General features: G+C 53.3%; 3 protein-coding genes across 7 annotated transcripts; 2 read left to right on the top strand and 1 right to left on the bottom strand.

Moving 5' to 3' along the window:
• Positions 1–7847: 7847 nt before the first annotated feature.
• CCDC85C (coiled-coil domain containing 85C) lies at positions 7848–82933 on the top strand (the record flags this gene model as incomplete). 2 transcript variants are annotated; one of them, XM_080808371.1, is made up of 6 exons in its annotated part: positions 7848–8652; positions 65786–65859; positions 74768–74872; positions 78348–78443; positions 79240–79338; positions 80032–82933. In XM_080808371.1, the coding sequence occupies 6 exons, from the start codon at positions 7848–7850 to the stop codon at positions 80119–80121; spliced, it is 1269 nt and encodes a 422-aa protein (XP_080664497.1). In that variant the 3' UTR covers positions 80122–82933. The 2 variants fall into 2 exon arrangements, with proteins under 2 accessions (XP_080664497.1, XP_080664496.1); XM_080808370.1 differs by having other exon boundaries at positions 74765–74872.
• Positions 82934–83808: 875 nt separating this feature from the next.
• On the bottom strand, positions 83809–111303 carry CCNK (cyclin K). 2 transcript variants are annotated; one of them, XM_080808368.1, is made up of 11 exons: positions 111223–111303; positions 100526–100774; positions 99766–99847; positions 98231–98362; positions 93625–93730; positions 93076–93133; positions 92215–92384; positions 91636–91907; positions 90901–90934; positions 88161–88232; positions 83809–85180 (listed from the first exon to the last, which is right to left on the bottom strand). In XM_080808368.1, the coding sequence occupies exons 2-11, from the start codon at positions 100720–100722 to the stop codon at positions 84555–84557; spliced, it is 1749 nt and encodes a 582-aa protein (XP_080664494.1). In that variant the 5' UTR covers positions 100723–100774; positions 111223–111303; the 3' UTR covers positions 83809–84554. The 2 variants fall into 2 exon arrangements, with proteins under 2 accessions (XP_080664494.1, XP_080664495.1); XM_080808369.1 differs by having other exon boundaries at positions 111160–111252.
• Positions 111304–111800: 497 nt separating this feature from the next.
• SETD3 (SET domain containing 3, actin N3(tau)-histidine methyltransferase) lies at positions 111801–190798 on the top strand. Of its 3 annotated transcripts, none has more exons than XM_080809648.1 (15): positions 111801–111946; positions 126406–126432; positions 126542–126651; positions 128404–128496; positions 131605–131753; positions 134211–134283; positions 134585–134841; positions 173685–173743; positions 174969–175083; positions 179835–179909; positions 180955–181121; positions 182054–182139; positions 188616–188776; positions 189463–189794; positions 190620–190798. In XM_080809648.1, the coding sequence occupies exons 2-15, from the start codon at positions 126428–126430 to the stop codon at positions 190630–190632; spliced, it is 1695 nt and encodes a 564-aa protein (XP_080665774.1). In that variant the 5' UTR covers positions 111801–111946; positions 126406–126427; the 3' UTR covers positions 190633–190798. The 3 variants fall into 3 exon arrangements, with proteins under 3 accessions (XP_080665774.1, XP_080665773.1, XP_080665775.1); XM_080809649.1 differs by lacking the exon at positions 126406–126432 and adding an exon at positions 124068–124131 and having other exon boundaries at positions 111879–111946; XM_080809647.1 differs by lacking the exons at positions 126406–126432; positions 190620–190798 and having other exon boundaries at positions 189463–190207.
• Positions 190799–245374: the final 54576 nt, after the last annotated feature.

Here is a 245374-nt window from a genome sequence, read left to right as displayed (position 1 = left end):
GGAGCATTGCTGCTTGTAGACCCAGGGTGAAGGCAGCACCCCCTGTCTGGTGTGCAGGGCACTTGGGGGGATGAGGGGCGGGCAGGTGTGGCCCAGAGGTCTCTGACACAGATGGCTCACCTGCAGACACCGGGGCCATGCCTGGAGGGTCTCAGAGAAGGGCCAGGTTTGTCCTCAAGGAGTGAGCATACAGTTGGGGGAGGCAGGCAGAAACCACCCATTACAGGTGGGCATGCCAGCCTGGGCTTCGCCCTTCCCAGGACAGCAGTGACAGTCACAGGGATGCATAGCTGGGCTCAGAAACGCAGTGTCTGGGACCTGGAACTTATCACGGGCAGTAAACCCTCTAATTATCCTACAATGTTGCATTGCACCTGCAACAATTCGATCAAAATAAGCATTTCAAGTGAGTTACAAGTGTTCAAACCTGCTCTACTGTTTCCTCTTCTGTTGTTTTTGGTTTGTTTTGTTTTGTTTCCTAATATAGTGGGCCCGTGGAGTGTGAAAGTGAACTGGGCTTCTCTTGTGCCCTGACAGCCCGAGGGAGGCAGAGTGGGTGTGGAAAGCACACGAAGGTTTGCCCACCAGAGTGACAACATTCGAGACCCTGCTGGGAGGGCTGTGAAGCTGTCTGGCCTCAGCATGTCGAACAGAAGCCATGTGCCGTACGACCCAGACGCTCTGTGTCTAGGTCTAGGCTCCAAGTTCGAGCTCACGTATGTCGGACTATACCAGAATGTCTACGGCGGCGCTGGTGTTTATAGCAAAACACGGGAAACAAATGTCCTTCCGGAGAAAGGTAAAAGTGACATATGTATGCAGTGTATATTAGAAGAGACTCTCAGCTGGGGGTGATTTTGTCCCCAGGAGCCATTTGGCAAGGCCTGGAGATCGTTTCAGCTCCGGCGACTAGGGGTGGCGGTGCTACTACCACCCAAGGGATAGAGGCCGGGGATGCTGGTAAATATTCGAGGATGCACAAGACAGCCTCTCTCTGTCCCCACGCCGAAGATATAAAGTCCAAGATGTCAGCCGTGCTACACAGCCAAGCAAGTGAGCGAACTACAGCTTCCGTGTACCAGGGAAATAATGAGGGAGAAGCACGTGGCCAAAGAACACAGAGAGCACAATACAGTTTAAATAAGGTTCAAAAGCATGAACATCAAGTGGTCTATTATAAGGGGGAAATATAGGATGCTGACGGAATAATTAATGCAACGTTCAGACTCGCGGGGTCAGGTGGGCTGGGGCATGTGACCAGGAGGAGCCCCAGGGGCCTTCAAAAGTGGCAGTGACTTCCTACGCGAGGCTGCCCGGCTCCTGCTGTGTCTCTGTTAGAATGTAAAACAGTTCTCTTTTCTTTTAACGTTAAGGTTTTATTTTTAAAAATTCTCACTTATTTTTTTAAAGATTTGATTTTTAAGTAATCTCTACACCCAACGTGGGGCTCGAACTCACAATCCTGAGATCGAGTAGCACTGACTGAGCCAGCGAAGAGCTCCTGAGATAGCTCCTAGTAAGAATAATGTGGGTTTTTAAAAAAGATTTTATTTGTTTCTTTGAGACAGTGAGAGGGAGCATGAGCGGGGGTGCAGAGGCAGAGGGAGAAGCAAGCTGAGCGGGGATCCCGACGCGGGGCTCGATCCCAGGACCCTGCGATCATAACCTGAGCTGAAGGCAGATGCTTAACTGACTGAGCTACCCAATGCCCCAAGAATAATGTTTCAAGTGTGTTTAGGTGAGAGGTAGTCCTGCAAAGAGATCCCTGACTCAGTTTTCCTTGTGGCGGAGCCTCCTTCCTGCCATGCTCCTCAGGGCAATGGAATGAGGGGATGTCGGCAGCTGAAGGGGGAGGAGGGAATGTCGGGGGCTCTAGCTGGGAAGGGAGGGGTGCCGATGTAGACACCTCCCGGTTGGTCCCTCTTAGGGCCTTCCACCCCAGGAACCCAAGGGGATCCATCTGTCCTGTCTCTGGCTGGCCTGGTTTTGCAGCCTACCAGCCTGAGCTGACCCTCTCTGATCTGTGCCTCCCTACACACCTGTCATGCGCTCTCTACCAAACAAAAGTCTGGCCAGGTTTCTGCTCTAGGGCCCTGTGCCTCCCAGGGACCTCCCCTGGGTTAAGCTGCAGGGTTTTGCCTGTCCGTGAGGTCCCATGGCTTCAGCTCCTCTTGTCGCACTGAGACCTCAGTGCTTCTAGGCAGCGGTCCTGTGCCCTGCGGGCCTCCTGCCCCCTGTGGGCACACTGGTCAGCGGTGTGAGTGAAGGAGCCCACCTCCCCCGGTCCTCCCACGGCTGCTCTCCGGGGACCAATATCCAAGTACTCTCTGAGTGGTGGCCCCACTTTCTACACAGTTTCCTCACCTAGAAATGTGGGAGCTGAGACCCTTAATCACAAACTCTCATGTTCTTGAGGTTTCCCCTTTTCTGGCCTGCTCCCATCCTCAAAGGAAGCTGGTGGCAGCCCAGGGCCCTACCCGACATCCTTTGTAGCCCAGTTTGCCAGGGGCAAGCACTAGGTTCCTGGACCGCCCTTGTTTTATTGTACCTCAGTGTTGGCCTCTGGAAAATGGGTGCAAATGTCCTTATCAGAAGACTGTGCTCGTGCAGAGGATGGAAAGAACATGCAGGGGACGGGGGCATAGTTCACTTTTGCAGGGCTTTGCAAGAGCTCTGCTAGGAGCTTGACACTGGCCCTGCTGGGAAGGGCTTAGAGGAGGAAGCCATGGCTCAGAGAGGTTGTGTAAAAGAGTGGGCTGAGGTCACCCAGCAAATCAGCAATGGAGGAGCCAGGACATGGCGCTCCAAACCTGCAGTGATTTGTCAGCAGGAATAGCTGGGAAGCTCGGGCCCTGGCTGCCATCCAGAGGCTTGGGGAGTCTCTGTGGCTCGGTTACAACGTGGAAGGCTTGCAGCAGGAGGAAGCGGTGTGGGGGGCCGTGGGCCTGGCACAGTGCAGGCCCCCAACATGGTAGGACCACAGCCACAGTGCGGGGGATGCCCAAAGCATCTGGTCCACTCGCCTCTCTGAGCAGAGGCAGTAGTGTCTGAGGTCAGGGGCACTCTTGGGCTCAGGTGGTCCTGGGTTCAAGCCCCAGGTCACTGGCTTGCAAGCTGTGTGACCTTCGACAAGGGATTTAACCTAGGTGAGCCTCAGTTTCCCCTCTTGTAAAAGAGGGATCGAGGGCTCCCACCTAATGGGGCTGCAGTTAGGACTCAGATAATCCGTGCAAAGCTGTATAAAACCCTAGCAATGCCGGTACATGGAAAGTGCTCAGTCACTTTATTAATAATAATTATGGTCACTGGGTGCCTGGGTGCCTTGGTGAAGCCTCTGCCTTCAGCTCAGGTCATGATCTCAGGGTCCTGGGATGGAGTCCCGCTTCGCATCAGGCTCCCAGTTCAGCCTTAGGTCTGCTTCTCCCTCTCCTGCTGCCCCTCTGCTCCCCATGCACTCTCTCAAATAAATACATAAAGAGTCTTTTAATAAAAAGCAATTATGGCCACTTTTCCATGGGCCCTGATTTCTTAGGCACGGAGGCCTTCCAGCCCTACATGATGACTCCCTGCTTTCAGGGTCCCCCAGGGTGGGCAGAGAAGAAAGAAACATTCAGCCATCAGGCAACCTTCCCCTGGCTGTCTGTACCAGAGTCCTTGCGTGTGCACATGCCTCTGAACATTGCCCATAAGTTCACACGGTCGTCTGAGCCTCGTGGAGACAAGCAAGCCAAGACAAAGGACATAGAATCCTAGAAGGACTCAAGAGCATCTTAGCGGGTTGCTCTGATCATCGCATGTGGGCTGGCCTAGCGTCCCTGGCTCGTTCTGGGTGCTAGGTAAGTGGTAGGTGGTTCGTTATTATTGCTATTGGCTATTGGCCCCCGGGAGAGGCCACACACGCGTCCCCCTGCAGCTCCCAGAGCCCTCTGCACCCCTGCTCTACTGCCTTACCCCACTCTGATGCCCTCCACCCAGATCACTGTCACCTGCCTTTGGGGTCTTGGCTTGTGCATTTCCCTCCATTTGGACTATCCCAATGCTCTCCGCCCCCCTCCAAAATCTGACAAACTCCTACTCAGTGTTCAAGATTCAACTCAGGGGGGGCCCGGCTGCCTCAGTCAGGAGAGCATTCGACTCTTGGTTTCTGGGTCATTGAGTTTGAGCCCCATGTTGGGAGTAGAGATTACTTAAAAACAAAAAATTTCAACTCAGACGTCACCTCCTCCAGGAAGCCCACCCTGTGCTTCAGGATGCTGCCGTGATGGTATGTTCTACCTGTCTCTCTGGGGTACTCACCGCAACATGGCCAAGAGCATTTTCCGTATACGCCTGAGCATATGTCGATGCGTTTATATACTTTCATGTAGACATACTTACCGAATTATGCTGTGTTTGCGTGTTCAGTAAGCCAATGAAGGGAAGTGACCTTGAGCAAGTCATTTCCCTTCTGGGGCCCAGTTGCCTCAACTTCAAAATGAGGGGCTCGGATTTAATTGGTCATGTGCTGAAGGGTCGTGCATTCACCCTGCAAACATCAAATGGCATCTGCTCTGGGCTGCGTGCTCCCTTCCCAGTAGGGAGACAGGCTGCTTACTGCCATTGTGTGGTCTTACTAGCAGTTCCCAGGGGCACGGACCCTGTGTTTTGAAATAGTTTGTCTATTATGTGTCCATATACTGGCTCTCCACAATAATTATGTGCTTTTAAATGGACACGCACTAGGAGATTTTGAAGGAAAATAAAATAGGAGAGTCAGGGGTGTATCTTTATTATTTAAAAGACCCCCAACTATTTATATGGGGCATCAAGAGAATTATTGTGCTAGAGAGACATGATTTGGTTTTACTGTTTTCATGACAAAGCTGAACTTGTCATGACCGGGAAGCTAGACACCAAGACACATGACATTTCTGAGCTCATGGCTTGGGGTACAAGGTCTGTTGGACTGAGAATGTTCTAGGGAAATTGGCACCTTTTGCTGGACCCTGAGGGACATTGGGCCTTCGGGAGGGGACCTGGTTGACCAGTTCCTCTTGCTTCAGGACCCTGTCTTAGCTTGGCCCTCCCAACCTCCTGATGTCCGATCTCATTCTGCGCAAGCCTGTGCAGCCACAGGTGCGGGGAGCAGAGAGTCTCCCTCAGGCCACTGGGTAGCATCCTCTCTAGTGCTAGTCTTTGCTGCACCAGGGGGGACATTAGGGACACTTTTGTGGGTCCTGGCTGGGGGACTCCCGGTCCGACAGTCTGTGGTGCTGCAAACAAACCCCATTTAGATGCAGGCTTCGTTTTTCTTTGTGTTTTTTTCTGAAGCTGCTGGGCGTGGAGAGGCATGGGACCACCTGGGGCCACGCGTCAGTGAGAAGGGCGTTCCCATGAGCTCAGGGTTACCCATATCCACCACTTCCCTGGTGAGTCCACACATCCTCTTCTCAGCTCTCCCAGAAGCAGCTCTGTGCACAGCCTTCAGGGAGCTGTTTGATCCGGCTTCCTGGGCTAAGACAGGCTTGCAGCCTGCCAGGTGTGAGCTGAAACCCTCTCTAAACCCCAATTCATCCAGGCTGGGCCGGGCCTATGGAGAACTGGGGCTCACCTGGACCAAGTCATGGGAACCCTGAACCCTTCTGGGGCTTCACCCTCAAAGCTCTGCTCCTCCCACTCACCCTCTCCCTACCGCACCCTCCTCAACAACTACCTGGAAAGAGGGGCGCATGGGTGGGGAATGAGGTACTGAATAGTGACCCCTCTGTGCACCTCCCCACCCCTTCACTAGCGGGCCAGAGTGAGCCTCTTAAAAGGCAAATCAGGTCAGGTTGCTTGGTGCTAACCCCCTACTGCTTTCCCAGCTGCCTTAGAATCATGCAATATCCGGCCCCCACTGACCTCATCTCTGAGCCCTTCCCTGGCCCATTCCCAGCCCCACCTGCCTTCTTTGTATAGGCCACTAACAGGCCAACCCTAGGGCCTCTGCACTCTCCTCCCTTCACCTGGAGGGCCCTTCCCCCCTCATCTTTGTCCTTTCTGCTTAGGTCTCAGCTTAGATGCACCTCCTGAGTGGTCCTCCTTGACCACGGGATCTAAAGTAACTGATTATCACTTTCTGTGACAGAAGCTTGTCTTAATCCCCCGCGCAGCACTTAGGATCCGCCTCCTGCTTATCTAGTGTTTATCATCTCCCTCTCCTCCTCCCGGGAGACTGCAACGTCCCCCCAGAGGGTAGTGACCTCTGCTGCCCTGCCCTGCGGAATCCCCCGGGGGTTTGGAACAGGGCCGGGGTAGAGAAGGTGCTGGGTGCGCAGTTGGTCAACGAACGGTTGAGCAACTGGAAATGGGGCCATCAGTTGCTGCGCGGGCGCGCGCTCCAGGCCGTGGTGGCTCCCAGTCGAGTGCGCGCGGGTTTTATCTTATCGCGGGTCTCGGGGGAGGGACGCCCCCCTCGGACCAGCCAGCAGCAGGCGCGCTGTAAACACGCTTCGGGGGACTCGAGGATAATGAGACAGACTCCCAGGCGGGGGAACACCCCGGGTGCCCGGCGAGGCTGCCGGTGGGACGGGGTTTCTGCTGGTGGGTCGGCGACCCCCGACCTTGCCGTTAAGGCCCCGGTGGGAGACCTTCCTCCATCCCCTCCAGTGGTCTCCTCCTCCGAATCTCTGACTCTGACTCGAAGCCCGGGGACTAGCGGTCGGGTGGGCGGGGGAGCGGTGCTCTGAACGCGGCTCCGGTCGGGGGGGCAAGTTCCCTGTGCCCTCGCCCCCCGGGACAGGGGAGAGGGTACAGACCGTGCTCGGAGACACGTCTGGCGAGGCCCTGGCCCTCGCGGGCGCAGACGCAGCAGCCACAGCGCTGGGCTGGAGTGGAAACGCAGCCCTTCCGCGTGCTCAGGCTGGGGACGGGAGTAGAGATGGGGGCGGAGGAGTCGGGGACAAGGAAGGGGACAAAGAGCCGCCCTGTCTCCGGGGACAGCGACCCCCGAGTCAGAGTCCCATTGTTCGTCGTATCTCGCACTACGCCGGGCTCTGGTGCCCCCGGGAGGGAGAAGCCGCGCTGTCCTTCGGCTCCCGGGTATTTGTTGATTTGGGGCGGGGGAGGGTGCGCGGGGGACGCAGGCCTGGGAGGGGGCTCGGCGTCCATTTCCGCGCGTCTCCTTTAAGGAAAGCCCTGCCCTACCTTTCCCACCGTCCCCCTCCCCGCAGCCGTACCTGCATTTTAAAAGCGCCCTGTAGCCCAGGGATTGGCCAAGGCCGCGTCCTCCGGGCGCAGAAACTTGAACCGCCCGGAGGGGGGTTGGAAGCCGGGCGGCTGGACTGTACCATCTCCTCGGCGTCCCCCGCGTGCGCCCCGCCCCTCCCACACACCCCCGAAGAGGCCCAATCGGATGGGCCGGGGGGCGGGACCGCGGCACGAATGCGCCTCTGGCAGGGCGCCGGGCGGGCGGGCGCACGGCGCTGGGGGACGTCGGGGGCCGGCCGCGCCTCTGCCCGTCCCCTCGCTCCCCCCGGAGGCGGAGCCGGCCGAGGCGCCCCGCCCCCTCCCCGCCCGGAGTGGGCGGGGCGGCCGGGGCTCCGGGAGCTGGGCCGGGGGCGGGCCTCCGCCTGCTTCGCCCGAACCCGGAGAGCGCCCGGCACGGCGGCCGCCGACGCAGCAGCGGTCCCAGCTCGCCGAGCCCCGAGACCCGCGGTTCCCCGGCGGCCCCGGGCGGACGCTGCGTGAGGGCGCGCGAGGAGGCGCGGGGCGACCCGCACGCGCCCCCGGCCGCCCCCTGCCCGTGAGCGCACCGGCCCAGCGCCGCCCCGGCGCGGGGAGCGCCGGCCGGGCGAGGGCGCGGGCGATGCCGCGGTGACGGCCCCGCCATGGCGAAGCCCCCGGCGGCGGCGGCGGCGGCGGCGGCGGCGGCGGCGGCGGCGTCGGAGGAGCTGAGCCAGGTGCCGGACGAGGAGCTGCTGCGCTGGAGCAAGGAGGAGCTGGCGCGGCGGCTGCGGCGCGCAGAGGGCGAGAAGGTGGGCCTCATGCTGGAGCACGGCGGCCTGATGCGCGACGTGAACCGGCGGCTGCAGCAGCACCTGCTGGAGATCCGCGGCCTCAAGGACGTGAACCAGCGGCTGCAGGACGACAACCAGGAGCTGCGCGAGCTCTGCTGCTTCCTCGACGACGACCGGCAGAAGGGGCGCAAGCTGGCGCGCGAGTGGCAGCGCTTCGGGCGCCACGCGGCCGGCGCCGTGTGGCACGAGGTGGCCCGCTCGCAGCAGAAACTGCGTGAGCTCGAGGCGCGCCAGGAGGCCCTGCTGCGCGAGAACCTGGAGCTCAAGGAGCTGGTGCTGATGCTGGACGAGGAGCGCGCGGCGCTGGCGGGGGGTGGGGGCGGCGCGGGCGGCGGCGGCGGCGCGGGCTCCCGCAGCTCCATCGACAGCCAGGCCAGCCTGAGCGGGCCGCTGGCCGGCGGCGCGGCGGGCGCTGGGGCCCGCGACGTGGGCGATGGCAGCAGCACGTCGAGCGCGGGTAGCGGAGGCAGCCCGGACCACCACCACCACATCCCGCCCCCGCTGCTGCCCCCGGGGCCGCACAAGGCCTCCGACGGCAAGGCAGTAGCCACGCGCAGATCCCTGGACGACCTGTCGGCGCCACCGCACCACCGAAGCATCCCCAACGGCCTGCACGGTAAGGACGGCTCGGGTCCGGGAGCGCGGGTCTCAGACCCACGGCCCCTTCCCCCGGGGCGGTCGCCAGTCCAGACCCCTCCTCCAGCTGGCATCCAGACCCAAGGGCTGGGGGATCCCGCGCCCAACCGCAGTGGGGTTTTGGGTGACGTTTTTCTGGTCAAGTGATGGAGGCGTGACCCTGCCCAGATCCAAGTCCGCAGCCGGGCCGGGGACCCACTGGACCCCAGAAAAGTTTCTCTCCTGTGGAATTATCAGCGTTCGTGTCGGCTCTGCAAGGCCGGCTGGGGAGCCTCATCCCAACCTGGAAATCCTGGTCCAGGAGTGGACAGTTCTTGCGGGGGGAGGTGCGTGGGGGCGGGGGAAGAAAGGCCCTTTGAGTACAGGTGAATTTCCCCTCTTATTTGGAGCAACAGGCAACCCCAAACCTGGGCAGCGGCCGTGTGTCGCGGAGGGCGGAGGGGCGGGGGGCGGCTGGAATTCCACCTGCGGTTCTCTGTGCCGCCTGTGGGCAGAGACTCCCAGGCAGCCCCGCCAGAGGAACCCGGCCAGGAGCCTCTAGTTTGCTATCAGTCCCGAACTTCTCAGGGTGGACGGACCTTTCTCAGCCGAGGCTCTAAGACTTTCCAGAGGGATATGTGCTTGGAATGGGTCCTGGCTTTTCTCCTCTGCCTGCCTCAGTTTCCTTGATCTGTAGAGTGGAGTTGATCCCTGCCTTGTGGATTTGAGGGGGAGACAAAAATTCTCCCAAGGGACCTGTAAACTGTGGGTCGTCTTAGAGGAAGTGTGGTGGTGGTAGGTGGCCTGGGTGTGGGTGGAGGACCTTTGGCCTCAGGAAAGCTTGGCTACTGTCTTCCACGCCCATGTGACCTGTGGGGCCCCAGCTTGGGTCCGTGGAGCAGATCCTCGGCTGACGTTCCCAGCCCCCGATCCGTGGCTCTCCCGCCACTCCTGCCTCTCCCTACCTCCCTGTTCTTCTACATTTTTGGTGGCTTGGCTCCCAGTTCTGGTGGCGGCTGCTACTCCCTGAGCTGTTTGCCTGGAGGTGGAGATTAAACAGCCCTTTCTGGTTCTCTTTAAAGGCTTTCCTGGTTCAGAGAAAAATGTGTCTAGGCTTTAAATGACTGTTCTTCCCCCGAGTGACGCCTGATCAGAGGAGGGACTCTCTGTCTGGTTTGGTGGCTGAGTGGCCTATGTGGGGTGTTGGGGTGGGAACCGGACCCATGCAGGTGGGGTGCTCTGCCAGCCGCAATTTTTCCTTTATTTACCTTCGCAGCCTCTTGAGTTCAGAGCAGGACTGGGTTGAGAGGGATATTTTGTTACCGATTAGCAATCTACCACGAGCGCTCTGGTTTCCCATTGTAACTCTGTATCCGACCCCACCTCCCACCTCAGGCGGCTGGAGGCTGGAGGAAGCAGCTCAGAGTTCGGTGGTTTCATTTGTGGGGGTTTCTAGGGCTGGGGAGTCAGGAGTCCCAGTCCCAGCCCCTCTGGCCTCGCCTTCTTGGGGGCCTCGTGAGGGACCAGGTTCTGGGCCTCAGTTTCTCCCAAGTGCCAGGAGGGATTGCTGCAGTCCTTGGCTAGGAAATGTTGCTAGTTTTTGGCTGCGTCATCAGTGACACTTGCCGCGAGCGGCTGTCGGCACAGTTCTGGAGTGCCCAGCGTCGCAGTGTCTTTGCAGGGAACTTCTGTCTTGCTTTGGACACAGAGACGTGGCCCCTGTGTGGCTCAGTGTTGGGCCACAGCAGGGGATGGTGCTGGGGCAGGGGACCAGGAGGTGGCTGGGACTTGAGGTGTCCAGTTTTCTTGCAGAGGCCATGGCCACCCCATAGCCCCCTGGGTCCCGTGCTCACTCGGAACAGGCCTGCCACCGGTCTAGTGGTGGTCAAGCTTGGTGTTGGGGGAGAGCCCTGTTATCACCAATTTCAGTTACAGGTGGCCCAGTGTTTAGTGTGGTCTCTTCAAGTCGTGCATGGCCTTGAGCTAGTCTCCCAGGAATGGGAACAGGATGGCCAGAAACAAGGAGAGGCCCTTCTCTTAAAAATGCCTTTTAGGTAGTTTTGAGTGGAGGGAGGAGGGAGTTGGAGGTGGGAAAGATAATGCACCTCAGTCTGGGTGGTGGAGAAAGTGGGGTCAGATGCTGGGCGTCTGCCCCCTCTCCCCCCAGCTAGTCTCAGTTCATCCTCCCAGGAACCTTGGAGGTAGTAGTAGTCCCATTTTCAGACCAAGCAAGTGGAGGCTAAGGAAGGTTCTGAGCCTTGCCTGGGGAAACTGTGGAGACTGGCAGTGTCTCTGCTCCCCATTGCCTGGGTGGGGTTGCCAGCTGGAGGCTGGGGTGTGGGGGGTCCCCCAGGGTGGGGCTGCTGGGAGTTGGGGGCGTTCCTACATGGCTGAGGCTGACAGCTGCCTTGCATCTCTGGCCTCTGTCACTGTCTAACACTCTTAGTCAGCAGACAGCACTGGTGACTCCCTACTCTGGGTTCCTGACCCAGGTTTGCTCTGCTTTGCCCATTCTGGGAAATGTCGCTTCCTTATCGGTGACCACTGAGCAGATGCTTGATAACCCTGTCACCCGGAGAGGTCACACCATCTTGCGTGCGAATCCACCTCCTGCTTTCTCTGGGGACAGGTTTCTTCTCTGGGCCTCCTCCTGCTCTTCTGCAAAGTGGGGCCAAACCCGGCGTCGCCCCCTTCAGCTGCCGCGGCCAAGGGCAGTCAGGGTCCGCACGCAGTAAGTCTCAACAGTTGTCAGAATCTTCGTCAGGCTTGTTTCTTCCCAGGCTCCTCGTGAAAAAGCAAGAGGGACCACTCTGGGGTCCTGCCGGGCAGACTTTGGCGTTGCCTTCAGAACTCTGCTGTTTAGACAGCTCGCCTGAGTGGTTGCGACCACAGCACCTGCTGACGAGCTGGGGGCCTGCGGCCTGAGGCCTGCAAGCCCTCTTGGAAGCGGTGGGGTGTGCCTGCAGCCACGGGTTGGGGAGGGGGGTAAGGAGGAAGCGGGGTGGGGGCGGGAGGGGAGGTCCCTGAGGCTGTGGTGGGAGGGGGCCCATCTGTATTCCGGGCAGTCCTGGGCTGGGCTGGGCTGGGCCTGGCCAGCGAGAATGCATATGCAAATGACCTCCCCCTCCCTTGTTTCTGACCAAGCTCTGGGCTGTGCTGACCCAAGTCTGGACTAGAGGGCTCTTTGCTGCGGTCCCGGTGGGGCACACTGAGGCAGGCCAACCCCAAACTCTCGAAAGTCAGGTTTGCCCCCTTGAACTGCCAATTTTCAAACAAAAGCATTTTCAACAAGGTCTCTCTTGCCCCTCCCCCACCTTCCCCTCCCCCTCCGCCCATGTCCCTGTGTCTGTATTCTGCCCTCCCCCCATCGCAGTGGCCCCATCCCCTTTAGCTAACCCAGAGAAACTAGGACCTCCAGCAAGCCTTTGTATGGGCCCCGTTTACTTTTAAAAGTTTGGATTAAAAATTTGAGCTTCTCAAAATAAGACGGTTTTGTCCTCCTGCTTGTGTTTTTGTTGGTTTAAAGGGAGGATGGAGCGAGGGTGGTCTGGACCTTTAAAAAAAGACAGCGTGAGTCGGCATGCTGGCCCTGAATAGGTCTTTTATTAGGGGCCTCCCAGCTCAGCGCCCCATGGGCAGGGCAGGATCACTAATAAGACAGGCTTTTCCTAAACCCAGTCAGGCCTGGGAGCAAAGGTCAGCGAAGACAATGGGGTGGTTTAGATAAGTCTCCCCCCCACCCCAACCTGACCCTGACCTTCCATCCGGGGCCTTGGGGTGTTGGACCCCCAGGGCCATCACAAAAGGAAGACAGGCCTGGAGGGACTCACTGGCTCATCAGCCTGGGGAGGGCCAGGACGTCCCCAGCACTTCACAGTTTATCAGACAGAGCCTCCCAGTCCCCGCTCCATTATGGTCAGAGCTCCTAAATGGTCCCGTATTGTAGATGGGGGAAACTGAGGCTTGGAGAGAGCAGTGACTTGCTCTGGGTCCCGTGGAACCGCATGGGGGACCTGGGCTCGGTGTTGGGTCTCCTGTGTCAGAGTCTGGGCCTGCCACCCTGGGCCTGCTGCCCCTCTGGGCGGGGATAGTCTGGGTCTGTTGGGTTTGGGGAGACTCCCGGGGAAGCCCCACCAGCAACAGAAGGCCTCCCAGAGCTTGGTCCTTGGCAGGGCCCCGCTGACCTGCACATGGACACGGGGACGGTTGGGGGTTTTGGGGACTCCAGAGGCTGGACCTGTGTAGCAAGGATATGGCTTCTCTCCTGGGGAAGGCAGACCCGTGCTTCATTCCTGCGTTCTTGCGTTCTGGCTTGAGCCAATGTGGCTCATCTGTAAAACAGGGAACGTGGGTTCCGGGCAGGCTTCTGTTCACAGGGAGTCCTTCCTTCTGGTATTTTCATTCCCTCACTTCTGCCCAGGCTGGCTTCCCTCCTCCATGGTGCCCCCACCCAACCCCTCCCCACGGCCTGGCCTCTGAGCTCCTGGGGCACAACTTGGTTTATAACCTTGTCCCCAGAACAGCATGATTACAAGGAAATCCTCTGCTGCTCATAATCTGTGTTTTCCATCCGTGGGGATTTTCTACCCCATGCTTGTCGATGTCCTCAGCACAGAGAATTGGAAGCCTGAGACCTCTGGGGAGTTCCAGAATCTTTGTGGGCCTCTGTTTTCTCCTCTGCATGAAGTGGGAGACTACTACTGGCCTTTGGGTTGAGGGAGGGAAGTGGGGACTGTCTCCGACACGCCAGTCCTCCTCCCCCCAGCTGGTGCACTGGGTGTTGGGGTGGGGGGGTATGGTGAACCTGACCATTCATCTGTTGGGTGGGTGTGGCAGCATACTGAACCTGTAAGCCTCAGTTTCTGCACCTGTCCTAAGGATGTCACCAGTGTCACCTGGACGCCCTGCAGATTGGCCTCCTGTCACATGCTTGCGAGGGCAGCCTGTGCCTGCCCTGTGTCAGAGCCAGGTGGCCCGTGTCTAGTTGACCAGAAGGGAGACAGCGTTTCAGCAGGAATAAGGTGGAGGAAGGTCTGCAAGAGGCTCTGACCACTGTTGCTGAGGGCCCCAGGCCTGTGAGGTGTTCTCATGACGTGCGAGGAGCTGGGGTGGCCCTGGGCTTGGACCTGTGAACAGAAAGAACTGGAAAGAACTGTGGAGCCCTGAGAAGGAAAGTCTTGGGACCAGGGAGCAGGCTGTCAACCCAGGGGTTGTGTCCAGCCCCTGGCAGGGGTGGGGAGCCCTGGAGTAGCAGAGACCGTCCTTCAGGGGCCATCGAGAAGAGGGGTCCAGGAGGACCACTTTGGCTCTGGAGGCGAGCAGCAGCTCCGGGCAGCTGGGGAGGGGAGGGCTTTTTCGCGCCCACAGCGTGGGGACGGCACGGACAGCTGTGGCAGGGCGGTGGTGCAAGCGGAGGGCGGGGAGAGGCAGGAGGCGGCGGGCGGGCCGGGTTTTTGGAGTTTGCCCTTCAAGCCGGAAGGGCCGCATCAGCGCGCGTTTATTGAGGTTACTCTGTCTGAGCTGTGGGCGCCACGCACACAGTGATTCATGTGGCCTGGCTTGGGGAGTGGCCTGGTCAGGAGCATTCGTCCCTGGCTGTCAGGGTGAGGCCCGGCTGGGGGCAGCAGGGCGGGAAGCTTGCAGCTCCCAGATGGCCGTGGTGGTCCTGGCCACGGGACAGAACCTTCTCTGCAGGTTCTCAGATCCAGTGGGGGTGGCAAAGCTGTGTCCCCAGCCCCTGTTGGCCTCCTCGTGACTTCTGAGCTCCGGGCTCAGGCTGTCCTGCACTGCTAGGGAGTCGCGCTGTCTGGCTGCAGCCTCTTTCCACATCGGCTCACACCTGCTGCCACTCTCTGTCCCCGCCTACGACCTGCGTGCCTGGGATCCGGGCAGGGAGTGACTCTGGGGTTTCCCAGCTGAGAACTAGGTAGTTCCACCTTCCTGGAGCAGGATGACAAGGCACCCTAGGTGGCGTCCCCAGAGGTTTTGTGACAGGAACAAGCTTGCCTGCTGAAGGGACGTGGTGCTCCTTTGATTCTGAAAAGTCAGGAATGGTCCCATTCCTAGCGAGCCCCTAGAGCTTGTCCCGGCCACATATTCCCCTGCCACCGTCCCCTGTCCCCGCAGGGTTCTGGGCAGGTTTGGAGCTGGGCGACCCAGTGTGGGATGCCTGTTTTGGAACAAGTCACTTGTTCAAGTGCTGGTCTCCAGCTCTCCAGGGAGCCGGGCAGAAAGCTCAGGACGGTTATTGTCTCTCCGCTAAGTGTTCTTGGGCTTACCCGGTGTGCGATGTTTAAACAGACGTATACTCGTTAAGTGGGAAGTGGGGGTGGGGGTGGGGGAAGGGAGGGGATGTTGCCATGTGAAGGTTTGTAAGCGGACCGCTAGCAGAGAACTCTGGATCCCCTCAGAAGAGGTCGCAGCTGGAGCTGCCTAGAGCCTGAGGAGAAGCCCTACCAGGGACTTGGGGGGGGTGGGGTGCAGGTGCAGTGGGAGGGGCTTCACAGATCCCACCTGGCCAGGCCTGTGCACGACCCAGCCCGCAGTCCCGCATTCCGCTCTGAACCAGATGTGCCAGCCAAAGGCCTGCCTCGTGCCTGGGCCCCAGCTCTTCGTTCTGCTGTGCCCGGCCTCTCCCCGGGTCTGTTCTGCCTGCACAAACCTGCTGTGCCTTTGAGGTTCATCTCAGCTCCTGATTTTAGCCACCCTGTCTGAGCTGAGCTCCGAGCACTCCGAAGACGAAATGGAAGGGGCATGACAAATAATGACACCGGCCAAGAGGGCCACCTGGGCACGCGTGGCCGGGAAGGTTCCAGAGTCTTGCGGACTGGACCTCCTCGCCCCACCCCAACCCCATACCCCCACATGACCTAGTGGGACTTGGCTCAGCGCTCTGAGCCTTTTCTTGGGCAAAGCTGCGATCTCAGTGGGGCCCAGGAGGACTTGTCCCTGCTGTGGGAGCCAGGAAGCTCCCAGCACCGCTCCGGGCACGTCTGGTACCCATCAAAAGACGTTTTTTGGAACCTGCCCCTCTGTGCCGAGGCTGTGAGTCAAGGGGACCAGGGCTGCGGGCACACAGCTCAGTGGTAGATGATGGATGGAGGGTCCCGGCAGGGCGGCCAGGGAGGGCTCCAGCTCCTGCGGGGCCCAGCCCGGGGCGGGTCCTCTTCCCTTCCAGCTCCCCCCCGGTGCCTTACGACTCCGGTCAGTTGGCTCAGGAGTTTCCGGCTTTCCCAGGCACGGCATTTCCTCCACCCCGAGATACCATCAGTCACAGATGCCCTGCGCGCTTCACAGCAGCTCCTGCTGGGAGGGGAAGACCCCACAGTAAGCGGCTGCATGGAGAGAGGCGCCCCACATTGTAACTGGAGGGAAGATGCTTGTTTTTGAATCCAGGAAATAACAAATGGCAAATGGCCAAGGGCAAAGGCCCCCGGTTGATGGGGCAGCCAGAAGGAAGGGAAACAGACACTCGTTTACTCCCCAGGGCTCCTGGGCTACCTGCTGGGCCTGACACTGGCCCCGTCAGCTGACACACTCCCCACATCTAGGGGTTTGAGGACACAGTGTGCCGCCCGTCGCTGTTCCGTGCGTCGGACAACACAGGTAGAGCCAGTGGCTTCGGCGCACTCTGGACCTCGCTGCGCGCAAGTGCCTTCCTCTGTCCAGGCCCTCACGTTCTCGTCCATAAGCTGGGGAGCTTGGGTGGGCTGTGCCAAGGCTGCCAGAGACCCTAGCCTTCTCTGGCCCCTTGACTCCGAGTTTCTACAATGCACAGAGCCACGAGGAAGGAGCCTCCCGCCCTGCCCTCCTGCCTCTCCATGGTCATCGGTCATATCTGTGGCTTTGTGTCTTGCCCAGTGGTTGGTCCTCAGCTCGGGGCAGGCCTCCCAGTTTTGCTTCTGGGGTGATAGAGGTGACCTGGCCAGCCTGTCCTCATGAAGGGCTGATGGAATTACCTGCCTCTGCCATCTGATCTGCTCTTACGGGACTAAGTAACAGGTTTGGCGCTTGGAGAGTATGTGGGGTTCTGGTGCCTGGGTGGGGTCTCCCCGGGACAGAGCCGCCTGTCTTGGACTTGAGGTGCCCCTATGTGCAGTCCTGTCTCTGCCTGGTTCGCCAGCTTCTCAGGGATGTCTTCCTGGCATGCAGTAGGCGCTCGGTGTACATTGGGGAGAGGGTTGGGGAGGTGGAAGGCGCTGCGTGTGGTGCTCCCTCTTGTTGCTTGCTTGCTTTCTTTCTTTCTTTTTTTTTTTTTTAAGATTTTATTTATTTATTTGAGAGAGAGAGCAGGAGCAGGGTGAAGGGCAGAGGGAGAAGCTGACTCCCTGCCGAGCAGAGAGCCCGATGTGGGGCTCGTTCCCAGGACCCTGGGACCATGACCTGAGCTGAAGGTGGATGCCTAGCCAGCGGAGACACCCAGGTGCCCCCTCTCTTGTTGCTTTATACCGACAGTGGTCAACCCACTTGGGCCAACTGCTCCCCCCCCCCCGCCCCCTTTTTCCCATTTGCTCCATTTGGTGCCAAATGGCCTGCAGTTCCTTTAGGGGAAAAAAAAAAAAAGCAACTCAGGCCTCCCCACTGAGGGCGGGGGTTGCCTGTTTCCCCTTGCCTGTTTCTCCAAATAATTACTACCAACTCTACACTTGCTTTTACCAGTGGTTCCTAACCGTGGCTGCATATTCGGTATCGCTCGGGGAACTTTAGACAATGCCCGTGCCTGAATGGGCAGCCCCAGGGATGGGCCCCATTGGCTCTGGAGGCTTCAATGGCTGCAGAAGCTTTCTGGGGGTTCTGCTGGGCAGTCGGAGCCCCGGAGCCCCAGTGGAAGCCACCGTGGGGAGCTTGGGAGAAGGCACTGGGCCTGCTGGGGCCACCCAAGCTGGAGATGGCCCATCAGCAGGTGGGCAGGAGGTGGACGCCGCCCCACGCTGGGCCTCGAAGAGTCCAGCCAGTGGGGCTGAGGCTGGTGTCCGCGCCTATTAGCAGTTGGGGAGAAAGGGGCCTGTTTGTGTTTCCCCTTGCTAACTTGGCTGCGTGGCCTGGCGGGAGTGGAAAGCTGGGATTGAAGGGGATGAGCCTTTCCTGAGTACCTAGCCCGGCCCTGGATCCCCCCTGGCTTGCTCCCCACCTCCACCCCCTGGCCACTCACTGTCACACCTCCGGGCGCTGCCTTCCCCACCCCCACTGCGGGGTGCTGGCCCGCCCCAGACAGGGTGGGGGCCTTTTCAGGCTGCATGCGAGGGGACAGATGCAGGCAAGGCCGGTGGCACCGAGACAGCAGCTACTGAGAAGAGTCGACCCATTTCCAAAAATAGCCCATCTACTGTCAGGGGAAGCGTCTCTTTGTCTCCCCAAATCAGTCTTTCCGTCTCCCGTCTCCCAGGTTGTAAGGCGGTAAGGAGGCACACTCTTGTCTTGGAATCAGAAGCTCCCTGAGCACCCGCCCCCGCCCCCCACAAGGGCCCGATTGTGTGCGGGCCCTGAATGTGCCCGCCTGTCCCGTCCTCTGCCTAATGAGCCCGCTCTGGGAGTGGCCCTTTGTGATGGGTTCCGGCCACGCTGCCTGAGCCAGGGCTCCAGGAGGCTCCATTTCCCCACTGCCCAGCATCCCGCGGAGCTGGTGGGACGATGGGAAGCTCCCGGCCTGCCCTTTTTCCTTTTTCTGTGTTTTCTGGAATACACACACACCACTTTTATACCTGGACCGAAAATGAAGCGGCGAGTTTCTCCCTTGCTCAGTGCCTTCTGTCCTGGCTGGCCAGGAGGGCGCCCTCCCCTCTCCCTCCTTTCCCAGCCCCTCCTGTGGGACCTCCCAACACCATTGTCTCCTTCCCCTGCACTCGGGCTCATGTTTCCTCGTCCAAAGCAGTAAACAAAATCCTGTCCCTTCTGTCCTCCTGCCCCCTCCCCCACCCCCAGGCCAGCCTGCCTCCTTCCCACCTGCTGCTGCTTGATGCTGGGCAGTCCCGGCCTGGGAAAGGTCCCGTGGCCTCTTGTCCTGGCCTCGGGTGGTGTTTGATGCCCACCCTGGGCTCGTCTTCTAGAACCAGGCAGTGTGCTGGTTACTTCTGTCTTCCCTGATGAGCTTCCGGCTCTTTCTCTGACCGCTCCTGCCCTGAACCCTCAGTCTCTCTCACTTGTTGCTGCCGACCTTGAGCCCAGGCTTTCAGTGGCCTACTGGTCGCCATCCTGTCGACTCTGCTCTTTGAATTTGTGTCCCTTCCTCTCTCACCTGTGTGCCCGTACCCTCTCCCTCACTGGTGGCCGCCCTGCTTCAAGGTTTCCCGGCTCAGGCCGTCCACGAGCCACAAGTGGCTGCTTCAGTTCCATTTAATTAAGATCAAGTAACACGGAAAGTTTCACTTTCTGAGTCACACTGGCCCCTTGCACGTGCTTTGCACCTGCTGACAAAGCACAAACGGAATATTCCCGTCATTCCAGAGAGTCCTGCTGGGCAGTGCTGATCCAGATAACTCCTTGCTGGGTCGTGCCACGTCTGCTTGTCCACAGAAGGAAGCTCTGGTGCCTGAGCATGGGGCCAGGCGTTCCTCCTGTCCCCTCCTGCGGGCTTCAGGCACACCGCAGACCCTTAGGGCTGATCTCCCCACCCTCCCACCACCCCGCAAATCCCAAGCTTCCTTTGAGGCTTGGGTTCGCCTCTGGAGGCGGACAGTCATGGGGTGCATGGGGTGCTCTTGTCCACTCGGAAGCCTCAGGCCCCGGTAGCCACAGATGCCCCCTCTGCTGGTGGCCTTGGGTGGGGGTCCATGTGTATGCGGGGAAACCCAAGTCCAGAGAGGCTACCCGCCCTCCAGGAGGCTCTGAGCCCAGCCACCAGCTCCTGATCCTCCAAACCAGGCCAAGAGGCCTGCAGAATCAGAAAACAAAGAAAAAAAGAAAATGGCTTTTTAAAGCAGTAGAGTAGGGTGGGGTGGGGCGGGCGGGGGAATGTACCCAGGCCAGCCTGTGCCCCCCCCGAACCCCCAAGTGGAAGCATTCTGGAGGGGCTGTACACCCACCCTGGCCCAGGGGTTACCAAATTTGAGCATGGCTCCCCTCCTTTTGTTTAATTTAAGATTTTTATTTATTTTTTTATTTAGTTATTTTGAGTGCGAGCAGGGGGAGGGGCAGAGGGAGAGAGAGGCTCTGGGAGCCCAGAGATCGCGCTTGACCTGAACCGAAATCAAGAGAAGCTCTCGCTCACCCAGCTGAGCCACCCAGGCTCCCCTCCCCTCCTGCCTTTCCAGATTCCCGGGCTGTGACTGTGCCAGGTAGTGGGCAGCCTCGACACCTCAACTCTTGGGTTTACGTGAGCTTCCTGTGTCCAGCTGTGGGCCCTTCCTGCAGCCGGTCTCTGGCAGATGTGACCGTGTGTGCCGCACCTGGGGCTCCGGGTGTGGCCCCATGGCTCGCTGTGCCTCCTTGTGTCCTAGCCACTGAGCCCACTGTGGTGTGTGTGTGTGTGTGTGTGTGTGTGTGTGTATGTATGTAGGGGGGCTGTGTGTGGTCAGGGGGATATCTGTGAGATCATAGCAGGATGAAGCTCTCTGCCCTCTCCCCTGCCAGGTCCTGGGAAAAGGGGCTGATGTTCTGGCTTTGATGACCTTGGGGGCCGGGAAGGTCAGCGGAGAGCCCTTATCTTACTGTGGTAATTCGTACAGTGTCCGTGGTGGGAGGAGTTATGGTGGGTGGAGGATCCTTGACGTCCTGCCTTGGAGGTTCCCCCTACAAGGCGGGGGACATTCTCCTGCTGCTGCTCCCTTCCTCACCCTGAGGGCACGTCCTGCCCAGTCGCCTCTGCTGCCCAACCTCAGAGTCCCTCCTGCCCACCAGGGCCAGAGAGTGTGATCAGGACACCCTGGGGATGCTCCTGGCCCTCCCACCCAGGTCCCCACCCCAAGGGTGGCCTGCGCCTGGCCCTGCTTTCATCTTGCCTTTCCCCCTGCAGGGTCCTTAATCCCGGTCTTTGGAGTTAAGCCCTTGCTCCTGTGCTGGAGGGCCTGGCCCTGGGCAACGTGATCCGCTCCCCAGTGTGCGGTGCCTACACGCCCTGGGAAACGCCTATGAAAAGACCCCTTGTTTTTGGTGCAGCCCAAAGTCCGAGCCCGGGGGAGAGCAGAGGCGGAGCAACCAGCCCCCTGGCTCTGCCCTCCTGTCCTGCAGCTCTTTGGCACAAGCGGGGGCCCTGGAACCCCCTGACCTGGGGCTTTATTTTAGGAGGGAGATGCCTGGGCCAGCTCAGTGCCTCTTCTGGCCCCTCAGCAGACCCCGGCTGCCTTCAGGGCAGCTTTGCCCTCCCCTCTGTATGGACCTGTCAGCCGGTGCGTTCACTGACTGTGGAGTCGTGCGTTTTTCCCGGGGTTCACTGACTGTGGAGTCGTGCGTTTTTCCCGGGACATCACCGCCCAGCTCTGACTGGAGTTCTGGTGCTCCGTGGCCCAGGGAAGCCCAGGGGAGTGAGCTCCCTCCCCCGCAGCCTTTCCTCCCCGCCCCCCCACCATCAGGAAAGTCCCCTCAGGTCCCACATGCAGAGGGGAAGGTGTACAGGTCTCTTCCCTTCAGCTCACTGGGCCTCCTGGACACGGACAGTGTTGGCCGGTTGCCTGTCATCTGGCAGATTTGGATGACCAGGTCTGTGCCCGCCCCCGGCCGTGCCCCGTCTTTAGAAGACAAACCACTTTTGCGCCCCCTCCCCAAAGTACTCTGTTTCTGTGAGGGTTTGAGGGTTGTGCTGATGTTTTCGTGTAAACCTTTGCTTCCTGGACTTCTCGCTCGTTCTTTCCTTTTGGCCTTGATTTTTGCCTGTTTTCCCGGAGCCTCAGTTTGTCCATCTGTGAAATGAGGCCATTGGACCGGGTCCTCAGAGACTCAGAGACGCTGGAAGGACTTGTTGGTGAAGTTCTAGATGCCTGGGCCTTCCCTTGGCATCAGCCTCGTCCATGAGGCTGCTCCCAGCCTGGCCCCTTCCTGTGAGGCCAAACCAGTATCTCTTGGGTTGGGTTGTGGGTTTTTTTTTTTTTTTTCTTTTTTCTACCCCCTCCCCCAATACACCTGTTGCTCTGGAGCGTTCGGAACCGATCGTGGCCCAGTTTCTAACCTCAGGCCCTCTCCGTGCAAGTGCTTGCCCGGGTGGGGGAATGATCTGACCCAGAATCAGGAGGCGGCAGCCAGAAGGGATCATTTGCCACCCTCCCCCCACCAAGGCTTCTCTCGCCCAGCCTGTCCTCCCCCAGGTCTCCCATGCCACCTCCCCGAGGCTGCCGGCCACAGCAGCCATTGCCAGCAGGAGCAGAACAAAAATGGAAAAGTCTTCTCATTTTCTTCTTTTCAATGCAACCTTGATCCATCCTTCCTCCTCCTACAGACTAGGCCTCCGATGACTTTTGAATAGTCCCGCAGGCTCCCTTTTCTTTGGCTAAATACACCCGCATTGGTATCTTGTTTGCCTTAATGAAAATGGCAGGCTTGGGAGCATCCAAGGGAGGCCCAGGAGTGTGGAGGAGGCGATCTGGGCACCGGACTGACCCAGCCAAGGACGTTTGACTTTGAAAGGTGCTAATTTACTCCCATGCTGGCTGGTGTTTTCTGCATCCTGGGTACCGGCGGGGTGGGCAGGCGGGCTCTTTGGGGAGGGAGGAGCCCTGTATCCGTCTGAGATGCCTGTCTCCCCAGCCTCATCCCCATTTGCCCCTTGGTGGTTTGCTGACTGCCTGCTGGAAGAAGCAGGAAGGAGGGGCCCCATGGGCGAATGCAGCTGGGAAGTCTGGGCGGCCTCAAGGTGGCCAGGGAGGGCTCAGTGAAGGGTGTGCCAGGAGAGTGGGGAGGGCGGGGGGGAGATGGAAGTGGTGCTGGAGTGGGCTTGCTGGGTCCTCCCCGCAGATGAGGAAGCCGAGGCTTGGCACGCGTGTGCTGTGGCTTTGCTCATTTGTGTACCACACATTTCTGAGTCAGGCTAGGGCGTGGGGCTGCCGGCTGGTGTGACCGCCCGCTGCCGTGTCCTGCACCTGGGAGTGAGCTTTTGGGGGGGGGAGGTGAGATCAGCCCACCGCAGCGGCAGGGACATAGGCACGGGCAGGGAGACTCTCAGGGCACATGGAGGGGTAGTTCTTTTTTTTTTTTTTTTTAAGATTTTATTTATTTATTTGACAGACAGAGATCACAAGTAGGCAGAGAGGCAGGCAGAGAGAGGAAGGAAAGCAGGCTCCCTGCTGAGCAGAAAGCCCGATGGGGGGCTCGATCCCAGGACCCTGGGATCATGACCTGAGCCGAAGGCAGAGGCTTTGACCCACTGAGCCACCCAGGTGCCCCTGGAGGGGTAGTTCTGATGCAGGGGCACCTGCTGGGCCAGGACCACCTCCCACCAAGCAAGGTGCCCTCTGGCCAGTGGCTCCCCACACCAGGCCCACAACTGGTCCAGTTTGGCTGGGGACTCCCTCACAGGGAGTGGTGAGTGGCAGTCTGATTTGTGGAGGCACTCAGAGGGGATGGGCCCTCCTTCCCTCCCCCCCTACCCCCACCGCCCCACTCCTGAGTCTACCTTGTCACCTGTGAAGCAGACTCTTCGGTTGGGGACCCCTAAGGGCCACCTCACAGCATCAGACTAAATCCATTTTTTTTTCTAATATATAAGGAAATTAACAAACAGTCTCCACCAGAGGCCTTGAATGGGACTTAGTTCTGACCATTAACATCACTCACTGAAGCTGTTTCTGGTCATGATTTGTAGAGGACGAGCGGGAAGAAGGTCTTGGAAGGGAGGGACCGACCATAGTAGGACAATCACACGCCCCAGCGCCCTTTCCTCCCGTCCCTAGATTGTATCCATCTGGTCCCGCGATGATTCGGTTACCTGGCCAGCACCTGAGCGGGTCCTGAGGAAGCGTCCTCACCCCTGAGCTCTGGTCATGGGTCCATTGCTGCGATCCTAGACAAGGCAAACCCCCGGTGCTGAAGTGGCATTTTCCCGGCCATAACTTTCCTTCTTCCCAAACGACGACCCATTTGTTCTAGAGAACTTAGAGAGACAGTCACCTTGGGCCCCCTCCCCCAGGTGGCCTCTGTGAGCCACTGAGCTGCGGCCAGCGGGGATAGTGTCAGTAACTGGTGTGTTTCCTCGCTTCCCCTGGAGGACGGGCGGTTGAAATGGGCGTGTTCAGGAGACGATCAGGGACATTCTCGTATCTGGTGCGACTTCTCTCCGTGGCCTTCGGGGCAGGTGCGTGGACGTGGACGTTGAGTACGGGTGAGCTCAGGCTCTGGGGATTTCTTGGCTCTGGAGACACGCTGGGTTTACTTTTGCCACATGACAGATTCCTTCTGGCATGTCACGCCCAGGTGTTGTCTCTGTCTTCGGTTTGATGTGAGATGCGGAGCGCTGCTGATTGATCCAGGGATCCCCTGACTGGGGTTCCGGGAGGCCAGATATTTGCTGATACGGGAACCCCGCTGGGGGTGGGAGGGGGGCGAGTATGCTCGAAGGCTGCAGGCTCTAGTCTCCAGGCGTCTCCCCCAACAGACATCTGCTCAGCCGGGGGCGGGGGCCCTCCTGCAGCTGCTTGCTCACCTGGTCCTTCCAGGCTGCAGCTCCCCACCCCGCCACCCCGTGATTTATCACTGCTGGAGAGGCAGAGCAGCCGTCTCCCCTAAACAATCCATTGCTCACTGTGGAGAGCTTGGAAGACACCGGGAGTCTGAAAATTGAAATTTAAAAATCATCTGTAATGCTCCCCTCTGGAGAGAAGTGATGTTAGCATTTTGCTCTGTTCCCAGATCAGGGAACGCTGGGTCCAAAGGGAGCGCTACACACATCTTTCTTTAGCTTTTTATTTTGAAATCACTACAGCCTCTCAAGAGGTTGCAAAAGTGGTAGAGAGGGCTCCCATGTACCCTTTGGCCCGCATCCCCCCAGGGGCGACCTCTTAGCGTGGGATCCAACCCGGACCGCGACATTAGCACGACACAATGGCTAGACGCAGATCTTAACTCGGATGGCACGGCGCTCTCCCTGCGTGTAGTGTGTAGAGTTTCATGAGACCTTGTCGCATGTATGGAGTTGTCTTGCTCTTTTAAAAATAAACTTTGCTGTTTGCAACTGGTTTTAGATTCACAGAATCCTTGAGAAGATAGGTGGGGTTCCCTGAAGCCTGCACCCGGTGTCCCCACCGGGACCTTCCCTCGGGGCTGTTGTACCTTGGTTGCGATGAATGAACTGATACTGATACGTCAGTAGGAAGAGAATCCGCCTTTTGTTCAGGTTTCCGTAGCTTTTACCTGACGTCCTCTTTCTGTTTCGCATCCTATCTGAGACACACTTCTTATTTTTTTTTTTTAAAGATTTTATTTATTTATTTGACAGAGAGCAATCACAAGTAGGCAGAGAGGCAGGCAGAGAGAGAGAGAGGGAAGCAGGCTCCCTGCTGAGCAGAGAGCCTGATGCGGGACTCGATCCCAGGACCCTGAGATCATGACCTGAGCCGAAGGCAGCAGCTTAACCCACTGAGCCACCCAGGCGCCCCACACTTCTTATTTTTAATTTTTTTAAGATTTTATTTATTTATTTGACACAGAGACAGAGAGAGAGAAAGAGAGAGGAGGGGCAGAGGGAGAGGGAGAAGCAGACTCCTCGCTGAGCAGGGAGCCCGATGCGGGACTTGATCCCGAGATCCTGGGATCATGACCTGAGCCGAAGGCAGACGCTTAATGACGGAGCCACCCAGGCGCCCCCAAGACACACTTTAAAAAAAAGAAAACAGTTTGCCACATAATATCCCTGCAGTTGGTAATCTCGCCTTTTTTCCATGAGATGTTGAGAATATCTCACCGCGTCACGGACTGTTCTCTGATCATGTCTTTGGTTGCTCCTTCCGTCGCGTGCACAGACCCCGCTCCCCTCCCCCCACCAGGGGAGCTTCCCAAGGGGGGCTGAGCTGCATCTTGGCTTCTTTGGTCATGATAGCCTGTCCTGACAGGGTGGTCCTAGGGGCCAGGTCTGGCACAGCCTTCCCGGTGAGGAGGGGAGAGCTTTGGAGGCACACAAGCCCCCCCCCACAGTAGCCCCTGGGCCCCCTCCTGGAGGGGCATCGCCTGGAACGGCTGAACGTGTGTGAACATGAGGACGTGCGTCTGTGACAGACCGGATCCGGTCACTTGGGTGCAGAGCGTGGCGGTCGGGGGGCGGGTAGGGTGGAGGAAGAGGTCATCAGGGCACGGCTTGCCCACACCGGCCCCGCCATCTGCAGTGAGTCCCATCGCCTCTGTGAGTCTCAGTTTCCCCCGGGGAAACCGGGTGCGCTCAGATGTCCTTCCCAGCCTGTGGAGAGAGAAAGCACAGGCTGGTTTGTCGGCCGGGGGCAGGGACTTGCCGAGCTAGGGTAACAGGACCACAGATTTTAAGAGTCAGAGACGGAGCAGCCTCGTCTGTGACCAGCTCCCGAGTACCGCTGCACAGCCCGGAGATTGCTGGGTTTAGAATAGCTACTCCGATCGGGGCCCTTTCCAAGGGGTCGTTGACCCTACCCCTTTGTGGCCTTTCAGGGCCGGGCCGCGAACAGCAGGTCCGGCCGACAGGATGTTTCAACGCCAGCACATTGAGAGATCCCTCTGGAAATCCTCCTTTGGCTGTGGGGCAGGCAGGCGAGAGAATCGAACACAATGGGGACCGCAAGACAAAAGGCCCAGTTGTCGGGCCGTCTGGGCAGGGTCAGTGGGTGCCCCGGGCCAGGGCAGGCAGAGCCAGTGGGCAGCTCGTTGGATTTCTGCCCGCCAGTGGCGTGGCCACAAACGTGCTCCGAAGGAGGAGAAGGCCACAGGGAGGCCAGACCCTGGGGCCCAGGTGCCGTGCCCCGTCCTTGCCTGGCAGCGCCGTCCTGTGACGTGGGGCTTGGTGTGTGACTTCCGGGGTTGTGTCCTTTGCCCGTGGGGTCCAGACCCACTTGGCGTGGCATAACGGGCGGCCTGCTCACAGGGCCCGGTGCACCCCACCTTGCCCCGGTCCTCACTCTGCCGAGCACGGTCATGTATGTGGACCTGTGCCGTGTGACTGTGGGGATCTTAGTTGTTGGGCTCACTTGCCTCTCTCTGTCCATCTTGGTGCTGGGGTTTCACCCTCCTGCTCCCATCCTCTGCTCCAGGATTGTCCCCTCCAGCCCTCACTCTGCCCTTCTGGAATATTCTTCTTGAAACATAGTCCCTGCCCTGCCCCCAACCCTGCAGGGACCCTCTCCTCCGCACCGAGTTCCGGCTCCTGGGAGGTGCTCTGGGCTCTGACCCAGGCTCCTCTTCCACGCCCTCTCCCGTCTCCTCCTGAAGCTCCTGGGACCCCAGGCCAGCCCCTGAATACCATCCGGGCATCTCCACACCCTGGGCTTGGTCTGGCCTTGGCTGTTTCTCCCTGACCTCCAGTTCCCTCCCCTGCCTTGCCGCTCTCCCTTCCGCTGGAAAATCCTGCTTGTTTTCCAGCCGAGGCTGAGGTGCCCCCCCTCCTTTCCCATTTCCCCTCCCCCAGTGTCCACACGGTCCCTCTTGCCTTCGGCCCCCGTGCTCAGTATGGATCTCCGAGATGTGTTTCACTCTGGGTTGTGACTGTTTCAACACGGGCCTCTGCCGTGGATTCCCAGGTCGGTGCTGGTCCCGGGGACCCCGGGGTCGGGCTTGCCGTTTCCTGACCCAGTGGCTCTGGCCACCTGGATGGCCGAGTTCCTGGAAGTGCGGCTCTCCAGTGGTGGCCCTGGAAATGTGAGGCTGAGAGATGACGGGTGGGGGTGGGGGTGGGCCCACGTGGGCCCACCCTGTGACTCGCCCCAGCTGCACAGGGGGGTCTGGCCTCAGGCCACTTCAGGGCAGACAGCCCGATGGCCCTCTGTGCCTTCCTTAGTGAGGTGAAGATGGTGCTGTCAGGAGAGGGGACGGCAGGTGGAGGCTGGTGTGTGAGCCTCGCCCGCTGCCCTCCCTCTATTCAGGGACCCCAGTGGGGTGGGGGGTGGGCGGGGCTTGAGAGTCACCCGCAGTCAACCTCTGTCCCACCCTGGCCTGCCTTCAGTGATCCCAAACCCGCATCCATCCTTTTTGGGCCTACACCGTTCTGTGTTTCCTGCCTGGGCTGTTTGGGGCTCGGTTCTGGGGAGGCTCAGAGGACATAGGGGCTGGCTTGCTGCCCCTGGACGACTGGAACACTCTGGGCCCTTCCTGGGTGCCGTGTGGGTCTTGTGGGATGAGCTGGTAGCAGCCTGGGGTTGGGGGCTCCCCTGCCTGCCCCAAGCCCTGGTTCTCCTCACCTGTGGTGCCAGCCACCAGCTTCTCACGAACGATGAACTGAGCTGCCGACAATGACAGAGGAAGCCGAGGCGAGGGCTGCGTGGCCGCTCAGTGTTCTTGAGCAGGCTCCCCGAGAGCAGGGCCCCATCTTGTCTCCGGCCTGCCCTGTGCCCGGTGCCCAGCCTGGGGCAGGAACCAGGAACGGGTCCCTGGGTTGTAGGGGAGCTGAGGAGGTTGGCTTGGGGCAGGCGAGGGGTGGGACAAGGTGTGTGTATGTGTGTGTGAGAGAGAGAGAGACTATGTGTGAGTGTGTATTTACATGAGTGTCGTCTGTGTGTAAGTGTATTTATGAGTGCGTGTCTATGTGAGAATGTGAGAGTGTGTGTGCATAAACGTGTTTGAGTGTGAGTGTGTCTACATGACTGTGAAAGAGCATGCCTGTGTGTATGTGTGTGTGAGAACATGTTTATGTGTGTAAGTGTATGTCTGTACGAGTGTGTGAGAGGATGTCTACCTGAGTAAGTGTATGTGTGTGAGTGTCTATGTGTGTAAGTGGATGTACTAGTGTGAGAGCATGTCTATGTGAGTGTGTAAGTGCATGTGCGGGTGTCTACAGGAGTGTGCACGTGTCTATGTGAGTGTGTAAGTGTTTGCATGTGTGAGAGTGTTTTGTGAGTGTGCAAGTATATACACGAGTGTGTGAAAGCACATCTACATGAATAAGTGTGTGCCTATGGTTGTATGTCTATGTGTATGAGTATATGTGAGTGCATGTCTGAGAGCGTGTCTCCGTGAGTGTGTGTGTGTATGTGTTAGTGTGTCTACATGGCATGTCTGGATGTGTATGTGTTAGTGTGTCTACATGGCAAGTCTGTGTGAGTGGACGTGTATGTGTTAGTGTGTCTACATGGCATGTCTGGATGTGTATGTGTTAGTGTGTCTACACCGCACGTCTGCGTGAGTGGATGTATATGTGTTATTGTGTCTACATGGTGTGTCTGGATGTGTATGTGTTAGTGTGTCTACACGGCGTGTCTGAGAGTGGACATGTATGTGTTAGTGTGTCTACACGGCGTGTCTGTGCGAGTGGACATGTATGTGTTAGTGTGTCTACACGGCGTGTCTGCGAGTGGACATGTATGTGTTAGTGTGTCTACATGGCGTGTCTGTGCGAGTGGACGTGTATGTGTCGGTGTGTCTACACGGCGTGTCTGCGCGAGTGGACGTGTATGTGTCGGTGTGTCTACACGGCGTGTCTGCGCGAGTGGACGTGTATGTGTCGGTGTGTCTACACGGCGTGTCTGCGCGAGTGGACGTGTATGTGTCGGTGTGTCTACACGGCGTGTCTGCGCGAGTGGACGTGTATGTGTCGGTGTGTCTACACGGCGTGTCTGCGCGAGTGGACGTGTATGTGTCGGTGTGTCTACACGGCGTGTCTGCGCGAGTGGACGTGTATGTGTCGGTGTGTCTACACGGCGTGTCTGCGCGAGTGGACGTGTATGTGTCAGTGTGTCTACACGGCGTGTCTGCGCGAGTGGACGTGTATGTGTCGGTGTGTCTACACGGCGTGTCTGCGTGAGTGGACGTGTATGGCCACATGACAGCTCCTGGTTTTGCTTCCCGCTTCGGTGGACGGCTCGCCACCGCTGGGCCGCTGGTGCGGCATGGCCTGTGGCACGGGAGGTCGGGAGCGGGCACAATTCCATTTCTTTTCATACCAACGCTGCTTCCGTCAGCTCCTCCCAACGGCAGAGCTGGCTTCCCTGAGCTCTTTCCCCGCTGGGCGGTGTGACTGCACCCATGGAAGGGTCTAGGTGACATGTGGTGCTCATGGTGCCGCCCTTTGTCCACGTGGAGGGTGACCCTCTGCCCAGTGCCTGGGCGGGTGCTGGGAGCAGCTCTGAGAACATGCAGCCCTGTCCTCTCTCGTGCTTACAAAGCCTCATTGCAGGTGAGGAAACCGAGGCACGGAGCATGGCGGAAGCTGCCCAGGTCCCGCCCGAGGAACCCTGAGGTGCCCCGGGTTCCAGCGTGCGTGTTTCCCCTGTGAGATGGAGCCCAGGGGGATCCTGGACCAACGAGTTGGAGATATGGGGGGTGGGGGCGCCCACCATGGTGGGCACCATCCTCGCCGCCGTGTCCCTGGGGCACAAGTCTGGACCCCTTGGCCAGTGGAGGAGGAGGTGCCCTGGGGGCGTGCGGGGGAGGCCGGGCGTGCAGTGCAGATCGGGGTCGCACCCCTGCGCGCAGTAGGTTCTCAGATGGTGCTGCTGCTGTTGCGTGTTCGTCCTGTTTACTGAGGGCCTCGCACAGGAGTGACGGCGGGATGCAGGCTGGGAACCGCGCAGCAGGCGGGCCGGGAGTATTGTTTCTGGGGAGGTTGGATCGGCCTGGCTGGGGCAGGTGCAGCGGCTTCCCTGGCTGATGTCTTCTTGGGCACGTGAGGCCTGCAACCGCAGGGCTGACGGGGGAGCGGACTCCCTGGGGCATCTGGTCCTTGGTGCCCCCTGTGCCCCCGGGCGGCCTGGGCGTGGTTGGAGAGCATGTCCGTGGGTGTGGGTAGGGGCTCTGACGAAGGCATCTGGGGTGGTGGAGTGGGGGAGGTGGCATGGGGAGAGTTGCTGACTTGCTGTGTTACCTCGGGCATGTGGCCTGATTTCCTGCAGAGTGACGGACAGGGCCCCCACCCCTGAGTCCCCAGTATGTGGTAATCCCAGAAGAGGCCATGCAGATTAATGTTTGGTGTTTTCTAGGCCGCCCTCATCGGAGCCTCCTGAGGGTGGTGGGACTGGGTGTGGGCGATGGGAGGCTCTGGGGGAAGCTGCAGGCAAACTTGGTAAGCGGTCCCACCTGTCCTGGGATCCCATATGGATGTGGACTGGGCTGCTTTTTGATAGTCCTGGGTCTCACAGGTTCTTGGAGGTGAGGCTGTCGTGGACAGAGAGGCAGGGCCCACGGGGGGGTTTGTGGCATGTGTGTGGACCTCCCAGGGACTGTGTGTTACCAGGCCGAGGTGGGGGTGAGCCCCCCGGGGTCTCCTCCTGGGCCAGCTTCATCCTGTTCAGAGCAGGAAGGGATGCTGTGTGCTGTCTGGCCGGCTCACCTGACTTGCGTGACCCTGGGACCATGTTTACTGTTTTGGGGCTTCTGGCCCTGGGTTTCAGATGTGCTCAGTGGGGAAGGCTAGTAGCCACACTCTGAGTTTACTAATGCGACTAGGCCTCCTCACCAAAAATCACAGCTTGACTCAGTGATCCTTCAAGCCCCTTTGATGTGCCCTTGGCCCCCTTTGTGGGATCGTGGTGTCTGTGGGGGGGTGGAGGGAGATGGGACCATCAGTCAAGCCATCCCCACGAGAGGCGCAGTGAAGGGGGAGGCCTGTGGGGTGAGTGGGGACGACGCTGGTTTTCCACTGCTCCTTGCATTTGGATGGGAGTAGGGGGATCATCTCTGCTCACAGGTATCTGATTTGGCCCAGAGGGTGGCTCGCATTCCTAATGTCTGTCCTGGTCCCCTGGCCCCTCAGCCATCAGCCGAGACCCATACACTGTCTGTGAGGGTCAGCCCGTTGGGGCAGTATCAGACCATCGGTCCTGGGTGTCCCAGGGTGCGCTTGTTCTAGAAGCTGCCTTCCCGTTGGTTCTGTGTTATCCCCGAAGGCCTGTGAGCGTCCGGGCCAATCAGGGCAGGGCCAGGGAAGCCTGGAGCGGGGCGATCTCTTCTGCATGGTCCTGGCAGCCTGCTGTAGGCCCTGGAACTTCGATGTTTGCTGTCTGCCGAGCCGGCTCAGAGGGCCTGCAGCAGGCCCGTCCACCACTTTGTTGTCCAATTTAAGGGGAAGAAAGCCTGCCGCACAAACGTTTGTGAATGATTTCCTCTGATGTTGCCAGCAGGCATTTTTGTAATGCTTTGAGCTCTCCTGAGTGATCACTAGGTGCTGGGCCTGCCGAGCCCTGCACCGGGGGGTACCCTCGTGACGGAAAGGAGCGGCCAGGGCCTTGTGTGGACAGTGGGGCCCTGATAGCAGAGAGGGGCCCCCAGGATCCGTGCTCCTCAGTCATGGGGCCTCTGTGTCTCCCGAGGTCTTGGTCACGCCCCTTGCAGGCTGGGCTTATGCCCACGGAACATCCTAATCCCTGAGTGGTGGCCGAGGGGCAGGAAGCAGGCCCCACCCGCAGCTCCTGAGTCAGGGAACTTGGGCAGAACAGGACGGATCCTGGGGCGGTGCCAGTTAAACAGGAAGGAGGAGGCACCGACCGTCCCTGCAGAGGCTGGGACCTGGCCCGATTCCGGGTGAGCTCTGCCGGGCCACCCTCCGGCTGCAGTCCCCACCCTCCAGGAAGCCTTTCCTCCCTGTATCTAGTTGAAGCCGTTTGCTAAGTGCCCTTGACGGGCGCCCACTTCTTGGTGGGGGGGCTCCGGGTGTTCAAAGTGGGATGACCCGCGGGACGGCCAGTGCCCCACTGAGCGGCTCCCAGGGCCCGTCCCTGGGGGAGGACCTGACCTGTGAGCCCGTTCCCCTCCAGATTCCCCCGCTGCAGGCCCTCTGTCGGTCCTGCTTTGCGGAAGTGGAAGTGCGAGCGGGCTTAGGAGCGGGCCCAGGTTGCAGAGCTGGGAGTGGTAGGGCCAGCAGGCCCGCTGACCCGGCCTGCCAACCAGTACAGCCCTCGGGACAGGCATGAGGACTGACCGGATCAGTCCATGCAGACGAGGCCCGATGCTCTGCTTGGTGCGCCGACTGCCCCCGTTCCGGGCTCTCCTCTCCTTGTCCTCCCTGCGGTCCGGCTCACGCCCCTCACGGTCTGTGTCTGTGCCTGGTGGGCCTCCCAGGCCTCCTTCGGTTTCCTCTCCTCACTGCCCTGGGTCTGGATCGAGCTTTGCACGGTTCTCTGGGCCTCGGCCAGGGAGGGACGGGGAGACCCTGCCAGGCGTGGGTCAGGTCCTGGCGGGGAGAAAACGTGCCTTGGGTGAGATGCTGCCCAGCCGTATCTCTGCCTCCCTGGTCCAGGCGGGCTTCCCGCCAAGAGCCCCGCAGAGAAGTCCCCAGAGTGGATTCACTTCATCGAGCCGCCCGGGGGCAGGGCCCCGTAGTCCTCGGCTGAGTCAGAGAGCGCAGCCGGGGCCCAGGGATTAAAGAGCAGGATTTCACCGAGGATTTCTCTGAGAATTTAACCCCTGCACAAAGCAGGCAGCCAGGGGTGTCCTTTCTCAGTGAGGGTGTCTGGTCAGGATCTGGGGTTCCACGGGACGGCTCCTGCCTGCGGCCATCCTATCTACCCTTCAGACACCAGGATGAGAGCCTAATTCGAGGGAGGCAGGGAAGCACCCTTCAACCACCCTTGTACCTCCTTTTTTTTTTTTCCCCAAAGATTTTATTTATTTGACAGACAGAGATCACGAGTAGGCAGAGAAGCAGGCAGAGAGAGAGGGGGAAGCAGGCACCCCGCTGAGCAGAGAGCCCGATGTGGGGCTCGATCCCAGGACCCTGAGATCATGACCCGAGCTGAAGGCAGAGGCTTAACCCACTGAGCCACCCAGGCGCCCTGCCTCGCAGCTTCTGAGAGTGTGTGGCAGCCTGGGATGTTCCGCAGGTCGGGTCCGAGGCAGGCATCGGCATTTCCAGAAAGCCAAAGCTCAGAGACACCGGGAGTCCTGCTTACTCACTGAGAAGTGCAGGGGGCCCTGCCCGGGTGCACCTGTCTCTCCACCCTGCACCCTTCTGTGGGGGAGACATAGGGGGTGTGGAGGGTCTCGGGCGGGGGCTGGGGTGAGGGGTGCATTCGGGGGGTGGTGGCTATAAGAACTGAGCTCCCCTGGAGGGCTGCCGTTGCCCTCCGCCGCCCCCCGCCCCAGAGCAGCCAGGCACAGGGTCTCCTCCCTGGCCACCTGCTGCCAGCAAGCCCCGCGCGGCCCTCTCCTCCGTGGGGATCAGGCCCAGATCTGGGGCGGGGCACCTGACGGGGATGCTGTGGCCTCAGCGGCTGCTTGCACGGCCCTGACAGCTGGTGCTCCCGGTGGTCGGGTGGTTCAGGGCTGTCCTCCAAACAGCTGAGGGTCCGGCGCTGCCTTGTGGGGGACTCAGTGACCTTCAGTGGCGCTCCAAGCCGACTTCCCTAAGGGGTGGCCTCAGACGCAGCACCCTTCTTAGTCCGTTTGTGCTGTGGTGACAAAGCAGCACAGGCCGGCGGGCTCACAAGGAACAGAAATGTACGGCTCACAGCTCTGGGGGCTGGGAGTCCGAGGTCAAGGCGCCAGCTCGGTTGACTTCTGGCGAGGGCCGCTCCCCCCACATAGCCGGGGCCTTCCCGCGGAGTCCGCGCGGTGGCCGGGGCTGGGAGCTGTCTGGATCTCGTTTATGAGAGAACAAGCCCCGCTCGGTCCGCCTGGCCTGAGCACCTCCCAGGGGCCCATCACCTCCGGGGGTTAGGATTTCAACATGAACTTCGTGGGAACACACAGACCATTGGGACACCAGCCCACGAGCCCAGCAGAGCCCCATCCTGGGCGCTCCCTTTCTTTGTGGCGTCTTGGCTTCCCATGCCTCCTTACCCCGCAGGGAGCCCCAGGGCGTCCCCTCCTCTGCCCTCATCTCCGCACCTCTGGTGTTGGCTGATGGATGGCGCTGGGGACATGTTGCACGGTGGCAGCAGGCCTGTGATGGGGATGCGGTGACCAGCTCTGCCTGCGTTCTGGGCGCCCCCAGAAATGGCAACGGCTTTACTTGAACCCTTCGGCAGCAGGCTGCATCCTTGGGCCTTTCCACGCTGTGTCTCCCATGGTCACCATGATGCCCTAGGGCTGAGGTCGCCATCATCCCCCCTCACACACAGGGATGGGGGGTTCAGAGGTCCAGTAGCCTGGTCGGGGTGGTCTGGATACCATGAGAGAAAAAGAATGGTAACCTGGGGCTCTGTGCTCCTCCCTCCGTGGTGTTTGTTTGGGGTGTGTGTTCTTTGTCAAGCACGCCTTTCGTGTGGGGTCCATTTCTGTGCTCCTGGGATCCTTCCAGAAGCAAGACAGACAGTGGTCTTGTTGGGGAGACAGATGAACTAGCACTGAAAAGCGGAGGGACAGCTTGGTGCCCTGTGAGAGCTGTCAGGGACGCGTCCGTGGAAGTGTCTGGAAGGGGAGGAGGGATGAGCAGGGTCAAGGCTGTCGCGGCCGGACTCTGGGGACCGCGGGGACGGAGTGGATGGAGCTGTTGGAGTTAGGATCCCATCTAGAGGCGGGCCGTGGGGACACCCCCCATTGACCCTTCTCGGGGCTCTGTGATTTCCCAGGGAAGCATGGGCATGGGATGGGATGTGCGGTGCCTGATTGGAGGCCTGTGGTGTCCTGGTGACGAGGGCACAGCTTGGTCAGCCCCTTGGACAAGCTTGGGGAGGAGATGGCCATGGTGGCATGAACACACTCAGTGTTCTGGCCTCCAGACTTTCGTGTTATTTCTTGCAAAAAACCAGTTCATTTTTGGGGCGCTTGGGGGGCTCAGTTGTTAAGCGGCTGCCTTCGGCTCAGGTCATGATCCCGGGGTCCTGGGATCGAGCCCCACATGGGGCTTCCTGCTCAGCGGGAAGCCTGCTTCTCCCTCTCCCACTCCCCCTGCTTGTGTTCTCTCTCTCGCTGTCTCTCTCTCTCTCTCTCTCTCTCTCTCGTGTCTAATAAATAAAAAATCTTAAAACAAAACAAAACACCAGTTCATATTTGAAGGAGGTGCCGTTGTCTCCCAGGAGCAGAGGCATTCGTTCCCAGGGCGGGCTGCAGGGTGGCCATTCACAAGCCGTCCCCGAGGCACCTCCAGGCTGGCTGGGGTGGGGCCGGGGTCACAGGAGCCCCAGTTCCTGTGGGGCCCACTGCCCTGCGGCCATGAGCCAGCGGGCTTAGGAGGGGATGTGGGGAATCTGACCCAGGCTGCTGACTTCCAGAGACTTCCAGGGGCTACGTTAAGTTTAGGGCTATAAGGCACCGTGTGGGGAGGCTCTGGGCTCTGGCTTCTGGAGTCACCCTTGTGAGGGTAGGACGCCCACGTCAGCGGTTTCTAGTCTTGTTGCCTGTGCCCCTTCCCCCTGCCCCCATCAGCCCCTCTTGTGGCTCCAGGCCAAGATAAAGGGGCAGGAGTTGGGCGGGTGTGATGCCCCCAGTGCCAAGAGGCAGGACAGCGGGAGTGGTGGGATCTGTTGTTCTATCAGCCTGGTGGAGCTGGGCTCACGACCACAGTCATGGGGCTTGGAACCTCCGCCAGCGTGAAATACTTAATCCGTCAGGCCCCAGACAGGCCAGAAATTACCGTGTGCTGGGATTCAATTTCCCGCTCACCTTTTTCTCTCTAAGGAGCTCCTGGCATCATAAATCCTGCTGCCAGTGGTGGGGGAGGACAAGAATCCGAGGGGCTGCGGGCTTTTCGAACGGCCACGGCGGGGTCCGGCCCTCCCGGAGGTCAAGGCCTCAGCCTGTTCCCCACCTGAGCTTCTCTGCCCAGGGACACCCCCCGACCCCTGCCTTGGTCCCCATGGCCCTGAGCCTCCGTGTCTCAGATGGGCCATGGGTGCCGCTCTCTTGTGCACATTTGGCGCCACGTGTATGCAGAAGGCACTTGGTCATCCCAGCAGGTGGAGCTGGGGTGTGTGTTATAAATTAGCAGCCGTGATTATTATGGGGTGTTGTGGCTGCTGTTGTGAAACGTTGTCATAGTGGCCCCTGGCCGCAGACCTCAGTGAGAGGTCCGCGGGGTGGGGGAGGCTGGGTTCTGGCGTAGTCGTTTTGGAAAGGCTGGTCTTTGGTGTCCCAGCCCCCTCCCTGGGGCCATATCTCTGGTGGCCTCGGTGCCTGGGCTTCCTCTGTCTTCATCCCTCCTTTCTGTGCCATTGCTGTCCTGGTGGAGTGGTTTGCCGGGGGGGTGGGGGGGCTGCCTGGGCACAGGTGGGCAGGGTGCTGGCGGGAACCTTCCAGGAGGGCCTTGCTGCTTGAAATCTTGGAGGTGGGAGAGGAGGAGGCCCCATTTGTCCTTCTGGGACCACCCAGACGGCTTGCCAGCCTGGCCTAGAGGCGTGTGTGCCCACTTAGCTGGGCCTCTGGGCCCTGCCCTCCTCTCCTTTTCGGCTTTTGTCCCTCTGTTTGTATTCAGCCTGGGCCTCCCGCTCCTCCAGAGCTCCATACGCCCAGAAGGTCTGTGTTTCCTGCCATGGGTGTCTGGGTGTCTGGGAAGGTCAACGTTAAAGGCTAGAGAAGGTGCCTCTGGCTCTGGGAGCAGTCCTATCCTGCAGGCTGCAGGCTGTCTCTCGGGGTCCTGGAATGCACTGTGTGTCTCCTGACTGGCTTGGTAGGTAGGTTATAGCTCCGTGCACTCCCTCTGACCCTCCCCTCCTGGTGTGTTGTCCCCTTCGAAGCCTCAGTCTGGTATAACCATCCCCAGCCCCAGCCCCGCTGCCTGGGGCTCTGCGTGGGCCACCCTAGTTCCTGCTTTGGTTCCTTATTTATGAAGCTGAATGGGTAGGAGACCAGTATCGTCGGGTCTGTGTGCAGGCAGGGGCCAGACACGCGGAAGCCCCTACTTTCCTCACTGTTCTGATCCCGCTGGGAGGAGGCTCTGTCCGGGGCCCAACCGGGTTCTCAGCAGGCTCCAGTACGGGCTGCTGCGTGGTGTTGGGCTTGCCGGTTAGCCTCTATGTGCCTCTTTCCTCACGGGTTAAGCGGGTGAATGCTAGAACCTTCCTTACGGCGGGGGCCTGGTTAGGCTGGATGGAATGCGTGTGTTAGAGGCTTAGGTGTGTAAGGAGCAAGGTCACGGTGGCTGTACGCGGACGTCACTGCGGGGCTGGCTGGGTCTCAGGGAGGCGCGCTGCCGGCTTTACGTCAGAAATTCCCTCCTGGGAGCCGTCTCTGGGCCCAGATTCTCTCCTTGTGGATGCCGGCCTTTGGCTCAGGATCGCTCTCGCTGCCTCCAGCGATAATACCCTTCCCGAGTCTGCTTGTGGGTTCTGAGCCCCGCCCTGGGACTCTGACCTTCGTGGCGATGTCGTCCCGCCTTCTGTGTGGGTACGCCACAGTAGGTGCCCGGAGGAGGGGAGACCTGACGAGGAGCCTGTCTCAGGCTTTAATGGGGCTGCCGGGGATGCCGGGTGCTCCCAGTGTGTGGCTGGATGTGTCTGCGTTCGGACGTGGGCTCTGGAGTGTCCTGGCTTTCCGGCTTGGGATGGCCTGGTCCCTGTCACTTATCTTCTCAGAGGCCCTCTGGATCGGCCGTGTTGGTCCTCACGGCTGCAGGTTTGTCCCAGCCCCGGGGGCCAGCCTGTCCCTGCTTATAGGCACCAGGCAGGAGTGAGTGGCGTGGTGCCCTGGGACACGGGTGACATTTTGGAAGACTTCCTGGTTCTGCTCAGGGCAGACCTGCTGGCCAGGCGGCCCGTGTGCTCACGGACAGGAGCGCTCCAGAATCGACCACCCTGTGCCGTGTGATGCCCAGGTTCCTGGTTTTCGCCTCCTTGCCAGAGGGCCACCCCTGGCACTTAGCGTTTAGATCTTCCTTCACGATGCCCGAGGCATGGCTCTTGGTTGCGTGGCTGCGTTTGGGGACAGGGGCCGGATGGTCAGGCTGAGCGTTGGGATCTGACCTTCCGGGTGTGCCCCCTGCCTCCCGGTGACAGGCTCTCCGCAGCTGCCCCCCTCCTGGAATCCCTGGCCGCCCCCCCCCCCCCCCCCCCGCCAGCCCCGTCCCCTCGGTCAGCCCACCTGTGTTTCTGAGGCCCACGTTCCTGCTTCTGTACCAGGCACCAGCCTCCCCAGAGAGAGGATCCTGCCTGCCTTCCAGGACCGCGTTCCGGAAGGAGCGAGGGCGGGAACTCTGCCCTCCCCCACCCCTACATCATCTCCAGTTCTGTGGATGACGGGGTAATCCTCCCCTTTGTTGCCAGCCTGACTGAAGTCATGATTTATCTGCCCTTTTCTCGGAGCCTGTGTCTGGATTTTGGCCAAACCACTAATAACGCACCACACAGTAATCCTTCCATTTGTGGGATGTGTGGCCTGGCCTGCCCTGTCCCTGGCCCCAGGAAGGCCCAGGTTCGTCCTCTCAGAGGGCCCCGCCCGGTGTCCTCTTCAGCTGCCCTGTCGTCTCCCCTTGGTGTTGACACAGGGTCCCGCGGCCACTTCTCTCCTGACCCGCGTCCTCATGTCCTTTTAGGGTGCGCCTGCCAGCCCGTCAGCCGGGTGCTGTCTTCCGAATGTTTGCATGTGTCTGGGGGTTCGTGGAGGAGGCCCCTGGGACTTGCCCCCCACCCCACAGGGGAGCTGGGGATGCCGGATATGTCAGGCAGAGGTTCCGGTGTGAGCAGGTGCAGAGGAGGTCGGAGAAGCTGGCCTGGGCTCAGCCCCTGGGCCAGGTGCACACCTGGCCAGCAGCCCCCCACCTTGGGGCCAGAGACCCGGATCGCTGGGCGAGGCCACAGGCCCATCCTGCAGCTGCACAGCTGTACAGCCGTGGACCTTCCCAGGTGCAGAAGACTGACCCTCCACTCCCAGCAGAAAATGGCTAAAAGCCCCCCCAGTGGCAGAAGCAGAACTAGGCGCTGGACTTTGACTCCCTGGTCCTAGGCAGGCCCTCCTCTGGCAGAGACAGGAGGGGACGGAGGCAGCTCAGTGCTCTGATGTGGGCAGGTCTGGTCCAGTGGCCCTGCAGAGACTTAGTCCCAGGCTCGTGGGCAGCAGGGGAAGGTCGCAGACTCAAGCCCTTAAGGTTTCCCGCCCCTCCCCTAAATGAGCTTGCATCCCCTGCTGTAGGAAGGAAGGCTCTTCTGGAGCTCTCCTGGAGAGCCCCCGAGCCTTAACCAGGCCTCAGCATGGGTGGTTTCTCTTCTGGCCACCGCCACCGCCCCCCAACCTGGAGAACGTCTGTCGTTGCTGGGGTTCCCCAGGATGAGCTGGGGTCCCCTTGGCCATGCTCCCATAGGTCCCATGGGCAGCTCTCCCTTAGCTGTCACCGTGCCGTGCTCCAGTGCACCCAGAGCGGCCCGCGACAGGACTGTGAACGTGTGGGGAACAGATGCCGTCTTCCAGAGAGCCCCATGCCAGCTCCCGTCCCTTCCTCCGTCTGTCAGCCTGGGCCAGGATCTGGGGCACAGCTACCGTTCCCGCTTCTCGGGCGAGGGAGCCACTTAGAGGCCCGGGGATAGGCTGAGCTGGCCAGGTAGGCAGGCTCCAGCAGCTTGGGTTCCTGGGGCAGCCGTCTGCGTGGCCTTGGCCTACCTCATGGTATTCTGTCTGCGTTGGATGGTTCTGCAGCCCCTGACCTCGGGAGGCCGGGGGTGTGGTGGGCGTCTTCTGCCGCTGCTGCCATCCGGGCCCTTCCCTCCAGTGGGGAAGTGACTGAGGACTCGGCCCCCAGGAGCCCCCCGCCACCTATAGGAGGCAAGCACCCTGCCTGGAAGGGATTCCCGTCCAGGTGCCAAGGCGGCGGCCCCTGGGCACGGGCCAAGGTTTGCTCTGAGGCCTTTCCAGGCGGTAGCTGCCCAGCTAGCGGCGGGTGCCTGTGCGGATACTGTGAGGCTTTCTTGATATGTGTGGGTATGGAGTTCATCCGCCAGGCAGGGGAAAGGGCCTTTGTGTCTTGGGGGGCCGAGGGGCCTTGGCCCCTTGCTTACTCTTCAGGAGTGTGTAAAGTCTACGCCCCCCACCCTGGATTGGGAGAGAGAGGTGAGGCAGGACCCCATGTGTTCATGCTGAAGGAGAACCTGGCTCTGGGTGGGGCAGTCCTGGATTCAAAATCCTAGGTCTACCAGCTGCCGTTGTGGGTGATGTGGGCAGGTCATGCCACTGTCCAGAGCCTCAGTGTCCTCATCTGCGAAGCGGGGCACCAAGAGTGCTACCTCGGAGGTCCGAGACAGTTGTTTGGCCGAGTGCCGGCCGCGGAGTCGTCAGGTGTGGACTTGGGTGGTCGAGATGGGTGTGGGCAAGTTTGGTGCTCAGGAAAGACCAGTTTCCTTTTATTTTAATTTTTTAAAAGATTTTATTATTTGACAGACAGAGAGACAGCGAGAGAGGGAGCACAAGCAGGAAGAGTGGGAGAGGGAGACGCAGGCCCTCCCGCTGAGCAGAGAGAGCCCAATTCGGGTTTCGATCTCAGGACCCTGGGACCATGACCTGAGCCGAAGGCAGCTGCCTGACGACTGAGCCACACGGGCGCCCCGAGACCAGTTTCCTTTTAAAGAACATGCTGCACGGGCGCCCGGCTGGGAGAGTGCGGACTCCCTTTTGCAGCTTCCTGTCTGGCTCTTCCGTGGTTCTGGGCACAGCTGTCTGTCCGCTGTTGGAGCCGTCTCCTCGGCCAAGTGCGGCTGCCTTCCCCGGCCCGGGGCTGGGACTGCCAAGCACGCCCCTCGAGCATCCTTCTGCCTTTACTTTGGGGTCTGCCATGGCCTGTCGGGTGCCTGTTTCTGTTTGTGTCTGCTCTGGTATCTTTTCTACCTGAGTTGGGATGCCCAGAGCAGACCCTTCTGTTAATGGAAGAGTCAGACAATGGGTTATTAATCAGCAGGGGCTGCGGCTGCTGGCGTCGCACTGGGCTCCCACGTCCATCGCGTGGCGGGAGGAGGAGGCGGAGGCAGCTGCCCGCTACAGGCTGGGCCGGTGCGCCCACGGCCCTCTCCTGTGGCCCGGTGAGTCACGGGATGCGTGGTGCCCCTGGGTCTGTGAGTGTGGAGTGTGCCACCAGACTGAATTGGAGGCATTCAGTTATGCTAGAACTCGCTTTTGTCCCTGGTTAGTCTTACTAAGGTTTTGGATCCGCCCTTGTAGGGTCCTTGGTTGTCCGACTTTTATGGAGTGATTGAAGTACCTTCTGCATGTTTCTGCTCTCAGCCCAGTGCTGGGCGTCGTGTGCCAGGGAGGGTGCCCACAGTACCCGGGGTCAGAGCTTCCCGGCGCGCGAGTGCTCCATGACCTGGGAGGTTGTCTTAGAGCTCGCGTCCTGGCCACAAGAAGGTGGCCGCGGTGGCCACAAGGAGGGGCCAGCATGTCAAGACACATGGATGAGCATAGAGGCCATCTCACTGGGTGGCTGGTGAGGGAAGTGAGGGTTGCTTAGGCTGCTTCCCAAGGCTCCTGGGGGCCCCTGGTGCCTGCTGCGGCCCTTCTTGGCTGAGATTTCAAATCAGTCACTGCCCGCTCGCCGGAAGGTCTGGGTAAGACAGAGGGAGCCCCTGCTCAGCCCGAGAGCTGGACTCAGCTGCCTTTTCACCCTCAATTTCCTCAGGAGGAAACCCTGGGCTGCCTACAGTCCCCAAACCCGTTGGGCTACTCTGTCCCCATGTGCCAGGGACCCTGGCCCGGGAGCCGGCGTCTGGGGCTTCCTTGTGACCACCCCTGTTTTTAACTCCCGGGTGTTCAGTGAGGACAGAGCCGTACTCTGCTGTGCCGTGTGGGCTGTGGTGCTCAGGTGCCCCTGGCCCCCTGTTTTACAGTGGTGTTCACCGCAGTTGGCAGGCAGGTGTCTGTACCAGGCCGGGTGATCCTCTCGATGGGGTGCGGAGCTGTGCTGGGCCTGCAGGCAGATAATTTGGGCACAAATCCTGGGGTTCCTGTTCATGGAGTAAACTCGGTGAGTCATGGCCTCTCTCTGAACGTCAGTTTCTTCATCTGGAAGTTGGGGGAGCGTAATAGCAGCCGGTCAGTGGGGTTGTTGTGAGGCTCAAGCATCACGAGGGGTAAGTGAGCCTTGTCTGTAAATCCCGACCTTAAAGAGCCGTGGAACATGCCAGCTGGGCTTCATTTTGTCAGTGGGCGTGCACACCCGCCCCTGTGACGGTGAGGTGCCGCGGGCCGGAGCCATGCATGGTGCCTCGTCCCCAAGTGAGGCCCAGGAAAGGCGGGGGTGATTGCTCGTCTCAGGACCCCCGATCCCCTCCATGACACCCCTTGTCACTGCCGGCCCAGACCTGCCCTGCACCTCGGCTCTCCTGTGCTGTGGGGGCTCCCTTGCCGGCTGAGTCACAGGTCAGCTCCCCCTCGGTGACGTACCTGCACGCTCTGCCTCTCGGGGACCAGGTCTGGCCCTGCACCTGCCACCTTCCTGCAGGGTGACCCTGGGGAGCTACTTCCTTCCCACCAGATGCGGCATCTTAGGCTGGGCTGTAGGAGGGGGGCCGGGTGGCGGTGGCTTGTGTAGCGTGAGGTGACCAGGGACCTGGGAATAGGATCCCCAAGTGGCTGTGCTTTAGTTTGGGCTGGCTCTCGTTGGCAAAGCCTGCTGGGGGACAGTGTGATCAGTGGCCTGTGACTAAGCCCAGGCACAGCCGCTTGGCTGCGCGCTCAGAGGCCGGAGGCCGCCGGGGGAGGGTCTGGTTCCCCTTTTTTAAAGGGACTGCTTGTCCCCGGTGACCGCTGCTGCCGCGCAGATTCCTGGCAGTTCCCGAGCATTCTGTGGACGAGCGCACGTTCGTCACTGACTGTTTTCTCCTGCATCTGCCCCCCCTCCCTCTGGCTCCCCCTAAGCCGGCCCGATCTGTCCAGAAGGTCTCAGATTGGCTGGATGCCCATCTTTTTGTAAGGATGATTTAATTTGGACAGTCACTGAGGGGACTTAACAGGCTGGACATTGTTCCTGGTATCGTGAGATCGGCCTGAATGAACCAACCACCAGCCCCCCGCTTTAGCTGTCTAACGGTCTTAACCAGGCACCTCCCACCCTGGGGACCGTGCCAGGCACCACACCAGACCCGGGGAATGCAACACAGCTCAGAAGAAGAGTTCCTGCCCTCAGGGAGCTCAGGTCAGGGGGAGGAGACTGATTTGGGGTGGAAAAGCATTACAGGAGGAGGTAAGAATCAAAAAAAGCTTAGCATTGCAGAGGGCAGGTAGAACATGTGGCCTCTCGGGGCAATCCTGGAAGGCTCCATGGAGGAGGGGCCTCAGAGGAGCACTGACTCTGTCCTGCTGAGCCTGACCCCGGGATGCACCCGCCCAGCTGCAAGGCAGGCCCGGGGAGGTGGGTATGTCCTGGTGTCAACTGGGTCTTGGTCCCCTGTCCAGCCACTCCAGCCACACTGTGGGTGGTGGGACAAGGGACAGAGGGAGGAGGCACTTCCTGGGTTAAAAGACCAGAAAGCGATGAGAGGCAGCATGTAGAGCTCAAAGACCTCCAACTGGCTAGCTCCTTTTCCACAAAGAACAAAGAACAACACAGAAAACTTTTCTCATTACATGCTAATGGGAGGTGGACGCTCTCATTCTCGCTAATAGGAGTGTGAATTCGGTAATTTTTAGAAAATTGCAAAGGCATGTCCCCTTTGGCCCAGCATTCCCGCTGCTGGGAATTTATCCTGCAGGTGAACTGGTACGTGTGCAAATGGCACATGCCCCGGCCAATCACTGCCAGCAAGTCTGGAGACAGCCCTGGGGTCCCTGCCGAGAGCCAGTGCCCACCGCCCGGCATGAGCTCTGGGGGACATCCTCAGAGGGAAGGGGGGACTCTGCCAGTCTGGTCTGGCTCGTGCCCAGGAGCAGCACAGCCCACCTGCTCTCTTGTGTGCCATTCGCAGGACCCCTTCCCCGCAGAGAAGTGTGAGGGGGGTGCTGGCCCCTGGAGGCTGGGCGGCCCACGGGAGGGAGTGATTTATTCACGTCTGCCTGTTGGCAAGCACCACACCGTGTCTTCTGCCAGCGCTGGGGGAGAGCGGAGCCTGGCACGTCCCTGCCTGCTCTCCTGTACTCCTGCTTCATCCTGATAGCTAACAGAGGCAGAGACACCACTGAGTCACTTGGTCTTTCTGCCTGCTCCCCTGGTGGGGGTGCACCTACCTGCAGGTCAGCGATGGCCCAGCTGTGCCCTAAGCCACCAGTGCCTGTGGGTGGGGGCCCGGGAGGCGGTCAGGGCAGGGGGAGCGTGGTGCAGGCCGTGGCTTGGGCCGGTGCCCAGGTGTCCTGCCCGCAACCCTGCTGGTTCCGGACAGGATGAGCGATTGGCTTGAAGAGGCTGCTCGCCATGCCGCGCCATCTGGCGGGGCCATTGTGGAGCGCATAAAGGAGGGAGCATGGTGGGCCGGGGGCTGGGCCAGGAGTGGTCGAGCCGCAGTGGGGAGGACGCCAGCCTCCCAGTGCACACCTGCCGGCCGCAGGAGCCAGGCGAGGCCACCGGTGCAGAGCTGAGGTCTGGGTTATTGCTTCCTGGGGGGTGACGGATGACTCCCTGTCCCCCTGAATCTCAGCGAGAATGCTTTAAACAACTCTGGTTCTGAGCTGATTTATCGCTCTGCTAAGATGCAAAGGCAGTTTTATGTACTAGGTAATTAAGTGGCATTATAGACGGCTCGAGAATAAGTGGCTGCCGTTTTAATAATTAAAATAAATGACCCCTTGGCTGCTCCCAGCTCAGTGGTGTTTTCCCTCAGTGTCGAGACCCCAGAGAGAGAGATGGCATGAGTGTGTGAGTGTGGGCACCCGTGTGTAGGTGCATACGTGGGTGTGACTGCACGTGAGTGTACATGTGTGTGCATATCTGTGTGTATGTTATGTACGTGGGTGTGCGTGTGGTTGTACATACCCGTGTATGCATAACCCCGTGTGTGCGTTTGTGGGTGTGCAGGGGTGTGATTGTGCATAGCCGTGTGCATGCACACGTGAGTGTGAGCACATGCTTGTATGCCTGAGTGTGCATGCACAAGTGGTGTGAGTGTGTATATGTATGCATGTGGTGTCGGTGCATACGTGTGTGTACATGGCATGAATGTGTGAGTAGGTGGGTGCATGTGTGCCTATGTGAGTGTGAGGTCTGGAGGGGTTTGCCGGAGGGGGCACCTCTAGGATCTCTGCTTTCCAGGACCGTTCCTGTGGCACACACGTAATCCCGGGCAGGCGGTACCCCGTCCTGAAGAAACCTTCCTTTCACCTTCGAGGCTGGCTGTCACCGGCTGGGTTTCAGATGTGGTCTCCTGTGTGGGGCGCAGCCCTGATTCCAACCTCAGCTCTTGGTGCCTTGTGGCAGTGGCCGGGCTCGGTCTCAGCACCCAGATGAAGAGGTGACCACGCCTGTCCCTCTGGGGGCTGGGCACCCTGGGCACGTCAGCTGTCCTTTGCTGATTGAGAGGCGTGCGGGCTCCAAGTCTGTGGATGACCCTGGCTCCCCACTGCCCTTGAGGACTGAGTGACCAGGAGGGGTGCCGTGGGGGGACAAGGTCATGGGCAACAGAGATAAAATGAGGAGCAGGACCGGAGGCCTGTGGGGGGCAATCTTGCCCCCGTCCAGCCAGGGCATCTCCACCTGCCGGGATTGCGGGGATCAGCCCGCGGGAGAATGTCGTTGTCTTCTGGCCCAGACTGTCCTTCTGTTTGGAGGAAGGGTGGCCTTCCTCAGACCGTGCGGACCGTGGCACGGCGTGTTGTCACCCCGTGGGGCTGACTCCGGGCTGGCCGGCCATTTCTGGGCAAGGGTGCCGTTGAAGGCAGCTGGAGCCCCAGCTGGTAGATCTGCACCCAGGTGAGCACGCGGGTGCCCCGGGAAGTGGGGCGAGGACGGAGGGGACGCACGGGCTGCTGGGGCTCAGGCCTGGTGCCAGGCCCCGCACACGGAACGGCGTCTTACCAGCGCTGCTGCGGAGAGGTCTTCCTCTGACAGCTGAGCACGTGGCAGCCCAGTGACCTTCAGGTGCCCCAGTCACGAGGCGAGGCCGGGCATAATGTGCTCTGTCTCCCACCCACCCGTCCGTGCCTCCCCTGTCCTCCTTCCCAGTGATGTTTCCTAGGCTCCCAGCCCGGGCCGGACCCAGTGCCGGGAGCTTGTGGGTTCCCAGGGCTGGGCTGACCCTGCATCGTCCTCTCACGTCCCGCCCCCCTCCGCCTGATCCGGCCGGGAGCCCCGACGGTGAGCTTGCCACCCAGGACGCCACTCTCCCGAGCTGTGCCTGCATGACCAGACAGGCCGCTCCTGTCCCCGTGTCCCCGGCCTGGGCTGTGCTTTCTGAAGGCCCCCGGGAGTGTCTGAGACAGCTTCTCGCCTTTGTTGGGCTCAGCCACGGCCACGCTGTGCTCGTGGAGGAGTGTGGCGCGGGACAGGCCCCACCGGGCCTTTGGAAGCTGCTTCTGCCTGTGGGTGCCTCAGCCTGGTGCCCCCCTCCCAGCCCCGTCTTGGCTGCTGTGAGCTCCTGGGACAGACCCTTGTCTTCCGAGTCTGTGACGCCGGGGCCCGGCGTGGAGGAGGCGGCCATGAGCATCTGGGCCTGGATCTGTGCCCGTGAGATAGCTGCGGGTCCCTGGGCTCCTCCCCGTGACCCCGCCTCTCCGGGGGGCCCCGTCTGGCCCCCAGTGCAGTTTGCCCGAGCGAGTCTTTTTCCAGGCTGGGGATGTGGAGTCATGCCAGTGTGGATCGGTTGCCAGAGTAACTTCCCCAAGCTCACGCTGTCCCCATGCTCAGATCCCGACACGTGGAGGCTTAATTTTGCCTGTCACGTTAGCGGCGCCATGAGACAGTTACCCTCAGGCGCTCCGGTTTGCCAAGGGCCCCTGGGGTTCGGGGGGGGGGGTGATGTACCTTCGGCGGGCACAGCCCCTGATGCCTCCTGGTGAGCGCCCCTCCCCACAGAGCTGCAGGCGTGGGTCCTCTTCCCCTGGGAGGAAGGGAGGCACCTGCCGGCCGGGAGGGAGGCTAGGGCGGAGGGCTGACCCGGCCAGGGCCGCCTCGCGCCGTGGCTGCCTGTGGACTTGCTGCCTGTTCTGCTCTGCCCCATCTCTGTGATCCCCGAAGTGGAGAGGCTGGAGGTAGTGGTGGGCCTGGGGGGCTGGGCCCCCGTGGATTGTCCGGAGGATCTAGGACAGTGTCCACTGCCAGGAAATGTATACTGAGCCTTCCCTTCTCTCCCCTCTGAGCCCACAACAAGCAGCCATGCTGCTCGCGGCTTCTCTCCCGCGGTCGGGTGGGCTCGGGCCCAGGCAGAGTTTAGGGGTAAATGGTTGGCTGGGGGTGGACCCCCAGAAGCCCCTGGGTGGTCTTAGCTTGGTGAGAGGGGGCAGGGCAGAGGCTGGGACACTCTCAGGGCTGTGGGTCTGTGACCACGGAGGACCCCACCTCACGCGGCCTCTCACCGGCTCCCTCTCCGGGAGCTCCCTGTGCTCGAGTACAGTCCCTGTGCTTCCAGGCACCAGAGAGGGGACCCCGGGAGTCGCACACATCAAATGTGTCACCGCCGGCTTCTATACGGTGGATGCGGGCCACATCTCCAAGTGACCGGCTGGGGACGCCATAGTGGGGTTGCCTCTGGAACCCCTGAAGCTGAGGTCGGGAGGCCCGAGGGTCGGGATCCCCAACACCCTCTTGACCGGGTGTGGCTGGGCAGGCAGACGGGGCCGCTGCACGCTTGTGGGGGCTCTTTCCTCGTCTACAAACTGAGGACCTTGGGGTCTGCCTGCTTGTAGTGAAGTCTTATCAGGTAGCAACCGAGGTGTCCCAGCCCCCGCGTCCGGGGTAGGTACGAAGCTTCATGCTGCCCTGATTTTTCCATTGGGAGGCCCCGGCCACCCCTGAGCCACCGGCCATGTGCCGAGATCCACCGAGGCCACTGGCAGGGTGAGGGGCCTGCTGGTCTCCCTAAGGCCTCTGGGTCAGGGAACATGGGTCTCCCTGCCTCTGCGCTGGGTCTGGGGTGGGTCTTTTCATATCTGTCCTTTCAGAGGCTCTTCTGGCCTTGGGTCCCCAGGGACCAGAGTGTCGGCCGGTCCGGAGGTAACTGCCCATTTCCGGCCTCCACCTTGGTCTCATGGTTAAGATCATCCTCGTCGTTTGTTACGTGATGGAGCAGCTCCTCAGCACCAAGGGGACACTTGGTGACAGTGGCTCCTGGGCTGCGCGGAAAAGAGCAGCAGAGCCCCCTTCCACAGTGCATCCCGCTCTTGGGGAACGCTCTGTGCTGTGTCCCAGTGCCCAGTCCAGGTGTGGGCAGCCCTCCAGGGGCCAGGCCGTTGGGGGCCAGGCCTTGTAGTAGGAGGATCTCGGCCAGGAGTGGAGACCCACAGCAGAGGTCACCTGGCCCAGTCCATGTGCAGGCTGGGGCCACACGGTGAGGGGCGGCAGGCCAGGGCTCAGCTGGCCTGGTGCCAAGAGGCTGCCGATGCTCTCCGGGGGCTGTGCCAGGGAGCTGGACGGAGGGCTCTGGCCTGTGGCCGCAGTGGGATGTGGTCCTGGCCAAGCCGGGGGTAGCTCTCCAGAACATGGCTCTCTCCCTGGTCGGCTCTTTGGCCGTGGGGCTGCGGGTAGCTCTTTGGCCTGCTCCGTGCCGCTAGAATCCCCCCCTGGGCGGGGGCTTGATTTCTCTTCCTGGCTCTGTGACTCCCAGGGAGGCTCATCTCCTCTCCTAACTTTGGTTTCTTTCTGTAGAAGGGACTTCTCAGGTTCCCATGGGCTCCGACATTGGGGCAGAGCTGGGCCATGGCTATTGATTAACCAAACTGTGCCCTTGTGGGGTATGTGACCCGCGTGGCCCTTTCTCTCTCTGGGCGGTGGGGCCGGTGGCTGGACGGGGCGTGCTTGAGTCCCCGAGCTCCCTCTGGGGCCTTCCAAGAACGCTTCTCCTCTGTACCCTCATGTGATGGGTTTAAATGGCCACATGGAAGGGGCTTGGGCAGGACCTCTGGATGTCCTGAGAGGCAGAATTAGGAGTGCTGGAGGCTGGTCTAGCAGCTGGTGTGATGGAAGATTCTGGAATTGCAGCAGGAAGCTGTGGTTCCTCACGGCAATCCCACCGCGCGTGTGTGTGTGTGCGTGTGCGTGTGTGTGTGTGATCATCACTGTTTCATAGATGGGAAAATGGAGACTCAGTGGGTTCACGGGCCATCCTTCCCCAGGCCTGACCTTGGCTGCCTGTCTGCCCACGCTGCACGCGTGAGCAGGTGTGCGGACCGCGTGTGCTGGCCACCCCCGTGCGCCCGTCTGCTGCCGGGACAGGAGGGCGGTGTCCAGCCGCGTCTGCAGAGAGGCAGCTCTTCCCCCAGAGCCCCCTGGGGCCCCGATCCCGGGATGGCGGCGGCAGCTGGCGCGAGTGGCTCCTGCAACGGGAGAGGAGCAGCTCCGTGCCGTGCGCCCAGGAGGACCGAGGCCTTTCCTTGCTTCTGAGAGGATGTGCATTTGCGAGAGACAGGAGGCTTTGGAAAAGTAGCAGGAAAACCAGAACACGCACCTGGTGCCGTCCCCCAGCTCCTCCTCTGAAGTTTCCCTCTCCGGTTGAGCTGTTGTTTTCTCTGCGGTGGGTGAGTGTTTGGGCTGCTGGGCATCTCGCCACAGGTTTAATGTGGAACCTGGCTTTTTGTGCTCAGTGCATCATCAGACCCTTTCCTCCCTTGGTCTTCGTAAACCTTGTTAGTGTTGACAAAACATCCCTTCGGGTGGGCCAGCCAGAAGTTATGGACCCTCACCTGTGGTGGGACAAACACGGACGGTCTCCTGATGTACGGGCTGCTCCCTCGTGTTCGTGTCCCCGGGGCCGGTTTCCATGCTGGGCCGTCCGCCTCCGGCTGGGCGCAGGTGCGGCTGGCGTCTGGGCTCGAGCCGGGGGTCCCAGGTACCTCCAGGGACGTCGTCTGGGGGATGTGGCCATGCGGTGCTCAGGATCGTCGTTGCTGGGTGCGTGCACTGCTTTTCCCGAACCGAACGCTTGCGTTCACTCACGGGGCGACCTCCCGGGGTCCACGCGAGCAGGAGGAGCGCCCGCGCTGCTTACCAGACGCTGAGCTCTGCTGATCCGGCCGTCCCAAGCCGCACACGGAGCGCTCTCTTCAGCCTCTCCCCTGCGGAGCCGTCCTGCTACCTTTCATCCGAGGTTTTGAGGAGTGGGGACCTGCTGGGTGTTTGGTGTGTCTCACGTTGCCTTGCGATTGGAGTCGATGTGTGTGGGTTTGGGGCAGAAACCGCGGGTGTGGACGCCGAGGGATCGCATGTCCGGTCGGGAAGCACCTGGCGTGTGCCGCCACGGGTCCCAGTGGACTCGGTCTGTTGGGTTCTGAGGTTTCCAGACGGTCTCCGCACTGAGAGGCGAGCACAGTAGATCTTTGAGACTCATCGATAACCCGTGGGGGCGCGTTGAGACGGCGGTGCCTGGTCCTCACTGGACCCTCGAGTGCCGGGCTGGCCTGCGCTGGGTGCCACTCTGGCTGTGAGCGGTGACTTCTGGCTCCCTCTTCCCTTCTATACTTAGCGGTCGGCCCTCTGCCAGGAGGGCCTCCCCCCTCTCCACGCGGGCGTGTGTGCATGTCGTTTTTATCAGTGTGGACACAGGGATTCTATTTTATTCAACGAGGTTGTAGTCCCCAGCTCTCATTAGGATTGTCATGGTCACCTTGCCTGGGACAGACCGTTGGCTGCCGGCCAGAGAGGAGAGGGAGTTGGAATTTGGCGTGTCCTCATAGGGTCACTGTGGGGCCTGGGGTGCCCGCTCTTGTCCTGGCCATGCCACGGATGGCTTGTGACCTTAGACAAGTGGGGTGAATAGTTTGGGGTCCCTGGTTCACCCTGACGTCAGAAGGGGAGGTTGGGACAGGCTGACCTTGAAGGCCTCCTTGTCCTGACCCCCACCCCCAACCAAGATCCCCTCGGGGTCCCCTGCCAGGCCTTGTGCTGTTCTGCTGAGACCTGGAGTTGGTTGTGGGGCAGTTCCTGGTGGCCAGCTGTCACCTGTCACCTGTGGGAGTGATGACATATTCCTTCGTGCCCCACCCCACTCCCTGCCTTCCTCCTGGCGCTTCACCATCTGAGGGGAGGGAGGCTGGCCGTGGAGGGGGGTGGAGCGTCCTCTGCAAGACGGAGGCGTGTTTATTCTAGTTAGTAACCAAACATTGACCTCACCCTGGCACCTGGTCTCCTGACCTTCGGGTCCGCTCCTTTCCCTATCTTCCTTCAAGAAACACAGCTGCGTGGGCAGGTGGCATGCAGCAGTGGCCCGCGCCCACCTTGCCCTCCACGCGCACCTGTGCCTACCTGTGTTGGAAGGGCCCTTAGAGGCTTTCAACTTCCTCGTTGTCCAGAGGGGTGTTCTGGGTCCCAGGGAGGGCAGGGGCCCACCCAGGGCCACACAGCAAGTGGTAACACAGCCGGAACTGGAGCTTAGGCCCCCAGTGCTCTGAGTGCATCCCTGGGTGCACACCCAGGTGCCTGGGTGTCCGTGTGCCGTTCTTACAGGGCCGAGCTTCCCTGGGCGTGTCTCCCAGCCCCGGGTGGGTGTTGGACCCTGTGGAAAAGGCTGATGATTTCCACTGTGTCTCAGGGCGGGGCTTGGAGGATCAAGAGTAAGGTGCAAGGGCGTGAGGATTGCCGACGGTCCCCAGACGCCGGGAGGCTTGGTGTGTGACGCAGCCCTGCTTTGGACTCCGCCTGGGCTCTGCATGTTTAGGTGGGGCCTGGCCTGCCAAGGCTGGCGGGGGCTGGGGGTCTCTCCAGAGGTGCATGGGAGGGCTGTCGTGTGGGGCCAAGCAGCCCTCCAGGGAGGGGTAGATGAGGAGCAGCGCCGGGGAGGGCACCACTGGGCGGAGAGCACTAGGGACAGCTTCATGGGGCAACAGGAACGAGACCGCCCTGGTGGTCCCAGATCGGGGGAGGGGAGCTGGGGTCTGCCTACAGGTGCTCAGCACACAGTCCCAGAATCACCAGGTGCCACCCTGCTGGGACCCCCAGCGTGGGCTTCCTCTAAAGGATAGCGCTGAGAACGGGGCGTCCCTCTGAGATGGGGACCCCCAGGCCTCAGGGGATGTCCCTTGCTTAAGTGCCACGAGGGTACTCGAACTCCAAGCTTGTGCGTGGAAAGGCTGTGAAAGGACCTGTGAGGAGATTGTCAGCCGCCCTCCAAGTTCCCGAGCTGCCGTGGCGTGGCCTGCATATTCCAGAGTCCTCCTGGCAGCCCGTGGGGGTGGTGCAGCACTCCTTCCTTAACGGGGGACGGTGCAGAGGCTCAGAGACGTTGATGCCTTAGTGCGAGGTCACACAGCTGTGATTACAGAGAGGCCCAGCTGGCCCCCCTCCTCTCCTGACCTTTGTCTCTTCCTCTGCGGGGGGAGGTCACTCTTCCACGGAGGAGCCCACCCCCTGGCCCGTGCTCAGCGGCCTGGGGTGACCGGGTGCCTGGCCGGCAGGACGGTTGGCTTTATAACCAAAGGGGACTCTGTGTCTGCTTCAAATATCCTAGCAGGGTCCCAGGGCTAAGTCGGATTCATACCCCACTTTCTTTCTAAGGTTTGTGGTGACGCCCCAGCCTGGGTGAGATCTGGGGACGAGGCAGGGGCTGCGGGCCTGGGTGAGCCCGTGGAGGTGGGCGTGGCCCGGTGGCGCCACTGTCCCCGGGATCATCCTGGAGGCGGGGAAGCTTCCGCCTGCCCCTCCTTCCCATCAAGGTCACGCTGTCTGCGTGTGGGGCGTGGAGCGAACGGCCTGGTTTACTGAGTGTCTGCCGGGCGCCCGGCCCCGTCCGGGGAGCTTTCGGATCCCTTCCTCTCTCAGACCTCACAGCTGCCTCCCAAGCTTGATTTTTATCCTACTTTTAAGTGACACGTGGAGTCCGTGGGCCTAGGCAAGTCAGCTAGTCACAGTCGCGACTCTTGGCTCCTGGGGCTGTTGTCACAGACACCCCACGTTGGTGTCTTCGCACAGGTGTATTGTCTTCAGTTCGAGAGGTCGCCAGCGTTGAGGTCTGGGTGTCGGCGGGGGCCACGCTCTTCCTGGAGGCCCGAGCAGAGGCTCTGCTTTCCTGCCTTTCCAGCTGGGGAGACCGCCCGCAGTCCTCGCTCGGGGCCCCTTTCCCATCTTCCGAGCCCGCAGCTGGCCTTCCTCCCACCCTCTGTGCGTGGTCACACCACCCTGTGACCGCCGCGGGAACGCTCTGTCTCGGCTTAAACACTCGAGCGGTGAGATCGGGCCCCAGGGTGGGCCAGGTGGCCTTCCCACCTTGAGTTCCACAGCCTTCGTCACCTCTGCCAAGTCCCTGCTGCTGGGGGAGGTCACTCCCAGGCTCCCAGGCTCCAGGGTTAATGTGTGGGCACCTTTGGGGGGACGCTCATCTGCGGAGTACATGTCACTAGTCCAGGCTGCGATTTTCATCCCAAACAAGTCCCCTTGAGGTCACATGGGGAAGTCAAGGCCACGTGGACAGAGCTCCTGGGAACGGGACCCCTCCCTGGTCCTCCCGCACACCACTCTGCCGCGTCCCTGTAGGACCCTCGGCAGCCGCAGCCACGGGCACACGGCGGCTGTTGTTGGCATCACCTACCTGGTTCTTTCCTCTGGGACAAGCTCCGGGCTCGGAAGGGGTTGGGCCCTCCGGTGGCTGGAGGGGTGCCGCCTCCCCAGGGCTTGGCGGAGTGGTGATGGCCTTGAGCCTGTGACCCTCCAGTCGGTCGTCGTCCTGCTGGGGGTTGTATGTGGAATGGGAAATACGGTTTGCTGTCCCGGTGCCAGGTCTGCGTCATTTAACTGGACGGGTCCTCGCTGCCCCACCTAATTGTAGGGACGCCGTCTTGGAGGGGTTCTGAGTCGCTTCACCCCTGTCCTGCCAGGGAGCCCCCTGGGACATCTGGGACTCCCGCCCCACTTCTCAGGGGCCTAGTAGGAAGGGGCTTATCTGAGACTGCAGAGCAGGTGGGACAAAGGGGTCTGCTTTTGTCCCCTAACTAGGCACAGGAGGGCGACTTCCACCTCTCAGGCTCTCCATCCCAGGGACCCCTCCCCTCCCGATGGGTTCCTGACCTGCCGAGGTTGGACTGCTCCCGTGGGGTAGGGATGGCCCCCAAGGAGCCCATGGCCAGGGGCGTTTGGGGGTCTTCTGAGACAGCCTGGTCACCAGGAGCCAGGGAGGGGGACGTGCTGACCCGAGGAGTTTGTGTGCTGCCCTTTTTCCATTTTACTTAAAAAGCATTATTTATTATTATTTTTTTTGTTAGGAATTCTACAAAAAGCAAGAAGCTTGGATAATAATGAGACAATTATTTATTCCACTGCCTACCTTCATCAGATTGTTAAAGAATACATGTTAGCTCCAGAGCCTTTCCTTGCGGGAAACACAGTGTCACAGGTGTAGGTGAGGGGCCGGTGTATCCCAGCCCATCCCCCTGAGAGACCCTCAGCCTGGAATTCAGTGCCCATCATTCTCCCGCAGAGCTTTTTACTTGTCGTCCGTCACAGGTCCATGAACCACGTGTGACGATGAGACTTTGTAGGAACGATGTCCTTTCTGCACATGGCCCTTAGCTACTTGCCCCCACTGTGCTTCTGAGACCTGTCCCCATTCGTACCTCTAACTCTTTGTTTCTACCTCTACTGTTTTGTTGTTGGTTGAAACCAGTTTTTCCTGTTTTCCGGGAAGACATTTAGGTGGTTTCCAATTTTTTGCTGTTGTAGTGGGTGCTGGGGATACGCTCTTGTACCTGTGTCCTCCCGCACCTGTGCCGGGCTTCCCTGGGGGTGTGTGCGGCTTCTAGAGCCGGAAGCCATGCCGGGCGGCTCTCCGATCTGCTGCGCCGGGGGGCACCCTTCGTCCCCTGGTTCTTCTGCGCTCGCCATCGCCGAGTTCCCACGTTAACACTCTCTGCTACTCCCGTGGCTACAATGGTATTTTCCTGCCTTCATTTGCATTTCCCCGATGACGAGCGGTCAGGCATCCTGCCACTCATTTCCCCTTGTGACTCACCTTCCGTGGAGACTTTGCTCCCAGTACCCGCGTACTCCTGTACTGATCTTTAGGAGCTCTGTGTGTCGTCGGTGCGACCCGACTTGCGCACAGCCCTTCCTGGACGGCCACTGCCCTTGTGACGGTGCTCACGGATCTGTTCGCTGTCAGGCGGGGCTGTGATGCTCCCACAACAGGGGCTGACAGCGCTTCCTTTGATGGTTTGTTCTTTTTGTTTCTTTTTTTTTTTCTTAAGATTTTATTTATTTATTTGACTGACAGAGATCACGAGTAGGCAGAGAGGCAGGCAGCGGCGGCGGGGGGCAGTGGAGCAGGCTCCCCACCGAGCAGAGAGCCCGAAGCGGGGCTCGATCCCAGGACCCTGGGATCACGACCTGAGCCGAAGGCAGAGGCTTAACCCACTGAGCCACCCAGGCGCCCCTGTTCTTTTTGTTTCTTGACCGAGAAAGCGTTGTTACCTGGAAGCAGAAGTTGTCCTCTTTAATAACTGCTGCACTGACACGGAATTCACACGGTTTGTATATAGATGACAGTTGAGCGTTGTTGAGTATAATCACAGAGATGTGCAACCATCTAAACTAATTCCAGAGCGTTTGCATCACCCCAGAAAGAGGCTGTACCCTATCGCTGTCACCCCCCAGTCCCCCTTCCCCTCGGCCCTTGGCAACCGCCGACCGACACTCTCTGTCTCTGTGAACTTGCCTATTCTGGACATTTCATACACACGGAATCGTACCAAATGGGGTCTTTTGTGATTGACTTCTTTCCTAGAGCATCAGGTTGTTAAGGTTCATTCCACGTATTGTAGCCTGTGTCAGAAAAGCCCCAATTTTCCATCTGTTCTTTCACGAAGAACTCTCTGACCCAGTTGGAGCTGCCTTCGTGTGTGGTGTGAGGTTGGGATCTAATTTTGTTCTTGATGGTGGCCAGGCTGTTGCTGTAGCTCCGCTCACGAGACACTCGTCTTTCCCCCACGGGCGCAGAGTGCCGCATGGGCCACATGGCAGGTGTGCAAGCTTCTCTGGGTTCCTGTCTGCCCCTCTCCTCCCTCCCTGTCCCCCACCATGTAGCTTTGGCGTCTTTCCATGGAGTCCATTCCACACAGAGCTCTCTGGACTGTCACCGCGCCTGCGGTCCCACCGCCTGGCTCGTGATAATTTATTCTCGTTTTCGCTGAATCAGGGAAGCACTGTCCAGAGGGGATGCTGCTGCCCGAGGTAACTGCCGGGAGCCCCCCACCTTCTCTTGCTCCCTGGCCTTGGAGCCCCAGTTTTGCTTCTCATGCACAGGGTCACAGCTCTCAGCCTTACCTCCGGCTCCCCTGTGTCTGGGAACAGGGATCCCCTGGCTCTGATGACCTGCCACACCTAGATTTTCCCAGTTTCCTGGGCTGGGCCCGTGGGCCACACATTGCCTTCTCTGCACATGGCTGGAGTCCCCCGGTGTCCTGCCTCCACCAGTGCCTCCCCCACTGTTCCTGCCTCCTCTGAAGGACAGTTGGCCCCACCGTGCAGGGCCTGGCACTCAGGAGACACCTGCTTGACAACTAATGATAAATGCAAAACTCCTCCTTTCTCCCAAAACTAGTTGAGGTCTCCCTTTCTTGCTACCAAGGGGCTTGGCATGTAGATTTCCGGCTCAGTAAATATTTATCTCCCCCTACCCCCCTTCAGACGTGAGTCCTGCATACCTTAGCCCCGTCAGAATCCCTGCATTTCGGCAGTGTTTACAGGGGTTTTTAGCCCCCCCAATTAATAATCAGGGCCAGACAGGGTCCCTCAGAGGTGGAGCTGAGAGGCAGACGGTTTCAGCAGTCACCGCTCAGCATAGATCATGGATCAGGGGCTCCCGACCTCACGCGTGTGTTAGAATTACCTGGAGGGCATCTAAAATGCATATGGACATCCAGGCGCCTCCCCTGGAGTCAATACAGTTGGTCTCATGGGGGAAGAGATCAGATGTTAGAAAGTCCCCAGGGAGGGTACGTGCATCCATGCCAGGAGCCACTGGGCCGCGTGTGACTCGACCTGTGTGGCTAGGTGACCCTGCCGGGCAGGCTGGTAGACTTCCATTCTTGGCCTCTCTCCATAATTTCCAATCATTCAGAATGGAATTGGGGTTGCTGGGGAGGAGACTAACAGTGCCCGCCACGGGCACACACAGGTTAATTTCTGGGCATGAAATTAACAGGAAGGGGATTCTTTTTTCCGTCTTCTCCTCTGGCTGGAAACAATGGCACGGTTTCATTTGGAATGACCAGGTTTCCCAAGCACTGGACAGAGAAAGGAGGTTGAGTGTTTAGGCTGAGAACACCAGAGGCTACCCAGCAGATCCAAAGTGGGCACGTTTTCCAACAGCTAAGCTGGGCACAGCCCCCTTGAGATTGCAGTATGGTGGCGGGTGGGGGGGGGCTTGTAGTTTTCCCTGGAATTAAACGCCAGGCACCCCCAAGGTCCTGAGAAGCAGGGTGCTGATCCACCGGGGTCCCTGGGGCTTCGCATGGAGCATGCAGAGGGGCAGGTAGGTAGCCAGGGGACGGCCGTGGGTCTCAGGAGAGGCTGAGAGCTCCCCATTTTCATTAATGCAGTTGTTTTTTGTAGTGCCCCCCTGTTCATTTTCTTTCCTTCGTGGATGGAGAGGGTGGGGCTCCTGTTGTGGTCATTCCGTTTCATCTCTGGAGTTGGGGTGAGATCTAAGGTTTCCGTGATCCTGCCTGTCTTGGCATGGACGGGCCGGGTACCAGCCTGTTGGCCCAGAGGCTGCCGGGCAGGGTTTTTACTGTGTGACTTGGGGCTTGGTACTTAACCTCTCTGAGGCTCAGGGATAGTGATAACAGGGCCCAGCCCATCAGCTTGTTGTGAGGATCATGTGGGGTGACTGTCGGGGTTTTGCTCGGTGCCTGCTGGCATCCAGTAGATGCTCAGTAGAATTTGTGTGTGCCGAGGGGAGGACGGGTTCCCTTCTCAATGCCCTGCGTGGACGAGAGAACTCTTTCCTGGGTCTACGGCCCTGCAAATCCTTGCTGAGCTTGTGACTGTCTGTAGCGGCCCAGGCACCTCTGTATGGGTCTGTGGGCAGCTCGGGTGGGCGGCCGAGCAGGGGAGGGGGCAGTGGGGGCCAAGGTGCCCGGCTCGGTGCGGCCACCCCTGGAGGCATCTTCCTGGGAACCTGATGTTCCCCTGATATGCCTCCCTCAGCCCCCTTGTCTTCATCCATAAATAATACGTGTCTCACGTTCAGCCCACATCTCCAAGGCCGCAGCGCGTGCCAGGAAGCAGATGCTAATGGGGATCGGCTCTGAGGCTCCTGAGCCTGCCTGCCACGGTCCCACCCCTGTGCCTTTGCTCATGCTGTGCCCTGCTCAGACTTGCCTTCCATCCCCACTGTCCCGACCTGCCTGTCAGAGTCCTGTGTGCTCTTCAAGGCTCAGCTCAGATGCCTCCTCCTACAGGATGGAGCCCCTGATTTCTCCTTGTCAGCTCCTCCTTGCCCTCTGCCCCCCTCCCCCGGCTGTACCTCTGCTCTCCCTGCCCTGGAGCAAATGTGGTTATTCCTGCGGCTCCTTCATTGGGCGGAGGCATCCTCACAGAGGGGGACCATGCCCCTGGACAAGCAGGTGTGACTGCTGGTCCTGCCGGAGACCGGCTCTATGAGCTTGGGCAGACCCATTCCCTCTGTGAGCCTCTGTCTCCTCCTCTGTAGGCCAGGCTTTCTGCCACCCTCCTGGCAGCGTTTCCGGGAGGGGCAGAGCGAGCCCACTGCCCTCGGGTTGGAAGCAGCTTCTCCTGCCTCTTCACCTGTGTCAGGAGCCTTCAGCATTCTAGGGGCTTCTGTCCAGCAGAGGACCAGGGTTCAGGGAGTTGCTGGGGTTAGAACATCCTCCGAGTCCTTTAAGGAGACGGACCATTTCCAGCTTCTGCAGGATCGGTGTCTGGGGCCTTGCCGAGGGACACCTAGAAGTGCCCCGGGTCAGAGGCGCGGGCAGCTCCAAGACCTGATGAGTCTGGCCTGTGGGCTGGGTCGGTGGGGGTGGGGGTGTGTGTGCAGAAGCCACTTGGGGACCGAGCATGGGCCAGCAGGACCAGGTGCCACAGGAAGTGTGGCCTTTGCTGCTGTCTAGAGCCTGGGGCTGCCCTGAGCCACTGAGCCAGAGGGAAGGCGAGGCCCCTGGGTGGTACATGACCTTCACCTCCCCGGGCCTCGTTTACCTTGTCTGTCAGCTGCCGCGTCTCCCGGGCCTGCCGTGACCTTTTGACTTCTGCGACCTAACCTGCGGGTACGGGTGGGCCCTTGCCTTCCCCCTGGGGCGGAGTCCTGGTGGGGGGCTCGGGGGGAGAAGGGAGGCAAGCGGAGAAGCCGGCTTTCAGGAGTCACGGAGATGCTTTCAGGAGTCATATCCGTCCTCTGGGGACAGAGATGGAAGCCTGGAATGATGAGGGGGCCTTGTCTGACGAGGCCCCCCTGCCCCGATGGAGCCCCCGGCCTGATGCTGACCCCTCTTAACGAGGTGGAAGAAGGGAACTGAATCACCCGAGCGGCGGCGGGGAAATGCCAGCCACCCCCACGGAGGAGGCCCGAGGCGGGGTGCGGCTGGCTGTCCTGCTAATGACCTGCCACAGAGCCTGCCTGTCCCCAAGACCCTGTGGGCAGCCTCGCTCAGCTGGAGGGGGCTTAGAAGGGGAAGCAGCTGGGGGGTCAGGCCCTATGTGTCACCGTGCGTCATTGTGCAGCCCCCCTCCAGCCCCCACTCTTCCTCGGGGGGGTTGGGGGCGGTCGTACTTTCTCCTAAGGAGCGACAGACATGATTGGCACGCTGCCCAGATCCCCGTGGTCCTTCCTGCTTCTGTGTCCACGGCCCGCGGCACCTGCTGGCACCTGCCACTCTGGGAGCTCATCCTGTCCACTGCCCAGCGGGGCAGTGCTGGGAATTAGCCTCTCTGTCCCCCGTGAGCAGCCCCCCCCCCAACCAGTGAGCCCTGGTGCAGGGGGATAATGCTGAGCTCCGCAAACTCCCCAGCAGAATGGAATTGCTTTCATCCGCTCCTTCTGGTCCCTGCCTTGCCTCCCACTCCTGCACCTGGGCTTCCCGGGGTCACCTTCCCCATACCCTGTGTGGACTCGAACCCCCTGCCTCACCCTGACGGAGACGTGGGCTCCTAGTGTGGCCACTGTTGCTGCCGAGGGACATTCTGAGCGACACTTGTCCTTCGCACCCAGGATGCTGTGCCTTCTGTGTCTCTGGCGGTCCCGTGTCGGGGTGCTCAGTGCGGGCTGTGGGTGCTGTGTTTAAGGCTGAGCACCTGCTGCTGGCGGGAACCTGTAGGCTAGGAGACTGACCCCTGGCAGGATGCCTTCCTGTTAGGTCTTTAGGCTTCTCCCACACAAGAGGCGACTACGTGCCTAGAGAGGAGTTGGCAAGGGGGGTTTCCGGGGCTAATGGGATGGCGTGACCTGCTCTGGCCGCCAAGTTCTTACCATGAGGACTAACGGTGAGGCTGCGACCACGCTGCCTAGCTGGGGAGGCCATCAGGATATCAGAGGGGGGGTGATGGGACCTGGCCCCAGACTCAGCCTCTGAGAAGGCAGGGGGACTGCTGGTCCGCACTTGCAAGGGGAGCTCGCAGACCTGCGGGCTCCATGAGTCCCTCCCGTCCACGGGCTGCACGGCCCTCCTCCCTCCCCGGGGAACACAGGATCCTCCAGGAGGCCGAAGCGAGGGCTGATGTTCCGGCACTTTAAGCAAGAACACTGCCTGCCCCGGCCCCTTGCTGCCACCCTCTCCCCCCGCCCAGATGGAAGCTGGATTGCGACTCCTCCAGAATTGGTCCAGGGGGGCCTGGGGATGGTCCGAGGGGGCACATTGGCCAGCCCATCCTGGGGTCCCTGCTGTAGTCACCTCCTTCATTTTCCCCGCAAGCAGCCAAGCCGGGAAATGACGCACGCCTCCCTTGGGGCCCCGTTCCTCGCCACTGCAAACCCTGGGATTAATTTAATTACACGCTCATCTCTGAGAGGCTGGGGCTCCGAGGCGCCCCGCGGGATCGTGAGTTGCCCAAGGCTGCTGGGAAGGATCATCCTCCCAGGGAGCCAAGCCCTCGGGGGCCTCCCACCCCTGCCCCAGACGGCCCGTCTTGCAGCCACCCTGCCCTGCCGCAGGACACCTGCTCTGACCCACGGGCGGCCGGGGGTCTGGCTCCTGGGGTCCGGGCGGGGGTCAGAGCCTGGTCTGGGTTGCTGCATGTGGCAGAAGAAGAGGAGGTCCCTCCAGGACATTGGGAGGCAGCCCCGAATGTTCTTCACCTCCCCAGGAATGGGCAGACCCGGCTGTCCCTGGGCCTCGGGAAGGGCCCCCCGAGCGGAGCTGGGAGAGTTCCGATGGGCTGTCCCCCGGCCACCCTGATGCTTCTGTGGTGTCGGCGGGGGGCCCTGCACCGCGCCATTGCCATAATTTAATCTTTTCTCCTTTTCTATAAAAGAAAGACTTTCCCTCCTATTTTGGAAATAGATTATTTGAAAATTAATGAGAAGGGGTGTGAATAAATAAAAACCCCCTCGTTCCCTCCTGTGACCACCGCCATCCACATGTCCACGCGCCTCCTTCCGGAATTCACTTCAGCGCAGAGATATCTGTAAACGTTGAGAGCAGTTCTACCTCTCGCTTTGGGTCTGGTGCTTTCCACTGGCGTGTGAAGGTTTTTCCGTGTTGTCGAGAAGAGAACCTTCCTGAACATCTTCTGAGTGACGGCTGGACCCTCCGCTGCTCCCGGACAAACAGTTAATTAATTCCATTTCTGGCCACGGCCGTTACACTGTCTTTATTATTAGGATTCATTCTTTAGGATGGATGCCATTGGAAGCACCGGGTGATTTAAGATGTTTCCAGACTGGCCCCCTGTGGTTTGGAAAGCCCACTGAAGCCTGGCGGTCTCAAGTGGACTTGGTTCTCCGTAGCTGCTTGGGGTTCGGGGCTAACGGAAACCAGCGGGTTGCGCGGGGACAGCCCCTTGGCCGGTGTCTGCATGTGCCCTGTGAGGGAGGGCAGCCGGCCCGTGGGCCCTGGCGGCCGTGGGTGGGCAGGTGGGCTGTTGGTTGGGTCATTTGTCCCCCACGGCGTTGCCTCTGCCCCTTCTTGCTCCGGCCCTTGGCCTCCCCTCTTCTGTCCTCACTGCTATCCTGGGGAGTGTGGTGGACCCTGCTGGGGCCGGGGGATCCCCTTACTCTGATGGGACCCACGCTGTGTCAGACCCGCCTGCTGCCCGGCGAGGGTGCTGGGGCCGGTTGGTGCATCTGCTGACTCCGGCCTGGTCCACGACTCTGGCTGCAGTCTGACCGAGAAAGGAAGTGCTGGGAGCTCCCTGTTGACCCCAGAGAAATTGGCAGACGGAGCTAGAACTGTCCCTGTACCAGGGAACTGGGGGCAGGGGCAGCAGGCCCCCCTTCCTGTAGCTCAGTGGCCGCACAGGGCAGTGAGTGAGTGGCCTGGGTGCACAGAGGGGACGGGTCCTGTCCTGTCCTGGGTCCTCTCCCATGCCTGGCAGCGTGGGCCCATGGTGGGGGCTGTGGAGAGCCGGGTGGGGAGGGGGGCGCGGCTTGTCATGGCACCCGAGGACCGGGCAGTCGTGCAGCGTCCCAGAGAGAGGCGTGCACAGGAACCTGTCTTCTCTCTGGGACCAGTGTCCCTCAACGGCACGGTGCTGTCAGCTCCGCTCAGAGCAGCCAGACCCTTGGGGTCCTGAGCACTGACCCACATGGGGTGGGGAGGTGGAACTGGATGGTGGGGAGAGGGTCTGGCAGGCTGGGCCCGGGGCTCCCCAGCTCACCCGGCAGCAGGTGGGGGACACTGTCCCTCTTAGCCTCCTCCTCTGGAGAGTGGGGAGGTCTACTGGACCCTTGCCAGGTGGGTGGTGGGTCTCTCCTCCCCCACTGGGCCCACCCGGAGGGAGACCACGCAGGGGTCTGCTAGGTATTTGGGTCTCCTTGTCTTAACGTGTGAAGGTGAGAGAGCTGGGGGGATCTTGGTCGTTTTTGTCCTTTATTTCCCAGTGGGTGTTCCAGGGAACCCTTCTTGCTGACAGCACACGGAGGAGCCAGAAAGGTGGGGAACCCAGACTGCACCCTATCTCCCTCCCAGTGCCCGGGGGGGCCTGGCACACCCCAAGTGCTGAGGCCTTTCCCATCAGGCGCGTTCTCATGGGAGTGATGTGGGAAGAAGTGTTTCTCCGTCCCGGCTGGCTGAGAGTGAACGGAGGTGCTGGGGGCGTGGCAGGGGAGGCAGGCACGGGGCATGGACTGCGGTGACCGCCGGCTGGAAAAGGGTGCGAGGAAGGCCTTTGTACAGCTGCGGCCACTGGGCTGGCCAGGGTCCCCCGCCTGGTCAGGTGGGATCTGCCGATTTCCAGGCATGCACGCAGGGTCCCAGTGGGGAGGCCCCTGGGGTCACCCTCCTGCTGCCCTGAGTTGTGCCGCGAACAAGCCCCTTCAGCCCTCAGAACCGTGATTTCCTGGCCGTCAGAGGGAGCTCTGTAGAGCTGGGGGCTCAGCGAGGTGGTTTGGGGAGCAGCTGCCCACAGCAGCCACCCCGCCGCCCTGCCCCGGCCCAGCTGCCAGGTCCTTACCAGTGCCATCCCCGAGGCTGAGGGCGGCAGGCCTGGTGGGGAGTGGCCCTTCTCCCTCTCTAGAAGGCCCGGCATTCCTGAGTGCTGACTGGTGCTGACCTGGGGCGGGAGGAGCCGGTTGTGTAATTCCCCAGCAGCTAGTGGGTGGGCCCGGCCGCCCCCAATTCCTGCCCTGGGCTGGGCTGCTGCTCCTGGGCCTGGTCCAGGGCTGGGTGGGCGGAGCTCCTGAGGGTCCTTGGATAACAGAGTGCCCCACAGCAGGTCGCTCACTGGGCAGAGGGGCACCTGTGTGCAAAAGCGGGGGTGCCCTCAGAGAATGGCCTTCCCAATGGGCAGGAGCTCTGAGGCCCAGGCCGAGCCCCCGTGGAGTGAGGTCATGGCATCCTGGGCAGGGGGCCGCCAGGTGAGCACCAGTGGGAGGGGCATGACATCCGTGTCCCCAAGGGCCCGGGCTCATTGGCTGTGCCAGCTGTGTGCTGGGGATGGGCAGAGTCTCCATTTTCCCGCCATTGCATGATAGCCCAGTGTGTCCTTGCACAGCACCCATGCCCTTTTGCCCACCCCGGTGTGTTCAAAGTCCTATGGGGTCCGTCTCCCCAGGCTGCAGGGTAGAGGCTTTGGTGGAAGTTCTGGCGACTTCCGAGCTAAAAGGCTGGTGTAACGGACTCTGTGTCCTGTCGGGTGGAGGTGGGTGCAGGAGGGGAGCCGTGACTGGCCCAGTGGACGGGGGTGTAGGCCCGTGTCTGGGCTGTGTGAGCTCCGGTGAAGTGCTGGTGTGGACAAGAGGTGCCTAGCCTGTCCCATACTGGGTGGCTGCAGACCATGCAGGAAGGCGCCCCGTGCGTCCGGCTTGGGACCTGACGTCCCACCTGCACGACTGCACCTGCCGAGATGGTCTGGTCCCCTAGCCTTCCCTGCCCCGTGGTCCGCATCTGTCCCCGGGCCCCTCTGCTCCTGGTTGCCCGCGGGTCCCACCCCGGTAGTCCCCCTCATCCCAGCCTGGCTTGGAGTGACTCAGTCCTTGCTTTTCTCCTGTGCCGGCCGAGCTGATCTGGGAGTTAGGGTGGTGGAGTTTTGCCTGCCTGTCTGATGGGATTGTAAAACTGGTCAGTGTGGTGAGGGAGGGTGGAGTTCAGGAACCCAGCCGCATTCCGACACTGGGGGTGCGTGGTTGGGGAGTGTGTCACTGGCTTGGCCCAGGCCCTGTCCCCTGGCTGCTCTCATCCTTAGAGTCCGTCAGGAAGGATGGCATCTCATCTGCACTATGGACAGCCCCCTCTGGCTGCGAATTGTTGAGAAGTTCCTGTGTGTCATGCGGGGGGACGAGAGGAACCCCGGACACTGACCCAGTATGCTTCGCAGACTCATTTTCCCCACCGTGCTGGGGAGGGGGCCCCCTGGACCCCATGCCCTGCTGGGCACTGCCCCCTGGCTGTGAGGGTCCCGTCAGGGGACGCTAGGGAGTACTTTCTGGATGTGAAGCAGCACGAGGCCAAGGGAACAGGTGGGGAACCCCTGTCCTTCCTGCAGGTCCTGGAAACCCTGGCCCGGAGGCTTTAGGCAGGCGTGTGGGTCTCACTGGAGACCGAGTTTGCCGCGATTAACGTGCTCCCCACTTGTGTTGTTACAGATCCCTCGTCCACCTACATCAGGCAGCTGGAGACCAAGGTGAGGCTGCTAGAGGGTGACAAGCCCTTCGCACAGGTAGGCTGGCTGGGGGGAGACTGCGGGGGAGAGTGCCTACTGCATGCTGAGGTCCAGCATGAGCCCTGCCCCCCCGCCCCCACTCCAGGGCCCACCCATGTCCCAGCTGACCTGGGCCTTCCTTTCCCCCTCACTCCCATAACTGCCCACCTGCCCACTAGCCATCCGAGGCATCCCCTGGAACTTTGGGGTCATGGACCTAATCCTCGTTCCATGGTGGCCTTGGGGTGTCCCCTGATGGTCTGTGAGCTCTTCGGGCCAGCCCTGGGCCTGTCCCGGAGATGGTGTGGAATGCACAGTTGCTGAAGGAGGGGCTGCTTTGGCCCTCAGGCAGGCAGATTGAGGCCGGGAAGCGGGTGGCACACCCCCACTGTCACCCACATGGAGACCTCCCGCTCCTGCCATGCTGCTCCTGTCCTGTCTGGGGTGCACCTTGTACCCTCCTGCGCCTGGCCGGTGCCCACAGGCGGATGAGGCTCTGTCTCATCCCCAGCACGTCTGCAGCACAGGGATGGCGGGTTAGAGGCTGGAGGATGAGGGCAGTGCAGGGGGAGGCCGGGCAGGGTGACAGCCTGCACAGGGGGACAGGCGGCTGTAGTCCTGCTGAGTGTGGCTGGCACGGAGGGGGTCGTGACCGTTAGGACGAGGGCCTTCTGTGGTGTGGGTGGGGCAGGGATGGGAGGCTGCAGTCAGCCCTGCACGAGGTCCGGGGGGCCAGCTGGCTTGGCCAGCCCCTCCAGCCTCTCTCTCCCTTGTACCCATCCTGGGCTTAATCTCCCCTCCCCCTCCCCTGCCATATCCCCCCACCCCCCATATGTGGCGGCCAGAATGCCCAGAGCGTTTCTCTGGGAACCAACCCCAGGGAGGGCTCAGCTGCCTGGCCCTGTTGCTAGGCGACCAGCAGGCTTGGCGCCGCTGTCCTGGCTGGCCTGCTCCGAAGCCCGCGGCACCCTGTCTGCCCGCTGGGCGGCTGCTGGGAGGCTCGGGGCCCCGGCACGGAGCACAGCCTCCACCACTGCTGCCCCACGCCTCGCCCCTGCGTGGGCCGTGTGGGCGGTTCCCACAGCCTGGCAGGATGGGGCAGAGTGCGTGGTTCACCCCCGACCCCCACACCCCCGCGGCCACCGCGCCCCCGCTCAGGCGTAGAGCCAGGCATCGAATTGCAAGGCTGGTTCGGAACTTTCTGTGGTTTATGGTCCTGTGTGGCAGAAGGGCTTGGCCACCGGCGTGCTGGCTCCCTTGGCTCCTTGGGGCTGGGGTCTCACCTGGCTGGGGTCTGGGGCACCTTCCATTCCACGGGGGCCTGGCGTGGGTTGGGGACGGGGTGTGGGCTGGGCTGGGGAAGTGGAGGCCGAAATGGCACCAGGAGGAGTAGGGGTGGTGGGGGCCGTCGTTAAGGCTCAGGGGCCTTTGCTTTGGAGTAGGTGCCTGTCCTGCTCGCTGCAGCCACTGGACGGCAGAGTGGAGGCCAGGACCACGATCTGGACCCGAAGCCTCGGGTCAGTGGCCTTGTGAGTCTTTCCCTGTCCCACTGTTGTTTCACGGTTCCCTTGGAGAAGCGGGGTGAGCATCCGAGCCCCAAGTTCAGGATGCTGTTTGCCATGTTGTTCTGTGGTCCAACTGGGCTTTGCTTGTGGCCTCTTTTCCACGAAGACAAGAGTGTCCCTGACCCTGTGGCCCCTGCTGTCCCGGCCACATTGTCCCATTGGGAAAATACACCCCAGTTACCAGTGGTGGACCTGGCCGTGGACTTGGGGGAATTGTGCCCATGCCCAGGCCACGGAGGGGTGGCTCTTCTACTCTGTCCTGCCTGGGGGCACCCCTGTGTCACAAGGGAGGCCCCCCAGAGCTGTGTCCACTGGCCCCATGCCCACATGTACGGAGGGGGAGGTTGTCAGGGTGCCTGTGTCCAGGCATCTGGGGTCTGGCAGCTACCTGGGCAGTGGGTGTCCTGCCCGCCACCCCCATCCCTGCTCAGACCTGCTCCCAGGGGTCAGACGTGGGGCCGTGGCCCCGAGGCAGCAGCAGAAGGTTCTGTCCGCCACCTGTGCCCACGCCCGGCCTGCTGGGGAAAGATGTCCGTTAGATAGAGGGATGCTGACCCTCGCCGGGATCCTGGTTTGCTGCTGCAGGCGGTTGGGATGTCGGCACAAGAACGAGCTTTTCCCTGGCTTACGGCCATGAGCGGGCGAGTGCTGGGAGCTCAGCATCCGCCACACAGGCCCCAAGTATCTTATTTCCCTGATAGAACTTTCCTTTCTCCCAAAAGAACGGAGCCTCGCGAAGGCAGGCTGCCGTGATGGTCGTTGTGTGGGCTTGTGTGGGTCCTGGGGGGCGGGGCACTCAGGGCCCTTCTCCGGCCTCTTCCTCCGTGGGGCCTCTGCTCAGGGTCTCCCAGTGAGCAGGTGTCAGGGCCACACCCAGCACTCCAAGAAGGGGGGCAGCCTTGTGGTGCTGGGGCCTCGGCACCCCACTCCCCTCCCAGGGCCTTGTGCACCTGTCCCCCTGTTGCCGTGGAAGTGTTGGCCCTCCACCTACTGTCTGCAAAAGCTCCCAGGAGCCATGACCGTTGGCAGGATGTCTGTCTCCGTCACCTGCTGTCACCAGAGCTTGGCCTTGAGGGCGGGTCGGTGGTGCTGGCTGCAGAGGTGGGCGCCGCTGTTCTGAGCCACGCAGGAGAGATGAGAGAGAGAGACACGGACAGCGAGGGGCCCCCTGGCCTGCTCCTGGCATCCTGGTGGCAACTCACGCGTCACTCGCTTCTGTATTCCTGTGGCAGTTCAGGTGGCACCGCTCTGCTTCCTCACCTGGAAAATGGGCATGCACACATGTTATGTGTAACAGATGGTCCTAGGGCATGGGGGTGACATGCCCAGGCCTGCCCACCTCCTTCCCCAGCTAGCAGGACTCGTGTGCACAGGGGGCTGCTGCAGGCCCACAGTGACAGTCTTGGCCCCATTCTAGGGGAGTCCAGGGAAGAAGGGGTTTACTTTTTCTTCTTTCTCCTGGCCTCCAGTTCAGGCATGGCTTCCTACCGACAGCCTCCCCAACCACCCACAGGGGGCTCGGCACTTAGTCTGGGTTCTCAGCCCCGTGAGCTGCTAGTTGTTGAGAGCCTCCCTTGGGGAGCCCAGCCCCCAGGTCTGCTGGACCATCAGCCACTCAAGTACTGGGATGCTGGCTCTCAGTGGTCGCATCGGCCTCTCCAGTGCTTAGCACAGCTAGACTGGGTGGATACATCTTGGGGAGGCCCTGGCCACTACCCACCCAGAGTCCTAGGCCAGGAGGGGAGGCTGGCTGTTGCCCAAAATAAGGAAGTTCTGCTTCACTGAGGTAGTGAGTGTGCCATCTTTGGAGGTAATCAAGGGATGGATTTGGGAATCCTGGAGAGAAAGATTCCTGTCTGGACCTCATGGGCCCTGGCTTGTCTGACTTGATGATGCTGGCACGTAAGTCTCGTCACTGAAATCAGATTGCTCAGAAACCTCCAGCTCTGCAAAGAGCCGAGAGCACCTCCCTTTTGGCGAAAAGCTGGAGGGAGCAGGATTCGTCTTCGAACCACCTTCAGGGGGCGTGGCTTCAGGGTTTGGGCCAGAGGGCGGAGATTCTCTGCGGCCCCCACTTCCCACTGCCCCCGCCCCTCCCCTCATGGCCTCTATTTAACTCTAAAATAGCTTTAATTAAAAATGTGCCAGCATGTTCACAGAACTAAATTACTATATTGCAGTTCGTGTTTTCCTTCTCGCGTTGGCTTTAAAATTTCATCAACACAGCTGCTTCCTCTGGGATGATTCATTTCGAGCCCCCTGCACACGTTATTATTTTTCTGGGGGATTCTGTGCCCGGCCGGGCTGGGGTGGGGGCGGCTGGCATTGATGCTGGGGCTTGGATCTTGGTTCCCTTGGTTCTCTCCCCGACCGGGCTGATGAATGAAGCCTCCCTGTTTGCCCAGGAGCCAAGAAAACGTGGGCTGCCGTGGAGGGGAGCGGAGGCGGCCGTGCAGGCCCAGCCCCCTTCGTCCTCACCCCTGTGTCCCTAGATGAACGGCTGCTCCGTGGCCCTTGTCTGCGTTTTGAGCCATCTGGGCCGGGGGACAGGGCAATAGTCTGCCACTATCTCAGCCCGTGCTGGGACCTTGGTTCTGTCGTCTGAGTCCCCGAGGAGGACGGGTGATCCCGCGTGGCTGGTTTGGCCTCCGGCGTTTCCGCGGTGCTGTGTCCCCACACAGGTCGCCGGCTATACGGCTCTGAGCCGTCCCTGCCCTGCCTGTTTGGCGTCTAGGGTGGTGGTCATGTCCCGTTCCCTCTGTTGGGGTGGGGTGGTCTCTGCACCCCTGGAGGGCTTGCATTACTTTGTTAGCAGAACCTTCCAGCTCGTCCGGCCTCTCCCTGAGCCAGGGAGGAAACCTCTTCTTTCCGGCATCCGAGCAGATGTCTGCTAGCAACGTGGGCAGAGAGAGACGGGGAATTCTGCCTCTGTCCCCGAGGCTTAATCATTGTCCACCGTGAGCCCCATGCTGGGTGGCAGAGCCACAGGGCCGGGTTCAGATCACCAACGTGCTGCCTTACGAGCTGGGTGGTGTGGGGCCAGGGACTTAACCTCTCTGGGCCTCAGTTTTCTTGTCTGTCAGATGGGGACACTAAGAGTGCCTGCCCCAGGTGTAAAGGGACGACGATCCCGCAACGCCCAAGGACCAGGGCTGGCCAGCAGTGATAGCCGTGGGCCCCCGGCAGCTGGGTGGCCCTCTTGACCCTAATTTGCGTGCAAACAACAGAGCCCTGGAAAGCTGAGGAGTTGCCCAGACTCCCCCAGCCCGGGTGGGATTTGGTTTTCATGAGTCTGTGCCCCCCCAAATCCCTCACCCCTTCTTGCGGGGTCCTGCATCTGTCCCTTGCTCACCTTATTGGAACAAGTACTGGGCTGTCAAGGGGACCTGTGAGGGCCGATGGTCACCGTGGCGGGTGAGGCCAGATGCTGTCCCGTCAGCCGCAGCCACGTGGTCCTGGACAGCACACACCCCCCCAGGTTTGAAAACTGGGATTTAGGGCCAGAAATGGCATGGGGCATCGGGATGCGGTGCCATCTCCCTGCGGAGAAGTCCTCTTAGCCACACATGGGACCTCCAAGGCCCGCTGGGAGCACTCGCGAGGCAGAACCTTCTGGGTCCCCAGCCACGCAGCAGCCGCGTCCTTCTTAATGGTCTGCAGCCGGGTTCTCTGGAAATTAAGGGAGATTCAGTCTGGCTGGTAGGTAGTAGCCGGACGCCCTCGTGAGCAGCCTCGCAGTGCCCCTTCCTTGCCTCTGCCGGCTGCCGCGCCGGGATCTTGGGGCGCCTCCAGGCCAGTGTAGTGGGCTGGCCTGTCGGGTCGCGGGGTCCCTGTGTGAGCCCTGGGAGGGCTGTGAGAGGGCCGGGTGCCCGGTCAGCCCTTGGAGACACGGGGGTTTCTAAAAACATGGGGGCTCTCCGGAGGTGCCCGCCCCGGCCCAACTGAGGTCCCGGCAGTTTTGGGCGAACAGGTGTCCAGGGAGGGGAATGGCGGGGAGGGGGGTTGTGGCTGGCATCTGCTGGGTGACACCGCTCCTCTTGCCTTCCAGCTGCCCCGTCCCTACGGCCGCCCGAGAAGCTGGCTTCAGGTAGAGCTGCCTGGCGGGACGTGTTTGCAGTGGTGTTTGGGGTGGGGACTGCTTTGAGTGCTGTGTGCTGCTCTGTCTTCTGTGGGTCCCCTCCTGTCCCTTCCTGGGAGCTGGCCACCACCAGGGTTCTGCCCTCTCCGAGCTGGCATTCACGAGCAGCTTTGCACATAATGGCAGTGGAGCGGGGACCCGCGGCCTCCCACGGCCCTTCTCACCCAGCTCTCCCAGACCGTGTCCGGGGGTCTGAGTGGTCTCTGGATGCCCCTACATCAGGGCTCATCCCGGAGCCCCCACAGCAGTCCCCGTGTCACCTGTCAGACGCTGCCTCCCTGTCGGGTGTGCCCCGGAGGTGCTCCTGTGACACGTGGTCCCACAAGGACCCAAGCCCTTTGGGGGCAGGAAGGAGGGGTGAGGCTAGCTGCCCGGAGTGAGCCCGTCCGCAGCTGCTGCCCAGACAGGAAGCCCCAAGTGGGCAGGTGGGGGAGCTGGGTGGGGTCCTTCCTCTGTATCCTGACTTTTCTGCGCAGCACCCGTCTGACCGTCTTCTCTAGGAGTCCCCTGGAAGGCGGTGGCTGGGGAGCTCACCGCTGGACCACGGGGGTTCAGAGAGGCTGGGGTAGCCCGAGTGCACGGCGGCCCGGAGCCTGGCGGCGGTGCGGGGATAGCCCTGGACAGAGGCTCTGTGTCCTTAAGTGGAGTTGGGGGCCCTGCGGCCACCTGGGTCTCTCCCTCCCGGCCGGAGGGGACAAGTCTCTGTCTGCACGCGATGCTTCTTTTACTTTTAAGGATGTGGGAGTCCCGCCACTCTGTGTGGCAGATCCTTTCTCCCTGTGTCCTGAGGGACCCATCTTTGGGATTGTGGCTGGGCAGACATCCTCTCCCTGCTTCCTGAACCATCCTGAGCCCCCCGCAGGTGCAGGCCCAACCGCCCCAGAAAGCCGTTTCAGCTCCACTGCCCTCTGCGTTAAAAACCTCGCGATTTCATTCTTCCAGGGCACCAACAGGCGCATCCCAGGATTTTTAATTTGGGTTTAAGTGCAATTATGTTCCCTCATTTTGATGCATCATTAGTCACATTGCCCCTAATGAGAGATTGTGTGTTTTTCCCGCCAGCTTTGTGGGTCGCTAATAAAGTTCCGTGGATGTGTGAATATTTATAGGTGATCGCTGAAGGCAGGGTGGGAATTGCACTCGCTGATTTAAACCCTCCCCCTGGCCCCCTGTACACACACATCCTCCCCAGGAATTTATCTGGTGTGGAGGGAGGAGGCAACACAAACCTGTTTTGTTTTCAGTAACAGCATGTGAGTTGCTTCTGAACCTACTGGGTCCTGGGCCAGAGGAGCTGTGTGGGAGGTGAGACTCAGCCCAGAGAAGGATCTAGATGGCGAGGGGGAAGGGCGGGGCAACGTCCAGCTGTCCTGGTATCAGGGGCTGGTCAGAGAGAGCGGGGGCTCAAATCCTTGGCCATGTGGCCAAATGTCAGTGTGTGTGAGCTGGGCTGAGCCTTGCACCCTGGTCCCTTTTTGCCAGCCTGGTGAGGCCAGTGGGGCGTGTTCCCGCAGGATGGGGTCAGAGGGCCCGACAAGGACCTGGTGGCCCTGGACGTGGACGCTCAGTGTCATTGGGTTTAGAACACACACTGCTGGAGAAGAGTTTGGAACTGTCACAGACGCCTGGCCAGGGAGATAATTGCCTTCGCCTGAAGCTGGGTTGAGACCCCTGCCCACCGTGGGCAAGTCAGGGAGGCACAGGTGCTCTGATGGGCCCCAGGGTGGGCACTGAGGGTCGGCACTGTGGCCTCTGTCTTTCTGGTGCCTGGTGACGGGGCGATCTGCTAGATCGGACCTCTGGCTGGGCCAGGGAGGACTAACATGGCTCTGGTTAGAGGCCGTAATCCGGGGGTGGGGGGCAATCACATGTCAAGGGTTCCTGGGGATACCCTGCCACACTTCAGGGGCCATCCTTGGAGGGGGCATCCCCACTTCTGTCCTGTGTCTCTTGGTGACCTTTGCTCACACTCAGGTTCTCCTGGAGGCCATGGGAATCGTTCTGCTCTGGCCAGCGTGCCTGGGTGGGGTGGAGAGCAGGCGGTGAGGGCTTGGATCTGCTGTCGGGTGTTTGTTCTGGAAGCCTCCGCGCACCTGCCTGCCTGCCTTACATTTTTACTCCGGTCCCCCAGACCTTTACAGGGTGCTGCTCTGTGCCCTCTGACCTGGCCCCCGGGACCCAGGGGTCGGACCTGGGTCTGATGGGGACAGGAGAGCAGAACGCAGGGAGTCGGTGAGGCTGGAGACTCGTGAGAAGCGGGGGTCTGGGTCCGGCAGTTGGGAGGCGAGCAGGCCGTGCGTGCATCCCTCCCAGGCCGGCGGGGAGTGCGGGGGCTGGTGTGTAGGAGGAAGGACCCTTGGGTGTGGTTGCTGAGCTGTCTGGCTCACCACCCCCCTGCCCTCCAGGCTCTGTTTGGGGACTTACGGGACCTTCTATGTGTTTTGTCTGCCCCCCAGCATGCCCTCAGATCCTTTGAAGTCGAAAAGGATGTCCGGGCCAGCAACACCCCTCTGGGCTCTGAGTGATGCGGGGGGCCCGAGAGGCCATGGCTCCTTCTCAGAGGGCCTGTGTCGGATTAAGCGTGACCCCTGGGTCCCCTCCCTCTGCTGATTCCAGCCTCCAGCATCCGGGGGCATTTGCTTTGCCCTGAGGGAAATCACCTGTGGCCAAATATATGTCCATTCACTCCTTCCTTCTGTGCCCCCTGCGGCTCCCCCTCCCTCCTTCCTAAGCGGGCACTGGTTCCTGTGGACATAGAGGGGAGGACACAGGGCTCACATTTGGGAGCTCCTGTCTGATGGCAGAGGCTGAGGGCAGCCTGAGCACCTCACAGGGACAGACTCACCCGTGAGAGGCGGGAGCACCCCCCGGGGCTGGAGGGAGTGTTCCCCAGGCCAGGTGTGGGGGCCCCCAGTGCAGGATGCTGGAGCAGAGGCAGGAGGGTGGGCCTGGGAGGCCATATTCATTTACTCGTTTACTCTGTTCGAGAAACGTTGATAAAGCATGCACTGGGGGGCAGCTTGAAGCCCTCCGGCCTTGTGGCACCAACACGTGGTGGCAGTGAGGACCGATGGGGCAGGGAGAGGGGAGGGAGGGTGCAGCCCACTGCCGGTGCGGGGGAAGGGGCAGGCAGGAGCAGCTGACCGTGTCCTGACAGAGCACGGCCCTTGGCCCCCTCAGCACAGCCACTCACCTCTAACCTGTCCCCCTTCCCTCGCAGCAGACAGGCCCTGGAGAGTTCCGGACGCTGCGGAAAGGCTTCTCCCCGTACCACTCGGAGTCCCAGCTGGCAAGCCTCCCGCCCTCCTACCAGGACTCCCTGCAGAACGTAAGAGCCCCTCCCTACGGTCACACCGCTCACCTGGGGACCCCGTGCCTCCAGGATCCTCGGTCCACATTGTAGGGCAGGGGTGAGGCTCAGCCCGTCTCGTGACCTGCCCGGGCCGGGGAGGCCCAGAGCTTCTATAGGAACACTCTTGGGGAGCTGCTAGGCAGCAAACCCTTGCTGGGCCCTGGAGGGACCCTCCAAGCCTGGCGCCGCTGGGGGCCCGGATCTCCCACACCTGGCGTGTGTTCTGTGAGGCCACCTGCAGGTCCTGGGAGTTGGGGGACAGGTAGCCCACAGGTCAGAGGATCCCAAGGTGAAACAGGTGACCCTATGGGGCAGGGACCCGGACCCCCTTTCCTCACCAGGCTGGCTGTCCCCGCCCTCCCTACCTCTGTCCCTGTCCACTTTCCCCACTCCCTGCCCACTTGAGTCAGAGGCTGCGTGTCTGCCCAGGGCCCCCGAGCTTCTCCCTGACGAGGGTCACTGGCCAGGGTGCCGTGGGGCAGGGTCCAGCAGGCCCTGGGACTCCAGGCCCCGTGGAAGGAGCTGGCCGCGGAGGGGGGCTGAGTACCAGCCTGCCGAGAGCAGGGTTAAGGCTGTTGACAGTCCCTGGGGGGAGACTGGTCTCCTGCCTTTTTTCTTTTCGGGTCAGTTGACTTTATTTATTTATTTTTAAACCACTTTTTAATTTCTTTATTTTGACAGAGAGACAGCAAGAGAGGGAACACAAGCTGGGCGAGCGGCAGGCAGTGGGGGAGGGAGAAGCAGGCTCCCCGCTGAGCAAGGAGCCCAGTGCAGGGGTTGATCCCAGGACCCTGCGATCATGACCCGAGCTGAAGGCAGACGCCTAACCGACTGAGCCACCCAGGCGTCCCTGTCAGTTGACTTTATTTTTGAGGACTCGCTTAACTGGTTTTTAGCGTGTTTAGATTGCTGTAGTTATCACAATAGAACATCTCTTACCCCACAGAGGAACCTCACCCCCTTGAGCAACCCCTCCCCACTCTCCCCTGCCTTGCCCGGGCGACCACTGGTGTGCTCCTGCCTCCACAGACTTGCCCATTCTGGACATTGCTTAGCAACAGAGTCCTGTAACAGGCCACCCTCTGTGACTGGCCGCGTCCGCGGGGCGCTGTTTTGGAGGCGCGGCCGTGGGCTCGAACCTCCTGCCTTTGTGTTGACGAGCGATATTCCATGGGTGCGGGCAACCCCTTCCCCCACCCCCACTCAGCGGCTGGACATCTGGGCAGTGTCCACACCTTGCCCGGCGTGGGGAGCACCGCTGCGAACGTTCTGGACGAATGGTCGTGTGGTCGTGTGGCTTCTGTTCTCTTGGGGACACACTCGGCTCCCCACTTAGGGCACCAGCTCTGGAACCCCGGACCCCGTTTGAGCCCTGCTGTGAGCCTTCTGTCAGACCCATGGTCCTGCCCTCATCTGTCACATGGGGGTGCAGGAGGATAGCAAGTCAGGAGGTGTCTCGGGTGGGGGGGGGTGGGTGCCGAGAAAGTGGGAGGTGTCGCCGGGCTGGCCCTCCCGCCCCAGCCGGAGAGGCCTTTGGGAGAAGCTGTCTGTGGGGCGCACCCTCTGCAAGCTCCAGTCCCACAGCCTTTACTTCTGACCCGGGTTACAGGTCCACACGGGCGTCGTGGACGGGACCTGCAGCCACGTGCTCATTGGCAGCCTGGTGAGGCGGGTCAGGGAAAGGCTGTCCGGGCCACTCCTGGCTTCCTTCCTGCCTTTGCTCTGGGAAGCAGCCCCCTGGTGCCCTTACGGAGCAGGCTGTTCAGGGAGCCCCAGGTGCAGATGGGACAGGAGGCCCGAGGTGCCAGGGGCCAGGCATCAGGTGCCTCCCAGGGCTGAACGCGGGTGGCTGTCGCCCCCTGCTGGCCGACGGTGGAGGGCGCTCAGCCCTCGGCCTCAGACTGTGCACCTGCTTTCGGGCAGGTGTGCGTGTGTGTGTGTGTGTGTTTCTGCCTTCCACCTGCCTCCCCAGAACCCTGGGATCCCCGTCTGGTTTCCCCACGTGACCCATCTGGCATGGGCACCAGAGACCAAGCAGCCCGGCTGCGGTTAGGGAAGTGCCCATCAGACCATCGGACAGCGTGCCGGGGCTCTGCACACAACCTGGGACACCGGAACCCTTTCCGTCGTCCAGACGAGGAAACTGAGGGACGCGGAGTGGGTTGGGCCCTACCTCAGAGCCTTGCCCAAGCCCACACAGCATGGCTGGGCTGGGCAGGCTCCCCGGGGGATGGCCCCCGAAACCAGCTCACCAAGTCCACCTGGTCACTGGGGTTCAGTGACTGAGAAAGAAACTGAGACTCAGAGGAGGGACGGATGTGCAGGGCACCCCGGCTCCCCGGCCTCTCCCGGCTGCTTGCCCCCATGCTTCCCGGGGCGCTTGCCGCTTCCTGGCTGGCCTCCAGCACTTGCTGGCTCCCGCTAGACCCACTCCCAGTGTCTTCCGACCTCCCGGCTGGTGTCGGCCCCAGGGAGCTCCATTCTCCAGTCCTCCTTCTCTGGGGCCCGAGGTCCCGGGTCCCCCTATAGCTTGAGGCACACCAACCGGTCCAGTAATCCCATCGAAAAGCAGCGGGGGGCCCTGGGCAGACACGCAGCCTCTGACACAGGTGGGCCTGACTCCACAAGGCCGACTCCCCTCTTCACCTGGCCTTGTCCCCTGCCCCCCAGGCTGTGGGGGTGCCTGGTTGCCATCTGAAGTGGCCTGGGTGGTTGGGTTGGTTAAGTGTCTGCCTTCGGCTCAGGTCGTGATCCCAGGGTCCTGGGATCGAGTCCCGCATCGGGCTGAGGGGCGCCTGGGTGGTTGAGTTGGTTAAGTGTCTGCCTTCGGCTCAGGTCGTGATCCCAGGGTCCTGGGATCGAGTCCCGCATCGGGCTCCCTGCTCAGCAGGAAGCCTGCTTCTCCCTCTGCCCCTCTCCTCCCACTGCTTATGCTCTCTGCTCTCTCTCTCTCTCTCTCAAATAAATAAATGCAGTCATTATTTTATTTTATTTTTTAAAAAAAGTTTGCTGAATTTGGTGGCACCCCTCAGGTGGCCAGACAGGCCGGAAGCTCAGGGCTGGGAGAGTGTCCCTGCGGAGGGGGAGTGGGGGCGAGGTCTAGTTTAGCCCACTCACCTGGTATCGGGGGAAGGGGGCAAACCCTGGCGTTTGCTGGGAGATCTTTGCCAGCCCCCTGCCCTTCTCTGAGCTGCCCTCACTTCCTCTGGGAGACAGAGAACAGACCCTGCACGTGGGCTGCGGAGAGGAGCCTGCGAGTTGGGGTGGGCTTTGGGGCAGCCCCCCGGCCTCTGCCCCGGCCTGGGCCTCACACCCCGCCTCCTCACCAGCAGCCCTCGGCCCCCAGGTTCTCCTGCATTAGTCTGGGACCTCACCCTGCCACTGGGCGCCCCTCTGGCCACCACCCGGGGGCCGCTGAGGACCGGCTAAGCCCCGCGATTCCTTCCCACAGGGCCCAGCTTGCACGGTACCTGAGCTGTCCTCGCCCCCCTCCGCCGGCTACAGCTCTGCGGGACAGAAGCCGGAGGCTGTTGTGCACGCCATGAAGGTGAGGGCCAGGCCCCGCCCACCCACACCCAGACCCTGCTCCCCGGGGCGGGGGGGTGGCGCCCAGGTCCCTGGTGCAGTGCGGACCCCGGACCTTCCACGCTGCATGGGCTCTGAGTCCGTGCATGTCGGAGCAGCGGGGCGGTGGGGAGGGGCTCTGAGCCCGGAATGCCTTGGGGAGGGAGTTGGAGGTGTCGGTTGGCAGCAGCTTGTCACCCATCTGTCATCCCAGTGACGGGAAACGTACTTGGGCCAGGTAGGGGAGGGCAGGCATCCCCTCTAAGTCAGAGAGGTGGGGGCAGGGCTGGGCTGGGATCAGGTTCCGGCCTCCGAGGTCCGTCCTCGCTCGCAGGTACAGCTCCCCGGGGGGCTGGCTCGCTGGGCCCACACCCACCGTGGCCGTGCCCCCTGCCCCTCACCCATGCATGGACATAAGTGCTCTGTGGCCCGGGTGTGCAGGCCTTTCTGCACAGATAACAGCATTCTTACACTGGTGCAGGCAGTGACTGGGACACATATACACACACTCGCCCTGTGTGTGCAAGTGGGTGCTTGCTGGGGGCCCTCGGTTGGAATGAGCACACCTGTCTGAGGGTAGTCCCCCCCCCCCCGCCAGCCTGTCCTCCCTGCTCCCCGGGGACCCGGTTTCAGCTTCACCCCCAGCTGTGATGCTGGGGGTGCGGCTTACCTTGGGGGAGGGCTGCCAGGATGAGGGAAGAGGACCCCCCCCCCCATGGCTCAGGATCCTTGGCGTCTGTGGGCAGCCTTCCCCTGACCCTGGGGCCGGTTCCCCGCAGGTCCTGGAGGTGCACGAGAACCTGGACCGGCAGCTCCAGGACAGCTGTGAGGAGGACCTGAGTGAGAAGGAGAAGGCCATCGTCCGTGAGATGTGCAACGTGAGGCGCTTCCCGGGGCCCGGGGGCGGGTCTGGGGTCTGGGACCCAGGGGGCGGGGGGTGTGAGCAGGGCGGGTCCCGGCGTGACCTGGAGGCCTGGGGGAAGGCACCGGAGCCTGGACAGCCCTGGCCAGTCCTCCCCCCACGGCCCGTCCCACTTCCGCCTGAGAGTGGGGGCCCTGACCTCTCCAGGCCTGTCCGTTCCCGGAGCTCCGCCCCCAGCCCCCTCGGACTGGTTCCGTTCACCCCGCATATCCCATCCCGTGGCCCCCGGTGGCCCCCAGTGGCTGCTGGCCACACAGGTGGTGTTCAGACCAGAGATGTGAGCAGGACCCTCTGCTCTGAGGGCCTGCAAGGCTGGGGCTGCATTTGCTTCTGGAAACTGGGCCGTTTCTGTGGCTGCCCAGAACGGGGAGCTCAGCCCTGACCTGCCCGGCTGGGGCGTGTCATCTCTGGACCCTTCTAGGAGGCAGCAGCGGCGGAACCTGGGCCTCACCTGGGGTCAGGTGTCCTGTACCCACCTCCTCTGCCGCCTCCGGCCTCTCTGGGCCTCACGTGGCCTCAGTTTCCCCTTCGGGCCCCACGGCTGTGGGGACTTTTTGGGTGATTTTTGAGGGGCCCGAGGCAGTGTGGGTGCCCGGGTCCGCAGGTGGCCTTGGGTGGGCTCTGCACTCACAGCTCGCCCCGTCCACAGGTGGTCTGGCGAAAACTAGGCGATGCGGCCAGCTCCAAGCCCTCCATCCGGCAGCACCTGTCTGGGAACCAGTTCAAGGGGCCTTTGTAGGGCTGCTGCTCCGTGGACGTGGACTGGCCCTGCAGGGCGCCCAGGACGAGTCGCAGGCCCCCGTGTTTGTTTCCTGTGGTGAATTGTACATAGGACACTGCCCGCCGTGACCCGGGTCCTGTGGGTCCAGCACGCTGACAGCCGGGCCTCCGTCTCCCTCCTCACGCACCAGCACACGGAAGACGAGAGGCTGCCGGCCGTGCCCCACGGCAGAGCGGCCCAAACAGCCTCGTCCCTGCTCTGGGGCCCCGCTGCCGGGAGGCTGAAGGCTGTGTGGGGACTCAGGGCCCGGCATCCCAGGCTGGGCCCAGCCTTGGCCGAGGGGCACCTCGTCGAGCCTTCTACCCCCTGGCTGCCGCCCACGCTGGACAGAGGCCGCCGGCAGCTGGACCTGACACAAGGGGCACCCCTTCTCACCCATCTGCGGCCTGAACCCCAGCTCACCGAGCCCCGCATCCCGAGTCGCGGACAGGGAAGCTCCTGGTGTCTGTGGCTGGCTGGAGGCCCTGAGGCCCTTCCTCTGGCACCGCTGCCCGCCCCCCCCGCCCCGCCCCGTGCCCAGCTCCCTGCTGCCAGCTGCTGCTTGGTTTCAGGGTGCTTGCGCGCAGCCCCGAACACATCACTCGCTGCGGAGTCTCCCCTCCCACCCCGGGGCAGATCACGCCCTAGCTTTTTGGGTCCCTCCTGCCCAGGACCCGAGGCCTCTCCATCTCTAGTTTCACACGACGGGCCAGGGAGCTAGGAGGCTGTGTGGAGAGTCTCCGGGCCGAGCCCCACGCTCTCTCTCCAGATGGGCAGCACCGGGCCGAGCTGGGCCTCTGGTATCCCCCAGAGCCCAGCCCCAGCCGGGGTCCCTGTGGATGGAGCTGCGCGGGCTGGCTGGGGGGGGGGGGCTTCTGCCCTCTCTGGAAGGAGCCCGACCCGGCTCTGGCTTTAACTTGGCTGTGTGGCCTTCAGCAAGTCACTCAGCTTCTCCAGGGCCCTGGTGGGAAGACGAGGTCTCAGGGTCTTCGGGCCGTGCTCACCACCCGAGGCCACCAGCTGGGTTCAGCCCGGGCCTCCATCGCGGCCCGCACGCCCGGGCGCTCCCCCTGCTGCAGAAGCCGCTGCTGGCTGGGCCGGACCGAGCGGGGTCCACTGCCTTGCTGCCTCTCCACAGGTGCTGCCACCTCCCCTCTCTGAGCCTCAGTGTCCTCCACTGAGAAGGGACAGCCTCAGGCCCTCTTCGTGGGGCTTGGGATCCAACGAGACCTTCTGTGTAAATGACCATATACGGACTACAGATGGGATGGAGAAATGTTGAAATTGCTGAGGGAGGTGAGGCCCAGAGGGGGGGCACATTACAGACGAGCTCCCGGATGCTGGGAAGTGGGGGGGCCACCGGCCGTGACGGCTGCTCGGTCCCTCCCGCCGCCTCCGCTGGCTGGTGGGGCTTGGCTCCGTGCCTCAAGCACTCGAAGAGCCCAGGAGGCCCCTTTTGCAGCGGGCAGGCCTCATCTAGGCCTGCACGAGGGATGGGGGCCAGGCGAGGGGATGGGGGAGGCCGCCCTGTTCCTAGAGCCCCGGGGGGACTCTGCGCCATTCCCACCGCCTGTCGGCCATCGGCGCCCGTGGGTGAGTCGTACACTCTCAGGGGAAAGGCTTATAGCCCTCCTTGTGCCCAGGGAGTGCTGAGTGGGTGCTGGTGACGGCAACAGGCATGTTCCTCTTGCCCTGGGTGTTACAGGGAGCTCTGGGCTCTCCCTGAAGGGAGCTTGCCAGCAGGTCAGGTGGTGAGCTCCCTCTCCCTCGGGGTGTGCATCGAAAGCTAGGGAACATCCTTGGTCATGGTACCAGGTAGTTCTTGCCCTAGTGGGCAGTGAGCTGGGGGGCAGAGGCTCCCCTCTGGATCTTGGAGTCCAAAGAACCACAGAGCAGCCCGAGGTGGGGGGGTGGGTCCATTCTGGGTGGAAGCCACATCTGGGAGCCCATTTGTCATGTCTGGATCAGGCCGGCCTGGCCGCCACTGAACATTAGCAATAAGTCAGGGCCCTGGTATCTGCAGATCTCCTCCACACCGGCCCAGGGAAGAACAGCTTTGAAGGGACCGTCCCCGCCTCGGGAAGGTGACCCCGTCCGTCATGCTGTGGGGTACCTGGGGGGTCAGGTGGGGCGTTTCTGCCTGGATCCTCCCGTGCGCCACGCAGGCGACCTCTCCTTCCCACCGCTGCTCGTGTTCCTGAGCCAAGTGCATGGGGATGGCTTTCAAGGACAGAACTGTACCTGTGACAGTCATCTAATGTAGTAAGCTGTTAAAAAAAAAAAAAAAAAAAGCCAGCAGCACCTCTGCCTGGCCCCACAGGGCAGGGGGTGGGTGGGGCGCAGTGGGAGCCCACAGGCTGGGGAGGATCAGAGGAGCCTCACCGTGGAGACAGCCGGGGGCCAGGCGAGCACGAGTCCCAGCCCTGCCAGCAGCTCGGACGTGCATCGGGTGACGTGGGGTGATCTCCCCTCTGGAGCCTTAGCTGTAGAAGCTCACGGTGGCGGACGGGTGTTGCTGAACTCGGTGCCCTTTCATGAAGGTCCCTTTACGTTTCATACTCTGATTCTAGGTCTTGAAGCCCCGCGTGACATCTGGACTGGGGCTTCAGTTCCCACTGTGATGGGTGTCACCCTTCCAGCCTCACCCCAGGTGGCCGAGCCCATCCTGGGATCAGAATCTGCTGAGCACATGTTTTTAGGGTGGCACATTTTTATCCAAAAGTTATTAGCTACACATCAGTGTTTAAACAGAAAAAGTGACCTTTCATTTTTTTTTTTTTTCTTGGAAACTTGAGAAGAAACAAAATGCATACTACTGATTTTTTTTTTTTTTTAAAGGAAACAAGCTAAATGCATGACTGCGGAGCGGTAGAAGTGTTTATTTTTCATACTGTGGGTGGGTGGGGGGGTATTTGTGCTGCTTTCTGGAATCGGGCTGGAACGTCTGGTTCCCGGCCCCGGGCCGTCAGCCATGCTGTTTTCTGTGGTGGGTGCCCGCAGTGAGAACCGGGGGCAGCCCCTCGCCCGGCTCCGGGCGGAGCTGGGAGCTGTGGACCCCTGTGCCCGTTTCTACCTTCCACTGAACCACTTTGATTTGGGGAGAGAAAAAGCGCTAGAACTTTTGATAGTGTGGTAAAAACACTGATTTGAACTATTTTAGTAAAAGGAGTAACAGAAGATTGTGATAGTGTATACTTTACGCTAGATAAATAAAGGCTCTTTGTAAGCCTCTGTGGTGGGTGCGCAGTGCTTGTCTCGGGTGGGGGGGCCGCCGGGTAGAGGGCCATAGCCCCGGGGAGCACCTCGGGCATGGGGGTTCTGCCCAGTGTTGGAGACCACAGACGGCCACTCTGATGGTGCGAGTGGAAAGAAATTTCCAATCTGAGCCCTCGTGGGACCCAGGAGCCTGTCTGCATGGGTGCATGTGAGAGCTCCACGCTCGTTCGGAACCACCCGGGTTCCTCCGAGGGGAGCCCATGCAGACACGGGGCGGGGTACGAGCTGGTCCGTGAGGCCAGACCCCTGGGGGTGCTGCCTTGGGTGACATGGGGTCAGGTCTGGGGCTTGTGAGGCCAGTGTCCCTCTGCTGCCTGCCCCTCAGCCCCCAGGGCCAGGGGGAAGAGGTGCCTCTTGGGGCCCCACCTGTGCGGAAGAAACAAAACGGTCGTTTCACAACAGGTTTATTTGGATAACTGACCGAAGGAGCTGCGTCTGTAACCAAGATGGAATTCACAGTATGTTGTTACATTCACACTTAAAAAATATATCTCTATGTACAGGAATTTGCAAGTTGATGTAAACATACATTACTTTCCAAGTACATTTCTCCCTTTCTCTCTGGAAGAAAAAGAACAAAGCCATCCAACAAGGCAACCCCTTCAAAATAAGATTCTTAATACAAAGGATGTAAATATCTCTAAATCAAAAAAGTGTTTCGTCTGACCTATTGGGTGTTGGGAAAGAACGTCACGGAATGAAAGCGATGACGAATGAAGCTTGACTTCAGATGGAACTGGACTATTTAAAATGGATTTTCCAGGAAAAATAGGCACTGATTTCTAGAAGGAAATTCACTCCTTACTGAAGCTATTTCTTGAGCCAATATGGCTGGTTAACGTTTTCATGAGTACAAGGAACCCAGTGCAGGACTCTCTTGGACGCCACCAGCTGAGACCAAACGTGTGGTGGGATCGAGGCTGGCGCTGCCCAGGCTACGCTGAAAGCCGCTGGCCCCATTCTCCAGATGTGGAGGACCACCCCAATTTCATCTTGGGTCTGGTCCGTTTCTTCCCATACTGCAACTCTCTATAGCATTACATAAGGTACCCTGCTGCTTACCCACTTAAACTACTCTTCAAGTTGATTAGAAAAACATTTGTTAAAAAAACAAAGGGGAAAAAAAAGGCATCACGTTATCTCATCCAGGCTGCCCGCCCCAGCCCCCCAACTGGAGGCATGCCAGGTGGTGGGATGGGTGGGGGCACAGGTGGCTGTCCTCCTGGGGGGACAGCTGGAGGTGGGTAGCTAGCAGGTGGCAGGCCTAGGCCTGGAGGAGGGTGAGGGGGAACTGCGTGGGTGGGGGGCAGGCGTGGGGGTGGGGGTGGAAAGTTGGGGTTGTAGGTGGGGGGAGGTGGGGGATAGCCAGGAGTTGGCGGAGGAATGGCAGGTGGGGGGAAGGAGGCTGGGGGAGGGGGCACTGGTGGTGGGGGCGGGTTGGGGGGGTAGACGTGTGGGTGGTAGGGCAGGTGAGCTGGTGGGCCGTAGGCTGGGGGCAGGGCTCCGTAGGAGGGGCCCTCGGTCTTCATCATGGACTGCAGGCTCTGATAACCCTCTCCGGACATGTAGGAGCTGGTGGTAGACATCCCGGTCATGTAGCTGGAGGGTGGTGGTGGCGGCGGCCGGTGTGGCAGCGGTGGCGGCTGGTGCACGGGGGCTGGGTGGGCCGGAGGAGGAATCTGGACTTTGGGAAGGTCACTGGCATCCACAGGGCCCGGGGGCTCTGCCTCGCCTAAGGGAGCTGAGAGGGGAGGCTTCCGGTCTGCAGAGGAGAGACAAGTTACTGCCTGGCCCTGGGCTGGCTCCTGGGTCTGCTTGTGCAGGGGACATGTCCACTGATGACCTCAGGGTGGGGAAGGCCACCCCGGAAGCCAGGAGCTCCACACAGCACTTCTCATGCTCTCCCCCACCCTCCCCCACCTTCTCGCCCCCATCATAGCACTGACAGGGCTGCTGCTCCTCCCCCAGGGCCACCTTCCCAGAGAACAGCGAGCAGCCGTCCCCTCTGTGGCCAGTGCCTGATGCCATCACAAAGGACCCCCCTCCACGCGGCATGGCCGGGTCTCCCTCCCTTGGTCCTCACCACACCGGCCAAGGCAGTGCCTGCAGGGCACAGAGCCCCTCCTGCTAGTACAGATGGAAGCGGGGCCCTTCTTCCTGCCTGTCTCTGCCTCTGGAGACCATGAGGCCAGGGCCACGTCACCTCACTGTCTGCAGCACTGGCAGTGAGCACAAAGCCCGCGAGCTGGTCAAGTGAATGAGGCAACATTTAAAAAACACAATGAGCGGGCGCCTGGGTGGCTCAGTGGGTTAAGCCTCTGCCTTCGGCTCAGGTCATGATCTCAGGGTCCTTGGATCGAGCCCCGCATCGGGCTCTCGCTCAGCAGGGAGCCTGCTTTCCCCCACCCCGCCTCTCTACCTACTTGTGGTTTCTCTCTCTGTGTCAAATAAATAAAACCTTAAAAAAAACCAAAAAAAACCCAAAAAAACCACAACGAGCCAGTCTCTGACATTCCCGATGAAGCCACCAAAGGAGAAATTCTGGTTCAAGTTTACTAAGAGAAGGGAGATCAGCCCCCAGCGCGTACTCTCAGGGAGCACGGCCGAGCTTTCGGGGGCTGCCCTCCCGTGGGGCTTCCCAGCGCGGCCCCGGCTCCCTTCGCCCACAGCCTCACTGCACACATTTTCACCTGCGATTCCCCTCTTCACTCATGACCAGACACCGGGACGAGGACACCGGGGACGCTCCACCAGGGGAGGCCAATCACTGAGGAAGTGTGTTCCCTGGGCAGCCCAGAGTCAAAGACAAGTCATAGGAGCCAAGATCTCAGGGTCCAGAGAACACAAGAAAGTGAGGGCCATGAAGGGGGTTTTGGGTCTCCTAGCACTTGGCCTCGTGTGCTCCCTGGAGCTCGGAGCAGCCCCGATCATCCAGACACGGATGTGTCACGTGCCCAGGGCGGCGCTGCGGCGTCCGCAGGGCCCTCACTGCTCTCGCCGAGTGAGTGAGGGCAGCAGTTCCAGCTGGCAGGACATCTCTCACCGACAGCCACGGCCCTGGGGCCGGCCTGAACGACCCAGCATGCCCAGCCAAGTCAGACGATCAGGCATGCTATGGAGAAATCTGTGTGGGCTCCAGGGCAGGGCCAGTGGCCTCTTAGTTCTGAAGTCGACTAGGGAACACAGTGTGTGAACTTGAGGCCTGTGGACAAAGGGCCCACCACACTGAATTCCTCCTGTGTGTCAGTCTAGGGCGCCTTGGTCCACTAACACGCTCGTCCATCTTGGAGATGTCACCTCCTGTCATACCGGGCTGCTGCCTCTGCAAGTCACCTGCTCACTTGCCTGTCCTCGGTAACCGAACCCGGAACAAGTGGTCTCTCCAGGTACCCGCGCTGCTCTCTTCATCCTCGCTCTGACACCTGCCACCACCGGCTGCCCTCCGAGACATCCCCGCTGACCTGCCTCTTCCTGCCTCCCGCGCCTCATTAGGACCGTGGCTCCCCAAACCACACACCCCTGCTCCTCCTCAGTCTTCTTTTCCATCTGCCTCCCCTCGGCCACAGGCCCCTGCGAAGCAGTGGCAGGGCCTCGCTGCAGTGAGCTCCCGTGGCCTGGCCCACGACCCCTCTGCTTCCACCTCCGCCTTCAGGCTCCCGCCACGGCCCTTCCGGCAGCCGAGTCGGCTCCCACCAGCTGCCACCGGTGCCTTCACCCCTCCTGCCTGCTGCCCGCGGTGGGAGCTTTGTGCGTTCTGCGGGGCTCCTGACACCATGTTCAGGCCACCCCCGCCCCACAGTGTGCAGCTCTCCCTGCCCTGGGCTTCCCAGGACCCCACACCTCTTCTCAGCCACACCCCTGGCACAGGCGATGGGGATCTGTGCCTGCTTGCGGAGGAGACGCCACGGAAGTACAGAAATGACCCACTGTAGGTGTCTTTAGGCAGGCTTCATCCTGGACTGAGGACTGTAGGATTTGTCCCAAAGCAGCAAATGATGCCCCTACTTTCCCAAATCTTCTAAAGTGCTAGGACTGACCATAAGCAGAAAGAAATATAATGTGTGGTACCTCTGCCACAGGCACACGGCACTAGGAACCCAAGGGCGAGCCGCTGGGTGAGGCGGGCTGGCCCAGCACCGCTCAGCACACACACAACTCCTGCCCACCCCACTGCCTGCTCCATTTTCCAGAGCGCTGTCCCAGGAAGAGAATGCTACATCCCTTACACGGCTTCTCCTCCAGGTTTACGTGGCACCAAGGAAGCTTCCTGGTTCCCTGAGTGCCGGGCGGGAACTCCTCACGCTTTATTCTCTACTCTGAGACTCTGAGCAATTGCTCATTCCTCCAAATGTACCCAGATGGCATCCCGCCACCAGGAAGCAGAGCGAGAGAGACTGCGGTCTAAGATCTACAGCAATCCTGCTGGGCCAATGTTCCTAAGTTGTCAGGGCTTTGTCTTCCTGAAGCTGATTCTACATTTATCCTGCGTAGTTTAGCCTTTCTACACATGACAGGCCAGAGAAAATCCAGATATACCTGGGATTTATAACATCCTCAAAAGATCTGGTTTGCGAAAGACAAACAAACAGCATTTTTTGAAAGATACTTGGTCACTACCTTCTTTTAAAATTTTGGCTTACCAAGTCTCCCTTCTACAGACTTGTCCCAGGCCTTCCCAAGTCAGCCCTTTGAAAGAGCAGACGGAAAGGCCGGCCCTCCCACTGCTTTGAGCAGACACTTACCTGGAGGCGGGTGGGCCGGAGGCAACGGAGGGTGAGTGGTCTCAATTTTGGGGATTTTAGGCGGTGGTGGTTCTAAAAAAGGAAAAGGATATTGAAAAACAACTTACACTTCTTCATGTGAATAAACATGTCACAGAAGACAAAAAGGAAGAAGCAAAAGGGAAATGTGCCATTCAGAAATTTCTTTGGGGAAAGAACCAATATAACCAAGGCTTTAGGGAACTTGAGGGAGGACTCAGCAAAACCATTAGGTGCTAATCCTTTCACCAGAACCAAACAAGTCTAACAAATAATCAGCAAATAATCCACCCCAAATAATCAGCCTGCTGGCTTCTCACAGCCGTTTCCACATCTACCCAACTCCCTTGCTGACGGTCCTGGACAAGGCCTTCCAACAATGAGAGAAGCAGAGTACCATCTCAGTTATGGGGTGTGTGTCTGTCTGTCTGTCTACCGGGTCTACAGGACTAGAACACAGTCCTACCACCCAGCCCCGAGGGCTCACGGGAGAAACCACCACCTTTGTGTTCTTCATTGGGCACATTTTAAGTCTATTTTCTTCCTCACAGACACATGCTCCCGTTGGCAGCATGTCAGAAGCAGGACATTAAGGACGTCAGGAGAGATCCAGAGGCTACAGGCCACCAGCATCCACAGCGACAACACTAAGCCAGGCTACACCAAGCCCGGTATCTGGTGTTTATGAGGGCAGGGAGTAGGGAGAGTACACCTCATTGAAATAGAACTCCCGTCTTTGTGCTAGCTTGTATGTTTTGACGCTTTCTTCCAGAAACTCACATTATTCTGGCTTCTACACTGTTCTGATGGGATTCTGCTCTAGCGTCGCTGAGCCTGTCCTGTGTCCTCTGTTCCAAACAGGCCAAATATTCAAAGTTCGGGGATATGTCTGTCTGTATTCGCTTTCTGGGGGATCGAGTCCCCTCTCCTCTAGGTGGATGAACTGTAAATCTATGCCTCTAGCTGCTCTCTCCTGAAGCCGTGGACCTGACTCCACGCCTTCCCCACCTCTGCTGTGACTGCTATCACTGTCACATCGGATGCCCACCTGCGACCCTGCCCCCCAGCCAAGCTGAAGCTGTCTAGATCAGTGCTGCCCCCAAAAAGAAGAGCCACACTTGTGATTTTAAATTTTCTGGGAGTCATCTTAAAAAGATGTGAATATTTAACCTAATGTATAAAAATTTGATCACTTCAGCGTATAATCAACATAAATATGCATCAGTAAGAGTTTTTACACTTTTTTTCTTAGTAACGCTTAGAAATCTGGTGTGTATTCTGCACTAAGGACACACGATGATTTGGGATGGCCACACTTCCAGGGCTTGAAAGCCGCCTGCAGCTAGTGGCGTGGGGCACACAGCTTGCTCAAGGTCCTACCTGCAGGCTGTGTCTACACACCCTCCGCTTGTGGGCCCCAGGCCATTACCCTGACTGCCCTCACCACGTCTCACTCAGAGGCCTGTGAGCGCCTCCGCATTCCCAACCATCTGTCCTATAACTGCCGCCAGCAAATTTTCTAAAATGAACTCAGACTTTGCCATTCTCTTGCTCAAACATCTTCAGTGGCTCTCATTGCCTATGCAATTCAGTGGCTCCCACTACCTATGCAAAAATCCACGCTCCCCCACGTGGACTCTGGTTCCAATCACACTTTAAGTCCCGGCAGAGCTCCTCCCTTTTACCTCTTCATATTCCAGTAAGACGTCCTCTCCACCTGTCCCAGCTCTTGGGCCCCTGTGTATCCTTCCACCTACAGGCTCGACCCCCCAGCTCCGCTCCAGGTGCTCAAAGGCCAGGCCTCCTCCAAGGTCACCACTGGCTTGTTTCTGCCTTATACAGCACACCAGCTCGGCTCAATTTATATCCACATGGCAAGGAGCACAGCCCAATCTTGGGTCTCACACTTACTTTCTGCCCAGATGGAGCAGAAGAAAAATTCACCTGTACTGAACTCAGCACTTCCCCAAAGACCCTGAGAGAAATGGAGCTTTATTTTAACTTGGCGATCTCACAACAGTTCAATAAATCATTCACTGAGTTCCCACCCTGGAACTAAGCAAAAGAGAAACAGAAATGAGTAAACACTGTTGTGCCTTCCAAGAGTTCAGCACATCAGGGTCCATGACACATGGACAAATGCTTCTAAATTTCTGTTCTGTGATCTTTCAGATTTAACTCGCCCTTTCCGTTTGTTTCCAATGTAGAAATAAATTAACTAACTTTGGGCTCTACAAAAAAAAACCCCAACTTAAACCTAAGCGGTATTTAAGAGAGGTCTGGCCCACATAAGCAGCAGGGCTGGGACACAGGGTGGTTCTCTGGGCAACAGCACCGCCTGTCACTGCCATCCTGTCCACCCACCACCCTGCCACCCGGTGTTCAAGATGGGGACCCCAGGCCCGTTACTGTCTACCGTGGTGGGCTGAACCAAACCTCCAGAAAGGAACGCTGCTGCAACCCTCCTCCCTTGTTCGTGATCACATGTGTATAGAGGCTACTAAGTGCATTTTTATCACTGCTCCTATTTTTTGATAACTTTGGTCCGAATACAATCTGAACACACAGGGCATTTTTTCCGGCAGGCAGGGTGAAGTTTTCGATGGACTGTAACGATAAATTTTAAGGGCAATCTAAATCTTGCAGAAACGTTAACTAAGAATTTGAAGTTTCGATAAACAGACATAAAAACTAAAAAAGCCCCCTTAGAATGGGAAGTTACCTGCTGCTTTGTTCTCTTCTTTGGGAGAAACAACCTGTTACAAGAGATAACACACATGTGTTAACCAAGACCGGGCATGCAGGGAGAAGAACAGATGACCCAGGACCTAATGAACTCGCAGCAACAGAACACAGCTCCAGACAAGACCCAGTTCTGGCTTAGAGCCGCAGGGCAGAGAGACACCTGAGAAACCACACCCTGCTTCCTTCCCTCCTTCCCCTTCCCGGGTCAGACGGGACCCCCGAGGATTTCCAACAGTGGCTTCCGAACACCACTAAGTTTCAGGGCCTCTAATGTGCTGGCCTAAATTCGATGAGTGGTTTGCTGACATGCGTTTGTCCCTTATGGTCTCTTCTACCAGCCGGACTGTTGCTATGGGGAGAAACTTCCACAAACTCTCCGCATCACTCAGAGCACCAAAAAGAAAAGCCAGAGAGACTGGAGACACTGATGTTAGCACGTAGCACACAGATGCGACACCCTGCCAGTCAGCGGGACACACACACGGACACACACACGCAGGCAGCGGTGGCTGGAGGGGGATGGAGACCTCCCCGGCTGCCTGCGGCCCCCCTCCTCTGACCGCAGTTCTCAGGCTCCCCGTGGATGTGCAGCCAGAAGGAGAGGTTGGGGTCCCTCGGCTCAGTGTCCTGCATGAGTCCTCAGAAGATCAGAAGAGAGACTGTGCCCCACCCCGGAGAGCCGGCCACTCCCGGGGCCGCCTGGCCCACTCACCACGGCTCGCTTCGCTGGGCGGGGAGGACTGGGCTGCGGGGACGGCTTCTTGGGCTGCGGGGCCTGCTGCGGCGGGGGCTGTGGGGCGGGCGGCTGTGCGTCCTTCTGCTGTGGCTGGGGTGGGTCGGAGCCTTGAGGCGGCTGGGGAGGTGGCACTTGTGGCACTTGTGGTGTAGACTGGAGAGGTGGGGGCTGCTGCAGCTGGTGGGGTGTATGATGAGGCATCTGTTGTTTTCCTTGTGAGTACAGATCCAGGATTTGGTGGCAGATGTCTGAATGATGGACAACAATTACATTTGTCACAGATTCATCTGCCTAGGGAAAAATCAACCCATTTCCCTTTCAGCTAGGATTCCCCTACAGGGACCAATGAGAGGGGATCACCTCTGCGATTCTCCCAAACTCTGCTGTGCACAGGGTGGGCAGAGCAGATGTTAGGAGAGAAATGGACTAATAAGGTGCTTCTGAAGAATGGCTTACATTTACCTACGTGGGGAATTCCCTTCTTGGGACTTGAGGCTGACAGAGAAGGATCCCCTAAACATGGAACCCCCTCAGGAAAGACCAGCATGCCAGTACCTTCCAGAACGTCCACAGGGACATCCTGCACAAACTGCTCCCACCATCTCCTATACATGGGTTTGGAGGTCCATTCTTGAATTTCGAATTTGCACAAGCGTCCTGCGAGATACATCACTGCCACTGCGATGATCTCTGGTTCCCACTGCAGTGACAAGGTCGTGCAGAGACTAGTTCAACAAGAAAAAGCAAACAGCTATGTTATCCAATGAATGGAGAGCAGATGCCACATGTAATGTCAGTTTGCTTACTCTTCTCTAAATGACCAAATAAAGAATTAGAAATAAAAGCAGCAAGTTTTAAGTCTTCTAAAGGTACCAAAATAAGTTACTTTAGCCACAGTTATTAATACGTTCTCTGAAGAATCAGAATGCCAGTACGTTAAAAAATTGCTGTACCACGAAATACAAATGAACAAGCTTATGTGCGTCAAACTTGAATTGTCACTGAACTGTGCTTTCAAATCACAGCAGCTCCACACACAGGCTGTCCGTCCCCACACACCACCTCACTGGACCCCTGGCTCTAAGAATGGCAAGGCTCTAAAACCATTTTACCAGGAATTCTATTTGTGCAGAACCAAACGGGTTCTAGGTATTTAGCTGTCACAATTCTCTGGTGTTCTGGACTATGTTTTAAACCGGGGATGACATTTTTGTTTCTTCTATCCAGACATGGCCATGCATCCCTCTGCTGGGAAGCCGAACTCCTGGACGCTGGCCCGATCTCTGCCATTAGCTGGCCCTTCAGGCTGGGTGAGTCAGAGTCCTCGACACAAACTAGGGAGCCTGGATTCAATCAGCCATAAAGCCCCTGCCTATTTTAAGAACTACAATTAGATCGACACTTGAACACATGTACCTGTCATTTACAAATGTCCATGCCATTTGTACCAACTTCTGAATTTTGTTTTTATCACCTAGAAACAGTAAGAAAAAGGCAAATTAGTAGTGATAAGAACAGTGAGAGAGTGCCTAAAAAGCAGCATTTAGTTCAAGTCCACTCTGCGCTCAGCATCGTCCCAACACACAGTAAAGGGCCTGGGAACGGAGGGCACACGGGTGGGTCTGAGTCCTATCTGCTCTCTTCCCACATGACCTGTGCTGAACCACCGTTTATGGGAAGCCTGCTCCAAGGCAGATTTTATTAGGCTATTTAAAAGATTCTGACTCATTTTCCTGCCTCCTATCACTTGGCAACTGAATCGCAGAATCTGTCTATAGCTGACAGGAAGCGGTACTAACAGCTATCATACCGGGCTGTCTGGGAGCCTGATGTCCCGGGCACGCACGCTCACATACCCAACTCTTCTGCTTTCCTCTTTTGAGAAGCATGATCTGAATGCCACCAAATCATTGTAAAGACTTGATTTCTCAGTGAAAAGTTCTTTAAGTAACTTTCCCCCCTTACCTTTGAGTTGTTTTGCATATTTGAGGAGGAACTGGTATGGGTGTTCCACCTGTAGATCAAACTTTATGGTCTGGAGTAGGATTCTCTCCAGGACCATCACTTCTTCCTAAAAATAAAATAACAACTGTTGGGATATGATTTCCATCACAGGTCTGAAGCCACATTCAGCTTCCTCTCTTCTAGCTCTATCTTAGCGTCTCTTTTTCATTCCTTCTCTCCTCTGCCCCCCAGGCTTTCACCGTGCTCAGAGACAAAGAGAAATTCTGAAAAGCACTAAAAGGAGGAAGATGAAACAATCGAAGTTGGTTTTTAAAAAACACTGGAAACATTCTTAGAAACATTATATTTAATCTTTAAAAGATTTTTTTAAAAAAAGATATTTATTTGACAGAGATCACAGGTAGGCAGAGAGACAGAGAGAGAGGAAGGGAAGCAGGCTCCCTGCTGAGCAGAGAGCCCCATATGGGGCTCGATCCCAGGACCCCGGGATCACGACCTGAGCCAAAAGCAGAGGCTTTAACCCACTGAGCCACCCAGGAGCCTCAAAAGATTTTATTTTTTAAAGTCATCTCTACACCCAGCATGGGGCTCAAACCAAGAGTTGTAGGCTCCCCTAACTGAGCCCGCCAGGCACCCCAGAAATGTCATTACTCTCCATATATGAGCCCCCCCTTACAAAACAGACCTTCACTTTATAGACAATTTAACTTTAGTTTCTTTCCAGACTTCCATCAAAAACCACAATCCTTCAGGGATTTCTACTGAAAAGTTTAAGCAAATAAGCAATGACGATGAAGCAGGTTCATGCAAACTCAGACTCAGTATCTGATACGTACATACACAGCATGTGTGTTTTTACAGAGTATGTCGTCACTTTCTCTTCTAGCAAACTACATTCTTAACCTGTCCCTGTCCACACACACAAAACCTTTTCTGACCACTCGTCTGTTTGTCTCCTTCTGTCCGAGGATCAAAGGAATGTCATGTTTGGAAGGGAGGGTGCTAATCATTACTCCTTGTTTTCGCATGTCACCCCCCTACGTACTTTTTAAGTATAATTTTCATTTTCCTGTTTCCAGAGGACAGTTTTTCTTCAGTCTTAATAATGACTTGGCTCTCACATGGGCTTTGGTGGAGGTTGTAGGGCAGCACCTGAGGGTCTACACGGGGTGGAGGCACTTGGTCCTTCCAGGAGTCGTGAGAACAATGCCTGTCTCACATAGGAAAGGAGCTTCCTATACAGCATGGGTGGGCAAAGGCTCAGAAATCACTCATTCTGGAAATGTCCCTGACAGTGGCGGCCACTGCTTTGGTTCCAATAATGAACTTCATTTTTTTTTTGTTTTTAGAGAGGGAAAGAGAGTGCGCGTGCATGAGTGCGGGGAGGGACAGAGGGAGAGATGGAGGATTAAGCAGGCTCCATGGTCAGCGAGGAGCTGCTGCTGGGCTCGGTCCCACAACCCAGAGATCACGACCTGAGCTGAAATCAAGAGTCAGATGCCTAGCCGACTGAGCCAACCAGGTGCCCTTCCAAGAATGAACTTCTTGATGGCACTGTCCCTGGGCACACAATGGGTGCAGCTGGTGTGGTGAACAGGTTGCGCGTAGCCACGGTGCTTTTTGGCACAACACTGTTCCTTCTTTTGTTGGTCATCTTGGCAGTAATGACGAGGGGCAATCCCCCACACTTCATTTTAGTACCGTTTCACTTAGTATCAGTCCAGAAGAAAAGGAAGCTATCAGTGTTCTGACCGGGAACTCATCAAGTCCTAGGACAATTTAGGGAAAATGGAGATTTTTAACTTTGAATCTTCTTATCAAACACTTATTTATTGGAATTTTTTCATTCCTTCAGTGGTTTTAAGTTCCTTCCCTCAGCTCCCATGGTTTCCACAGTTTCTTACAAGGCTTCATTCCAGACATTTTACTTTACTGTTGCTGTTGTAAATGGAATCTCCCCTTTCACTGTGCTCGGGAACTAGTTAACACCCACAAATAGGTACTTCCTGAGCCCAGTCTCTGTGCTGCCTGGCCACACCCGGCACTGAAAGACAAGGTGCATCCCAGTCAATGTGGTCTGCCCTGACAATGACTTGTTTACACCTCGGAAGACAGGGCTTGGTAGAGGCCCGAAATCCCATCACCAACAGGTGCACAAGACCATTAACTCCAGAAAGAGAAGACCGAGCCGGGAACGGGCTTTCCCACTGAGGTCTGGCCTCACTCGACAGAACACAGACGGTTCTCCCAGATTAGCTATTCCAAGCAGCATGGCAGCACAAAGGTCCTTCCACCCTAGCGCCACAAGCATTCTCTCAAGAACGCTTTCTACCAGCTCATAAATTTCCCCACAATATAAAACATCCTGCTAACCCTGGTGTGTTTTTGCCTGGTTTTGTCACTACCTGTTTCCCAGAAGTCTCACCATGCCTTCTAAATTTAGAAACAGTCTTTCACCAAGTGCACCTACAGGTTTGGAGGCTGTGGCCCATACAGTATTACAGGATAGCCCGAGGCCTGGCCTCCCTTTATGTTTCCAATATTCAAGTAATGGGGTAATGATAGGTCTGTGTGCAGCATAATTCCTCAGGGAATCTTCCCTTAGCCCCACAACGCTTGTCTGGGGGGACCTGTCCAGGTTCCCAGGTTGAATGCCCTCACTACACTATTAAATAATCTTTTTATAGCATTCACCACAGCTCATAATCAGATAGTTATGGGATTATTTCATTAAAATCTATCTCAACTCCACTATAAAATGCTCAAGAATGGCAAAGGCCACGTCTATTTTGCCACCTGTTTTAGGTCTAGTGCCTCACACAGTGGCTGGAATAAGTATTTGCTGAACACATGAGAAATTAATATGATGGGGGGGGGACCACACAGTTGAAGCAAAGCAAAATTAAGGCAAAAACGTCCCACATGAGCCACGATCTTCTTTTTCCTAATTGCTTACACTGCCTCCCCCAAATAACGGGCCTGCTCACTCTCCTCTCAAGCGAAGGAAATGTCCTCCATGGTAGCTCCACTCCTCCCAGGTCCAGGGTACTTTCCCGTGGCCTTGTACTCCGGATCATTTCTGGGGAGAATATGCATGATAGGAAAGAGGGGAAGGTTTCAAAGCCCCTTTGTCCACTTGGGACAGGCTGGGCCCTGCTGTAAAAGTCTGAATAGCATGGCCATTCCCCTCTTCCCAACATCTGGGGCCCTGGAGCTGCAGGCCCTCTACCTCACTCTGTATGACCAGGTCCTGGTTTCCGGGTCTGAAAGTAGAGTGACTGGGTAAACGCTGAAGTCAAAGGGGACTTCTCCAAAGGCACCTAGGACAACACACACCAGTGTGCTGCACATGCCCGTAACACGTTCCCACAGCTGTCTGCTACGGCATCAGAATCAGACACCCACAGGGATCCGATGGTTACATTACTTCTATTAAACTGCATTTTGATCATTGTTAGCAAGAATTCCTAACAGACTCACATTTTCATAAACAGGTGAACAGATTTATAAACCAGTACAAGGAACAGAGTTAGCCATATTGACAATACTTATACAGTTGTGAGTATTCATCGCAGTCACAATACATGCAAAAGCATTCTGAGCCTCTGTTACCTCCTTGAAGCAAGGAGAACGAACATGTTTTAATATACACACCTATCAGCACTGCTTGGCAGACAGCGGTGTCTACTGTGGCGGGCAGCAGCAGCACGGGAGGAAAAGCAAGAGCGGACGGGGCTGAACTTCCCTGCCCTGGTCAGCTCTGCCCTACCTGCGCCACTGAGTTTGTCATTCATTCAACAAGCAGCTGCTGAGTGCCCACCCTGCCCAGCCTCTGTGCCAGGCGCCAGGTAAAACAGACATGGTCTTCGCTCTTACAGTTGACAAGCGGGCGGTTCTCTGCGTGATTATCTGATTAAAATCTATCCCACCACCAGCTGCAATGACTGTTGTGAAGCATGACACACAGGAGCCGTAAGGGTTACAATGGGGGGACCCTGGCAAGAGTCAAGGATGGAGGAAAGCTGCCCCTGGGCTCTGACAGTGGCCTTCTTAGACCTAGTGACAGCATGTGTACAACTATCTTAGTACCATTTCCTGACACTGTCAGGGACTGTGAGGAAGGGACAGGATGGATGGCATGTCCAATAGCAGTGTCTCAGTGTCTGAAAATAGCAGCAAATGTTAATACTTGCCAACATTCTTAGGAAGCAAAAAGACACACAGCAGAGGCAGACCCAAGTGCATGTCCATCTATCATCTGTACTTTCTGCCTGCCCAGAGGCTGGCTGGAGACGGGGCCCTGCCATCATTGTTGAACTGAAGAAACCAAACCACTTCTGGGTCTAGCAGTGCTAATGGTCATGAGGGGACTTCTGTGCATATCCAACGTGCTCTGGCCCCCCAAAGTACCCAGCACGGGGCATTAGCAAGTGCTTTAAATGTAGGCCCCATTATCTTCCTTCCTCTGACAGAAGCAAGTATGAGCACCCTCTGCATAGGGCCCCAGGGCTCAGGGGACTGGCAGATCCAGGGGCCACACAAGGAACTTTACCACAATGCCACTACGAGAAATCCAGATTTGAAGGCAAGAAGTTAAGATTCTTACCTTTGGGTCATCTCCAAACTGGCCAAATTGTACATCATTTAATAAGCTACGAGCTGTTTTGATGATATCTTTACATTTTTTTGGCGTTTCTTCTACTTTCCCAGCCAGAAAGAGACAACAGGCTCCCGTCACCTAAAACGGAGACAAAATCTCTTGAGATATTGCTAACATAACTCACAGAGAAACAGAAGCAAGGATTTTTGGCCTTCCCAATTTGACTTCATAAATTATTTTAAACCTAATTTTCTAAAGAAAACAACATGTAAACAAAGTAGATGCCAGGAAGGAGAAGACTCACAGGAACAAACTGTCATTTTATATCGCAGTCTTAAAGATAATGGCTCCCTGAATAGTGAGTTTTGCTGCAGAAAAAGAGCACAATAAATGCTTGTCCTGTGGAATCCATCTTGACACCACTGCCCACACTTTCTCTCCCTGCTGCAGCTGCCCGGACCCTCATGCAGTCCCTACACTACCGGCCTCTCGCTGCTCGGCTTCTGGCTGTTCTCTGCCTGTGCCTGCCTCCTCGGCACGCCCCTGTCCACGGGACCCTGAGCGCAGTGGGTGTCAGACGCTGTGCGGGGCAGCAAGCTGATTCTGCTACAGGCTCCTTCCTCTAGAACTTCACAAACGAGTGTGGAAGACGTGTACAAAACTCAGTAAAATTGTAAGAGGAAGGATCTCCAACAGACGAATTTCCCGGTAAGACGTCTGTCGTCTTCCTCCTGAAATCCTTCGATGCTCACAGTCTACCTACTGAAGTCAGATTTCCCTGGTCTGGCTTTCAAGGCTCACTGTGGGCTGACCCATCTTCCCTCTCCACCATCCCCTTCCTGCCAGATGGACCCCTGGCTGGGCTGACACTGAACAGCATGCTTTCTGGTGTCTAGGCTCATTCCAGCTTCTGTGGGACTGACTGCTCTGCCCCATTTTGGCATGTATACGCCCTACGAGCAGTCAAGGCTTACCTAACTGCCGGCAACTTCTCGCTGGCGTTTTCCCCTAATCCCTCTAAAACGTAATTAACCTCTCCTTTGAATGCGCCAGCCTTCCTTCCTTACCTCTCCTATGGCTTCACTACTGACCATGTGTTCTGTACATGTCATACTATGTATCCTGGCTACTTGAGGCAGGTTCCCTGTCTGACTCTCCAAAGAGTATAAGATATACGGCATTTTTAAGGAGTAACTGAAGAATGAGTGATACGGCATAAAGAACTTCTCTTCCATCTTAGCCTTTTTTAGGGGGGTCCCAATTATAAGCCCAAATTTATCTTGTGAAAGGTAAGGAGGAAGTAAATTCCACACAAAGTACAATATGATTATGGTCCACAGTGGCCTAAATAAAAAAAGATTTAAATATAGTTAATTGGAAAAAAACAAAAAACTCCCAACTTGATTGCTTATAGATAGCATGTATTATACAAAAATAAATACTTTCTGGAAAAACAGAGTAAAAAGAGACTATAACCAGTCCACTAAACTATGAAAACAGTAACATGTGATAGAAAATTATAATAAAACTCAAACACTTACATATCTTGGGAATTGCTTGAAGGAATGAAACATATAGAAGCGATGAAAGTAAATTATTCCAGTTGCCAGGGTGTCATAGTGACTGTTGTTCTGGTTAAGTACTTTACCAAGAATTTTTATTGGTTGTGTTTTTAGTTAAAAGTAGAAAAATAAAGACAAATAATAAAAACAAACTCAGTGTTAAAGTACATACTATCTGTGGCCAAGTGGGCAGATGGGGATCTTAGGGTGTCAGACACAGCAATCAGCAAGTTGAAGTTTACACTTATAACAAGGCCGGGCTTCACCTTCCTTTAGGTACACTTCTACTACAGTCACTGGGCCTGGTGGCCACTCACTCAGTGGCTAACTCTACACATTTAAATGATGAATGGGAAACAGAAAACCCCTGAAGAGCCAAGTAAATGAGAAGTAACATTTAAATAAAAATATTTAAGGGCACGTGGGTGGCTCAGTTGTTAAGTGTCTGCCTTCGGCTCAGGATATGATCCCAGGGTATCCCAGGATCCGGGGATAGAGCCCCACATCGGGCTCCCAGCTCCGCAGGAGGCTTGCTTTTCCCTCTCCCACTCCCCCTCTTGTGTTCCCTCTCTGGCTGGCTGTCTCTATCAAATAAAAACTTAATAAATAAATAAAAATTTAAGAACTGTTTCAGTACAGAGACAGTACTATATACTTTGTCTATAATATCTAATTTAATTCTTGGTGGTGGTGCGGTGGGGAGCCTGTCTGTAACAGATTCCAGGGAGACCCAGGATACAGTCCCAAGCGTGTGCCCACATCGAAGATGAACCGAGCCCCCTCTCGGCGGTACCGGGCCTCAGTGGCTGGATCGAGTCCTTCCAGCTGCGAGGGTGTGTGAGCCAAGTCTTTCTTATCCCAGTACCAGCATGGTTTTGTGTGGTCCAGGTTTGCTGAGGTTACTGAAGGGCTTGAATTTTCTTTATTCTCCTTCATTTATTGAAGTAGACTTGTTCTTTCCAAAAGATTTTCTGAAAATGTTAGAATCCTAAAAGAGAAGCAACAGCAAAGCAGGAAAGGAACTTTCCATATTAAACAATCCCGATTATTATAAATAGTCTACAGTCACAGATTATACTTAACTTTGGAACAAAATTTCCCAGAGAGGCAACACTACTGAATGACTGATACAAGCCCAGGTTCACCTCCAAAGCCAACTTAACACCTAAGTGACCCACAGGATAATAAATTCCAAATTTCATGGTAGCTTATAAGGAAAAGCATTTCCATCTCTTGTTCCTTTCTGCCTTTCTTCAGCAGACCCAATCCCCTCACGCTGGTCTAGTTCTGTTCTTCAGTAAAACCTAGGCCTGTCTTACCCCACTAAAAAGACTTATGCTTTAAAATTACCCATCTCTTCCATTTACCACCCAATCAAAATTTTGCTTTTTTGGTTTACTCATTTCACTTAGAAAAGCCACCCGAGGGGCGCCTGGGTGCTCAGTCATTAAGCATCTGCTTTCTCAGGTCATGATCTCAGGGTCCTGGGATCGAGCCCCACATCAGGCTCCCTGCTCGGCGGGAAGCCTGCTTTTCCCTCTGCCACTCCCCCTGCTTGTGTTCCCTCTCTCGCTGTGTCTCTCTCTGTCAAATAAATAAAATCTTTAAAAAAGAAAAAGAAAAAGAAAGCCACCAGATTGGATGATTTCAGATCTGCATGAGTCACTGAACTGAGCAGTACAAATCAGGTATGGGTACAGTGATTTTGAGGGAGCAGGTGGAAAGAGGTGGCCCACAAGGGAAGGAGGAGTTCCTTTAATATGTTCTAGCTTTCTCATCCTCTTTTTCTCTAAAAGTGTCAGTTGGGGTGCCTGGGTGGCCCAGTGGATTAAGTGTCCAACTCTTACTTTCATCTCAGGTAGTGATCTCGGGTCAGGAGATCAAGCTGTGTCTGGCTCCGTGCTCAGCAGAGTCTGCTTGAGATTCTCTTTCTCTTTTTGCCCCTCACCCCGCTTGTGTGCACGCATGCATGCGCACGCGCTCTCTCTCGTGCATGCAAATGGATAAATCTTAAAAAAAAAAAAAGGGGGTCCCGTTGAGAAAAGAAAATTAAAAATAAGGAATCTCATCAACAGACCACTGGAATATGTAAACTGTAAATGTGATCAGAGAACAGCAATTTTCAAATAGGTCAGCGGAAGGATTTTAAAGAGGCCGTTCGAACCAGGTTGGTCTGCTCAGCAAGAATACAGCTGTTCCCTCCCTAGGGTCTGGGCCAGAGGCATCAGTTAATCTGGAAGCCTAACCTCTTCTGTGTGCTGCCTCATTTCTGGCGGGAAAGGTGATGCAGCAGGCTGAGTACATCCCTCCTCTCCTTGTACCTGGGAACCCTAAAAATCTGATCGTTCCTCCAAAAGGAAGAAATTAAGTTTAAGGAGAAGCGCAATCTTCTTCAACTAACTTGTACTTGTGTGTGTGACAGAACTGGGCAATGACTGGGGGTTGGGGGGAGGTCAGTTAGCCTAGGTAAATATGCAAAGGGCACAATGAGATGATCAGTACATATGAAGAATTCACACTCAGATGTCATACTGGGATAGACTTCTCAACTCATAGCTGGCAGAAAATCTAAAAGCGTGACTACTCTGTTGGCAAGGCCAGGGAGAAGCAGGCGATCTCCTATAGCGCTGGTGGGAACACAAAATGGAACAACTCTCACAGAGGGGAATTTGGCAATACTTAACAAAATTGCATAAGCGTTTGCTCTTTTACTTAGTAATCCCACTTCGAAGAATCCACTCTGAAAATACCATTACAAGTATGAAACAACATATGCACAAGATTCTTCACAAAAATGTCATTTATAATAGCAAAAACTGTAAACAACCCAAATGTCCCTCAAAAGGGTACTGGCTGAATAAAATAGTTAACATCAACACTAATGGTGTACCAGGCAGGTATTAAGAGACTGAAAAAGATCTTTCTTTAAGTACTGGTAAGGAAACATTTCCAGGATCAGCCAGATACAAGATAGTGTAGAGAGTCTGCTAGTATACATGTAAGAAAAGAGGAGAAATTAGAATAGACATCTCTATTTTTTCTTTTTTCTAACTCATTACAAAGAAAAGGTTACTCTAGGGAACAGGGAAGAACAGAGTGGAAAGGACAGGGATGGGAGCAGTACTTCTCTGGGTATACCTTTTTAAACAGCTTTGACTTTTTAAGATATCTTTTATTTGAAAATAATTATAGATTTACAGAAGAGCTGTAAAGACAGGAGAAAATTCTTGTATACCCTTCACTCTGTTCCCTCCAATGTTAATATCTTATGCAGCCACAGTACATTTACCAAAACTAAGACATTAATTTTAGTACATTATCAACTACAGCCTTGATGCAAACTTTGAGTTTTTCCAAAAATCCCTTTTCTGTTCCGGGATCTAATCCAGGATGCCACACAGCATTTAGGAGCCATATTAGTATCTTCTAGTAAGAGTTTCTCAGTCTTTCCTGGTTTTTCACGAGCTCACCAGTTCTGAAGAGAACCTAGGGTGACTGAAATGTCTTTGGTTTAGGTCTGTCTGATGTTTCCCAGGAACACCCTGGAGTTCCGAGGAAGACTGGCACAGAGCTGACGTGCCCTTCACCTCACCTCACATCCTCCTGCTGATATGAACCAGAAACACTTGGTGAAGATGAGGTTGTGCCCAGTTTCTCACTGTGAGCCACTATTTTCTCCTTGCCATTTTCGATTCCTTACAAATGAATCACAAGGTCTAGCCCGGCCTACAGGGCAGGGAATTAGGCTACATCTCCTGGAAGGAGGGGTATCAAAGAATGTGGGGACACACGTTATCATTACCACAGTAATTAGTAAGCATTTTAGAGAAAACATTTTGCAATGCAAAATACTAAGCAAATTACCTGTTTTTCTTAAAATTTTGCCTATTAATTTCAGCATTCACTGGAGGAGTTTGCCTGCAACAATTACCGCAGTGCTCTAATGATGGCTTTCGATTTCCTTTCTTCCTTCAACGTTATCTGGTTTCTTTTTAAAGAAAGATCTGTTCCTTCTTCCTCATTTATTTATTCAATCATTTCCTTATATTAGTATGGACTCAATAATATTTGTTTCATTCTTTGAGTTATAATCCAATATGATCATTATTTATTCTGCTGCCCAAACGATTCCAGCTACCGCCCCTGGAAGCAGCTCTTACAGGCTGGGTTAGGAGTCCTTCTGCAACTTTGCTTTCAAATCATGTAAATACTGAACATATTCATGAACTTAACTAAAAAGAAAAAAGCAAACCCTAAAACTCAAAATAAAGCCAGTGTAAAACAAATAGGAAACAAAACCACCAGAAAATCATCTTAAGTAATTCCTGATCTTGTTCCATTCTGAGTGAGATATATTCTAAGGACTAAAGAACTGCAAAGAAATCCTAAACTTTCCCAGTAATGCTTTGTTAGTACTGGCATTCATACTGTTAAGTGTGTGTGTGTGTGTGTGTGTCTCTACTGTAGGATAAAGCAAAGATATATAAATGTTAATGTTGTTAGGAATCAAGATTTTCAGCTCAAAGGAAACATATATGCACAAGATCAAAGGTTAAGGGATAACCTGTAAGGTCAAATTTTAATTGAAAATATCACAATAAATCATGGCTAATACACACACACACATATATAGATATCTATATCTATATATATATCTTAGCCCTGTCCACTGGAAATATCTAGAAGCAATGACACTCCCATAGTCAGAAACACATCAGGGCCCACATCTTGTTACCCTCTAAAAGGAACCAGGTCTCTGTTCTCCTTTCTGGTTCAGGGTAGGGGTCTGCCTGGGATGTGTTCAGACTAATGGAAGCTTATAAAAAGACACAGGAGCCAGCATCAGCTCTCACTGGACAAACTCAGGGAATGTGAATATTAAAAAGAAAAACTGCAAGGATTGATTGTAAAAGATCCATGAGTCTACTTTGTTAGCACTGGTATTAGTTATTGTGGAAAAAAGTACCTTTACCTTAACAAAAACAATCAAGCTTGGCAAATACCAACCACCTGTGGATTCTTACCTCCAGAAAGCTCAAGCTATATCCAAACAAACTACCTTGGTTAAACCTAACTTCTAGTTTACAGTAAATGCTGGGAGTAGAAGAACAAGTTAAATGGCACAAGGAAACTATTAGTCACATCCTGAAATGGGACACTACCAGATGACTGACCTGGTCGCTTCAAAAGAGTCATGAAAAAGCAAGAAGATGGGAGGAACTGTCCTAGATCTGGAAAGACTACAGAAGCAAAATGTTCAAACTAATATGTGAATCTTGATTGGATCCTTATTTTTTAAAGAAAAAAGAAAGCTATAAAAGGAATTTTGAACAAGCAGGGAAATTTTAATATGGACTGTATATTAGAGGCTATTAGGGACTGTTAACTTCTTAAGTGTAATAATGATATTGTGATTATATACAAAAATGACTGTTCTCAGGCTGAATGAAGTATTTAGGGGTAAAGTATCATGTCTGCAATTTACTCACAAACAGTTCAGCTACACCGCAGGCTTGCACAGTAAAGATAGTAAAACATGACCAGGTTTCTGGTCTAGACCACAGGTAAACAAGTAGTCCCTGTACTCTTCTTTCACTTCACAAAAAGTGGGAGAGACTCAGGTCAGACTGCTTACCAGACCAGGTCCTCCTTATCCCCTCTGGATCAGACTCTCTCAGCAGCCAAAGAATGCCTGCTTATGAATTTATAAATTCAAACAATGTGTAAACGCATTATAGCATAGAGAAAGAAAATTTTAAGTGTATGGTTTACTAATGTTCACAAAGTGAACACCTTTGTGTAACACCATCCCACTGAGAAACAGAATATTGCCAACATCCCGGGCATTCTCCTTAATCCTCTTCTAATCCCGAGTCCCCCAAAGATAACCACTATCTTGACGTCTATTCCCAGCAACTAGTCTTGCAGGTTTCTGAAGGACTGTGGAATGGCAGGGTGTCGCTCTGTCTCAACTGTTTTCTTTTGCTCAACATTATGTTTGTGGGGTTTATCCTTGTTGTTGCATAAAGCACACTATTCATTCATTCGTTCTGATTTTCAAGGGCAATTTGTTCCCCAGGGACAATTGTCAATATCTGGAGACAGTTTTGGTTGTCAAAACTAGGGAGCTGCTGCAGGCATCTAGTGGGTAGAGGCCCGGAATGCTGCCAAACATTCTCCACGGCATGAAACAACCCTCCAAAAAGAATTAACTGATCCAAAATATCAAGTGTTGAAGTTGAGAAACTCTGTTGTACAGTATTCCATTCTATGAATTAAACACAATTTACCTATCCATTCTACTGTGAACGAAGATTTGAGGAATTTCTGGTTTTTCATTATTAATAGTAACAAACATTCATGCACATTCTTGTGGAACAGAAAGCAAGTGGCCAAATGTCTTGAGGGAATCAACATCTCAAACTATCTGTACCTTATTCATAGTACACCAGTTGGGAATACTACTTGAAGATACATTAACTCAACAGCTCTGCATGTAGTTACTCATTCAACTATTTACTGAGTGTTTACTACAAGCCAGGCCTCAAAGACACAGCAGGAAATAAGAGGCAAGGTCTCTGCCCTACCACAAGTTCATGCTGTAGTGGTAGAAACAGAGCGAAAACAAGTATGTTATTACTTGTCAGGGAGTAGCAAGTGCCATGAAAAATAATAAGATATGGTAAGGGGAGAGATGGATGAAGCAGAGGCTGTTCGGAGATTTGCAGGAAGAAAACCATTTAGGAGATTCTAGCAGCTGTTGGAGAAACGGTGAAGGCTTTGTCCTCACAAGATGGTGTTGAATAAAAGAGGAAGCGCCACAATCAGCTGTGGGGCAAAAAAAGTGGCAAGAGATGATTTCAAGTTTGTTTGCCTGACGGAAAAGGTAATACTGAAAGAAAAAAAAAAAAAAAGGGAAGAGAAAGAGTTAGTTTTGATGGTTTTGATGGGGGAGGACCTGGGGCAGGGAGAAGTCTGTTTCCAAAAATATTAGGTTTGAAGACATAAGACATTTGAGTGGAAACACCCATCAGACACATAAACGGGACCGCTGAAATCTGAAAGAACACATCTATTTGGGATTCATCTATACAGAATTGACAACTAAAGTCATGTTGACAGGTGGAGGGCTGGAGAGTGAACACGGATTGGGGTCTGGAACAGAACTGGAAGAAGCGGGAGAATCAGTAAAGGAAAGAAAGGGAAGGAATGGTCAAAGAGGTGGGAAATCTGCGACTTCAACTGCAAGAGAAACCAAGGGATACTGGCCATAAGCCAGATGTGGTAGTCAACAGTGACGATTGCTTAAAAAAATGTTAAAGAACCAAGAATTAAGGAAAGGTTACTTTGGTGATTAGAGACAGTGAAAGCAATGGCTGCAAAACTCTGTACTAAAGACCACTGACTTATACACTATTTCAGACAGGTGATTTGTATGGTATGTGAACCATCTCAATAAAGCGGAAATATACACATGCAACATATAAATCTTTGCAGAAGTGCAATGGGGGAGAAGGAAGGCTACAGGGGCAAGGAATGAATAGGCTATGAAACAGGTTATTCTTGTTTACTCAGCATAAAGTAGAAGGAAGACGTTTGAAGCAAGAAGGAAAAGAGCCACTAGAGACTGAATAAGCCACTGAGGGATTCAGTCGCTAAGGGATCATGGAAAGCATAGCTTAAAAAGTTAACCTTAGGAAGGAAGCTCTTTCTGAGACAGAGGGAAGGAAAAGTTTGAGGAAGATATTGGAAAAAACTCATTTAAGGGGGAGGAAATAAGTCATAAAACTCCACTGGGAAGTAGAGTGCCAAGACACCCACTGAGAGGATGGGGGCAGTGAGGATAAGGGCTGGGACCCAGTGTGGGTGAAACATGAATGGAAGAAAATCCCAGTCCCCAGCAGATAAACCACAAACAGATTTCAAGCCTGTTGTGCCTTGCTGTCAGTGGCCAAACCCCATGCTAACGATCCAGTGTAGGTGCCTTTAGACTCAGGGGCCAAACCAACAATACCTGAGAGGAAGTGAAAATAAATGTACACAAACGGAATAAAAACAGTCCTCTGAATCATTCATCCCCCTGAAAAAATTCTTACATCAGTTCTATAACCCTGTTTCCGATTACTCTTCATTTTTTCACAAGACCCTAAAGTTACAGGTTTTCTCATTAGCAGTTCATGATTACTGTGAAAATGACAGAGAAGTTTATGAGCTCCACAAAGTAAAAATCTCTCAATAAACAAGTAGCATCTCAAAGCATTTTGGCAACACCTTTCAGGAATGTGCTTTGGATGCATCATTTTACACGATGAAAGAATAAATGCATTTTTAAATTTAAAATTATGAACACTTACAAGTTGGAAACAACAGTATAAGTCACTAATCAATCTTCTCACTTAGTACGGAAATTCTCTCTGAAATAACAGTAATATTTGGTCACTCACTCACCTTCATCTGGCCACTTTTATTAATGGGATGTTAATCGTTTACCAGGCAGCCTATAGCATTGCACCTTAATTCTTGTATTAATCTTATATTGATTTTTCTACCTTTCAACATCGCTCTGAAGCTCCTTCCTTGCTCTCTAAGCCTTGAAAATATCTTTCCCTTATCTGATTGCCTTTTGAATATGTGAAGAGAATTTTTCCAGTCCCTTCTCTTCTCCAGGGTAAACAAACATCTCCATTTTCTCAACATGGTTTTTAGTGTTTCAAGATAACCCCTAAACGTTAGCAACCAAAATGGAAAACAGCACTTTTTATATGATCTTCATAGCAAATGGGGGAAGGGAGTACCAATATTCAGCACCATGTCCATTGTGTGCCCATTGAGACACAGCATGCCTGCAAGCTCTATTTTCTTATCCTTGTAATTTATCACGGAGAAAACAGAACTGAAGAGACAAAAAACAACTTGCCTAATTCACAAAGGTCTTAAATGGTAGAGCTACAATTTGTCATTAGACGAAAATACTGCTTTCCCTCAATCTGGGGAAAATTCTATACTTCCCTTCCACATATGGAACATTACATCCTAGAATCCTTTTTTTCAAGTCAAGTCTTCCTTATCTCAAATTCACGTAATTGAGTTTCTGTAAATTCAACTTGGCAAATGTACATCTTGTTAGTTTTGGTCTGTTGTTTCAACTTTAAAGGATTCTTTATAGCTACACGTTTTGAGTGCATTGATTAATTTGAGAAGCATGCCTCATATATTTAAAGTTGGTAATAAGAAAGCGTAAGACCAGAGCCCTCTAGGTCATCTCTGAAGACCTCTCTTCAGGCTGACATCAAACCATTAATCAACATTTTGGGTTCAGTAATTGGAATGGATATAAATCCATCCAAAAAGGCCTTACCCAGTGCACATTTATCTCTTGTGCCTACTAGGAAAGAGAGAGAGATTACGTTCAGGATCCTGAAGAAAACTGAATGGATCCATGTCTAACAATCCCTCATTCACCACCAGGGTACAGTAAACTTCTAAGAAAAGTAATTAGATGTATGTCGCCTGGCTTTTTTTAGTTAAACCTCAGCCAGTCTGAGGGAATCAGTTCTCCTCTCCCAAGTATTCACAAACTCTTTTTGCTCTCCCCAAAATAATCCCCCAAATTTTAACAAGTTCTAGCATCCAAGAGCCATCCATCTAACTGTTCTCTGCGAACAATGAGACATTTACCAGACTCCGGTCTTCTCACTAACTGTGTTTTTTTTGATTCCTCAAAACCTATGAACAACAATTTTACAATTTTACCTGTGAGTACTCTGGTATATAATTTATCTGACCCTAAAAATATGAACTGGATTTAACCCGGCTTAATATTTTTTTAAAAGATTTTATTTATTCATTTGACAGACAGAAATCACAACTAGACAGAGAGGCAGGCAGAGAGAGAGGGGGAAGCAGGCTCACCACTGAGCAGAGAGCCCAATGTGGGGCTGGATCCCAGAACTCTGAGATCATGACCTTGAACTTAAATTACCTTGCACTTAATTCCTTTTGGTTGGTTGTCCTTACCCAGCTTTTAGAGAAAGCAAACAAAACGTTTTTCTTCCTCAGCGAACTCCATGCTTTTGAACATAATCTCCTGAAGTAAAGTAGTTCATTTAGTAGGCCAGAACCATGACCAGTTTTTTCTTCAGGACATTCAATTTCAGAAGTGGCATTTGAGGGCCTTATTAGCAACTAGAATGTTTCTTTACTGCTTGTTGGCACAAACTACATTTTCAAAATGAAACAAATGTTAAGTATATTTTATGCAAGAATCAACCAAAAAAAATCAACTAATATGTTTGAATAATGCATCGCAATATAATCAAAATGAGACAACAACCTCCCCCCTTAAAATTAGATATCAGTAGTTCTCACTCTGAAGAAAATAAAATAATCCAGGATAACTCTTACATTTATAGTCAAGATTATTTAACAGGGAAGATCCCAAGGACACTAACAATCTTGACAAAACGTCTACCAATACCAGCACTACTACCGTCATCCAGCAATCTAGAAAGCTTACTACACCTCACGCGGTGTTCTAGGTGCTCCTGGAGTTTTCATTCTAGCAACATCATGCCCACAAACCTTTAATGAGCGCCTACAACTGAAAGGCACTAGGCTAGATCGCTCTAAAGAGCGATTTAGAGCAAGACACACGAGCATTACCAAGTTTACCTTAAAAACACAGTAGGCCGCCACTCTCAATCAACTGCTCTTAGAAACCGTGCCTGAAGTCGGATGATTTAGCGAAGGCTCGGTATACCTGGCAGTCCGAATTTAGGGAGCTTTACCGACCACGCTTTTGAGCTTCCAGACAAGCTCTGGACTTAGGCCTCAACTTGCTAAAGGACAGTTCCTTTAGTAGCAAACCAAGCCCAGGAAAGGATCGGTTAAGGACCACGTCTCGGCAAGAACGAATCTAACCGCGGAAGTGCCTTTTCCTTATTCCCCGTCCCACCCTGCTACAGGGTTCTTCGGCTTCCAAAGTCGGAGCACCCCAGATGCGGAATAATTCCCGAAGTCCCAGGCCTAACCACCACAGGGACCGGCACGCTGCGAAAGAACTGGTGGGAAGACGTGGGTGGTCTGCGCTTGTGCGGCTCCGCGTGTGCCTGCGCGTGCGGAAAGACCCCCGCCCCTCCTCCCCACCTGCTAGAAAGTCCCCGAACCCTAACCGCCCCTCAGTCCGAGGGTCGCTGCCTGTTCTTAGGGTCCGCGCCGGCCTCCCTGCCTCGCGCCCGTGCCTCAGACCCTCTCCCGAAGCCCGTCCCGCAGCCCCGCCGTCGCCCGCTAACTTCGGTTTGCACGGGGGATAGCGGAGCGAGGCGGAATCCGAGAAAAGCGACTCTGCCAGTGGATGGAGGAGAAAGGTCATACCCTACTCCGACCTCCAAGTAAGCGGAGGTGAGCGGCGCCGCCCGCGGTCCGTCGGTCACTCACCCCTCGCCTCAGGCAAGCCCCTTAGCGACGTCTCTCCTCGCCGACTGTGGCCATCTTGGACGTGGAATGTCGGGGAAGCACGTCATCGCGCTGCGTCCGCGTCGAAAAACAAGCGACCGGGCGCAGCCCCGCCCCGCCCCCCCCAACGGTTCTGCTAGGCTTCCTCCCCAGCCATTGGGCCTGCGGGCCAGAGCGGTCTCGGACCCCCGCCAGCTTCGGGGCCACAATTGGCTGGGCTGCGCCCATTCCAGGCGCTGATTGGGGAACGGGCGGCTCAGGCCCCGCCTCCCGTGTCTAAGTTCCGTTAGCATGTTCGGTTGCTCCCGAATTCCCTCTCGCCCCGGTGGGCGGGACTGACAGGATGGCCCCCTCGACTGGCTCCTCCTCCGGCCCGCGGCGACCGCAGACCCGCGGGGAGGGGCCGGGGAGAGACTGGCGACACTTTCCTCTTTGGAGAGCTCTATTTTCTCCTGATTGGCTGACGGGCGCCCCCATGCGTCGGCGCCGCGGGCCAATGGGCGGCGGCGGCGGCGGTCCGGGGGCGGGGTCCGGGGGGCGGGCGGAGCCGGGTTGGGCCGCGGCGGCGGGGCCGTCTCAGGCCGCCGTCCCGCCCCTCCCGTCCGGCCGCCGCCGCCGCCGCCGCCTGGGGCTTGGTTGAGGCGGACGGTGGGTCCGGGCCCGAGTGTGGCGCCGCCGCCGCTGCGCGAAGGGGGCAAGCGGGCAGGTGAGTGCCGGCGGCGGCGGCCCCTCGGCGCGCGCGGCCCGCGGGCAGACTCGCGCGGTGAGGCCGCCCCTCGCCCCGGCCCGCGCCCCTCGGCCAGGGTCTTGCGCGCGCCCCGCCGGCCGCCCCGGCCCGAGGTGCGAGGTGCGGGAGGCGGTGTGCGCCCCGGGGGCCGGGTGGGAGGGCTGGGTATGGGGCCCCGGCGGGTCGGGGGCGCCGCTCGGCCTCTGGCCCCCGGCTCTGCCGGCGCGGGGGGCGCGCTGGCCCGGGCCCCGCGGCCCCTTGGGACGCCCGGCCCGGAGGCGGCGGCAGGTGCAAGGAGCGGCAGCCGCTGGACGCTCGCCGGGTGGGGCCCGGGGCGCTCTGGCTGGCGCTGGGCGGCTGGGCTGTGCGTGCGGCCGGCCCGCCTCGCGCTCCCTCCCTTCCTTCCTCCCTTCCTTCCCTCCCCGCGGTCGCCCGCGTGAAGGCTGTGGCTTCTGTGCTCAGCTCCCCAGACCTCAGGTGCGCGCCGGGGCGCCGGGGACCAGTCCCCGCTTCTCTCCCTCACTTTCCAGTTATAAAAACAGGCGTTGAAAATAGGTCATCTTTCTTCCCACGCGCCCTGGCCGTGGTCCACACGCTCGGCGCCCTACTAGGGAGAAGAATTCGGGGCTTTGGAGTTTGTCACTCTGGCCGTAAACTCTTCCTCCTCGCGGCTCCGGCGCTGCAACTCTGCCTTTGCCCCGCTTGTCCTCGGGGGACGCGAGCCGCAGGGTAGCCGGGCCACTCGCTGCGCGGCCTCGCCCCCGCCGCGCGTCGACACGTGTGGGATCGCTTGCAGGGTATTGCTTTGCTTTTCCAAAGGAAGGAGGTGGTGTTTCAAAAGCAAACGTACGTGCGAAGTATGTTGACAGATTACTTGTGCTTTGTAAAACCCTCCGAAGAGTTAAACGTTTAGCGATGAACCTGCTCGTCGCTTGATTGCGGTGCATGATTACACAGCTGTGTGCGTTTGTCACAACGTGTAGACGTGGACACCGAAAAGGGAGTTTTACCTTTTCCTCTCCTATTTTTCTTCTCAGTGGCCCCACTGGTATTTCAGAATTGGAATAACCAGTAATAATCTTGGGGAGGTTTTTCTTACTATTTTAGGAGAATGCATTTAACTCAAGAATATAGCAAAATAAGAGCAGCTTTCCCCTGTTAAGAGTTTGCAGGACTTTTGCTTGAACCATGATGTATTATGTCTATACGGGCTACTGTGTATGCAGTCCCGCCTTACCAAATTAGTCCCAGGGACTGCTGTGATTGATATTCTGGTCAAGTTCCAACAATTTAAGGAGGAGGTTTTTCGCTGGCGGGAGAAAGTAGTTTGCAAAGCCAAGTTCTCAAACAGCTACAGAACCTCTTCATTGGAATTCCAAACAACCTCAGTTTTTAGCCTTCTGCTACCCCTTCCTGTCTGTCCTCCTTTCTCTCCGTGGAATTGGAAGTTAATGTCTGAAATGCAGCTCTAGCCCAAGAGGGTAAAAGGGTTGCCGCTCCTCATCTCCTCAGTTTGCTGACATCTCTTGGTGCTTTTGTTCCTGGTAGGGGAATGATGTTGGCTTTGAAGACTGAAACATTTATGCTATGGAAATGAAAGTTGCTGTTCAGTTCTGTCAATGAGTGCAGTAAGATTGTCAATAAGAAAGTAACACTTACTGAACTTGTCTTCCATGTGGTGAACATTAGGCCATGTTTTAAGTAGTTAAATCTTTGCTTTAGAAGCTCCTGGAAAGTGAGGGAAGTGTAAAGGTTGTACTCAGCTTCCCATTCTAAAGTTCAACCACTGGAAAACTTTTGGTTATGAGCACTCGCAACAGCCTCCTTAAAACTTGATGCTTTCCTATCTAGAAGAGCGTGAGAGGTGACAGCTAGAGGTAAGCGTAAGCATCAGCACAGCAGAGGCTTGCTGGTACTGGAAATATTTAGCAGACAATGACTGAATTCAGTAAAACAGGTATGCAGTTTGTACCATGTGGAATTTTAGCAGAAATAGTAAAAATCTTACTAGCAGAGGGTTACTCTGGATTCTTTTTACTAGATGTCCATTTACTTTGAGGTTTTCCAGTTTCTTAAAATGTTTGAATTACATGGTCTCCTTTTTTTCTTATCTTTAATCTGAAGTAGCTTTTAGAAATGTAACTAATCATAGTGTATCTTTTTTTGTGTGTGTAGTTTGAGGACTGTCTTCCACTGGGAGGTTTTTTCTTTAGAAACTGGTTTTCTTGTCTCTGGCCGCTGTGCGTGGTGCTTCCATAGGGACGAACAGTTTCAAGTGTGTCTCCTCTCCTTGTACCTAAGTTCTGGGAATGGAGCCATGGTTTTGTTCCCCTATTAGAGGAGCAGAAGTCATTTATTACTATGGCATTAAACATTTTTAACAAGACAGCGAATATATCTTTGCTCTCACGTCACCCTGGAAGTTGCTTATGGCCAGTTATTTTCGCAGTTAGCTAACACTGTATTTGGGCCAGTTATTTTACCATTGAAGAGTGTTTTGATTTGCTCTGCATCCTTTTTCTCTTGCTACAGTCATGGATGTGTTTATCTTGGACATCAGTTCATTTTGAGTTCTGTTTAACCAGTTAAGAGTAATGAACTAAGGGTTCCTTGCTTTCACATGTTTCTAGGTTTCATTCTTGTTGCGGTCATAGGTGTACCTTACTTGGCAAAAGTGTCTTCTGTACATTGGCTTGCCTGACATCTTGTATTCCTATTCCTAACATTGGGGATGTTAAATATTTTGATCTGGAAATAGAATTAATTTGCATCGTGTTTATGAAGTAAAAATGATTTTTTCACAAAATATTAATACATATATAATCTTTCTACTATCATGGAGTTGAGCTTTTTTTTTTTTTTTTTAAGTCACTTAATAGTATTATGTAAAGAAAGCTTAGCGGAACTGGCAAGATTAGAAGTCCTACTTTTGTTGTTAAATTTATCCAGTAACTCAAGCCAGAGATTAGCTGTCTCGACTCTATTTCCATTTGGGGGTTTCCTCTAGGTTTTAGAAATAAACAGCTTTAAAACAAGAGGTATAAACAAAAGTATTGACAATTTGCTCCTAAAATATATTTGAATGGAAGAACAATAATTCCAAGTGATTATAAATTCAAATACCAAAGTTAAGACCTTGAAATTCTTTCTTATTTTAGTACTTTCTAAGTAGAAGTTAATTAATAATCAGGATAAGGCCAAGTGGAAGACAAGTCCAACCCTGAAGTTACTATTTTGAAAGGCATCTGAGTGGTAACTGATTAGCAAGCCAAGTAAGACCCTAACCTGTTACTCGTCTAGCTTCAGTGATGGGGATATGGAGTGCGGGCAGGGAAAAGGGACAGAGTGGAACAAGTGTTTTCATTCTTTTTCAGAAGGGACTGAAGAATTGTCCAGAGAATGTAATCAGGTGTCCACACAGAACTCTTTTTTTTTTTTTTTTTAAAGATTTTATTTATTTATTTGTCAGAGAGAGTGAGCACAGGCAGACAGAGAGACAGGCAGAGGCAGAGGGAGAAGCAGGCTCCCCGCCGAGCAAGGAGCCCGATGCGGGACTCGATCCCAGGACGCCGGGATCATGACCTGAGCCGAAGGCAGCCGCCCAACCAACTGAGCCACCCAGGCATCCCCACACAGAACTCTTAGTAAATACGCAGTCTTTTAGGCTTATTACCTATCCATGATCATGACTTTCACTTTTCACTTTTTTTTTTTTTTAAGATTTTTACTTATTTGTTTGACACAGAGAGACACAGTGAGAGAGGGAACACAAGCAAGGGGAGGGGGAGGGGAAGAGGGAGACGCAGACTTCCCTCCGAGCAGGGAGCCTGATTGTGGGGCTTGATCCCAGGACCCTGGGATCATGACCTGAGCCAAAGGCAGAGACTTTAACCCATTGAGCCACTCAGGCACCCCCACTTTTCACTTTTTTAATGCTATATTTTGTTAGACCATAGCAAGGTCTAAAAAACTGTATGACAAAGTGGTTTAAAGGTTTCAGTCTCAGAAAATAGGCTTGACTCTTCAATATCAATACATTTCCAGTGAGTACAGTTAAAAGAAAGTAAGGATTAGTGTTGAAAAATAATCATTAAAATTGCTTCTGCCATACTTACTAATGATTAACAAAGTTTTCCATTTGTGGATTGTAATGACTTAGCATTGCTACATATCATAGTCACCTAAGTGGTTACTGCAGTTTCTTGATGCACGACAAGAATGGAGCATTGCAAATCTCAACGTGGGGTATGTGGGCTTGGGCAGAAGTTTATTTGGAATTTTTGCTCATAGTTTCACATTTAAGCTGAGGCCACTCCTGTTTATTTGGACAAGGCCGGCAAGATGGCTCTATACTTTTCAAAGGCCAAGGAGATAAAACCTTTATGTAGCATGTTTTACTACTGTAAAGGGAATACTGTTATGTTGAACTTTAGAGCCTTCACAAGTGGGTTGATTTTGAGCTGAATCCATGAAACACTATTTAGAGTATCAATAAAGTTTGCCATCAAGGTGTGTTGGTGAGGCTCTGCCACCAACTGAGTCTTCATTTTGCATGGAATTTATTAACCTCTCTAAACTTCAGCTTGCTTATCTGCAAAGTGGGTATGGCATCTATCTGTTGTGTAGAACGCTTACCTTGAGTCCTGATGTAGTAAGTATGACTGATGCGGTTGTGGTGAGGAAGATCAAGTTGGGTCCTGCTGTAGGACTCTGTGTGACAGGGACGATGGCTTCAGTAGCCTGGAAACAAACAACGTAATAGCATGAAAAATTGCATTTGGGTTCAGGGCACTGGTTTGATATAGCACGTCTGTCTTGCTGAAGATAGCTTAAGTGACAAAGGTCTTAGTTGATTACCATCTTACCCTAAAGGCTGTGGGACCGTGCGTGTGTCACTCATCTGTGCATTTCAGATCAGATGCTTGAGAAGTGTGCACTGAAATAATGCACTCCTTTGTTTACCTGACTCGTGGGAAAGCTGGGGCAGTCTCTGAGCATTATCTCCTTGATAATATCCCTTGATTATCCCTTACCCCTCCGAGTAAGATCCCCTTGATTTGAGCTCCGGGAGGCGATTCCGGTGGAGCTCTGTGCCTTCCAGAGTTCATCCAAAGGGTTTTGTTGTTGCCTTGGGAAAAAACTGTTCACCACAGTGGTTTTGTCCACTTTTGAGAAAGGATACGCTAGGCCTGGAGAAGAGAAGACTTTGTTGGGGGGACAGAGAGCTGTCTTCTGAAATATGAAGTTGTTTCTTTTGAAAGGCGGAATCGGGAGGTGTCAGGAGGATGAACCTTCCGACCGTGTGCCGGAGCAGCTCGCAGTTAGCGGCGCCACGTGTGGGGGGGCAGGGGGCGCTGCCAGAACCGCTCAGCAGCAGCAGGCCTCAGGGGGTGCATTTCTTGCCCATGACATTGCTCCACCCTGCCTCTCCCAGGGGCTTTCAGACTGGAGTTTGCTAGTGGAGAGCAAGGCGCTCTGACACCTGTCATTGCTTCCTGCCTTAGGTGTTGTTATTTTAAACATGTGTGAGCAGGAGGGTTAACACAGATTACCCCAAAAGTCTCTTCTGAACCTGGTGTTCCACAGTCCTAGAATCTCGAATCCTTATGGGAGGAATGTGGGTGGTTTGAAGGTAATTTCTTGACAGATTACAGCTGTTTCTTCCCTTAACATTTTTCTTTTTTCTTTTTCAAAGAGAGCTTAGGAAATGATTATTCGTGATACCAAATGATTCTTTGCTTATGAGAGGTTTTCTTTTTTCAACTTCCTTTAAACAGGAGCCTCATTTTAAGTGTATTTACAATTTAATTGAACAGCAGTTTAAACTGAAACTATTATGTATTGAAAAGTCAATCAGAAATGGCTTAAGCGCTTCTAAAATTACCATGTAAGTTAGTGGAAAACTAGCAAAAAACCCTATAGAAAGCAAGAAACATCTGTATTTTGTTAAATCTCAAATTTGTCTATCTATCCTTATTCGTCTATCTACCTATTTATATGACAGTCCAAATTGTTCTGTATAGAGATGGAAATGTTACTTACAGGCAACTTGCAGCTTTATTCATCCCCCTACTTAAGTAGCTACTGCCTTGAAATTAATTCCACCTTCTTGCCTGCCTGCTTGCCCTGACTTGGTACTTTTGAGTTGTGGCACATCAGCACCTCCTTTGATAGGGACTGGGATGAAGGATGCTAGGTATCTACTTGAAGCGGTAAAGTTATATGACTTGAGCCCACTATTAGGCTCTGCTACCGTGTAGAGAGTACATGTTTCCCTTACATGCTAGTTCCAGTTAACACGGCCGCAGGCAGCACAGGTCTGTGGATGCCTTGTCAGTTTCTGTAGGACAGAAAACACTGCATAAATACTTTTCAGTTTAAGAGTGCTTTCGTTTTCCTAAGCCATCATCCTGTAATTGGCATATCTAATTCAGAGTGTAGTGATCTTATCCTAATGGCCTGCCAGATATTTTAGTGACATTCTTTTCTTCCTGCACAAAAATTAGGCAGGCTCTCGTACTCCCTTCAAGTACTTTCACAGCTGGGTGCCTGAGGTAGGAGGAGGAAGCCATAGGACAATTCTCTGCTTTAGTTAATCCCACTGTAAAGTAGGGTAGTTTCAGGATACATTGAAAAACAGATGCTGGGTTAGAGCTAAAGTTTCTTGGTTAAATTGCCAAATAAGTGTAATCAAAAATGTTTATTCTATTTGTATTTCGTTGAAAGCAACTTAAGAAAAATACTAATTTATATACTTCTCATTTAGAATAAAAAAAAAACCTACCCAGCTGAATCGTATCTCCCTGTGTTCAGTGTATGTGAGCTAGACTTTGTAACGATGGGTAAAGTAGCTCCCTCTCTCACTTGCCCCCACCCATTAGCCCAGTTTCCCGAATATGCTTTATCTTATTCCTCTGACTGTTTATTCCACTGTACAGATTATACAAAGAATCACTTGCTTGGTCAGAAGTGGCTGTTGATTACAGATGCCAGTTTGTATTAGCCAGCAATTTAAATAATTGAATATTCTACAGTTTTACTCATTTTATGGTTTCTAATGTATTTAATCTGCTAAAGGGAGAGATTGTTGGTGGGCTTCCTATATAGTTTATAGTATCTTCAGGGGCCACATTTTGAGGATTCTGTAGATTTTTAAAATATCTTGATGATGAAGAAATGTAGATCTGTGTGAAACTCCTGGCTTCCTATTTATTTTCATCGATTCCCTTCCTTTGAACTACAACTGTAGAGTCCGTCTGTCTAGCAGTCCTGTGTTGCTTTTTGCTTAGTTTCTTTTGTCTTACGTATTGACTGAGTTCTTTTTTTACTGTATAGTTTGGTTTGTCTCCAGGTAATTCCATAAGGATTTATAAATGATACCTGATTTCAGTCTAAACTTTGGGGAAAAAACCTTTCAATTAGTGTTGTACCCTCTGGGTAATATCTGGAATTTAACTTACGTGTGTACGTGTCTGTGTATACATGTGTGTACACATACTTGATTTAGACATCTTTATGCTTACGTAAATATTTGAAATAAATATTCAAGGTAAATATTTGCTCTCTATAGGAACTTGATGAATTTCTGATAGGAAGTTTTTTTTTTTTCTAGTGGGGGTATAAAGGATGCTCAGGCTACTGGTTTGTTCATTTGTTGAAACTTGGACTCTAGCCCCAGATCAGCTGAAATCACAATGAAAATTATTCATTGTGTGTAACACGTTTTTGAATCATAAATGAAAAGGGCAGGTAGTTACTTCTAATCCATAATGTGGAGGAAATGTTCATTAGCTAAGAAAGGCAGAAGGGGGTTGACTTTAGGACACCACTCAGACTGGATTCTGACACCTTTTCAAACTGCATCTTAAAGTTTAGTCATTCTTCTTTAACTGTACTTTTTCCCTTGCCCCTCTCGGTTCAGCTCCTTCTCTTAGATCTTTGAGGAATTACCCGTGCTGTGAGTCTCGGTTCCCCACCTCATCATCCTTGAAGCCTGCAGGTCTGGCCTGCCTTCATTTTGTGTTCTCCAGCGGCTGGTGTAGACCTAGGCACACAGACGCAGGAGGGCTTGGGTGAGGGAGGGCAAGCATCTGTATTTAGAGCCTGCATGTGTGCTGGGAATGATACAGTGTTTCAGGTTTGAAGCTGTGGATGGTGGTTTGGTGGTTGTGGACTCTTAGCCAAGTCACAGCCGTGTTGAAGCCCCCCAGCATGGCTGCGAGCAGTGCTGGCCTCTGCCGGCTGTGGCCGGGGATGTATCAGGCCACATGGAGCACCCTGGTCACGAGGGCCCACAGAGTTTCAAGCTGTGTTTGGGCCATAACTCTTTTTTTTTTTTTTTTTTAAATCCGATTGGAAGTGGACTGGTTCCAGCTTTTGTTGCTTTCTAAGAGACCAAAGACACTTAAAAAATTTGGGTTTGTGTTTATCAGAAATTTTCTGTTATGAAAATATCTGAAAACTTTTCTAATGATAAACTGTGAGACTTCCAAAAGAAACTATCTTAATTTTAAGGGCAAATTCTGTATATTTCATGTATACATAAAAATTTACATTGTTACTTTTAAGAGTCATCTTAGTTCTTTAGCAGAAGTAGGTAAATATTTAGGAAATGTTGCATTTTGACTACTGTTTTATTCCCTGATGGAAGAACATAGGGAAGTGGTTCTTTGACATAAAATGTTACTGCTGTGATGGGAGGTAAACCTCATCCACGGGTAGTAACACTGATATATCCAAATATGATATCCTGAGATTTTATATCATTCAACAAGTATTTGACCTTCATCTGTGTCCATGGCACTATGCTAGATGCTGTAGGTAATTTAGAGATGGAAGCTTTGGTTTTTTTCCTGCCATGAGACAGCGGGCAAAATAGGCACATCAGTAATGTAGATGGCGGTGGGCGAGCCCCTGGAGGCTCTGGAGCTGGGCTCCTGCAGTGCAGGGAGGGCGACCACAGGCGTGGTGGGGTTTTAGCCGAGACTTGGACACACGTGTTCACCCTGCGGTAAAGGCATGCAGTCCTCAGTGATGGAGGAAAGAGTGAGGGTCAGGGAATGACCGCCAGGCCAGGGCCTGAGGGAGGGTGGTGTGTAGGGGAGCTGGCGGACTGTGACAGATGTTGGCATGGGGCAAATGGTGGTAGCGATGGTCTGTGGGGTGAAAGGAAGTAAATATGTATATTTCCAGGTATACTTTAGTTAGGGGTATCCTACGGAAACTAGAAGAATTAGTGCCAAACCATATCTAATCTAGAGGTAATTGCGTGTCATAAACATGGATGATGGTTGAGCAAGTTCAGAAGATTGGCTGCTGCGCTGTAGAACTGGGCACCGAGAGTCTCTCCCTTTGGAATCCTGTGTTTACTCCAACTAGAGGCTGGGTGATAAGCCCGTGACTCCCTCTGATTTCAGTGTGCGGGGCCCGAGCATGGTGGGGACTCCCAGGCAGAGCGAGTCCAGGGCAGCTGGGGAGCTTTCTGGGAGGGGGTCAGTGCAAACCCGGTTTCTGGGAGGACAGATTAAGACCTGGCCTGGACCTAAGATTCTGTACCCTCGGGAGGTACATTCACTAGGGACGAGGACAGACAATCGCCTCACCTTAATTAAGGTGAAGTGAGTTAACGTCTATATGTAAGTTTCTTACTGCCTTTCCCAAGCAAGCTGCTTGCTCTCCAGTAGGGTCGGTATCTCTGTGGGAGGGAAATAGTCCAAAGAGAATTGCGAAAGACTGAATCTCAAGGTAAGCCAAGAATTTAGCATCTGGTAATCACCTTGAACTTGGCTTGTTCTTACTGACTTTCATGGGGTCAGTCTATGAAATGAATAGAGGAGCCTAGAATTTCCTCAAGGACATTGGGGGTGTTTTGGCTGTGTCTTTGAGTTTGTGAAACATTTTGTCAGGAGTAGACAAGGGGGGTGGTGGAGGATAGCTTCTTTCCAGTAAATGGGGGGAACGAGCAAATCCCAGGAATATGCCGTGTAAAGGGGTGATGGGTAGGGGCACCCGGGTGACTCAGTGGGTTAAAGCCTCTGCCTTCGTCTCAGATCATGATCTCAGAGTCCTGGGATCAAGCCCTGCATCAGGCTCTCTGCTCAGCAGGGAGCCTGCTTCCCCCCTCTCTCTGGCTGCCTCTCTGCCTACTTATGATCTCTCTCTCCGTCAAATAAATAAAGTAAAAGAAAAAGGGTGATGGGTTGAGAGAAGGCAGGTGGGTAAAATGGGGTGGGGCGTGAAGGACCTGGAGGGCTGTGCTGGGGAGGTGGGACCACCCTGTGAGCTGTGCAAAGACCTTGTGTTGAGCAAAAGAAGCCTACATGTTCATGGTGGGAAGTTGAGGAACAGACCAAACTAAGTGATGGCACTGGGGTCAACACGACAGAGCCTTGCTGGGGATGGCTGTGACTGGGAAGGAGCCTGGGAGGCTCCGTGAGTGCTGGCGCCTTACTGAAAGTGCTGCCCAAGCACTTAGCCAGAAGTGCATGTTATACCTCCATTTATAAAGGCTGACTGTCCATGTGTGGTGGGGAAGGAGAGTGGAGACGGGAAAATGAAGCGGAAGGATGGAAGGCGCTGGAGGTGACGGTCTTAACTGGGTGTGGCTTCACGGACCGTTTCTATAAACGAAGCACCCCCCCAAGCTCCCTCCCCCACCTTTGAAGGTTATGCTCCATGTACTTGCTCTCCCTGGGGCTAATTGACGGATGTGTTTGCAAGTTTGGCCTACACTGTATCTCTCTGCCTGTTACTCATTTCTAAAAGCCAGCAGTTTTCTGGCTTAAGGAAAAGAAATCTTGGGAACAGTTGAGTTTTAAGCAGTCAACAGTAGAGTATTGCTCTGTTGCCAAAGGAATCTGTTGTGTGTTCAAACCACTGTGACCAGATCTTTAATGGTCTCTCACCTGCGGCGGGTCTTAGACCCGAGCTAGAAGCTTGGGTAGGAGCTTCGGCAATGCAGATTCTGACCTAAGAGCTGCCCAAAGGAGGGAATGCTTTTTCCTGGGAGCTCATGAGCACCCTGTGCTGAGAGCCTGCTGTGTGCTGGGTTCTGGGCTGGCAGTTGGGGACACAAATAGAAATAGGACAGGGTGCCCCAAGGAGCCTGTTACCCAGGAGGAAAGCCAGTGTGTGAGTAAGTCTTGCAGTGCAGTGAGATCCAGTGGTAGAAGTGGTGGTACAGAGGAGGGAATAGTACAGCTGGGAGGACCAGAAAGAGGTGAAACCCAGGCCAGGCTTTTGGAGAAAGCTGATTACTGAACAAGTGACTCAAGTATTGCAGGTAAGGGGTGGGGTGGGGGAGATAGAGGGACAGGGTGAGGAGGCAGGAGAGGACACCTGTCTGAGGGACTAGGCGCCGTTGTTCGTGGTGGAGCCCGAAGGGCTGGGGCAGGGATGGCAGTGTGGGGCAGATGTGGGTGGGAGTGATGGGCTTGGCCACAGAGACCTGTAAGAGGCTAGTGTTACAGTGTAAGCAAGAGATGAATTCAGGAGGCACGCAGGAGCAGGTGCCAGGCAGTTGGCTACATCCAGGGGTGTGGGCCCTTGGCAGGGTGTTGTTGAGTGTAACGTCTGAAGACTTTTTAGCCCCCCTGCCCTCTGCAGTGTGCTGTGCTTTTGCTCTACATTGACACAGAGACAGCGGGGCGGTGGCCAGACTTCAGTCACGCAGATCTGAGTTCCAGTTCTAGCTTCATTTCTTACCTGATGTGTGTGTGACATTGGACAAAGCTGAAGGACTTCGCCTTTCTGAGAATGCCATCTAAAAGATGATGATGTGATCTGGGGCACCTGGGTGGTTCAATCACTTCAGCATCCGACTCTTGGTTTGACTCAAGTCATGATCTCAGGGTGGTGGGACCAGCGCCACATCAGGCTCTGCACTCAGGGTGGAGTCTGCTTGGGGATTCTCTCCCTCTGCCTCTCTCTCTTTGTCTCTCTCTCATATAAATAAATCTTAAAAAAGATGAGGCTATGATCTACTGATAGAGGGCCTGGGAAGATCAAATGAGATGTGTCTTAGCCCAGCACGCGGCAGATTGTAAGCACTGCATGCATACAGGGTCATCAATGCTGTTTTCATTAATGACCATTATCTCAGGACAGGTATCTACGTGCTGGGAGTGACGGCAGCCCGGGAGTCCCTGCAGGAAGACCGGGGGAAGGTAGGGGACTGCGGGCAGAGGGAAGAAGCCTGTTTGCTAGTGGGTCCCCACGCTGTGGGGGCCAGTGGAGGCCCATGGCTGTCTCAGGCTCACTTTCCCCAGGCCGGCTAGGGGAAGGCAAGGGTCCGGGAGTCCTCATCAAAGTGATGTTTTCACATTGTTTGGAGCCTGATACACAAAAGTCTTGCAGGCAGGGCTGACGGGAGAGGCCAGAGCCATCTGGGGGTGGCTGGTTTCTGTGGTTCTTCCTGCACAGCTGTATTTGGACGTGTGATTAAAGGCCTTTCCACGGGGGGATCTGGGGGCAGGTAACATAGAGGAAGGGGATTAAAAGGCACAAACCTCCAGTTATAATAAAATAAGTCACAGAGGTGTAATATACAGCATAGGGAGCATAGTTAATAATATTGTAACAACTTGGCGTGGTGACAGATGGTGGGTAGATTTGTGGTGATGACTTTGCAGTGTACGCAAATGTTGAGTCACTGTGTCACACCTGAAGGTAATCTGATGTTGTATGTCAGCTACCCTTCCAAAGAAAGAAAGAAAGAAAGAAAAGAATTAAAAAAAAAAAATCACCACCCTAAGAAAAGTCTTTCTCTCTAGACTTATGGGTAGTTTTAGTTATTTCGGGGTCCGGTTCCGCGGGTTTCCGCAGAGAGCCCGAGATGTGGAGAAGAGCAGCGGTGCCCCCGTCAGGCCCTGCCTGTGCTCTTGGCCCTGGGCAAGCGCTCGTGGGGAGCCGTATTCTCCTTTGAGAGGCGAGTCCTTCAGTTCAGAGAGAGCTGCTTAAGCGCTTCCTCCTTCTGCCCCCCACCTCTGTCTGTTTGTTTGTTTGTTTATTTATTTATTTATTTCCCGCTTTTGCTCTCAAAGCAACTAATTCCGTGCGGCAAACGTAGCTGTTCTTCCCTGTTCCCTTTGATTTTAGGAGGACACGCACTGTGTATCGCTCACTGTTTTAGGAGGCTTATCAGATACATAAAGTCACATGTTCTCTTCCACACCTTAGAGAGGGAAGAAGCCTACCGAGGCCCTCTGAGGAAGGCGGCTTTCTCTAACGTCAGCACGAGGGCGGTGTTTGCATGGCTGCGGTTCCGATACAGTGGGAGAGTATGACTTTTGGAGCTTTTATCCCATCCTTCATCTCCACACTCTAAGAGTCATTTCCTTTTGCAAAAATAAATGGGTCAGAGTGTGCTTTCTGGTTCCCCTTTGAGGTCACGTGTGACTTGTTGGGCTCCACGGAGAGGCCTCGCGGTGTTGGTTATTAATGAGCGTGTGGACCGCTGCAGTAGCTTCTTGGCTGAGTACCGTCCGTCTGGCTGGGCTCTCGGCCTGGGGTGCTGCTCTCTGGAGGAGGACCCCTCGGGCCAGACTCCTCAGGCGGCACCCGTAGCCCTCCTTTAGGGGGCGGACTCACAGGGCGAGCTTAGCCCCCACTGCCCCCCGGCGACCTCTTGCCCTTGAGGCAGGCACGGTTCCTCCTGGGGCTCCCCCTGGGGTTCCCTCGGGCCTCCCCCATTCCTGACCTTACGTGGGGACCGCCCTCCCCTTTCTTCCCACATCCCAGTCCCTTACTTGCCCCCGGTGATGGAGAGTTGCCAGGCGAGCGTCCTCTCTCACAGCCCGTGCCCAGCATGTTCTTGGGCTACTCATGCCCCGCTGCCTCCTCTGCCGGTGTGATGCTGTGGTCACTTCTCACATGTTCGAGGGTCCAGGGCTCGTGGGTGGTCAGGCGTCCCGTCGGGAGGTGCTGGGAGGCCTCGCTCCAGTGTAGGATCTGCCGTCACCTTCCCATGAGACACGGCCCCGGTGCCCTGAGTTGCCCAGCGAGGCCGCCCTGCAGAGGTGCGGTGGCTCTCGGGAGTGGCTTGGAGCTCCCCGTGTCTGCAGCGTTTGTCCCCAGGCCTAGTCTGCCGCTTGTGGTATAGCTCCTGTTCACGGGAGACGATTCTTCCAAAGAATCTAGTCTTCCGAAGATTCTCTCTCCTCCTGGGGGGAGGAGATGGAGGTTTTGGCGTCCATATGGCAGTTTGTGGTACACGTGTGTATACACAATCTTTATCGTGTTGTGTCATGGGATATGCATTTTAGTATACACAGTAGAATCTGTGTAACCTGACCAAATTCCAGAGTAAAATTTGCCTGTACTGCAGTTTGTGTAGGTGAAAGGAATGAACTTTTCTTCCAGAGACTACAAATTGATTTTTTTTTTTTTCATTTGAGAGCCTCCAAATACTAATATTTAGTACACTTTTCTTTTTCTGGAAGGAAACTTCAGACTGTGGCACACATGAGGTAAGATGTTAGTCTCTCGAGGCTAAGCCACTGCTTTGCCACATTTTATTATTTGATTTGATTCTTTGGAGATGTAATGCTTTTTGTCTTTTCTCTCTCTTCGCTACAGTCAGAAAATGGGTAAGAAGAGTCGAGTGAAAACGCAAAAATCAGGCACTGGTGCTACAGCAAGTGTGTCGCCGAAGGAAACCTTGAACCTGACTAGTGAGCTGTTGCAGAGTAAGTTCTGCCCAGGGCTTCCTCCTTCCTGAGGGACAGTGTGGCTTCACGCCTTCACTTCCTTGGACTGCGAGGGAGAGTCTCTGGCGCGGTGAGGGAGGAAGTGAAACAGGCTTGGGTTCAAATCCCAGCTTGCTGGCCACGCGACCTGGGCAAGCGTCAGAACTTCTCTGACCCTCGGTCTCCTCCTTCTGTAAAGCCCGGGCTATTGGTAGTGGGTAGCGATTAACGAGGGTTGGATGAAACAGCGAACCACCCGGAACATGGGCTTCTGGGGGCTCCAGGGACCTACTTGACTACCGTGGACAAATCATGCAACCCCTCTGAGTGTTGGTGTTTACAGCAGAAAACCATCTCGGGAGGGGAGGGCTGCACGAGCTGTGGCACATCAAGGTGCTCTGTGGCTGTCAGGCCCCAGGTGCAGACCTTTGGAACTCTGCCCCCGTGTTTGAACGGCTCCCCTTTAGTTTCAGTGATTCAGTAATAGTTTTCCGGTTTCTTGGTTCAAGGAAACTCAGTATCTATTAAGCGCTTGTACTTGCTTTACTAAGTTTTTATAAATTGGTAACTTCTTAATTGTGAATTTAAATTGGTGCTGTATAGGTTCCAGACTTAGCTGTGGTCACTCTACTAACTACACTATCTTGTTTCCTTGCCTCTTCTGTTCACACTATGAGACAGGTCAAACCCCAAATAAAAATTTAGCTTTCTCTCCCTGCCAGAAGCAGGCAGCAACCAAGTCGGGGTTAGGTCCTTCCCCAGATGCTCCTGTGGAGCCCTGTGGCCCTCAGAGCAGGGCGGGCCCCCCGTAGAGCACTGAGGTACTAACTGCTTACCACCTCTGTCCCACACTGGACTGTGGGCAGCTTGCGGACAGAGTCTGTCTTCTTGTAGTGCAGGGCCAGCCGGTATTTGTTGGTGGAAGAATGACTGGTTAACCTTAATAGTTAGGAGTCAGCCCAGCCTTATGACTTGGTGGTGGTAATTATATACTACATACACTCTTTTCCTCAGAGAACAAAGATGGCCATGGGAAGAAGGCTCTCTCCTTAAACTCACACAGTTGTTTAAAAAGGAAAGATCATGCTGATAGGCCAGATGTCCAGGACACAGCCTTCCAGAACCACCGGCACCATTCTCGAGGGCTGGTCTTTGCTTCTGGCCCTCCAGCAGAGTCTCCGCTTCCTTTTTAGCAGTGCCTGTGCCATCTCTTTTTGCGACTCCCCCAGAGTGCTTAATATAGAGCCTTACACATGGATGTGAAATGTTTGTTGAGTAATTGTCCTTATGTCCAATTTAACTGGTTGCTTTAGAGAGCCATTGTTCTAGGATTTAACTAGAAAGAAATGTTGACTTTTAAGATTACCTTTTTTTTCCCCAATCCATCTAGAAGAGTTTTTAGGGAAATGTTTTGCATTTTTAGCCTCGCTTTTTACATTTTCCCATGTTCAAGTATATTATGAGGAAAATTTTTCAGAGCAGCAAGAGGAAGATAGCTGCGGGCTCAGTGCTCACACTTAGGTATGGGAGTCCCAGCTCAGTAAGTGGCACGTGGATGGCTTTGGAGGGTTTATATGCTTTGAAAAGTATACCTGGTTTATACTTCCCACGTTTATCATCATGGCTGTGATATCTTTGTCCTTTAAAAGGAAATCAGCAGCAGTAACAAAACCCCAGCCCTCTTTGTGCTGCAGACTAGCTGGTGAAGTTGAAAGCAAGCAGTGTTTGAGTGCCGTGGCTTTTGTGTTACAGAATGCAGTAGTCCCGCTCCTGGCCCAGGAAAGGAATGGGAAGAGTATGTGCAGATCCGGTCTCTGGTCGAGAAAATACGAAAAAAACAAAAAGGTACGTTTTCTCGAAAAATTGTTTTAATAGAATCATGTAAAGGCTTGGCGCAAGTCAGAAATGTTTTGAGGTTAGCGAAGGCCTCGCTGTCATTCTTGCCTGTGGAAGATCACAGTAGAAGGTCACAGCGGAAGGGGCTTGGAGTTTGGGAGAGATGTACTAGGAAGCTGTCCCAGGATCTCTCCCATTTCTGAGGTGCTGCTTCCTCCATTGGAAAGGGTAAAAATGTTGAGCCATAGGGGGAAAGTGTTTGTATCTAGGGGCTAAAGTGACAACTTTTGGGGCACCTGGGTGGCTTAGTTGGTTAAGTGCCTGCCTTCGGCTCAGGTCATGATCTCGGGGTCCTGGGATCGAGCTGCACATTGGGTGTCCTGCTCAGCAGGGAGCCTGCTTGTTTCTCTCCCTCGGTCCTCTCCCATCGCTCATTCTGTCTCTCTCTCTAATAAAAAATCTTTAAATAAAATGATACAACTTTTATTTATTTTTTATGAAATATATATTTAGATCTGTTTTTTCCACATTGTGTTTCCTTGAGGGTTTGAGATCAGTACATAATGCCATGAGTGGTCAACACACAGATACACACTGATAGATTAGTGTCTTAGCAGGATTTATGAAGAACTCAAACCTATCTTGGTTAAATAAGAGATACAGTTCTATTTCTGAAGCTGTGTTTTTACAGGGTGTATTCAGTAGGCGTCTTAATGATTCTCAGCCAGGCCGGCAGTGGGGCCAAGTATGAGCTTGAAAAAGCCTATTCAATATACCTATTGTTTTTGTTCTGTAAAGCACAAAAAATAAAGATTGGTATGCAGGACCACATGGAAGGTGGAAGTAGAAAACATAATAAGTAGTCTGCGTTTAAAAGGGTGAGAAGAACCTTCTTAGAGTTAGGGTTTTTAAATTTTTATTTACTGCCACGAAAGTGAGTCAGAAGAGGGTTTGTTTTTTTATTTGCTCTCTGAGGTTCCGTTGCTCTCCCGTGTACTTCTGTAAACATGCAGTCTTAGCTTAGATGGTCTTGAACCGCAAATGGTGACAGGTTCCTTTAAAATGTGTTTCTTTGCTCTAAATGGTAGACTGCCAATCTTGGCTCGCCAGATCTATAGTGGGGCAGTTTTTGAATGTCCTGAGTGTCTGTTGTTAGCAGAGACCGCTAACTACAACTCACCCTGAGGTTAGAGTGTTCCTGAGTTCTCAGCAAAGAGGGACTTCTGTCTCAGAATGTCCCGAACAAGATCAGCTTTCTGCATATGTGGTGTGGCGCCGCCTGTGCCGGGCCGGCCTGCTGCACAAACCCAGGTGACCACCGATGGTGGTGTGTTGGCGTGGCCACAGGCGCCTGGGCTGGGCTCCACACCCCGCTCCTCACGCTTGTGAAGTTCCTGTTCCTCTCCTTTTATTTGTCAGATAAATCTGGTTTTTCTTCTGCATGGCTTTTCATCTCCTTGAATATCACAAACATGCCGAAAAGTCCAAAAAATAATACAACGCCTAAGAATCTTCTACCCAAACTGTATCAGTCCCACCAGTCAAGTTCTTCCTCCTTCCCACCTGTTGATCTGATCCCTATCCCTCCCTCCATCCTTTGTTCTGTTGTCATTATTTGTTTTTTTTTTAAGATTTTATTTATTTATTTGACAGACAGAGATCACAACTAGGCAGAGAGGCAGGCAGAGAGAGAGAGGGAAGCAGGCTCCCCGCTGAGCAGAGAGCCCAATGCGGGGCTTGATCCCAGGACCCTGGGATCATGACCTGAGCCGAAGGCAGAGGCTTAACCCACTGAGCCACCCAGGCGCCCCTCATTATTTGTTTTTAGGAAATAAATGTTGCAGTTATAGCTGAAGCCCCATGCTTCTGTCCCAGTCCCTTTGCACTCCTCTTGGGAGTTTGTCTAAATGGAGACTATCATTCCTTCATGTATAACCCCACAAAAATACAGGGTGTCAAGTGGTATTTAAAAAATGTGCATAAATGGTATCAGAGCACTTGAATTTTTAAAGATTTGTTTATTATTTTAGAGGGGGAGAGTGCTTGCTCGCAAGCGGGGGAGGGGCAGAGGAAGAGGGAGAGACTCTACAGCAGATTCCCTGCTGACGGCAGAGCCTGAAGCGGGACTCGATCTCACGACCCTGAGATCACGACCTGAGCTGAAACCAAGCGTCAGGCACTTAACTGACTGAGCCACCCAGGAGCCCCAGAGCCCTTGAATTTTTAAAAACAATGTTATATTTTGTTATCTTTGTAGATACGTATGATCCAACTCATTTAAACTATTCAACCATTTTCGGTTGCAGAGCTGACCAGTTTTGTGCTCTCAGAATCAGGCCTGTAGTGCTAATCCTTACGCACGCCTCCTGTGCACATGTCAGCTACTGATTTCTGTTTTCCTGGGAATTTTGTTGAAGCAAAGCTGCCTATGAGACTGGGCATGCCGGCCTTAATGGGGCGGGGTGGCTACTGTTACGTGTGAGGTGGTAGAGCCCTCCCCTTTCCACCGCGTCGCCTCGTGGAGCCCAGCAGTCAGTAGTCCTGTGTCCTGGGCTCAGCAAATGCTTCTCCACAGCAGACAGGAGTTTAGGATTGTGATTCACCTTTCCTGCCACTAGTTAGGATGTGTACTGTGCTTGGTGACTGATTGTTTTGTTGTTTTGTTTTTTCTTTCCGTGTGATTCTCCTTTTGCCTTGGGGCTATTTAGAAGTGTTCTGTTTAATTTCCAAATATTTGGGAATTTTCAAGATTTTTTTTTGGTTGATTTCTAATTTGATTGTGGTGTAATCAGAGAACGTTGTATGACTTTAGTCCTTTTCAATTTATTTAAGCAATTTTTAAACAATTTTTAGGCTTTTCTTTTAAAGATTTTTTTTGTAATTAAAGCTTAATTGTCATACAATATCGTATTAGTTTCAGGTGTACATCACAAGGAGTCAGTACTGCATACATTACAGAACGGTCGCCCCCATAAGTCTCTACCTGGTGATGAGTTTTGATTTCAAGATTATAGCATTATCACTATTTTCAGTGTGTGATTTTTAGTTTCTGAGAGCAGAAAGAATGATATGGGTCCTAAACGCAGCTCTTGTTTTCTGACACATGGATGGAAACAGGTCTGTCTGTTACTTTTGATGGAAAAAGAGAAGATTACTTTCCTGACCTAATGAAGTGGGCTTCTGAAAACGGAGCCTCCGTTGAGGGTTTTGAAATGGTCAACTTCAAAGAAGAGGGCTTTGGTTTGAGAGCGACGAGAGATATCAAGGTGAGTTTTGATCGTTGGGTTCGGGGACCCTCAGCATGCTTGGACTGTGCTGCGGGGCGGACGCAGGATGTGGAGACAGGTGTCTGGGCCGATTCTGACCTCGTAGGCGACAGGCAGCGTGCCGTTAACACTCCGCTTCCTGCTGCGGGGTCTCTGGGCTAAGTAGGGGCCTGGAAGAGCCTTGCCAGTGTTCTAGGCAGCCCCCTCCGGGGCCTCCCTGGGAGCTGTGCTGTTAACCAGCGAGCTGGGGCAGATCAGCTCATGTTCAGAGCCTCTGTTAGGAGACCACAGAGCATGCCTCAAAGGATTTGGAGGCTTCAAGAGAAGGATGTGGGCTCAGGCAGTTAGGAGGAGGCGCGCACAGGACCTGTGACAGTGGAGGTGGAGGTGGGGGCATTGGGATGGAGGATGGGCAGGGTCTGGGGTGCTTACTGGTTTTCTGGAGGGGGTAACTGAGTGGTTGGCAGTGCCACCTACTGACACCGTACCACTCACCAGAGCGGAAGGGGAAAGAGGAGCAGTGTACGTCTGCTAAGGGACAGATGCTTTTCCTCCGCTCTGGGTCCTTCCTTACAGATGAAGGGAGCAGTATCACCCTGACATTCCCAGCCTCTCTCTGCCCCTCAGCCCTGCCACTCTTAGTGAGGAGGTGTAACCTAATCTGTCTGATTTGGGAAGAAGGAACTGGTCTGGGCTTGTTTCTCAGTGGGAGCTGGTTGCCCACATGCATCCATTGTGCTCTCCCCACTCTGTGTGCTTTACAGGGCAGGCCACACGTGGGGAGGCCCGTGGGGCTCCAGTTCTGCCTGTAACTAGGTGGGGGAGTCGGTCTAATTCTGGGATTCAGTAGGTGATATTTTGGGTGACCATCTGCTGTCGTCTTGTGTCTCTCTCAGTGGGCTCAGAACTTGGATGGAGGAAATGAGTGTTATTTATTCAGGCCCCCTCAAACCTTGGCAAGGCTTTTGGTCAAGTTGTAGTTAACCTTTCATTGATACGTTGATAAAGCATATACCAGTTTACTAGATACCTATTAAATATCTAGTATGTGAATAGTACCTTGCTCATTATTTTACCAGCCTTCCAAAAAAACCGAGGTCTCTTCCTTCATGATGTTTATAATCTGTAGTAGGGGAAGAGACATGCATAAACAGAATCCAAATGGTAGACCTTGGCAGAAGGCGAGAGTAACCAGGATGTCGCACATTCTTCTCGTATATCCGAGAAGCATCATTTCTGTGGATGCCGCCCCAGTTATCTTAGCTGTGGTCTGTCTTCACCATGTGCATTTTTTAAGCTCTATTGAGGTATAAGGGGAAAAAACTGCATGTTCAGTGTTGACATTGTGATGGGTTGGACGTGTGCACATGCTCGTGACATCGTCACCACAGTCAAGGCACTACTCTTTGCATGTTGTAAGCTGTATAGGTACATATACAGCACATACCAAAAAGAAACCTCTCATATTGGCAAGAAATAATATTTTGGGGAAAAAACTCAGTAAGCCAAAATATGTCCTAGAGACTTGTGCTTTTGCTGGTAACCGTTGTGCCTTAAAGACAAGCATATTGGGGAAGGAATGTTCCTCTGGCTTCAAAAATGCAATAGCAGGAGCATCTTACATCGACAGGTTCAGGTTTTTGTTGGAGATAGAGGTTTTGTTTAGTTTTGCTTTTCGAACTTTAAAAAACGTAAGTGCGGCAAAGAATAGTTTTGTGCTTCACTCCAAATGGTTATGTTTACTTCAGATTAAAGTTGAAAGTCCCACTTTTTTCATCTGTTTTCTCAATATATATGGTTAGTTTTTCTTTCTTTCTTTTTTAAAAAATATTTTATTTATTTATTTGACAGAAAGAGAGCACAAGCAGGGGGAGCAGCGGGCAGAGGGAGAGGGAGAAGCAGGCACCTTACTGGCTAAGGAGCCTGATGTGGGGCTTGATCCCAGGACCCCGGGATCATGACCTGAGCCTAAAGCAGACGCTTAACCAACTGAGCCACCCAGGTGCCCTTATGGTTAGTTTTTCTCTTGGAAGTAGGATTTTAAACCCTGCTTCTACTTATCTAAGTAAACCACAAATACTTGACATTTAAAAATACATTCCGGGGTGCCTGGACGGCTCAGTCAGTTAAGCATCTGCCTTCAGCTCGGGTCAAGATCCCAGGATCCTGGGATCAAGCCCCACATCAGACTCCCTGCTCAGTGGAGAGCCTGCTTCTTCCTCTCCCTGTGCCCCTCCTCCATGCTCATGCTCTCTCTCTGTCTTGCTATCTCAAATAAAATCTTAAAAAAAGAAAAATAAAAGTACATTTGATAGTTAGAAACAAAGTGCTAATGTGCAACCTTAAACAGTATTTCATGTGTGGTTGTGTGATTGGCTTTCTGACTGCGGATGAAGGGGGCTGAAGATTGTGACATGTTTTGATGATTATATGATTTTCTTATTTTTTTTCTCCTAGGCAGAAGAATTATTTTTATGGGTTCCACGAAAATTACTAATGACTGTTGAATCTGCTAAAAATTCAGTGTTGGGTGAGAATAATTTCTGACTGTTCAAGGCAAAGTGCAAATGATAAAAATACGAAATTTTATTTTGTGGTGCTAAGGACCATATTTGGGTGTTTTCTCAAATTAGTGAAATGTTCCCCCAAATTCACATTGTTTTGCATGCTTGTAATCTGACATAGTAGAAGAATGTCAGAAGAAAGTTGCATGTTACTTTAAATATTACAAAACTTTCCAGTTATTTCTGTAACTTTAATATATATTTTGAATGAATACTTTTTAAGGCACTTTTTGGAACTTAACGCTGTTAACTTCTGGGTTAATTCAGGGCCCTTATATTCTCAAGACCGGATTCTTCAAGCTATGGGAAATATCACACTGGCCTTTCACCTGCTGTGTGAGCGAGCCGACCCTAACTCTTTCTGGCAGCCCTACATTCAGACCCTCCCCAGCGAGTATGACACTCCTCTCTACTTTGAGGAAGATGAAGTCCGAGACCTCCAGTCCACACAAGCTATCCATGATGTCTTCAGCCAATATAAGAACACAGCTCGGCAGTACGCCTACTTCTATAAGGTCATTCAGGTGAGTGGCTGCTTACTGTTCACATGTACATTTAACAGAATGAGGAAGAAAGAGAAATTGATGGCCTAAATGTTCCGCCTCACATTTTATTACACATGCTTAAACTTCATGCTTCTTTAAGGTAAAAGGCATTCTGATTCTAGTCCACTGTCTGTTTTTGTACAGAAATATCCCTGAAGTGTGGTTTGAACATATCTGATTTCCGGTGTTAATATAAGCAGCCCTCGTTCCTAAGTTAGGAAAGTCTCTGAGCTTTTCTGAAAAGGAAAGATTACAACAGAACTTGAGAAGCTATAAAATGTGTCTAATACAAAAAGGTGCTCCATGTATAAATTTTCCAGGAAAATGAAAGGCCCTTTCTGGGTTCTTTATATAAATGTTGACATGTATTTTACTAAGTTATAGTGACAGTTAATTTGCTAACTTAGAATGCTGAGTTCTTTTGTCTTTCAGAGTGTGCTGTGTATTATGTTAATTTTGATTAGTTCTAAGTGAAAGTGTCCTATAAAAACATCCGTATGGTTGTGCACATTTGAATTTTACCTGGTTACTCCTTTCTGTGTCTTGGCAGTTCAGCTGGTGTTATCTTTCCTTTCCTGTTGAACTGCCATGAGACGAGTCAGAGTAAGAGTCACGGTTCCCTCCAGAGCTGAGACCGGGGAGTGTCTCTGCCCCGACTCTCCCCTTTCTCAGTTGCTCAAGAACTAGCTCCGGGGCTGCAGTATCTGATACGTGGCAGTGGGGATGACACTAAACTTCCTTGGATGTACAGGGCAGCCCCCAAATGGGGAATTTTCCAACCCAAAATGTTAGTAGTGCTAAAGTCGAGTAATCTTGCTTTGTGGTTATATATAGTACAGAGTATCTCAGGTACCAGCATGATGCCAAAGATTGCCATCATTCCTGACTGGTGGGATGCCTAGCACCTGACTGAACAGACAGAACTCAGGCATTGTAGTGAGATGAGCCCGAGTTGAAACCCAGATTCCATATCTCACTTGCTATTGAAATAGAATTTGGAATTACAGTTAACCCTTGAACGACACGGGTTTAAGCGGTATAGGCCCACTCATACACGGTCATTTTCGATAAGAACGGTGCAATGGTGTCAATGTATTTACTCTTATGATTCTCTTGATAAATTTTCTTTTCTCCCTCTTTACTATGAGAATGTAGAATATAGTATGTATAACATACATAAACCAACTGTTTAGGTTATTGGAAGGACTTCTGGTCAACAGTAAGCTATGGGTAGTTAAGTTTTTGGGGAGTCAAAAGTTATATGTATATTAAAAAAAAAGATTTTATTTATTTATTTGACAGAAAGAGAGAGAGAGCACAAGCAGGCAGAGGGAGAGGGAGAAGGAGACTCCCTGCTGAGCTGGGAGCCTGACGTGGGGCTCAATCCCAGGACCCCGGGGTCATGACCTGAGCCCAAGGCAGACGCTTAACCAACTGAGCCACCGGGGTGCCACAATACGTAGATTTTTGACTGGGTAGGGGTCAGCACCGCATCCCTTGCATTAATTTGGGGGTCAGCTCTTGGTGCTTTACCTCTCTGATTGGTTTCCTCATCTGTAGGATTAAAATATATGCCCCATTTTTCAGTGTAACTATCGTCAGCCCAACTAGGGCTGTTCATCAGAGCACCTAGCGTGGTGCCGGGCCTCGGCGCCTGTGGTCCTTAGGAGTGTAGCTTTCTCTGGGAACCATGAAGGATATCTCAGTTGAAGCCACCTCGATGGGGGCGATGTGTTCCCTGAGGTGGTGGGCTCCAGAGCTGGCCTGCCAGGATCCAAACCCCACAGCACCTTGAGAGCTGAGCCGTTCGCCTGTGTCTCTGTGCTCCTGTTTCCTTATCTGTAAAATGGGATAATACAGCACCACACTCCAGGGTTGCGGAGCAGACCAGATGAGTATGTACGGCCCTTGATGACAGCAGTGTTTGCTGTAGAAATTCTCAATTTGGGTTACTGTTCTGTGTCTTGTTCCTTCAGACCGTGTCACTCAGTTCAAGTTCTTTACTGTTTTTCGTGGCTTCTCCCCCTGTGTCTGCAGGGACTTACATTAGCGTGTGTTAACCTTCTCAACGGAACACCCTCGCCACCAAGAACAGTGAGGGAAGGATATTCCTGCAAGACGAGGTCCTCACCTCGAGCGACCCATTACAGACTCAGAATTGCTTCAGAGTCCTGTGCTCTTGTCATTACTGTTGTTGGCTTCAGTTTCACGTTTTAAAATATCAACAGTTCATGCAAATGTTTATGTTTGCTCTGGTTTAAAAACCTTGTTCAGTGACATACCATCAAATCAGGTTGGGATTGTAGGAGAACGGCCCGGTTTCTCCCGGGACTGTACCTGCCCCTGTGTGTGCCTGGGGGGCCCCCATTCTGGCTTTGCCTGTAGTAAACACTTTTACTCCAACATCGTGGTCTGTCCAAGTGTGGTCCTTCTTCAGAAGAACATGGGACATCCCCTTCACATTAGTAGAAGGGAATCATTACAAACTGAAATACATCCTAATAAGATTTTGTGGGAAATTTCCTAGTCAGCCGTTTGATTTAAGTGCCAGTCGAAGTAGGAGCACAGGAATCCTGACGGGGCAAGTAGCCGTGGCTCGAGAAGGATCCAGGCTGGGGAGGGGGAGGGTTCCCCTCTCATGAGCATTCCTCACCAAGTAAAACAGACTCAAGCAAAAGTTATCTTTTTAAAAATTAGAGCTTGAGACCAACTGCTCTTCTGGTTGTAGAATGTTCTCATTGCTCGTGGAATCTTCGATAACGATCCAGTGTAAACACAAATGTTAGCGTTGTTTTGTAGGTCAGGTTTTCTCACCTCAGCACCAGACTCTGCCTCTTTCTCATGCTGTCCCAGGACCAGCTGTCAGGCTTTCGCTCCGTTGTAGAGGGTCGCTCCATCAGCGCGTCATCACTTGGGAAGAGAGAGTGAGCCATGTTGCCTCAGTTCATATTAACATCTTCCTTTCAGTGACCTGCCCTCACTTTTGTGGGGCACCGTGGCTCTTAACCTTTTAAGGGTCTGTGTCCCTCTTCCCGGAGAAATGGACAATGCCCTCTAGCATGAATGTTTATGTACCATTTGAGGGAGGTCCCAGTTCCAGAATCTGATTTGCAGTGTCCCATTTAATGTCATTTTCCTGGGCCTGGGCATTGCAACTGAAACCCATTATTTTTCTTCTGAGCTGAATGCTGGCTCGAAGGTCTGCCAGCCACAGCTCTTAGCTACTATCTCTGCTTGCACTAGCAGCGTGAGTGCAGGCACGACTTGGTTCCAGGTGTCTGCACCTGTGATCCCCAGACCCTGGGAAAAGGGTGTGGGAAAGGGTAGTAGTCGCTTCAGCCTTACGTCTTGCTTCGGGTGCTAGAATGTTTATTCTAAAAGAAAAGCAGCAGTAGTGCTTCCTTCTAGTCATTGCAAGTTCCTTTAGGTAGACTTCTCTTCATTGCACTTTGTTGTTTTCATGTTTGTCTATCTTTCTCTTTGGTTGTTGTTGACTAAACACTAGAAGAGTAATTCCCTGCACTCTTTTCTCCCAGAGTTATTTTCATAGTCGAGGGAGTTTTAGAGTGGCCGGGTGTTAGTTCAGAGTACTTTGTGTTCAGAAGTGTTTGTGAGCCTCTGCTGGTTCTCATGGGTAGAGAAGGGGCTTGGGCTTTATGGTCTTTCCAGTTTTTTATCCTGTATTGACATGGTTTTCTTGAGATGTTCAGTATACAGGGTTTCCTTTAGGTGTTCAGCAGATGATAGCGTGTAACCAGGAGCCTTGGACTCAGGGAGTCGGGGGAGCGGACTGTGTACGCAGACAGAGCGCCTGCTGGTGAAGTCTTGTACTGCAGCCTAACAGTTGAGAAGTGTCCCCGCTCAGACTCGGGAAGCTAAATTAGGAGCCGTGGCTCAGCCAGATCCTGGAAAAGGCTTGTGTGGATTGAGAATCCTAAGGGGTGGTAAAATTTCTGTCAATCTGTGAAATGGGGATCAGCGCAGGACAGAGGATTAATGGTAGAAGGCAGAACTTGGCCCTTTAAAACCATGGCAGAGCTTTGAACCTGTAAGGGTCACTTAGCAGACCAGGACGTTCAAAAGTTCAGCTCTAAGGTAAGACTCCTGCCTGGAAATATGGGACCAATTTTGGGACAGACATCAGTGAAAAAGCAGGATTTGGCTTAAACCCAGCTCTGAAACAGTGTAATTGTGTGAAGGGGAAGCAATCCTATCAGATTTCACCTGACTTAACACAGATGAACCATAGTCTATGTATCACTCACCCACGCCAGTGAAAAACAAATGAACAGGTCCTATGAGTGGACAGTCTGTTTGATTTGTAGTCCCATCTGCTGGACCAGGCCCCGCGCTGTGGGGTGCCCGCTTGTCCTGAGGTTAAGAGCTCTCTGGGGACATGTACATTTTCCTGTGTTGCTGAGCCTGTACGTGATGCTCGTGGAAGGAAATGCAACTGTGTAAGGTTTAATAGAATAGAGGCGTATCTGTAGAATGACTGTTTTTCCATTGATCTCCTAATTTGCATGATTTGTCCCACCTTACTTGGGTTTTGTCCTTCATGTCGATCAGACAGCTTGAGTGGTTGGGCGGAAGGGACGGAGATGGAGAAACCCACTTGCGTGTTAACTGCTGTGAGTTTCGGTGGAGCGAGCTTCCACTCTGCCTACCGTGTGCTTCGGGATGGAGTTAGGCGGCCTTGAGTTGGCTTTCTTTCTTGAACTGGCCACTTCTCCCACCTAGCCCGGGCTGTAGTGGCAGAAGATTTGAGCAGTCATACTCACAAGTTGGCCGCAAACAGAGCCCACCAAGAGGCAGAGGAAGGCGTCACGCTCGGTTCTGGGCGCCCCGTGACGGCTGTGGCTCGGTACCAACAGTGGCTCTGCCCGTTTCTCCCAGTTCTCATTGGTCTCTGACGGAGGTGCACGAGAGTAGCACGAGATGGGTTTTGCCGGGTGGATTTAGCCTATGTTTTCCTGAAGCTCGAGTCCGCACGTAGAATCTGCTCCTACACAGTGCTTTCGGGGCCGAGTGTCCAGTTGGAGCAGAAGGCTCTGGGCCCTACCTTACTCTGAAGACCCCGGCACCCAGAGCCTCTCGGGAGACACCCCTCACCATGCAGAGCTGTTTGTAGAGCTGCATGTAGGTGGCGTGTGCCAGAGCAGCACCTCGAGGGAGAACATGTGTGTGTGCCCCTGTCACTGTCTCCTCTGGTGGCAGATAGCCTGTGGGCAGGCTGCGTGGGGTCTCCATGGTCAGCTTCTCCTATGCTGGTGGTCCTTTCCCTCCGCCTGGAAACTGCCCTAAGAGTCTTCCTTTGCGGGTACACCAACCCACCGCCTCCTCCCGACCCTTGGATTTACTGCCCTGTCTTTTGTTTTTAACCCGTGTGCCCTCTGGGTTATTGCATTTTTCAACTATACTTGAGTGTGTGTGACGGGGTGGGCAGCACACCCAGATCTCTGGGGTTACAGAGATTTTCTTTTTTCTTTTCTCTCTCTTTTGTTTAAAGCTTTTATTTATTTATTTTAGATAGAGAGCACAAGGTGGCGAGGAGCAGAGGGACAGGAATAAGCAGACTCCTTGCTGAGCGTGGAGCCTGATGTGGGGCTCGATCCCAGGACCTGAGCTGAAATCAAGGGTCGGACACTCAGATGACTGAGCCATCCAGGCGCTCCCAGAGATTTTCTTTTTCAGTGTTTCGTTCTGGAATGGACTTTTAGGTTTACAGAAAAGCTGTGCACATAGCACAAAGTTGAAAGTGGACCCATGAGGATTCTATCCTCCTGACCTCGTTCCCACTTACATGTTTTTCCTCAGAGGCAAACGTGTTCCTAATGGGACATTTTTGTTCTCAGCCAGCTTCATGTCAACGCCACATCTGTGAATAGCGAAGAAGTGAAGAGGGAGGGAGCAGAGTCGCAGGTGATGGTGACGGGGAGGACAGAGGAAGCTGATGGATAGGTTTGGAGGTGTTGGATGCAAGAGCACGAGCCCCTATTTATTCCTTGGCTGCCATGGTAACGGACTGGGTAGAGGCTGCGGGATGCAGAGAGAGAGGAAGATTTCTGTTTGCAGGTTGCTCGTCTGAGTGGACTGGGGCTTCTTCCCATCAGGTAAGGAGTTTCTGTGCTGTGTGCCTCCTGGGACTGGCTGGAGGAGGCCGGGCAGGGTTGAGGTGGGTCGGAGGGCTCCTGAACACAGCGCAGGAAACCCAGAGCCCAGCCCATCTCACTCTCTCTGTAGGGCTGTAATCCTTCCAGTTACCTATGAGGAGCTAGTCGTTCACCCTTTGCAGCTGAGGAATCACAGCTGTGAGGGTGTGGGCAGCTGGCCAGAGCCGGAGGGTGCCCACACCCTGGGCTGGGGTCAGAGCAGGTCTGCTAGCCCCATGCCCGTGTCCTTGAATCTCTAAGGTTGTTTCTGGTCTTAATTTTGGGACAAAGAAGTGTTCCGGTTTTAAGGGCAGGACACTTATTTTTTTTTTTTAAGATTTTATTTATTTATTTGATAGAGAGATCACAAGTAGGCAGAGAGGCAGGCAGAGAGAGAGCGGGGGAAGCAGAGCTCCCTTCTGTGCAGAGAGTCCGATGCGGGGCTTGATCCCAGTACCCTGGGATCGTGACCTGAGCCGAAGGCAGAGGCTTAACCCACTGAGCTGCCCAGGCGCCCCAGGGCAGAACACTCTTATTTAAAATTTCCCTTGGGCTCTCTTACAGAAGCTGGGGGTGGTCGGGGTCAGGTCAGGAGCCCGCATGGGGCTCACCTTCTGGCCGCTTTTTCCAGCTGTAGAGATGCCCCTCCCGGCCAGCCTGTCTCATGCTGTTCAGAGGTCGGAGAGGCTCCCTCTCAGAGGAACCCACGCCACTGCCGCTGGCTTTCCCGGCAAGCTGTGAGGAAGCTGGCAGTCCTCTCTTTACTGTTATCTTTACTGATTCCATTTGTAATGATGTGGAAAACGTGAAAACACTAGAGCTTTAGGAAATCAGTGCAGCTTGCGGATTCCCTGGAGAGTTTCCAGTGCCCTTCCAGTCTTTGTTAGAGCCTCTGGCTGTCTCGCTGAAACGTCCTGACCTGCGTCCTTGCTTGTTCCCGATAGCTGACCTTGACCGTTATTAATTTGTGTTAAATGTGCAAGAGTGTTGTCCTTATCGTGCCCTTACCTAAGCTTCCTGATTTTATAAATGATCCATTCTAAATGTGTATGTTATTTTCATAAATAAAGGCTGCAGATATGTCATTAAAAAATCTAATTTGCGTCTTTTAACTCTGTTCACTTGTTTTGCATACCATTAGGGCAGGGCAGATGGGTATGGACTTCACCTTCTGGAATCCAGTGAGTGGTCCTTGTTTCCTCTGTCTTTTTCCAGCTTAAGTTTCAGCAGCCTTTGGGGAGCTCAAGAAACGAAGCGCTTTTTCTCTGTGTTCATGGTTCTAATTGCGGAGAGTGGGCCTGATATCCTGGCAGTGGTTGGTAATCCTGTCTTGCCGACTGAGGGAGGACGTCACCAGAGGGCACTTAGTGGTGTGTGCACAGAGGGAAGCTGGGCAGCCCCATGTTCCGTGTCCTCCTGTAGAAGTTCTCACGTACAGATTCGGCATCTTCCGTCTGCCTTGCTTGCTAGTGCTGTCCCGTCTCCCACCCCTGCTTGTCCCTGCAGCCCTCCCGAACCACAGCCTCCTTCCCCTTTCTCTGCTTACCTGACTTGGGATCCTGGGATCCTTCGGCAATCTTCCACTGTGCCTAATCAGGGTTAGGAACAGAAGTCCAACAAAGCAGGCCCGTAAATTGTCCCTGTTTCCTGCTTTATGTATCACCCAGCCATAAGCATGTTCGTAGAGGCACCTCCACAGGTATGGCGGACGGAGCCACGGGGCAAGATTGTGCATACGTGTCCCCGGTGGCAGGACTCCGGAAGGAAGGGGAGTCCGCATTTGTGGCCGTGCCTGCGTTGTGTCAGGCGCTGTGACGGGGACTTTCTCTCCTGTTACTCTCGTGGTGAGAAGGAGTTGGGATCTGGTGTCTTCCCATACGACTCTGAGACAGAATTAGCAAAACTAGATTTCAAAGAAACCCCCAGTGCCAGGACCAGGTCCCTGGTAGTTAAATTTGTGTCTGGAGTAGTTGAAGCCTCAGAGACGGGGCCTCATTCCTAAGACACTGTTCACTGAGCCTAGGCCTTTGCATGCCACTGGTGGGCCAAGGTTCTTGGTGAGGCCCTTCTAGTCCTTCTTGTTACCTCATCGCTGGGCATCACCCTGCTTTGGGGAGGAGACAGGCTGAGGGTGGGAAAGCTGGCCGGAGCTGCTGATGGTGAGTCAGGACCGACGCCCCAGAATGCCCCATGCACCCACCCTGGGGGCTGTGTGTCCCACTTGCCATCTCTGTAGACCCGTCCTTCTTACAGTTCCTTCCGTCCGCCAGCCCCGCTTTACCAGTCCTGGCCCTCCCCACTACTCGGAGCAACAGAACTTCATGAAATCCCTGCAAGTTTAAAAACAAGCATCAAAGAAAAATCTTTCTTGAAACCTGCTTTTTCCCATCAGTCTCCCCTAAGGTCTGGATTTGTAAATTTCCTCACCTATGGGACAGGATTTTGGTTGTTTTCTTTCCTGTATGCTGGAGGGCGAGACTTGCTCACGTTTCTGAGACCCGGGATAAGCGCCCTTGTGAGTAAACGCGTTTGTGAGGGCCCTTGTTGGCCGGTGTTGCCGCCCAGGCTCCATTCCTTCCCTGCAGAGCTGTGCTGTGCGTGATGTCTGCTGGCATGAATGGTTTAGGCTGCAGCCGCCGTGTAGCCATCATCCGGTCTCAAGGAAGGCGACAGTATGTACGTACGTAGAGAAGGAGATGTATTTTTAGGAGCTCGCTCAAGTAGTTCTGGAGGCTGGTAGCTCTGGAATTTACAGGAGGGCCAGCAGGGGGAGACCCTGGGGGGAGCGGGCGCTGCGGTTGGAGTCCAGAGGCGCTCTCCCGGAGGGTTCCCTCTGGCCTGCAGCCGGCTCTGCGGAGGCCGTCGCTGTTCGGATGAAGCCCCCCGCATTAGGTAGGGCAGTCGGCTTTCCTTCTAGCTCACCAGTTTACATGTTAGCTGCACCCAGAAGAGCCTCACAGCAACATGCGGGGCAGTCAAGTATCTGGGCACCGTGGCCCAGCCAAGTTGCCACATAAAGCGAACCATCACAGCGAGCATACTATTTGCTTCTCCCGCGGCACCTGCTCTCGGATTTATCCATTTCTTCTCTGGAGCGCGAGCTCCACGGGCAGGGCCCTTCTGTCCTGGGCACCGTGTGCCACTGCTCTGCACGGTGCCCACCACACAGGAGGTTTGGCTGTAGCTTGTTGAGCAGGGGGACCAGGTGCCTTCCAGATCTGCACACGGAAGCCATGTGTGGCCAGGGCCTCTGGGGGAGGTGAGAGGCCGGAGTCTGGGCTGTCCTCACTCCCCAAGTTGGTCCCTGGAGAGCTGTCTTTGCAGATGGGCAGTTTTTTCTGGTTTGTACAAAGGTCCCTGGCAGACACTCTTCTCCCTGCCGGGACACATGCTAAACCTGATGGGATGGCAGAGGAGCCAACGTGAGGACTGTCCCGTGTCTAACAGAACATTTCTCCCTCTGCTTGAGGCTTCTGTGGCCATGGACATCCCTGTCCTTCCTTTCTTCCTATGTCTTCCCAGAGAAGTTTGCAGTGAAGGAGAAATTTATGAGATCCTCTGCTTTTACTTAATTTTTTTTAGAAGATTTTATTTTTGAGAGAGAGCAAGCAAGAGAGAGCATGAGCAGGGGAAGGGGCAGAGGGGCATGGAGAAGCAGACTCCCCGCTGAGCAGGGAGCCAGATGTGGGGCTGGATCCAGGACCCCAGGATCAGGACCCGAGGTGAAGGCAGCCGCCCAACCAACTCAGCCAGCCAGGCGCCCCTTTCCTGTTTTCTTCTCGTCCTCACACCATGTTCACTGCCTGGCCTCTATGCTCGGATTCCAACAGTTCTCTGAGGGTAGACACTGGGCCATTTTTCTTCCCCTTCTTAGTGGATCTTCTTTTAGATGATGCACACTCTCCCGCCACTGGGTCCCGTGGTGAGTCTACCTGGCAGGGCTTTGTGAGTGTGCTGAGCCTCACGGGTGTGCTCTGTGTCGCGCCAGTGAACTGTCCCTCCTCTGCTCTGCTGGGTAACCTGGAGACATCCGAGGCAGGGAAGTTCTTCCTGACCCTCTTGCCGAGGGTTTCCTCCTGGAGGTTGCTGGGTGTCCCACCTCACGTGTGACTGCTGCAGAGTACCCTGCAACCGTCAGCACGTGGAGAACTGTTGCATTTGGCCCCCTCTGTTTTGGGCTTCGTCACATAATTTGATTTGGGTAGTTTTTCGTTTCGCAAGTCAACTTTATTTTTTCAGCTTAAAAGAAGTGAGTTCTAAGTAGTAGTAGTCCGAAACACAGCATGGAAACTGTGCTGATTATCTTTATTTACACTGAATCTCATCAGGAAAATAATTGTAAGAGTTTCTCTTTTTTTAAGTAAGTCCAATAACTATTTGAAATATTTGCTGATAGTAATGGAGTTTTACTGAATGCCTGTGTCTCCAGTTCAGTGGTAGGTGCTCTAAGGAGATCGAAAAGTAGTATGAGATCCTTGCCTTTTCAAAGTTTATGGAGAGATGGGAGGCACTCAGTTGGCAGGAAACATAGAAGAACAAAAATGGTAAACAGAGGCAGTGACCGCTCTCTGAGCTCTGGGATGCCTGGGGCAGTCAGATGGTTGTGGCTTGAAAGGCAGGACCGTCTGGTTGAGGGAAATACTGAAGATCTGGATGTGGAGGCTTGTAGGGCATAGCCAGAGGAGCCTGGGAGGACAGCCCAAGCCCCGTAGAGGCCACAGCCCCTAGTATGGAGGGAAGTCACTGCAGGTTTGTGGGGACCAGCTCCCAGAAGTCTGACGCCTGAACCCCCACAGGGTGTCTGTAACTTCTGTGGCTCAGGCCAGTGTGTGTGGGATGAGAGGGCTGTGGCTTAGCTGGTCCGTATGTGACACCTGCTCACATCGCCCAAACTCCCTGATCCGCAGTTTCCACAGTTACAATTTAGCCTGTCTCAGGCTGTCTTTCCAAGTGCAGCTGAGATATCAGTGGATATAAATGTGTTTTTACAGTGCCAGCCTTGGGGCAGCTCAGTCGGTTAAGTGTCTGCCTTTGGCTCAGGTCCTCATGAGCCCCACATCGGGCTCCCTGCTCAGCGGGGATGCTTCTCCCTCTGCCTCTGCTGTTCCCCCTGCTTGTGTGCTCTCCCTCCCTCTCTCTCTCTCAAATAAATTAAAAAATAAAAATAAATAAAATGCCAATCTTGCTCTTGGTGTCATGAACAAGCTGCTGGGTTTGAGTGCCCTTTAGCAATGCCGTGAAGGGAATTTCCTGCACTGGGTGTAAAAAACAAGAAGACGCAACAGAATGGCCTGCTCCCAGGCGTTGGGTTGGAGGGCACAGAGGGGTAGGGATAGACAGAAGGAGGGAGTGAACGAGGTTGAAAATGCAGCAGGAGCCCAGCTGGAGGGCTGTTAGCAGGCCTTGGAGTTTGTGTCCTCACATGATGCGGAGCCACGGCAGCCGTGGGGCCACAGTGGCCTGGATTTGCTTGCTTGCTGGTCGATGACCTCAGAATCGGGGAGACCAGAAGTCCAGCTAGCCTGAGCGGTGTGAGAGGTTCTCAGAGGTAGAATTGGTAGCATCTGGTGACACACTGGATCCGAGGAGCTAGGATGACCGTGAGATTTCTAGAGTGTGCTGACTTAGGTGTGCCTTCTTCCCTCGCTCCCAGACTGACTCTACCAGCTTCTGTTTATAACTTCTGTGCTTTAGAAAGGACATTTTTGATCCTAAATTTCTAACTTATTCCAGCTTGTTTAAACCCGAGACCCACCAGAAATAACTTGTATCTGAGTTTTCCGTCCAGACAGCTTTATTTTGTATTTTGGAATACATATTTTATGCAGAAATCTTTTGTATGCAAAAGTCAAGCCTGGAGCAAATGTCTATGGTGAAAGTAAAGCTGGTGAAAGTGAAGGTTTTAATGGAAGTGCTCGCCCCACCTTAACAGCAGTGGCGTGCACACAGTGGCACATCTGAAGGAAACCTGTCAGAAGAGCAGCTTTCAATTTAAATATATCCAGGATCTCAGGACCGATTGTAACGAGTTTTAAAATCTTTGTGCCAGCTTCATGTTTTTTCTTTAAATCATTTTAAAATTAATAAACCAGTTCGTATTTGACAGCGTCTGCATCAGAAATGCCACCGTTGGCTCTGAAGTCTTCGCTCTTGTGTGGCCTTACCATTCCTCTAGAGTGAAGTAGTGGCTGTGGCTGCTAGAACCGCTGGACATCGACTTCCTGTTCACGGGCCAGTTGACCACCCGCCAGACCACCGAGATCCCGCTGCTGTGTCTAAATACCGACACCGTCCCCTGAATGTGGGCCATGCAGTGACGAGGGAGGATTCCAGGGACCGGGCGTGGCCCGGAGTTCCCCTGGGTTCGTGAGGGGCCAGAGCAGGGTACGCTGGGGGCTCGTGGACAGCATTCCAGAGCTGAGGAGGGTTTGTCGGGAAGTCAGGCTCCTCGCACTTCTCCCGCACCAGAAGTCTCACCGCCTCGGGGCTTTCCTCCGGCAGCTCTGCTGAGACACGAGCGCACTTGAGGTGCCGCTGGGCCGTAGAGAGCTCACCACATAGGTTCTGCTTTCTCGGAGCCCCCAGCCTGGTGGAAAGCCCATCAGGACAGGGACGGGATGGCAGTTCTGAGGGGGCCGGGCTAGCCCAGAGGCAGGGGCAACAGCAGGAAGAGTGGGTGTCAGGAGGGGCTTCGCGGAGGGGGGATGGCCCCCGGCCCTGAAGAAGGTCCAGGAGTTCGCCAGGCAGAGGGCGCAGCCTGGCCGCCCAGTGGGCCCGGGGAGAGGAAGGGAAAGTGGAGGGACGGAGGGCAGGGGCAGGCCTGGCACGCGGCTCGGGGCCGTCTGCATCAAGCTCAGCTGTGCACGACCCTCCCAGCAGCCTCACAGGCGTCCGCTTGCTCTTCCTCCCGTTTGGGGGGTGGCGAAACGGAGGCCCGTTTGCAGGTCTGCCTGTTCTAGGACCTACATGCAGACCTCACTGTCGGCACGCCAGAGCGGAGATTCGTGTCCGACTGCGCGGTGTCTCCTCCCCCTGTACCGTGCTGACTTCTCATAACCGTGGGAGCCGGGCACTCGTCCCGTGAACGCTGATCGAGCAGCGGCGCGGTGAACCTGATGTGTAGTTCAGCTGCGGTGTTCCAGGCTCCGGCTGCTGTTCTCTGGAGTCCTGCTGAAATGGAAGCTCACAGGGACAGGGGTCGGCCTGTGTTGTTCGGGCACTAGACAGTGAGTGCTGTCATAATGGAGGACTCAGCCATCAGCTCTTGACTGGGGCCAAGAGGAGGTGGTGACTGAGGTCGCACTCTCCGCACTTGGCGACACAGTTCTGCATTTTTCTCTCCAGTGTGTGGGCAGGCACTGCCTTCTCGGAGAGGCTGCTCGACGTGCTAAAGTACCCTAAAAACAGGACCACGGACCACATCAAATGTGCATCAAGAAAAAGGCATTCTAAGCCGAACTTATTGACTTTTTAATTTAAAGAGGTGCTTAATCCCAGCAGACAGGGCTCATCCAGATTCTGTAGTAGAGTGCTGTGTGGATGCAGTTAGGGAGGGCTGATGGCGGGTGTCAGGCCACAGCGAGGCCCCTGAGGCCGACTTACTGGCCTTGTCGTGTTTAACACTTGGTGGGATAGAGGTGAAGACCTAGGAGGCACGCCGCTCAAATTTCTGGATGGTAGAAAACCAAGGAGGCTTTGTAAGTGGATCAAGTCTGTCTTGGTTCAGAAAACTCTGATCCACAAGAAGGATGGGATTGAGCCGGAGTCATTTGGAGGCAGGAGGTGTGGCGGGGAAGACTGGGGACAGGACATCAGAGCCCTGGACCCTGTTCTCCATTGCTGGCTCACTTGTGACCACAGACAAGTCACGATCTCAGCTTTGTGCCCAGTTTCCCCTACAGAAATGAGAGGCTGAGTGAGAAATGGAGGAGAAGGGGTTTTAGATGGAGAGCATTCTACAAATGCGTATTTATTTTTAAAGAGAAGCTCCCTGTCACTGCCCTTCAGGGTCCCCACATGTGTCTTGGGTGAGGTACGGAAGGCGCTGCTGGCCCCTGGTGGTTCTTCAGTGCAGTGAACTGTGGGGGGGACTGTCCCCTCAAGGCACCTGTGTGCATAGAAGGCACGCACTGAGGACTATCTCTCTGCGGTCCCTAGCTCACAAGCTGTTGGGGGAACTACGATAAGTGAGGGAAACTGACAGTACATCAGGCTGACAGTTGATGGCAGTAGGAGGAGTTCACTCGTTCGTATAGGATCAGTTACCAAAATTCTAGGGGAAAGTTGCTACGAGAACTTCAGAAGCCGGGAAGATTCTAGTGATTTAAGAGTTTACCACATAAAAAACATTACTACACTTTAAAGGCAATAAAGGTCAATAACAGCTTCACACATTGAACATTATAAACTTTTAAAGATAAGATTAATGTACCATCTTTCCAGACATTGTACATGGCAAGAAACAGAAAAAGGTGAGTTACGTGTGCCTACGGATGAATGATGTCCTGTGATACTGAGGCGGCTTTGGACTAAATCAGTTATTCTTGAAAATGGCCCATAGTAACAGAACAAGTATATTTAGGAAAATGTATTTAGTAACAAAATAAATATATTTAGAAAAAAATAAATATATTTAGAAAATGGGGACATTTGGTAACGCCCTGTAGTAAAGATGAATAGTTTGGGTCATTTTCTTCTGTTGATTTTTGATTTTCTTTAATTGAGGTTTAACTTCACATGTCAAGTACATGGATTCAACGTCGATTAGGTTTTATCCTAAGTAACCAACACGGAGATCAAGCTGTGGCACGTGTCTGGCCCCGGAGGAAGCCCCAGCATCCTGTCCCAGCTGGTACCCACCCTCCCTTTTCGAGAGGGAATGCACTTCCGGCTGTCGGGCTGTGGCTGTCGGCACAGCTGAGTTTGCAAGTCCGAGTGCTCCAGTGGGAGACCCCACGGAGTGCACTTGCTCGCCTCTGGCTGCTTCTGTTCCCTGTGCTGTCCGCAGGACTCCCCGCTCCCGTCCCCGCTGCACGGTTCTCCATCATGTGCACCCCACTGTCCTGTGTCCACACTGTGCCTCGGTGTTTGGATGGTTTCTGGTCTGGGGTTACCGCATAGGAAGCTGCTGTCAGAGATCTTGTGTCATCTGCTTGCAGACATGCGTCCCTTTCCTCTGGGCCCTCTCTGGGGAGGGGAATTGGGCAGTCACGTGTGCAGTTTCAGTAGACACTGATAAACCGGTTTCCACACTGGCCGAACCAGGGCTCACGCCACCAGCAGTGCAGGAGCGTTCGGGTTGCTCTCCCCCGGCGCCCCCAGCGCTCTGTTAGGCTTTCTTCCGCGCGTGCAGGGGCGTCTCCTCGGAGCTCTGACTTCCCTTCCGTGGTAACTGGTGGGGTCCAGCGTGTCTGTGTTTGCTTATTAGCTACTTGGATATCCTCCTTTGGGAGTGCCCAACCAAATCTCTTACTCACTTGAGACACAATTGTAATAATGTATTTTACCTAACTCAGTATATATGGAAGAGTATTCTTTAAACGTACTATTAATATAAAATACTTAATGATACATCCTACATTTTTTATAAGAAATCTTGACAGTGCAGTGCATTTTTTTTTTTTTTTTTGCAGGGAGTATATTACATTAAGTTTTTTAATTGTGGTAAAATACCTGTAACATAAAGACTGCCATTTTGGCTGTTTCTAAGAGTACAAGTCAGTGGTGTTGCTTCCATTCATAATGCTGTGTATCTGTCACCACTGTCTGCTCCCCAGACTTTTTTGTCACTCCAAACAGAACCTCTGTAAACACTGGTCAAGAACTCCCCATACCCCTGCCCGCTTCTGAATCACTCATTTGTAATTGGTGTTTTCTTCTGGATCTGTGTCTTTTATGATTTATGCCTGTGTCGTCCTGGTGGTGTGCCTAGTCCCTTTCTTAATGAAAGCTTTAGACGATCGGAGTTTCTTCATTTTAACAAAGTGCAGTGTATTGGTTTTATTTTTCAAATATGGTATTTTTTTGTGTCTCTTTAAACAACTGTTTGCCTAGCCCCGGGGTTCTCAGCTGAGAGCGGTTTGCCACTCGGGGGCAGAGACAGTTTGGCTGTCACAGCTGGGCCAGGGATGCTGTTTACCTGTGACGGACAGGACAGCCCACAGCAGAGCATGGTGCAGCCTGACAGGGCAGTGGTGCTGCAGCTGTGAAACTTGTCTAGCACGGGACCATGAATGTGTGCTTCTGGAAGCTTCGCGGCTTCACCTTGCACAGGTAGTCCAGGACCCATCTCTCCTTAGCCCCTGTGTATGTGAGGAGAACTTGAGAGAAATCTGGATTCTTGCACATCTGTGTCCCTAACCTGTTATTTAAACCAAAATTCAGTACATGATCAGGAGCTTTATATGGAACGTAGTAATGTGCAGAATGGAAATTTTGGTAGTTGGTGGCCTAAGAGCAGTGTTTGGAGCATAAATGTCAATGGCCTGGCATGTGCAGAAGATGGAAGGTTTTTCCTTCCAGCGTGATTAGTAAGGACTTGATTTAGAGCTTTGTTGTTGCTGCTTTGTAACTGTTAGGTTGCAGCCATAGGGCAGACTCCACCAGAAAGTACAATTCATAAAATACAGTGACCTGACAGTGTGCCGTTTTTGTCAGACTCTTACCTGGTTCTTTGCGTGTAACTGTCGTGATTAACTAGACATTTCCCAGACTGATGGGAATTTGTTACTTTTTTCCTACTGTAGTTTGGTTGTGTGTCCGCTTGTCAGATCTTCTGTACAGCGTGCGCCTAAATACGCAGATGTTTTAGGATAGTTGGGAGCAGGAGGAAGTACTTGAAGGAGTGTCCTCGGACATGTGGACAGCTGTGCTTCACGAGGATGGCAAGGAGGGAAGAGTTGCTGGAGAACTTTGGCCTCTGTTTAATGATCATGGCGACTCTGTTCACAGCATTCTCACATTAAAATCTAATGCTGTAGCTTTGTCAGGTGGGGAAAAACCACCTTGTCCGGATGTGTTGTCGGCTGCTAATTGCTCTTCTGTTGAAACGGACAAGGGGGTGAGTTGATCGAGGGTTACAGCCTTTGGTCACTTTAAAGTCACTAAGAACCCATGTTGCTGTTTTGGGGCCATTGCTAGTTCCCCTTTGACTACAGTTGTGAATGGCGTGCACTAGAAAGTGCTGGGTTTGAGATCAGCCCCTGGGTTTGAGTCACAGCTGTGCCTCTAAGTGACCTAAGGGTTGGCAGGTCACTCAGCCCGTTACCTCCTCTGGTACTGGTGGCGCCAGCTGCTGCCTCATGTTCATACTAGGAAGAGTAAGTGAGAAGTGGAGATCTCTTCCTGAAGCGTAAACCTTCACTTAAACGGAAGGTACCCACCTTGTGGGCCCACTCAGCTCTTAAAAAATGTCTCCCTCCAATATGTGTTGTATTTGTGGAGAGACCGCACATGGAGGGGTTCGGGGAATGGGTTCGGAGGCTCCCAGCTGGGTGGCCTGGCACATCATTTATCTGTAGCGTGAGGGTGCTGTTCGTGCCTATCTTAACAGGGTTACTGTGAGGTTGAGAGGTTATCTCTCTAAAATGGCTAGGACAGTTTATGTGCCTGGCGCACACTAGGTGCTCAGTAAACGTTAATTCTTATTTGTATTGTTGCTATTCGAGTTGATTTAGAAAAGTGGAATTCAGGTCCTGCCTCAGTCAGCACTTTCCTCAGTAGACTGACCAGTCCACTGAAAACAGGTGGGATTAGCTCTTGAAATACAGAGCTGTGGTTGTCAGCACTGTGAAGTTGAGTAGGGGCCGTGGGTCATGGGGCATCTGCTGTGGGAGAGAAAGAGACGAGAGCCAGATGCACAACTTGGCCTGCCTCCTTACTGGGGAGCTGGCTCAGAGTTTGATGGGTCCTTGGCTCCACAGCTTGGTCTCACCAGTTTACAGGGCTCTTCCGAGCCCCGAGAGGCCTGAGAACAACTCGCTTCCGTTCTGTTCCCACACCTCCTAGCCTGATGTTTGGCACAGAGTCAATGTCTGTTGGATACATTTTGTTTCTTTGCAGGTCAGGTCCAAAACTGTATTCACGATCCTGAGGAAAAAGCAATGTGGCGAGAATCTTTGGTCATACGGTGTTGGAGACCTTTTTGACTTATTTTTAATGTGAAACTTTTAAAACATTCTAAACCGCACATAGGTATAACAGAAAAATCTTAGAAAATATTAGTGTAATAGCTTAAGGAGGAAAATGTAAGTCTTACTCTGTTTGGCAGGGTTTAAGTGACTCAGAGCCTCAGGTGGGCCGATCTGGATGAAGAAGGGGCCAGAAACCCTTGTGGGAAATGCAGCTTCTCCCAGACAGCGTTTTGCCCTCCTTCGTATGTGTGTCCATCGCACATGCGAAGAGCAGGGAGAGGTTTCATCAGACAGCAAAGATCGTTCCTGTTCTCTTCCTCGGTGGCAGCTGGCAGTAGACCCAGGTCCTGGCTTCAGCTTGAGCGAGCATGTGTTGCTGGGACACTTGTCACAAACAGTGCTTCCAGGACTCCACTCTGGGGGTCCGTAGGTCTAGACCGCAGGCACAGCCGCAGCGCACCGGAGATGAGCGTCCTGGGCTGTACGTCCTAAGGGTAGCAGGGCTCTTGCTGTCGGAGCCTGTCTGGAGTAGCTTACAGCTTCCTCTATGCTTCATGATTTTCATCTGTTTCAAAGGAAAAAACAGGTGTATGGAACTAAAGAGACCAGAATAAATTCATAGGTGTAGAAGGCAGGCCTTATGGAGGCCTTCAGGTTGGCTGGTTTTTCTAAGAACTTTAGAAATTAAAGACACTCCGAGGGCTTCTCTGGATTTGAGGCTGCCGAAGCAACCGTCTCTCCCAGTTTAGCTCCTGTGTCTTTATTCAGAGCGGTCAGCACAGGAGTCAGAGAACGCGGAGAGCTCCAGAGGCGATGCCTTTGGGCTGGAAATAGTCTTAGTTCTCCGGTGACTGAGTGCTGAGCATACGTGGGGGCCAAAGGGGTCAGAAATTTTTTTTTTTTTAAGATTTTATTTATTTATTTGACAGACAGAGATCACAAGTAGGCAGAGAGGCAGGCAGAGAGAGAGAGAGGAGGAAGCAGGCCCCCTGATGAGCAGAGAGCCCGATGCGGGGCTCAATCCCAGGACTCTGGGATCAGGACCTGAGCCAAAGGCAGAGGCTTTAACCCACTGAGCCACCCAGGTGCCCCAGGGGTCAGAAATTTTATCACCACATGAATGATGATCATAAAATAGACCAAATGCCCCTCATTCTGAGCAAAGTCTCCTGTCTCTGATTGGAAGAGAATTGAGGTGTCTTGTTACTTTAGCTTCCTTGGCTTCTGTCTGCCCCTCTCAGTTTCCCCCTCACCTGCACGCATCCTCTTTGTGTTCCCTCTTCCGTCCTGCCCCTGTGCCGACGGTGCTTATCCTGCCCCCATGTCTTTGTTCTGTTGCTTCCTCCCCGCCCTGCATCGGCTTCTGTTTCTCTCACAGATAAGTTCATTTCCTTTTTCCTAAGACGCAGAAGGGTACTAGCATGTGCTGAGTGCCTGGGGCCCGGAGCGAAGATGCCGCAGAGCAGAGGCACAGCCGAACCACGGTCGGCCTGCACCGAGCGAGAAATAAAACTTGGTTGTTTGAAGCCACTGGGATTTCAGAGACATTTGTTACCACGGCAAATCCCAGCCTGTCCTGACTGATACCATATGTATATGCTCCTGTGAATTATTTGCAGAAGTTAGGCCTGGCGCACGTTTGTTTGTTCATTTGTTTGTTTGTCAGAGGCTTAAAAGAACCCATATTTATTAGCTCACTTCTGTGAATGGGAACCCAGGCATGGTCTAGCTGGGCCCTCTGTTTCATGGTCTCTCACGGGCTGTGGTCCCGTCTGAAGGCTCAGCTTCAGAAGATCTGCTTCCAAGCCCACTCACGTGACTGGTGGCAAGTTTCCTTTCCTAGGACCTCAGTTCCTTGCTGGCAGTTGGCCGGGGGCTGCCTTGAGTTCGTTGCCTTATCACACCCATAGTCTTGATCAGATTCTCGAGCTTTACCCCGTTCCCCCACCTTTTTCTGCTTCCCGCCTATTCAGAGACCCAACTCACATACCTCTCCCCAAAAAGTCATGGCCAGATCTCTCTCTTCCCAACAATGTCTGCAACCTCTTCTCTGTAATGCCGACGCATGTCGTTTATTCTGGTGCGATGCGTCATATTTTATCCATCTGGACTGTCTGCGACGACACTATTAGCTTCTTGGGAGTAGGGAGCCCATCTTACTCACTGTCCTCCCCACAGTGCCTTACATTTAGCAGACAGTGATGTTTGATGAATTGGCAGATGAAGCTTTGCTAGAATGCATGGAAGGTGCGGAAATATGCTTTTGCAGATCCGGGGTGAAAGTGTACCCCTTTTATGACTTTACTCTTTTATCATTATTTTATATGAAATAATAGCTGCTTTGCCTTGACAGCTTCCCTGAGACTGATCAAAATGCTTTTTTTTAAATTTAAGTTTCATAACAGTTGTTCCTCTTCCTATATTTTTGCAGATATATTTCATCCTGTAGGACACAGAGCGTCATGGTCAACACTACATTTATTGCATTATGCCCTGTTTTTTTATGGACATAAATTTTAAGCACAGTGAGGAGGCTAAAAGATGTGATTAATTTGGCTATTCTTATAATGCGTGCCTTACGTCCACTCAGAGTCAGCGGGCGTTTTTAAATCAAGTGTGAAGTTGTCCTCTTCTCTCCAAAGGACATTTTCCTTGTCAGCACCATGTGCCTGTTAGGTTACTGGGTGTAAATTGAAGTACTTAGCTTTATTTTGCAAAGTAAAAGATTAATCTGCAAAATGACCACACTTGGAGTAGTTAGTATAGTAGCAGTAGCAGCGGTAGTAGGAATTATAGTAACAACTGGAGGGAGACAGGTCAGTGCCCAGGATGCTCCCGTCTGCACACTAAGCTCCCCGGATTGCCCACACTTCAGAACCAGCCGGAGTGTCACAGCTCCCGCTGACTGTGCCCACCTGCCGCATGGGGGGACTCGGGTGCTGCCCGCTGGAGCACGGCAGCCCATATGATTCAGCTCCCTGTGTCTGACAGGTTCAGTGGGAGAGCCCAGTCCTCCCCCTGCTGGCCCCCTCCGGCTGCCTAACCCCTGCCTATTAGATCACCTCTATCTGCCTGGGGGCAGAAGCCAGAGCTGTCATGCTCGCTGTGTTCCGTTCCTGGCACAGGACCTCCCCCACAGACCGGCGCTCTGTGAATCCTGCGGAGCGACGCCCGGAGCAGCACAGGGGCAGTGCAGTGATGTGCGGAAGTGGGTACCAGGTGGTGTTTTGCCAGGTGCGTCTGTTAGAATTTCAGAGGTCAGGAGGTCATATGAAGGTCATATTAAGCCGTCCAAGGGTTAGTGAATCAGCGCAAGGGGTAAATTATCTTAACTGGTAAAGTAATATCAAATACTAGTTGTGAAAATACAGTTGACCCTTGAGCGACATGTTTGAACTGTGTGGGTCCACTTATATGTGGATATTTTCCAGTAAATGTGGCCCACTGGTGTAAGTGTATTTTCTCTCTCTTAGGATTCTCTCATTAACCTTTTCTTTTCCCTAGCTTCGCCTGTTGTGAGAACAGAGTATGTAAAAACATACAAAATATGTGCTCATTGACTGTGTCATCAGTAAGGCTCCTGGTCAGCGCGGGCTCTTAGCGAAGTTTGGGGGAATCAAAAGTTGGATGCGAATTTTTGACAGTGTGGGTGGGTTGGTGCCCTAATCCCATGTTGCTCAAGGGGCAACAGTGGTTATTTTCCATATCAGATTTTATCAAGGATAAATAAGGTTACTTCCAGATTTTGCAACTTTTTTTAGAAATTGAAGGATGAATCGGAAAAAAACCCGCAGTGGTCATTTTGCCAAGCATGGAGTCTTAACTGACAAAGCTAATGATCTAGAAAAACCTATGTTGGAAAATGTCATTTATTATATGTGTCTGGAAGTGCAGATGGGAAAACAGATTTTTTTCTTTTTGCAGTAGATTCATTAAGTGTTTGGGAAGAGGCTCTCTTCCACACCTTCCCCAGCCTGCGTAGTTTGAGACTAAATCTGAGCTCCGCTTGCCTCCTGTCTCTCAGGGAAGAGGCGGCTGCTGCTCTTTACTTACAGGACCGGGCCCGTCTGCAGGCCTGTGGCAGGGCATCTGCCGGCGCCGCCTGGGAGCCCAAGGGCCCCCCACCACCGGCATGGGTAGCGCTGACGCTGCGGGAATGAAGAACGAATAGCCGGTGACACTTGCTGCTTGCACAGAAGCCTCGGCCCTTGCCCTGGTCGTCCGCGCAGCCTGGCCCTGGCTTTGAAGCATGCCTGGGGGCCCCGGCTGGGGCTGTGTGCGTGGTGCTGTGAGCCGGGCCGTGAGTGCCCCTGGCACAGGTCCTGCCAGCCTCCTGGCAGGCCGACCCGGCGGTGGAGCGCTACTCTGGGGGGTGGTGTGGCAGTTTGCCGTCCATACCGAAGTCACATCTAGCCTGGTTGCTTTTTGTCTGCTGCGGGGTTTTTTTTTGCTTTTTTTGTTTTTTGTTTTAAGATTTTATTTTTTTATTTGTCAGACACAGAGAGCGAGCGAGCGAGCACAAGCAGGGGGAGCATCAGGCAGAGGGAGAAGCAGGCTCTCCACTGAGCAGGGAGTCCGATGTGGGACTCGATCCCCGGACCTTGGGATCATGACCTGAGCTGAAAGCAGACGCTTCACTGACTGAGCCCTCGAGGTGCCCCTTGCCGTGGGTTGGTTTCAAAGACGTGGGGCATAGTTGGAGGACACCTGGCCTTGCCAAGGACACGGCCAGTCACACCTCCCCGTGGGTGACTTACCGCAGCCTCCGTGGCGGCCACCCCACAGCAGGCCCCAGTTTCTCCCGCCCTGACTTCCCCTCGTATCGCTCATCCTCACTGCCCACTTTCTGAGCTCCCGCCTCTGAGGATCGTGAGCGGAGTCAAAGCTGCTCAGCCCGGCAGAGAGACATGGTGTCTGCCGACCTGGGTTCGTATCCCTGGGGGTTGCTTCAGACTCCCTGCAGGCTCCCCTCCGTCCTGCTTCTCAGAGAAACCTGAGACCTCTCCTGCCAACTCTTGTTTCCATGTCAGAGCTGTGTCTGCCCCTCCTTTCGTCCCGCCGAGAAAGAACAGCCTCCGCCCCCCCCGCCAACCAGTCGCCAAGGCGAGCTGGGGCCCGTGCCGGGAGCTCTCTCATGATGCTGTCCTAGCTTTGTCCCGTAGTCCCTGTCCTTTGACATAATGTCCTGTCCTCCTTCTGCCTTTAATCCCATTTATCAAGAATATTCCACACTCGAGAGTTCATCAGGCCCCTATAGCCCAGGTCCTTCCCGCTGCCCTGCCGTGCCCTCTGATGGATCCTGGGACTGCCAGTCACCCGTTCCTGTGTCTGTTCTTGCTGCCCAGTGTCCTCGAGTGCTCCAAGTTGCGGGACTCTGGGTCAGGAGTCAGATCTGCATTTCAAAACCCAGTTCTAAAATCTCTTCTCACTGTGACTGTAATCAAAAAATCATCTTGTATCAAAAGATGACTTAAGTCAACATATTGGATTTTTAGCACTCTGTTCCAAGTCAAGAGGCACTGATTAAACTGTTCCATTGGAGGGGCGCCTGGGTGGCTCAGTTGGTTAAGCATCTGCCTTTGGCTCAGGTCATGATCTCAGGGTCCTGGGATCAAGCCCCGTATCAGGCTCCCTGCTTGGCGAAGAGTCTGCTTCCCCTTCTGCCCCTCACCCTGCTCATGCTCTCTCTTACTCTCTCTCTTTCTCACAAACAAATAAATTTTTAAACTGTTCCATTGGAAATTTGTGTCCAGAAACTGCTCCATCAAAATAGCATTATTCTTAGGATGTGAGATTGCATTTCTTCTGAAAAACAAAAAACCAAAAAACTAAAAACAAAACAGGAGTGAAATCCATTACATAACTGTTGATCAGTAAAGCATTTAATTAAGAAAATACAAGGCAAATTGTAATTTTTTGGAGAAGGAAGCAGTCAGATGGGACTTTCCTGCCTGGTACTGCTTGGCTCTGCTTGGCTCTCACTAGTCTTATCCTCCTGAGACGGGAGCTGGTAAAGCTCAGGGCAGTCCCTGCATGGCCTGGCCTGGTCCTTTGTCACTTCATGCCCTGCGCAGTTTCAGGGTAAATCTAACTTTTATATTTCTCACGGAAGAATTTTTCTTTATGACATCTTTATTTTCCCCTAGGAAGTGTTAATACTGATGGGGAAATAGCCAGTAAGTACTGATGGCATCTTGGTGCCTGTTTTTTTTTTTTGTTTTTGTTTTTGGTTTTTTTTGGTACAACTATGTTTAAAGAGTTTTGGTACCTATTTTGGACTCTAATGAGATGAGAGAGGAAATTTTATCAACCAAAGATGAATATCAGATCTGTTTGCTTCTCAACTACTCCATCCAAAGTCATGGACATTTGATATCACGTTTGGTTAGTCAATGAGTGTCTTGACTGAGTGTGAGAATGTTTTGTTTTGACTGAAATAAATATAACCTTATAATTCAGTTCATTGCAGTTTTAACGGGGATATTTTTTTTACCAGTAATGTTGAATATTTGTCATATCTCAGGGTCATACTTTTGAAAGTCCTCTTTTCAGGAGATACAAAGGTTATTAAGACTTTTCTGAGCTAGACTTTTTATCGGCAACTTAGTTTGACAGCAGAAGTTCAGAGGTCTCTACCCCTCTCTTCCCTTGGAACTTTTGTAATTTGCTGTCCGACCAGTGACCCAGGGAAATAGCGCTGGGACAGTGTGTTCACAACTGACACGTCCACGGACTCTCTGTGGATAGAAGCGGCTGCAGGGGCTGTGGGGACACCAACTTCACCTTGGAGCTGGGTTCTCGGACACACATCCCCACCCACCTCTCGTGACCAGCGGGCACCTTTGCCCTAGATTTTGTTGTGTTGGGATTGACCGAAGTAAACTTGAGGCAGCTGGTGACAACATGTGTGGGGACTTCAGTGGTATGCCTGAGAATGTGGGCATTTCACAGGCTCCGACTGTGGGGGTCCTTTTATGACGTTAGGATAGATTGATCCTGTCAGCGGTTGGCCCATCTGTATCAGAACCCCAAGTCTGAGAGCTGCGGGTTCTCAGCTTCCAGGCCGCACTCTTGGAGTTCATGCCTTACTAGCTACCTACGGACTCCGTCAGTTTCCTTTGGGCCTAAAGGCAGAACATTTAAGGGGCCAAGGTTCATTTCCCTAACAACATGATAACTAGGAGAGTTGAAAGTAGCCAAAAAGTTTAAGAACCTGGAGATAGTACAGGTTTAATGATTGATACACCTGTGGGGTGTTTTAGAGGCTGTTCAGACTTAGCACGAGAACGATGGGAATTCCAGATAATGGAATACTGGAAGTTGTTGGAGCACTAGTGTGGCGTAATTCTAGTGAAGAAAATACTGGAAAGAAATTCCAAATAATACCAATATCCAAATAATACCAAGTAATATCCAAATAATACCAATAATTTGGTATTGAATACCAATACAAGTTCCAAATATAATGCAGGGAAGGGGAGCATACGTATCTACATGTATTTGATACACACGTGATTTCTGGGGCCAGCATTCTTCTGTCCGACATGAAAGGAATTGGGCCAGGTGATTTCTGAGTTACCATCTAGGCCTGGGATTTTATGACAGTGGAAGTTACTTTTAAGTAAATATGGTATCCTTCCTGATGGTTGCAAAATCATAGATTCACTGTCCTAGCCTCACTAATATCACTTACCTCTAAGCTTTATATTGTCCTTCAGAATATCTCTATGTTGCATTTTATTTTTATTTTATTTTGTTGATGTGTAGTTGACATACAATATTACATTAGTTTCAGGTATACAACATAGTTATTCTTTTATATACATTACAAGATGATCAACCATGATAAATCTAGCTACCATCCATTACCATACAAAGTTATTATAGTATCATTAACTATGTTCCCTAAACTGTACGTTGCATCCCTGGGTCTTATTTATTTTATAACTGGAAGTTTATACCTTTTAATCCCCTTCCCCAATTTCATCCATCCCCACCCCTCTCCCCTCTGGCAATCACCAGATTATTCTCTGTGTGTATGAGTCTGTTTCTGTTTTGTTTCATTTTTGGATTCCACATATCTAGAGACCACATGTATCTTTCTCTCTGACTCATTTCACTTAGCATAGTATTGTCTAGGTCCATCCATGCTGTTTCAGATGGCAAGATTTCATTCTTTCTTATGGCTGCATAATATTCCATTCTCTCTCTCGCATGTACTCTCTCTTTCTATGTGTATGTATATATATGTAATTAAAATATTATGTATTATGGTGAAGGGTATAATAAATAATATGTGATTGTATCATAATTAATATATTATAATGTATATTGTACACATACATACACACCACATCTTTTTTTTTTAGATTTTTATTTATTTGAGAGGGAGAGTGACAGAGTGAGAGAGAGTATGAGCAGGGAGGAGAGGAAGAAGCAGGCTCCCCACTGAGCTGAGAGCCCAATGCAGGACTCGATCCCAGGACTTTGGGATCATGACCTGAGCTGAAGGCAGATGCTTAGCCAACTGAGCCACCCAACACCCCTCCACACCACATCTTTATAAACTCATCTATCAATGGACACTTAGATTGCTTCTGTATCTTGGCCCTTGTAAATTATGCTGCAGTGAACATAGGGTTACATATATCTTTTTGAATTAGTGTTTTCATTTTCTTCAGATAAATACCAAGAAGTGGAATTGCTAGATCATAGGAGAGTTCTATTTTAATTTTTTGAGGAACCTCCATACTGTTTTCCAGAGTGGTTGTACCAGTTTGCATTCCTGCCAATAATGCAAGAGGGTTCCCCTTTCTCTGCATCCTCGCCAACACCTGTTGTTTCCTGTGCTGTTGATTTTGGCCATTCTGACAGGTGTGAAGTGGTATCTCATTGTGGTTTTGATTTGTATTTCCCTGATGATGAGTGATGTTGAGGATCATTTTCATGTGTCTGTTGGCTGTCTGTATGATTTCAGGAAATGTGTATTCAGGCCCTCTGCCCATTTTTAAGTTGGTTTGTTTGGCTTTTTTTTGATACTGAGTAGTGTGAGTGCTTTATGTATTTTAGATATTAACTCCTTATTGATTATGTGATTTGCAAGTATCCTCTCCCATTCAGAAAGTTGCTTTTTTGTTTTGTTGATGGTTTCCTTCACTGTACAAAAACCTTTTAGTTTGATGTAGTCCCATTTTGTTTATTTGTACTTTTGTTGCCCTTGCTTGAGAAGACATACCCAAAAAATATTGCTCAGACCACTTGTCCAAGAGCTTACTGCCTGTGTTTTCTTTTTTTCTAATAGTTTTATGGTTTCTACTCTTATATATAAGTCTTTAATCTTTTTGAGTTTATTTTTGTATGTGGTGTAGGAAAATGGTCCATATTCATTCTTTTGCATGTAATCGTATAGTTTTCCCAACACCATTTATTGAAGAGACTGACTTTCTCTCCGTTGTGTATTCCTGTCTCTGTTAAAGATTGACCGTAGAGTTGTGGATTTATTTCTGAACTCTATATTCTGTTCTTTTGGTCTGTGTATCTGTTTTTGTGCCAGTACCATACTGTTTTGATTACTCTAGCTTTGTAGAATAGTTCAAAACCTGGGATGGGTATGCCTCCAGCTTTGTTCTTGTTTCTTAAGATTCCTTTGGCCATTTGGGGTCTTCTGTGGTTCCATACAAATCTTAGAATTATTTGTTCTAGGTCTGTGAAAAAGCTGTTGGTATTTGATAGGGATTGCATCAAATTTTGGATTGCTGTGGGTAGTATGGACATTTTAACAATATTAATTGTTCCAATCCATGAACACGGTATATCTTTCCCATTTAGTTATATCATCTTTAATTTTTTTCATCAGTGTTTATAGTTTTCAGAGTATAGGTCTTTCACCTCCTTAGTTAAATTTATTCTTAGGTACATTATTCTTTTTGATGCAGTTGTAAATGGGATTGTTTCCTTAATTTCTCTGTCTGATAATTTATTATTAGAATTTAGAAATGCAACAGATTTATGTACAATTAACTTATGTGTATTATTTGTATCCCACAACTATACTGAGTTCATTCATTACTACTGAGAGGTTTTTGGTGGAGTTTTATGTTTTGACCTCATATTGTGCATATCTTATTTTGTATATCCTTTGATGAATTATTGTAGGTCTAGATGATTTTACTACTTTGTTTTTTAACCTTCATATCAGCTGTGAACTCTACATTTACCTTTACCAGTGAGTTTTGTGTGTGTGTGTGTGTTTTAATTTCTAGTTATGGCCTTTTCTGTTTAAAGAAATTCCTTTAACATTTCCTGCAAAGCTGGTTTGGTAATGATGGACTCTTTTAGCTTTTGCTTGTCTGGGAAGCTCCTTGGAGATAACGCAGCCTTGCCGGGTAGAGTATTCTCGGTTGTAAGTTTTGGCCCTTCAGGACCTTGAGTATATTGTGCTACTCCCATCTGGCCTGTAAAGTTTCTGCTGAAAACTCATCTCCGAGTCTTAGGCGGGGGCTCCCTTGTACAAAACTAGTTGTTTATCCCCTGCTGCTTTTAAGATTCTCTCTTTAACTGTTGAAACTTTAATTATAATGTGTCTTGGTATGGGTTTCTTTGGTTCATCTTATTTGGAACTCTCTGTGCCTCCTGGATCTGATGTCTATTTCCTCAGCAGGTTAGAGACATTTTCAGCCATTATTTCTTCAAATAGGTTTTCTATCCCTTTCTCTCTTACTTCTCCCTCGGGGAGCCCTATAGTGTGAATGGTAGTGCACTTTATGTTGTCTCAGAGGTCCCTTAAACTATCCTCATTTTTAAATTTCTTCTTTCTTTTTGCTGTTTTGGTTGGGTGATTTCCACTACCCCGTCTTCCAGGTTGCTGCTCTGTTCTGCATCTTCCGATCTGCTGTTGATTCCTTGAAGGGTGTTTTCCATCTTAGTTACTGTATTCTTCAGCTCCGAGTCTTTTTTCTATTTTCACCTTTGTTGAGGTTCTCACTGTGTTCGTCCATTCTTCTCTTGAGTTCAGAGAGTGTCTCCGTGATCGTTACTCTGAACTCTTTCTCTGGTAGATCGCTTAACTCTTTCATTTATTCTTTTTCGAAGGTTTTGTCTTATTTTATTTGGAACATATTCCTCTGTTCCCTCATTTTGCCTGACTGTTTATTTCTATGTATCAGGTGGATCAGTTATGTCTCCTGGCCTTGAAGGAGTTTCTTTATGCAGAAGGTGTCCTGTGGGACCCACTAGAATGAACCGCCCTGGTCACCCAAGCCAGGTGCCCCGGGGATGAGCCCTGTGTGGGCTGCTTGCACCCTTCTGTTGGGCTGGGCTGCAGTTGGTGCATACCCACTCTGTGTAGGGGCAGGTCTCTGGCGCAGCTGGCAGCATGGTCCTGCCTCTGACTGTCGTAGGCATTCTGCGATGGTGGGAGTTTCCCAGAGCAGGCATGCTTGGGAAGGCCTCCAGTTTTGGCCTGCTGGGATGGCAGGTTTGGGTTTATGCTGAACTTTCAGTTTGTTTGTTTATTTAACTAATCTCTATACCTAGTGTGGGGCTTGAACTCACAACCCTGAGATCAAGAGTCCTGTGTGCTCTTCTGATTAAGCCAGCCAGGTGGCCCAATATGCTGGATTTTACTTTATTTTTTTTAATTTTGAAAAAAAAATTTTTTTTAGTTTCTTTTTTTTTTAATTTTTAGTTTTTTATTAACATATAACATATTATTAGCCCCAGGGGTACAGGTCTGTGAATTGCTAATTTTGAAAAAAATTTAAAAATTTTAAAAGATTTTATTTATTGAGAATGAGCACAAGTTGGGGGGAGGGGCAGAAGGAGTGGGAAAAGCAGACTCCGGGCCGAGCAGGACCCTGGGATCACGACCCAGCCAAAGGCAGACACTTAACCGACTGAACCACCCAGGAATTTATGCTGAATGTTAAATGTTAGCAATATTTACCAGACATTTTTCTAGAATTCCATCAAGAAAAAAATGTATTTACCATATCAGAACTTACGCTGTATTTATGAAAGTAGGACAACTGATTGTCCTTTGCCTTAAAGTAACATCCAGAAAACAGTGGCCCGAGTCTTTCCCCAGTCCCACCAGTTATTACTGGGCAACCTTGGACATACTGTTCCGTGCTCATCAGTTACGGCATCAGCAGCATGGGTAATAACTGCCCGTTGCCTAGGCATCACAATGATTAAATCATAGTTGGCCCTGGGACAACGCGGGGGTTAGGAACACTGACCCCTTCCACCCCCAATGAAAATCCACTTATACCTTTTCACTCCCCAAAAACTTAACTACCAATAACCTGTTGACAGAAGTGTTATGGATAATGTAGACCGTTGATTAGCACGTAGTTTGTGTATGTATTATGTAGTGTATTCTTAGAATAAAGTAAGCTAGAGGAAAGAAAATGTTATTAAGGAAATACCAAGGAAAAGAAAAATACATTTACAGGACTGGACTGTAAAAAAATCCATAGATAAGTGGACCTGCACAATTCAAACCGTGTTGTTCAAGGGTCAACCGTATATAAATACATGTAAAGTTCTCGAAAGGGTTCCTTGCACAGAGTGCTTAGCGAATGGCCATCGCTGATATCAACCTCCCTCCCTCCCTGCCTCCTCTCTGTCTCTCTCCTGGAGATGCAGAGAGCCGTCCTATGCACCAAGCATGGTACTTCCTTTTCTAGGACAAGAGTTTATATGCATGCTCTGAGTGTCAGTCATCCCGTCAAGGAGATTGGTTTCACAGTGGTGGTCATAATGTTCTCATCTTACAAGTGACTGGGGACTCTGATCATGCTGGATTGATTAATTTGACCAGAGTCCAGAGTCTTTATCCTGAATCACCGAAATCTGAAATAGCTGAAATGAAACATAAGGTACTAAGAAGCTGATGACGAGGGATTGGAGCCTGCTTCTTTAATGCAGATGTGACCTTCGGAAACAATAACTGCTTTTTACCGTTCTGTGTGTCTCCGCTTTCATTATTGATAAGTTGGAGGAGCGGCAAGTGGAAGTACCTTATCGAGAAGCACAGATTATGCGGTGGGATGGTCTGCTTGATTACGGAGTAGAGTCCTTAGCTTAATCAGTAGATCGAGATAGTTAGGTGGGGGAGTGTCAAAGACAAAGAAACAAAGGATTTTAGAACTTAAAAGAAGACAGAAGTCCGTTGTCCAGCCCCCTTTCCAAGCAGGGAAGTGGAGGCGCAGGGGGCTGGGCGGTGAGAGATGACACGGGAAGGGACGGGCTGACCCTTGCACAGGTGCGCGCTGCTGGGTGAGGTGGAGTGTGGAGGAGGGAAATTTGTGACCGTGGGGCACAGAGGACTGCCGTGCGTGGTCCCCTTTGCTCCCTCTTGGATGCGTAGAGCAGAGCTCTCTCAGATAAATGTGTTTAAAGGTAGATTTGGGGGAAAGAGAGAGAGGAAGAAAGAGTATTCTCTGACCCCTAGATGTTGGGAGACTGTCCTCATCATACGGGATGGGAGGCGGAAGGAACGGAGAAGGAAAGCTGTGTTTGTGCAGCCTGTGCGAACGCCTCTCAGACCAGGAGGGTGAGGTCCCGGTTTCCCTGGTGGGAGCCGCGCTGCAGCCAGCTCAGCTGGTCGCTCGGCCCTGCCGCTCACGCCCCTGTGGAGTCATGGTGGTTTGGGAAGTTGTCACCTCCTGTGTCTTGCCTCTGGTCTGGGCCTTCACACTCGAAGGAGACAGAGTTCTTTGAATGAAGCACCATGCGAGCCCCTGGAGAGTCTCTGGTGGTCGGAACAGGCGTGGCCCCTGCCTCACTAGAAACCCGCCTCAGGTGCTCTCACGCATGCGCATATGTGTGCACACGCGCCCTTGCACATGCACACTCACGGGGCGGCAGGCTGGGGTCGGCCCGGAGGAGGCAGAGCGGGGAGCCCAGGGTGGTTGGCGAGGGTGACCCCGGAGAGGGGTCTCCCGGCTTGTGTTAAGGGACTCACCTGACTGCCGCTGGGCAGAACCCCCCTGAGGCATTGCCCTGTCTTTTTGTCCACCTGTCACACGGCACCTGCCAGAGAGTCTTCCGTTTCACATGGTCAGTAAATAAAATATCTGTTGAATGAATGAATTTCTAGTCCTAACCTATCTTCACTTTTTTTTCCCCCTGAGTCAGTAAACATTTGGTGAGTGGATAAATGGTTGGCAGTCAGAAAATGCTGATTGATCATGACTGTATTTGGTTCCTGGTTGTCTATCTTCAGGGTTTACAGTTGGTGACTAGTAAAGTTTTTGAGGAGGCATATCTTTTGCAGTGTTTCAGCAAATTTCAATTTAATTTAAACTGAATACAGGTTACAGATTTCAGTGTCTTCTAATAAAAAAACCAATTCTTCCATCTTAGAGTAATTTTGTAAGTTTATTGAATGTTGATATTTTTTCCACTAATCTTATTTTCTTAATTTAAACATTTTTATTTCAAGGTAATACACGTTTTTATAGAAAAATTAAATATGTGTATATAAGTGAAAAGCAAATAATTTTAATTTTATGTGTATCGACGTATTTATTTGATCAGATTGAGTGAATTCAAAGAACTGTATGGTGGAAAATTCCCTGAAGAATTGAATGTAATCTGCCTTTTAAAAATAAAAGTCTTAAAAATTGATTTTTTTCCCTCAAGAGCCAAATACACGAGCCCTGCCCTGATTCTGGTGTGTGGTCATCCGAGCCAGCTTTTACGTCCCGAGGCTCTTCTGCAGTTTGTCGTTCCGTTCACCTATGTTGTGTCTGCTGAGAAAACGCAGGGCGGCGTGAGCTTGAAAGCGCGGCCCGTGCGGCCTTCCTGGGCCAGACGCCTCCGTGTTCCGTGGAAATCTCGCTTCTGCACCACCGCCCACCCCACGCTGCGTTTTCCCCGTTCTCTCCGGCCGTCCTCCCCTGCCCTGTCCGCGTTCCCCTGTTCTTTTTGTTTCCCTCCCACCCTGTCTCCTTCATTCATCGTCCCGCGGGGGGAACCCTCTTGCCTTCGGATCACCCTCTGGCCTCTTTCCCTCTGTGATGTTGTGGAATCGCGTTGGAGAGCAGGACTGGGGGGTAGAGTGCCTTTTGCCTCTCCTTTCTCCTAGTTTGCACGAACCTAACATTTCTGTGAGCCCGAGCCACGCTGGGCTTAGGGAGGATGCCACAGGGCTGCTCTGCGGAGGAGTCTCCCGGGGCATGGAAAGCGCCAAAGAGCTCTTGCTTCTGTGAGGAGGAGTCACGGCCCCCAGACGTGTCATTGTGTCCACCCCCAGTTCAGATCTGAGGTGCGGGGACGGATTTCATCCTTGTAGAAATAAGAGAAATGGACCCATCACTAGAATTAGGTGTGACTGCCCACAGCTAGTTAACTGTGCTGTCCCTTTTAATATACACTTAAGAAGTGAAGCCGAATATAAACTTCATCATATTTTAGTTGGAAAATTTTAATTGCATGCTATTACCTTTTTTTTTTTTTAAATCAGCCTAAACCAGGTACAACTTCTGAATTACGTGCTTTGCCCTCCCTGATACTATGGAGCCGTTACTGAGTCACTGAACCACCACGTATATTTTTGAAATTAACAATTACATATTCTAGCAGGCTATAAATTGTTTAAAATACAGTATTTAGGAGTCATTTTTATGAACTGAGCCACTCTCCTTTTAGTATATTTAAATGCCTCTGTGAGGTGATTATTGAATGTGTTCAACTTGATTTCCTCATAAAAGTCTGCATAGGGGGAGATGAGTGTTCTTTAGAAAAGTAAAGATCTGATTTTGAAAAGTGTTTGGTGTTTGTGTCTCAGAGGCCGTTTGCGTGTTTTAATCCTTTTTTTTTTTTCCTTAGAGGGTTTTGAATCTTTCCTCAGGTTGAATACGTTCCTTCGGAGAATTATTTTAGGAAATGCCGCTCTCTCTGTATGTGGGAGCATTTAACTTTGGTTTGGTTTATTTTAAAAATGCTTTCTGTTAGATGTTAAAAAGAAAACAAACTTTTAAGTCAAACGCATTTTGTTCGTGTGCAGAGCTGTTGCAAAGCTGTTTCCCATACTAGATGTTTCTGAATCAGGAATTCACATAATAACGAAGTCTGCTTATTTTGGTTCTCCACAAAGGTTTGTTGTATGAGCTTAAAATAAGGCTGCAGCTGATCTGTGTAACACATATTAACTGTTGATTTAGTTTAAGCACGCGTCTGTGTCTCTCATTTCGGATCAGCCCAACAATCGGCATGCCGTGCAGCAGCCATCTTCTTTTCTACTTTATTAAATCTCTGTCAATTATAAATATCAAGGTTTTACATTAATGTCAAGATAGTGCATCAAAAATTCATGGAATATGTGACTTTTTCCAAGGGTATTTAATACTTAATGCATTTGTGTCATTTTTCTTTCCAGAGATATTGACAGGTTTTATTAAGTGTTTGTTAGGGAGATTTCATTTTTATCAAGGGACTATAAAGAGAAGCTGCATGCTAAATCAATTTTTTAAAGCCAGAATATTGTTCATTTTTTCATCTTCAAACTCTTGTAATCCATAGGTTTTATTTAAATTTCCTCTCGGTTTATTTTTGTTTTATGTGAGTGATAGTTCAAGACAGAACTTTAATAAGGATCAAATATGCTGACTGTAGTGGTTTTTAATTTCCTTAAGCATAGCTACCAGACCCATGCAATATGGTAAATTCTTCAAAATGTCATACTTACATATTTAGCAATATTACTTCTTTTTATTGAAGCCAAACAAGCGATTTTAGATATTAATCTTTCCCAAACACAGTGATTATTTTGTACTAGATACAATATTACTGTGTCTCATCTGGAATACCTCCTTTTGGCAGAAAAGGGAGCGGAAGAGGACTTCGCTGGGTTGCCTGTTGGCGTAAGGAAACAGGAGTCCTCTTTTAAGAGTGAGCTCTTTTGGGCTTCAAGACTGGTTAGGAGCTTCACCAGCTCTTTATTTCCCCAACTTCAAATATTTATAATGCTCAAGAAAACAAAAATACCAGCCATTTGAAAATCTGCAGCAAACTCTGTGGCTAGTTTCTAACCCTGTCTTTACGGGGGTGGGAGGTAGGGAGGGAGTGAACGCTTTGGCAGATCCCAGACTTGCCCCTGACACTGCGTGGTGACGCTCCTACCATCCCACGTAGATCGGTGTCTCGGAAACGAGTCACAGCTGAAGCTAATTGGGCACAAAGTGTAAGCTTTCTGTTTCAGTAAACTTTTTTATTTCTAAAGTACAAGTTAGGAATGTGTTCTCTTGGAGAAGGTACGTCATGAAAAACAAAATCTTGATCAGATTTTGCTTTATAAAGCAAGGAACGTTTGTTATCTTGCCTTTAAAGGATGACCTTAAACACTTGTTATCTAAGGACATTTTAGGAACTTTCAAATAGCTTTGGGTTAGTATTAACATTTTTGCAAGATGTGGTTTTAAACCTTAACTTGGTCTTCAACAGGAAAAAGACTTGGTGTTTAAAAAAAAAAAAATCATTCTGTCCAGAGCTTCGAGAGTGTTTGAAAGAGGTGTTTTTCTTATTCTTGTTCATTTTTTCAGGATATATGAAAATAGTTCTTTTCAGAGTTTAATGTTTTTCACACGCAAATCATTTTCAGTATTTCTGTGGTTCAAGATTCTTGTAAAACTATTGTACAATACTTTGAAGAGGTAGGGTAGGTTTTTTGTTTGTTTTGTTTTGTTTTTTTTACAAAACAAATTTTGCTTGAGTAAAACTGTAACAGTAGCTCTTCTAGATAAACCCTAGTTTGGGTATACGGTAAGTTGTTATGTAGGCCTTCTCCGGGGAAGGAATTCAGGAATTGAGGCGCTCTGCCGCTCTGCCTGTTCTAACCTGAGGCCAGTAGGTGGCGATCGTGCCACAGCGGTGAGAGCCTCGTGGACATGGAAGGCGTTTGCCTTTCTCCATAGTGTCAAATTAAATTGGGCTTCGGCATAACTGTTAAGTGCCTGTGTTCTGTGGCAGAATAGCTTTTTATATCAGAATTACGTACAAGAGGCACACCTTAATTTTTAAGCATGTAAGGACAACTATTTCTAACAGATTCTGCAAATATTGTGTAACCCTCCAGCCAAAATAATTGTCAAAATTAATCTGAAGAAAGCATTTGTTTGTTTTTCCCCCCGAGTTGTCTTTATGACTTCATCAGGACAATGAGTGTGAACTTCTGTTTTTGGTAAGAAAGGTATTTAAACAGGAGGAAGGGAAACATTTTGGAGAGTTAGTTTTCCATCTTTTTGGCCCTTGAGGAGGTTGCCTTATTTGAGTAAGGTTGCAGATCGAGAGAGGTTTCAGAGTCCTGAGTGGTGGGAGACCCTTGCTCAAGTCATTTTGACATTCAGCATTCCAGTTTTGAAAATTGTCATTCTTTCTCTCATTCAGTAAGTCAGACTTTTTCGGGGAGGGTGGGTCACATTCTTAATACCTGTGGGATTTAGTGTTGGAATTTACCAACTCTCCGAATACCATAGTGCATTCCACAGTTTAAATGAATTAAAGCGTTTTAAAATAGCAGAAACCATAATGCTTCCCACCTTCTAGAGTTTGAAGAGCGATGGTGTGTGCGTGCCGTCCTGCCCCCGTCCGCGGTGGCACAGCTGTGAGGTGTCACCGTGTTGTAAGTGAGGGGGTTTCGGCAGCCGAGGCCCTTGCTGTGGTGCTTCTTACCCGCACGGTGGTTCTGGGTTTGTGGAGGGACAGTTCTTGCCTGCTCGGTTTGTACTTTTATAAGGAAAAACCTGAATACTGTTATGGTTAAATTTTATAAAGGTAAATGGAAAGCATCTTTAGGGCTCTTAGAATATGGCCTTTGCATTTTCATTTGTTACAGAGAAAAGGGAAGGAAGCTTCAGGCTCTGGGATTCTTGTATCTTTGCTGGGGTTGACCAAAGCGTCAGGTTTTGTTCTGTTTTGTTTTTTTTCTCCTTTTTTTTAAAAACAAAGGTAGAAAATCCCGATCTACCACCAGCAGTTAGAAATTTACTCTGGGCAATATGTCATTTTATATATTGACTTGAAACATGCCTTCTTTAATTTCATCTGTGTTCTTGCAGCATTTCCAAATTACACACATACAATTTTATATTTTGACTTTTCTCCCAAAGGGTTAAAACTGGGTGAAGAATTAGACGGGAGAGCAGGCACCTGGGAGCTAACACCCAATTGGCAGCCTTTTGTAATATATAATTTGCCTAAAATTGCGCACTGAGCACAAGCTTTTGTTTTCTAATTGATTTACGGTTTGAGCCACTTTTACCTCATCCCCTACTGTCCTGCGCGCGGTGCCAGCGAGTACATTACAGGGAGCGATGATAAATGGCCGTGCACTTGTGATGCTAATGTGTCAGGAGTCCAGACTGCGTGCGCACCGAGCTCCGAGCATGAACAGCGGTGCAGAGACCGGACAGCGGGGTCTTGTCGTGGCGCAGAGACGGCCGTGGGCTCACTCGGTCACTTGCTGCCGTCTGTCTGTCAGACGGACACTGGAACCAGAGATTGAAATTATGCTGTTACAAGTTTCTTCTTTTAAAGATTTTATTTATTTATTTGATGGAGAGAAAGAGATTAGGACCAGGGGGAGCAGCAGAGAGAGAGGGGGAAGCAGGCTCCCTGCCAAGCAGAGAGCCTGATGTGGGGATCTATCCCAGGACCCTGAGATCCTGACCCGAGCTGAAGGCAGAGGCTTAACCCACTGAGCCACCCAGGTGCCCGAACACCTTTTAATTTCTTAACTGAAACAAAGTTTTTGCGCGCTCTATAGGTCCAAGGTGGGAGGGTTGTTGTGATGAGAGAAAAGGAATGGATAAAACATTCTCGTAAGTGTGAGGTTTGGGACATTTTTACCAAATGTTCTTTTGTCCAGAGGGAAAGAAATGTAGTCCCGATTTAAATGGGCCAATCTCTGTTTTATCTTTGTCTTGTTTGTAAAATTTATGATTTCACAAAACTAGTTTTCTTGATTCTCTGTACTTGCGCCACACTTACGTCTATGATTCATTTGCACATAAGTTGATTTCCATCCAAATGATTTAAGTTGGAGATAAATGAGAGAACCTTCAATTTATTAGAGTGCCTTTAATTGTTCCTTTTATCGATATAAGACGAGATTTGCAATGTGTTCCTGAGGGATGTGTGGCTTGTTACGGGGAGAAGATTCGAGGACGGCCAGGACAGCCCCAGCTTTGGAGGCTCCCGGTTTCTGTTTGGATCAGATTCTCAGAATGTGGGTTGCCCACCGTTTGTAAAGTCAGTCCACCTTAAATCCTCTTTCTGTGGTGTCTGTGGGTTCTGGTATCGAAATATGAGGAAGCAGATTTATGGCGGCTGCTGGGCACAACAAATTAAGTTGACAGTGATGTATGAGAGCCGGAGAGCATGGTGATCCCTCAGTAGCGCGGCTGGACGCCGCCTGCTTCATTTGGCTCTTGTTAGGATCTGTTAGGCAGCTAAATAATGAAATTCTGCTGACTGATTTCTGTTTTCCCCTTTTCTCTTTTCACGCCTGCTTTCTGAAACTTCTCATTCCCAGACCCATCCTCATGCCAACAAACTGCCCTTGAAAGATGCTTTCACTTATGAGGACTACAGGTTGGTGTGGGGAGGATGTGTGTGTGTGTGTGTGTGTGTGTGTGTGTGTTGGGGTGTGGCAAGGGTTGGATGCGGGGTGTGGTTGTTTGCATCTTTGGTGTGTGTTGTGTATTGTGTGTTGGGGGGTGGTTTCTGAGTGATCTGGGGATCTTGGAAGTGGGAAGTACTTCAGTAAGAGGTGACCTGCTGTGACCAGTTAGAGCCCCGGACAGGTAGTCTTGCGGAAGTTCTAATGGAAGCTGGGGTAAGGACCGGCATTTTTATAACCACACAAATTGCCCTCCCCCTGCAGTGGTGGGGTTAGCTGAGGTGGGCAAGTGACAGTGGAGATGAACTTTCATGTGGGGTCGTGAGGACTTTTTCCCCTTTATAAATAGACTATTTCAGTGTAAAGTGAATTTTATAAAAATTTAAATTCAGTTAATTAACATATAGTAAGTATATTATTAGTTTCAGGGGTAGAATTCAGTGATTCTTCAGTTGTGTATAACATCCAATGCTGACTCCACCACGTGCCCTCCTTAGTGCCCGTCACCCAGTTACCCCCTCCCCCCACTCACCTCCCCTCCGGCAGCCGTGTTTGTTTCCTAGAGTTAAGTGTCTCTTATGGTCTGTGTCCCTCTCTGATTTTATCTTATTTTATTTTTCCCTCCCTTCCCCTATGATTCTCTGTTTTGTTTCTTTAATTCCACATATGAGTGAAATCTTATGATTTTTTTAAACAAAAAGGCTTAATTAACTGTGCAGCATAATAAAAAATAACATGCCACATCTGATTGACTTCTTAGGGGGTTTCTGGTCAAAAAGGAGTTATGTTGTTTGCCTTTCACTGAGGCTTTGTACAGGTGCAGAGTCGGCATTTGGGTAGGAGAAGGTGGTGTGGGCTCAGGGGTGGGGTTCCCTGCCGTGGTGAAGACTGGAGGCCTGGAGATCTCTGTCCCCGGCCCTCCTTCCAGACCCTCTGTCTCCCTGGAACATCCCCCCCTTAATCCTCACCCCTGAGTTTTCTCTGTCTCCTTTTCCCTTCCAGGTCCCCGTCCCTTCCCTCAGCTCTAGATTTAATTTTAAATGATGGTGAAGGCAGGCAACCACCCCCTGGGGCGCTTAGGAGAAGGTTTTGAACATTGGTGAGACGTCAGACAAACCGTCGTTTCTGGCTGAGGTCTTACCGCACTGGGCTCTGGCATGTGCTTACCGTAGTTCACCTCTCTTCTGGTCGTTACAGGTGGGCAGTCTCTTCTGTTATGACTCGACAAAACCAAATTCCCACGGAGGACGGTTCCCGGGTGACCCTGGCGCTGATTCCGTTATGGGACATGTGCAATCACACCAACGGCCTGGTAATGACCCCCTCTGCGTTGTGTTTAATCCGGGGAGCTGGGGTGAATGAGCTTTAGAGTGGACATTCCACCGACAGATCAGGCCCCCGTACTGCCTCTCTCCATAGGGAACAAGCAGAACCAAGCCGAGACACCCCTCCAGCCTCCCACAAAGAGAAGCTGGTGTTTTTCTCTTTCTGCATTTGCTTAATCCTAAAAACCAGGAACTTGAATCTTATTCCACTTTCAAAAACCACAGTGAACTGCATTTATTTGCTAAGCCATAATTCCAGCCTAAACATTCATTTTCTTATGTTATTGAACCACAGGCTAAACCAAAGTTTCTTTTTTCTTACTCTCCTTAAAATACTGATTGATTGAAGAAAAAAAAAACCAACTTTCTTCTTTCTTGTTTTTCCTTTTCTGTTCCTTGTTTTCTTTCTTTGCTGACTACATTCCCGGCTGTGTGCATTCTCTGATTGCTTCCTGTTCCCTCTCCCTCCGCCTGACACGCTGCCACATCCTCGGCCCCGCTTAGTAACCTGCTTTTGTTCAGGAGCCGCTGCTGGTTTCCCTGGTGCTGGGGCAGAGGAGGCGCACCGGGGTGTTTGGCTCCTGGCCTTGCCTGCGGCGTTGGCATCTCAGGCGTGGGAAGCACGGGGTAGGAGACACTAAGAAAATAAGGAAATTTGGGGATGATTGTTAATTACAACAGGAGGGGAGGAAGCCGCGGAAGCCGGCTCCCTGCTCCTCCGCGGTCTTTGGATTCCTGGCAGCGGCAGAGGTTGACACGCTCTCTGTGCTGAGGTGGTTGTCTGAGCAAGATTGCCTGATATCCGCGTACAGAAACGTGATCAACTTCAGAATATTTTGCATTTTTAAGCATTATACGGGAATACCAGCTTGGTTACCTTTTTGTTCATTTTGTTCTCAACATCAGCTCCCTTCATTATTATTAGCAGTCCTATGAACAGGCTTAAAAAATGCTGTAAATGAGTATTTCGCATCTAAACCCACAAAACGGCCAGAACACATGTTAACCTGTGCCAGACACTTGAAGCTAGAAAATGCTGGTGCTAATTTGGAAAGGTGTACCAGCAAGCGTACTCCTGTAGAGAATGAAGAGGACCCCCCCACCCCCATACTTGTATTTCTGCCTTAGTTGGGCTGTGCTTCATTTAGTTAGCCCTAGGAAGGAGCAGCATGTTTTATTTACTTCCATTCTTTTTTTTTTCTTTTTTCCCTTCAGGGCTACCTTATACTGGTTACAAGATCGAACTTTTAAAATTTTTCAAAAAGCTTTTAATGGTTGACTGTAGTATGTTGCTTCACTGGGTCCCAAACTTGATTGATCGTTAGAGTTTAGTTTTTTATTTCAAAAATTTAAAAAGCTCCGTACTCTATTGTAAACAAACAAAAGGAGTTTAACAGATGCCCCTGTGGCAATAGAATGCAGAGGCTCCCTTCCCCGCCAGCACCCGCCAGTACCCGGCCTCCTTGTGGCCCGGGTCCCTCTGCTCAGCACCCTCCAGGTACACGGTCCGCGGTTTTGTGCAAGCCTTTCTCTCCTTTGTGTGCATTTGCGCCCTCACACCCAAGCTGGTGCTGGTGTTGCTTTCATGTAAATGGGATTAAACTATTCACTCTTTCCCTCTAAGAGGAAAAAACAAAAAGTTAGTTCATCTCGAAATAAAAATAATGCACCGGAGACAAGCACGAATGCTGTCTTTCTCTAGCGCTGTTCGTGACGTCTGCATCCCGCTGCGGAGCCGGCGGAGCCTTGCCGGCCTTCAGCGGCGTCTGCAGGATGGTAGCGCCTTTCTTAAAGCGGTTGTTTTCCCTGGATGCTGAGCTCCGCACACCTCGCTTGAACCGTTTTCCGTGGTCATTCTGAGACTTCAAGGGAGATTGCGTCTGATAGAATTTGAGAATCTATTTTGACACTCTGAAGTAGTATATCACATTTGTTAACAGTTCATCTCTTTTTAAAAATAAGGTCCTTGAAATGAAGGCTTGGCTTTTCAGACATTTGACTGTCTGTCGTGTGTGTGTCTGTCCTGACAGTCGTCGTCTGTCTGTTCTATCACCAAGGGAGTAGGTAGAAATTTGTAACCCGGCAACGCTGTGCTTCTGACAAAAACCTGGTTCTGGGAGTGGAGATGGGAGAGCCGAGCGTGTGGCAGTAATTCCAAACCAGGAGTGGCAGGGAATCAGGGAAGAACAAAAAAGGCAGGGTTGGCACCTGGTGGCGGCACATGTGAACCCATTTCCTAGCCACTCGGAGAAACAGATTAGACTCAGACGAGTTCATGGACATCAGATTAAATTGTAAGATGTGATGTATCGTTCAGTTCTGCGCAGCTGGTTTAGAATTAAGCTGCAGGTTTCCTTTCTTGAGCTGGTTCCGTTTGTGCAGAGAGGGACACGGCCAAGTGGTTTATAGGCCACTGTGTCCATTCCAGTAGTTAAAGCGTGTTGGAGGAACCAGCCCTTGTATTGAGTGTGTAACTCTCCTGGTTGGGATGGAAGGGCCTTGGGAAATTCAAGCAGAATTGAGAGAGGCTCTTTTTCAAGGTCTTTCTAGTTGAGTATTAAAACATCCAAAAACATTTAGGTTTATACAAGACTTCCAGTCTCAAAGTGAAAGCCCAGGTTTTTATAAGTAGCAGACAAGGCTCCCTGCTCAGCCTGTCCCCGTTATACTCCCAACACACACAGGTCTGAGACCCTGTGCTTCCTCAGATGCCAACATACGCCCACCTCAGGGCCTTTGCACGGGTTGTTTCTGCTGCCTGAAACACTTGCTTCTCTGATATCCATAAGACCACTCACAGAATTCCTCCAGGCAGGCTGCCCTGGGTGCCCTGTATAACATCGCCATGCCTCCCCTTCCGCGAGCCTACCTTCCCGACCTGTTGTCTGTCTCCTGTGTTTCTTCCTTTTTTTTTTTTTTTTTTGTTGTTGTTGTTGTTGTTTCTTGTTGGCCCTTCCCTGTCCCTCCTGCTTCCCTGACTGTGCTCCTGCTGTCTGATGCTCCTGCCAGGTCCCGTGTAAATACACTGCAGTTGCAGACTTTCAGGGCTGGGAGTTCATGGGCGGTTCGTATTCCATCCTTATTATCAGAATCATGTTTTGGGGTTAGAAAAGTGATTTTGACATTGGGCAGGATCTTCACAGAGCTGATGTTATCAGGTGTCAAAACTGTGCTGTGAGTGAAGACGTGCCGGATACCTGGCTGCGTTCATTTGTCGTGGCTTTTGTGTCTCTGTTGGTTTGCATAGCAGAAGCGTGAGGGATTTCTAGGGATGCAGTTCATGGACCACTAGTTCTGGGGATACTGGCTTTAAGGATGACCGTCGCATGGCCCTCCCTCCTAAAAATGCCATGCCCTGGACTCAGAAGTAATTTTTTGGATCCAAGCTGTTGGTACCTTTATTAGCAAGTAGCACTTGTAATGGTCTGGAATGTTGATTCTCCAGGACAGAATGAGGAGGTCAAAGTAATTCATGAACAACGGTGTCAGACAATCTAAGAGATTGGGGGGCTGCTCTGAAGGGCAGACGTCTAAGAAGGAGCTTTTAACGTAAATCGGGGATCCTGTTCCTGACCCTAGTGGTTTACGCATCAAGTAAATATTATCAAAGAGTTTCAGGTGTCGGGTACGGAGTACTCAGCCCTGGGGACAGAAGTGGCAAGGGAGCTCCAGGTCGGCTGGTGGGGCAGGTGTTGGGTGAGAGGGGTGACAGCACTGGGGCTCTGGGAATACAGGGTGGTTGGGTAGGGTGAGGGCAGGTACCCCTAAAGAAGCCAAGACTCAGGCAAAACAGATGCGAAAGGTAGTTCCGGGCATGAGGGAGCTGGAGCAGAGGCCGGCATAGCGGGTGTTAGTAGGTCATGAGGCCGAAGGGAGATGTGGGCCTCCTCTGTGGCTATGCTCAAGAATTTGGATTTTTTCCTGTGGGTAGAGTGGAGGCCCCCGAAAGGTTTTAAATAGGAGGTCAACACTGTTGTGTCACTGGAGGTGCAGGAGGGACAGTAAGGAGCTTGAAGGCAGTCGGAAGGCTTTTGCAGATGGTAAGGACCTCGGCCGTGCAGGGGAGTGACAGGAAGGGAAGAACCCAAAGGACAACTTGGCAGTTCGGGCGCTGACCAGAAGTGGCACCAGGAATATCTTCGTGCCTTGAGTGTCAGGGTGTGGACTCGCCTGGCCGCTCAGGACAGGAGAGATGGGGGAGAGATGCAGGTTTGGGGCAGCGGGCTCAGAGATGCTAAGGACATAGCACACAGCTGGGAGTGCTTATTTGAAAGTTTCAATTTCTCTAATTTCAGGGTAAAATATGTATGTAATCTAGAAGTAGGCTTTTCTTTTTTCCTGATTCTTTATCCAACGGAAGACACACTGTTGTTTTCCTGGTGGCCACACGTGGGAGAAACATTTGCGAGTCAGCTAGCGTTCTCCAGGAGACCTCGCTTCTGTCTGTGGGGCTTGCTTTGTGACAAGTGACTGTGCTCACTGGAGGCCAGTGAGTGATAACCTGCACACCGCATTCTCCTAAGAGTGAGGCCCTTACTCAAGGAGTGGAATCTTGTATAAGAATCTCTGGTATAAACAGGATTAATGAAAATAACCAAGCAGTTTTCTGGCAGTTTAGTAAGGCGTGCAGGGCAGTATGTTTGGTTATCTTTTATCTTCTAACTGCCGACAAAGACCCTCATGAGTGAGGGGACCGCAGACCATGGTGCTCACAGTTGTCCCTCTCTCCCCTGCCTAGATCACCACCGGCTACAACCTGGAAGATGACCGCTGTGAGTGTGTCGCCCTGCGGGACTTCCGGGCGGGAGAGCAGGTAGGCGGCGGAAGGTGGGCTGGCCAGTGGGCACAGGGTTAATACTGCGTTGATCAGCTTGAGAGGGTGTTAAGTCAGACAGAAAATGGGGGGTATGTATTGAGGACTGCTTAGGGAATACATCTTGCGACCTAAATTTGTAAGAAATGTACTGTGCTTTGGGTCCACAAAGAAAAAAATGGGAGCGCACGTATTTGCACAGTTGACCTAACATTTGTGATCCTGTCAACTGAAAATAAACTTTGTGTTATGACAGTAGAACAACACAGTTTTCTATTACATAAGCTGCATTTTTCTCTCTGTTGATTAGAACCCTGTTTATGACGAGGCTGTTTATGTCAACGACAAAAACAAGGGGACGGAGCCGTGGGTCGGGTACTCCACTTAAATCTGTGGATTTTTCTCCCCTAACCTGGGTGGGGGCAGGGCCAAGCCTTTCCGTACATTTGAAAACGCGCCTCTTTGAATGCCTGCTTTCTGCCCGTTGGGCTTATGACCAAGCAGTTAATCCCAAAAACCGGAACTGACGTCGCTCGGCGACTGGCCCGGCGATGTTCCCACCGAGACAAAACGAACGATTATCCTCTGACAAAGTGCTGATGGGCTCTTCCTGTGGAGGAGTTACAGGCCCTCCTGCTAGGTGCTACAGCGGCCGATGGATGTTGTCTGAGACCTCATTCCAGAAGAGACCCCTGTATTAGAAGGAGGGGGGAGCGGTCGCAAATTGTCAGGTGCAGCCGTCAGGAGCCGGTCTCGCTGTCCCGGGGACGGGGGGGGGGCAGGCAGGGAGCGCCGCGGCCCGGGCTCCTCTGGGAGGCAGTCCGGCGCCCGCGGTGGCGGGAGTGGACGCCCTCCGTCACCCGTCTCAGGCCGGGTGGCGGAGGGTTGCGGGACCGCAGGAGAGGTGCAGTCACTGCAGGGCTGTTGTGTGTCCCTAGTGGGAAGGCCAGTTGAAGTAGGGGAACTGATCCATTGCCCTGCTCTGTATCGAGAATGATGTTAAATTTCTCTTATATCCCTTTATTTTTTCTTTACCGCATCTCAGATTTACATTTTTTATGGCACTCGGTCAAATGCAGAGTTTGTGATCCACAGTGGTTTTTTCTTTGACAATAATTCACACGACAGAGTGAAAATAAAGCTGGGAGTGAGTAAGAGTGACCGGCTGTATGCCATGAAGGCTGAGGTCCTGGCCCGCGCCGGCATCCCCACGTACGTATGGAAATGCTCACCTCTTCCCTGTGTTCCTTGAAGTGTTTCCGGTTGCGTAGTGTTTCGTTGGTGTGTTAATACAACTTCTCCAGAGTGGTTTGTCTCCGTGTCTTCGTCCCTGCTACACAGTACGTTTAGCCAGAGGCGCCGGGAGACTTAGCAGCGTTTTCAGAGAAAGCTCATGGTGTCGCTGGGAGCACTCACGGTCCGTTCCAGGGGACGCGGCCTGAACTCCTCGTTCAGTTAAATAAATACCGTGGATCATTAGTGTCTTTCACCTTGAAAAGGTTAATGACCCGGATCAATTTGTTTCATTTAATTCTTTGCCACCATTAGTTTCTGTAATGAAGTCATGATCCCCAGTGATTTCAAGAATTTCTGGCTAAATTCTTGAGGATTTTCTTGCATTTGAGGTGCGAAATGATAAGACAAGAATTATGATTTATTAGTTCTCCAGGGATTGGAGGAACCATTCTTAATGAAAATGGATTATCCAGACCTGTTTTTATTGAACTTGTCAATATTTGATTAATGATTAAAATGTGAACTCAACATAACTTATTGCTAACATTTTTTAAGAACCACGGGCACACTTAAGTCTGTGAGTGTGTCGTGTGCACCGGGGATGAAGGCTGGCGGAGGCGGCCCTGCCGGCCCCCGCGGGGGCTGTGTGCTTCCCGGGCAGCCAGGGCGGTACTATGTGTGGTTCCGGCGCGGGGCCAGGCTGAGTCGCACGGGTCGGCGCCCCTTGAGGGTGACCCACCTGTTTCTTGGTTTGTCTGTCTCTCTCATTTCCCTTTTATTCGTTTGTCTTGTTTCTTAAGTTCCACGTGTGAGGGAGATCATACGGTGTGAGTGTGGAGTGAAGGGCTCTCGCTTGCCGGGAGCAGGTGCCCAGGCGGGGGGACTAACGCGGCTCCTGCTTTTGTCAGGTCCAGTGTGTTTGCGCTGCACTCCACCGAGCCGCCGGTCTCTGCCCAGCTCCTGGCTTTTCTCCGCGTATTCTGCATGACCGAAGGTAAATGATGTCCGGGGTGGGGGGAGAAAGATGGTGACTTTTTAAAAAATTCATGAAGTGTAAATCATAGATCCAGATTAAAGATACAGGTGTTAAACTAGAGCACTTTTGGGGGAGAGGGGAGGATGGCACCATTGCCGGAGTGGATCTGTCGGACTCTGGAAACGTTCTATTAAATCCTTGATGTGTTGGCAATATTCATTTGTAATAAACAACGGATTCTCTATTGCGTTGGAAGAAAACTTAAAACATCCGGGATCGCCTGACTGCATGAAAAACTCTGTGTCTGTAAGCGGGAGTCTCTCTCTCACGGTGCGCGGACATCTGTGAGTGCCCCGGACGCCGCGGGGTCAGTGTGGTGTATGTGGGCCACAGGACTTCACTGGGCACCCGGCTCTGCTTTCCGCATCCGAAACTGCCGGCAAGCTTTTTACCGTCAGGCATCCTGTCAGAGTCATTAACGCCACAAACAGAGTCTGTTTACATCACAAAGTGTTCTTGTCTGCAGCCTCTGATTTCGGGTCCAGAAAGTGTTAAATCTGTGTATTGAGCCTCTACGTTTATGTTTGCTTAAGACAAGCCATTTGGGGTTTCTTATACTGAGATTTGACCTCTCGTGGTTGTGTTTTCCTTTTTTGTCTGAAAATTCACTACCCCCTCCCACAAATCCCATGGTCCTGAGGTTTCACTTCTGCTTTTTTTAAGTTCTTATTTAAATTCCAATTAGTTAACATACAGTGTACAACATACAACATAGTGGTTCCCTTATATGCCGTGTGCTGATCACAGGTGCACTCCTTAATCCCCATCACCTATTTCCCCCGTCTCCCCCGTACCTCCCACTTCCCCTCTGGTAACCAGCAGTGTGTACTGTAGAGTTAAGAGTCTGTTTCTTGGTTTGTCTGTCTCTCTTGTTTCCCTTTTGCCTGTCTCTCTTGTTTCCCTTTTGCCTGTTTGTCTTGTTTCTTAAGTTCCACCTGCGAGTGAGATCATATCGTATTTGTGTTTCTCGGACTGACTTATCTCACTTAGCATTATACTGTTTAGCTCTGTCCACGTCGTTGCAAATGGCAACATTTCATTCTTTTTGATGGCCGAGTAATATTCCACTGCATGTATATACCACAGTTTCTTTATCCATTTATCAGTTCGTGGACATTTGGGCTCTTTCCATATTTTGGCTATTGTAGATAATGCTGCTGTATACATCGGGGTGCCCGTATCCCTTTGAATTAGTATTTCTGTATTCTTTGGGTAGATACCTAGTAGTGCAGTTGCTGGGTCATAGGGTAGTTCTAGTTTTAACTCTTCGAGGGACCTCCATACTGTTTTCCACAGTGGCTGCACCAACTTGTGTTCCCACCAGTAGTGCACAAGGGTTCCCCTCCACATCCTCACCGACACGTGTTGTTTCTTGTGTTGTTGATTTTAGCCATTCTGACAGGTGTGAGGTGGTATCTCATTGTGGTTTTGATTTGCATCTCCCTGATGATGAGTGACGTTGAACATCTTTTCATGTGTTTGTTGGCCATTTGCATGTCTTCTCTGGTAAAATGTCTATTCAAGTCTTCTACCCATTTTTAAACTGGAATATTTATTTTTTGGGTGTTGAGTTTGTTAAGTTCTTTATATATTTTGGGTACTAACCTTTTACCAGATATGCCCTTTGGAAATATCTTTCTCTGTTCGTTAGGTTGCCTTTTACTTTTGTTGACTGTTTCCTTTGCTCTCCAGAAGCTTTTTATTTTGATGAAGTCCCAATAGTTCATTTTTGCTTTTGTGTCCCTTGCCTCAGGAGACATACCTAGTAAGAAGTTGCTGTGGCCAAGGTCAAAGAGGTTGCTGCCTGTGTTCTTCTCTAGGATTTTAATGGTTTCCGGTCTCACATTTGGGTCTTTAATCCATTTTGAGTTTACTTTTGTGTATGGTGTAAGAAGGTGATCCACTTTCATTCTTTGGCATGTTGCTGTCCAGTTTTCCCAGCAACATTGTTGAAGAAACTGGATAACATTGGATATTCTTTCTTGCTTGGTCAAAGATTAATTGACCATGTAGTTATGAGTTCATTTCTGGGTTTTCTGCTCTGTTCCATTGATCTATGTGTCTGTTTTTATGCCAGTGCCATGCTGTTTTGATTACGACTGCTTTGAGTATAACTTGAAGTCCACAGTCGTGATGCCTCCAGCTTTGTTTGTCTTTTCCATGATTGCTTTGGCTATTCGGGGTCTTTTGTCGTTCCGTACACATTGCAGGATTGTGTGTTCTAGCTCTTGTGAAAGATGCTGCTGGTATTTTGATAGGGATTGCACTAAATGTGTGGATTGCTTTGGGTAGTTTACACACTTTAACAGTATTTGTCTTCCCAATCCATGAACATGGATTGTCTTTGCATTCCTTGGTGTCTTCCTCAGTTCTTTCGTACGTGTTCACTGTTTTCTGAGTACTGATCATTTGCCTCTTTGGCTAGGTTTCTTCCTAAGTATCTTACTGTCTTCGGTGCAGTTGTAAATGGGATTGATTGCTTAGTTTCTCTTTCTGTTGCTTCTTTATTGGTGTATGGAAACGCAGCAGATTTTTGTATGTTGATTTTGTATCCTGCAACTTCACTGAAATCATTTACCAGTTCTAACAATGTTTTGGTGGAGTGTTTTGGGTTTTCTATATGTAGTATCATGTCTTCTGCTAATAGTAAAAGTTTTACATCTTCTTCTTTTTTTTTTTTTTAAAGATTTTTAAAATTTATTTGACAGGCAGAGATCACACGTAGGCAGAGAGGCAGGCAGAGAGAGAGAGGAGGAAGCAGGCTCCCCGCTGAGCAGAGAGCCCGAGGCGGGGCTCGATCCCAGGACCCTGAGCCACCCAGGCGCCCCAGTTTTACATCTTCTTTGCTGTTTTGGATGCCTTTTATTTCTTTTTGTCGTGTGATTGCTGTGGCTAGAACTTCAGGACTATGTTAAATAACAATGGGGAGAGTGGACATCTCTGTCTTGTTTCTGACCACACAGGAGAACCCCTCAGTGTCTCCCCATTGAGGGTGATGTTAGATGTGGGTCTTCCATGTAAGGCCTTTGTGATGTTGAGGTTTGCTCCCTCGAAACCTACCTTGTTGAGGATTGTTACCGTGAGAGGATGCTGTACTTCGTCACATGCTTCTTCTGCATCTATTGAGAGGATCAGATGGTTCGTACCCTTTCTTTTATTAATGTGGCATATCATGTTGATTGATTTGTGAATATTGAGCCACCCTTGCAGCCCAGGAATAAATCCCAGTTGATCGTGGTGAATGATTCTTTTAATGTACTGTTGGATTCGATCTGCTGGTATTTTATTGAGAATTTTTGCATCCGTGTTCATCAGGGATACTGGCCTGTCGTTCTCTTTTCCTGTGGTGTCTTTATTAGGGTAATGCTGGCCTCATAGAATGAATTTGGAAGCTTTCCTTCCTTTTATATTTTTTTAATAGTCTGAGAGTAGGTATTAACTCTTCTTTATATATTTGGTAGAACTCGCCTGTGAGGCCATCTGGCTCTGGACTTCTGTTTTTTGGGAGACTTTTGATGACTGATTCAATTTCTTTGCTGGTAATTGGTCTGTTCCATTTTCTATTTCTTCCTGTTTCAGTGTTGGTAGTTTATATGTGTCTAGGAACTTATCCATTTCTTCCAAATTGTCCAATTTCTTGGCCTGTAATTTTTCATAATATTCTCTTAAGAGTGTTTGTATTTCTGTGGTAGTGGTTGTTAATCTCCTCTCTTGTTTGTGATTTTACTTACTTGGGTCCTTTTTCTGTTTGGTAAGTCTGGCTAGAGGTTTAGCGGTTTTATTAATTTTTTCCAAACAACCAGCTCCTGGTTTCATTGATCTGTTCTATTGTTTTCTGTTTTTGTTTTATTTCTATATCATTTATTTCTGCTCTGATCTTTATTATTACCTTCCCTGAGGTTTCACTTGTGATTGTGTGTGTGGGTGTGTGTGCGCGCGCGCGTGCGCGCGCGCGCGCGTGTGTGTTTGCTCTTGTAAACTAACGTAAATCCTGTGCAAACCAGATTGGGTAGGACGAAGTGAGAAAGTGAGTTACCGTCTAAGCGACCAGACAGTCACTCCTCCGAAGGAAGCTGCCCTAGCAGCCGGGAAAGGACGGATTGGTCTGCAGAGGCAAACTGTGGCCTGTGGCGGGGAGTCTGCTGGGCTCTGCGGTCCTCGGCCCGCTGTCCTCATGTCTGGATGCAGGAGAGATGCTGGCCAGCCCAGGGTTTGACATCAGGGTGGAGGTGGTTGAGACAGTCCCCAGACACAGGCAGCGTAGACGCCAACTACAGAGCCCCCAGAGCGGCGAGATGGCACCTGTCCCTTCTGAGCGTAGACTCACTGTCCCTCAAGTCAGAGCTTCTGGCGGGTGTGTACTTTGGGGCCCACCGGTTCAGTTTAGCGGACCCGAGTCAGGGGTTTCCTGTGGGCTCTTCTTGCATACGAGGCCAGGTATAAAATCGAAGGTCACAGTTCATATCCTGAAGGAGTTTATAACTAAGAGAGACGACGGTGGTACTCGTCCCTGTCGTTTGTGATGGTGCTCAGCGTGGTGCAGACTTCATGTTCGTTCCCATCAGGCTTGTGGGGCACAGGGATTCCCACCGTGACTGATGCGGGAAGTCCGGTTCGCAGAGCAGGAGTGACCTGGCCCTCAGCGAGCAGGTGGAGGCCCCTCGCCGGGACCCGGCGCTGCTCACCCAGAGCCTGCGTCCCAGGCATCCCATGTGGCTCCTGCTGGTCTGCAAAGAACAGGACCCGTGAAAGAGATCCTGGTACTGCGGGGGTCTAGACGAGCCGGCGTTTGACACGGAGCCAGGCTGAGGAGCAAGGGGACCGCCCACTCTCTGGGGCGACCACACGAGCGCTCCTGTGGTGCTGGGCGGAGGCGCAGAGCCCCTGTGGGGACCGAGAGGATCTGTCAGGGCTTTGTTAGCTGTAGGCAAGCAGGGGAAGGGGCTACTCACGCAGCCTCCGGTCACATGGTGACGCGGCCTCACGTCCCCCCGTGGGGTTTCGTGTCCCCAGTAGAGGGAATGAGCCCAGTTTCACTGTTAAAAGTAGCGGAGAGAGAAGGCTCTGCTCCTGGCCCTTAGTTTTCCAGCGCTGAGGGCAGAACCCGGGTGGGCTTAGGAAGAAAACAAAACCGATGGCCTTGGTGAGGGGCTTCTGAAAAGAGCTCTCTACCACTGAGGAAGCATGTTTAAAATTTCCAGGGCTTTATAGAAACTAGGATCCAAAATCTAAAACCCCTGAATTTTATCATGATCTTCTGCTAACAAATGCCACTTAATAAATCTCCTTTTTGAACATTAGATTAACTTATTTTTTCCTTAAAAAACAAACGGCTGGAACCCTTGTAGGTCTGCTCATTGTCTTTCGTGTCTCTTTAGTCATAGAAAGACGATTCGTCATGTCAAGACAATTGATGTATTCTTCTTTGAATTCCTCTAATACTAATAAAAGTTTGGTTTGCTGGCAGCACATTCTTCAGTTTGAATTGTAAATAGTGACAGCTGTGGGGCATCGTGCTCGGAAAGGGATAGTGTCTCATAATTACATAAGGAGTCGGGGCGGATTTCCTGAGCATGAACAGGATCGGCATGTTTGGGTCTCGAAGATAATGTGCCGGGAGCGGAAGTGCTCCGAGCGCTTGCTCAGTCCTTTCCTCCTCTTAAATATGTTTCAAGGTAATTGAGATGTTCACTGGTGTTTATTTGTAATTTCTGTTTAAATTCCTGACAAGTGAGGGATAGAGGCGCATTTTTCATTAACCAAGGTTTTTCTAGTCCATTTTCTTATTTCTTTCAGTTTGTGGTTTATGTGTTGTAAGAGGAGATAAAGAGCTTTGTCGGGTCCCCTGCTGCCGCGAGCACCAGTCTGCTTTAAATTTAGAAGGGTCGCCGGATCGCGGCGCTTTCACCTGTTCGTGCTGTTTATGTTGTGCACTTAACACTTGGGGTGTAATTTAAATACAACACAACGTACTTCTAAAGTGTACAATTTGATATAAGCACATAGTCCTGCAGCCACCGCCATGGTCAAGTTCTAGAACCTTCTGTCACCCCTTGCATTTCCCTCGTGCCCCCATCCCTGTGTCTGACCCCGCTGTTGTGACTGAGCGCATAGTTGCGAGCGGGCTGTGGTCAGAATAGGGGATGTGTCCCTGTAGGTTGTCCTTAAAACGTATCTTGTGACACTGTCTAAAAGCTCTCAGTGTCCCTCATAAAGGCGACAAGAGGTGGAGGGCCGCGCCAAGGCTTGGTCGGGACTCCGACTCGGGCAAGCTAGGCCTGACTTCCTCTGGAGAGCCCGCGATGGCCAGGCCCATCGGTCTGGGGGAGCTTTTCGCCACAGGAGGGTGACGTCGCTGGGGAAGGTGGGCTGCTTGTTAAAATGCGAAGCCGTGCTGTCTCCTCCCTCACAGATGGCTGTTTGTGTTTCTGCAGAAGAATTGAAGGGACATTTGCTGGGAGATAACGCTCTTGACAGAATCTTCACTTTGGGTAATTCTGAATATCCTGTTAGCTGGGACAATGAGGTCAGACTTTGGACATTTCTTGAAGATCGAGCCTCGCTTCTTTTAAAAACGTACAAAACAACTATTGAGGTAATTCGATGGCTTCAATGAGGATTTGAGCTTTGGCGTGTTTTCGGGGATTTTTAAGAAGAGATTCTGTCCTAAATGCAAATGGCTTTTGTCAGCAAAATCGTTGTATAGCTAACATTTTTCATTCAACTTATTAATATTTTCCTACTTAACACATTTATACTTGACCAAAAGAATTCTATTGAGGCGTTGTTGGCTAGAAGGAGAATCTTAAAAATGATTCAACACTTCTCTGGAATTTTGAGTTTTCTTTTGTGCTTTCCGCGTTTACCATTGCACCACTGACTTCACATGCTCCTCCTTCCTTCCTTCCTTCATTCATTCAGCCCGTCGCCGAGCCCTGGGGCTGGCAGTGCACGAGGCAGACAATGGAACCATTTTCAAATAAGCCGAGTTCCTTGTCAGATGTGGTGGGACCTCATTTGATTTAGGCTCACCGTTTTGGTTTTATGATCACTTTCTTGGGATGTAATTTAAATACAACACAACGTACACTTCTGAAGTATATAATTTGATATAAGCGCATAGTCCTGCAGCCACCGCCACAGTCAGGTTCTAGAACTTTCTGTCACCCCTTGCATTTCCCTTGTGCCCCCGTCCCTGGCAACAACTCATCTGCCTTCTGTCGCTGTGCTTTTGCTGATTTAGGCTTCTTAAAATTAATTTTGCTCTTTTTCATTTCCCAGGAAGACAAATCCTTCCTGAAAGACCACGACCTTTCTGTTCGCGCAACAATGGCCATCAAGCTGCGCTTAGGAGAAAAGGAGATTTTGGAAAAAGCGGTGAAGAGCGCGGCTGCAAACCGGGAGCACTACCGCAAGCAGATGCAGGCGGGGGCCGCGCTGCCCCGGTGCGAGGAGAGCGGCGCGGCGGGCGCCAGGCTGCCCCTGACCTTGCGGAACCTGGAGGAGGAGGCCGGCGTGCAGGAGGCCCTCACCCTCACGGAGGCCGTCAGCAGGGCGAAGGCCGTGGAGAACGGGCTCATGAATGGCGAAAACTCTATCCCCAACGGGACCAGGTCAGAAAAGGAAAGTTTAAGTCAGGAGGAAAGTAAAAGAGCGACGGAAGGCACCAAAGAATGTTCTTCGGACAGCACGGAGGGCGGGAGCGCGCAGTAGCCCGGAGGGGGCACCGTCGGCGGGGAGTGCGGTTGAGCGGAAGTTCACGAACCGTCCCTTTACATCGCTGTGTTTTCTTGTTCACTTTCTTCTTTCTGCAGAGAGGAAAAGATGTTTTTGCTGCTTTATATAAAAATGATTTTTTTTTAAGTTATTTAAAAAAAATCTAGCTTCCCTCTTTGATTAAGATTGCCATCTTGCTTCTGGGCAAAACAAGTTATCAAGCCACCACGAGGTGCTTTGGAAGATTCTGTAGACCCATTGTGGGCAAATGTGTTTTCTTCCTGGGGAAGAATGCGTTCTGCTGTCAGCTGTGCTTTTGTGGGCCTGTCATCCTGACAACCGAGCGAGAGCCGCTCTGCCTCCTGCCAGCAGGACTGGGTGGCAGCGCTCTGGGGGCTCGGCGGGGGCGGGGGGTGGTTGCACAGCACAGAACGGCCTTGGGGTTTGGCAACTTGAGGGTCGGGGCAAAACCTTTTATTCCCCCCCTAAAAAAATAACACCCTGGTACTGAAAGAAAAGTGAAGGTGGCAACCTTATTTTTAATAGTTTTAAATGTTGATGATAATCCTAATTATATAAAGACACACACACACATCTAGTGATTTCTAAAGATTCATCTACCTTTTGTGTTTTGTTTTACTGTGTTAAGAACTTGTCCTTCCTCCTTGAATCGCAGTAGGACATGCATCATTCTAATTTTCAGTGTTGACTCTGATTTTAAGGTGTTGCGTTTGATTTCCCGCGTCGTCCTGGAGCGGCTGCGGACGGCGGCTGCCCCCGGCTCACCGTGGCGGTGTTCGAAGTGAGGCGGCTCCCTGGCTTTTCTGGTTTTCACAACAAGCTAGAGATTTTCAAAGCTACACTTTTGAGTAAAAAGCCTTATTAAAAGGAAAACATGATTAATATTTTCTGTCTATTCCTTTTCTTGAAGTGGGGACAGGGCCTTTGAACTGAGCCTGGATGCAGACGTCCTGCTCGTTCTCGGAGCGGGCTGGAGCCGGTGTGGACGCGGCCTGCGGCCTGAGCCGTGCCTGCCCTGGGGAGGCAGAGGTGCGGGATGGGCCTGAGGTCGCGGCTCCCCGGCCTGCAGGGGGCTGCCTGGGGAGGGCCTGGCGGCGGCAGGCACACACCAGCAGGAGCTCCCTCACGTTTTCGGGGAGGCCGAGGCCCGGGATGGTGAGCCCCGAAAGCCCCCAGTTCTCGGGCCGCGGACGGCCAGTCTTCCTCAGCTGTGAGTTCACACATGGTCTCCGAGGTCCTAACCGTGAAGGGCATCACTCCCGTGTGAACTATTAGCCCCGCCGTTTGGCCGACCAGTGCTGCACACGGGTCGTCTTAAGAACGTTCTCCCTGTTTCTCCTTGGAGAAGACGTGGGTCTGCAGATGAGTTGCTTCATCCTGCGCGAGGACGCGTTGCCTCCCAGAGCTCAGGGGGCGGTTAGACCCGAGGGGCAGGTGTCACTCTTCCACGCGCCGGCGGCGTCTTCCCGTGTGGCCCGACGCCCGTAACTCGTCGTCGATGGGCCTGCAGCTCCGACCCGGACGGCAGACTCGCCCGTCAGCTCGCATCGGAGCGCTTCCCCGAGATGCGCGGAGCCCGGAAAACCCACAGATGAGCTTCCAAAAGGCAGCGCTGCGCGTCTGAGGCGCTGTCTGCTCCGGCGTGGAAGTCCCCCCGTAGACCAGGACTTTAATCACCGATATGTCTGTAGATATATTTTCTCGTTGGTTTCCAAGTTAAGTCTTGGATTAAATACATCCTTGGAAAAATTGTGTACAACTGAGATGTAAAATAGTGTCACGAGATCGGGTGGTTGTCAGAATATTCCCCGGAAAAGACACGAGTCCAGACGGAGCCGGCAGAGCCGTGGGTGGGAGTCGGGCTTCAGGTCCTGGCCTGCACCGCACCGCCGATGGGGCTCGTCACAGCCCCCGGGACTCTGTTTCTTCTCTTACTTGTACGGTGATTATCAGAAGTCCCTGCTTAAAAATTTGAAGACCGCTCTGACCACTAACTCCCCCAGTGGCAGGTCTGTCTGTCCAGATAATTGGACCAAAAAGTGATTATATAGATTAAGCTCTGATTCAAGGACAGTCTTTGCCTTTGTGACCTAGAAATGGCACTCATAAGAACAGAACTCTTTTTTTTTTTTTTTTAAGATTTATTTTTTTGAGAGAGAGAGCGTGAGTGAGTACACAGAGGGAAGGGGAGAAGCAGACTCCCCACTGAGCAGGGAGCCCGACATGGAGCGTCATCCCCGAACCCCAGGATCATGAGCCACCCAGGCGCCCCAAGGGCAGAACTTTTTGCGGTGGGAGGACGGAGTATCTGTAGAGCAACCTCGCTTCCCTGAGTTGGTCGGACTTGCCCTCGGCCGACGGGGAGGCCACGGCACACGTTAGTGACCCTCCTGCCCTGTTTGGGCGCAGCAGAGCCAATGCTGGTGCACAAACACTTGGAACCACAGCTCAAGCATTTGAAAATTGAGGAAAAGTGATTAAATTGGCATTGAAGAACCCTCATTGCCATCTGTCATGAAAATAGACCTTTCTCTCAAATCATTTTAACAAAGTTTACTTTTTTCTTAATGCTTTTGGATATGAGGCTGTTCAGGCTAGTCTCTGGACGGATGCCAGCCTCTGCTTCTGTTTCTCAGCTTTGTGTGTTATTTGTGTAAACACTTAGCAATTAGATTTCACCAGCCTAGAAAAACCACCCAGTTTCTCCACGCAAACTGGCAATTGATAGGTGACTTCCCCCAATAGTTCCCAGAGCAGGCTCACAACGATGTATGTATGTATGTATGTATGTATGTATTTTGAGAGAGAGAGATAGGGTAAAACATTAAAAATATTCTCAGGTTCCCAGTTCGATGCACAGGGTTATGCTAAATTAAGCCTCCACTAAGCGTAGTGATTTTTCTGTAAATCGTTACTTACCGTATTTCTTTGGTGGTTAGTATGTACATGTTGGGGTGAAAGAATTGAGAAAAAAAAACCCCAAAACCCAAAACCGAAGAAAGTACCTGTGACTTGAGCTTAGCACTAAAACAGGACTGTCCATAAAGAAAATGAGGAGTCATCGTGGCGTCTGGTTTGGGGGGTGAGTTTCAAAAAGCCCAGATCTTAAAGTGCTGTAACCATGGCTACGGGAAGAAGCTTTTTATGTGATATATTGTGCCATGTTCATATTATTGATCTGGCAAACTGGCCCGTTCAGTCGGGTATAGCGGATGCCCCAAGCCAGGATTTGGGCTCGGTCAGCTTTGCACGTCAGTTTCAGGCAGCGCAGAGTAGAATCCAGTCGCCTCACCGGGGTCAGCCTACTGTTTTCATCCGCAGCCCCTTATGTAATGTAGCCCTAAAATCCTGGGTGTAAACTGAAATTGAGTAACTGGGATTGTATTTAAATGCACTGGCGGATGGGTTATTCACATGACGGGCGCTGCAGTGCTGGTCCTGGGTGCGCTGGCCTGAGGGGGAGGAAGTCGTGATGTCCCCGGAGCAGGGGTGGAGTGGGCCCGGTCACAATCTCCACAGAGGCATAGCCTGGGCCATTGGGTGGGGAGGCAGAGGGCCCCCTTGGGAGGGAGCACTTTTTCAGGACACCCACCAGGGTGACTCTGGTGAAGACGGTGTTCTAAACGCCCCGGTGCTCTGGTTTTACTAATGGCTTTGCAGAGGCTCAGGGAGGCCATCCGCGGTGGCTCAGGGTGTGGATTCCAAACACAGACCCGGGTTCTCCCCACGGGGCCAGGCACAGTCCTTGGACGTGTTCGTACCCTCCTGTAGAGTATCTGTGCTTTTAGCCCCTCCCAGCTCCGGGCCGACCAAATGAGCTCATGCACAGGCTGGTGACCGGCCGAACATTCAGGAAATGTGTGTTACTGCCCTGCTGTAAGTCTGAGCCGTCATCAGGATGCAGGAAATGTTCAGGGGACTGCGGGCAGCAAAAATGATCCCCGCTCTGTCGACGCGCAGCTTGCCTCCGTCCGTGGGTTTGAGGAGCTTCCTGCCCGGACTCAGCCGGAGTTGTGATCCTGATGCCATGGGAGCTCCTGTGAGTAATTCAAGATTCCCAGGAAACACTTGGCTGCCCTCGAGGTGGGGCGGCTGCTTGAACAAAGGATCAAGGCCGACCCTGCCACGTGTCATTAGAGGGGTAGACTGTACTCTGGGATTCAGGGGGTGGGGAGGGGGAGAAACGCCAGAGGAAGGACCTCTGATGGGCTGGTCGGGGTCTGTGCACCCTGCGGCAGGGACAGGGAGAGCCAGGAGGTCCACGCCTCCCAGGGAGGAGGGATCCTGCAGGGACTGAATCCCGAAGACTGTGCCCAGCTACCAGCAGGGGTTTTACCGACTCGGAACGAGGAAGCTTCTTTAGGGGGAAGGAGGGGCGATCGCCAGCCCCGTGAAACACAGGTGCCGCCGCTGGTGTCTCCTTCAGAAGCAGGAAGGCAGAGAGGCTTGTGTGTGTGGACTCAGAGCATGATTTCTGGAGTCGGGAGCGTTCACACAGATTGTCACACTCATATCGGCCTTGACTCACACATACTCGTGTGTGCGTGCATACATTTTATGATGCAAACACGCACACAGACACGAACGTATGCATACGTGCGCATGGCTGCGTGTGTGCGTACGTGCGTGTGTATAGGACTCTGTCAAGACGCGCATCTTCACGTCCAGGCAACAGAGACCCCCCAGGCACGGCCTGGGTCCGCCGTACCCCAGCTCGCGGGCACGCGCACTCAGGCCGTGCAGGTGGTGCTCCGCGGCCGTGCTGGCTCAGCCTCGCGCCCCGTGTCTAGCTTAGGAACCGGCCCCTTGGGCGCGCCCTGCACGGCTCCCCCACGAAGCGGACGCCTCCTCCTCCCACAACCAGGTTGGCGTGGAGTCTCACCCCTTGTTTCCTTCTGCACCCCGACCCTTCCAGAGCGTTCCAGCAGAAGAGGACCATGTTGTGGCCTGAACCTCAAAGCAGCCTTTCCCGTCTGAACACTGCACGACTCTGGAGAAGCTACTTCTAGGCTGACCAGGGCTGCTGAAGTCGGGGTGCCCGACTGGGTGGTTGCTCTTGGGGCCTGGTGCCCTGTTTCTTCCCCTTCTGCAGAGGGTGCCAGGAACGCCCCTTCTCGCATGTGCCCCGCCCCTGCCAGAGCTCCCATCCCATCCTCACACGCTGTCTGCCTTTAATGCACAGGACATTTGCTCTCCGGGAAGGAAACCCTCACATGAACGTCCGCTCCCGTGTAAATGCCTGGTGGGGCTCCGTCCAAGAATATTTGCATCTGAACCAACAACCCACATTCCAGGCCTGAAGAAGCCGTTCGTCCAGAAAACCCCACGGGCGCTGACACTGGGCAGACCTAATATGGGATCCTGAGCGCTCCTTTCTCCACTGTGGTCCGGGCGCCACCGCAGGCCTCTTGAGTTCAAGGCCTCGATTTTCTTCTCTGCAGCATGGGCTGACGGCGGTGGTTGCCAGGAGGAGGAGCCGTGAACTTCCGGGCGATTCTGGCGCGGTGCCGGGAACAGAGTAGGTGCTCAGGAAAGCGCTCCCCGTGTCACGGACATGTCGTGGCAGCGGGGCCCCAGGCCCCACATCCTGAGGCAGTCAGGCCTGCGGTCAAGGGAGGCGCACCCGTACTGTGTGCCACGGTTGCATCCACCAGGCGACACCCTGACCTGGCAGATCTCCCAAACGGACAGCAGTTACTTCTCTCCCACATGCCTGTCGTCATCAGGGAGACCCGTCCCAGAACAGGCACGTCTGACTTTCTTGGCTTTCGGTTCTCAAGTAAACCCCTCAGGCAGCTCAGAGCAAGCCCTCCCCGGAGGCGCCCGTGACACGTGAGGGCCACCCCTGCAGACCCCCTGTGCTCTAGCCCGCTCCAGTCCTGGTGTCGCTGAGTCCCGACCTGCACCTGCAGAAACACTTCCCGCTTTTTCACAGGAGCCGTACAGGACGAGTTTGGGTCTGTTTGGTCCCCGGCAGTTGTGACGATGGGCAGTTCATGGTTACGTCCTCTAATGAATCAAGTGTCATGCCATGGAGACGACAGGTCACGACAGTCCGGAAGCGCAGGTGAAACACTCCTTGGGTTTTCCAGGGACCAGGACGGGTGTTTGGGAAAGTTGGAGCGGGGGACGGGGGGCTGGGATTTCCTTCCCTGCTCTGCGCTCGGTGCCAGGCATCAGGCCAGTCAACCAAGGGCGCGTTCGCCGCCTCCGTCCCGTGTCGCCAGCCGCCTCCTCCCCGGCAGCAGGTGCTGCTCTCACCATATCGGCCGCTCCGACGGAGGTGGCGTTTGACAGAAGAGCCCTGACCTAGGGCTGTTGTCCGGACACTGGGGTGCTGGGCGGGTGTGGGGTGCGCGGCGGCTTGTCGCGGACTTTCGGCTGCACGTGCCGGCGGGGTGCTGTGGAAACCAGGACCCCTGCGGCAGGGACGTCAACGAAAAGCCGCCAGCTCGGCACCGGGTTGCAGACGTGGTGGGCCCGGCCCGTTTGCTGAGTAACTGGGGTGAGCGCGCGGCGTGCCGGAGCCCCGGAACACTTGGCTTTCGGCTCTTACTTCGCGGTGACCGAGAGGCTGTCTCCTTCAGGGACGCACTGGGCCATTCAGTCGGATGTGGCCAGGGGAGGGGCGGGGGGTGAGGAAGGACGTCCAGCGGGCCAGGCCGTCTTCTCAGGGGCTAGGGACAGCAGGGGTTTAACTGAACAGCCTCGAGGGGCAGGGGCTTCCCCACCAGGACCCCGACAGACTTGACCTGCTGCCCGCGTGGTGCCCAGGGACCCCCACCCAGGTGGCAGGGGCAGACGGCCAAGGCCCAGTCGGACAGATGACAGAGCGCAGGCCTGGCTAGTCAGACGACGGAGTGCGGCCCCTGCCGGTCAGATGACAGAGTGTGGGTCCGGTCGTGATGTGGAGCTCACAGGTGTGTCACCCCAGGGTCTCGGTGCCCTAGGGACTCACCCCCCGTTGCTTCCTTGATGCGCTCTGGGGCAGTGACCAGCAGTGACCCAATACCGATATGCGCTGGGCGCCACACCACGCTCCGGGGTGCACGGCGCACGGTGCAGGTGCTTGCAGACGACCGGGGTGGGGGCTCACGGAGGACCCCACCGGCCCAGCCAGAGGATGCCATGGCTTCCCTTTTTCTACTCGTAACAGGAAGGAGCCCAGCAGGGCTTTCTTGCCACCATCTACAACATGGCAGGCGCCTGCTTGCTCTTTCTCCATCTAACTTTCACCCCCTTCCGCCCCCTTCCTCCCCCCTTCATTTCTGTCACCAGACAACAGAGAATGTGACTCTGATTTCTTTTCCCGTCTCCACTTAAGTGCTCTGAGAACGTGCCTCTGGGAACGGGGGTCATCTTCAGGTTTTCTGACATTCTGGGATGTTTGGAGTGAGTGGTGGAATTCCAAGAGGGGACCCAACGTCACCGCTTTAGAGGGACTCCGTAAGTGACAGTGAAGTCCCTGTGTGCTTTGCGGAAACAAACGTGTTCCGAGGCTGGCCTGGGAGAGCGTACACCGTGGGGATTTTGTCCCCTTTTCCCCAGACCTGTCGGCAGACACCTGTCCCCGGATGACATCATTTGAGAAAAGATCTGTTGATCCCGTGTGGTGTTGACCTGACTGTCTACCAGTTAACGGGACAAATCACAGGGCCTCCCTATCCTCCACGGACAGCTAACAAGGAAAGGAGAGGATCCAGGGTCAGTGATAGACCAAGTCAGGCGTAGAAGCTGTCCTCAGTTTCTGCTTCATTCCTGGGGCTCGTCCTGTCGTTTATGGCTCGAGCCACCTTTGGTCGAAGTGGCCAGGCTCTCTGTCCATGAACAGTGTCTTGCAGTGTCTAGAAACCAAGTGAACAAGTATGCTTCCCTGAAACAAATACAAGACAACTCGCGAAGGCATCAGATAACTCTGCAGGCTAACTCGAAGGAAGCCGGGACTTCCAGCAGCAATTAAATTGCGTGATTGGATACAGGGAAATTTTTATAATTGCCCACAGGTAGCAATTTATTAGGATAGATGTTACTTATGACATGTGTCAAGAAGGTCAAAGTTTATACTTCCTGGGACATTAACCTAATCTTTGAAACTCTTAAAGTTACACTTTTTGGTCATTAATTTTTTTACAAGCAGAGATTTTGACAATTAACCCAGTTAATAAAGGTCAAATTTCAATTTTTTTTCCAATTTCTGGAGCACTTAACTTATTCCTTTTTGAAAATGGGCAGATAGAGGATGATAAGTAGTTATTAAATGAGTGCAGGCTGTAGTCCCGCTGTCAGAGTGACGGTCGTGAAACAGCCGATCCTGGAAGAAGGGAGCTGCTGTGTATCTGATGGCCGGGGGGTAGATTACAAGCCGAGGAAATAGGAAAATTAAGCCCCAATACTGTGTGCAGTTAGTAGGATAATATGAGTACGTGCACTTGTTAAATCATCTCAAGGTTCTAGCCATTCAGCTACACAGGCTTCAGGCTTCAACGGTTGAATCTGCACATTTTAAAATCAGCGATTTCTGCAAACTTGCACAAAGTACAATGTGAGTTAAGAACCAACGTGTCACCTGCCAGGCTGCGTCCTTCAGATGAACCCACAGATGGGTCAACGACAGACAAGGCGGCTGAGTAGCCCTGACCAGAGAGCGGGCGCCGTGGGAGCCCTGCGCCCCCCTCCTCCACATCGCCCCCGTGGGCACCCCCACCCCCCAGAATGGACAACGCAAAGCAGAGAGAGCCCGCAAACCCCTCCTTTGCCACCTAAACAAGATAAAGCAAACTTCCATTCCCGCTGTCATGAAAACCTCCCAGCGCTCAGGCTCAACTCCCCACAAGCCCTCATGAGGACTCCTACCTGCCCCCCCCAACTCCGTTCCCCCGTCTCCCGTCCCCTGCTCCGACAGTGCCCCCTGGTGGCAGCGTCCCCTGGTGGCAGCGTCCCCGGGACCGACCATCCCCAGGAGGCTGCCCAGAGAAAGGGAGCCCAGTGCCTGCATCCCGTACCCTTGGGAACAGGTCCCTTTCCGGACGTAGCCAAGAGCCTGACCCGAAGGCAGGCTTTGCTGTTGCTGCCGTTGTGCTGCAGAAATAAAGCCTTCTTGGTACCGACGTGCTCAACATTAAAGAACCAGTACGTCAAAAACGTGTGTACCTTGCACCCGTGTACCCCGCTACACCAATGATGTGCATGGAGCCAGTGCCCTGCGTCCTCCGCCCCCACACTCTGGTCCTCCCCCGCGTCCCCACCTGCTTCTGTGTACTTAAACTCTAGAGCGGAGGCCTGGGCTGCCCCTGTGCATTGCACGCTGACCCCTTGCAGCGGCTCTCCGAGGTCGTCCTAGCAGCGCTGTCTGCTGTGCCTTGCATGGGGCAGGTGGCCACAAAAGGGCAAAGCGAAAGGAAGTCCAAGTCACGAGCCCAGCCAGAGGGCATGAGAGCGTGACTAAAACCAAAACCAGTCCTGCTAGAGATTGTTAGGGGTAATTTTGCCTTCCTGCCCTGCTCCCAGCGATCCCCCCAGCCCGTGCCGGCGGACGGTGTGCCGGGGCGGAAGCTGCAAGTCCTCGGGAACTGGTGGCATTTGCAGCAAGTGCCACCTGCACGGACGGCACAGGGAGGAAAAGCCGGAGAGCAGAGCAGCATCTGCCGATCCCCGAAATATCCCCGCGGGCTGCAAACGTGGGTTTCATCTGAGCGCACCTGATGTCTGAGCCCTTTGTGGGGCTTGGTGTTAAAATAAGCTGTTGTGTCCTCGCCAGGAAACTGCAGGAAAGATGACTTTGGTCTCGCATTTTCCTTCCTTCCGACCTCCAGCACCCGTGCGGGACCTGCCCTCTGCCCTCTGCCCTCCTGCGGTCTCTCCTCCCGGCCTCCGGCCTCCTTGGCAACCTCCTCGGCTCTTCCGCTCCACGCCGTCCACCCTCCCTCTTTGCTACCCCGACGACTGCTCCCGATTCTACAAGCGGGACCGCCTCATGGATTTTATTTGACCTACAATTTGCTCAGTGTTTACTGGGACCCAGACTCCCCACTGCCCCCCTCCCAGATGGGACCAGGGTTGGTCTGGGCACGTCAGAAGGACAAGTGACCACATGGGAGGTGCCCACCCGACCCCAGCAGAGAGCCAGGGCAGTTTTCCCGGTGGGCAGGGAAGTAGGTGGGGGGCTCTGGGGCTGGGGGGCTCATCCGGGGGCTGATCCAGGGGCCGAGTGCAGTAGAGGAAGCGCCCTCCAAAGGGACCCTAAGCCCTGTCACGGAACAGTCCATGCCAGGCAAGCTTGGCTTTTCTCCAGGGAGGGACTCTCTGAACTTCTCCGAGGTCCCTGTGGGGCCCTCTGGTGCACTGGGGGGACCAGGCTGGTGCTAGGCGGTGTCTGGGTATCTGGATCAGCGGACATGGGCAGGCGGAGAAGGGAAGGCAGCCCTGGGGGTTGCCTCAGACCCCCTCTTCCGCCGCTGCCTCTTCGATCGAGGCAGGGTCTTTAACCGAACTTGGGTTTCTTGGTCTGTGGAACAGGAGCGCGGTCAGGAGGGTGGAAAACACCAGCGCGAACCTAAACCCCCAGATGTATGCTTGGGAGGGACGTGGGGCCTGGCACAGGCGTGTCTCACCAGGAAACACAGCACATTCTTCATGAGGAATGGGTGTTTCGCTCAGTTTCGGCAAATTTACCCAAATCTAAAGTGTTTGGGGAGCCACCGCTGTGAGCCCCTTCATCATCTTTTCAAGGTCACAGTGAAGCTGCCCCGTCTTCCTTTTCCAGCAAAGCCTCCACCTTCCTCTTGTTGGCCCTGGCTAGTGCTGGGTCCAAGGTGAAGGCCCGTGCGCACGGGAGGAGGGGCTGGGACTGTCCCTCAAAGCCCAGGGATGATTCAGGATGAAAAGAAGGGACTTTTTCCTTTTAATCACGTGGAGGAAAACTCCACCGTAATAAACAGAGTCAGGGGGCGGGTGGCTCAGTCAGTTAAGTGTCCGGCTCTTGGTTTCGGCTCAGGTCCTGATCTCAGGGTCCTGAGCTGGGCTTGGAGTCTGCTTGAGATTTTCTCTTTCCCTCGGCCCCTCCCCACCTGCTTTATGTTCTCTCTCCCCCTACCCACCCCTGAACGGAAATAAAGAAATCTTTTAAAAAATAAAGTCAAAAGTCAATAAACTGGGAGAAAACATTTACAACATTTGCTGTGGACAAAGGACTAGTATCTCTATTATATAAAGAACTCTTACTTGCATGGAGCACTGGGTGTGGTGCATAGACAATGAATCTTGGAAGACTGAAGAAAAAATTACCAAAATAAAAAAGAAAAGAAAAGAAAAGAAAAAAGAACTCTTACAAAATGAGAGACCAAGGACCAAAAACTTGAAAGAAAGTGGGGAAAAGATGAATACACAGTTTACACACATAAAGTCATCAAACCTGGAAAAAGCCTCCCAACCCAGTCCTCGCTCAGAAATGCAATCAAAGCAGCCCTGTGCACCATTTCTGTCCTATCAGACTAACAAACATCAAAACGTGTCCACACGCTCCGTTGGCGAGGCTGTGGGGCCCCCCAGGCATGCGGCATGTGGCTCTCATGCAAATTTGCACAAAGCTTTTGAAGGGAAACTTGGCGACACCAAACAGAACCACACACACACACACACACACACACACACACGGCCACTTACCTCTTGATACTGCGGTCCTACTCCTGGGGCTCGGTCCTGAAGACACACCTGCAAAAATACAGAGTTACACGAGGTGACTCGTGATGACATTGTAGGTGCAAAATAAGGGAAAGCATCCAGAAGTTCACAGATAGGAGAGGGGCTGAGTAAGTCTGGTACCGCACACCGTGGAGCATTACCCAGCCGTAAAGAAGCAGGGCCAGAGCTCTGTGAACTGATGTGGCGTGACTTCCAGGACGTACCGTTCAGTGCAAACAACAGAGAATGAGGGAGTTCTGTGGCACCTGATCCTTGTAAGAAAGAGGGAGATCTAGGACAGTCCACATGCACCTGCTCATTTGCATACAATCTACACGGGAAGGATAAAGTCCAGCAGCGGGAGGGCTGGCAGGGCTCTGAGTGCCCTTCAGTCCGGGGCTGACTCACCGGCTGGGCAATGTTTCGTAGCCCTTCACACAGCCCTCCAAATAACACGAATATGCCAGGATGGGGGGCGCCCCAATGGAGTAAAAGCTCCAGCCGTGAGCCACACAGGTGAGTTAGGTGACCACCCTGGAAGGCACGGGGAGGCACCTCTAGGTGGCGATGTTTTGGTGGGGACCGTAGGGCCGCAGGCCGAGGAGCCGCACCTGCAGCCACCGCTGGGCCACTGGGCTGTTTCTCACTGCGGGGCAGGTGGGCCGCTCTGAAACCGCCCTCGAGAGTCACCAGCACTAGACGACGACGAGTCTCCAAGTTGGCTCAGAAGAGCGGGGTTTCTCTCTGTTGGAGAAGCAAGCTACAGCTGCGGAAAAGGGCTCCAGGCTAAAGTGGGCCACATGGTGCAGGAAGCTAGGGTGTCCCTATGAACTCGCGGCTTGCACGGTGCGCTATGATGGGCGGACACGGAACCATGGATGTGTGTGCTTGGGGCTCTGCGGGGCGAGCGCCTGTGTGCCCAGCTCCGTCTGCCGAGTGGCCTGGAAGCCGTGAGACGCAGGGGCAAGGGGCACCCCCGGAGCCCCATCCCGGTTTTGAAGGAGCACCCCCAGTGAAAGCTCGTTGGAGGGGTGGTCTCAGCCCTGGGGCAGCAAAGATACCAGATGGGCTTGGGGGAAACCGCGGTGTCAGGAAGATGCTGGGGCTTGTGGAGAGAACACAGAAGGCAAAAGGAAGCAGGTCCCGAAGCCCAAACAGAGACAATTTGTGCAAGAAAATAAATAATAATAGGACTGGATTAGAAGAGACAGAATACAATAAACACCCACAAGCCCACACTGATGGCATCAAGTTGGTAAATAAGTGGGGAGAAGGGACAGTTCTTCCTTAGAGTCAAGTTCCTACGGTTACAAGGAGAGAATTAAAAACAGTCACCGTTTTGCAGACAGTATAGAAGCAATAGCTGTTTTGGATAAAATCTACCAACGGGAGCTAAAATCCGCGGACCAAAGTTGGGGAAGTCTCACAGTATCTCGCTCAAGACATTTGTAGTCACCGAGGAAAGATGGAAGCTTGAAGGTGGGGAAGCCTGGCAGACGCCACCGTGGCCGGCGACCAAGGTCATCATCACGGTGACCGGACATGGACACCATGAACCCCGACAGCAGGCGTGAGCGAGACACAACACCGCCCCTGTGGGGTTGTTGCCAACAAAGAACCGCCCAGAAAGTGTTACAGCCTTGTGGAGGGGGCGGGAGACCCAGAAAAAGCAACGTGGGGTCCCCGTGGTGTCCTGGGGTGCAAAAGGACACGAGTGGAAAACCTGTGTCTGCCAACCACTCTCTGGACACACGGGGAAGCTGAGGGCTTGAGGGGTTGCTAGGTGAGGAAGGTACGGAAACTGCACCGCTTTTAGGGCTTTTCTGTAAGCCTCAAGGTAGTTCTCGAGACCAAGACTAAACCCTGTGTCCTGGCTGAGACAGCAGGGTCTGAATCCTTTCCTGCCACGCAGCACTGTGCCTCAGGGTCCCCGTCCTGTCCACGGGGACTGGTCTCAGTGAGAGGACAGAAAGCTCTCAGAGCAGGACCCGGCCCGGTGGCTGTCATCAGGGTCCAAGTGGTGCTTTTTTTGTTTTTCAAATGAAATGCGGGAAGGCTGGTAGACCACGCAAAGGAGAAAGGACAGAATCTTTAGGGCAAAATTAAAAAAAAACTCAGCCAACAGCTTGCCAGTCTGGTACCCCAGCCCTCCCGCGCCAGGACCCGGGCAGTGCATGGGGGCTGGTTTCTGGTCTCCCTCGGTGGCCGCCTGCTTTCCCTCTGTGAGCAGCAGAGACAGGAGGAAGAATTCATTCTCAGACCAAGCGGCCGCCCATGTATGAGGCACTTAGACGGGCCAGGCACGCCTCTCAGAGGCTCCAGTCTTGTTCAACAGCCACGGAAGCTGGGGCCTGGTGAGGTCAGTGCAGGTGTGTGCGTGCACGCGTGTGTCCGAGTGTGCTTCTGCCAGTGCGCAACACGTGCTCCTGGGACCCAGGGGCTAGCGGCAGAGCCCCACAAGGGATCACCTGCTTTCTCCAGACAAAACTAAACCCCATGAGGGGCAGAGACAGGGAGAGGCCCAGGAGGCTGTCCCTCCGGGTGGCATGCCCTGGGTCCAAGCCGCCCCTGGGGGATTAGCGGCCCCTGCGACCGCCGACTGAAATGACCAAGGAGCACCTTGTGGTGGCAACGGAGACCCTGTTCCTACAGGATGTCGCCCAGATGGCACTTCCTCAAAACCGGCAGGTCCCCCGGCGGCCCCTTCTGTTGCTCTTCCCGGCCGGCCTTTGACGGCTTGTGTTCCCGTCTGCCCCTGCCGCCAAACCGCGACACCTCCAAGTCAGAGACGCGACCGATGCGGCGTTGACACGGCCGTGTTTCTGCACCCCGTGTCCTGTCCACCCCGGGGTCCCACCTCGAAGGCCGCTCGTTTCCGCACCCACGGATGCTGACCGCGGCGCGGATCCTGCCGTCTCCCGAGTCCTCGCGACCGGAAGCCTCTTCCCCTGCCTCCTTCACATTACAAGCCCTCCTCTGCCCCCACGCCCTGGAAGGACGATGCTAAATCACTATGCCAAGAGGAAGGTAGATTTTATTACCCCATTTTCTGGAGGTGGAAACTGAGGCCTCGGAGGTCAAATTTGTTCCTCGCATTTGATGGGAAGATGAAGCTGAGACTTGCCCCACGGCCCTGGGACTCTGCTCCCAGTCTCCTTCCAGCACGTCGTGACCGGCCTCCGGAGCTCCCCACAGGGCTGTGAGCACCCGGCTTTGGCTTCCCAGGTGCTACCGGCAGGATGAAGTTCTCACCTCTCTTTCCTCTTCTTCAAAAACAAACGAAACTATTAGTCACCACCCACATGCGGCATCCAGCTCTGTTAAAACGCCCCCCTCCTTGGCTGTGTTCTGTTACGCCGTGTTGCTTTCCGTTAGCTATTCATCTTGGAAAAAGGAATCATAATCCTGGAGATGCTTACTCCCCATTAGAGAAAAGAGGTTCAGCGTTTATTATCTAAGTGAGTCCGCGAGACTGAAATTGATGGTCTGCCCAGATCGCCGGGGAACCGGGGAAGCAGGCTCAGACCACAGGACGGAGGGAGGGTTCTGCATGGGAGCGCTCCTACCAAGCACAGACTGGGTACCGGTGGGGCCTTTCTCGGCGTTCAGGGGGGCAGCTCAGCCCAGAGAGGCCAGCGTGAGGCTGGTTCATTGAGGAAGCTTCACAAGCACACCCCGCGGAGACTTGCAGTCCCATCAGACGTCAGCATTGCCCAGAGACAGGTGGGGGGCCAGAGGGGCCGGCCAACCTGTGGATGAGGAGACGGGGCTCAGAGAGGCGGGCTGGTTCTGGACTGTGGGACCCCAGCGCCCACCCGGCCGGGCGGGGCTGATGCCTCACCCTGCTTGGGGAGCTCCTGGACCACGTGGGTCCTGCATCAGGGAGGGGAGGGGGCAGCAGTCCCAGGCCCTCATGAGGTTCCCATCTGGAGGGAGAATCCTGCAACAAAGCAGTAACAGGTAAGATGCTTCCAGACGATGACAAGCTCCTAAAGGAACAGGAAGCAGGCTGGCGGGTGGCGGGTTGGCAGGTGGCTGGAGCGGACAGGCCCCTCGGGGAGGGAGGGCACCTGCGTGGGGGTTGCTCAAGCACAGAAAGGCCGTCTTGGCCTCACGGGGGTGGGGAGCGAGCGGCGTGGGGTGCAAAGCTCCAGACTGCAAGGGGGGCGGGTGCTGGAGGGCGGGAGGGGCATGCTGGAGCTGCTTTTTGGGGGGAGGGTGAGGAAGGTCAGGGGGTCTGAGATGAGGTGGAAGGGAGGCCGAGCTGGTGGGTGAGGACTCGTCCCTGAGGTGGCAGTGGGGACCCTCCACGGACAGAGAGTAGCATTCCAAGCCGACTTCATTCTTTGTTCGCCAAGGACATCATCTGGCTGGGCCGGGAGAAGCCCACCCTGGGCCAGGGGTCCCCGGGCACGCAGCCCCTCCCCAGACCAGGGGCCCAGCGCTGCAAACAGAGCTGGCAACCCCAGTCTCATGGAAAACGCTCAGTAATTTCTGGTAATGACCCGCCAGAGCCGAAGAACAGGCTCTCTGGAAAGGTCACTTCTCCAAGAGAAGAAAATTATTCCTTTTCCTGGAGTCTGTCATCTTTTGCTTTAATTAATATCAAATGAGCCCATGCTTGGCAGTGGCTTCAAGGGTTCGAGTGGACTTCCCGTGACATCTCTAATAAAAAAGTGTGAATCTTCCCGGACGAACGGAGGTGTTGATCAGACCCTCCTCGGGGGCAGACAGGTGCCGGCCCCGCCAGGACGGCCCAGCACGCGTGCGGGCTGCAGGGAAGCGATGCGTGGGACGAAGCAGGATCGCCTGTGGTCACCTCGGAGCTGCCTGGGCAGGTGAGGCAGCCTCTCCTCATCTTCGACAGCCCTGGTATCACGAGGCTGCTTTACAGATGACATGGGATGCTTTATGGGGACGGCTTAGCCCAGAGCCGGGAGCCCACGGACGGATGTCAGAGCCGTTGGTCGCTTTGCGCACTCCTGCTGAGCTGGACAGGACGCCCTGCCTCGCAGCTGAGTCCAGTGGTCCTGCTCTTCCGACCCCGGGCAGCCGTGGTCTTCTCTTCCCCCACCTGCCCCCACCCCCGCCGGGGGTCCACGAGTCACGTGCCCCCTGTGTCATGGTTGCTTCTGTGTCTGCTGCCTCGACCAGACTGCAGCTGGGATTTGTCTGATTTCTCCGGGTCCACCTGTGTCCTGGGGTCTTTCCTGGGGGAGAGAGGAGCCAGCACAGACTGGGTCTCTGAGGGGTAGGAAGGAGCCTCTGTGGTCCGGGGGTCCAGGTGGGGAACAGTCCCCCCTCTCCCCACGGAGACTGTGACTTTAGCTTCTCTCCATGGAGTTGCAGAAGACCCTCCAGTCCAGTTCTGGTGTGGTTTCCATTTTCCCAACGAGAAAGTTGAAGCCGAGTTACAGGATTTTGCCCCAAATCACAAAGCTGACTTACTCCTCAAGGAATCAAGAGATAAACACCCGCTCTGTTGTCTGGACACCCCCTCAGCCCACTAGGGCCGTGTGATACCCCATGTCATTGGTCTTCAGCAAGGAAAATCGCACCCAGCTAGGGCCCATCTGGTCTCCCACACCCATGCTGGGCCGCCCACTCCCTTCCTCCTTCCGGGGTGAGGGCACATCTACTCCACGCAGCCTCATCGAAGGGCTTCTGGTCTGAATATGCAAGAAAAAACCCCAGCAGGCAAACTGCATATTAAATTTGAGTAGCTGTTGCCAAATCGGTCTCCAAAGTGACTTTATCCATTTGCAACCTCACCAGCAGTGCATGAGCGAACTCTTTCCCTACATGCTCTCTAAAACTCGGTGGTGACGCATTTAAATTTTTGCCAATCGAGGGGAGGGGAAATATGTCTAATTAATTTACATTTCCCTTTTTTAACTAATAATTTGAGCATCTGTTAATACGTGTCTTAACCCTTCATAATTTCTGTTCTGCAGCTTGTCTATTCAGATCCTTTTCTATTTTCTTATTAAGGGAATTCTTTATATATATATATACATATGTGTTTTTTTTAAATTAGGAATTCTTTATGTATTTTGGATACTAATCCGTAGTGTGTTACATACGGTGTGGATATTTTCACCTTATCTGCTACTTCTCTTTTAACTTTACATTATCTTTCTTCATACAGATGTTTAAAATCTGTAGTTAAATTTATGAACTTTGCTTTCCTTTAAATCTTGCTTAAGATTCCTCAAGTTCATAAATATATCCTCTTAAGTTTTCTTCTTTTACTCCTGTAGGGTTCTTAAAAAAAATTTGTGTCTTCATTCCATTAATTTTTGTTAATGGCATGAAGACAGAATTTTATTTTATTTTTTTCCAGGTAGTGTCGTTCCAATATTTATTGAACAAGCCATGTTTTTCCCCAGTGATTTGAAATGCTACCTTTGTTCACATACTAAATTCCGGTATATACGTGGTCTATTTTTTTTATCTTCTATTTTTGTTCCAAGGATCTATTTATCTATTCATGTGCTAATATCACATTATATTTATTAAAATTACTTCATAATATGCTTTGACATCTTGTCGGGCAAAATTCCCCTCTTTGTTTTTTCTTTTCTCAAGCTGTCTTGGCTATTCTGGAACATTTACTCTTCCATCTGAATATTAGAATCAGCTTGTCAAATCTTATTAAAATCTTGATCAGGTTTTGATTAGAATTGTGTTGAATTTATAGATTTATTGGGGGGATTAAAATGGAGAAAAAATATTAATGCTTAGCATTATGATAGGGTCCGGAAAAAGGCTGCAGTCAGGAGCAGGCTCTCCGTTAAAGGTGGACAGCCTGAGCTCACTGGGCCACTGAGCCTAGCTCGGGCCCTGGGGTCCAGGAATGAGCCTCGTGAGTGGCCCGAGTCATGCAGAGCCACCAGAACTCCTCTCGTGGAGTCTCATCGGGATATGAAATCCTGCCCTGGAATGATCGATTCCAGTACGGCTCATTTACTCTCAACACATGCTGAGCGTCTGCCAGAGGGTGTGTCCAGGTGCTGGGTGCAAAGATGACCCAGGCAGGGGCCAGGCCACAAAATCTTGCTTTGTGGAGGATGGTGTGGGACCCGTGAGGAAAGAGCCACTGACTGCTTCCTGAAGGGGACAGCCCAAAGACGGGCTTTACATTTTTGAGATGAAAAGGACCCACCAAGCTTCAGGTAGCATAGCCTGGTGAAATCCTTAAATTCCAGAGAAAACATTTTTAAAGAATTCCATGGGGCATCTGGGTGGCTCAGTGGGTTAACCCTCTGCCTTTGGGTCAGGTCATGGTCTCAGGGTCCTGGGATCGGGCCCTGCGTCGGGCTCTCAGCTCAGCGGGGAGCCTGCTTCTCCCTCTCTCTCTGCCTGCTTCTCTGCCTACTTGTGATCTCTGTCTGTCAAATAAATAAATAAAATCTTTTAAAAAATTAAGCCTTCAAAATTGCAGACAGATGAATAAAGTTAACTTAGTAAGGGAATCTAGATGAAAATCAGACTTCTCCTTTGACGGCCTGGAAATCAGAAGACGGAAGAAGAATGCGGTCATCATCCCGACCCTGTAACACAGGTCAGTACTGCTCTTAGCTCTGCTCTACAGATAAGGAAACAGAGAGACTGAGTAAGGTCACAGACCTAGTAAAGTCCTTATGACTCAGACTGACATAATCTGACTCCAGAATGTGCACTTCTAACTACTATGCTCTCCGAAGTAAAATGGAATATAAGGAAAGTACTTTCATATATAAAGCCCTTTCACTCAAAACTGAACAGAAATGGGACTTCTAAAGCCACTGCCATTCAAATTAGGACCAAGAGAAGGTGACTGTTACAACACACACAGTTATTCAACGCTGTTCTAACTAATTGGGAAGGAAAATGAACAGAAGCAATCTAGATATGTGAAAAGAAGTGATAATATTGTCTTTATTTGCAGGTTATATAATAATATGTCTAAAAAATTCGAGCAATTCAACAGAAAAAGCTAAGGTGGCTGGTTCTAGATAAATAAACAACAAAAAATAACTTTTCTTTATACTAACAATAGACAGAAATGGAAACAGAAAAACCACATTCACAATGGGAACAAACCTATTTTTCCAAAAATATTTGAAAAAACTATCTGAAATATTCCATGTATGATAACATCAAAAAGAATAAAATATGTAGGAATAAGCTTTTTTTTAAAAAGCACACAGTTATACTCAGAAAACTACAAAACATTGTTGAAAAAAATTAAAGACCTAAACAAATGGAAAAACATCCCATATTTGTAGACAGTAAGATTTATTATTGTTAAGATGGCAATTCTCCCCAAATTATCTACAGATTCAGTATAATCCGTAGCAGAATCCCAGCTGACTTCTTAATAGAAATTGCCAAGATGATTCTAAAATCCACGTGGGATTACAAGGCACCAGAATGCCTAAAATAATTTTTGAAAAGAGAATCAAAGCTGGAGGACTCATATTCCTGCTTTCTAAAGTCACTAGAGAGCAGCAGTAACGAAGATGGTGTGGTATGGGTATGAGGATAGACATGTAGATACGTAGAACAGAATTGAGAGCCTAGAAACAAACCCATGTGTCTATGGTGAACTGATTTTTCACAAAGGTGCCAAGACCATTCGATGGGGAGTGGATGGTCTTTTTAACCAATGGTACTGGGACAACAGAATGGTCACGTGCAAAAGAACGAAGTTGGATCCTTACCTCACACCGCATACAAAAATGGACTGAAAATGGCTCCGTGAGCTAAACCAAACCAAACCAAAGCCGTAAAACTCTTAGAAGAAAACACAAGGGTAAACCTTCAGGACCTCAGTGTTGGTGATGGATTCTTAGGTATGACAGCAGAAGCATGAGCCACAAAAGAAAGACTAAATCATTTGGTCTTCATCAAAATTAGAAATTTTTGTGCTTTAAAGGACGTTATCAATCAAGTGAAAAGGCAACCCACCTCGAATGGGAGAAAATATTTGCAAATTATCTGAGAAAGGAACTGTGTCCACAACCTATAAAGAATAGACTAAGACGTTAGCCAGTAACAAGTGATGATGAGGATATGGAAAAATCTGGACCATTGTATATGGCTGTCGGAAATATAAAATGGGGCAGTGGCACTCAAAAATCCTGGCGGGGGTGCCTGGCTGGCTCAAGTGACTCTTGATTTTGGGGTTGTGAGTTCAAGCCCTATGTTGGGTGTGGAGATGACTTAAAAATAAAATCTTTTTCTTTAAAGAGTTTATTTTTTTACTTGGGACAGAGCGAGAGCATGAGCAGGGGGAGGGGCAGAGGGAGAAGCAGACTCCCCATCAAGCAGGGAGCCCGGTGCAGGACTCGATCCCAGGACTCCAGGATCATGACCTGAGCTGAAGTCAGATGCTTAATCAACTGAGCCACCCAGGTGCCCCTAAAAATAAAATCTTAAAAAAATAGCCTGGCAGTTTTCCTGAATGATTACACACAAAGTTACCATACGACTCAGCCATTTCACACATATATGGTTGCCAAGAAGAACGAAAGGATTTGTCTACACAAAGCCTTTATGCAAATGTTTATTCACATGGACTTTTATTGCATCATTATTTATCAGAGCCCAAAGGTGGAAACAACCCAAGTGTCCATTAACTAATGATGGGGTAACCAAATGTGGTCTCGCCGTACAGTGAAATGTATTCCACAAAGAGGAAGGTAGGACAGACACCTGCTGCCACACGGAGGCACCTTGAACACCTGCTGCCCAGTGAAAGCATCCAGCCCCTGAAGACCACAGTCACATGGTTCCCTTTATAGGACATGCCTAGAACCGGAAAATCAACAGAGACAGAAGGTAGGTTAGTGGCTGGTGGGGGCTGGGGAGGAGGGGGGGATCAAGGGTAAACAGCAAGGGGATGAACAGTATGGTGAAGATGTTCTAAAATGCTTTGTGATGGGCACTTGGATGGCTCAGTGGGTTAAGCCTCTGCCTTCGGCTCAGGTCATGATCTCAGGATCTTGGGATCAAGCCCCGCATCGGGCTCTCTGCTCAGCGGGGAGCCTGCTTCCTCTTCTCTCTCTGCCTGCCTCTCTGCCTCCTTGTGATCTCTGTCTGTCAAATAAATAAATAAAACCTTAATAAAATAAAATAAAAAAAAATGCATTGTGATGATGGTTGCACATACCTGTGAGCACACTAGAAACCACTGAATTACATGCTTTAGATGGGTCCGTTGTACAGTGTGTGCATTATATCTCAATAAAGCTGTTCGTGTGTATGCATGTGTGTGTGTGTGGTTTTTTCGGTTTTTGTTTTTTGTGTGTGTGTTTAACGGATGAATTGTGGCAATTATACTGACCTGGAGAGATTTTTATGATAAACCCTTAAGTGAAGAAAGAAAGTTGCAAACTGTTACAGGTTGAATTGTATTCCACACCCTCCCGCCCCACCCCAATTTATACATTTAGGTCTTAACCCCTCAGAATGAAATTGACTTAGACATAAGGTTGTTGTAGATGCAATGAGTGCGGATGTAGTGTGGGCCCTAATCCAACGTGATTGGAGTCCTTATAAGAAGGGGGAGTTCGGACACAGACATGCATCAGGGGACATAGCAGGTGGGGATCAGAGTTAGGCTGTCATGAGCCAAGGAGACACCGGGAGTTGGGGAGGGGTCTGGAGGACAGCCTTCTCCAGCGTCTCAGAGGGAGCAGGGCCCTGTGCGTACCTGATCCCCGACTTCCAGGGAGGCTGGGTCACCCCGAGACAACATGTGTCTGTTTGAGCCATTCAGTCTGTGGTACTCGGGTATGGCAGTCCTCGCAGATCCATATGGAGTAACAGTGGAAATAGAAATTAATTTATATTAATTCACTTTGTTAACATTGGTTATCTTATGGGATTGGACTGGGGAGAGAAGAGGATGTTAGCGAGGTTGTTAAATATGCATTTAGTGTTTGAATTGTTGTAATGAGCCTGTTCCCCACCCCCGCCCCGGTTTCTTTTTTGCATTTGTAAAAATAAGGATTTTAAAAAAGAGAGGTTTGCTTACAAAGTTTGAAGACTCCCCATTCTTTCTTTTGCTTTCCAGGATTAGACATTTTATTTATTTTTTTTTAAGATTTTACTTATTTATTTGAGAAAGAGAGCGTGAGAGAGAGAGAGAGAGAGAGCGCGCGAGCATGAGCCGGGGGTGGGGGGGGAGGAAGCAGCAGGCTCCCCGCCGAGTCGGGAGCCCAGGACCCTGGGATCATGACCTGAGCCGAAGGCAGACACCTTTTTTTTTTTTTTTTTTTCAAATATTTAATTTATCAATTTGACAGAGAGACAGCAAGAGAGGGAACATAGCAGGGGAAATGCGAAAGGGAGAAGCAGGCTTCCCACCGAGAAGGGAGCCCCCCGTGGGGCTTGATCCCAGCACCCTGGGATCATGACCTGAGCCAAACACTTAACGACTGAGCCACCCAGGCGCCCCAGGGTTAGATACTTTAACTGTCTTCTGTGAAGTTCCTCCTTCCTAGTATCCAAATTGGTTGGCCATATTCTCTGAAGCAGTCAGTAAATTTCTGTGAAACACGGGATATGGTGAAAGCAAGGCAGGAGCATGGCTCTTGGTGCCTGGGACCGAGGACCGTCACGGTGGGGGTGAGGGATGAGGACGATGGCAAAGATGCTGGCGATGGCGATGGAGGAAAGGGGACTGACTCAGGCCGAGGTCTCCGGTTGGCACGCTCCCTTTTCCGTCCACCCTCGTGTAGTGCTCCAAGGCATTAACTTCCATGTACAGATTTGGAAACTGAGGCCTCATGAGGTCAGGTGACTTGCGTGGGGGCCACCATCGGTAAGCCGGGGAGTCCGGGTCGGAACCCGAGTCGGCCTGGCTTCAACCGCCTTTGCCCGGAGGCTCAGCTGCTTCCCACAGCACAGCGTCTGGGGGAGGAGGGTGCCCCTCCCCGCCGTGGCCCCCAACCTGCCCTTCGGAGCGGGTCTCATCCCCAGCATCATGGGAACCTCCTCTACTTCAGAATGGTCAAGGAAACAAATCAGGAGCCCCCCGCCCCCCGCCGGCTTCCTATCTGCAGTTTCCCGCCAGCCCCGGTTGGTTTGCTGGGATGCGGGAGGCCTGCATTATTCAAGCCCATGGAATATTCAGGCTGTTGGACGGAGGCTCAGTCTGTCAGGGCTGGCGGAGCTGTTCCCTCCCAGAGACCCCTGGGGGCTGCGGAAGCTGCAAGGCTCTGGGGCAGAGACGTCATCCTGGCCCGACCCAGGCAGGGGCGCACGCTGCCTCTGCCACCTGACGGATGTCCTCATTTGGGGAGAATGTATTATTGAGCGCGAGGCTCTTTCCAGCCAGACTCCTGGACCAAATGGCTCAGCTGTGTCCCCCTGGTGGGAGCCTCAAAGAACCCACCCCCAGAGGGAGCTGGTCACTGTGCCAGACCAGTGGGGACCAGAGTGGCAGACACTCCTGGCTCGGTTCCTGCACGGAGTCACCTCTAGCGAGAAAACCAGGCTCTCGGGGCGGACGCCCTGCTTGTAGCGCTGTGTCAGCCACGTGCTGTGGGCATGCTAGGACCGTCAGGTTGCGAACCCTGGTTCTCTGCGACAGTTGAGCGCCGTGTGAATGGGGTACCCAAGAAAGAATACCAAAGCCTATGCTTCCAGAATCACCTTGGGTATGGCTCTGGCGAGCCCAAACGTCATGGCGTGTATAGTTCTGGAATTCCAGAGCCACGGGCTCTAGAATCCTGATGGGCAGTTCTAGGACCCTGGGGCAATTTTCTGAACCTCTGAGTGGATGGCTCTAGAACCCCGGGGGAGCCACCCAGGCTGGAAAACTGAGCTCCCAGCCACACTGTGCGGAGCTCACCTGCTCCCTCCTGAGCCTCCTGGGGCAGAGTCCATCTAAGGAAGCCTGGTTTATGGAGCCCCTGGCTGGAGGTAAGGCCCGTGGTTTGCCATTAAAGACACGATTAAGGAAGAAATACTGGAAAGTTCTTCAGCTGTGACATAGTTACTTGCAGTCAGTCAGGGCTGTGGGTGTCTCTGCCTTTCTGTGCTGACTTATGGGAGGGGCGGGAGACCCGAGGGCCACAGCTCACTCGTCTGCTGTCTCGGCAGCTGGGGGGGAGCACACCTCCCCCCCGGGGGCACCTGTTGTTCATGGGTCCCTCTTCCTCCCCCTGCCCTCTGGGCAATGGCACGTTTGGGGGTCTTGGAAGACTCCTCCTTGGTGGGAGTCCCACTGGGTTGTGATCCCCTTGTCCTCTTCCCGGTTCGCAGAAGGGGACTCTGAGTTGACCTGGGCTGGTCCAGGTCTTCTCAAGCTCAGCGCTGCGGACGTTTTGGACCAGCCAACCCTCTGCTCTCCTTCTAGAGTCTTCAGCCACAACCCTGGCCTCGGTCCATTAGAAGGCAGGGGCTGTCCTCCAGTGTGACAACCAAAAACGTCTCCACACATTGCCAAACATCCCCTGGGAGGCCAAAACCTCCTTGGGTTGGAGCCACTGGTCTAGGGGATGGATTCCCGAGGTGAGTCTCATGGTTGCCCCAGCAACCGTCCTGCTGCCTCGCCGGCCCCTGTTCCCGACTTGAAGATGCCCCTCGAGCGTCCCAGGAGAATAATCCTGGTAGCCCCACTTTGCAGAGAAGGAAACAGAGGAGTTTTAAAGGAAGGAAACAGAGGGTTTTAAAAGGGGTTTAAATTTTCAAAGTCACACAGCAAGTCAGTGGTGGAATTAGGATTCAGAGTCCCGTCTGTCTCTTGCAACTCAAGACACCACCTTCTCATTTTGCCGTAGGATAAAGATTCCAACAAATCTTTCTGGGGTACGTACTGCGGGCCGAGCCCTGTTCTGGGTGCTGCAGCAATAGCAGCCAACAAACCGGACAGGGACCCTCGCCCTCATGTCGCTGATATTCTAGCGGAGGGAGCCGCGGAGAAACGCCCAGATCGGCATCGGGATGGAAGGACCCCATGACTGCTCAAGTGCCCCCCCTTCAGCTGGGCTGGGACGCGGAGCTATAAAAGCCACCACCAATAATATAACCCGAGGGCCCCTTTTCACCCTGCTGTCCCCAGCCACGGGGACCCTGCGCCCCGTTAGCGCTCGGCCTCTCCTTCAGCCCCCGATGCTTGGTTTCCTCAAGAACAGGGTGGAGGAGCCCGGTCAGGGCGGCCGCTCCCGGCAGACCCCCTCAGGGTGCCTTTCCACTCTCCCACATCCGTTCCTCTGTGAGCAAGCGGGCGCCCAGCCTGGCTGCGCAGACCCAGACCCCCATAAATTATGCACATCGCTCCCATTTCTGGATGGAGAGCTGGAGGAATTATAACTCCCATTAACGCACACTGCACAGGCAGCCCAGCTGTTTCCCTCGCGCTGGCCTTTCCGGGCTGGAAGGACGGGCTTGGCTGCGGGAGGGCCGGAAACGCACAGCCACTCTGGGGCCTTCACGCGCCCCTGTTGTCATTCTTTGGCAGAGAGGAGCCTTCCACCCACAGCAGGTATGGCACTGGGGCCCCGCGAGCTGGGCGGAGGCGTGCAAAGCCAGATGGGAGAGGAAGCGGGCACGGAGAGGCCAGACGACAAGGCGCAGGTGCTGCCCGTCCCCCGTCTATATAGGGGGCTGGGAGTGGGCATCTCCTGCTCTCCTGAAGGCCGTGCCACACTATTACCTGCCTGCAGAGCTGGTCCCAGTCTTGCTAGGGGTAGGTGGGGGAGGGGGCGGAGCCAGAGACCGGCACAGTGGGTGGTGGTGGGCATGAGCTCTGTCCCATAGGAGCTGGCCCTGTTCTGGAAAGCTGTAAAAACTCAGCGATGCCCACATGGGCTGTGGCTCACCTCCTCCAGGAAGGCCACTGTGTAGGAATCCCCACCGTGAGAGGGGGCCGAGCCCTATCTTCCCAGTGGATCAGACGCTTTACCAGTGCGCTGGGACTGAGTTCCCCCATGGTGCTGACACTCCTGGGTGAGAACTCCGGGCGTCCCCGGACCGGCCCGCTGGAGGTGATCAGAGGCTCAGAACAGGGCAGCCAGCCAGGCACAGCTTCGCCCGATGTCGCCACTAGTGAACTCCGGCGTCCGCAGACAGCCCGAGAGGTTAGATACAGCAGGACGCAGCGGTATTGACCCGCATCAATATTTATAAAAGAGACAACTCTTTCTGCAAGGCGGGGCCTGTCTGCTGGCCCTTAAAGATAGTCGTTCAAGGGCCCAGGGATGTCAGAGCCGAGAGTCAGGAAACCTGAACTCCCCCTTCACCAGCCGGAGCCGAGCCCGGCCCCCACACACCCAGTCCTCCGCTCATGGTCTCCTTTAAGTCTGAAGGACCCCAGGGCCCTCTCCTCGCACCTGACCTGTATTTTGTGGGCGGCAGTGAGCAGTGCCCCACTTACTGAGTGTGCCCTGGCACCTGGATTGTGCCGGACAATTTATGTAAACTCTCAAAATACGTGAAGCCCTCCTTGGCGAGCTTCCTCACCCTCTTTATAAAGATGGGGAAATTGAGGCCCACGAAGATTAGGTACCTAAGACCCTATCTCTGGGAAACGGCAGAGCAGGAACCTGCAACTTAATTTCTGCTTCCGAAGCCCGGCTCTCGTGGCCCGTCAGCCCCCCGAGTCGGGTCTGGACGGAGAAGGCTGGAGAGCGTTCACTCGCTCACACATGGACGCACTCGTTCCTCCGGCACGCGGATCTCACAGTTCTTACAACGTCCGTCCTTCTTACGCTTCGTCGTCTGTCCTTTTCTTGTTTATCCACGTGTCTCCTGCAAAATGCGAGGTCCCCGACGCGAGGGTCTGTGTGTTTTGTGGACCCCCGACCCCGTGCCCAGCACTGGGCTAGTCCTTGAGAACCTCTGGCTGAACGTTGAATGGATGATAGGAAATTAACAAGTCAAGATCATTCGTCGTTGAACGAATGGGAGCGTGATCGAGGCTGCTGCATCCACGAGTGAGTGGCCGGACGAGACACGTCCTGTCTCTGAGGCTGTCTTCCCCGTGAAGGGAGGAGAGTAGCCTTCGTAACGACTGTCCGCCTCCGGCGGGGAGGGTCACAGAACACATGTGTGGAAGTCATTAGGGCTGGTCACAGATTTTCTAGATCCTTCTTTGGGTTGATTAGGAATGTAGTTCTCTGTCTCCTTGAAGTGAGGGGTGGCCCAGTGGTGGGTGTTGGTGAATGAAATGTGAGTGTAAGTGTGTAAGCGAGTGTAAGTGTCCTTTCTGGGTGAAAACTGTAAGAAGCACCAGTGAGACATTCACTCGCCTCTCCATGTCCCTCCCCCCCCCCCCCCGGTGCAGGGCAACCAGGTGAACACCTGGGTGGCTCCTCCAGCTCATCCCCCTCCTGAAGGATGATGCTGGGTGAGCTCAGGGGCAGCCTGTGTCACTATCCAGTGAATAAGTCAGTTGTGTTGAGTTAAGCCACGAGGGTTTGGGTGGCTCCTGCATCACCATGTACCCCCACCCCCGACTTCGTGGAGTGGACACACCCAGCCCATGGGGCCAAGGGCAGAGTTGGTGTTCCCCAAGAGGCAGCAGGACTGACCGTCCTGTCCGTCACAGTGAAGGGGGCTTCTCCTTCCCGGATGCCAGGGTCCCTGTCTAGGGACAATGGAGACATTTTTCTCCAGCTCTTTCCCAGTTGGCTCTGCCGCAGGAAAGCAGAGAAACCCAGACATGAAGTCACCGCTTGTTTTCGGCGAGAGAGCAAGAAAAAAGCTGCCGCAGTATTGTGTTTGCCTTATTAAGGCTCATTTTCTCATTACAATTTTCCCTCCTAATTGCTAATTTTTCTAGCTTCTCCAAGAGCCATTCTACTTCCGCCTTGTTCCTTTCCCCCCTCCAAGAGCTGGTGCTTCGAGAAACTGCCACAGATGGGCAAAGGAGAAACACACATGCTTGTTTTTAATTTACTTGAAATCCTCTTCTCTCGGTGCTACTGGGACGGGCAGCTGCCAGGCTCTGGTGGCCACGCGACTGGGGACTCAGCCCTGAGGACCAGCCTGGGGGAGGGAGGGGCCTAGGCTGGGTTCCCCACTCCGTGCCTCTCCCAAGGACCTGGCTTTTTGCCGGCCAGGTAGCCCTCACCTGGCCAGGACTTCTGAGCATCCGTGGGCCCTGCTCGACAGAGAGGACGGTGGTTGTGAGTCCTCGGATGGTAGGACTCTCTGAACACCTACGGTGCACCCAGAGAGGGGCCTGGAGCTGCTTCCTTGTGCCAACAGAGCACCCACTGTCTCTGCAGCGGGAGGGAGCCGTGGCCACCCTGTTTTCAGAAGGGAGACGGACTCCAAGAACCCAGGAGCCTCGGCTATGTCTAGGTCAGTCTGTCCCTTCCAGGGGCTTCTTCCACTCATCAGCAAGGAGCCCATCACAAGTGACAGAAACCTTTCTCTGATCTTCTGTCGGATGGGCCACTGCGCCCTGGCCATGGGACCTAAGTAAGTTCCTTCAGGCCTCAAGGTCATGGTTCCCACCTTCTGACTGAGGGCATGGGATCACGTGATGCCTCTAGGTCTGGTATTTGGGACCCGGGGCATCCTGGTCTCCCAGATCTCCCGACCCTTGCGAGGCAGGGAGGGACCTGGTGTACCAAGTAGAATCAGACCGTGAGCGGTGTGGGGAGCGGCCTGCAGTTGTCATGCAGGCTCTGGTCCCGGGGAAGGGGGCTCTGTGAGTTCGGGCCCACCATCTCCCCTCTCCCAGCCTTGGCTTCGTTGCCCACAAGAGGAAGGTAATAATCCCTTCCTCCCTGCATGGAAGGGAGGGAGCCCAGCGTCTGGTAGCATGAAAATATTCCTAAAACAGCAGTAACCACCATCATCGTCATCGTCGTCGTTGTTGTTAGATAGACTTTTTTTTTTTTTTCTCATGATTGGAGAAAATCACAGCTGTCATATACCAAAAGGTCACTTGGTCCAGCCTCTGTCATTTTAAAATTGGGAAACCAAGTCAGGGGAAGGGGAATGCCAGCTCCGCCTGGGCTCCACAGAGACTTAGCGGGACCGGATTCACTCTCCTGCCTCCTCTCCCCTCTGCATGGAATACCCAGAGCACCTGGCTTTGCAAACAGTTGGCAGGATTCGTCCGATGTCTTAGGGAAACGACCCTTGGGGACAATGCCTGCTGAACGATGTGCTGTCATCAGAGCTGGGGGAACCCTGTGCCCTGTCAGCAGAGACCTCTAGAGTGGGGTCCCCGTGGTCCGCATCGGGGAGCTTTGGGGCAGGGTAATGTCATGGGGTGAGGGAGGGTCCCACCCGAGACGTCTACGGGGACCCCCTGAACAGGTCGGAGGCAGCTGCTCTTCGAGGAACACAGACTCATGTCATTGCCACGGACCGACCGGACTGTCCTTGTACCTCTCACAATCACAGCGAGCATGAGGGTGAGGGGGCCTGCAGACTCTGCGCCCCCGGGTCCAGCCCAGCACCTGGTACTTCGCCGGGACTCGTCAGGATGCAAGAAATGAATCGGAGGCGGCTGTGTGTTCCTCAGTACTGGAGGCCAGTCTGGTAGCCCCACGGGGCTATCGCTATTAGAATCCAATACAATTGAAAATGCTCACATCCTCCGTTGTGGCAGCCGCACTTCCAACGCGGGGCCGGCACCTGTAGCTACTGGGGGGGGGGGTGGCTCTCAGAAATTCTCTGGGCCTGTGGTTTCCCATCAGGCACTTGGGATCCGGAGGGCCACCTTGCTGGGGCAGGCGGGCAGGCATGAGATTCAGGAGAAATCTCTCATGCTTCTCCATCATTTTGTAGGAAACGGCACACGTTCCCCGATCGACAGGAGGTCTCGAGCCTCCGAGTTGGATTCTGCTCGTCTTCTTCCAGAGCCGATCAAGCCCGGAGCGCAGGCCTCCCCAAAGGGCACCGTTCGTCCTCCTTCTCCACCCAACTGGACAGACTCTGGCTCTGAGCGCTGTGCTCCCTCGTGGCGTGGCCCGTGTTGCCCAGAATCCTCCTATCCGGCTGCTGGAGGATGTGGGCCTGCCGCTGCCCACGGGAGGAGCCCTGCGCCCACTTCCCCGGGCCAAGCTCGGGCCGTAGGATTTGGGGCTCCGCACGTCAGCCCCTCAGGTGGCCACAGCCCGGTGGACCCATCAGAACTGGGCTGGGCCCCGTCTTCGTGGATCATTTTCTTTTCTTTCTTCCTTTTCCCCTCCCTTACCCTTGGGACTCAGGAGTCCTGATCGGTTTCTTTCTGTCCACCCTCAGGGGACCCAGCTCTGCCCTCAGGACAGGGAGCTATGACAACCAAGGTGAGTCTTTGACACCTGTCCCTAGAGCAGAGAAGAGCGGGACCCCTTTCTATATACCTGGGGAGGGGGTTTGTGGAATTTGAGTAAAGGGTTGCTTCAAAGGACAAACTCCGGGGGTGCCTGGGCAGCTCAGTCGTTAAGCGTCTGACTGTTGACTTCGGCTCAGGCTGTGATCTTGGGGTTGAGGGGTCGAGCCTGGTGTTGGGTTCTGTGCTGGGCCTGGAGCCTGCCTTGCCTCTCCTTCTCCGTCTCCCCCAACCCCCTGGCATCACTCGAGTGCGTGTGTGTGCACGGTCTCTCTCTTAAAAAAATAAGTAAAAAATAAAATAAAACAACAAACTGAGAAGCCGCTGGTCCTGTTCATCTCCCTTGTTGTACGGGCGGCATGGGAGGCCGGGGAAGGGCAAGGTGCGGAGACCAGCGGAGGAGCCGGCTCCAGCACCCGGGCCATCCTTTTAGATTCTCAGGAAGGTATTCCTCAAGAGCGGGTGACCTCACCTTCCTTCCCGACCTTCGGCGCCCCCCTGTGCTTATTTTCATTAACCTTAGGACACCCGGGTGGCTCAGGCATTGAGCATCTGCCTTCGGCTCGGGTCGTGATCCCTGGATCCTGGGATCGAGCCCCACGTCCCTGCTCAGTGGTCAGGCTGCTTCTCCTTCTGCCTCTGCTGCGCCCCAGGCTCGTGCTTGCTCTCTCTCTCTGTCAAATAAATGAATAAATAATCTTTACTTTCATCAACGCTGTGGGCTTCCCTGGGGCCCTTCTAGAGAGAGCGGCTGTGAGGACCCTGCCCAGGAGGGATGGGGCCGGAGCCTTAGTCTTGGGGCAGGGGATGGCTTGGGAATGAAGCGTCTGGAGGGGTCATGGGTTCCCTGCAAACCCATTATCAGCCCAAACCCTGTCCTGCCCCCAGGCCCAAGCGGGATCTTAGACGCCTCTGCTGCTTCTCCTTTCCCTCTCGCTCACCTGCCGCTGGGCGTCAAGTCCTTGAGCTCCCGTCCCGCCTCTCCTCTCCTCTGTCTCTGCCTCTTCAGTCCCACCATCCGCCGTTTGATTTATTGCCACAGCCTTGCCTGGTTTTCTGTCTCCTCCCTGGCTTGTTCCCAGCAGCCGGGGTGCCCCGCTCACATCCGGACCTGACCAAGGCACACCCCTGAGGCCAGGGGGTGGGATGTGCAGCTCAGTCGCTTCCCCATTATGGGCGACAAGGATGGCAAATGGACTTGACCTCATTTGCGACCTCTGGTCAGCCTGGAACATTAACTTTAAGGAGATCTCCTCCCACCTCAATGGGGAGGAGCACGGGGGTCAATTAGAAGTGCCTGGGAGGGAAGAGCAGTGTGTGTGCATGTGTGTGTGCGTGTGTGCGCGTGCGCACGTGCGTGCATATGCTTGCCATCCCTTATTTTAGACATTTATCCCTTATGTGGCACTTAGGCCTTTTACGATCTGACCCTGCCCACCCCCCCAGCCCTATCTCCCACTGTTCGTCTCACCCCACCATGCACACGACACCAGGCCTATCTTTCCCTCTCCAGGCTGGGGCTCGCACTTCTCCCCCTGCATGGAAGTTCCCTCCCTGCGTCCCATGTCCAAAGTCGGCCTGGCTCTCCCACCTCAGTACCAGCGCTGCCTCCTCCAGGAAGCTCTCATAGTCTCTGTCATAACTGGCCTCTTCCTTCACGGGGCGGCTCGGCCCTCCTCTGGCCTCCGTGGGCTCTGCCTGCTGTTCTCATCGACAGCAGATGCCCTCGTCCACGCGGCAGGGCGAGATGAGCAGGGCGTGCGGGTCCCACCTGGAGCCAGCTCGGGCAGAACGAGGCCCGGGCCAGTTCACCGGCTGCGTTGTGGGAAGGGTGAGGACGCAGGAGGGATGCAGGAAAGAGTGGCCCGGGGTCTGAAAGGCCCCCGAGGGCATTGACGCCCCATCTCTCATCTCTGCCCCTTCCGTGTTCTGGCTGAATCCTCCGTCTCTTCCGAACCTTCTCCAAAGACTCGCGGCTTAGCAGGCGACACAAGACGATTCTCCCCACCCTCCCTATGGAAGAAAAACCCCAGGGAAGAGCTCTGACTGCCCTGCCTGGGCCAGATGCTCACCGCTGGACCCGTCAGCTGGGGAGCGAAGCCACGGGGTGGGGGACGGAGACCCCGGGGCAGGGGATGGAGGGCTGCCTGCTCCAGCCCTGGGCCCCACGCGCTGGGTAGGGGCGCGGCTGTGCCCCCTGCGCCCGGAGCACAGCATGTGGGAAATGAGAGTGAGGGGTTGAGCGAGTGGGCTCGGAGCTTGGCCGGACACAGGTGGCCAGGAGGCTTCTTTCCATATATTCTTTCATTTAATCCGCACGCTGCTACTTCCCCGGAGTAGAGACTCTGTTTACTAACGGGCCTGCGGCTGAGAATAAGCCATGAACTGCTAGCACTTAGGTGTCTCCTTGGGAAGCATTTTCGCTATCCCTTCTCGTGAGATGGGGAGAATGAGGTGCAGAGAGGCCGAATGACTTGCCCCAGGGCGCGTGGTTAGCAGGTGGCTGAATCCGGATGCAAACCCAGCACTGTTTGACTCCCTGGCCCGTGGCTCTTCAGACAAAAGAGCCAAGACTTTTTTTTTTTTTTTTTTTTTTTTTTTACCTCACAGCTCTGTGGCTTTCAAAGCTTTGAAGGGTGTGGGGCTGTGGGAAGATAAGGTGGGACCTTTCTCCAAATCCGGGGGGGTCAGCCTGGAGCGCTCTCCTTGTGATTCCTGTTTCTGCTGCCCTGAAGTTTTCTCTGCCTCCGTATGTTAAAAAGAAAGAAAACAATTTAACGACAACAACACAAAAAAACTTAGATCATTCGGAAAAAAAAAACACACAAAAAAGTCTGACTTATGTGAAATTTAATTTAATTTATTTTTATACCAGCAGCTGTCAGTTCAAAGAACAACAACAAAGTAGCCATCTGTGCTTAATTTCATCAATCCACTGCCGATGGTCACGTGAGCGTGGCTTTTGGACTGAGGCAGAGCACGTGGCCAGATCCCAGCAACCCCCCACTGCCCCCACGGGCCCTCCGTCCAGGTGGGGGTCTAGCGGCTCTGCGGGAGCAGCGGGGAGGCGGCACCTGGACGGTTGGGCCAAATTTGTTGCCAACGAGGAAAACCCAGCAGTCTCTTCTCCAGACACAGCAGCCCCCCCGCCCGACTTTTCGTTTTTTGAACCCTGCATTTTCTCACCGACTCCCGCCCGTGGTGAACGGGCGGTTCAGCCCTGCTGCGCAGGTGGGGAAACTGAGTCTCGGAGGTCCGTCTCCCCCAAGGGCACACCGCCGAGAAACAGATTCAAACCCTGGTTTGTTGCGTTCCACGTTCCAAGTAAGCCTGGCAGCTTCCTGAGCCTGGACTTCTGCCCACTTTGCTTGGGGTTCGGGGATCAGAGATGGGCTCAGGGCGGGAGGGGCTCTCTGGGTCACCGACGGAAGCCACTGTCATAGGAAGTGCGTGACAAAAATGGGGTGCAGCTTGCTTCCCCCTGGGGGCTTCCCTCCACTGGGGGCTGGGCAGGGCACCTCGGGGCTTTGCGAGGAAGGTGGGCGCTGTCCTTCCCCGTTCACAGACCCCAACCAAAGGCCTGTCCACGCGTGGGGAGCCTGCCCGGGGCATGTGAGGAGTGAGTGATGGACGCAGGGTTTGCTCTTAAATACTGGAACATGGTGCTCATCGAAACTGCTAGAAAGTGGAAGAACAAGTAGCCCAACTGCAGAGCTGATCTCAGGACCTCAAAGCCCGAGAGCTCAGGGATCAGCTCGGGAAGGAGAAGGACCTGCCCAGGGCCGGGTGGGGTCCGCTGCAGCACGCTCCTGGGACGGGCAGCCTGGGGCTCCGTTCTCGCCTCGAGGCCAGCCCGTCACCGGTCACGAGGCCACGGCAGCCTGTCTTCTCTGGAGGGGGCTGGGGCTGGGGGGCTTTGCCAGGGTCTTTGTGATTCAAAGACCCAACTTTGGGATTGAGCTGGTCCCTTCCAGGGGCAGTCACGAAATGGGCGACCTGGCAACCCCCCCACCCCCATATAAAGATCCCAACCCCCTAGGCAGAATCAGAAGTTCCCGTAGGAATTCCTGGGCAGGTCACAGCTTTATTTACTGCGGAATTAAGAGAAGTAAGATCGAGCTAGTCAGAATCATTAAAATATAGATCAAGAGAGTCACATTTTTCGATTTGCCATATTAAAGGGAAGGGGGGAAACACGCCAATTGGCTTGTCATCTTCTCATTCAATAACAGATGGCGGCTGAGTCACCGCCCCCGGCAGTCAAGACGCCGCTGTCTGCCGGCTTCCTCGCTGGGGCCCAGCCACTTGGGACTGAGGGGGCCTGTGGGGGCAGAGGAGGAAACCCACTCCTCCCACCTCTTTGTCCAGCTCCATTCCAAGCCCTCACCCCCCCCCTTACTTTCTTCTCACGGATGATACTGAGTCCCCCCATGTGCCCACCCTGTGCCCCTGCACCTGTGGATCCCCAGGCAGGTGGGGGAGACGGAAATTGGGACAAGAACGTGGTACCCTGATGCCAGGGTTGTAGGGAGAACAACCATGGGAGCCAGCAGAGATCCCTGACCCAGTCTGAGGGGACTGGGACCAGGGCCCATGTAGAACTTGGACAGGCGGTTCTGTACCCTAAGGACCACTGAGGCAGTCACTCCTGGACCCTCTGATCCCCCCGGAGTCTGGGTCTTCTTGCCTGGAATCTGCTCCTTTCTACCAAATTCCCTGCCTCCTGCCCCCCATCCCCCCATCCCCCTGCACTCCTCCACCCACCGTTTCCTCTAGCCCCTACCACATGTGCTTGCTGGGCACCTGCCACCTGCCTGGCCCAGGGGTGGGCTCAGAGAAGCACAGTCCCTTCCCTGTGGGGACATTCTGACCCCAAGACAGTCATTTGCATGTCCTTCTCCCTGGCCTGCAGGTTCCCATCACTATTGCTCTGGGGCACTTGTGTGCACACCCCACTGCTATGGATGTCTCCCAGGTGGGCAGTATGTTTTGGAAGCCATCCCACAGAACTCTTGGTGGGCTGAGCAGAGCAGTAGCCATGGCTGCAGGGTCATTTGGAGAGTGGGAGAGGATCTGTGATGGGCCGATGACTTTTAACGAGGTCTCTTTCAAGGACAAATTTGGAACATTTAGAATTTTTGTCGGAGTTGCATTGAATCTATGGATGGGTAGTCTGGACATTTTAACAATATTAATCTGTTTCATGAACATGGGCTATCTTTCCATTTGTGCCTTCTTGAATTTCTTTCATCAAAGTCTTATAGTTATCATTATTTACAATGGAATGGAAAGGATCTTTCACTTCCTTGGTTACATTTATTCCCAAGTATCCTATTAGTTTGAATTTGAATGGGATAGTTTTCTTTGCTTCTTTTTTTGATGTTTCGTCACTTGTGTATAGAATTCCCATCAATTTCCCTACATTGATTTTTATATCCTGTAACTTTACTGAATTCTTTGGCTAGTTCCAATGGTTTTGTGGTGGGGACTTTAGGATTTTCTATATATAAGAGCACATCATCTCCAAATAAAGACAATTTTACTTTTCCTTTCCGGTTTAGATACATTTTATTTCTAGTCTTGCTTAATTGCTCCAGCTAGGACTTCTAGTACCAGGGTGGATAGGAGCAGAAAGAGTAGGCATCCTTGTCTTTCCTGATTGCAGAAGAAAAGCTTCCAACCTTTCAATTCTCGGTGTGATGTTAGCTGAGGGCTTGTCATATATGGCCTTTATTATGTTGAGGTATATCTCAGTTTGTTGAGGGATTTTATCGTGAAAGGATGTTGTATTTTGTCAAATCTGCATCTATTGAGATGACCATACGATCTTTTTTTTTTTTTAAAGATTTTATTTATTTATCTGACAGACAGAGATCACAAGTAGGCAGAGATGCAGGCAGAGAAAGAGAGAGGGGGAAGCAGGCTCCCCGCTGAGTAGAGAGCCTGACACGGGGCTCAATCCCAGGACCCTGGAACCATGACCTGAGCCGAAGGCAGAGGCTTTAACCCACCGAGCCACCCCGGCGCCCCGAGATGATCATATGATCTTTACTTGTCATTCCATTCAGGTTACACTGATTGATTTGCAGAGGTTGAACCATCCTTGCCTCCCTGGGATAAGTCCCACTTGGTCATGGTGTATGATCCTTGTAATGTGCTATTGAGAATTTGGGCCACTGGAGATTTGCAGCTTGTACCCCTTGGTCCCTCCCCAGGGGGTTACAGACCCAGCTGGAATCTGGGCCCCATGAACGGAGCGGTCTAGATTTTACAGGACGCAAGGCTTTGCAGTGATGGACGATAAATGTCAAAACTCTGGTTTCTGTCACATGCACAGGGAAATAATTTCATGTGTGTAAAACAGCCAGGTGCCTCTTATACACCATCACAAGTACCATGGATACCAGTCCAGCTTCATCGAGTGAACCTGGATCTGGGAGTCCCAGCTGGGTTTTAATTGACCAGACATTTCTTTTTTAAGCACTTTATAAATAATAACTTATTTGACCTCCAAAGTGTGTGTGGAAATGGGCTTTGCTGGGTCCCAGCAGTGGGAACAAACAAATTCCTTCCTTCTCTGTCCCTTGGACTCCTCTCGAGGCAAATGGAAGGACCAGTCCCTACGGCCTGAGTTGTGGGGGGACCCAACAATGTAGAAGGGGCCAGCCCAGGAGGGGGCCTGGCCCCCTGGAGGAAGACAGTAGCAACACTGGGTTTTCGGGTCACAGGTGTCCCTGGGAAAAGTGTTCAGAATGTCCGGGTCAAAGGCTCCCCCCAGGAGCCCAACTTCGGGATGTTTGTATCTAGATGTTTGTATCTAGATTCTCCGTGGCAGTGCCTTTGTTCTCTGCGCTGGTGTCGCAGGAGGAGCAAATCTGACACCACCTGGCATTGGTAGGTAACGGGCAGTCACCTTTGCCACCCCTCCCCCGCCTGGACGTCCTGCCTGGCCTGGAACTCCGGGCTGCCTGCTCTGGCCTTAATAGACTCTTCGGGTCTGTGGGATGAATTATGAAATTCTTTGCATTTTTTCGTGCAGCAACATCTGGTCTTGTTGACCCACAGCCCTTGATGAATGGGTGACGAAGTCTTTTTCCCACTTCCCTTGCTGGCTCGTGTCTCCCACCTGTTTGAAATCAATATTCTCTGGTCAGTATTCCTCTGCACTGTGCCATGGTCCGGTCTCACACCAGACAGCTCCCCACTAAAGCGCTGGCTGGCGGGTCCCCTCCCTGCTGGCCCATCCGGCGTCATGACTTCTGGGGTCTCAGTTGGAAGCTCGCTGGGCCCAGCGTTGGGGGGGCATTCCCTCTTCACCCAATGTCCCCCAATGCTGACAATCCAGCAGGTCCAAAACCTCACCCCCTCTCTCCAGGTCTGCTCCTCTTGGCTTTCTGATTTCTGCATGGGTCCCTATCAGTCACCCAACCAAGAAACCTGCATGCCTACAAGGTCACTGACAGATTTTATGGGGTTCCATCCTAAGCGTTCTAGGCCGCTCCCTCTTTTCTCCTGTTTGTAAATCCTGTTGAGGAACTCTGTGATTTCCCCGTCTCTGATCTCATTCCTTCCTAAGCCATCCTCCTGACAACTACACGAATAATCCAAGACACACATCTCATACACTTGCCACCCCACCCCCCAAGGTGAAGCACTGGGGTCATGAGCATTGCGTGCACCTTGCTCGGGACCGTCCTTCTGCTCCTGGCATCTCCCACTCACTCCTGGTCTTTAGGTGGGCTTCTCTCAGTTAAGAACACCCTTTCCACCCTCTTGAGTCTCAGAGATGCCAGTGACTCTTTCAAAATTTGAGTCCTTACTGGATTTAATCCATATTCCTTCTGTGTCTTACAGACAGATACTTCTGGTAATTTCCCTCCCACCGGCTTAGAGCAGAGAGGCCAGGAGTTGACTCGGGGGAGTCACTGGGGTGGGGACTTTCCCAGGCCCCTCTGCACCTCAGTGGAGCCTCAGAACTAGCTCTTGCCAAGGGACTCAAGGGGAAGGGATCTGTGCCCTTCCAGGCTTGGCCCCTAGCTTGCAGGTCTCCCACCTCTCTTCTGCCCTTTCACAGGCTGATGAGCACAGAGCTCAGAGTCTTGCTGGAAGATGCTGGAACTCCATAGGGGCACGAGTCTGGGAGTCTGAATCAGAACTTAGAGGAGAACTGCCCACTGACCAGAAATGCCTATTTTGGGCTTTTCATCAGAGAAAGAAAAACTTCCATGAGGATGCTTTTGAGTTGGTTTATGGCAGCAGCTAACATTACCCTACATCAAGGATAAGCAAACCACAGCCCAAGGTCCAAATCTGCCCACCACTTACTTTTACAAATAAAGATTTATTGGAACACATGCCCGTTCACTTACACGTGGTCTAGGGGCGCTGTCCAGCTACGACGTCAGAGTCAAGTAGCTGTGACAGAGATCATGCGACCCGCAAGGCTGGAAACTCTCTGGCAATTTACAGAAAAAGTTTACTGACTCCTGCTTTCAACTAATGTACTCTTCTTCTTCTTCTTTTTTTAAGATTTTATTTATTTATTTGACAGACAGAGATCACAAGTAGGCAGAGAGGCAGGCAGAGAGAGAGGAGGAAGCAGGCTCCCTGCTGAGCAGAGAGCCCGATGCGGGGCTCAATCCCAGGACCCTGGGATCGTGATCTGAGCCGAAGGCAGAGGCTTTAACCCATTGAGCCACCCAGGTGCCCCTAATGTACTCTTCTGTATTATTTGATTATTTAATTCAAATTAAATCGGTGTTGAATTCCTCTACCGGATGAAGTTCTAAAAAGTAATCAGTGAGTCTGTCTACGTCATGTCCGGAGAGCACCTAGCCTGGTATAGGTCGAAAGAAAACCGTTCCGTGGGTGAACGGATACTGCTTGACGGCCGTGGGTCTCCACTGACACTCCACGGCCAAGTCACCGAGGAAAAACTGACATTTCCTTCCTTCATGCTTTACGACTCAGATATCGGGCCATGCGGATGGGGCCTGGGTCTGCCAGCCTCCCTCCAGGTGGGGAAAGGTAGCATAACCTGGGGAGAAGGCTTCTCCCACCCCCTCCCAGAACCGTTTGAGAGGCCAGGAGGACACTTCATGCCCCTGGCCGCTCAGAGTCCCGGCGCACGGATGTGGGGTATGACGCTGTGCTCTTGCACACGAACCTCTGTAGGACCTCTCCAGGAGGGGACCCCCAGAGACTCGAGAGTGTGTGTATGTGTGTGTGTGGAGTGGGCTGATTGCGCAGTGCTAGGGGCCCACATCAGTTGGTGGGAGCAGAAAACAGTGAGATGTGGGCCCACATGTGTTCACTAAGCGAACATATCGATGGACGTCTTACCGGGCTTTGAGCACAGTCTCGAGCTGGGCAGGTTGGGGCAGGGGGTTGGGAGCATGATGAAGCTGGGCCCCCCCCCCCCGTTCTCCTGACCCTAGGGTTCCGTGGAGGTTAGACCGTGGACAGACGACGGTGGTTCTCTCTTGGCTTAATCCAACCCTCGTGCCTCCACCGGGTGTCCCATGGTTTGGAAATAGAAGGCTACTCTGCATACAGAAAAACCTTTAATATTTAATTTGTTCTTGGGATTTTTAAACAAAGATATACAAAACTGTCTGTGGGCGCTGATGTAACCAGATTGAGGAAGGTCCGCTGAAAGCAAGGTCATGTATTATTTTAGTGGGCTCGAGAGGTTGGAACACGGGTGAGAACTGGACTTGCACTCAGCCCCTTGGTCTTGGTGACTCGAGGCCTCTGTGCACAGAGCCAAGCTCCTGGGTGGGAGAGAGGGCAGGAGGAGAGGAGGGACAGTCCATGAGTCAAGGCGGGGGTTGGGAGTTGAAACACTAAGAATAAAGGATGATACTATAACTGGCCTTGGCTTGACTGACCCCAACCCCTGACCCCTGGCATCTCGAGCCCTTGGAATCTACCACATGCCCAAACCAGGGCTTCTGGTTTCCTCCCAGGTCCCATCTGAGACCAAGCGGGTTCTCTCTCTCATCCTGTGGAGTGGTGGGAGATCGCCCACCAGCTCCCCCAGAACACTGGCCGGGTTTCTGAGAACCCCACGAATGTGACCCAGGACACCGCGTAGAACCCCATCCAGTGCAGGTGACAATACCACATGTCAAGAAGCCCTGGCAGAATGCTAGAGCATTCTATAGTCTTGTTTTGCTTTAGACCTCTGACGGATAGTCCTCAGGGGCTTACAAAGAATGCATTGCTTAAACGGGGTGTTGGAGTCAAAACGGACAGATGGCATGGGCCTCACTTTTTGCATCTACTTAAAGGGACTTACAACTCAAGCCAGCCAAGATGGACCCATAAATGAGCTAAAGCCAGGATCAGCAAGACAGATGCCTCCTCTGGGAACATGAATGGGTCCACAAGGCACTGAGAGTCAAATAAGGCACAAATGTAATCATGAGTGGGCCATTCTAAACGCTATGATACAAGCAAGCCCTTTCCTGCCTCCCACCCACCCTGCAGGGTGGAGAAGGACAGTCGGTGACATCACCAAGACGCCATGCTCCGTGCAGGCTCTGGGATCCCGTCTCTGCACTGCCTCCTCCGGCTGCTTCCCAGGACTCTGAGGCTCTGGTGAGCAGGAACCTGGTTTGCAGAAGACATGAGCGCAAGGAGACTTGGGGCCGGTCCAGTGGGGCCAGCCTCCCCCGGAGCAATGAGAATCAGAGATCAGAGAGAAGGGCTCACCCAAGGTCACCAGACTGGAGCCTGCATTTCTCCATTCTCCATCCAATTAGCTAAAAATAAAATCTGACAACTGCCCACCTGTGCACGGTGCTTAGTGGCTGGCAGGTGGCAAAGCATTCTGCTTCCGTCCTGACAATGATGCTGGGAGGCAGTCGGGGCGGAGACTTTCATCTCATTTTGCTGATGAGGAAACAGGTACATTGGCGAAGAAATGGCTCCTTGGAGATTGAAATTTCGATCCCAATGCACAGACGTCCTGGATGCTTCCTCCCTCTCTCCCTTTTCTATCCTCCCCATGCCCTGACCCACCCTTGCTTCCCGCATTAGGCTTATGCCGTTCCCACTGAGCTCCCTGCAGAGAGCAGAACTCTCAGAGATGTGATGGCGTTTGGGGACAGTCGGGCCAGATGCCTTGCATGGCGGACGAGGGCACAGAGTCTCGGGACACCATGTGACCTGCCCGAGACTCCTTGGAGGCCAGGGTCAGGTCCTTGGGTCCTGGTGCAGCCTTCTTTCCATCAACCTGCATGCCCCGTGGGACAGACACAGAGGAACGTGGGACACTGGATTTGGCACATTTTCAGGACACACCGATGTGCCCTGTAGTCACACATGGTCACACTTGGTCACTCCTCTGCTTGGAAGCTGGCCGGCCACGTTTGGGTCTCGACAGATTTCATTTGCTGAATTCCAAGCTGGGCTCTATGGGTGACCATCATCAGGAAGGTGTGACATGTGACCATCGTCAGGAAGGCCCTTGATGCGCACCCCCCCCCCCACCTACTTCCTTGGGGACTGGCTGATCTGTCTTCAGGAAGATTCATCTCCCACCATCTTCCCGATCAAATGGAGGCGGGAGTTCATTTTCCCACACTGGTAGCTCCCAGGCACTCTCTTCATACTTACCTCCTGATAGTAGATGCTGGCCTGTACCACCCCATCCAGGTCCTTCTCTCTCTGGCCACGCTGCTCACCTGTAAAGGAAGGCTGCGTGTGTGAGTGTGCATGTGTGTGCCCATGTGTGCACGCGTGTGGTCCACAAGGGCCCTTCTCAGCTCCAGGCTTCCTGGCACTGGCTCTCTGTATTTCTAGGATAAAGGTGTTAGGGTGATGGTATTCGCACATGCAAATGTGTCCCAGTTGGCCCCATCACACCCTCCTGCCTCCAACCTGAGAAGGCTTCACCAAAAGGGGCTCAGGTCCCATAAACATTCAGATCCAACCCCGCATTTCCACCTGGAATTGCTCATTTCTCTTTCAGCAGACTGGGCTACAAAAATGAACACACAGCCGTGTAGTATTTAAATTAACCAGACTCCGAGCCCCTCCCGGCGGTTTCTGGAGTGCCCTGTGCTGCTTCCCTTCCTGAAGTCTCCTATCACCATCCAAGAACTGCCCGTGTGGACTCTGTGGAGACCTTGGTCCCTGAGTCCACACTGAAATCTGACTCAGACACTCCCCCTTGAGGCCGGAGGTCTTCATCACAGCCACTAGAGAGGGATGGCCCCAGTAGGTTCCTTTTTGTGCTGGGGTGGCTGAACCAGACCATGTTCCAGCAACAACCCTTGCCCCCTCAAGAAACCAAGGGTCACCTCGCAAGATCTCTTGTTCCTCACCGTGCTTTCCCCTTCAGGAGTCCCTGGAATTTTCTGTCAGTGGGCCTATGATTGAGCCATTTCAGTACCTTGAATTTTTGTTTGTATATGGCTACTCATCCAAAAGACTGTTTCTCAGTTTCCCTTGCAGCTACGTGAATAATTTATGGCCAGTGAAGGGTAAGCATAAATATCCTGTGGGACTACTAGGAATTTCTCTTAACAAGTTAGAAGCATGCCCTTCTTTGATCCTTCCTCTGTCTGGCTGTTTGGGATGTAGATGTGATGGCTGGAACTCCAGCAGCCATTTCAGATCATAAGGGTCACACCCTCGTGATGGTGGAACAGTATGCTAAAAGAGCCCAGATTCTTGATGGCCCTGTGTCCCTTACCAGTTTTGTGTTTTCTACTTCTGGATCTCTTTAATGTGAAAGAGAAATAAATTTCTTTAGCATTTGAATTACTGTTTCTTGGGGTTTTCAGTCACATGTGGTTGAACGCAGGTCCAACAGATATACCAAGCAAACTTGATTTCTAAACAAAGGGGAACCCTGAGGGTATTTGCAGACCTCACATGTTCCCTTCCCTGTGGTGGCTCTCGAGGCTGTCTTCTGCAAGGGGACACACAGATCCTTGTGTACCTTGCTTAAGAACAAGAGACAATAGTTACAATCTGTTAATCCCATCTGTTTTCCATAAGAGGGGGAAATGGTTAGTTACATGGTGATGATAGAAATTCTAAGGCCGGGTGGAGGGGATGTTCTCTGAGTGTCCCCTAACAGGGACACTGGAGAAGGAGAGGACACAAAGAAGAGATGTTCATGGCACCCATCACAGGGGACTTTTTATCTGCACTCACAGAGTTTGTAATTTCAAAGCCCATTTTCATTCTTTATAAACACATTAACTCCTGCTTCTCCTTCTCTCAGCAAGTGTTCCTGGTGATATCAATATTAGGCCCATTTTATAGGGACAAACTTGAAGCTGTAGGGTGGTAAGTGGTGAAGCTGGTCTGCCTGGCTCCTTTTTGTTGTACTTTCTCTTAGTGGAGGCAGAACAATCTAGAAACCACATATCCTAGACTTCCCAGAAAAAAATTCAAGTTCATTAAATGTTGTGTTCTCTCCCACCCCTCAAAGCATATTTGTTCTGGAAAGAACACACACACACTGAGGTCTGGTTTGGCGAATATACCGGTTATTGGGAAAACTTAACCTTTTAAAACCATCCTTGAAAGTAGCATGCATTTCTGAGAAGCAGAACATGCTGGGGAGTTCAGAAGAAGTCAGAGAAGACTTCTTGGAGGAGGTGGGCTCTGATTAAGGTATAGAAATGATGCTGAACTGGGATGGAAGAAAGGTCTTGGGGGGTGGCTGGAACTCCAGAGAGGAGGTAATGACAAGGAGATGGTCATGGAAGGTAAGAACATTCTGGAAGAAGGAAGAGCAGGTGACATGCAAAGACCTTTCTGGTGAAACATCTGTGATGCTTATGACGAATCTGGAAAGGGCAGGAGGAGAGCAGGAGTAGATGAGACCAGGTGACGGTCCCAGTGAGGGACGGGGTGATGCCACAGAGCGGGCAGAGAGGACAGGAGGACAAGAGGCTGAAGAGGCCTTGAGGAGGCCAGCAGGAAATGGTTGGACTGGTATCACCGCACAAAATGACAAATGGCTTTTTTTCCTCACAGAGAGGCCTGTGGTCAGCACACACAAATTCGTCATTAATGCTCCCCAGGGCCATGCATCTTCTTTAAATATTTGCTTCAAGTTAAGTTTGTGAGCTCAAAGAGAAGGTGATTTTCTATTAATAAAAACTGTATTCAGAAACAGACTCACTTGCTAATTCTCTTCCAAGTCACTGAAAATTTTAAGCAAACATTGCCTACACTTTTGCTGTTTGTCGTTCTTCTCTGGTCAGCTTTGAATGCGAAGCAGTGTCTTACCTATGGAAAAAAAAAAGATTGAAAAGGCGTTGAAGTATTTAAGTCTTATCCATGGTTGGGGTGATTATAGGTGATCGGTTACTTTTCTTTGTGTTTCTTAAGTTTTTTTCACCGAGCGGAGAGGTATTAAAAAACAGGCTCTCTAAGCAGGGAGAGAACAGAGGTTGCTCCGGATTTCTCCTCTGATTATTGAAGGTTAGAAGCAAATACAAGCTCTCTTCAGACCTTTGAGGGGGAAACGTTTGCGGGCCAGGAGCTATGTGCCCGCCATGTGTCTCTTGTGAACGAATAGCATGGGGACATATCCTTAGATAGGCAGAGAATGGGGAACGATGACTCTTGTCACCTTCCCGGGAACCAATTATCCAAGGACGTGTAGCCAAGGGAGAGAGGAGTCAAAATGAAGACGGTGGCGTCCCGGGCCGGCCCCCAGCGCTGAGGCCAACACAGGCGGAGGTATGAGCGCTGTTCTAGGCAGAGCAGCATGATAGAACGGAAAAAGCCCCCCAAAATTCGTGGGAAAAAAAGGATTTATAAAATTAAAAACTATCTGAAGAAGAGGCTAGATCTGAACCCCCAAACTGGAGCCACCAAGACTTGGGGGCCAGCAAGGAAGGGAGGCTTTGGAGAGGACTCAAGGCACAGAGCACGCGGCCAGCCTCTGCTACACTGTTCTCGACGTGGGCACATCTAGAAATAGAAGCCGGGGCGTGCATTCGCGTCTCTTAAAGGAGAGATAGCTGCTAGAACCCGAATCATGACAAGACACGCTAGATGAAGAATGCCGCGACAGGAGCGTCTTCGTGTCTGCGAAGGTCCCCAGGCTGGCGCTGTCCGCAGGAAGGGGGGCTGCCACGGGCAGGGGCGAGGGGGGCTGGGGTCCCAGGGGCTCATCTCCAGGGACTTGGAGAATCTTTAAGAACAAGGTTGCAGGCATTTTGAATCAGCTTCCCTGGGGCGCCTGGCTGGCTCTGTCTGTGGGGCATGGGACGCCTGGTCTTGGGATCGTGAGTTCGAGCCCCATGTTACTTAAATTAATTAATTAATTAATTAATTCAAAAATAAAAACATCTTTACTGACGTATACTAGAATGTACAAACAATAGCTCGATGTTTCAGCCTACAGTTTCACACGCTCTGGCCCGCACACCAGAGCAGCCATCGCGCTAGTGCACGAAGCCGTCACCCCAAACGTTCCCTCCATAGCCCCTCCCCTCCCACAGAACAGATAAAAGTGAGCAAAACATCTAATAAAAGTTAAAGACTTGCAGAATAATAGTCACAATGAAGTGTCTCCTTTTATGCACAGAAATGAAGAATTCACCTTATTTTTAGGCGTCCGTGGGACAATGACCAGCGCCCGGGATACGTTAGGTCTTAAAAATCCAACTGCATTCCAAAAAAACCCACCAGAAACCAAAAACAACAACAACAACAACAACAAAAACAACCCAAAAAACCATAAATTCTGCAGGTTCACGGTATTAAATGCATTATTTATCAAAAAAGAAAGCTAAAACGGGTATGATTGAAGCATTCAATTCAATAATCTAGAGAAGCAGGAAGTGCAACCAGAATAAAATAAAAAAGGTAAAGCCCAACTTAATGCAGGAAAAAAACACAGTTGACAGGGAAATGTGAGTGGATTTGAAAAATAAAAATAAACTTTAATAATCCAGTGACTCTAATTAAATAAAAAGACACAATACACGTACGACATGGCTAAGATGTGATTGCAGAGAGGCGGCTCACGAAAAGAATAATATATAGAATTATGCTAACGCTTTGGAAATTTTGATGAAAATAAGCAATTATCTGGAATGCTATAAGTTACCAAAAATCTTGAGAGAATATCAAAATCTTCCATGAGTACAGCACACATTGAAATTTTAATAAAAATACTTTCAGAAGAAGGTAGTTTCCTAGGCCTGGTAGTTTTACGTATAAAAGTTATTGAGCATATTTAGGGGGCACCCGGGTGGCTCAGTGGGTTAAGTCTCTGCCTTCGGCTCGGGTCATGATCCCAGGGTCCTGGGATCGAGCCCCGCGTCGGGCTCTCTGCTCAGCAGGGAGCCTGCTTCCCTTCCTCTCTCTCTCTCTGCCTGCCTCTCTGCCTACTTGTGATCTCTGTCTGTCAAATAAATAAACAGAATCTTTAAAAAAAAAAAAAAAAAAAGTTATTGAGCATATTTAGGATCAGACGTGTAACTTTTCCAAAGCCCAGAATAGACCAAACGCTCCCCAAATAATCTTGCAAACCTGAAATAATCTCATCACCAAAATCTATCAAAGCTAACCTCAAAACAAGTGACCTGTCTCACTTACGAACACAGATATGAAAATTCTTAATAAAACACTCACATGTCAAATTCAGTAGCATGCTAATTTTTCACCAAAGTCCGGTAGACTTTTTCCCAGGAGTGTGAGAATGGTTTCATGGTGCGGGTAATCTGTCGTAGAAGAAATCGCATCAATGGGTCATTTGAGGAAAAAAAACAAAACAAAACATGTGATGATCTCAATCGATGCCCAGAAAGCTTTTGTCCAAAATGATCATTTATCCCCATTCTTAAGCAGCACCATTTAACAGAAGAATAGTTTTTCCTGGGTGCTGACCACCCAGCTAAGTACTAATGGGGTTCATAGTATTAACTATCCATAGTGACCTTGACGTGGGCCTGCTCTACCCACAGCCTGACCCTCCACCTTCTCATTAGACCCCAACTCCTTCCCGTCTCAGGGACCTCATACAACCCACTAACTACCTCTTTCTTATACTTGCACCTTTTCCGTGCCCCCCCTCCCAAATCTGGCTCTTTCCCATCGATATTTCAACAAACTAAAGATCTTTTAAAAATTTTTATCTGGAGGCACCTGGGTGGCTCAGTCATTTAAGTGTCTGCCTTCGGCTCAGGTCATGATGCCAAGGTCATGGGATCGAGACCCACATCGGACTCCCTGCTCAGCGGGGCACCTGCTTCTCCCTCTGCACCTCGCGCTGCCTGTGCTCTCTGTCTTCTCTCAGATAAATAAATAAAATCTTAAAAATCTTTCCTTGACCCCCTGTGACTCTCCCCATCGAAGACTTCCTGAAAGCTTTGTCTGTTTATCCACTTTTCTGGTGCTCCAACCCTGGGCCCACCCCGGGCTGGTTTCTGCTCCTTTTGGCCCCTGAACCGATTTCCCGGGTGACCTGCACGCTGCCCGGCCTGCGTGACACGAGGCTCTCGGGGAAGGCGCACAGCCCGGGATGGTGAGTACAGAGGCACACGCGTGACTGGGGGCAAGCCGTGCTCATGAAAGAGCCCCCAATCCGGGGACGCCATGTAGACAGGAAGGGGGTCCGGCGTTCCCGCAGGGGTGTCTCGTTTGGTGGGCGGCTCTGCTCCTGGCAGCGACTCAGGCATTCGGTTCCTCCATCATCCTGTCACTAACGAAAACAATAATCACTTATGTGCAGATGGTGTTTTCCACTTTACAAAGCACGGATGTTGTACAAAACGCAAGACCCCTCTGAGCGATTGATCATTCTCCCAGTTTTGTAAATAACGAGCCCGAAGCTCTGAGCCCTCGCCGAGCAGACCAGCACCCCGCAGCTACAAAGAGGACGGGTCCCATGTCACATGGCAATGGACAGAGGTCACTTTCTCGGTTTTATGGCCCTGCCCAAGGCTAACCCGCGATCGGGGGAGCCCGCCAGCAGGTGCTTTCCTGAGACTGCAGGCTCAGAAAGTTCCCTCGCTTTCTGGAAGTCTCTTCTCTCCCCCGCTGGAGACTTTCCAGTAGGCCCGCCAGCCCCCTCCCATGTGTATTCGGGGTCCTGCCAAAAGCTTCTCAAATGTTCCCCAAGAAAAGGCCAGACCTGTTCATTGGGCTCTGGGGCTGGCCAGACACCACCCTCTTATTCGCTGCATAGAAATAAAACACAGAGGTGACAAGCAGCTTGGAGGAGTTGAAATGTCAGCGCGACACCCCGCAGTCTCTGCCGAGCGTGCAACTCAGAGATGGTAAAGGTTGCCCAAAAAGCAAACTGTCAGCTAGGAACCGAGGGAAGTTCCTCCTCTGGGTTCTTGGCGCCAGCAGCTCCAGAAGAAGCGGTTTGGATGCCAGAAGCCCACCCTGACTCCCAGGCAAACTGCCGGCGAGTGCCAGCAGCCCGCTCCGCCCACCGCACGCTCTCGCCGTCAAACCACTTGTAGCTTCTGCAAGCTCTCCCGTCCCTGTCACCTCCTGCATCCCCTTCCCGAGTGCCCCTCCCGCCCCCGCCCCTGTTCTCCCTGCACGCCTGCCCCCCTCCCTTTGTCTTCCATACCCGGGGACCCCGGCACACAGGAGGGGTTCAGCCAGTCTTTGTGTCCAGGGAGCAGAGCACACTTCCCGGAGCCCAGCCTTTGGAGTGGACTGGAGGCCAAGCCCAGAAGCCCTTCCCACCGCCCCTGGCAGCCCATCTCTGGGACTCAGTTTCTCCATTTGTAGAGGATGGGACACCAGCTCGGGGCCCAAAGGCAGAGCGGTCTCAGAGTTGTTGCACAATTGCCTGTCCGGGACCTGACTTCCCAGCTTTGACTCATGGCTCCCCTGTGCCCACCCACCCTCTGCTCCCTCTGGGGCTCCTGGAAGCTTGAGCTTGTCCACAGCACAGAACGGCCACCTCAGAGCTGGTGCTTGTACGTGTGCGGCCATCGGCCCGCGGCCATGTGCCTACGCATGTGTGTACATCTCAGGGAGCGAAGAGGGTGCGTGGGCGTGTGTCGGTTTGTGTCTTTGCACGTCACCTTGTAGATCTGGCCAGAGGGGGGCCAGAATCAAGAGGGGAGCACTGGGGCAATGGACAGAGGGTCAGGCGGGACACCCCCCAGGAGAGTGGTATGTACACAAGCGGATGATCTACCTGCCGCATGCCTGGCCACCAGCCGTGCCTGGGCCCAGGTGATGTGTGTGTGTGTGCGCGCGCGTATGTGGCTGTGTGTGTGTATGTTTACACGTGTTTCTCTGTGAGTACATTTGCACGCATGCTCATCATGTGTGTGTGCATGCGTGTGCACGTGTGCGCGCGCGCGTGTGCATGTGTGTGCACGCATGTGCACGCATGTGCAGGTCCCACCTCAGACCTCTTCAGAAGCCAGGGGAGGTGTTCTGGAAGCAGGTGGGGGCTCTGGGGAGCAGGCAGCCTGCCGGCACCACCACTCACCTTTCCGCTTTTACCCGATCTCAAGGATTGATTGTCACGTCTGAAAATGCTGGAATGGCAGCCGTGGTTCTCTGAGCCAAAGTGCCGTGTGAACTGTGAAAACTGTCTACCCCGTGTGGGAGGCAGAGACGGCTTCCTATTTTAGTCTTCTGTGAGACTCCAAAGGTTAGTGGTTTCTACAGAGCAGACCTCAGGGTCACACATGGGAGCCCTTCGCAGATGCTCCTGCTGGCTGCTGGCGGCCAGGGAGGCTTTCCCAGGGTGCACGGTGGCCCCGGGAAGGGACTTCTCAGACTGTGGTCCTTCTGGCTTTGGAGGCACAGAGCCGTGAGGGACTTCAGAGTCTCACGTCTCGGATCTTTCCCACTCAGAGCTGGGGACAGACATTCAGCGGCATGTCTGGGGTTATACGGAGCCGACCAATAAACCCAGCTGTGTCCTGCCCTAAAGGGGACGCGGAACAAGCGGAGGCTGTAAGCGGGAGCGGTGGGGGGTGGCCGGCAGCAGGCCCAGTGAAGGCGGCAGACCGGGCAAGGACCTGGGGCTGTCCCACGAGCAGTGGGAGCCATGGGTGGTTTTGGAGCAGGAGAGGTACGCGCGCTTTGGCATGTTTCAGGGAACCTCACCTGACCTCTCCTCGGTGCTGAGTAGTTTTAGGTGGGACGGTGAGACCCAAGCTGGGAGGTCCCCTGGCACTCTCGGAGGTTCTACAGGGTCAGGCCTGTTGAGGGGAGATGGAGGGAAAGCAGAGCTTCAGCAGGTGAAGAAGGGCAGGGGGCGATCCGGGCAGAAGCAACGCAGGTGTTACGGCAGTGGGGGCAGTACCAGGTGTTGGGGAAACCAGGGGGCCCACGGGGATCTGAGGGTCCCCGCCAGTAGGAGGCCAGGCATGAGGGCTGTGAGTGCTGTTGGAGACACTGGCTCTCCCCTGAGGGGGTCCCCCAGATCCATACTAGCAATGCGGGGGGTGGATTACTGAAGATAGGGAGGAGTACAGCTGCGGGGGCAGTGGGCTCCTTCTGGAGGGGCTTAAGGCCAGGTCGCCAGCTGTGAGAGGATGCAGAGGGCCCCCCACCCCTACACCCCCCTTCTCCTGCCCAAGCTATCTTCAGACATGCTGGGGGGGCTAGAGAGACAGTTAACCCCTCCCTGGCAAGTCCTGCCTAAAATGGGGGAGGGGCTGTGGGCTTGTGGATCCTCCCTGGGGGTCCCGGGGAGCGGGAGCCTCCAGCATGCTGAGGTCAGAGGGCAGGGGTCTAAGCACAGAAGCCTCCTGAATGTAACGCTTCCCAGGGAAGCCCTTCTGCAGGCTGGGTCCTGGGCTCTCCTCGCCACCTCTTACGGAAGGCCCGGGTGGTTCCCTTTTGCAGATGGGGAGACTGAGACTCAGAGGGGTGTGCGACTTGCTCAAACAGCACAGCTGCAAGAGGCAGAGTGGGGACCCCCCTACCTGCCCGACAGAACAGGGAGAGTGCTGTGAAGACTGTGGGCTCTGGGTTGAGCTGCGCACACTTGAACCCCACCTCTTCCCCAGCAAGCCAGCCGCTGACCTCTGCTTCCTCATCTCTGTGAGCCCAGCGCCCGCCTCGCAGGTTGCAGGGGTGGGGGGCGGTGGGCAGGTGAGGAAACACGGAGAGTGTTGGAGAGTTGTCTGCTGCACAACAGTGCTCAGCGAGTCCCGTCGTTCCTAGGGTCAGCGTCTGACTCCGGAGCCCTCCTCCCTCCCTCTGAGGCAGGATGCTGGCACACACGTCATTGTCTTCTGATTCCCACCAAATTCTCACCAAAATCTGCTTCCATTTGCTAGGCGTGTCATAACAGAGCACCACACACTGGGGGGGCTCACCCAATAGGCGGTTATATTCCCACAGTTCTGGAGCCTGGACGTCCAGGGTCAAGGTGTCCGCTGAGCTGGTCCCTGCTGAGCCTGGGAGGCAGAATCTGTTCCTGGGCTGGCCCCAGGTGGCTGGCCGGTTGCCGGCGGTCTTCGGTGTTCTCGGCTGGCAGACACATCCTGCTAATTTCTGCCTTCACCTTTACAAGGCACTGTCCCAGCGGGTGCCTGTGTCCAAATTTCCTCTTTAATAAAGACAAGGCCATATTAGATTAGGGTCTACCCTCATGACCTCATCTTAACCCTATTCTGTTTTAGCCCTGCCCGTGAGCATTACGGTCTGCTGGGAAAATCAGACACACCAAAGGTCGGTTGGAGATGGGGTGATGTGTGCCCCGAAAGAGAGGGCACAGGGTCCCGAACCCGGGAGTGGGGGAGGAAGCACGGCTGTGCCCCACCGGCCGGGGACACAATAGGCACTCACTGCCTCTGTGGACGGATGAATGAATGACCACAGATCAGAAGAGGGCATGTGGACGCCAAGTCCCAGACGCACGAAGCCATTTAAAGAGACAGGAGGGAATTTCTTGCTCCAGGCTCCAGCAACTTGGGTGTTGAAAGATCAAATTCCTGGAATTCATCTCGTCTGTCTATTTTGGGCCATCCCTTTGTCAAGCTCAGAGACCCGGGAGAGTCTGGTGGCATGCTAGGGCTTGAGGGAGGGGCTCGTTGGGCTCCCCCTGCCCCCCCCCCCCCCCCCCGCGCAGCATCAGTACCAGATCCTGCCCAACCAGCGCGATGTCTATGTGGTCTCAGCAGAGAATCTTTCCATCGTCTAACTGTCCCCGTCTAAAAACTGGATGGAGAGTCCCTTCGAAATTGATGTCTTGTTTTCTGGAGCCATTAGGTTGATTCCCGGGGTGTGGACCCCTGCTAGCCTGCAAACATGCTCTCGGTTTGAAGGTTAGCAGTTCTTTAGGGCTTGAATGACTTATTCCTGTGGCGGAGGATCTGAAGAACTTATAGGGTGTTCTTATGGGGGAACTTGGTAATAATTTGTCATTTTGGGACAAAATTGGCAGCACCAAGATGATGCTGAACGTCGCGGCAGATGGGGGAGTCGATCGCTGACCTGCTGACCTGTCCCGCAAAGATTCACTTTACATCCTGTGTGGTCCAGGCAGGAGAGAGGGGATGGTCAACGGCCTCCAGCACCAGCCCTCTGTCTGCCTGGGACCGTCTTCTCTCTGCCGTTGGTTCCTCTAAACACAAAACGAACAGAGTGGCAACATGTGGGGTCCACCTAAGGTCAGGGCTCACCATCTCCTTCTGGCATTAGCCAGAGAGGCCTGGCCAGTGTCTAAACTTGGAAGACCAAACCAGCCTTTCCAATATTTCCACCATTAAATTGGCAGCCCTGAAAGTCAGCATTTGTGAGCATTTCAAGTGTGTGGGTGATTTGTTCTAAGCACCATCAATGAGCAAACCTTTGGTGTTTGTTGAACAAATGGATGAATGTTTATTCTGGGGCAGATTGAACATTGGTTGAGGCTCTCTGTCTTGCTCATCTTGACACCCGCCAGCTTATCTGCTCTACCCCTATACAGAATCACAGAATTTGGGGCGGAAGGACAAACTTTAGACCCATCGACAAGCAGGACCCTTGCCGATGACAATGAAGAAAGAAGGGTGGTGTCATTGCTCACATTCACGCAGTAACCTGAAGTGGAGGGTGGGGTGGGGACAGGTCTGCCCGGATTCGCGCCTCTGCTGGCTGGTCACAGGCCAGGCAAGTCTATCTGACAGGGTTTGAGGTTTGCAGATCCCCTAAGCAGACGCATCTTCTCCACCGGGTAACCACGGCACTAGCACTTCCATCAGACTCTGGACTCAGGGCGTCGGATCCTCAGGAGACACTCGGGGGTGGGGGAAGGAACCAGAACAGCTGGGGCTGCGGGCTGGCTATCAGGAGGAATGAGCCTGTGCTCAGCCAACACGGTCTGATTCAGAGTGAACACCAAGGGAACAAAGCCCTTAGGGCCAAGGAGAGTGAAGAAAGAAAGACAGAGACAGAGGAGAGGGGGAATTCTGCCGGGGTCGAGGGAAGGCTGATGCGGGGAACTGCACGGGGGTCCTGTGTATACCACGGGGCCATGTTAAGGATGATTCGCGCAGAGTAGGGCAGGGTGAGGAGACTGGCCCCATTCCCAGTCTCTCTGTCCATCCCCTACACCTGAAGACAAAAGGAAATCTGAATGAAGGAAAAACAAGTGAAACCATGAGTGTGAAAAGTACATAAGATGCAGGCACGGGATGTACTTACACTAAAACCGTGTGCATCATCTACCTGAAATTTACATTTACTGAGCGTCCTGCATTTTTAAAAATCTCTCTCTTTTTTTTAAAGCAGCTCCACACCCAACGTGGAGCCCAATGCAGGCCTGAGCTCACAGCCCTGAGACTGAGACCTGCACTGAGATCAAGAGTCGGACGCCCACCCGGGCACCCCTTGTATTCTTGTTTGCTAAATTTGGCAGCCATCACCCCGGGGAGAGAGGGGCATGGGGCTCCTGGCCTCCTCAACGAACCACTCACCACCAACCGTCCCAGCAACTTCCTGTCTTGTCTTTAATGTGGGCCGGGGGCATGACGCAAAGTGGGGTTCTGCCAGGCCCAGTCTGCAGGTGCTCTGAGGCTGAGTTCCCATGTGGACACTTGGCAGCCGTGATGGTTAATTTTATATATCAGCTTGACTGGTTCATGCGGTACCCAGATACCTGGTCAAACATTATTGTGGGTGTTCCTGTGAGGGTGTTTTTGGATGAGATTAACATTGAAATCGGTAGCCTGAGCACAGCAGATTATTGTCCCAATGTGGGTGAGTCATACCTAAGCAGGTGAAGGCCCAACGAGCGCAAAAAAGGAGGCCTCTCCTCCGAGTAAGAGGGATTTCTTTCTCCTGACTGGCTTTATGCCAGGACATTGGTTCTTTCCAGTCTTTGAACTTGAACTGAAATACACGTTATCACTGGGCCCTGAGCCTTCCAGACCACACGGGAACCACCCAGTTGGCGTTCCTGGGGCTCAGGCCTCAGGTTTGGACTAGAATCATAATGTCGACTCTCCTGAGTGTCCAGCTTGCTGACTGCAGTGCTGAAGACTTCTCAGCCTCCATAATCGTGTAGGCCAATCCTTTATCATAAAATAATAATGATTCCTTATAATA

The sequence above is a fragment of the Martes martes genome (assembly GCF_963455335.1).
Source record: "Martes martes genome assembly, chromosome: 7".
Lineage (NCBI taxonomy): Eukaryota > Metazoa > Chordata > Mammalia > Carnivora > Mustelidae > Martes > Martes martes.
The sequence above is the reverse complement of the archived record's forward strand: the minus strand, read 5'-3'. Positions and strand labels throughout refer to the sequence as shown.

Coding starts and splice junctions, on each gene's coding strand:
- SETD3 (XM_080809647.1), top strand. CDS start 126,549: ATGGGTAAGAAGAGTCGAGTGAAAACGCAAAAATCAGGCACTGGTGCT. Junction 134,842..173,684: donor ACTTCTATAAGGTCATTCAG/GTGAGTGGCTGC, acceptor TCTCATTCCCAG/ACCCATCCTCATGCCAACAA. Junction 181,122..182,053: donor GCCCGCGCCGGCATCCCCAC/GTACGTATGGAA, acceptor TGCTTTTGTCAG/GTCCAGTGTGTTTGCGCTGC.
- CCNK (XM_080808368.1), bottom strand. CDS start 100,722: ATGAAGGAGAATAAAGAAAATTCAAGCCCTTCAGTAACCTCAGCAAAC. Junction 93,731..98,230: donor AGTTTGGAGATGACCCAAAG/GTAAGAATCTTA, acceptor TTTTATTTTTAG/GAAGAAGTGATGGTCCTGGA. Junction 93,134..93,624: donor ATATGCAAAACAACTCAAAG/GTAAGGGGGGAA, acceptor TACTGTTTCTAG/GTGATAAAAACAAAATTCAG.